The sequence below is a fragment of the Struthio camelus genome, chromosome 7 (assembly GCF_040807025.1).
Source record: "Struthio camelus isolate bStrCam1 chromosome 7, bStrCam1.hap1, whole genome shotgun sequence".
NCBI lineage: Eukaryota > Metazoa > Chordata > Aves > Struthioniformes > Struthionidae > Struthio > Struthio camelus.
The window spans coordinates 35,187,093-35,441,778 of NC_090948.1; the positions used below are offsets into that span (position 1 = coordinate 35,187,093).

Genomic DNA, 254,686 nt, shown 5'->3' on the forward strand with positions numbered 1-254,686 from the left:
GGACTACGGACCATGCACAACGGAAAGAGACCTTGCAAATGTCCCAACTACATGAAAAGCGTAGGACTTGTGCCACAAATCACAAAGCACTGACAATATCAGAAACTTCTGCAAACTTCAGAAAGTTATTTGCCCAGAGTCACTTGAAATTACTTCTTTTATCAGGGTCACTTAACTGAGTTAATGTTTATACCCCAATGCTTTGCCTAGGCATCTGCGTGCTTATGCCTAGGGCCTGCGTTTCAGCACCTCGCGTGCTTGGGGCTGTTCAGATGTGCATTGTTTTCACATGCCAGCATCTGTATTTCTGTGCATCCACTTAAGATTTGAGTATCATTTTTCTCAGTGTTTTCAGAGTTTCCACTGCCAATATTTTCTAAATTTTAGCATGCCTGCTACATCAGAACTCCCAGAGGAAAAAGGTCATGCAATAGCTTCAAGCAGTGCTCTTGCAGAAGAAGAAAAGCCCTGTAATGGATAAGCATCATTTGCCGCAGTCTCTTGACTAGGATTTGGGCAGGCTGCCCAAGGGTGTAAGAACTGCTTACAGATGTCAGCCCAAGCACTGCCTCCGCACCTTTTGAGACACGTGATGTGAAGGCTACAGTACATCTGCCCCATGGATAGCACAAAAGACCTATTTTTAAATAAGGAACAACAATGAAGCTCTGACATGTCTTTTTGCCTGAAACTGAATATTCCAGTCACATTTATTCTTAGAACAATGTGGAAGTATAATTATTCCCCTGTGGTACAGGAAGAAAAAAATAATAAGTGGGGAGAGATTAAATCTCTTGCGCAAAGCTAAAGAGATAGCAAAGCCAGGAAATGCACTCAGATTTCCTGAGTCAGGCGTTGCTGCTTTAACCACAGTCATCCTTTATTTGAGTCATCCCCAACTTCTGAGCGCTAATGTAAACATCAACTGCATTAGCATAGATTTGATTTTTCCCTACTTTGTTGAATAGAATGGCTTCACTGTTACCACTGAAATTTCCTGCAACTTTCCTTCTTCTCCACCTCCTTCTAAAACCAAAAGAAATCCTATTACAGACTCACTGGGAGATTCTTACATTTCCCACTGCCTTTCTGCAGTCACTGCAGTTCAGCAGTCTTCAACTGCTGAGTTTTCATAGTACATCTCTTAGCTAGGTACCCACATGCATAGTGAAACAGATCAACGAACAAAGTGTTCCTGCTCGTATTTTTCAGCTAGATCAGAGAACTGCATGAACACTTGTACCAATACGACAGAGGCACGTAAGCTATGTGTACTGGCCTAGAAGTGGTGGTATAACCCTCCTTTTTAACTCCAGCTCATATTTGTACTATCTAAAATGATCATGATACCAAACTCTAAAAGAAAACAATACCCCCCCTCCAAAAAAAAAGCTCTAGAGAGATCTTAGGGCAGATCCGAGAGCCTCCTCCATCTGTTTATACATTTAACAAATTGCTACAATGCTTCTATAGCCTCATGATTAAGCAGATCCAGTCTTTGAGCAAAATCCACATCCTTTTTTGAATAGCTTCAAAAAGCAGAGCCCACATACCCAAATTCCAGCTTCTGGCTTCTTAACCAGAAACATGGTCTTAACTATGCTACTGAATGATGCTACAGATTAAGATCTAGCTGAGGTTCAGCGTAGTGTCTTCTCTTCCCAGTTTAATATCTGATATATCCCCAGCTTGAGGACTTTATATTCAATTGGTTTTATACTAAATTGATTTAAATGGACTTTATATTGCATTGAGAGATGGACTAGAAGCTTGTTTCATCCGCTTCCCTCACTGACCTAGAACTAGTGGCGCCTCCAAAAATGGAAGACACGGCAACGGATACCAACAAACGCCCCGAGCAGAGTACAAGAGTGTGATGAGCAGACGGTGATATTTACACAAATACTCTTCCAACCTCCCATAGTTGGCAGACCAGGGACTTTAACAGCCAAAGACGTATCTTTCGCACAGATTTGTTCAGGTATGAGCAACTTCAGTGCAGGGAGCAACATGGAGGCCTAGTTTTCCTAGTAATAGTTGAGCAGGTATTTTCAGAGTATCCTGCTGTAACCTTGCTAGCTTCCTCAGTTTTACCCGACTTGCTGATAGATAAAGACAATGAGATAGCAGTAAACAACCAGCTGTTCGATATGACCTTTACTGATTATTATAAAGAAGAATACTTCCAGCCAGTAGCTATATCACAGGCTGGCTTGAAGGGAAACTCCTGTTCCTTTAAATTTGGTCTGGTTTCCATTTCATATATTTCTGCAGACTAGAAGTGCATGTTTCCCTCACTCCAGTGGAAAATGAAAGAAGGGTTGTTCAAATTTGTCCTCGTAGCCTTGTTCCCTTCTCTTTACAAAACCCGAATTTGATGTTTCCCAACCCTTGCATTACAATGAAGCTGAGATAGTCTGTTTCAGTGAAAGCTATCCTCTCAGCCAGGACAATCTCCTTCCTCTTACCACTTCAGAAAAATCATTTTTGCCAAGCACCTCACACAAAACAGACTTTTTAGATAGCTGATACGCTGTGACCACACTTCTTACTATGCTCTTCATAATCATGTCCTTTTTACCTTGTTCACCCACTTCCTTTTACTGCAGCCACCTTCTACTTATACTCTGATTCTATAAAATCTGATGCTTGGACCGTATTTTATCTGTTTGCATTGTTTCCAATTCAAAAGGGCTAGGCAGCTAGGTGCCACAGTTTTCTTCCACATATAAGTAATCACTTAGTAATGGCTGGCATTTTATTTTTACAAAAAATGAAACACTGCAATATGGACTCTTGCTATCCAGGAAAAGTTCAAAAAAAGGAAAACAGATTAGAATTATGGAGCTTATTTTTCTTGTGTTATAGCTGAATTTTTCAGGAAATATGACCGAGCACATAGAGCTAGATGGTTATGGGCTTAAATTCTTCACTTCAAAGCGTCTTAACTCATTCTGTAAAATTTGTTCATTGGCAGGCATCAGTTTCTGAGAACATTCGTTGTCCCCTTTAACATTATGAAGTTAATAGATAAATGCTGACCCTATTTCCTTGAAAAGGTATTGAAAATAATTTTTCACTCATTTATTACTAAGTATTATCTTAGCAATAGGAAATTGAATTTTGTTTGTCCGGCTAATAAAGCCATTTGCATTGTTTTCCTTATAGAGATGAAATACCTTTGCTACCTGGAGGTATTCTTCTAGAAACAAATCTGTTCTCTTAATTTGCGTCTCTACAAGTAGTGCTTTTATTAATGAGTGAATCCTTTATATTTTCCAAGTTGCAAATTGACACCAGAGATCTGCTGTCTGTAGAATTACTTATTGCCTTTTCAATCTCTTATGCTTTTGTAAGCTATACAAATAACTTCACTTTTGTAATACTGTAAAAATATGTACTAAAGCAAGTATTAAAAGCTGATGAGCTTGTTTTCTGAGATTAAGTACAAGAAAAACAGTGGGCTAATGTCACATACAAAAATAATTACAGGTCATAAGTGGTCATATAATTACTGTGGTCATAAGTGTACATATTTATTATTTCCAAGCACAGTATCTGCAGGTAGCTAAACTTTGTACCATTATGCAATAAATAGTTGTATAAGAACAAAATGACTGATAGGAAATTCTGCTTGGTGCAAGCTGTCATCTTGACAGTGGTTTACGATCAGCGTACCTTCCTCTGCGTACATGTGGGAAAACGCAGAGATGAGCTCAAACTTGTTCTGCTGAAATATATAACCCCATCATTTTTAAGACTAAGTCCCGTATTTTTCCTGGTTACTTGAAAAGGAATCCAGTTTATAGAGATGAAGTCCTTGAGCATTTGTGATACTTTTAGACATTAGTGGTATTTACCACTTTCTAAATACATGCGTAGAATATATGTAAAGGAAGAACTGTTTATTACCAGTTGCACAGCCAGTTTGTTTTTTAAATGATTGGCACAGACATCTACTTGGGATATGCTAAGTCAATGTCCCTGTATTTATGTTTTTAGTGAGTGAATGGTGAACTAACCCTTCCTTTGCCTTCTCCTTTCACATAATCTTTTTTCTGTCTTGTAAGTCAAACTCTTCTTTCAGCTTGACTTACAGGTACGGAAGTTATTTCTGTTTGTATAATTAAAAAGGATGCTAAGTTGGGCTAGATAAACAATTTAACTATATTTTATAAATGAAAGGTCGACTGTCATCTCAGAATTCATGAACTAACTTTCTACTAGTAACACTGTCATGGAAATTAGTCTAGCATGTTTGGGTTTTCCTTTTTAATTAATCTGTGAAGATACAATTCAGTTACAGAACCGTAAAAAAAAATAACTTACACTTATGTTTGTAATAACTATCTCCAGAATTAAGAGTATGAGAAAAGTTGATTGGAAGTCAATGAAATCTCATGGAATTCAGTGAAAACATTCAGATATATTTGGCAACATAAGGCTTACCTTTATGTACACATAGTTACAAAGCATCTTGTGCTGAGTGAATGCTAATCCTAAACTGGTTGATATGAACAATGTGTATTTTTGGTAATTTTGTTATTTAATAACATTTTAAATAGCGCAAAGCTTAAAAACGTTTAATAAAGATGAAATGCAACTTCAATTTTTGTTTGTATAGCTATTGTGTCCTCCACTTTACATTATCGTTATAGTTTTAAATCCTATCATTTGCTGAAATAATAATCTACTTACAATCAGCATATTATGCAGTGGATAATACAGCAATAGAGCTATACATATTAAGAAATAAAACGTAAAAAGAAAGAAAGCATATAGCGAAGAATACATACAGTAAGCGCATTACAGTTATCTTTGTTTTCATTTGACTGATCAAAGTACAGCATTCACATTAACATTCACCCACAGGGAGAGACTGCCAGCATCACTCAGCAGTTGGAAGAGAAGAACTAAATATGATCCTTTTGATTCTTGCTCAAATAGCAATTTAGAGATGATGAAAGACACCTGAGTGGTATGGTGACCAAAGATTTCTACATGTTGTTAGCACACGAATAAATGCAATACACTGAGTGCAGTTGTTCATTTCTAGCCCCACTAATGAGTCTCCTAACTTGAACTGAAAAGACAGCTGAGAAGAGAAACACATCGCTTAGATTCTAGTCAAACTGAGCACTTAGCCTCTCTGCTAGCATTGCCAATAGCTTTACCCGTCCTAACAACAGCGTGATTATGTGATGTCCCATCAGAACTCTTAAAAGAGTCCTACATTACCTCGTCATCTGTTTCATTGTAACATTAGTTATTTCGCTTTAGAATGTTTAAGGACCATACAAAATTATCTTTATGAGCTACTAATTTTGGTTCTTTAAATATTATTGTTTCCCTATGACAGATATTCTGTCATATGGTAAGAGACTATATAAGAAACCTGTTACAGAAAGAAAGAACAGCTCAGCCTCTTGCTTGACGCATGCAGAACGTACTCCACCTCCCCTAACCTGGTTCCCCTCTCCGTTCTCTCAAAGATCTCCGCGCTGGCTGGGCACAGGACAGTCCTTGGCCCACCACTCATGGGACCAGCTGTGTGATGTGTAGGATTTGACCTGCGCAGAACCTGGCACAGGGAAGGCTTCCCATTCTCTCAGATCGATGCTTAATTCGTTCTCATTTACCTCATCGAGGAGAGGATCCTTTTAAGAAGAATCACACATTTTCTGAGTCTTGATTCATAGCTGAAGCAAACTGCAGAAAGGAATGAAATAAAGTGATATTGTTTTCATGAACACTACTGTTTCAACTATATCAATTTTTTTATTTCTTATTTAAAGGAAAATACAAGCAGACCGCTCCAACAGCAAATAGCACTTTCAAAATAGTTTAGCACTTTTAAAATACAGTTTTATTCCATATATATATTTGACCCTAATCTTTCTTGTCTGAACATATGAAAACATCAGATAAAAAATGAAAGCTGAAATACCATTTTCAGTGATGAGATTACATTTTCACTATTGAATGACAATGAAAACAAACAGCTCAGAGATGCAGACTAAAAGATGTAATTGTTTTTCCTGTTCTTGTGCACATGGCAGTAACACGTGCATTGAGAAAAGAGCTGACCTTTTCCAAAATTGTACATGTAACCAGTCAAACCAGAATATCTCAGTAATTAACTGAAAGTCTCAGGAACATCAAATGCAGTAACACTACATGTTCAGAATCACAGCTGTTTGGAAAAAATCATGAAATACTACATCAGAAAATATTTTGTGTCTTATTTTATAAGGATTTTTTCTCTTCTATAACTTGCATTGCAGCTTTTCTCTGTTCTCACAAGGAATATACATACTTACTCCCTCCCCTCCTTTTTTCTTACTTTAGCTGTAGTTACTCGAGAAAGTTATGCATGTACATATGCATGTGTATGTACATACAAACACACACACATATGTGTACAATATGTATAATACATATATTTATACATACTATATAGGTATAAAATGTAACATATAAATATATATGTCCTGATACATATATAGTTTTTTGTATGTGTGTGTATACATACGTGCGTGTGTGTGTGTGTGTATCTATGTATCAGCAAAGGTATGCTAGGTGTTGGGAATAGCCTGGAGAATATAACTGGAGAATTACCTGGTTCCTAAAAACTGATCCTGGGCTGTTGGAGATACCTCATATATTGTTCTTTTATTGGTTGCTCCTTATAAGTGGGTCTGGTTAGTCCATCTCAGCATAGGCTGTGGGATAAGATATCAATCTATCTCTAAGGTCCTTCCTTAACAATGAATAGCTATCTTGCTAGAGATTGTTTCCAAAGTCAAACTCAGTTTAGTTGCAATGAATGTTAAATACTTGCTTTTGTGCCAGGCAAAAAAACTGAATTATCACACAGACAAAACATAAGAAATTTTATTCATATAAGCTGGGACCTTCTTCTGACTCATAGACTTCTGAAGCCATTATCCTGAGTCATTCTGACAGATTGCTGAAATACAGCTGCCAAAGATCCAATCGCTGAGCTACCTAGAAAGGTGCTTAGCCAGGTTCTGTTGCACATGATGTTGAAGGTGTTTTTCTCTGAGTTAATAATGACTAACTGTAGATGGCAGCAAGTTTGAAAGAGACTGAAGTATTTTAGAAATGCATGCAATAAATAATACTGGGTATGCTTCAGATGGTTGTCACAAGACTCAAGGACAAGTTCTGAAAAGGATAACCGTGACATTTTAAAGGCCAAAAATATGTCTTCTATCCACACTGTGAAAAATCAATCAGAAGAAGCTGGCAGACCAAAAGGTACATGCAAAATCATAAGCGAGTAAAGTTGCCACTCTTCAGTCTCACTGTAAAGACAGCTATGAAACATATTTTGCATTCTAGATCCTTTGAAATCAAGGAACTCCTGGTGCTCTGCAAACACGAATGTATGCTCAGAGTATGTTTTAATAGAGGTAGGGCTATTTCTAATTCATTTTAAATAATCTGAGGTACTGAAGGTGGCAGGGTCAAACTGGCAAGCTAGTGGCAGAGACAAGGCCGGAATCCACAATTTCTCACTGCCAGATCAGTATATTTATGATTGAGCCATGCAGTACCATACCAAATACAGTATGAAACTGTATCCCATACCAAAATGGTGTAGAAAAAAAACTTAAAATTCAATGCTTTGAATATAAGAAAGCTTTAACAGTATTAACTGCCAGCAAATTAAGAAACGTTTGTGGATTTTCACCTAAACGGTGGTGGTTAAAACAAACGTGACTGAGGTGCATGTAATTCTGAGAGAGACAGAAAAAGAGGGCAAAGCAAAACAAAAACTAAAAGATATCTCTACCGAGCATGCAATTGAAGTGCAGAACTAACTCAGATCACAATAATGGACATACTTTAAGCATTATTAGATAAGCACTTAGAAACTGGTAAAGCTATGAACAATGCATAGAAAGGTGGAGAGGCTTTTATGGAATGTCTGGCTTTCTTCCATCCTTTAATACTACTTTACACTTGGTATTTGATTGCAAGCATTTTTAAAGTCATACTTTATTTTTATGCTACATTTTTATAATCCACTACAATCCTTTTTTCAAGCTCAGTACGCTGGGCAAGCTCAGTATGCTGTAAAGAAAGGAGGACAAGCATTTTAGACTGAACTCAATCAGTAATTTAACGCCAGCTGCTGCGTTTGAATATGGTACGTACATGCCAAAGAGGAGCCTTGTGAAAGGGAAACGCTCTCCTGAATAGTTCACTTATTAAAGTGAGAATGGTACTGCCTGGCGTGTGCTTTTTTCCAGTCCATGCTGTGATATCCATTGCTGAATGTTTACAATATTTAATTCCTACTAGGACTCTAGATTTTGTTGCTGTATAAGTGACATACAATGTTACACACTATTGCACGGATGATCGTTTTTTTCATGTTCCTTACAAAACACGTTAAAAAAAAGTTCTCTTTCCAATTCAGAATTTCTGGAACATAAATAGCCCAGGACACACTGCAATATCTACCGGGAAAATGGGTTTAGAGGCATTTCTATTTTAAAAGAGATACTGTATTAGTCTTGTGAAAATCTTCAAAGATGGCAGCCTTCATCAATGCGAAAATTCAGCAACAGACGTTATCTTACTGGTCCCAAAATACTTCACAAGACAGAAATTCGTTGAGAAAATGTCCCTATGTTAATTTTCTCCAAGTACAGAATTCTTTACAGGTATAATTACCTAAATAATTAACTATCCTTCCTCCCATTTGAAATGATAGTGTGCATTTAAAGTGATGCATTTCAATATCAGCAAAACAGAAGCACGTGCTGCTGATATATCTAACTCATGCGTACTGGGGTAGACTCTAGCAAAGAGGAATGAACCTCAGTTTTCCCTGGAGCTGTGCTTCTCTTACAGGCTACATGTCCGGCTTCTGAAGTGGAAGTCTTTTGATTTTGTGGAAGGGACAGATACAGCTGCAGATTAAGAATATTAAGCAGTATTTGTTTAGATGCAGATGAGCTGGAGTGGTCTGAAGATGGGAGAAAATAGTGGGGAATAAGAGATCAGAAAGAAAGGGAAATAGAAAAATACAAAAGGAGACAGAAGAATGTTTTCCAAGCCTGGAGGAAAAGGCAAAGCTGCTGGTAAGAGAGTATCAGGTCTCAGGAAAGATGAAAGAGGGAAGTAAAAGAAATAGGCCTGCCATCTGCCCAGAAGTGGTGGAGGCCCCTCATCACATTCACTTTGTGCTGCTTCCTGTTTCTAACACAAGGGAACTCTCTAACTAGATGGATACATAAGAAGAAACACAAAACTACAGAAACTAAGAAAAGAAGAAGAAAAAACTGAGGAAACACAATTATTAGCTGTAGAATCTTACACCTGAGGCCAATTATAAATGCTCAGCTAACTATATAATTGGCCTATTCAGTGAATGAATTAAAATGTATGTACCAGATAGAAACATTATGGTCTTTAGATCTGTTTTCTAAATCAGTGTTTTATGGGTACATGTAAATCTCTGTTAGTTTGTTAGTTGCTCAATAAATGGATGCTACTGCAGTCTACTGTGTCATTTCATGAGTTATGGACGTCTATTGACATTTTCTAAGAAGAAATGCTTATCAGGCAATTAAAAAAATTTAGTCTTCAAGGACAGTGGCTTTTTCAAAAAAACTTAAGGATCTGCAGTCATGTGACGCTTATAGTTCTGTCCTACTCCTCCAGGTGCACACCCTAGATTCAATATCTGTTTCAGTAGTTTTTTTATTTTAAATACAATTTAAATGAAATGAATTCTGTACACGTTTTCTGTAGGTTCAGTGATGGATATGCAAATATTTACCATCTTCATAAGCTTCTAGCTTACTCATAAGGAAGTTACAGCACTATTGCTTCGAGTAATGTGGTTCCATAAATAAATTCTAAACATTAGGATTTTGGTTAAAGGCATATCAGAAGACATTTTTGTTTTTTTCTGCAGCCCCAAGAACGTATGTCACTGAGACACATTATCACTGTAACGGTAAGATAGGTGAGACATACATGAATTATGATATGAGTTAGATTTTTCCCCTAAAATCCGCTCCCTACTGCTTTGTGAAAGTGAAATTGCTTTACTAGTATTTAATGACTTTTACTTCCATTACCTACTGTTAGATCAGCTTCAAGAAACACAGACTACAGAGTCAGTAGTACAGCCTTCTGCACTGGATGAGTGAGATGAACTTTTATGAAAGTCATCGACACATGATGTAACCACTATGGTACCGAATAGCATGTGTTTTTTCTTACGGTTGCTCCTGAAACTCAATGCAGAGACAATATACTCAACACCATTTCCAAATTAACTCCTTTCCCTTGGAGAAATACTGTGTGGGAATTCATATCTTTTGTCAAATTTAACTGATAGCAGAATCAAAATATGTTATTCTCGTGTCATGATGGTTTTGTAACGATTGCTCAGTGTTGCTGCGCCATGCCACAGTCCTACAAAAAGAACCAGCTGGCTGCATATGCAAACGCCAGCTAATGTCTGCTGAGCTCCAGCAGGGCCGATCTCATGTCTACACAGAACAATACAGTAATGCCGTTCAAGTGTTACGTGGATGCGCAGCTTTACCTCCGGAGCTGTCTTGGCAGGATCTGGGCCTCCTTGTTTTAACAGTTTCAGTTACCGTATATCTGTTTGTACATTTTGCATTACTTTTAATTTTTCATTTCTCTTTTAATACCCAGGAGAACAATGTTACAACACAGGGGCTCATTTACTTAGCTATGTGTGTTTGTACTAAAATTATCTATTTTTTTTAAGAATAATGCACAATATAATTCACAGAGAAACCTGTATTGTAGTACTACATGTGCTTCGGCATTTATAATAATTGTGTTTTCTTTTACACGTATTCCTCTTTCTAATGTTGACCAACTGTCCTTAAAATCTGTTTCCTGTGCGTCTTTCACATATACGTATCTGTCAGGAGATAAAAGTACCATTATAAAGTACAAGGTCAATACTACGATGAACATAAGTCATTTAGAAGAAATGTCTTCATATCTTCATGGCTTCATCTTCAGTCAGCACCTTTGTTATTAAATATATATCAAGTTAACTTTGTATAGTGTAACTATTTGAAAACACAAGTACAAAATATAAGCTTCTGCATAATACTTCTCTCTCAAGCAGACGTTAAGATTTTTTTCCCAAGCCTAATACCAGAATGTCATACATCCCCCCATCTCTGGAAGACTCTGCCTATAGGATAACTCTTGGTAGGGTAGTTTCTAATATTATTCACCAGTAAGCTTATTTTGCTTTCAAGCAAAGATCAAATAGCTGCAAAGAGACAATTTCATCAAAAAAGGCTTGCATTCTTCATCAAGGTCCTGCAAGCAGATCATTTGCTGCACTGCTCCATTTTCATTCGCAAGTATCTTGTCTTAGGGATCCAATATTGCCCTCAAAATAACTAGGGAATTAATATTCATGGCAAAAATCAACTCCAACAATAAAAGCTAACTTGGGGGAAAAATAAAAAACAAATAGATTGATGGATCCTTTCAGATCTTTCCACAATTAATAATTCAGAGGGAGAATGATTTGGGCCTTTTAAAAATTTAGAATGCTATGATGATAAAGGTACCAGATTAAGAATCCTGAAAACCCAAATCCTCTATTTATACGTGTTTTAGAAATAGCTCTAAGGAACATATTGCACTGCCAACACATCTCTCCTCTAAGCTGAAAGAATCCTCTCTAGACGACAACATAGTTCAAGATCCGTGTCTAATTAGCCTATGGCCTTTTTGCCAAAACTACAAACATTCTACCTTATAGAATAGAGAGCACGGCAGAAATATTGATACTCTCTGAGGACAGCAGTTTTAATGTAGAAACTTGACCACTGGGGACTCAACTAGGACTATCAAACTTATTCTGTTGCACTTTTGATAGCCACCAGATCATAATGTCTATAAGAAATAATACATCTTCACTGAGATGTCATCCAGTTGGTGACTGCCAATTGACTCCTTTACTACTCCTCTGAGGTAAGGATCCTATTATTCATTATCCCTGTCTTTGTAGAGCATGCAACATTTCTTAGAAAAATCACTCTTTCAAAAGCTAATAATATGTTTTGAGCTCTATATTAGACAGTCTTCTGTCATTGCCAAAAGGGAACGAAACTAGCACTAAAAGTTCATCACAAAGAATAAAAACAGGTGAGAGTAGCTCTTACATTTGTTCCGCAACATCGAGTTCTGTAAAATAATATATTCGAGTCAGTACACGTTTCTTTATCGAAATACAGTCAATGACAGAAGACTGTATTTTGATTAGTGTAGTATTTTCTGTATTGATCTTCCTACAAATAAACTGTGGGGAAGAAAGAGAAGGAAAGAATATACTGAGCATCTGTCTACAGAGATGGTTCTTTTCTTGTTGAGGGAAAAAAAATTATTATTATTACAGGTCTGATGCTGTCTTGCCTATACCTAGCTTTAAAAAAATCTAAATACATACTATGTTTTTATGCTTATTTTTATAATTCATTTCCCTCCCTAGATATTACTTATATATCAAAAAATTAAAATTCATTTTATACATATATATATAATTGTATACAGTTTTTCAAGAAATCGCCATCAACAGTGAAATACAAGACACATACCTATGTTTAATAAAACACCTATAATTATCTATTAATAAAGAAAATAAAGCATTAATAAAGTTGATATGTAAGGTACTAGAATCAGGCTGTCATACCTATCATACCCATCTCCAAGTTTTCAGTGAAAGATCTTGTAGGACATTTATCTCTTCATGACCAGTCTTTTGCCTGGTAAAGATCTGCAGATTACACAGCTCTGCATAGGCATTCACAGATATAATAAGAACACATAAAAAATATATTTCAGAAGGTCCAGGGTAGCTTTTATTGTTTTTCATCCAATCTCCCTCTGATTTCATTCAAAATACCTTTGATCTCAACTATCTGCCATGACTTCTTGGCCCTGGAATATTGTCATTCAGAGCTATATTGCTTTTTGGACCTAATACCATCCATACAAGAAGTGTTTTTTCACTGTTAACATGTTACAGCATTTCGAATTATGTGGAACTTATGGAATTTAATTACTAATTATCATTTAATTTTCATTCAAGTTTTAAGCAATATGACTGTGGATCTGGGAGGAATTAGAAACGCGTTCCGCGCTTGTTTAGAAAGCTCTGCTACCACAGGCTCCTTCTTCACTGCTTATGTCTATAGATGAGACAATTATACCTCAAACCAGCATTTATCAGTAGTTGAGGTAAAAGCAAAAACAGGAATTGTGGCTTCTGATTTTCACTTTTGGTAACCATCTTGAGAAAGCTGCTCATGTGGAAAAGTTACCATGTATAAAAGGACTATACGAAATAATATAAATTGCATACTTCGTATTTCCCACCTTAGATGGTATCAGTTACTGCTTTGGCTCACATATCTTTCAACTTGTTATTGGAAGAATGAATTCAGGCACTCAGTCCCACTGGCTTCTCTGAGGCTTGGCAAGCATACACCATTGCTGAGCCATTCCAGTCACTGCTTTTAGCTGCCTCACAGGCCCTCAGCTTAAGAGAATGGCGAGACAGAGCAAGGCATGTCTTGTGGATGCCAACTTTTTTTTTTTTTTTTTTTTTTTTTTTTTAAGTAAAAGATGAGAGATAGGAGAGAAATAAGGCAGAGAAAGGAAAAGAGGTCTTCCCAGATATTGTTTGCTGGCAGAGATGAGATGGTAACGTCAACAACATTCCTTCTCTCTGGCTAATCAATATATATCCCTGGCTCAGCCCCAGGAATGATGCAGATTTGAGGGTGGGGAAGAGAGGGAAGCAGGTGGACTTCTAAAAAGCCCAGGGATAGTAAAGATAACAAACACAGCAGTAAAATTCCTTCCATTCTCCCAGCCTTTCTCTGCAGCCACTTCCCACACTTTTTTAATGACTTCAAAAAAACATAAAGGGCAAAGTCATCCTCCCATTACTCCGTCTGCTAGTTAGCTCTAATTCCCAACACATCAATTATGATCCATTAATTTCTCAGTCCATTCTTCTCTTGTTTACCAGACATGATGTCAACCTAGTCCTTGGGTTGCATCAGGGGATGTTTTTGTGTTCATTAGTTCAGTAAGGTCTCTCTCCACTGTCTCTCTCAACACCCATTGTTATAGGCAAATAGAAGATTTTACAAAATGTCTCACTTCTTAAAAATCCAGCTTACAGTTGGGTTCAGCCTGATAAGATCTCAGCGATTACAAGAGAAAAGTTGGTATGTGAGTGTCTCCTAAGAACTGATCATCTTCTTGCTCTATTTAAATGTTAAAGCTAATGCAATTACAAATTCAAATTATCCTGCCCTCTAGACCCATAATAACATTTAAGCAGGAAAACCATTATGTGCTGCGTTCACTTTGACAACCGTGTCACCCTTGAGTGCTCTCGGTACTGAGAGCTTTCCACAAGGGCACTATTGGTTTTGTTCATCCACTGGGTACAACATGTCAAGTCATTCTTTCTCTCCACATTATGTACTAATTAAAAAATAAACATAACTATGACAAGTTAGATTTAAAAAACTCTGAAGGACAGATGTGCATAGAGCAAATCAGCTGATATTTTGTTCCCTCAGCTATGACTTACTCCTATTCTCTTACATTACACTCTACTGGCTGATGAGTTCATAAAGTAAATGGACAGCTGCAGCAGAGAGCAGACATTTTAATAGCAGAGTGCTGTAGACATGGCAGACTGCCAAAGAACACATTGTTAAAGCAAGCAGCATAAAATGAAAAATTAAGATATTGGCACCAAGACCTACTGGTAAGAACTGAGGGTCAGTAAAGGACAGAGCAATAATCTAAAACATTTTTTCCACTAGATTAAATTTAGGACAGGCAAAGCAGCCTTGCCTTGGAGAAGTGTTCAGCACTGCTGCGAACTGTGGTGAGTCTCAAAACAAACATAAAAGACACTGTTGGCTGCTGCAGCTTCTGTTCTTGGCCAAACAAGCAATTTGGTGCAACCCTTCTTTGCAGCACAGCTGTCGCAGCTGGACACAACACCACTCAGATCAGTTCTGAAATTCAGTCTGCCAGTAATCAATATATAGTTTAACATGTGAGTTTTAGTTGTTGCATTATTTTGTTTATTTGGAAGACATTAACATTTTCTTGAAATTGCCTTTTGTCTGAAACAGATACCGCATAACAGCAGCAAGGCTAGACAATATATTCAGATGCTCCTTCCTTAGTATCCGCTACATTTATCACCGGTTAACATACATTGCATGTGAAAATGATTTTGAGAAATTCTGTACTTACATGGATGAGCACTAATTATTCAAGAAAAGCCAAATGTATGATTGCACATCCTTCTCTATGGGTACATACATTTTACTCCATTTTCATTATATCATCATGTGCTGTTATTCAAAGAGTATCATGATTTTGTTTTTACTGTTGCCTTACACAAGGACTACCGTATAGCCTGTGATGCCTTTGTTCCGCTCATTAATTTAGTGTCACTATGATCCAGTGTCCCTTTATTGACTCTGACTTTTTTATGCAAGTTGTATTTTACTCTACAGATATTTAAATAATTTGTCAGCATTTTTTCTGTGCCTGAGAGTACTCCCTTCCTTTAGGGATTTAGAGCAGAAGCAATTAAGCAGATAGCTACTAACTCAAACGGTGAGACTCTGCACCAATATCTTATAAGACCTGTGAGTTAATATTACAGTATAATCCTAAGCGTCTTTTGTTTGTTTGTGTGGATTCTCTCAAGGAGTATTCCCAGCGGTCCCTGGAGAGCATAGCTCAGAATTAAAAGAAGTCTCCTGGACTTTAGGCTCTTTGCAAGCAACAGGCAACGGTGGCTACAGTTTTTATTATTTGAAATCATTTAGCCAAAACCAAAGCTATAAAATACACCCTGTGCGTGGGCCAGAAAATCTTGTCAGGTCTATGCAGTGAGGTTTTCTCTCTCAAAACAGAGCAGCTGACTTTTCTACAGTAAATGATAAAGAATGTCTTTTTGTAAATATTTTACAGCATTAACATTCCTAACTCTTTCAATGCTTTACAAAGTTTAAAGGGATTGAGCCTGAACATCTTCAGCACAATATTCATTATTCATCCATGCTCACCAAGTATAGTTCAGTCCTTCCTCGTGTTGCATTAGGAAAGATAACAGTATACTGTGCCTGTGATTATTAGCAAAGACAGAGACAACCCTGCCTGAAAGGCATTTAAGAAACTTAAGAAGGAGAGATCTATTCACCCACATGATGGCAAACACGTCACAGGATGTGGCAGGCTTTGTGCTGCATCCAATCACGCTCACATGAGAGAAGCGTATACTTTCCTTAGTTTCTTTTCTTTCCTTTCCTTTTCATGCCGGCTAAATCCCAGATATTTACCTTTTGGGGCAGACTTCAGTTGCTAACTGACTGAACAGATGGCAATATTCTTACATTTTAAAGTTAAGATTCTCATGTAAGGTACTTGTCTGACATTGCCGCTGGTTATTTCTAGACGTCATCAATGAGCTGTTATGAGTAATACTGCTTTCAGACATTTTGGATTAGCAAACTATACAAAAGAGCTTGGGAAGCACTATTGTTTTTTTCCAGGAGCTTAATAAAACAGAAAGATCAAACTGGTGGAAAAAATTTAGCCTTTTTCACATTACACATATTAAGAATAAAGCATGTGACTTTTGTACCATCATCTAATTTCTCTGAGGCAAACGATCTCAACAGGTTGGGAAATGAAAAAAATCACAGATTCATTTCTCTAAGCTTCCTCCAAGAAAGTTTAACTGTGGATAACCCTGTTGCTGACACACTAATCAAAAGATAAAAGACATTGGAAAATGCAAGTCTCTAAGCTACATAACCAGATAGAGATGTTTCATAACTGCATCCATATGGATCGTTTGGGCTCACCCATACACTGACCCTAATTGACTGTGACTGCCCACCCACTCTGTTTTAGAGCCATCAGAGAGCCTGGGTCAATTTCTTGTTAGAAAACTGAACTGCAATTGCATTATGTAAATACAGAGTGAAGAAACAGGCTGAATATAAGGAAAGGTTAAAATCTGGCTCAGACAAATAACTGTCTGACTCTGCTTATGCACTACTTCATTGTCTTGGCCTGTCCTCATCAGGGTTGATACAAGTACAAGTACTAAGCTTGGTTCCATTTTAAGTAGCATTATTAAAGAGACCTGAAAAGTGGGACAACTCATCAGCTTAATATCACTCTAACACAACATGGAAACTAATCTCTAATACTTTATCCTGGATGCTTCTTTTTTGCGTTCTCTGCCAACATCTTTTCCCTCAACCCTGTCTCAGTAGCTCTGTCTCAGCAAGGGAAGATCTAGGTCCCTGAGTAATTGAGGTCACTGGGGCAGCCGGACCCAGTGATATAATCACAGGGTTGCCAAACACAGGCATTTGAATCTACTGTAGCGGAGAAAATCACAGCCACTGACTGACCCACATGGCAGGAGGGAAGAGACCCAGACAGATACAGACTCATAGCTGAGCTAGCCATCAATACAGATGCCCAGAGGCCTGCAGAAGAACAGAATTCCTCTTTAAGATCAAGAGATATTTTAAACATTGTCCATCATTAGGATCTCTAAATAGAAAAATACCAGTAGTTAAGTGAGTACATTTAAAAGGCTACAACAGCAGATTCCCTCCTGAGCTTTGCATGGAACAGGCTAGCCTAATCAGGGGCTGAGGACTGAGGGCTAATGGGAATCATCTCTATCCTAATGCCTCCTACACATATTACTGCTGATAAAGCTGAGCTATTAATAATAATGGTAGGAAATTTTAAGGAGGAAATTTAAACACAAACAAATTAGTGAAGCTATACTCAAATATAATAGCAACAACAACAAGTGCAATAAGAATATTAGTTTGTTATATCTTCTAGAGAGGAGGCTCTCAGAGCAATTAAAAAAACATGCAATATGTACTAGATGTGTTCAAGGTTAAAGTAACACCCAGGTTCTCTCATTCCACTTCCTGCCTTCCAAAATCCTCCCTACTAAATTTTAAAGCTTCAGTGACATCTGCTGTTGAAGACCTATTTTATTAGTTAATTGTAATTTAACAGACATGCCCTCTAAGTCAACACTTCCACAGTGTTTCTGGTATTTTATTCTATTTGTAAAGTTCCCTACCACTGTAGAGACCCTTTAACATGAGCAGAAGACGACCTTTGAGACCGAGCTCTTTGGCTGTTAAATCACTTTTTGTTTTTAAGCAATGTTTTGTTTTAATGTTTTGTACCCAAGAAGCTCTAGTCCAAGCTCCTATACCAGGCTGGCTGCCCAGAAAAGGAAGTATTTAGCATTAAAGTATTGCTTGGAAATAGGAATCTTACGTCCCATTTCATAGATACATCGATACATTAATTCCCCAGTGTTTAGGCCCTACTTACAAGTATTACTGAGAATTACTGAGTATTACTGAATATTAATATTACTAAGCATTACCGTCTATGAATAAAAAGCAAAATGTGATGTAAAAACTAAATAATCAAAATCCCAGTAAGATTATACCTGATTTATTTTCTATTGCCAATGTATATTAGACACATAAATAAGACTGTCTGGTTTGTTTGCAGATACAGAGAAAAGACTCAGGACTGTGAGGTATCTTTGTGCTAATATTTCAAGCCCATAGCAGTCAGTGACTTTTTAATTTTATTTCATTTAAAAAAAAAATCCAACAGATTAGAAGTTAGAGGTGAAGGAATGAGATACAGAAACCAAGGGGAAAGCTGCTCTGTTTTTTTCCCGGTCTTCAAATCATTGTAAAGCCTGTGGAATTGAAACAGCTACCAAATACAAGATTGTATTATTTATTTCTAATTCTTTTTTAAACTGTGGCTGTGATTGAAACATGCCTTGTCCTGAGCATTCTGAGCACAGGATACAGCTGTAGTAAACAGAATCACTTCAATTTATATTTTTCCTCCACTGGAAAGCTCCAGATCCAACTTGGAACTGTCTTTAGATTCTTAATAGTTTCTGTACAGCCGCCTAAACAGAGAAGTGTACAAGACAGTAAAAAATTGACTGAGGAAGACAGACATCCAAAAAGAGGTAAGCATCAGCAATCTATAAGCTTACAGAGCTAAGCTAAGTGGTAAGAAGTCTAAACGCAATTGTAGCTAATCCTTCCAGGAATAAATTGTTGCATAATGCAGAACTGAGTAAGACAAAGAGAATTCTGTCTGTCCAAAATGTGTTTAAAATGTAATTTGAAGCTGAACACACTATGCATTATGACATATCACATTTTTAACTTTTTCGTGATTTTCATAACTATTTTGCAAATATTTATCAACTAATAGCACCTCCTTAATATCGACAACTTCTTCCAAGCATATTTCTCTATTTTGGAATCAAAGCAACACAAGTGCTGTACCAGTGAGAGGTTCCTCTCATACAGAATAAACAAACGTTGTTCAACTAAAATTTTGAATCTTGTCACTTGTTTAGTAGAGTATTTGAAATGTGGACATGGTTGTATTTTTACTTATTTGTATTCCTATGTTAGGTTTCCTGAAATATTAAAAAAACAAAGTTTTTGTCATATTTAACAAGTTTAAATATTATATTTTTACTTATCCATGAAGTCTACTGAGTAATAGCTCAAAATTCTCTTCCACATTTAGCTTTTATGACTAAGACTTCCTTTTTTTTCTTTTCCATTCAAACATAAGTGGGATGTGGACAAGAACATATCTTCTTTCCTATAATTCTGCTCTCTTTTTGTATATTAAATACATTAGCTTTCAGGAGATATATAAGCAGACATTTTATGTGGAATACAGAATTTATATTTTGCATAAGTCCTTTCTCCACAGTTGTGAAACATGATACCCGGAAACCCAAACCTATGCTGAAAGCAAGAAGATTTGAATTTTTATAAAAGAAGGGTTACTCTGTCCAACCCCTGCGCAAGCTAAGCGCCAGAGATGGCCAGAGCTCCCTTTCAAAGCAAAACTCCTGATCTGGCAAAGTTCCTGCACTGGTCAGCTTTCCCTAGGTGCGTCACTTCCTCGCCGGGGCCAGTCACATGCGGAGAGATATGTTTATGCAACAGGATTGCTGCTGCGAGTCAAGCGTCTGCGGTGTGTCTCAGGGGGTTTGTCCTCGGCTCCTTGGAGTGCCGAGATTCTGACAGACTGACGAGAATTAAACCAATTAGTGGGTGGGGGGTTTTTTTCAGGATAGATGGCAATGAGGGTGTTATATTTACTTGAGTACGCTCATGGTTTTACTAGTTGAATTAACTCCGTTTTGAACAATGTAGTTCGGGTTTGATCATTTTCTGCACTTCCTCATAATCCAAACTAGCAGGTAGATTTCTTAAGACCATATTTCAGCTTATATGAAAGTAGGGTTTCTTGATCATGTAACTTAAAGTAAGTTCAAGTCAGGCTTTTGAAGGTATGTTCTTCCTGAAATAACTTCCACTAGAAATTAAGGACTTCATCCCTGAGTGAATTATTTTAAACACAAAGGCTATGATTATCTCTAAAATCCTGAAAGCTAATCATAAATTTTAACAGTAGTAAGTTAAATATTCTGAGTGTGACCTGCAAAAGCAACTACTAGATTGTAATACGCTTTAACACTTTGTTTCATTTTTTCAAGACGTTACAGGATTGAAGTAGTGAATACTTAATGACAATTCATCACAAACCTGATATTACGTCCTCTCACAGTTTAACACAAAAATCCCCAGGCTGCTTTATTCTTTGCTAAAAGATCAGTAGAACCAGAGTGCCAATAGTACGCTATCCCCTGAAAGCTGTGAAGGTGCTCAACATGGAGATTAGTAAAACCATAAATAACCCTGTTTTCTCGGTCCATTGTGCTCCCTTTCTCGTATTTATCCAGCTGTTTTTGACATGCCTTCCCCATTTTTGCATCTGTAGTAGTTAATGTAAAAAGCCTCCACTCACCTTCCAATTGCCTTGAAATTATGCTCTGAAACCTAACCTAATCTTCTTTTAAATAGCTTAAAGATATTTTCCTAGTCCTTTGGCTTGCAAACTGACCGTAAAAATTAGATCAAAGTAGAAACTAATATGCTGTTATCTATTCGGTGTGACACCACCCAAAACAATCAATAGCTTTGAGAAACCAAAACTCATGCATTCATCTGAATGGACTCTTGGTTCTGTTACTTGATAGTGAATATAAAATACAACTTACCTATTTCATTACTATTTTAGCTACAGTTTCTATCCAGCACATTTATGACAGAATTCCGAGCTACATACCCCACATTTCCAGATATCCAAAATGCCAAGTGTCCTACTCAGATAATGCCACTACATTTATCTGAATGTTGGCAATATAAAAATATGCAGCTCATAGGTACAATATAAATATTGCCACTTAAAAGGTATATGCAGGACAATATAAAAACTATTTCATATTAAAAGGAACTATGAAACATCTAAGAAAATAACTATTCATTCAATTATTTAATCTAGATACCAATTAGAATTATTTAACATAGGTATTATAAATCTATTACTAAAACCATAAAAAAAGGTAAAGTGTTTGTGGAATTTCTGCTATGTCTTCATGGAACAAAAAAGAGGCCTCGTAGTGAAATATGTTGCCATTGTGGTGCACGGCCACTCTGAGGGGCATTTCTTATTTGTTGGTAAGTTTTCTTTCGCTGTCAAGTAGTAAGAAAAGGTGTGAACAACAAAAGCAAAAAAGACCATGTTTCTTGCACATTGAGTTCTCTGCTTTACCCAGGGAAGTGCAGCCTTCATTTTAAAACGAACATATTTCTGTTTCCATGGCTGGCTCCATCTCCTTTCCCTCTGTTGAGCGTACTGCGAGAAAGGACCAGCCACCCTGCACAGGTAGTGGAAAACAAACTCTGCTTTTAGGAGATCATCTTGTCTGTGTCTTCCACACATCCCTTAGGCAAAATTACTTCCAAAGAGAATGGAAAAGGGAGAGAAGGATAAACAGTTTCAGCTACTCCTTGCAACAGGCCAATACCACAGCTGGGTTTTTGCTCTCCACGTGGAAGAGTCATGCTGAGGAACAAACGCTTTCTTGGCGCTATGTGACTTAATGCGATTCAGCCATAAAGAGGAGGAGGCCTCAAAATCTAGTGAGCGATAATATTCTCATGGGGAGGCTTTTGATAAAATCAGAATGGGGCTTTTCTATGCCTGTCCTTTTGCAGTAAACCTTCTCCAATGAGACAAATACAATTTTAATTTCATTTGAGGTACATAAGAATCTTAGAAACAGTAAGAACAGCCCTGTTATTTTCTGGTTCTTCATGCTGTGAGTTGCACATGCATGGATGTCCCTAAAGTAAAGCTGACCAGGAGACAGTTCATATTTATAGTCTAACACTTAGCCCAAACATGGGCAGTAGGTAGGCATAGTCCTGGCACCGATTCTGCCAGTGTGCTAAGATTAGCCTGAATTAGAGTTGAACATCACAGTGACCTAAGAATTAAAGTGACTGCATTCAAGAAAAACTCACTCACATTGGCACGGAAAGACCAAATAAAAGTTTCAAACACAACCGTCCTAGAAACACCCTTGAGCACATTTCTTCTGAAGGCTGAAAGGAGCAGATGGCTTTTGAACCCTGATGCTATCAGGGCTGTCTGCATGATAAAGCACTATATCCTCACTTATACTGATTGGGGTCAAATCAGCTCTGGCTTTTAATTCATCCTAACCACTAAGTATTTTTCCTAATTAGAATATATGTCATTATCTCTTCCTACAATAAGGATAACCTATTGAACTCTAATGAATCAATCCCATCTGCCTTGCTGTGCAGAAACTCCATTGATGAAGCCATTTCACAGCTCAGAATCAAAAGCATTCATGATGGCACACAAGCTTAGAATCAGAAGTGCAATACGTGGAGCAGGGCTGCTTTAATGCAATGTAAATTAAGCAGCTATTCTGAGCTGCACTGTGATTTTCCACAAGATTTTATTACGGAAGAGTTTGTAAGGTCACTCCCATGAGAGCCTTCAATAGCCTGCACAGCCAAACCCTAAATACAAAAGCAGGGGCACTGTTCTTCAGCTGAGAATTGGCAGCCTTCTGTGAAGGGCAGAGGACACCAAACAGATGTACTCCATCTAAACACCAAATTTCAAGCTCTGGTAGGAGTTCATGCATTATATATTGAATTTTGCTGAATTTGACACCTGGTTTAAATCAGAGGTATTTGAGCATCACCCCAACAGGTAACAGATGTGATCTTGGCAGCTACTACAAAGCTCTATTCTGAGCCCTCGCAGATGCGCTGATGTCCTGGCACGCCAATGCAGTCGTTCATTCAATACTACCGAAGATGCCTGGCAGGCAGGAGAGAAGCAAAAGGTCCACGTGCCATGTATTAAGCACAGAAACAATTTAGAAACTACTGCTTGTTTAAAGAGGATTTAACAATTCATTCCAGTTCATTCTGCAATAGGCAGGAATGTTTGGCAGAAACAAGATGACAACAGTAGTTAGATTACTAACATTGTATCAAGTTTTAAAACAAATTTCACAAGTCTACAGTTTGTGGGAGAACAGATTTTCAATCTTTTTTTCGTAACTGAAAATTTAATATTTTCTTTATTGTCTTACCTTTTTTCCAGTCGTGCTTTTCTTCTTGGTTTCATGTCCCTTCTTCTTGGTTTCTAACTTCTACCTTTTCATGTCCAGCATGATCCACCTTAGGTATCTCTATCCTTTCCCAAAAGAAAGGCTTGGGAAAGTTTAGTCCAACGTATGAGCACATCTTTTGATCAAGTTTTTAGGTTCTAAATTTTGGCAAGAAAGTCAAATTTAATTTCCAAATTCAGATATTTGCTTCTGAAGCATCAAGAACAAAAGGTTTGTTTCTGGATGTCTCCACTGCCAGTCTGCGTTCTGCCAATGAAATACAGAAGCGGAAAGAAACCCCAGAGATTTTTGTCAGCCTAAAACTGATGCAGAGGAACTGGAAATCTGTCACGACAGATTCCATACCAAGTTCTAATGTAAGAGATGCACCAGGGACAAATGTCTGTAGGGATGGATATTAACTCAGATGAGTGTTGACCAGCTATTCACTGCCACCTGGCAGTGCAAAGCGACAGCCCAATGATTCAGGGAACACCAGAGCGTCATACGGGCTACGTCGTGCCACCTCTGTTGTGCTCAGGTGTGACACCGCTCTCAGTGCATGGGCACAAATCCCTTGCATCCCTCAATATTGGCTGCCTGGGACTCAGGGGAGTCCTGCCTGGTCCGTCTTTGCAGCTTGGAGAGCAAAGCTTAGCTCAGAGGTGCTGACCTACAGGGTGATACAAGGGGGCAAAAAAGTGGAGCTGTAATTGTCTTGATAGATACCTTCAGCAGATTTTTAGGACTACAGAGTAAAAAAAATATATAGCACAGACCTCTGTAATAAAATGATTGCTGAAGATGGATAAGAAAGTCAAGTCATATTAAATTAGATTTTGGTAATTTAGTCACTATGGGAGCAACTTTTCCAGATCAGTGCATACTCCAAAGTTCTCATCATCATGCTCAGATTCTGATATTCATTATGGGATTATCAAAGTGATTTTTAACATTTCCATCAATTAACTAACTACTGCTAACTGCTGGTCTTTTCTTCTCTCCATCATTTCATTTAATACCAAGGAAAAAAACTCCTTTGCTTTTAAATTCTGATTGCAGAAGGAATCAGTGCTGAGAGAGAACCATTCCTGCCTGTGCAGTGCTTTGCCTCAGCTCTGGGGGAGTAGGGTTTTATGGACTGAATTTCTTGCACTGGAAGCAGAGGTGGGGACCTAAAGCCTGAAGTGGAACAGATGAAGTTTAGCTTCTAAAAAGTCAATTTGCTGCACTACCCAATTCACTTGGGGAAGGGGGCTGGTTCTTATTGTTAGAGGGACCTAATTAAAATGGCCTTATAAAGATATCTTTGGTTCCTTTATTTGAGGAAGACTGCATAAGAGGAGCTGATGGTTCTCAGCACCTCTCTGATTAGACTAGTAATTTAACAAAAGAGCCTGTTCATTTAGTATTAGTTATCTAAATTACAGGTTGTTGTTTTTTTTAACAGCTTGGTATAATATTTTACTTTAGAAGCATAATACTTAGATTCTGCATAGAAAATGTCTAATCTGGAATTAGCACATGGAATAGGAGTCAACTGCCAGCTTGGACAGAAAAGTAAGATGACATACTTTGTATCCGCGGTGCTTTATCAGTTTATGAAAAGGATTACAGGGCACGGTTGCCTGCAGGAGCAAGGAACTCGACAGAATGGCCTAAAAGAACAGTTGTAGTCTTCTGGTTTTGTATCACACGCTAGAATGCTTTTGGCCTGAAATATCTTACTCTGTTAGCAAGTTTTGACTGATCAAAGAAAGGATTAGATGAGTGTGCTATTAATGCGGGTATTGCATTATTCTGAATAGAGGTGGTTATAAGACTAACATTATGTGGAGAGATCTTCATTAGGAAACATAAGCACAGATCTATAGCTTCATAGAAAACTAGTCTAGAAAGGATTTTTAGAGGAAATCTAACCTATCCTACTAACCCAAAGAAAAGCCTGCTATATAAAGCATTTCTGACAGGATCTGGTTCTGTAGAATCTGCATCAGGTCCACAGCGGCTATAAAGTGGAGCTGCTGCTTCATCACATTGAGCTTTTTGACAGTGACTGTCCTCTGGCTGCAGCTTTATGACGTTCAGCTCATTGCTGGCTCCTCTACCCCTGCCTCACCAGAATCAAAGCCCACCGCTGTCAGGCCACATGGTGATTCTCCACTGCGGGAGCTTATTTAGCAATAACAAAATTGCAAATATTCCTGCCACACTGAGAACTCTGTGTTTAATAGGTATGTATTTGCAGAACGTGCTCTACAGAGTGAAAGATCAGAGCGGAGGAAATAGCTCTCTTGGTTAATAACGTTACGACTGAGTTCATTGCAATATCATGATGATAAGCATAGAGAAGAATATGCGTGTAGCTTCACATAAAGAGTAACTGATATTGAGGAGTTCCTCTGCAGCTATCTTTTGTAGAAAGACAAAGGGTGCGTGTGACTGTTACTAGGATGCAAAAGGAGTCAACTGGGACAAGAGTAGGCAACCTTACTCCCCGACTTGAACTGACTAAGCCTGGGAGCAAATGCTCATCTAAAGGATGAAACTTCTAAATGAGAAAGTATAATATAGCACCTAATTATGACATCATCCTATGACACAACTTCAGGGTCAGGGTTTGAGTTTCTCTTTGACAATGTTCACTTGCCGCTTGTATTACTGAAACACTAACTTCGCCTGGGAGTTGACTATTATGTTAATTTCTTTTTCCTTTCTTGTCTTGTCTGAGATTTAAAAAATGAGAACATTTAACACTTCCTCTTGGTCTAGAAAGGGAGAGAAATCCTGGGTTATTAACTACATTAAACCACAGTTCTTTTAAGTGTGATTTAAGGAAGAACAACCGTGTTTATAGAACACTCATATGATCATTTTATCATCTGATTTAAAATGAAATTTGATCTGTATTTTCTTAGTCAGATAATGGAAGTTTTCACACTGTCCTTGTATTTATACTTCTCTTACACTCTGACAAAGCCATAATCCATTTTAGGATAGAAATAATTTTCATCTCATGTATTTGACATTATAAATAGGATAACAAATTCAAGCGGAGAATTACTACAGGGAGCCAAAACTATCTAAAGAATAGAAATAAAAATCCAGGTTCCTTATGAATAGCTACAGTAACAGAGATATCATTTTCTATTTCTCTTCATGTATTAAGTAGACTTTTTCCCTAGAACTTCTAGTTTTTTATCCCTTTTTTCTTTTTCCCTAAGCAAAATATGTACAGTAAAATATTGAATAATTTTTAATTAACAAGGATTATAAGTGCTTTGTATCAATGTGAGGTTTTTTTGCTAGACCTTAGGTTGAAAAATACTAATGAGAGAGTTATTTCACCTTAATTCTTGTAGTAAATATTACACTATTCACTCCCTTTGTATTAATGGTAACATACCTATGCTTATGTTACATCTGTTTTATCCTGACACACGTGTGACTATATTGATTTAATCAAATTCCATGCATTCCTTTACTGACTTTGACCTAATAATCACTCAAATCTTGCAAGTCAATGGGATGCCTGACAGCAATGCCATATCAGTTAGTCACTCATGAGAAAGAGCTGCAGTTTGCTTTTGACATAAATATTCTGGCACTAGTAATTGAACAAGCCAATTACAATTACAGTCTTGACGTAGGGATTTACAGGACACACTGTTTTGATCTGCAGAAACAGAATAGAAATAGCTTTCACCGTATTTCCTCATGATGTTAGGACAGCAATAACAGAAGTTGCTCTAATGTTTTATCTAAAACATAGCTGTTGGACTACAATTTTCAAAGAGCTAAAAGGTAGCAGAATAGGAATGTGAATACTTGCTGAAATTCCTTTCAATATTAAAGCTTTAGCTAGCACATGAGATAAGGAAAAGTTTCCTATGAAGGTAAGAGATCCTGTCCCAGTCCCTCCCCTACTCATTTCCAGAGAGTTTTGATTTATAGCATTAAAGAGAAAACACTATTAGTATACTTCGGAGTTGCAAACGTTAGCGTTTACTTCTCGTAGAAGCACAGAAAACATACTGCAAAGGCACTTGTCCCCTTATTTGCTTCAGGAACATTTCTGTTTGGACGGTCCCGTGATGTCAAGTTCTAGTACACCGTTTTGTTTTTACATCTTCAAATTAACATAGCTGCCCATTAAAGTAAAAACAGAAAACAAACTTTTCTTCCTAGGTGACAGTAGTGAATGTTTGTGTAGTGTCCAAACCATTACTTACAATAGTATTTGCTTATGCATGTGGAAACACAGCTTAAATACTCAAGGGCAAGTTCCCCAATTGGTATGAAACCTCTCTTCCATGCAAACACACCTCTGATCGGTAAACCTTTTCTTTGCAGAAACCCTGAGCTCGAAATTGTTCTCCTACTCTGTAAGACAGGGAAAGTATAGCTAAAAGGACGATAAATAGCTAAACATTTGCACTAGGTATGCATCTAGATATATTGGGCCAAGACCTGATCTCACTTACCCTAGCAAGAATTTGGAGTAAAGCTGGTGATTTGCAACCTCCACACTCAAGTGAAGGGAGCGAGGGTTGCCCCTTTTTTTAGGCACGTTCTTTGGGAGTAATCATAGCTAGGGGGGGAATACAGAGGAAATAGGAAGCTGTGACCCAGACTGTGACACTCGCACCCCGTGCACTCCAGAGGGCAAAAACCGCACTCAAAATTCTGTCCCACGAAAGAGGAGAACAGTGATATGGAAAGAATAGTTTAGGAAATTACAATAAACAAAAATACATGTCAGAGTGCTGTTAAGTCATGCTCTTAACTTCAATCCCTGTGACTGAATTTATAGCGCACACAGAAATCCTCAAGGACTTTTTTGACTCCTAGAAATCATATTGCCATTTTACCTGTACCATTTATACAGGCAGAAGTGGACAGAAAGGGGTAAATATATATTTCTGATTGACACAGAAGTGACAACTGGAAATAGCAGTCACATGCTGGTATGAAATTGTGGTCTTAGGTACAGATTTAGGTACCTAATATCATATTGAAGTATGGGAAATATCATATTGAAGCTTCTACAACATCAGTACCAAAAATGTTGTCATATTATCACCAAGTACTTTGATATTACTATAGCTTGTGGAAAAGTGGGTAGATAGGCCTGCTGGAAGCAGGAACATCTCTCCCTCTCTCCTCTCACTGACCTCCAGCTTCCCACCTTACCTGATCCCCCAGGAGCTGTCTCTAGAGGACTGCACACCATCTTGAAGGGTATGACACAGGCTGACTTTCCTCTCTTCTCTCTAGGCTGTGGGACCTCCTACACCAACACAATCTCCTCCACCCATCCCACCCCTGTACCCCAGACTTACCAACTGCCATCAGCACCATGCGCACAGCTACGAAGCTCTGCTCCTGGCCTCCCTGCAGAGAGCAGGGGCCACGTCCAGCCTCTCCTCAACTGGGAGCCTTCACAAGCTGTGTAGTGGGGCAGAGGAAGGGCACAACTGGTCAGTGCAAAGCAGGTTACAAGCCTATTACTGCAGAGGCTGCAAAGAGCATCAGTCTGTAACAATTTGGGCATTGCTTAGCTTTACAAACATTTAGAACAGCACTACTTATTAGAGCGTTCCTAGTACACATCAGCCAACAGCAGTGGGGTTACATGGTGTCAACGGGGGTGTTGTAGCAACCAACCTCACATCGATGCCCTTTCTGAAGGGCTGATTTTTTTATCCTTATGCAACAACAGCATTTACACATGTACTAGCGGAAAGATTCACATCCCACGTGCATCAGCAGAGTCCCACCACGTGGCTCAGCTCGCTGGGGCTGCTTGTGCGTTGCTCCACCGCTGTAACATCCCTCCCTGGCAGAAAACTCCACCTTCATGGCAGAAAACTCCACCTTCAAAGGGTGCTGGGTGAGGGAGCAGGCTTCCCTCACGCGTGGCACAATTTTGGTTTCAGCTTTTCTTTAATTACAGTATTTCGTACTGCAGCATAAGCGAGTATTTTCAGAGCACTTCCAAAATATTCACCATGTGCTAAAAAAGCGGCTATATATCAGTCCCACATGGGTTAACCAAATGGCCAGGGAATCATTTGTCAGCAGCAATACCACAGAATGATGCATCGCAGGATGACACTGCAAAATAAGGCAGTGATACCCTGCGGCATCTGAAGAGAACTTTCCTGGTATCTGAGCACCATCGATAGGTACTGAAAATACATTTTAATGTGCCCATGAGACTAAATTAGGTGTAGAAATGGAAAATTCCCTCACCTGTGTAAGTGAGGGCATCCAGCAAATTCTGCAGCAATAAAGAAAATGTCTTCCACACAAGCAAAATGGAAGCTTAAAATGCAACCTCTTTGCAATTTTTTTCCTTATGTTCAATATAAGAGACACTTATGGGACCTTGCTGGAAAATGAATCAAAGTTGTATTTTTATTTTTGTTTCAGTCTGTGACAGCCTCCCTGGCTGCAGGCTGGAATGCATTCAGTTCCGCTCCCAATCTCATTTATAATTCAGCTTCTTTTTTACTCTTTTGCCTGTTGTAATATAAATAGCTTGAAAATTCAAGAAGCTACCTAACTCTTTGCTGGTAGGTGAGTTAATCTTTCAGGCTTTCAGCTCTTATCTTCAAAATAACCATGACAGTAATGAGAACAACCACAATAGTAATTGTAACAGTCATTTCTTTGAAGCCTTTACCCTGTGACACTTAAAATCTCCTTGGTCTCAGAGTGGAAGCTCTCACAGGGCAGGTTGTGCAAGGGCACAGCCATCCTCCAGAGATCTGACCAGCTGAGCTCAAAGTGCATGGCACAGCAAACAGCAAGGGTCATTTATTTTTCTGTTTTAGTAATTTGTTAACAATTGGACAGTTTCCAAGCCAGCACAGAAACCAACTTCTTGTGCTGGGAGCCTAATCCTAATATCTGCAGCACGTTACACACATTATATTTATGTCACTATTGCAGCATTTCCTTCTGAGGTACCAGCTTCAGAGAGCACAGAGTAAATTCTGAAGTTTCCCCAGCCATGAAAAGTAGGCACGAGGAGGGCAGCCGTTGCCCAATAACCCTTGAGAGCTGGGTGCTTATTGCTCATGCCTCATTCTGCGAAGGTACACGGCCTCTCAAATGCTCCTTCCCCAGGGCTTCGTGTAACTTGAGAAGTGCATTGCATTAGTGTCGCTAAAACCTAGGACACAAAGCAGATTAATGCTGCAGCTAACCTATTTCTTCATAGCACTTTCTACTTTAAGTCCGGCTACATGTAGTGTGCTGAATACTTCTCGGGGTTAATTCTGCACATGCACATACAGGAATTCATGGGAATTACTTGTATATTCCTGTATATTCTTGAAAACCAAAGTCAGCCTACATAAAAGGGGAAAAATATGCCAGGAGAAAGGAAATAAGTTTCAGTAGTCAGCAAGTTGACTAGAGTAAGCTCTGTCTCTGCTTTGGAGCTGCTGCAATGACATTCGTAGCTAAATTGCCATGTCTAAGTGGTGATGCTGTAATTACAGTTTAGAAGCTTTTTCTATTCCAAACAGTCATTTCCTCCCCTTTAAACCATCTTAAACTGTATAATAGCTTGAAGTAGACCATGTAAGTTCTAGCCCAGAAATATTAAATAAAGGGCATAACCATTTTTAATTATGCAAGTAAAAATAATAAGTTTAACATTAAAGGAGAACTCTGCTCCACAGGCTCCTGTTATTATGCATGCCCAATCCAGCTCTGCTTCTTGCCCAACTCAGAGGCCTATTCAGGGCAGTACCTGGAGATGCAGGATTAAGACTGCTCATTGAATCCAGACTCTTTCCCTTGCACATAGGCAATTTTAGTAGAGTCTTAAACAACCATCTGGCTCTCAAATGACAGGTGCCAACATAGGGCGTTTTTACAAACTACCTCACAAATTTACCAATATTGCAGAGCTTTTGAAGTGCTCTACTCCTGCTGTTTTTCTAGTTTGTATCCTGGGGTAGAGATAGAGTGCAGGGAGTTTTTAAGAGATTTCTGGATGAGTCATTTCTTTATACACCAGTCGCAAGCATCTCTGTGCCAAGGATTTTGCCTCAAGTGACAGTGGACAAGTTATACCAATAACCTAGCACAGTCATGGGCTTCACCTGCAGTGGAAGGTTAGGAAGTGTAAACCCTTGGCAGGTGGAGGAACTTAGAGTGCCAAAACATTCTCGTAACCTGCATACCCAGAGAGAGCACGCCAGCACCTGCAACAGCGGGGCAGAGCTGGGGCTGTGTTTCCTGGACAGGCATGCTGCAAGCACACCAGACTCACTACTGACCTGTGGGCAGTTATGTCCTGCCGGAACCGCAGGAGCTGTGGCACAAACTGGGGTCAGGCCAAGGTGTCCTGATATCAGCTTAGCACTTCCCAGGTCTCTGGTTAATCTGACACTGTCCTGATATTATTAAGGCCTGTAACTGACAAGAGCTCTGCCTGCTTGTTAATCCAATAGCTGGTGTACAGGCTTCTTCCTCCCATCCTGGAGGATTTTAACAACAACATATCCTTGTCCTGGAAGCTATGTGGCTGCTATGGGGCCAGCAAAGGGCCAAAAACATCAGCTTTACGTTGCCCTGATGCTGGAAAGCTTGCAAAAGTAGCTGCAGAGCCACTACACGAAGCAGAGACCAACTCATTCCCACAGTATTCCAGAAATTCTACTCACTGAGATGTACACCCTGCTTTACTCCTTTATTACTTGTCTTTTTTCAATTGTCTCTTACAGTTTTTCTATAATTGCAAGCCCTATCCATGCCTATTGAAGTCAGGGGAAAATTCCTTTTGGAGTAATTCATTTAAAGTTTTTTTTTTCCATAGCCAACTTAGATTTGAATCAACATTACAAATGTTTTAATCTATTAATTTCACTATAAGTCCTTCTATGCAGTTCAGTAATTAATTTCAGTTCTCAATAAGGGTTTTCATTAAAGCAGTGCTATTGCTGAAATCTTCTTTTCACAAAAGGACAGCATGTTCCTCTGGAAAGATATTCCAACTGTTCCTTCGATTTTAGATAAAGTTAGTGTGATTGAAATTACTAGTTTTATGCTATTCAGTTTAGATGTTATGATGTTTCTAGTCCCAGATGTAAAATTAAAGTGAATACTAACTTCTCACAAGCTGACACAAATTGTGTCATTTCTAGCTCCTTGAATGCAAATCAATACAGCTGGCTATGATGTCATATGTGTATATATAAGTTGACAAACCTCTACTTCAATTAACTATTTCACATCAAGTAAGTGTGAAGTTGAGGTGACAGGCTACATTTTTTTATTTATACATTGCATCAGCAGCATGATATTTATTCTACTGAGTTTTATATAGGATTGAAATCTTTTGTTCCCTTTTCATTACATGCCTATGAGGCATAACCAGTGCAGTAGCATTTTTATAAGCGTATGAAAGCCTGTAGTAAAACAACATATGAGAACCCAGTTCCTCAGTTTCCACATGGGAGGGGAGCAGGGAAAAGAGGTTGCTGCACAAAAGGTTTGTGCTTTGAAGAGTGTTTTATGAATCTGGTGGTCAACTAGATTCTGCACAGCAAGCATGAACTGGAAGCAACCTGGAGCATCTCAACATCTACTCTTCTTCTTACAGCACTGAGGGGCAAAGTACAGCTGTAGTTCAAGGTGCTGAACTTCCACAACCCCTCTTCTGCCCTCCAGCTCTCACTGCTGGCTCTTACTGGGAAACCTCAGGTTTGGGCTCTTGTATGAGGGGTATCGGGTGGCATTGCGGAAAGAAATACAGTGTGAGACAGGGTGCTGTTTGGTACAGATGGATACAGCATCTGAGCATTGATTCCCTAATCCGGGGGCTGAGCGCAGGGCTTGGATCCTCCCTGCACATGTGGCTGTTCTGACCAGGCTCTAGAAAACTGAGACAAATCTATACGCTTCTCATTTGCCTTTCTGCATTACTTTTCAGAAGCAAGCAAATCTTTCCCTAGAGAAAGAATGAAGCAGGTATTTATTCTGTGAAAACAAACATGAGTTTTCTGTGCATGCTTTGAAAAGGAATAAAGGGCAGCAGTAAACAGAAAAGCTTCAGATTCAATAAGCTTCTTAAAGCAGCTGTGCTGATGCCTCTAGCCAGCAATGTGCTCATTTCAACAGCTGCATGGCATAAATAGAAGCTGCACCCTCTTATCTCTCAGCTAAATACAGGCCTGGGGGCTTTAACCCCCTCTACAAATGCTACACTGTTCCTTTAGGCAAAACAGTTTCCTAATTGAAATGCCCCTAAGCACTTCAACATGAATTTAAATCACCAGGAGACCTGTATAGCTGCCTCTTGCTTACATACTGAGAGTCCCTGAGGTGCATGCTGGGGTCTGAACAAAGGGAATCTGACCTGCTCAGTTATCCTCATACGGACAATGTCCAAAATATTAAAAGTAAACAACAACTTAAATTAAGAGAGCACTTAGCACTTGTCTCCTAAACATCCACAAAAGTATTTCAACACGATGCTGTTTCAGCTGAGGCTCCCCCATATTTACATTTTGACACTGCTTTAAGAGAACGCCCACGTCTCCCATAGGCACCCTGTGAGCCGGACTCCTAGCCCATCACCTGCCCATGCACCACAGCAGCCTGGCACCTTACGGCAGCCCTTAAAAGTTCTGTCCGACTTTGGCAAAAGTAGTAATGCTGATGTCTCTCAGTGCAATGAGGCCAGCATAACAGCATCTCAACAACGTAGCTCACTATAAGGAAAGGCAGCCAACTCCAATGTATTTGGAGTCCTGTCCCATCTGTCCTCACCCCAGTTCATTCTATAACAGCACACAGAAGTCACAGCCTTTCCTAGCATAGAGCCCTGTTAGACCTAGCAAGAACAAGTTCACATTGCTAACAGTCTGCAAAGGTGGTACATTAGAAAGACCACATCCAGAAATCACAAAGCAGGGCAGCAGCCCACTGCCTGACTTGTACTTCCTAAAATTTTTCAGACTGAGATTCCTAGGTAGGGAGCTGAACCACAGGGTGAAAAATACTGCAAGGGAAAGTGGTGCTTTCTGAATAGAAGGCAGCTTTTCCCCTTCTGCTGCCTCATATAAACAGTTAACACCAGATTTAAGACTCGATGGAAAGAGTCTTTGGCTCGATTTTCCAGAAGCAGTTAAAACACTAACATAAAAATCGTTTTATGCAACCTTTAGCATTAGACTAACAAAAATAAAAAGCAGAATGTTACTTTTAACACTTGCTTCTTAGAAGTAAAACATATTTAGGTTGCAAAATAGATATGTTCTAGAATTGTTTGCTCTCCTTTGATGTAGGTGAAATAAAATCTTTTAGACATAATGTGAAATAACCTTAATTTTCTAAGTGTAATTTATACTTTGCCATTCATTTCCTATAGCTCCCATAAATTGATTCTCAGTTTGAGGTAAATCCATACCGTTTCCTGGCTATCAGAATTTTGATTATTTCCTGGTAAGGAGTACAGAAGAGTAAAGAACAGATGTATAATGTAAAAGTGATTATCATGAAGGGGTTGCCATGTCTTCCTAACAAAGTGAGCTGTTTAACACCATGCACTGTAGTAGAAGTTGTTGTTGCATCTATGAACAGGATGTTAAGTAGCACTTACAGAACCAAGCACCCTGTCTATAGCGCATCTCACAGTGCATCCTCAGTACAGGACTAACATAGCTTCATTATATATTAAAAATATGCCGCAATATGAGGAATTCTAGGTGAGAAAAGGGGGCTCTCTTTTCACTATCTGCTGAATTAACGATATTGCAGAGTATTTAATAATGCCTTGCAATCAAAAGTTGAGGCATGAATGATAAGTTTCTTTTAATATAAAAAACACAACAGGCTGTTCATAAGTTTCTCAGTGCTGAAGAAAAACATGATTTATCTATTGCTCTAAAAATTGTTTTTCAATTTGAAAAAAATCACAGCAGAAATCTTGCAAGTATTTCCAGATGCAGCCTCATGATAAGCATCAACAGCTACTTAGTTTATTATGCTAATTATGTTACCCAAATGCCAATGGGGGGCCCATTTTAGCTGCCTTTACAGTATTGAACAATTGCAACTCTCAGGCTACCTGGGTATCTACACTAAACTCTGCCCAGATCCAGACAAACAGGCATTATTAACAACATTACTGATCGTCTGGAAGTGTAACTTATTTGCAGAACTCTGAATTAAGAACAGAGCTGTAAGACCTCCAGACAGGAGGCAGGAGGTAGCCATGACAAAGAAAGCAAGCTTTACCCGTAAGGACAGCTGGTGAAACAGAAGTGTCAGGGATCTGTAACAGGATAGCAAGCTTCTTATCCCTGTGCCACTGATTCAAATCCAGTCCAGATGGGAAATGAAAGTAATTGAGAGTCCTTAGCAGCTGGCCTGCAGCCAGTAGAACAGGCTTGTGTTCCCAGTCCAGTTTTAATGGATTGAATCTCTCCTTCAAGGACTCTAGGTATTACTGCAAGAGTAAGCACCTTCCTCGAGCATCCAAAAAACTCAGACATAGAAGTGAGCTACAGTCCTAAGTGATCCCCTATGTGGGGGTCTTGAAGGCCGAGTGGCTGTGTAAATCCCACAAATCTACCTCACAGATCAAGCTTCAGAGAGACTGCAATTTCTCACTGCTGAAATAGGCTTTTGCCACAGAGGCAAGACAGACTTTCCTAGGAAAAGCTTTTATGGCTCATGTTGTCTGGGGCCGGTGAGCAGCTAAACTATGAGCTGAGGGCAAGACTGTGTTAATTATTTGAAATGATAGTAAGAAGGAAGAGTTGGAGGTGTATCATGGAATGAGATGTGAACAGCAACACCATTGAGATGCTTAGAAGATCCTCTAAATAAAATTCACAGAATCCTAGAATGGTTCAGGTTGGTAGGGGCCTCAGGAGATCATCTAGTCCAATTCACCTACTCATGCAGGGTCACCTAGGGCACATTGCCCAAGACCATGTCCAGACAGCTTTTGAATATCTCAAAGGATGGAGACTCTACAATCTCTCTGGGTAACCTCTTCCAGTGCTGTGTCACTGTAAAAGTAAAAAAAGTTTTTCCTTATGTTCAGACGGACTTTCCTGCATGTGTTCGTGCACACTGCCTCTCACCCCATCTCTGGGCATCACTGAAAAGAATTTGGCCCCACTCCCGCTACACCTTCCCTTCAGATATTTATATAGGTTGGTAAGATTCCCCCCTCAGGCTTCTCTTCTCCAGGCTGAAGAGCTCCAACTCTCAGCCTTTACTCATGAGAGATGTAAGCTCATGAACCTCTGGCTATCTGATTTCTACTCCCCAGAAAACATAAGGAGATACGACCACCACTTGATGATAGTTGTTTGTAACATGCACACTGCATTAAGTACTATGCTTTAGTTAGCACTTACATTGGCAAAAAAATACTTTGCTCCCCAATGTACAGCTTAGTTTGCAAGGGGTTTTATATCTCCTAAAAGCCCTGAAGGTAGTTCACTGCTATAAGTGAAATGACTGATGGCACTTAAAAATGGTATATGCATGGTGAATGTTTATACCAGTTTCCAGACTTATAATCAGGAAGAAGTTACCTCTAGGAAGACTGGCAGGGGCTTGGGGGTCTCTGTCTTCTGCAGTGTGACTCACAGCAGTAAACAGCATGGAAGATTTTCACCTATTATATGATCTGCTGTTAACATGGGGCTAATGGAGTCCCAGATCTCTCCTGCTTTCTCCCCTGACATATTGTAGTTATCATCTTTAAAAGTTTAAAGCTTTCTCTAGGATAACAGGAAGTGTTTTGCAGTGCATGGAATAGATACCTCAAACCTCTCCACACTAAGCAGCTCTGTTTGCTTTTTTCTCCCCATTAGTTCAAGACTTGAAATCACACTTGAGGCAAGACTCACTAATTGCCAACTTCGCCACCATGTCAACTCTGACTCTCACAGGAGAGAAACAGGATTGCTTCATGCTTCAGCTCCAACTCTTCAGACAGCAAATTGGCTGCAAACTCTAGTCTGAGCTGAAAAACAGAACTGGAGTATCAAAACAGCCATCTATTACATGGCTGTCTGGGATAATGGGGCACTAGACTAGATGCCATTACTCCTTTTGCTCTGTGCTCCTCACACATGAAAGCTTCCACTATTGCTAGCTGGGCTTGGCCTACATACCAGACACACAGCATGACTCAGGGCTTTTAAATGAGTCTTTGTATGTTGTTGTACTAGGCTATACATGAGAATAAACAGCACAGCTATAAAAAACATTAATGCAGATCTGTATGCACAGCTTTGTGTTGCTGTTTCCTGAATATACAATATGTACACATGAAATCTCTATTGCAGTTTTGAAGGGGGTCATTTTCACTAACCTTGTTAGTCCTGAACAAACAATAACATTAATCACTTCTGCAAGCTCAGTTTATAGTTTAATCAATCTGCACCTGCTCCCAAGAGTCTGAGTCAGCAAAAATATCACTGTTGAGATATTAAAGGATAGTTACTATTACACTCTCAGGTCATTATACAGAACTGTAGTCATGAACCTCTTATCAATTTTAGGGATAATCAAGTGACTTAAATGCTTCATAAGGCTTTAATAATCTTAGAATTAAGATAATCCAAACTTGGTCAGCACCCTGCGCATTCACAGCAGTAGTGAACACTGAGCACAGACCGAGGACTGTGAGTGAATACACAGGTGTAGAACTACTGAAGTTCTGAATATGCTCTTAACATAATAAGATCTAAAAGTTCTGTAGGAATGTCTGGAGAAACCTCTGAAAGACAAATATAATCAAGGGAGTTCAAGAATTATAGACAATAGAACAAACCCTGGAGGACATATGTCCCATACTATCTTCTATATAATACATCAATACTGTTAATACTTGAACATCACCTACTGACAGAAGGCCTTAATTCTGCAAGTGGGTTTATTCACATAATTCGAGCTAAACAATTGTGTTTTCAGAGTCAAAATATGGCAAAACATTTTTTAAAGCCAGTGCTCTCTATTTTACTTTTCACTTTGTTAACCCCACCTTTCAAACATGGGACAACTGTTCTGCTCCAAGCAGTGGTGCAAAGGCAGTGTAGACAGACTTATTTTTCTCCTTAGTTCACACCCTGGTGTAATATCCCCAGGGAGGTTATGAGAGTTGCAACAGACAAGCAAAGGCACAGTTACAGGTATGGAGGTTTATGTAGTAAACTGCTCTTTCTTCTTTAGATGCTCTCTTTATAAACAGGAGTAGGTTAACTGATAACTAGGAATTGTAAGAGTAACAAACAATCAGAAGAAACCTGTGTAGCCAAATAACATTGTTATTAATGATTAGCTGTCCCTTGACCAGAGCCCTCATGATCTAGTACAAAACAGGAGTACAAAGAAATAAGTATTACTTGCTGTGATCTCAGCACACCTGCAGCATAAGCTAAGTTTGAAAGCTTCTTAATTTGTTGTTGTAGGAAAGGACAGTTTGGAAGAGATTAGATGGAGAGCCACATGGGGATTTTTGTGGCATTCTCTACTAATTTGCTGTAGAAAGCGCAGAGGAATTTGAGAAATCTTTTGTACTAGAATAAGATACAAGATCTGCCACCAAAAGGGCAGTTGAGATGGCTGCTGTGGGCCAGTCGAAAGCAGGGCTTGACATCTCACCATGAAAGGGCCCGAGGCAGCAGGCTGTGAAAGCACTCAAAGGAGAGTTCAATAACATATTTGATGCACCAGAGCAAGAAATGGGACACAAGACAGACTCCTTGCCTTAGAATAGCACAGGGATGCAGGAAGGTTGTTTGCTGGGGACAGAGGAATACACTGCAGTAGGAGATGTGAAAGGTGACAGTCTGAGCAGGTTTGGCATGTGGCTGAACAGGAAGGACTATCTTGTACAGCTTTCATCCAAAGTCAGCTTGTGAAATACAGGCCCTTTCTGGACATGAAGACAGAAGTCTAGATGATACACACAGTGACCTTGAGTGACAGCAGGAGGGTGGGGATGCCTGCAGTACTCAGGAGAAGGCTCAAAACGCTGCTGAGGTGGACACTGACAGGGCACCAGTGACACTGGCCAAGGCTTTCGTATGGAGGGAGGAGATAACAGGATAGGGAGGAGTAGGCTGGAGTGTCTATAAAGACAGTAATTACCTGGAGCTTTGCAGGTAAGATTTCTTGTGGCTAATCTATAGAAGAAAGTGGGATTAAGACCCCTGACACCTTTCTGGCAGCACCCTAGACCATTACAGAAAGGTCTTCCAGCAGATCTAGCCAAAGGCGAGCTTGACAAGAACAGTGGCCCAGAAAGCAAAAGACTGGTTTCTAGAGGAGTGTGGGAAGGGGTGTGGAAGGGAGCCAAGGAGTCTGGCAGTGTGCTTACGAGCTCTGCAGGGTCTGGAGACTTTGGCAGTGCAGGGAGAATATTAGCAGTGAAAAGCTAGGGAGCCTCAGGGCCAGGCTGGGAGGAAGGTGCTTCAGACAGCGAGGACAGACAGTACATTCACATCACACAAAGGGGAAAGCAGGCAGCAACTGGGGAAACAGGTGGAGGGCACAGGGAGGTTTTTCTAAAGTATGAATTCTCATTCACACTACATTAATCAACCAGCAGACATTTCACATTATCAGCAAGGCCGAGCTCCAGCTTCTTTTATAACACCCTTGCTATTCCCTCACTGCTCTCTGAAAAAGACTAACAATTGTAATTTCTACAGTTGGTTGCAGCTTAGAGAGTGAAGCTCAGAGCTGCAGAGGAAAGTCCCAAATGAGCCCAAGTCTTGTCTCCTGTTCTCCATCTCTCCACATGCAAATACATATTCATAATTTAACACTCTTCATATATTCTATTTGATAATATATTGTTTGACAAATAACGTGTAATAGAAGTGAAATCCCAGGTCATGTGAAATGAGGGACAGAAGTCCATCTGGGCTTTGAACCTCAATTCTGCATTCCCCTTTTTTGAGCATTTGATTTCTGATCTTAACATTGCATTTCCTGACAGAAATGCTTGGTGACCAACATACATACTAGCCATAATATGTACAAAACATGAAGATGGAAGGAGGAACGCACTTCTATGAAATACTGACAAAATGTCATTCTAACACTAAATGTAGGAAAATATTTCCTAGATAACATAAGATTGTTTTAGAAACAAAGCTGGAAGATACCACCATTTCTCTAATGTTTTTTTCTAATGATTTATTTTGAAATTTTGAGAACTGTTGTACTTTTCCACATATAGTTCCTCTCAGATGGGAGCACATGGATGGACTGGAGAAGTGAACAGAATTGCAGTAATATATTTTCTTGACAAATATGAATACAGGTCACAGCTTCAGCAAAATATTAAGGTATTAACCTTGTTTTGCAGAGGAAGAAACTGAAATCCATAGAGATATCACAGAACAAGCCAGAAAGAACAGGAGATTTCTCACCTCCCATCTTGCATTCGGCCCCCCCGTCACACTGCTCCAGACGCTGCACAAAGTGTTTGCTACAGTGGCTGCACACAGCAAGGGTGCTCAGAGGAGATGAATGACCCATTATACACAAGTGCAGAAGACCTTCTCAAGGGCAACCCACAGACTCCAATATCAACTCAGGAGCCACAGAAGTTCACTAGTGGTGACACTGCATAACTGTGACAAATTTCTTTTAATCTCAGGCCAACTAGCCAATACTTCTATCTTCAGATTTGCAATAGAGGAGCATGGGGAGGTTTCCTTCCCTGCTACAAGAAGCTGCCAAGGACTGCAGCCTGCTCCAGCAAGCAACCCAGACAAATGTGGTGTATGCGCCATGTAACAGGCCGATGCAGAGCCTCTCTGCAGCCCTGATTCACTAAGAGCAGAGATCAAGCACCATCCTACTTCTGGAGACTTACTCGGAGAGCTCAGCAGTCGAAGTCTGCACATTCTCCCAGCCAGAAGCCTCTGAAGCGTCTTCTTGTTCAAATAGTGACTAAGATAAGGGCATGCAGCAATATAAATTAAACATAACAATAAGCTAGGAAAAGCAGAGCATGCTCTTGACCCAAACATAAGCAAACAGCCTATTTGAAAAGAGGTAGAATAAGGTGGTCTAACTCCCCTCCTAATGTAAGATTGGCAACATCTGGCAGAGAGATTATGTAAGCTATGACATAAGAAAGCAAAGTCCAAAGATGATAAAACTTGGGGGTAAAGTGGGTAAAAAAGTGTTAATCTTAGAAGATAAACATTTTATGTTGATGCTTTCAAGCACTAGCTTTAGATACAAATTCCTTATAAAAATAAGGAAATAATTTACTATAATGAAATTTTATGACTGTTTTTATGGCTTTGTTTTCACTAAAAGCCTAATAATTATTAGCATTAATTCATTTCTACAAGGATGCTATCAAGGATGTGAAACATAACATCTCATATTACTAACCCATCCCTGAATAAAAAAATTGCAGTCATTTACATGATTAACTAGCAAGTTTCAAATTCATCAAGTGTTTTAATCATAAAACAAAGAAAATTTGCATAGAAAGGTAGTTTGGGGATATTAGCATTTCTAATTGTTTTTTCTGTTATAGGGCCTCTCAGCTATCAGAAGTACAGCTTCTGCCTTCAAGTTTGAGCTCAGCCTGACAAACAGGCTGAAAAGAAAAAAGAAAAAAGCTTTTGCAGTATTAACCTTTCTTTTAGTACCCTCTGCTGGCCAAAATGAGTACGGACAGGGAAGTCAAAAAACAACCTCCGGTAACAGGAAGGGTGCTGAAAAGCTCTCAGTGACCTTCAGCACAGACGACCTAATTTGTCACGGGGGAGAAAGCTAACAAGCACACTCAACTGAGGAGAAAAATCAATGCAACCCAATGCAATGCATCTCCAAGCCTAGGCAGATTTTCACAATGAAGGAAGCAACACAAGCTCTTAGACATATCATGGGCTCTATTTGTTTTTCTAGCTTTAGCATTTGTCAAAGGTAGAATTGCTGTTTAGTCACCTGGAAAGAATGGTGAAAACCTTAGATACTTGTCTGCTCCTTCCTCCTCCTACTCAAGAGGAAGGAGGTGAATCACATCAGACCCTATTTTTCTTCTGCTCCCATTTTACAGCGGAAACATCTAAGAAAGAAATTTTTTGGTAGCTATTTAAGTATGTATAACAGCTTCTTGCTATGAACCATACACCACATACAACCAGAGACATAGCAAATCATTGAGCAGGCAGGGAGCAAGCAGCTCTGACCACTCCTGCAGCCTCTCCATCTGACCTGTGAAGCCCTTTGCTGCCCTGTGAGCTAGCAAAGGCAACCTTTAAGCAACAGCCTGCTTCACTCAGCAGCTATTTACAGTCCTGGCTGCTCTCACTGGAGGCACGCTCAGCTATGCCTTCCCAATAAGGCACTGTACCTTGGCTGCACTCAGGTTCAGGACACACATCTGGCTAGCAGATGGGGTGACTTAATTAGTAGGCCACCAGATGACAGGAACAGTCACCTAATTGCATAGCTGACTAAATGATCTGACCCAATAGTTTCCCCCTAATCTAGCAAGGTCTAATGTATGATTAAGGTAAACTTGGAGAAGTTGTTCACAGCTCAAAGTTCACTGCTTTTTTTCAGATCCAAGAAAAGACCCACCTTCAGCTTGTCTCAGTCAGTCTATCCACAGCTTTGCCTCTCTACTCCTTACCCTCGCCAAACCACCAGAATGACTGGGATGACTTGACAGCATCACTGACTGAACTGAAAGCAGCACATTTATCAGGCTCAGCTCCTGATTCAGGCCTTCACTGCAACCTCCTGCTAGCCCCAGGAGCTAATACTGCAAGAGAGTTTCCTGCTCTTGAAGTTACCATGCCAGTCAAACTGGTGAAGGTAAAGGGAGAGCTGTCCTCTTGCATTTTTTAATCCTGTTCCAGAAGGAAAGGTCTGCAGGCTTATGAAATGCAGCAACCTCATTGGACCCTAACATCAAATAGTGAAAGAAAGCTGAGTAAGAGTTTCAAGTACATGTCTGCAGCCCTGCCCCAGGTTAGGATGTGGCATGCAATCACACATGGAAAAACATGGTGCAGTATCAAAAAGCTCAGCCTGCTCAGGTGTTATTGCATCCAATTCATGGTCTACATCCTTTACACAGGGAAACCTAAAATGCTTCACCAGGAGTTAAGCATTGGCACAGAGGAAGAGAAAGAAACTGAGAAAAGGAAAGGGAAGACTTAACTTGGAAGAAGGCATGACAGGCCATGCTTCATGATCATAACCACATCAGGGAGCATGCGACTGCCAAATACATTACAACAGCAATCACTGTCTGACAGGGCAGATCATACCCTCATAATTAGAGTAAAACTCCAAAGACCTGGCTTTGGTTCCATACATACTCTTTTGAATCATGCCATTTACAGGTCACAGGACTGGCATTTTGTGGCCAAGTCATGACTTCAGTGAGTGATTGCTGAAGTCCAAGGGAACCACTGGGTTAACTGGACTCACAGGTAGCACCTCAGGGACAACACAATTGCCCAGAACCACAGCTACCCCAAGCTGCTCTGTCAGGCTGCCCGAGCCAGCCTAGAGGTAGTAACACACCTGAAGCTGGTCTCTGTCAGCAGGGAAAAAGTTCCCACAAGCAGCAAGGTGAGGAGGGTCCTGTCACAGCCTTTGCCAGCTACAAAGATTCATTCCCTTTCATTCTTCACCCCACACTGTGGAAAGCCTCCTGACCACAATTACTTGTTAGCTTCCCAGATATCATGTGGTCATCAGGTGTGATTTGGTGTCTTCCCCACCATCTCCATCCCAGAATTTGGAAGGATTAAGAGCTCTCTGTAGGCACTTGTTAGGCATTTGAGGCACTTTTTCATCTTTGAGTCATGGTACAGAAAGGGAAGGAAAGAAAAGTAGGTATTGGGGATCACCTTGGGAATCACCTAGAAAAAGTTCTATCAGGAATAGGATTATAAACTTGCTAAAGAAATGCCGTCCAAGTCAGGCTTACCACATTACCCTGGTTCATGCTGTTCCCCTGAGTTTTGAGATTGTAATGCGATTTCCTTTTTGGCTGCTGATCTGCATGCTGCATGGTAACCACCATTGTGAACAAAACCCTGCTCAGAAGAGGAGATGCACTAGGTCTCCTTGTGCCTTCTGGGGCAGCTCTGCCCTAGGCAGTAAGCAGGATCAGTGCCAGACATCCAGGCACAGAAAGCCAGGCCAGCATGAGCCAAGCTGAGATTCAGCAGCTAGCCTTTCCCAGCTCAGCAGGGAAAGCTGCACTCATCCTTCTTTTCACCACTTGATCTCTATTTACTAGAAACACAGCCACTTACAAACTTTCCAGGATGACTGGCAGCTCTAAGTTACCTCTGTGCTATACTCAGTGGGTATTCAGGCAAGAAACCAGATTATAATGGAGTAAGAACAGGAGAGGGGCAGAAAGAAAATTCTCCCTAACTATTGCTCATCTTTTGAAACAAATATTTATTTAAGAGGCTCATTGTGAGAGCTTCTGGAATATGTCTGCAGCTTATTCCGTCTCAGCTTCTCACACATCTTCCAAGTTCCTAAGGCCCAACTGTGGGGAACAGTATTACACTACTTACTTGCTCTGGAACATTTTCAGTTCTGTTTTCTATCCCTTATATTCCAGTTGTCTGTCATTTTTTGACCTCTGTCCCACAAGCTTTGCCAAGCAGTCCAGTAACATCCGAGTCTTTTTCCCCTGAGTCATTGTAATCTGTTAGAAGCCCTTCAGTACTCCCAAATTAATCCTTCTGGTCAACGTTATGTAGCATTTATCAATTTTGCATTTAATTTACCATTGGAAAGAAGTGAAGTCTGAAACCTCCTTGGAGTTCTTCACCATCTCACTTAACCTCAAAAACTCCATCCCTTGCATACTGTGCAATTCATTTTAACACAGGGCTTAATCCTGAGGTACATCATAATTAACAGGTTCGTGCAGAAGTTTACCTAAAACCTTTTCATCACTGTCTTTTAACCTGGTTGTAAACCAAGACAGTGCTTCAATTCTTAACATTACTTACTAACTCTTTAAGAGTGGTGTTGGCAACAGATTTAAGATCAAGAGCAAAGCATGTTTTTTAATCCACTGTTTTCCTCGAGTACTTGAAGTTCAGCAGATTAGAAGAATATGATTTCCTTTGAAAAAGCCATTATCCAATCAAGTTTATAGGATTTAACTCCGTTGAACTATCATTTAACCACTGTATATTTTGGCTAAAAGTAAGACTTAGAGCTCTCTGAACCTTTGCATTGCCCTTGCTTCCTCATGTTTTAAAAAATATACAGAATACACCTAGTTTTCTAGGACTACAAAATTGTTTCGATTGTATAACTTACTAGCAAATCATTTGCCTCTTCCTTCCTTTTTTGGGATGTTCCAGTGGAGACTGCATATCTTGGATGACAGAGGTGGCCAATATGGCCAGCAAGAGCTGGAAAAGCTTTGTTACCTATGCCTTTCCCTGGCACACTGTGCTCAAGCATTCTTCCACCAATTCATAAAGGGAAAATCCCTCCCAGTTAGATAGAGCACATCAGTCCTTTAAATCGGGCAAGCAGAAAGTTCTGCTTCCTATTCCAGGTGTGCTTCTGCTTTCACACCTGTTAGATGCAATGCATTTCATTTCTATATGCATTACCTGAGGCCCAGGGGGATTGGAAGGTACCTCCTGAAGGTTGTATCTCTGGGGAACTCCCTCACCCTTCTCTGCGTAAATGAAACCAGACTCAATTTAAGAGCTGACATGTGAGCGCTCAGCAAGCGGCAATACCTCCTGGAGTTTCAAGTTTAACCAGAAATAACCCTCTGCTATATATTTCATAGTTCCCAGAGGCTGGATTTTTACACCAGCCACCCAGTTCACTGCACTGCAGTGGCAAGCCATCCTCCTGCTAGCACAGCATAGCTACTTAGCCTGTGGAGTGGATTCACATCTCATTGAGCTAATTTTACAATAGCCTGAGGTAATGTAAGATACACTGATATGAAGAAGAGGTGGGCAAGTGGCTTGTTGGGGTGGTAACATGCAGGTGCTCTATGAAAGAACTTGCTATAAAACCTGGCTGGTACTAGAACAAGCAAACATCACCAGGAAAGCTCTGACACAGCTTCATTAACATTCACAGCTCAAACTGCTATTGCTTTGCATGAAAACTAAACAGTCCTATTAGCTACGTTCACTTAAAAGCAATTTGAAATTTATTAGCTATCATAACACTAAATAAGCAGTGTATTTCCAATTTACGGTCCTAGAAGCTAAGCCCGTCTGTAGCTATTCATATGCTCATCACCACTCTGGAGCACTCAGACCTGTAAGCATTAATTACCCACCTCTCCTGCTCCTGAAACATGTACTGCTCCTACTGAACAGATGCATTGAGAATGCATTTGCCAAAGGTCATTCAGAGGCACAGAGAAGAGCTAACAAGTTCAGCCATAACTAGGAAAGCTTAACTTATACCAGAGAGGACAAATTGAAGATTTGAGAACTATTCCAATTAAACAAGGCAGTGAAGTCTCATTTAGCAAGAACAGCCTCCTTTTTGGCCCTATTTAGCTAGGTTCATGACCTTGAAGACTAGGGTTTTTTTTCAAACACCAAAAGAGCCAGCATGATATTCTTGGCCAAATCTGTACCAGCAATTTATCTAAGTTATGCAAAATCCAACCCTTTATGCCTACAGAAGTTCCTTACAGAACATTAATCTCTAAGCATATTCCTGCAAATAAAAACCAGTACCAGCAATCTTGCCCTGGCACTTATTTCATAGCACTGAGCACGTGAGAAAGAGAAAGAAGAGCAAACAAGGAGGGAATGGGAAGAGAAATAGGGAAATATATGGAAAAAGGAAACACCAGTTGAAAGAGAAGCATGAACAGGCTAAGAACACCCTGCTTTTTCCCTTCCATCTGTTTCTCCATCACTTAGTTTCCTTCCAAACACCACTTCTATTATTTCCTGCTTCATTCTCACCATTGGCAGGCCTAAGCATTCCTAATCAAATGTTGGGCTCTCAGAATTACTCAATTGATTTAAAGATCACAAGAATCTTGAAAATAAGACCCCTGTGGTGTTCCTGCAGGCTCACTTCGCCATACAGACCGTATGCACACAAGGAGCTTTGTATAACAGTTGATGCATTAAATGCTGTTAGAGAAAAGAAAACTGCATACCAGACTGAGGCTGCATACCAGACTGAGGCCAGCTATCTTCAAATTATTAGGATTCGCACAGGTCACGTTTCTCTTCAACCATACGGGCATTTGTTTTCTTTATTGTTTGGTAAACATAGAAGCTGTAAGTAAAACTCATGAGAAAAAAAGCAAGCCAGAATTTGCAGTGTTTCTGGCTTTCTTTCAAACATGAGCTTACACTTTCATTGATATTTAGCCCAGAGGTGCGTCGAACACTCAGGGCATTCCAGCGTTCCCCCAGTTTTTCCAAAGAGAGCTATTCTGCTCTTTGCAATCTACTTTATATCCTCTGAGCCCTGTGACAGAGGGAAACAAGAAGGTTAACCTGGATGAGTGGATGAACTGTTTGGTAGATGGCTCAGAAACCTGGTATGAGGATTTTACATGTAAGTGGCAAATCCCTAAAGCATTCTGTCAGCATGTGACTCAAATAACCCCTGCTGGGACCCCTGGGTCAACCAAGCACACACTTCTGACAGCTCTCAGTCCTCACTGTAGATTGTTAGGCATATATTTGATAATCTAACTGGAAGGCTATAAAGTTACTCTGCTCATGACCATAAACTACAATAACACAAGTGGCAGTCCAAAGTCCCCCAGAAACCAGCCATTTTAAGTGCCAGCAACACAAAGCAAAAAAGGAAAAAAGTTACTTAGTAGCCACGAAAGAAATATTAACAACATTGCAAAGGACACTTACATACTTAAAATAGTTGTGGGAAACATTACCAGCTACATCTCTAATAGGTTTGACTTTGCAAGCTACCACTGCAAGGCCGTAATCAATCCTGAATCTATTTTGCAAGCCAGCTCAGAGAAAAGTTGAGGTTTGCAAAGAAGTACTGTCTTCCCTATAGGAAGAGCAGAATATTTATTTCCACCAGCTTCGCATTTCCAGCAGATTATCTTTAAAAAGCTTTAAAAATACAGCTGCAATTGTCAGGCTTGAGAGGTATTACAGAATGTGGAACCACACAAAGGGATTAACTCCTAATATCATCCAGCTGAACAGCATGAGCTCATCTAGGCTTAACCTTCTGAATTCATTCCATTTGTAGGACCCAAAAAAAAATCACAGCTAACAAGTGAGCAATTTTTATTTTAAATATTAACAAGAAGGATGATTTCCCTTGCATCTCTAAGAAGAAACCAGTTCCTCCCCCTCCCCCCCCAAGGAGGGCATATTTATCCACTCATTGCTGCTATATTCCCCTTAGTGCCAGGCAAATAATTTATAAGGGATCATTTGACAAAACACATCTTTTTGAGCTTGCAAATTGTCCATGAGCACACTAAGCCCCTCCAATTCATTTTTTTGCACAGAATGAGGAGCCTAGGCTGGCAGTGCTGCTTGCAGGGGAGGTGCATTCACCAGGTGGTACGTGGGGCCCAGCATTACATGGAGCACAGTTCTCAGGTTTTCAGGCAAAGGAGAGAACTGAAGTTCAGCAAATTGGTTACAGTTCATGGCGGGGAAGAGGTCTATCTCCCTCTCCTTGCTCATTCTTGTTCTTCCATTCATAACATATCGGCAGAGTGAAACCACCCAGAGATCCACTCCAGGCAGGCCTACTCAAAAGGGATTGACAGGAACAGCCCTTGAGCTTCAGGTGCCCCAAAGAGGGAGGCAGATGTCCTGGGCAGGAACTAATCCATGAGTGGACAAGTTGCCACTGAAGGAAGGGTGATGGAGATAAAAGGTAATTCCAGTAGCTCAGGACACCAGTTTCCTCAGTGAATCCCTTAGGATTCAAAAAGGTCAGAACCACTGCCTCTTTACCCTGCCTGTAAAGAAGCTTAAAGCAAAACAAAAAAGCCTGGGAGAGCAGGGCTTAGGAAAGCTCTGCGTTTGGTAGAAAAACAAGATATTACTAGTGGAAGACTCAAGGAATTTTTTGCTATTTTCCTGCAACCCTTGACTGTCACCTCTGTCCATTATCATTGTGCACAGTGTCTCAATGATAGTCATCATCCAGCTAGAGTTAAGTGACAATTTCAGAGTGAGGCCCCAAGAAGGACTCCTGAGTGAAGCAGGAAACACTACCACCTTCTGGGCAGTGTCAGGCAGCCCAGCCCCAGAACTGAATTGCCATCTAGCAGGGTGATTGCGGGAGATATTTTAAAGTGCTTTGGTGTCCTTCCCACAGCAGTGGGCACAGTGACGTAGGACTGTCCACACCAGAGCGATCTCTGTCCCATCCCAAAGCCCTGTCACAATACCCAAGGGCAGCCTTGCCACCCCTAAGTGCCCTCCAGAGATTCCTGCCCATACAACCTTAGGGCCTCAGCAAGCAGGCCCCAGGCTCTGCTTCACAATATCAAGAACACACTATTTAACCACTCCGTGTTAGCCCTGGCTGAGTATCACCTGTGTAAGGGAAAATACAAGGGAAGGCTGGCAGAGAGCAGACACCCTTCCTAAAGGTACCTCTGGGCCCAAAGATTTTAGCAAATAAGGAGTATATTGTCAGTTGGGAGAGGGAATTAGTCCTGAGAGTTAAGTGTAAACTTAATGCATGATTTCATTGCTTTTGGTAACAATGAGGCAGCTGGCTGCCAGGCTCCAGGGGAAGAAAATTAGAAGTTTTTCCTGTTATTCCCCTTTATCCTTTGAAATGGCTAGTTCTAGAAAAAATGGTGGCATGGTAGTGACAGGCCTAGTCAAACACTGAGGAAGGTTATCAGAAGGACAAGAGGCACTGGAGGGGACAGAGGCACTAAGATAGACACTGAACACGAGTGGTGTGGATGGGGCTATAACAAACTGAACTGCTCTGTCAGCCTCTGCTCCCCCTCAGCAGAGAGGGGGGCTCACTGCTATGAAAGAACATTGATCACTTCTTTCAACTTTGGTTTCCAGACTTCCCCAGCGTGTTCGCAGTCCTCCCAGCCAGGAGGGAGGAACAGGAAAGGCTGCAATCAGAGCAGCTACAGGACAACCTGATCTTCCCTCCTGCCCCTCTCAGGTTCATCTGGGCTGAAGGGCTGCAGCCGGGCTTCCATTTTTTGCCTAGTTATTTAGAACTACCTGATTTCTCCTCATTCTAACCCAGGTCATAAATTCTTTTGGCACCCTTCATGTATCCTCCCTGTGCTTTGTTTCCAAAGCAAAGCACCCTTGCAAATCAGCATCCTATATCTGTACATGCACATCCAGCCTGAGCCCTCTAGGACTAACACACAGTCCAAGAAATAACAATTCAAGCTAAATAATCATTTGTCTGAATTATTGCATATCAATTAAAAAATGAAAGAATCTGAGGTCCAATAAACTTCACAGCACAGTAAATTAAACATTTCATTTTGGAAACACGCCCCCTCCCCCCCACAGCACCACAAGCAGAGGCACAGGGCAGTGTCCAGGAGGTCAAGCTCTCCACCCAGCAGAAGAGACCCCACATGCCAGCACGAGCAGGCAGCAGGGACACAGTGTGACTGTGCCAGCCCTGTGCTGCCCTTCCTGTGCAATACTCCTCACCACAGGATTTGGGGGGGGGGGGGGGGGCTTCTTTCAAGAAGTTTGCCTTCCATGATAAGTTACACTAGATAAGTCACAGTTTTTACTAATCAAACCAACCTGATTTGGGACAATTCAAATAGGCCACATGGTGTTAGTTCTCATGAGGAATGAGTGTACAAACCCTTTTGATATGAATATCCAGCCCATGGCATTTGAATTGCAGCCAATATTCACATACATGACTGACATGCATTTTTTTAAAAAGTCTTTTCTAGGAAAAATCCAAATGCAAATATACAGGAGAAATTCTGCAGAGGTCTGAACAAGTCTGAAAAGAAAAAAGGAGGAGAAATGAGCTTAGCTGAAGAGTCCATTCCATATTCAGAGGTGCTATTACACTCAAAGCCAGTATCCGGCAGCATTTTCCTGCCTTCCACCAAATAGCACTGAATAGCTGCATACAAACATTCTCCTTGAAGGAAATTTCAAAGGGAACAACTAGAAGCAGCATCTGCCTTCACTTCAGAGCCAGGACTCTTGTGCTTCACTTCCCATTACAAAAGACACACCTAAAGCAGCATACATTCAAACTATGGTAATTTAGAGTAAGAGATCCCCCCACTCCCAAAAGCCAACGAGACTTGTCAGGCACTTATCAGGTAATTCAGATGCACCTGTAGAACCTCCACTTACTGAGTGTGTGTACAGTTGTTGCAAAGTAACTTTCAGCTGAGATAAATATTGATATACTGCTTATTAAATTAACTCCTCTAGTCTGCTTCTGACCAGGGCTGTGGAACTCTTGTTTTCTGCTGGTCTTGACTATTGTTCCCACTGGAAATGGTGCATGAGTGTCTGAAGGCAGACGCTGGCTCCAGGCCTTCTGAGAAAGTGCTCACTAAGGCCTCGTCCCCTCTGCCTGTTATATCCTTTGCTGCCTCTGATGCTGCTGAAGAGAAACACTTTCCTTGATCTGCACAATTTGGCTGTAAAGGCAGATTCAAGTGGGTCTTTCTCCAGCTCTGTCCACGTGCTTGCAGGCAGACACTCTCTCCAAGTCTCAGAACTCATGAAGACCTGCAGCAGTGAATGACTGTACTACAAGTTTGATTTGTGCTTTCTTGCCTTCTCTAAAGGACTGAACTCCTATTTTCCCTCAGCTGTCAAATTGGGATCCAGCAGTCTGCCAGGCAGAAGGCAACCACCAGTGAGGAGCTGTCAATCCACAGAAGCACCATCCATTTCTTTTTGCTGTACAGAGGATTCACAGACCCAGGGCTGCCCAGCAATTGCCAAGACACACAGGATCAGAGCTCCTAGCCATGGATGATAGCTCCCACATGAACAGCTTTCTGAAGTCATCTGCAACACTCCGAGCAGTGCCTGGTAGATACCGAGTGCAAAGGACGCTGCCACTGTAAATCTGATTCTGCTCTGGGAGTTTCACTAGAGACAGTGAAACAGCCCAGCACAACACATGGCTTGTGCATTAGAACTAGGTGGACAAAGAGAAGAGAGTTAAATCACCTGGTGTCTCCTTCTGGCCCCAATGACACTTTCATTTACTGCAGAGTTGCAGCATATTTAGGGAATAGCTAGACACCTTTCCCTCATAAAGGTGAAAGAAAGGGTTCAAAATCATCGACAGCAGAGTTGGCTGTTTTTTCCTGCATTCATAGGAGAGGGCATATATACTGAGGTCATGGTTAGGAAGCGTTAGCTGCTTATTACATACACTATCACAGTACCACTTTCTGGGCGATAGGGGAAGGAGAAAGGAACTTATTCTGCTGAGAAATGTCAGCAAAACTTTCGGGTCCTTTTGAGCCACAGCTAAGGAGCATGCCACAGAGCAGCCTGGAGCGAGCAAGCTGTGTCCCACCTGCATGGGCCCAGCCAGGGAGCCTGCAGCGCCTGCCCACTGCATCGTATCACCTGCTGCAGCACTGCTCTGAGATGCAGCTCAGACTCCACAGAACAACCAAGTCAAACCATCAAGATCAGAGATCCCAGGATAATTCCGGGTTGAGGTATCACACTAGCTGATAAGAAGCTGCCATTAAGGATGAAGATTTTTACCCATAAAGTAAAGTCTTTATTTGTAGCAACAGACATAAAGGGAGAAAGTTGAAATAGCAGACTGGCCTCCCACAGATTGCTTAGCTGTTTTCAGGAGGTACAGGCACCTGCTCAGCACTTCCAAGAGCACACCGGGGGACAGCCAACAAGCTGCATTAGCCTGCTTTAAGCAATCCAGCCTTTGGTGCCCTGGAGCAGTTTGAGAAATGGTCTCGATGTCTGATCTCCTGGACCAAGGAGAGCTCCTGCAAAGTCACCTGCAAGCTTCCTGGCTTCAGCTTACAGTTGAGTACTTGCACACATCAGCCACCATCACACAGCCACTTTCATCTGGGATAAATCCAGACTGCCAAAAGGTGCTACCTCTTCCTGCCTGCTCTGCCAGCCTCAGCTGCCTCTCCCTGCTGTTGCACAAACACTGGGACCAGCACCAACGAGGGGCAGGAAGCCCAAGTAGCACTATCTGAGTAAGTGCAGAAACTCAAACAGGACAGAGCAGCCTCAGCATCCAGATATGGCATAGGAACCTCTGCTTCAGGCAGTCTCCTGTGGAAAGCAGTACCCGTAAGCCCTCTCTTCAAAGGGGCACCTCTTCTACAGTGTAGAAGGCACTTACACTAGCTGATAAATCCCAGAGCAGTCAGGGCTTGAGACAGAAAACATGCTGTTCCAGTGATCACACATATCCTCAGGTTGCAATGATTTTAGGGGATAGGGGGACATAGAGGCTATCTGTATATTTAATACTAGCTCCACATTTGTGCTTAATAGGAAGGTGTTTCATTCTAGAGCTTTTATTTGCAAAAGCTTAGCTCTCAGTACTAAACAAACTGTCCCACCTAGCACTTTCACAAGTGTCAAGGCTAACTGCTCCCTAAGGGATAGGGAACTGGAGCACAATGCCATGGCCAGCAGGGCAGGGGCGAGCACCAGCCTGGGCCCCATCCCACAGTACCTGAGCAAGGCAAGCAGGGCAGGCTGGAGATAGTAGTCAGGTTCCAGAGCCCAGATCAGCAGGCAAGTTTGTGGTAATAAAGCAGGCCCACAGTCAAGCCAGGAAGTCAATCAATGGGTGAGGTCCAGTGACAGTAGCCAGGGTCAGACAAAGACCAGGGATCTCCAGGCACATCCACAGCAAGATAAGTCAGCAATCTCACTGGGAAGTCAGGCCACAGGTCAACATCCAGATCAACAGGACCTACAGCCAAGCAGGGGCACAGCCATGGTGAGCTAGAAACCAGCACTCCTACAACACAGCTCAAGCTAGGATTGAGGGCCCAGGGCTGAGCTTAAATAAAGCTCCTGGGCCCAAGGGCAGGGCTGTGTGTGCAGGGCCCAGGTGAAGCTAGTCAGGGCAGTTAAGGCCTATTAGTGCCCTCAGGGCCCTGACAGCTAGTTTCATGATGATACTCAGTAAAATATAGGCAGGTCAAACCCTCCTGCATCATGCTAGGTCATCTGATTTGTACCAGCCTTTGATAAGGACATTCTGGTGAGGACTAACTAGCAGCTCATTGACAAGGACTTTATTAAAGACTAAATAACTCTTAATTAAAGAGAAATTCACTACTAAGAGGCAAATCAAATCATCGCCCCGTTATCCTCAGAGAGCAGTGTGGGCTGACCCACAGAAGATGCTTTGGGCTCTTTTTGGCCAGCAGCCCTGCATCATCCTTGGTCACGGGTTACCAGAAGGGGTACCAGAACTTGCTCCAGAAACAGCTGATGTTTACTGTGAAAGGAAGGAAACCAACTCTGTTTCTTTTCCATGACCCAAAGAGTAATAAGGACAACTAACGAGACCCATTAGCATTATAATCTGTAGCACAGTAGGTACAAGAGTAATCTGGTGTTCCAGATACAGAAACCAACCAAGCTATGCTGCTGTTAGTGTAGTGTGGAGAACTTAGATTTTTCCTTTGTCCATTTCCTCATCACTACCCTTTGATATTGTTTTAATAAAAAAATAGATTCACTTTTGTCTTTCATCATGATTGCAATTGGTAGTCTGGCTCAACCGTGATTGTGGACTGGCAACTTGAGCTCATCACAAAGGTTTTCCACTGCAGAGACCAAGGCCAAGGACTAGTTTCTTTACAAGAGGTGTCAGTCTTGTTTTCCATTAGGAAGCCAAGTAAACTACCAGGAGACTTTGCCTGTCTTTGTATAATAGAGACTGTACTGGCTTGAGCTCATCAGAGTACCTCAGAATGGTATTGACAGAGAGCTAATATCAAAAGCACACCAAGTTGTTTAACACACTGACCTGTCCTGATCTTGTGGTGCAGTGTGATTGTTCTTTACCCAAAAAATAAAGTGAGTGTTGATGAAAGTTATTGATTGGCAGCCCTGCAGATAGACATCCTGTGTTCACCCACAGAGCAGCCACAGCAAACAGAGACATGACCAACGCAACGCCAATAGATGCAACAAAACAGTGACAACTCTTCTCCCACGCTGTCAGGAAGAAATTGCTGGGAAGAGCAGTTTCATTTCCACATAGAGTATAAGCAACCAAGTATGGTTGCTCAGGTTTTAGTCACTCAGTGCAATGAGACTGCATGGCCTCAGTATTTAAAAAGTGCTTTCAAAACTATTTGAAGTGTTTACACAACATGATCCTTTCATATCTCTCAGGGGTAAGTAGGATTGCCATCCAGTTCACAACCACCTTGTGCATTTTCCATTCCTGTTGTGGTGGCAGCCTCTATATACCCATTCACTGGGCTAGTGAGGCATTTATACATTCCATCCAAAGTACCAAAAAGTGACTATATAGAGAGGTATACAGAGGGAGGAAAGGGGACACAGAGAGAGAGAGAGAGAGCAGAGAGAGATCTTCCACCTGGAGAATGGGACTTGCACCATTTCACAGAGGACAGTCATAACTCTAAATCATATTAGTAGGATCCCAAAGTGACCTAAAGCTCAAAAGTTCCATATTCCATTATCAGAAATCATGAAAGTGAGATGCCCTGTAATTTAACTGCTCACACAGTGGCATTTTGCCTGTCTTGATTACTTGGGATGTTTTGAAAAGTGCTATTGACTCTTCAAAGTGGAACTAAACTGCTGGCATTTTGCAGTGACGATACATATTGATTTTTTAATTATATTGCAATTCACCTTGTAGATCAATATTTGCACATGTGAATTTACGCTTTTATCACCTTGCATTCTTTTAGGAAGATTATTTTGTTGTAGTTCTTCAGAGTTTTGTAAAAAAATATGGAGTGGTGTTAAGAAACTCAGCCATTAAGGCCAGTTATTACTGCTGAGGAGTAGCACACATCTGACTGTCTAAACCTCCATCTCTAACCAAAATTGTCCAGGGTCCTATTACTTTGTCCTCAGCTAAAGGATTGCCTTTCAGCTGCTCACTGGGAGCTCTGTGAAAACAGGCAACATTCGATATTTGCTCAACTGTGTTGCTCACTTCAGAATCAGAGGGAAGAACAAAGTGTTGGGAACCTAAGGTATGAATTTATGACTTAAGGTGCTAAGACTCAGGCATGCCCAAAATAAGGATTTTGCTTGTGATTACGTTGCTTGTCTGAGATCAGAAAAAGGACCTAAGAGCTGAGATCCTGCCTGGAAACACACTGCAAAGAAATTCAGGACTTCAGTGAAAGTCAGGAAAACAGGGAATTCTCTCTTTTTTTTTTTTTTGGCACCATCTGACTTTTGAATGGCAGCAGTGTTGTGTAACAGTGAATTAATAAAGAGAATAAATGATGTGAGACGAAAATCTAAATGGGCCCTCAACCACAAGCTGTGCAGTAGAAATCTGTCGGCGAGTCCGTCTCAGATAACATTAATAAGTGTACTGAGACAAACCATGAGGAGGAGTAGATTAACTGATTATTATTCATGTCAGAGTGCATTCATCTATTTGTAAATGTCAGTCTTAAGGCAATAGTCCTGCCTCCTAGTTAATCTGCCCTTTTCTGAAAATAATACACAGAAATGCCCAGATCAGTGCCCCAGTTGCGACTCCCCATAGAAGTACCCCACTGGCAGCATGTTGGGTCCCAGCTAGACTCTCATCCCACCCTGCTCCACTTAGCACTGCAGAAAGGACAACAGGGTCATGATCTGCAAACAAAAAACAATTGACTTAAGTGTAGGAGGAGGTGTCTCCTCACATATTTGAATTCTCAAGATTAATTTGGGAAGGAGACAGGCAACCTGCGCTCTCATTTATGTCCGCTCTGTGAAACAAGTGGCACCACTAAGTGTGGAAATCAGTGGTTCTTGTTCCTGTCTAAACAGAAGAATTCTTTCTCTTGGCCTTAAGTCTGAGTCACCTTAAGTCTTTTGATTTTTAATAAAAATAAAAAAGAAAAAACCCTGAAGAGGAAAGTATGCTTCCCTTAAAACTCAGGGGGTTAGAGACATAAGAATGAAGAATAAAACTCAGGGGGTTAGAGACATAAGAATGAAGAATTCCTCACTGAACTGCTTGGTGAAGAATCCTGTGTTATATACTACATATGCCTGGATGGAGCTCATAACTCCACCTAAACTGGAAGTATTATTATTTCATGCTATCACATTTATTCTTGTTTGTAATTATGATAATGTATCTATCATCCCTAGCAGGGATGCCTTCCAGCATTATCAATAACACCTGTTCTTCCATTTGCAAGAGCAGTGGATGGGTAGATTATACGTAACAAATGAAATTCCCACTAATAAAAGTTCCCTCTTCCCTCATGCCTCTGACAGAGAGGCACAAGAGTCATGCTGTCAGGTAGGCAAGTTTTCAAACAGACGTTGCTTCAGCTGATAGCTCTAAGATCTCTCCCCTAGCCTTGCAGTTAGGGTGTACAATCGCTCTCTTGAGGGTGTCTGTTACTAGTATACAGGAAGGAGCGTATTTTGCCCCTTGTTTAGTGGGAGATCTGCAAAAGGGGGAATCTCTTCTTCCTGAAATACAAAGCAAGAACAGGAGAGGCAAGAACCCAGCCTCAAAACTTTTGAATGATAGGCTGGAGGAGCAGGTATCAAACTTCTCACCAAGTAGCACTGACACCATCCTAAAGACCAACATGCCCTTCTCTCCTGCTTTAGTTTAAAGTGCTGCTGTGAGGTGTTCAAGAGGTTTCCCACAAAGAAGGGGTTTCCCACCAGCTTTCCCACTCTGTCGCAAAAGGCACTGCTTCCCATAAAGAGTATTTCCATGTTTGGTGCAATACTAGCTTGAGCTGTCTCATATCTGACGTCTCCCCACCGCCCACCCTTGCTCCCATCCCCGCACTGCAGTATGCCCCACTCCTGTTATGGAAATGCCTGTAGAGCTGTACTGGGAGCTAAGAGAAGGGCCCAGCTGCAAACCATTCCACCGAAAGGTCTGACAATGCAGGGCTGGAAATGGCTCTGTCCATTGGCCTGGACGAGGGGAAAGGGCTGTCCCTGACAAAATGCGCATGGAACAAGGTGACCTTACTCCTAAAGCAAAATAGTGCCAGGTGATGCAGTGAATGGGAGAACGCGGCCCCACAAATCTGACTCCTCCCTGCCTTGAATTTTATAGGGTCATTTATACCTTCCAAAAGGTGATGCAAACTAAGTGTAAAAGTGATACATTTCCAGTGCAGAATGGACCTGATCACAGTATGTATTTACTGTTACAATTCTGTAAGCACAAGTTAAATATGAAGACAGTCTCCACAGTAAAATATGGGATTTCATATATGCAGGCTCAAAATATGGAATACACAAATCTACCCGGACTTGAGCCTCTCTCCCAAAAAAGACTTGTTCTTGCTTCAGGTCAGTGTGTGTTACATTTGAGGCTTTTATGTAAGTCAATCAATTCTTCATTATTGTCTATGTGCCTTAAAGTCCCATCATGGGCTGATATAAAGCGCTGTCAGGATTAAAGCTCAGTCTGAGTGTACCACCTTCTGCCAGAAGCAGTATTAAACACGCTATCTCAGGACTCTCAAGGTCAAAGACAGTGGCCTAATGTGTGCTGCAGATAACTGTATACATTACAGTACAGTTGAGAAGCTGATATACCATCTCTCACAGGTGCCAGTAGCCTATTACCAGGAGACAGAAATAGAGGTAATCTCACCACACAGGAGTCATCATTCAGCTTTCCTAGGTATGTTTGATGGCAAAATTTACTGGGACAGCACAGCTTGGCAAACAGCAGCCTAACTCATGCCTTCTTTACATGCGTTTCAGAAACTGGTATTTTCATATAGGGAAAACATATAAGCAGCTTCAGACATGCTAAGAATATTTTAAGTTATGCTTTTATGTTGCTTTGAAATAGAGTTCTGTTGCTATTACTATCATTTCCAGATGGCTATTTAGTTGCTTTTCATTTCAGGCACCTAAAATAGTTTGTATTTTTGCCAAGATTTACAAATGCTTCCCAAACTTTCTTTAATCTTCCTGACATTGGGTATAATAAAAAGGCAAAAGTGTCGTATTTTCCCATTAAACAGACAGGGTAGATTAAAGACATACACCTGCCCAGAGTCATAGACTGAGTTAATAGCAGAGAGAAAATTAGAAATGCAGAGAAAACTGGAAACCTCACTATTGTACTAAATTTTCTTCACAGGAAAATGTCATCTTCACAAACTGCATTGCAAGGAATCACGGCCAGGACTGACTGAGGCCATGTGCGAAGTATTGGGCCCACCCAAAGCATGCTCAACTCAATGGAAAGTCTCCCAGTGATGGCTCTGGATTGGATTATCACCAATGTGAAAGGAAAGTAATTGGGGAGAGAACATGGAGAGAGAATAGGAAATTGGAAGAGTAAGAGACAGGGCTCAAGGAAAATGTAACCAACACAGGTATGACTTATCTCCCTCTGTTTTGACCAGCTAAACAGCCACCCCAGCTTTGATATCCAAAAGAAAGAAAAGCCTGGGGAAGGGCATCTAGGGGAAGGCAGACTTTCTCTTTTTTTTAACAAATAAAACATCATCACTAACAAAACAGAACAGATTTTAATTAGATCTTTTAAATTAGATTTAGGCCTTACAGGAAGACTTCATAAGCATGCCCAATTTGAAGCCTTTGCATCTGCATATTTAAATGCTGTGTAGTACAAATAGGGCACTTCCCTCACTAGTGTTTGGTCTACATCAACCAAAAGAACCTGGTAAGAAATGAGCTCTGGATCCCACAATAGCTCAGCCAAAGTTGATGACTGTACAAAGTATCTCCAGGAGGAGGAAGGGTTTCATCTCCTGCCTTCAAAGAAAGTCCTTAGCATGCCCTGCCAATCACATTAAACGTTCAACATAAACTAGAAGGAAAGAGCAGTTTTTGGTACTCCCTCCTACCAGCTTCCACTCTTTTCCCACCCTGTTAAGCTGGGAGGAGTGTGCGTGTCAGCAGAGTTCAAGCCCTATTGAACTACAGCAGAGCACAGGCCTTAGCTAGCAAGGGTGGTCAAGGAGGTAAGGCTCCAGAGCCACTCTTTGCCATCAAGGACCTCTTTGTAGTATGGTTCAGTGGGGGAGTTCAGAAGGAGCAGGTATCACAGCGTTCCCCTGAGTATTAATAAAATCTGCACCTGTGCTCTCTTTGCACAGCTTTTAGGCACTTCTGGCCAAGAAGAACAAAGTAGCTCCCCCAGGGTCCAGTTCAGCCTCTGTGAAAATGCTCGGCCTGCTTCTCTGGTATGGGCCTGCATGAAGCAATATGATGCTGTGAGCGGCCTGATTGGGATCACCTGGCCATATGGCCCTGGCACCTCTCCACTGCACTGCCGTACGCAGCGTGGATGTACGTCCCTCAGGCTTTACAAATAAGTGAGATAGCTGCAGTCTCAGATCCTGCTCTGGAAGCTGCCAGCACTGAAAAGAGCTGTTGGAGAAGTGGAAAATTTCAGAGAAGTCTCTCATGTCCAAAGTGAATAGGTAGATACTCTCACAGCAGCTTGGAGAGGTGGTCACACATGTTTCATCTTAGTAAGTGGAAAATACATGGTCAGACTGCCAAATTTGTCAACCTCATTTGTGCGTTAAGCAAATATGGAGAAAAGATGAAATTGCGTCGGGTTCCTATCTCAAAGATAAGGTGCTCGGCTCTCGTTAAGCTGTGTTGTTATCGGTATTATTCATTTTTTTATTAGCTTTTTAAATCTATGCAATCATAAACACATTCTTAGCACCTTTCTAAGCCAGAATGGGTTCTCTGAGCCAAGGGTTCAACTTCACAGCCGCCTACCCCTATGCATAACTTCACCAGCACGAGAAGCTTTTTTGAAGTGCGAGGGAATTATTCATGAGTATGTGCTTGCAGATTGGGGCCACCAAGCATTTTTGCTCTTGTTCTGAAGGAAAGAAAAAAGAGTTCACCGCATAGAGGTGTGAAATTTGTATTAAAAAAAAACTTTGAAAAGACTTAGCTGGCTTATTCATAACAGCACAATGGAATTAACTTGATCATCTGCTCTAAAGTTCAGAAAGCTCACGTGTGGGCTTATGAAACCTAGGAACAGAGCCAACTTGGCCTAAACAATGTCTCCTTTGTCTTGACCAGTTAGACTGCTGGCTTTCCTTAGCCAGCTGTTAGATTTCACCTCTTTATAGGAGTGCAATGTGCATTCCCTGGTTTGGCTTTCTGCTATGGCTGGATCAGACTGGCATGTTGGAGTATGAAGGTGAATTTCATTTCCTTGGGGTCCTGGAGTTAAAATATGATGGCAGGGAGAGATTATTCCTTTGAATGCATTTTTCTGAAAATCTGCTTTGTATTTTCTGAGTAGATCCTTTGAGGAAAATCCACTTTCCTTCCCCACCTTTCTCCCCAAACTCACTTTTAGTGTCTTTGTCTCAGCCAAGATGTTTTATCAGATTTTATTTCACTCTGTCAGATATATGTCAGGTGCACACTGCAGTGAAAAAAGCATTTTTAATCAATTAACAGAAATCCCCTGCTGACAGCAGTGCAATCATTCAGCTACTGTGATCAAGATGCTCATTAGAAGTGAGTACGAAGAGATTAATTCCTTTAGGAATTGACTGTTACTTTCCTGACAATGGTGCTGGGAGAAGTTTTGTTTTCAAAGGTATCCTCTCAGAGTAGACATTTATCAACATTTGGTTTCCCAGCAGTTACTTATCCCTCTTTAAAAGCTCTACTTCCATGATTCTTTCCCTATTCCTCTGTGAAAGAGGGATTTATTAGCATAAATCAGAAATATAAAACTGAGGTACCATATGTCAGACAATTCATCCCAGGAGCCAGGTGATGGGGGAAGAGATTTTCATTCTTTGGCCTATGTAGAGCCAGGTTGTGGAAGCTAATAATGTAAATAACAAGTTTGCATATTTTGCTCCAGCCAAGAAAATCTGACAAACCTGCATTGTAAAAATGGAAATAGAAAAAGAGCTCCCCCCATCTGTTAGAGCCCAACCTTTGGAAGCACTGACCTGGAGCTAAAATGGTACGGCTGCTCCCACTCCCTCCTCTGTCTGACCTCCTGGCTTTCTATTCACCAGCTCATTCCCTGTGCTCCTCAGAAGGCAGCTCCTCTCTCTTCCCCTCTGCTCCTGTCTATGTCACAGGGAGCAGATAATGTTCCCATGCTGTCCCTACCATCTGGAACAGCATCTCTATTGCTTTGACCCTAATTGAATTTGAAGAGCAATAGGGAGTCAGTCTCAGGAAGAGACATCTTTTGACCCTGGTTTATGACTCCTCCAAATATGGTGTCTGCTGGGAGACTTAAGCACCTCCCAAAGCTCATCGTTCTGCTCATTTTTATTTCCACAAGTTCAACAGTTGCCTGCCATTTACTCTGTGGTCTGCCATGTCTTGACATGGTGCCTTTCTACAGTCAGCTTGCCCTGTAGCTTGAAGGTGAACATGAAGCAGTCATGCTGGGAAGCAAGTCAGAGCAGCTGTGACTGGCCTTGAGCCCCAGAGAGCCAGCTGGCAGCCACAGCATCTGCAAAGGGAAGAGAGGAAGCATGTGGCCCCTTCCCTCTAGGACAGCCCCTTCTGTGATAGGAATGGCCCACCCTTGGCCAGTTCCAACCCTATGTCCTCACGGCTGTGAAATTTTTTTTTTTTTTAAGCGCTGAAGAGTCAAGCACAGCCCCCAGCTCCCCTCTCACTCTGAATTTTGTGCAATACAACGGCTAGAAAAATGAGTTCCCAGCAGCCTAGGAGGAAAACGCCACCCAAATATGAATGGATCAGTGCAGAAAGTGTTCACAGCAGGAAACAGTAAAACCTAGTGCCCTCACTTCCAATGGCACAGGGCAGGCTGTGCTGATGGATAGCCTGTTTTATGGCTAGTGACCTCTGGCAACAAGCAATTTCTAACCATCATTAAAGGAAAGTACCAAAAATGTAAACCGACATGCAGTTCAGATACACATACAGATGCCAAGGCTCTGGCAATGTCACAACCGTAGGTAACTTATTCTAAAAATCCATCCTAATATTAGATAGATGCCAAATCAAAGATTCAAATCAAGCCTGAACCAAGTCAAGAACAATTCCATGTAGGGAAAGAATAACAAGGCGTCAAATGGAGTCCACGGAAGCTCGCAGACCAAGGAGGAGAGCTCAGAGATTTCTAATGATCACTCTTTCTAAAAACCTGTTCTTCAGACCTTTGAGGAGATTTCAGCCTGAAATGGTTTGGCATTACCAGAATCCCCGAAAGATTCTTGGACATGGGAGCAGGGGGCAGGACAAAACAGCATAAAAGGTGGCTTGAAGCCCGTACAGTGAGCAGCATGCCCTACAGGTGGCCTGGCTATCCCACTTCCTTTATATCTCACTATTGGAGTGAGCTGTGGGGGTAATAGGTTGCTGTAAATTTTGAGGCCTCTCCAAAGCATCTCAGAGGGAAGAGAGACTTGAGATACATGGACATAAAGGGCCTAACACGTGCCGCCAGACACATGTCTCTGTCAGCAGCTGAGGGGCTGCCATGACAGTGGCTGGCACGCCAGGCCATCACTTACGGGACTGGTTTTTGAGACTAGTTCATGCTGAAGCAGTCCTATTTTGAACAGCTTCCTGGAAAGCTGTACACTGATAGGAAGTGCTAACAAGGTGTTAAAATTTTGCTTCACACTGAAATCTAAAGACAAGACTCAGTAAGAAATGGCTACTGGCCAAGTGGTGAAATAAATGAGGCCAATGTCAGGAATAAATCTGAAATGCCAGACAACATCAGAGCTAATTTAATGTCAGAAACAGTATTTTAGGGCAGACTGAGCATGACATGTAAGCAGCTGTGTCAGCAAAGGAAGAATACTGAATCAGTCCCACGTGAGTTTGTGGTTGTGCTTTCTTTGCACACATTTGTCTCTGATTCAGTGCAAACCCAGTTCCTGTAAGCATTGTGTAAAGAGTGGAATTTCTCAAAATTGTCTACAATCCTGTTCGCAGTGCCATCACTGCCTCTTGCAGCCATCGTAAGACTCTCCAGAGGCCCTTCCATGAGTCCAGGGATTTGCCCATGGAGACTAGAGCTCACTAGAATACAGCAAAGGCACAGAAAGGGCAGCATCTCTCCTCCCTGCCCCAGCTATCTCAAGTAATTCTCCAGAATGAATGCGCCATTAGAGCTGCCTTAGTTTTCCATAGTTCTCCCTTGTGCTATAGAAATCTCATGGGATAATTTGGAGGAGTCATGGTAGGGATAAGTGAGCCTGACTCATACTTCCTGGGGGATAGAGATGAGGCCAGGTGGTTCGGGAGTCAGGACAGAATCACCGTTTGTGCACAGACCATGCCAGGACTCTAATGGATAGCCCATGATCTGCAGAACACGGGGGACAAACATCTGCCACAGGAAAGAGGGAGCACAAGGAAAATGAGCTGAGAAGAACGTTGCTAAGTGACCCTCTCTTCCACCAAAGGGCTGAGCAGTGCTCGCGGTCACTGCTGTTAGAAACTGCCTGGAAGCGCAGATGTTAATGGTATGCCAGATCCAGCGCAGAAGCAGTGATTCATTCCATTTCACTATGAAATGATACCAAGCACCATAAAGTGTCAGCTTTCAAGTTCATAATTTATAAATTAAGTGTAAATAGCCCCTATTCTGAGCTCCTCTCCAGCCACTCATTTATCCTTCCCTGGTGAAAAATTAATGAGTCTATAAAATAGCTTGTAAATTTAGAGCAGTCAAGTTTTAAAAAAAAACCAACAGTGTGACTTTTCTAAAGACCCTGAAGCATTAGCTTACTCCAGCCACTGCTGTTAATCATTGGTCTTAGGTGTTCTACTATGCTACAGCAAAGATTTTCCAACTCCTGCTAAGACTTCTGCTGCAGACCAACGTGTGAGACAAGACAAGGCACTCTACGGTTATTACGCTGTCCTAGTATAGCAATTCCTGCTTCCTGCAGCGGGTGCTTGAGGACTTGCATCATCTTACCCAGGATGTCAGGAGAAGGACTAGCAAGAAAATGTGTATAATCAACTTTTCTAGGTGGAAAATTCACCCCAGTCAACACTTTTGGTCTGTGGGAAGTAAAGGAGCTGAACCAGATCTGCTAGTTCTGTTTCCACTGTGAGGATTCCCTAAAGGACCTTTTGGCTATATTGTGACCTTTTAGGCTTGCCTCTGGACAAAAAGCTGTGTTAGTGGTTTTACAAGGCCCTCTGCAACTTTGCAAGGACCTTATTCCTGCCCATTTGTGTGTACATTTACCAGTCTCATGTAAAGATCAGAGAGGAATAGAAAACAATCAGAGGGAAGTAGGAGACAAGTAGGCTGAAGAAGAACGCACTGGGGAAGGTATCGCTTATCGGGGGTGTCAGCATTATAAAGGAGATCGTAACAGAGAAGGAGCGTGGAGAACAGGCAGTAGACAGGTCTGGAGGGTGCTGAAGGCACAGGAGGAGGTGAGAGTCCTATGTTCCTTTGCTAACGCATGCCTGGAAGCACTGCCTGTCAGACCTGGCATGAAGGTCCCTGCCTTGCATGCAGTTTTGACTTGTGTGACGGGAGATTTTGCTGTTCTCATAGCAGAAGGGTCAGTGGTGTGGATGTAAAGGAGGTAGTATGACTGTTTAGAGTGGGGAATATTTGTATGGGGTCAGAAGCTCTGAGATCCCTTAGAAATAGGTAAGAGGCTTATGCCGAGCTTCTAGTTATTGCTCTCATGTAATGATCACTGTTAATAGGACCCAAAGCCCAGAGAACCTGAATATTTATGGCTGTACTCAACTCTAATGCTTTCTTTGGAGCAGATCGGGTAAGGCTCACACAGGTACAAAGAAGGCTTTCCAGCTGAAGACAAGGCCCAGTTTACCTCCGTTTTCTTCTACCATCCTGGGGGCATTTGCTCAACACCCAGATAAACATCCATGAAGCCTATTTAAAAAACAAAGACATTCCATTTATCAAAATGAATTGCTGCTTACTGGTCTGCGCTCGGATAGGTATGCTGGAACAGGAGACAGGATTTCACTGCTGCTGTGGCAAGCTAAATCACAGTAGGGCATGTTCTGTATCGCAACGGAGGGTGCTATGAAGTGATGTAGGATGAGATGGCTGCAGGATGAGCTCCATGATTTTCTGTTCATTTTCATACTTAAACTTAACATTTGGTGGGATTTGCTCAATAAAGAGCTCAACATTTAGCTCAATAAACTGTTTCACTGAAAGTGAACTCTTTATTGTTAAGCTTTATTTGATTGAACAGAATAACAAAGTTAGAATAAACAAAGCATGTGGATTACTTTTCACCTTCTGTCTACACATGTATGTTTTGTTTTCCTTCTTCTATATCTATGACTATCACAAAACTGGAGGTCACTATGACAATCTATGACAAAACTGTCAGATTTTATTAGATGCAATGTTAACTTATTCTTGAAATTCCTCCAATCAAACGTTAAAATTGATACTATTCCTGTGGGCACAAGATGGAGAGATGAACATCATAACTTTATCTCTGCTGCATGTAAAATATTCATAATTGAGCAGAAAGCCTGCTCCCAAATGCTTAAAAATATAAGGCTGGGGCAGTAAATGTGATTGGATTTCTTATAATCTAATCATTTTGCTCCATATGTGGCCCCCAATCTGTTTAGGATTGTTAAAATTCCTGGGTATTGTAGTGCCTCCCCCAGAGAATGCTGGGAAGAATTACGGACAACGCCTGGAACAGATGGGATGCCAATGACTCCACGCCAGCGAAGGCAGAAAAGAGGACAGTGGTTAACTCCTTCTGTGCCAGCCCCCCACCACTGACAATGTTAGCACAGTAAAATTAACGCAGACTGCTTTCATGCCGAAACTGTAAAGTGCAGTCTGCACCTTAAAGCTCCTGACAGCAAAGTGCTGCAGTCGTGGGGATAAACAGTGGTCAATAATCACACTCTTCTGAAGATTTGTTCACCGCTGGTGGGTGGAAATCTCAGTTACCTGCAAATCCCCATGGATATGTGAAGGAAGGTGCTCTCACAGAACCCCAAGAGGACAGTGAAATGTTCTAAATGAAACCAGCACCTACAACATGAAAGGCTTCTTGGTCAGATTGATGGTGTTTTTAAAAAACTTATGGAGTAGGATAGGCCTGTGCTTGATTTAAGAGCAAGAGTCTGGCTGCTTGGCACTCCCTGCTGTTCTCCAACTTGTCATTAAAAGGAGTTAAACCAGCATTTGAGAACCTCTGCCATAGAAAACACTTGGATATTCCTTGTTCACTATGGTAGATTAGTTCTATTTACATTAGTTTAATCTTTTGCTATGTAAAACAAGCAACACTGCAGCTAAAAACAAAATATAGGATTACCCTATTAAAATGGTGCACTGATTACGGACAATGCCATTTTCTTCCTTTGACTTTTCCAGTTGAGATACTCAGCAGTTTTTAGCTAAGCTGAAAACCTCTTGTTATTATGCCATACCTGACCAAAATAACAGTTAGGCTGCTTTGATAGTTTAAAGATAATTTTGTAGGTGTTTTCTAAGCCATTATTAAACAGGACTTAACCTAAAACCCTGAAAGCCTGTGGGTACAGCAAAAGGAAAAGGAAATGAAAATACCAGCTTAGGATTTTCAATATGTTTTCCTCTTTAATTCATGAAGAAGCTATTAGTGGAATATTGAATCCTGCCTGGGGACTCGGACATTTTTTCTGTTGCACTGAATTTACACTTGTGGAGTCTGTCATAAAAATAAGGAATTTTCCCATTAAATTTGATGCAGTAACCCTCTGAAGCCATCTTCCATATCCTGGAAGATCAGAGCTTTGCATAGAAACCTTCCCTACATCATATCTATCATTTCTTATTGGACTCCTCTGAATAACTGTAAAAATACGGAATTGAGAAAAAGGAAAGGGGTAATCCTGTCCATAATCTTTAGATGGTTACTTACTAAAAGACCCTTCAGGGCAATCTTTAGTTTCAATGTCATCAGAAAAAAAGATCATTTTCAAGTACCAGCATCTCCTCCTCAGAAAAGGGGCTGCTAAGTAAAAATATTGCGCATCTGTGGTTAGCAGACATAGCAGTCAGCACTATATGACCCTACAGAGAACTTTTTCCCAAATGGGTACTATGGAGCGAAAACATAGAAAGCCACTAGCTTTTACTCTACAAAACCAATGCATAATGTCAGGATAACCCAATAGCTTCCAAAGCAACCAATTCCTATACACTTCACCTGGACGCACACTGCAGGAAGATTCCAAGTCTGTTTTTGACTTACGTGTAACTCCCTGTCTCTACTGCTTATTAATGCCTCTGAATGGGAACAGGCTAGGGCTTTTCTTATCAGATGATCCCTTGAGCGCTTCTGCATTCCAGGGTTTGACAAAAAGCGGAAGAAACAGGAACGGCCGCCCCACTACTGTACCCTTGGCAGGTTTTAAGCTCCAGACTTTTGCTTGGACTTCTCTGTCACATCTTGAAAAGAAGGTGTGATTCTTTCTGGATCCCAGCTGCGTGTCTAAGAAGATATCTTTGAGCAATAACACTAACTAACAGTATGTTAACTTCTCAAAGACATACTAGGTCTGGTAGCTGTCAAATATTAATTCTGAGAATCCCTCCACTCGGGAGGAGATTTTTACAGGAATTTGCACCCCCTTTCCATAGCCATTAAAACAAGTTAGAAGTTAAGATTCTTTTGCCAAGAGCAATAGAGTGTAACTTGCAGCTACGGAAAATGCAAAATGTATTTGGATGCTATAATTCCCTCTGCAGATGTGATATGGAACACATTCAACAATGTTAGACATCCACAGTTACTTCTGTTCAGGGCTTCTATGAACTTTGTAAATGGTAATTAGTTAAGAAGATAAGTTGTAGGCAGATAGGTACCTGGGAGCCAAGGACTAACAATTTCAGCTTAGCTGTTTGTAGGATGTATGTGTGTGTGAGAGAGAAAGAGAGAGTATTACTTACTTCATAACTGAAAGACTAGATTTCCATTTCCCCATGCATTTTTAATGTGCTTACAGAGTTTCATGAAACAAAACTCCCTGGGCAGGGCTGGGGGTGCAGGAAAGTTGTCTGTGTTTGGGTTATTGCCTGGGTTACAGCCAGGGCCTCATCCAGCTGTGCTGTGGATGGGAAGACTGTGCAGGCAGCCCTGCTACCACTCTCCTGGGGGTTTCAAAATAACTGTACTAATCTGGTGGACTAGAGCTTTCTTAGCCCTTCACGCAGCTACCATTTCCTGATTAAGGTGACCTAACCATCTCAAAGGAAGGTTGCCAGGGTAGTGGCATTGCCTCATCAGAAATAGATGTGGTCAAATTTTTGCATCCCTACTGGTAAGTCTGAAGCAGTGCCACAGTGTTATCAGTCAGAGGCATCCTGCGTGGGGAGGGCCAAGCAGGCCACGCAGCTCCAAGGCACATACCGAGCGCTCCTTCTGCAAGGCATGCTGTAAAACGGCGAGCAAACCCTGCAGGCAGGAAGCGCGGCGGGATAAGCTGTTGGGGACGGTGGGAGGCTCCTCTAACATGCAAAATCCTTTATCAGAATACAGAAACGGGGACTGCAGTTCCAAGAAATAAATGTCTGAAGCTCCTTGGAGAGCATCAAGCTGGAACTCTGGCTAACTACTTGCTGCAGTTTCAACAGAACTCATTTGTTTTCAGTGTGACCAATCTTTTAAAAGAGCTAGTACATAACAGAGTAGAATTCAAGTCTCTGATGTCAAAGGTGGTCACCTCTGACATTTGTGAAAGGTGCTGAAGTCCAGCAGGGCTTGGGACAAAAGCAGGATCTCTTGAACAGCCCTCTTGAAGTCACTTGTTCAGCTCTGACAGGCAGCAAAACTTGCTGGTTGTAGACTACATTTTTCTAGTTGAGAAGATTGTTGTTGAGAGGCCTGATGGAAGGGCCATCAATTTTATGCCAAACTGTTGGTCTGATTTATCCTTGTTGTAACATCACTGAGTTCAGTCAAGCTTACGAGTCATGACTTTAGCTCCTAACTCTCTCCATAGAGAATGCTTGTTTTTCCTTCTATGCCGATTTAGTGAACTTCTAAATCGACGCACATACATCCTGCTCCAGCAAAACATGTAAGCAAATACATATGGGAGGTATGTGAGAAATCACAGTGAGATGAACTGGACTACTTCCATACTTAAATCATACTGTCAGTCTCATCCCACCCGATGTCCCATTCGTATTATTCAGCAGGAGACAGAATGCTCCTTTCCGTGGGAACGCTCCCATTGGCTTCCCTGGAAGCTGAATTGGTAACGACTTGTCTTGATGGCAATGGGGAGGTCTGGGAGGATGAGATAGTGAGTCCATTCCTTTTATAACAAACATGTCCACCACTTCTATATTTACTACCAATTTTACCATAAATGACTCACATGTTTACTCCTGAGCCCTGCCCTACCATCTTGCTACTTAGCAATAGAAGTTACTTTACAATTGTCTCTGCTCACTTCCACCCATGAGTCCCTCCAAATCTCAGCAAAAACACAAAGTAGTCCCTGCACTTACACTATGGCTAAGATCTTTTCTCTCATGTCCTTCTTGCAGTGCATTTTTTGATATACCTCATCTGATGAGCCAACTTACATCTTCCTAGGACTCTGCTACGCAGAATCTGTTGAAGCCTCTTGCTACTTCTCCCTTGCCTCTCTCCTTAGCAAACTTGCTGTCTTGGAAGGCTTACATGATAGCGTCTTCAAATCCAGAACAATAGGAAAGGGTTACAGAAAGAGTCACTCTCTTCAAATACTAAGCAAGAGGATTTATTTAAAAATAAAGGCCTAGTCTCCCTACCGTCTTCTCTCTTTGCTCACTGCAAACTGCCTGCCTAGAAGCTCATGCAACTTTCTGGGGGATGCCTTTCTGAACAGAAACGGCTTCTCCAGCCCATACACTTTTGTAGTTTCTTTCTTGCACAGCCTAAGCAAGCCAAGAACTCTGCAGAGCTGTATTCAGTAGACCCCCGACAGTGTTCAAAGGATTGCTAATTCCAGTCTGCTTAAAAAATTTAGAGTATTCCCTCCCTTATACTTTTCTCCCTTCCCTTTAGAGAGCCAGTCAGCACCTGTTGGGTTGTAAAAAACATACAGAAACATAGTACACCTGAAACAATATGAAATTTCTCCAATGCTATAGGCAAGGAGATTGCACGTTCCATGGAAGGGCCATCAAGCAGCAAAACTGGTTTGCTGGAGGAGACCGCTGTGCCCTTGGCTGGCTAGTGTTATGGACTAACAAGGGTTAACTGTGTTTTCTCTCTCTCCGTGTCTCACCCCCTCCTCCTCTCTATGCATTTCTGTCAAAGACCTGCTCTCTCCAGCGGGACTGGGCTAGTCTAACAGTCTGGCTGACACTCTGTGCAAGGAATAAAGTCTTGCTGTCTGGAGGAAGAACACAGCCCTCCAGAAGGAATTCTAGAACTCAAAGAGCAAGAATTAGAACTTTGAAGACTTCAAAACTATGCAAGTTTAAAATAAACCTTATTAAAAAAAACCAACAAAATATCAAAACTCCTCTTTTTTTTTTTTTTTTTTTTTTTTTGGGGACTGCAAGCATTTCAGTTACTATGTCTGTTCAGGAGCCATATGGAAAAATGAGTTCTGTCCTGCTAAACTGGTTGCACAGTTTTGGTTTTCATCTGTCTACAGAGATCTGAAAAGTCTATATTGTTTTATTTCATGCTCTTCAGCAAAGAAAGAGAGTGGTCTGGGGATCATCTGGCCAGGAACAGAAAAGGTAAGCAGAGCATTTTTATGTAGCATATTTCCAAGAGTCTGAGAGTACACTGTTTGTGTAACGGAGAGAAATCAGCCCTTAGGATGATGTCCTCTTTGGGATAAGCTGATTATAGGTTGGTTGGTCGCTTGGTTTGTTTGTTTTCTTAGACAAGAAAAGCTGAGCTGCCATGGTATCAGTGCGGTTTGCAAGATACTGTCATTTAAGCAGCAGTAAGAAATTTTTTTTTTTTTAAAACCCTCTCCGATGTGCAGAGCGACTCCGATTCCACTGTCAAAGGTAAAGTAAAATACTTTGAGATTATATGTTATAACTGTAAACTCTAGTTAGACTAAAGAATGACAAAGTGGCAGAGAAGTGTCTCAGAGTCATGTTATTATAAATATTATAAGAAAATTAAAAATGGAATTGATATGATAATCATCTTCTCAACTGTTCTTTGAACTTGTTAGCATGGTTGTTTAATCTTGCATTCAGCCAGGTGCTAAAAATGTTACAAAAACACACTGAAAGAGGAAGGGAGAGAATATTCTCACTTTATCAGGATGTTAAATGGGATATTCAGATGATCTGGTAGTGGTAATTTTCATAATAATCTCTCTGGTAATAAGAGATATATGTGTTTGGGAATCAAAATATGCAGAGGAATTCTATATTGTGTTTAAATGTACAGTTTTGAAATAGATTTACAATGGAACTGGCGCTTTTATAAAGTCACTTGGAAAGACTAATTGTAAGAGATAGCAGCTCTGTTTTCTGACTGCCTGAGACCTTCTGCACATTCGCAGGCACTGTGAGGAAAGTACAAATTACAAAGGATGCAGCATTTGTCTTTTATGCTCTCTTCTATCATTGGCTGACAGTCAGATTAACCAGGATCTTTACTCCTCCTTGCTGCTTGTAAGATGCAATAAGCTGTTTTTCTTCCCCAAAAGGGATATTGCTCACAGAGCTCCCTCTGCTTTCCAAATCCTTGAGATACAGCTGGCACCCGTTTTAAGGTCTATGCCCTTTTCCCCCTTTTATGCCCCTTCCATTTCTGCACTTTCCTCCCCTTTTAAAGCGGGATGTGGCAGACAGAGAAAGTTGTGAGGATAATGAACAATCTCATGTAACAGGTACTGTCAAAATTCCTTGTCCTAACAGGATCCTTCTATCTGTGTAGCTCTGTATAATATACACAGCGCAGTTTAAGTAACATCAGCGTTTTCACAGATGATTTTTTGAATCGTTTGAGCTGCATACATTTCTTTCATGAATTCTATGCTGATAATAAAGCCTCTTGGCAAAAGGCAAGCGGATATGTCATTTTGGAAATCTCTATTTAACAGAGATTCTCTGTAATACTACAGCGCTATTACAGTTTCAGTGAGGGGCAAATGCTGACATGGGTTGGAAGTGATGCAGATAAGAAAGCGATGGGTAACACAAGATTTCATAATGATTTATCCAGTTGCCCTACAGTGATACAGTCTTCCTCCAAATGAATACACAAAGAACTTATAATCTCCTAAAGGAAGTATCAGTTCAGGGATTCTTATCCAGGATCTTTCACTTTTCATCTGAGAGCATTTTCCTCCTCTGAGTAATATATTTTGATCCTCTTTTTGACGTATACCTATAGTCATGGTCTATACACAAACAAAAATGAATGAACCCTGACAGAATGGCAGAAGCAGTGTTAGGAATAAAGTGACCTCTTGTGAGTTTGAAAGTGGCAGTTTGCTGAGAGTAACCCAGGCTTGAAAATTAGCGAATGAACACTACAAATAAGGAAAAATATTTTAAAAGTAATTCTCCACTCATTTTGCCAGCAGTAGTTCATTTTTTTCATAACTGTCTCATCCGATTGTACTTTGCTACAATGACTATATGTTTTTTTATAATATACTTCACAGCAGCTTCTGCCATTATATCTTTGCAAAGAAATTTGCTTAGACAAACACATTTCTCTGCGAATTTTAAGCAATTTAGCAAAATGCAGACTGGCTCCGTTTGAATGCCTGGCTTGCCGTGATTACGGTAAATACCACAAAAGGCACACAAAGAGAGTGCTATTGATTATTTTCTCCCTCAAGATGGCAGCTGTCGCTCACTTTTATCATCTCACTTTGTAGTGCTGAAGATGTCCTGGGTCTGGTTTTATCTGCCCCTCCATCTTCTCATGGCCGTCTGTCTGTGTCACTCCATAAGAGCACCTACCACCAGTTCCCAACAGAGCTTCAAGAGTGATCTCTTCAACTTCTATCATTCCCTGATTCTTGCTGATGGTAAGGAAACTACAATTCACCTGCTGAAGGATATACCTAAAAGGTAAGAGCAAATCACTCACTCCTGTTCTCAGCTCTGTTTCTCTGACAACAGTAACCGCGTGCTACCAGTATAAAGTCAAGAACTGCTGTATGCCTGCAGAGCTCTATCAATGTCCACTGAATTTGCTGAGATAAACCATGCCCTAGTTCCATCCAGCTCAAGTGTCTTCCAGTGTTTGTAGCTCTGTCATTACTTCGCCCTGGAATGCCCCTCTCAGACAAAGTTCAGGTTCACATAGGCATTTCAGGTGGTTTTCTGTGTATTCATTAGAGACCAGTAGGAGAGCTGATACAGAACCGGTGAGCTCCAACAGCCAATAGTTGTGTCATATAAACAGTCAGGCTCCGCAGCTGCAGAGACACATGGGCTTTGCTACATTCACTGAAAAATGTAAGGATTTCCCCTAGCAAACTAACTACCCAAATCAGTTGAATATGTGCACCGACTTCTTGTCTTATCAGAAAAACTTTCAGTACACTGCCTCTTGAACTTGCTTTCATTAAATGGTGCTAAAGCTTGCTAAGGCCAAAAGTGTTTTGCATATGGAAATTCCAAAGATTCTTTACTTCCACAAAATATCTGCAAACTTTTCTGCCAAATATAGATATACAGGTGCCCTAGATTTTATAACTGGCACTCCATATTAGGTATGAAAGACTGACTGATCTGCCTGTTTGGGAGGAGATGAACTTCAAGTAGTTTAGTCAGAATCCTCTTTGGACAATAACCAACATACACAGATTTCAATGTACACCCTAGCAGAATGGTCATGGAGCAGAGGGTGAGCCAGATGGTTTAGTCCTAATATGCATTGCACAGAAAGAAACTGGAACATGGCACATGTTATATAATACGACAACGTTCACAAGAGCACAATTAGGAGCTCTCCTAGTTTAAGGGAAATGAGCTTGGGAAATCTATGGGTTTTTTTAAATTTTGTTGTGTTCTTGTGGCATAACAGTAAGAGTTCAATTAGTAAGCAAAAAACCCTTCAGTTTAGACAAATGATCACAATCAAGTAAGAATCTTAAGAATCCCAGAGTTATCCAAATAGGAAAACAGGAGATGACAAGTTTTGGCTTCAATTAAAAGACTTAGCACTTGAAAATGTGGAAATACTCAGTGAAGGTGAAGGCTCAGTGGCCCAGCAGCCACACCCTGAAAGCAAGCCAGACCTTTAGGATTACGTAATCTATCCAGAATAAATAGGCTTGTCTAACCAATGAGCAAAAAACTAGAATTCCCTATGTTTTACAGCAGAGTGAGCTAACCAAGGCCAAACATTTCTGTGGCTGTACACAGTCCATATATACTGAAACAGAAGAAAAAGGCAGAAGTAGAAAAAGAGCAAAGGGGTGAGATAGGAGGCTTTACTGTAAGCAAGCAGGAATCAAAAATTGACTGAGTAGACTGATGTTCCTTTGTACTGCTAACACATAGCAGCCGCTGTCACAGAAGTAAATATGGTGGCATTGGCCTGGCTCAAACTGCCATTGACATGTGATAATCTTCAGGACTGGATAAAACTATTCTGTTCTAGCCACTTCATCTTACATGCATGAAGAGCTAGAAATGCAGGTATATATGAGGGTAGATAAGCTCTAATGGCTTTCACTGAACCCCAGTCAGGACATTCTGCTAAAAATGAACCAAATTCCCAAGAGTAAGCCAATGAGTGGCTATCCAGAAGGCAGTCAGCTTACCACATTCATCATGCAAAATAACAGGGTAAGAACTGAGATATTAAAGCCCTGATATTCACCTGAAGTGTTTTAAAACTCAGTGGGAAGAATATTGCCTATGATAAGTGGACAAAACCTCCATTGAGCATTTGTGAATTAGAAACAAGCGCAGCAGCTATTCTTCCTACAGCTGAAGATTTCAGACCTTCACTGTCCTGCTGTGTTAGTGCACCTGAAAGGGGAGCTGTCATTTCTATCCACAGTGGAGTGAACCACATCAGAATGGCCAGTTACTAGCAGTCTCCAGCACACCTGAATATCCTAAAGCTTTTGCTCTGTTTTTCATCCACATTTACAGGTACTATTTCGTTTTGGAGGAAGGCAGAGCCCCTGCACCTTTCACAGTAACAGTGACCCCCTGTGATGTTCCCATTGAATGGAGCATACTCGTACATAAGGCTTCAGCAAGTTTCCTTGGAAAAGCAGCACGTGGTAAGACCTTCAGTCTGCTTGAGCAGTGAGGGAGAAAACAGAAGTTATTCGTAAAGACTTTGTGTTAAAGGAAATTCTCCACAAATGTTAACATTTCATGCTCCCTTCTCCTGTAAACTTGGCCACAGGCTTAAAAAGACACGCCTGTCTCTAAAGGTGAAATCCCGGCCCTGTGAGAACCCATGGGATTCTGCCATCAACTCAAGTAAACTCAGAATTACATGTCAAAAAGTCAAAATCTCGGGGTAATATTTAGGAACAACATGGGATGTTAGGGGGGTCCCAAACATGGATGAGCTTTATAAGCTGCCTGTACTGGCCCAGTCTTCCCTCTGCAGTCTTGCCTTCTCTTGTGTCAAAGCTGAAGTGACAGCAGTAACGTTATCACATCAGAAAGCATTCTGCTTGTACACCTGGATCTCCATGCATTGTGCAAAACCCAGCTCCTTCCCAAGGAAATCTTGCTATACAGCTACAGCATCAGTAGGGAAGGCTTTCCAGTCACCCCACACTGAGGGAAGAGCTGACTCAGCTGTTTCTCTGTGGCAACAGGCATTGTGCTACCTTTAGCTTAAGAGGAAATTCCATTCTCTTTCATGATTTCTGGGATTAATCTTTCAAAAATCTAAAATCTGGAAGCTGCCATTAACAAGTTCCTACCTGTCAGACAGGTACACTCAACTGAGGAGTTCAAATAATGTTCTTTTGAAACCTTAAGTTTTACCTCTTCATAGGAGACAGTCAGTGGCATGAAACTAAATCAAAGAAAACTCCTTTCACAGAAAGTGTGAGTGTCCTTGAGGTAAGGTGCCCAAAGAGACAGCCATAGGAAGAAGAAAATTGCAAGGATATCAGGTGTGATATGAGTCCAAGCTTTTGCAAGTGGTGTTTTTATAATAACAGTCTATCTGAAAACAGGCGTTAGGACTGCAGCCACACTCAGTGCTCTCTCAAGCAAATGCTGCTCTGAGGACAACATTTATGATTCTACAGCTGCACTGTTCAAATAAAAAGTTGCTCAAATTTTCTTTAAATAAATTGCCAATATCAAAAATAATTTTTAGTTATAATTATTATTTTCAGGAAGGAAGAAAAGAGGATGTTCCCTGACATGTGAACAATAAAACGTAAGTGATGTGCTATATTTGAGGCCTGTTAACAAAAAAGTTACAAGTCTGCTCTTTCCTTGCAGGTGATCATGACACCCAAGAGGTCTCAAAATCTCAGAAGACTCCAAGCATGGTGTCCACGATTTTTAACTATAAAGGAAATTCTGTAGAGACCTATGTAGGTATGTCTTCTTATTCTGCTCTTTACATGCTACAGTTCTTATCCACTGAGCGAGATACACACATTACCGTGTACTTAACAACTGACACAACATCTGGCCACCTCTATCCAGAACTTCCAGTGGATCCACGCATAGATGTTATTGGCATTGGCCATACAACAGTAACTCTAGCTTGGAAACACAGCCCCTCTGTCTTGCAACATAGAGAAAACATCCAATATTGTCTTCTGGTTAATGAAAAACACAACTACAAGAGCTTGTGTGCTGCTGAAACAGCAATCAGATCCTCCGGAATGAAGCTGCCGCCTATGTTAGCTTTGTCTCTCTCTCCATACCTTCTTGAACCCCAGCAGGTAATGATATTGTCCAACAGTGAACTGAGCCTTATCAACAAAGCTAGCAGTGGGGAAGTCAGGCAGATATGCATGGGCACCAAGAACACTTACACAGTGCCCAGTCTCAGTCCCAGCACTCAGTATTATTTTGATGTTTTTGTTGTCAATCTCCTCACAAACGCCAGCGCTGCTTACACTGGGGCGTTTGCAAGAACCCTGGAAGAACCAGAACCTAAGATGACTGAGCTGAAAGATGGGAAGGTGATTCAGGTCGTCCTGGATGGGAAAAAGCAGAAATTCTACAGCCTGCAGTACCAGGCGAGGCACAAGAGAATCCAGTTCACCTTTCAGTCATGTCGTGGCCAAGTACGGGTTCACATAACAAAGAACAGTAAAACAGTGGCATCAGAAAATATTTCAGGACTGAGGTATTTCTCACTGAAGGGAAAGCTGCTGGACACCTATTTGGTGCAGCTGAGGTCCACAGAGCAATCTAATTCTTCTGTGAAAGTTCAGGTGTCCTCCCATTTCCACAAGCCCTTGTTTCCACTTCTTCCAGAGAGCTTAAAAATCAAGTCCTTCAGTAAACTGAGGACCTGCAACTCTGTCACCATTGCCTGGCTAGGAACACAAGAGGAGAGCAAGTACTGTGTGTACAAGAAAAGGATTGAAGAAGATCAAGCCTGGATGGAACTCCAGAGCACAGACAGGTGCACAGGACCTGAATCTCGGCGCAAGTCTGAGAAAGTGCTGTGCAAGTATTTCTATGACATAAACCTCCAGCGAGCCGTCACCACGGAGACCATCAAAGGGCTGGACGCAGGAACACCTTACTTGTTTGATGTTTATCTCATCGGGCCATCTGGTATCCCTGTCAGATACCACAGCAAAGTTGTGAAGACTAGGAAAAAATGTTGAAGCTTCTTCAAGAGATTTTTTTGTAGTGAGTGAATGAAGAATAAAATCAACATCCATGCCAAATCCATGTCATAGCTGTACAGTTTAAAATATGCTGAGGCATAAAAAGAAAACTTTCTAAAGCCTGGAGATTCTGGGGAGGCATCACAGTTGTCTAGATCATTATGCTTACTTTTACATCTTCTCTACAGTATACATTTTTCTCTCAGCTGTTTCATTCAGACATTAAAAACAGCTGTGAAACCAACCCATGTACACAAAAATAAAGTACCCACCACGGGACACATGAGAAATCAATTGGTTACCTAAAATGCACATGAAATCCAATACAGAAGTGATGGAAAATGCCTCTCAAGGAGCACACGTCGTTATTTTAGAGTCCCACGGAGTTTTCCACTTTGTGTAACTCCATCAGCTGATGAGGAACTTAGAGACCCCACAAGTCAAGCTGCCTTGGAGAAACTGGATTCCCCTGCTGCTTAAACAGTTTGTTGGGAAGAAAACAGAAAGCTACGAAACTGGTGTCAGGTTGGTACAGCTCCGCAGCTTGAGTTAAGCAGGCTCAAATACTCCTTCCCTCATTACCTGTATTTTTGCTTTGCTCTCATTTCTACAAACTGTTCTTGGTGAGAGACAGACAAAGTTCGAGTCAGGAACTGGTTCTGGATCCAACTTTGCTTCAGCTGTGGGTACATATGAATACAGTACTCTAGTTCTGCCCACTGAGGAAAGGTTTGAGTAAGGAATCCTGCCATGGAAAAGAGGTTTTCTCTTCTATGGTGTCTAATATCAAGCCCATGTCTATCCCTGTGTGACTCTTGAGTATAATAAACTCACTCTTTACATCTTCAGCCCAGCCCACATCAATGAATGTGTTGCTTTAGGAAAAAATAAATGTGGTTTTCCTATTAAATACCATGGAGAGAGAAATATTTGTAGTAAAAAACCTGACAAACACATGGTTTTTGTTGTCTTGATTTCCTTGATTACCTTTTTAGATGGCACAAGAGAAAAGACATGAAAAATATTTGAAAAAAGAAACCTAGAAGTCTTCATAAAAACTTAAGCTCAATTTCAGTTATCAGCAGAAAAGACTTTGCATGCAGCCTCTTGGCAGGTCTGGAATGTACATACAAAGAGATGTGAAAGATTCGCTGACCCAGAGGTTGCCAGAGAAATCTGACCTGCTGTAATTCTTCTTCTCTGCAATTACATTAAGCAAAGATGTAAATTATTAATTAATTCCATTATTGTACCTCTGAGATGCTAATTCATTTGCAATCCAGGTTCATAAAGGTTTTAGCTTACTTTTAATAATGATTAGCTCCAAGTATGTTTGGAGGCACCTGGCAAGGACTGAAGTCCCGTTATGCTAAGCACTTCATATACACAGAGGATTACACAGTCCTGCTCCAACTTTATAGCACTGTGCTAAAAGGAAGTTTGCCCAGTCCCTCTGCGATGTGTCCTATACATTAGCAGATGTGTTAATCCCAGAAGAAGGGTTCTGGCCCTTTGCATGGGATCAGCTGCAGTATCCTGGCTTTGGCTAGGCTTTACATTCCTGCAGGCGCTATTATGGATTGAGAGCAATGCCATGGTAGGAGCCATGTGCTGCATGACCTCCCCCCATAAGCTCTGCAGGCCTTTTGGCTAATTACAGGGGCTGGCAGCTGCATGGCCTTCTTTCTAAAGCAAGCCTTCTCTTCCTTTTGTTCCTGCCAAAAATAGTCTGAGCTCAAAAAGGATGACCCCGCTTAAAGCAACAGAGGTCATCTCGACTTGGAAAAACTTAATGTTTTCTTCTGTCTTCCTCTTCAATTTCGGGCATTTATATTCTGGATGAACTCACTTGGATGCCCTCAAAAGGACTGTAATAACAACCAGAATAATAATAATAGAGGAGGAACAGGAAGACCTATTTAACTGCAGATACAATACACTGTTAATCCTCCGCCCTTAGCCTGTCAGAACATTAACCCTTGTTTTTGCCCTCTATATACAAATGTCAGAAAATGTCACTTGAAGGAGGAAGGCACATTTCCCCCCTGCCTGATCTCAGTTCTTCTACTGAAGAATACCCTTCATAACAGAACTGGCTGAAGACTTCTCAACTAAACTACAGTTTAGCCAAGGGAGACCTGAGGGGGGAAGGGGTGAAGGGCTAGTATTGGGGGAGAGCAGAAAGAGCGCTACGAAGAGTGAGAAGTGATATATACATCAAAGGCTGTGGTATAGGGCTGTGGTGGTTGAGAGTTGATCAGGGTCTAGAGGGAAGAGGGTGCGGTTCTGGAAGTCAGCAGGGATTTTAGGGGGGCTTTGAAAAGACTCAAGGGATTCTCCTCCTTCGAGCTGCACCAGATCCTCTGTGCTCTTCTACCTCTCCCCGGCCATTGCTGCATTCAGAGGAAAGAGGGAATGGGCTAAGGCAGAGAGCCGGGGGAACTCTGAAGACCACAACTAACTGCTCCTGCAGCCCAGGCTGTGAAACAAGTAAAGCAGTGATTGTTTCTGCTTCTGGGAGGACCGACACGAGTGCCCCACTCACAGGAGATGCTGCTATGCAGCCACCCCCATCCCTCCTTCAGCCAAAGGCCCTGTGCATGTGAGGTCGAGTTTGGCTGTTAAGCAGAACATGCCATTCTGTCAAAACTCATCTCATCTAATATAGGAAGAGTAGGCAATCTGTCCTCAAGGTAGCGGCCCACTTTGCTTAAGTGTACAGCCAGCCGTGGTCTCAGGAACAGCAGGGAGTATTCCTCTTCGCTGATCTCTACACTGTAATTTCTCTCTTGTGCACCAGACAGCAAAATTGTTGTCAATTTATTCATGTCCATACCTTGTTTATCAAGCAGCTCTTGGGTATGCTGTCTTTTAAGTCAGGTGTTACTTTATTCATTGCTCTCCTAATAGTGAAGTATCAGAGGTTTATCCATGACCAAAACAAAGGGTTAGTGTTAAATCACCGGCGTCTTTCCTGCCCCTGTCTACTACTGGGTGCAGAGCTCCTTATCTAAGACACTCAGAAGCTTTTCTTTCCCTTTCCAAAAGGTATGGCATCTTTCCATCTTCTCTCCCTCCCATCTGACGAGTGCCTGGATATTTCAGTCTGATCATAAACCTTTCCCAAGTGATGTTCTTCTCCTTTCTTTTCTTGATGTTTTGTGTTCAGTCTTTCCTGCTAAATTTCTAGGGAGGTTCAGTTCCTTCAGTCCAGCCTGCCCTAAGCTGTCATCAGCTCTTCCCATCTGTTCCCTGTTCCCTCTGAATCTGAGCCATGCAGGAAGCACACAGACACAGACACCTTCAAGGAGAGCATTTCAAGAGAAATGTTTTGTTTTCGAGGATGACATAAACCAAGTCCTCAAGGGCTTTATCAGGTCCAAAGATTTATCCCAGCGTTCAATGGTGGGTCTCAGCTTTTGTGTGTTTCCAGCTATGGTATCTCCAGTCCTGTCATGGCTGAGATTAAAGCCTGAGGTCATGCATTTCTTCCCAGCATTTTTACAGAATTGCCCCATTGCTAAGTCACCAATCCACATGGGAAGCGGGGGTAAGGGAGTACTGAGAAACAGCGAGGGCAGGTAACACTGGAAAGCAAGCCTCATATCCATGTCTCTTCCCCTCAGGGGAGAGCTCAGTCTCACAAATCACCATTTGGATTCTGGAAATAAGGAGCAGGAGTCTTAAACAGTAAAATAATGAAGCATGGGCTGCAAGCCACAGATCAGTACAGCAAGGGATTCTTCAGTATCACTTTCCGTTATTTCATACAGCCCCTGTTGCTAGAACTTTGAAGGATAACTCAGACAGCAATAATTTTATTCTACGTTATACACTTGGAAAGATACTGCTATGGAAAACTGACGTAGAGGTGTCTGTCACTGGGTTCAAGAACTGATGACATTTATGAGTTAAGTATTAATTGACATTTTGAGAATCTGCTTTGTCATTCCTTTTCCTCTTGTATTTAACTCCCCCTCTATTCATCCCCTACAAATTTCCTAACAAAGTAACTACCCTTTAAAGTGGGTCTGGTAGTCTCTAAGAAATTGTTCCCTATCTGCTTACAAATCCACTCAGAGATGCAGTCACAAAATATCTTTCTTTCGGCTAATGCCTTCCTACTCTGAAGGCTTGCTTCTAGCTTAAGCAACATGTTAAAAATAGTCTTGCTATTTTGGCCCCTGGTGCTGGACTGAAATCCAGTTCACTACTTGCTTTCACAGACATAGAGCTGATATGTTTGTGTAGATGTATGTACACTGTTCCCATTCTCAATTTTATTACTATTAATTGTTATTTTTGGTGGGATGGAGTTTATGAACTCCATTGACAGTGCTGTGAAACATCCTGGCCAAACGTATGCTTGAGCAAGGCTTAAAAGCGTAGTTTTAAGAGCCAGATAACATTAGCTCTGATGTCTAGTCCAAATCAGTGACCCAAAAATGCCAAAGGCTTTCAGGTACCGTTTAAAGCAACTGAAGGTCTCTGGCATTTAGACAGAAATGGATGACTTGGCAGCTGAACACTCACTCAGCATCATTACAAACATACAGTTAAAGCAAAATAAATAGATTATTAGATCTTTGGGGATGCAGGTGAACAAAAGCAGCATAACTGTGAATTAGTGTTGCCTATTCGGCATATGCTGGATTAGGAAAACAACACATCAGTGTAAAGAAGAGGACAGATAGTTGAATGCACTCCTGTTGCAAAACATAAGGTATTTCATGGGCAAAGCTGCCAAGGAGTAACAGAAATAATAGCATTGTGAAAAGCAGCTGAATTTACACGAAGAGGCAAACAATAAGCATGTCACACTCTCGCATTACATTCTTTTGTGTGAAGAACCATTAAGTATAACTCAGGGACAAGCCCAGAGGATACTGGACTAAATGCTGCTGGTGTGGGCTGGTGTTGCTCCAGAAGCAGCCCTCTAAGAGCCAACACTGCCAGGAGATGTCTAAGCAGCCCAAGCAGCATTTGAAACACCATGCTGCAGTCAGGCCCGTGAGCACGAGAGGGCAGTGTCCTGCTGAATGACAGGTGGAAGAAGCTTATTTGATAAGGCTTATCAGAAGCAAATATTTCAGCAAATTTAACGAGCCAAGTATCTTGCTGACAACATTATTAAAGCAGAGCGGACAGAAGAAAATCTAAATGGCTTACTAACATCTTTATTTAGTCTTTCAGGTGTTCCAAGAGTATTGGTTTATTTTATGTTTAAAACTAAAGGGCATAAAGAAGCGATAGTCAATAAATAAAAACAAAAACAAAAAGATGATAGACATTTTCTGGAAGGATTTTAACATCACAGTGTTACCAGTGCCTCTGAGAGGTTAAAGACTGCCATCACTGAAGAAAGGGTCAAATCTCCTATAAAAAGAGAGAAATTCAGAGGCACCAAAACCAGTCACCAGATTTGATGAGACGACAAGTGGGAAATTTTAGTTTAGGAATAACCTGCCCAGCAAGTTGTGATCCCAGGCAGTCCCCTGAGGTCTGCATATCTCCTCCTGTACCGCTCTTGTCCCAGGGGAGGCTCTCTGGAATGTTACTTCCCTGTCTCATAAAATGTGATGATCAAAGAGGTTTACTGAGGCCACTCCCCCCTCAGATACAAGCAGATTAAGCTTGAGAAAACACTCTCTGCAGTAACAGCAATGTACTCCTTATGCATGGCAAACTTTGGGATGGGTAGTCAGAAAACCAAAACCAGAACTCATGCTGGGAAGAATGCAAGATAAAGCAAAGAGGGGGGTCCAAGCACAGAAGCAGCGGTTTCTCACAGTGGGAAAGGAGACTGGAAGAAGGGAGCCTCACATTTCTTGCAGGAGAGAAGAGCACAGGAGGCCCTGATTCCTCAAGGATTGAGAAACATGGTTCAGGAGAGCCCCTCCTCTTGGAGGATGAGGAAGGGAGCAGGAATGGATTCCACATCGCTGACAGGGTGGCAGGTGGGGAACAGGAGTCTCAGTCCCCCAGTGGCTCCCCATCATTATGTGACAATGCTCTTAACAGGGACTTACCTCCCAGCAGAGCTGGATCTCACACCAACACTCTGGAAGGTAGGCAGCAGTCATTCAGCACAGATCCCTGTTGTCAGGGCTTTCTTCATTGGGGATACTGGTCAGTGACTACACAGCATCTGTGAGAAGCATGTGATGATTTGCTTACAGGGACTAAGGGTGTTGAGCCATTGACCAAAAGGCCGTCTCAGGAAAACTGTATCCTCTGTCCTATACTGCTCTTGCTCCGAGGAAAGTTCTCTGCAATGCTGTTCCCTTACCTCATAAACTGATGAAAATGTTTGAACAAGGAGAGTCTGCCCCTAAGATGAGAGCAGATTAGAACTCAGAAGGTAAGCACCAGAAAGTGTCGTTGCTTTTTGTGGGTAGTGGTATCAGTGACACGGGAGGGGCTCTGAGAGGAAGTCCTGGAAGCTCAGTTTGAAACAGACTGTTTCAGACTTCTGTTACAATTTGCTCTAAAAGCAGAACCCAGTAGGAAAGGTGACCTTCACAGCCCAGAGTGGGAATAGAAGAACAGCATAAAGAACTTGAAGGTAATAAGGTAAAGTCTGAGTTTACTGCAAGTTTCTGCGGAAAGGAAGGGCCCAATCTGTAAATAAATTTTGCATCTGGCTCCTATTTTTGTAACTTGCCTACCACATGGGAAACCTGGACAGAGATTTCTCTGAGGCGACATCCACTTTCAGCAGGGCTCTGGACAAAAGCAGGCCACGGGATACACCAGTCCTGGCCCTTCCTGCACATCCTGCAGCATTTCCCAGGTACCAGCACTGCTGTGATAATTATGATGCCCATCACTTTTCATTCTCTTTCCAGCAGAAGGAGCATCGTGCTTGTTTCTGCAATCCACTACTGATTCGTTTCTGTCCCGGAGATTCAGTGCCAGCATATAAACCAACCAAGCCTCTGGTGTTCCTGTAGCTCATGATTCACACGAATAGCAGAATTCAGCATGCAGCCTGCTTTCTAGGCTAAGACTCTGACTCTAACAAAATACTCGGCCTTGTGGCTCCTTCAGGGGCCTCTGAAAATAACCATACACACCACACTGTTAAAACACTGTGCTGTAAGATATGGCTTTCTCATCTAACAGATTAGCTATATATAAAAAACAATAGAAAACCAGGAACTTTCAGCAAATAATAGGCAAAGCCTAGCTTTTCAGCTTTTCACTTTATTCTGAAAAGTATAGGTCAGAACCAGCCTGGCAACGAACAAAGCGGTATTACCCAGCACATCTGAGGTGATGCCATTACTGAGAAATATGCCAATTTAAAGATAGAAAGTACCAGTCTCTGTGCTGTCTCCCATACTTTCTGCGGAGGCAGGAGAAGCCTGGCGATTGCTTTGAATAAGTTTAATACATCTCCGTGATGAACTTAGGTTATGATCTGCCTCTTCCATTTTCAGACAGCAGTGTTCATGGGAAGGTGAGGCTGTAGCTAAAGCACTCTCCGTTCTGCTCCACCCTTTTCAGGTACACAGCTAGCACAGGCTCCGCAGCCATTTCTAAGGCCAGGGACAGATTAACTTGAAAGCTAATCTATTAACTTAACAAAGATCCATTTGAGTGGATCTCTTCGGTACATGAGTACAGAAGAATAACTTTTCTGACATGTCCCAATGGAACAGTCATACCACTCAAGACTGGCTGAGCACACCTAGTAGCCTGGCTGGCTTTCTAGGCCTCATCAATGAACTGAGAAGGATTCATAGCTGTTGAGAACGAAGTGCTACCTGATTAGAAAATTAAATTATTTAGAGTCAACATTTCTGCATGCAAAAAACTGACAATGTTGTGACATAATACCAAGTGCATTTGTAAGATGGGTGAGGATCTGTAAGGCTTTCTCCTGAATCTGTTCCCATTTTGATAAAACCTGTGCACAAAATAACTTTATACGGCGTTGCACAGTGCTATCTACAGATATCGAGTCACCCCATAAAAATATGCTGTTTTGGACACACTGCTGAGGAACAGAACTAAAGCTCTCTACCCACTGATACAGATACATGCACGCACCAGGCTTCTTGATAACCCACACTTTCAAGTCGTGTTGCACTTGTGGAAGAAGTTAACCCTGAGCAGGTACCCGAAAAACTTGCGATAAAGACAACTCAGGAAATATATTTCATACACAAAAAAGAAAAGTATAAAGACAACTGAAGAGCGGACAGGTCAGAGTTGAGGTTTCTATAATTTCAGGAAGTAATGAAGCTACCGACAATACACAGCACTCCTAGTTTTCACTTTGTTTCCAACGAGCTTGCAGTATGGGGATAAAATTACTGGTGTGAGACGAGCAGGACTATTTATTGCTCTTCACTGCAGTGCTGCCAAGGTTTCATCTCCTAATGCTTTAGCTACTGAAGCGCTGTAATTCCTTCATTTACCCTTTCCCATCTTCATCATGCAGAAAGTAGTTGCATGCATGAGCTATAAAATCCCATTAGAAAACAAATGGCTTAACGGTACCTTTGGAATATCAATATCATGATTTGGAGGCAGCGTCATGATTTTTAAACACTTGGACTTGACAGCACCCGTGACAATGGATAGTCAGAAGCAGATTTTTGAAGGGCCTTGAAAGTAAGAACAAAGTTTGCTTACAATGAAGATCAGAAAGGCTCTGGATGCTGACTACATGAGGAAAAGTTTTAGTCTGGAGGATTCTCTCTGGCCTTTTTTACCCCGAAGTATCCAAATGAAGAGGAAACCAATATTAAACACTGACTATCTGTGCCCAGGGCCTTTGAGGACAACAGCTGCCCACCCATAGAGAAGGATTCTTTTCTATCCCGATAACTCAGTCAGAGAAGGAAACACACAAAAGTTTTATTATTGGGTTGACCTTAAAAAAAAAAAAATCAAAGATTTGTATGTAGGGAGTCTGTTTCGTAAGTGGGCCAAACTTTCCAGTTTTATAGTGTGCCACAATCCTCTGTAAGTCAGATTTCCAAAAGGAAATAGTGCCAGCTTCTCAGCTCAGACTAAGAACCCACAAATTGGCCAGACCTTCAGAAGTACTTTGCACATACTATCTCCTGTTGGGACAGAATCTTTTAAAATCTGTACTTAAGTCAATGAAACCACACCAGTTACATCTGCAAACAATTTGAATCATAATATTTTCCTCCTTAGTCATGCTTATGCAAAGGGGGGGGGGGGAGGCAGTGAGGGAAGAAATATTCTACTTTTATAGCAGCTGTCTTATCCATTTAATTCTCAGGTATTGAGGCACAACAATTTAGAATATCCAGAAAAAATAAGTAAGGTTATTGCTTCTTTAATAGAACAGAACAGAACAGAACAGAACAGAACAGAACAGAACAGAATAGAATAGAATAACTAATTAGCTGCATAGCAAAACAAGAGTCATTTGTAACCGAAAAATACAACTACTCTATAGCTAAAAAAGCAGACCGTTCCACTTTGTCCATGATGAAAATTCTCTATAAAATTATGGTGTGACAGCAGAACTCCTTTTCACACAAACAGTTTTTATTTGCAGGGGTAGTTAGGCATCCATGGTTCTTGAAGAAAGAAAGGACTCAGAGATGCAAAGAATCTGTCAATCTATAGTTCAAAACGGGACGTTAGAGTAGAAATTAGCAACTTGTGTTGGGCACAGTTAGTTCTGACTAGTGTAACTGACAATTACATTACTTTAATAGTCTTCTGAGTCTCAGAAATTGGCAGCAAACCTAATATTTCAGCTATTTGGATAAAACTGTTCCTTGCCTCTAGGGCACTGCTGTTTATTTGCCTCAACTCTATTAATGCAATCTTAACCAGGTATTCAGAAAATGTGTGATAGTAGAATTGATCAATCAAAACATAGCGAACATTCTTTTCCAGCGGATTGAGAAATAATTCATTTATTTAAATAGTTATTTTGCAACATCCTTCGGCTAGACTGTCCCTCGCACTGGCTTCTTACGAGGATAAAGAATTACATCTATTATTGTCCCATTACTGTTTTTTTCTCTACAGACTTCAGCAAAATATTCACAGTCTTATTTCATTTTGATTAGGAAGCTATATTCTTTCTTTCTATAGTAAAACACAATTATTGTCCCTAAAGAAAAGTGTGTTAAATGTGATGGCAAGATGCAATGACAGCAAACAGTAAAACTGTAAAACATGGTCATGTCCCGCTGCTAAAGCTGATATAAATGCAAGTAAATTAAGTCAGAAATGGAATGACCAGATCTTAAATGCACGAGAGAAGGGAAGCTAGAAACAACTACCTATAGCTTTCGTGTAGCAACGAGCAAATCTCTTCCTCTGAAGAGCCACTCTGGGCAGGGAAAGAAGCTCACTTCCAGGCGAAGATCCCTCTGTGGGAAACCGATCTCTTTTCCAAGTGCCTCCCTAGACTGCAGCCTCTTCCTCCTGACACCTTCCCCCATGTGCTGCAGGAGCATGAGGTCTCTTCGCACGTTCTCCAGCACACTGTCTGCCCAGTGGAGTGCCTTCACTGGGTAGCTGCAGGCAGTGACTGTGCAGACAGTGCAACTCAAATACACAGCTGTTACGAAGATGCTGCAAAATGAGTGGCAGTCCTACCACACATCCACACTATACTTCCCATAGCATCCGCCTGCTTCCTGGAGATAGGACAGGACGAGCAAATTGCAGAGCTTTGGCAAGAATATAGACAAAATCTGGATACAAACCTAAGATCTGGCTCGTAATCCTCTATTCCCAAGAGTTTTAGGGCGAGCTGCATGTTGAGTTTTCCATTTGGCCTTTTACAAAATTAGTGGTTTTTTTCAGAACGCAGCTTGGATTTAAGGTCTGGTTGTTTTGGTTCAGGCTCGTATCCAAACCTTTTAAAAAACAGTTCAGTTAAAACAGTTAAAGGAAGTAGTGAATGGTTTACTATACTTTTTCCTGAAAACAGTGAAATGTTTTGACTCAAAGGGATTTGGGTTGGGAGCCATCTTTTTATGGTACGTACTTGCAGGCTACACCACAGATCCTGATGGGCCTCTAGGCAATACTGTTACAATAATAAATGTGGTGGGTAACCATTGTTTATCCTCAGTTTAAAGTAATTGAATAATTTTACCATTAGGTGGCACCAGAGAATATTTTAACATGTAATACAAAGGATCATTACAATTGAAATCTTGAATAGTCTTAAAGCAGATGCAGCCACTAAATTAAAAAAAAAAAAATCATATGAGCACTCTAATTACTTGACTATAAGTGACAGCTCATCTGAACACAAGTTATGGCTAAATCCATGGTTTCTACATCAACAAGATTTTTTCCATTCTTAATCAAACATGAAAAGTATTTAACATAAAACTGCTACATAGTTGGGTTTTAATGAGATGAACTGCTTTGTAGTGTTTTATCTTACTGGAAAGAGAAACATATATCTCTGGCCAGACAAGTCCAAATGTAGGCTACTAAAAACAAACAACCAAAAAAAAAAAAAAACAAAACAAAAGAGAGAAAGAGAGAGAGAGATCTGGTACAATTCCAGCTACATCTATGAATAATTTACCAGCTAATGACTTCTTTTCTGTTTATGAAATAATATTCTTAAGAACAGTAAGGCAGGACATAAGCAGTAGCCATATGTTTCTTCTCAAATTCCAGCTAGACAAATGACCTGAAAATTGCTGTTGCAAGAACTTCTAAAACATATGGCTAAGTACAGGGAATTTGTTAACTTCTTGTGTCAGATCCAAAAGTTTCCAATTATCAACAAAAGATGGCATACCAACCCAATTACTCCTGATATATTCCAGTCAGGACAGATTTCAAATAACCATAGCTGTGTGGGTGTATGCGGCTTGAAATAACAGGAATCAGTGAAAATTCAGTGTAAATAAAAAAATGCAGACCATTTACATATCACATCCAGACAAATGCGTCCCAGTGTGCTGAATGTGCTTTCAACAGGAAGCAGGAATTTTTTAGGCATTCTACCAATGCTGATTTCAAGCCATCATAAACTATTAGAGGCACGTTTACTTTCCAGCATTACAGAGGACTCCTACAACAGCTTATTTATTTCATTTGTCAACAGAGTGGAAAAAAAAAAGTTTCTTACATAAGATGATAAAAATGTACTAAATCATTTTCAATTATGCTTTTTAAATGATTAATTGCAGATGGCTTTTGAAGGCAACATCCTTGTAGTGCTGGATAAACATGAGGCTACAATTAACTGTCAGAACACTGGTACATTATGCACATTACTGATACATCTGACTAAACAACTGGGTCTGATCCCACATTCTTACTCACGGGAGCAGTTAGACACAGAATCTGTAGACAAATCTCTGTGTTTTCTTATCATGCCTTACCCAAAGAACCTCTAAGTATTCTACTTAACAGTAAGAGATGGAAAAATAACAAAATAATGATATGTTCATAACAATTAATCAAAACTCATAGAACTGCTAAGAAAAAAAAAAGAGCAAGACATTTATAAACCAATCTATATTTCATATTCATACTGTAAAATTATAGTTATGTCAACTTAAGAGCTATATAAACTCTGGCAAGGAACATTCCCATTGCACTATGTCAGCGTACTGATCTAGCTCAATGAGAGATTCTTCAGTGAGTATTTCTGCTGGTGAATTTTTGTTTTAATCACACATTCATCTTGCAAGGAATATAAAGGTCTACAGGTCTCTTCATGCTGCATTTATATTTGAATTCAATGTGTTGAATGAAAGCCACTGTTCAGGTCCTTTATACTCAGCTTCCAACCTTTGCAAGTGTTCTAAGGTTTAAGCCAGAGGTGGTAGCAAAACATACTAAATAAAAATTATCCACAGGCAAGCCAGTTACTGAGATGCTTGCCCTTTCATCAGTCATAGCCCTGCAGTCACTTCTCAGACATAGTTCCCCTTAGGTCAAATTGTACAATCTCTGCCAGGGCGCAATTCACTTCCTACACTAAGAACCTCTGATTTGCCCTATTGGCAGTTTGGCCTGACTAAAGGCTACTAAATATCTCCAACTGGGCCATTTGCTGAGGAAAAAGCCTGGGAGAAAATATACTGCTGGTGAAGTGAGCGAAGAAACAAAACAAACAAAATCTATGAAATTTCAGAACTTCATCCTCAAGATTTTCAGCCAGTCAAGTTGAGTACAAGGGAAACTGTTCCATTCCCATTGAAAGCAAAGGAAAATTTTATTTCAGAGAAACAATCACAAAATCCTTAACACAGACTAAATGTTAAAATAATTGCATATAGAAAAACCTCAAAAGAGCTTCTAAAGAGTCTAGAAATGCAATCTTTTCTTAATGGCTCAGTTTTCACTTTCAAGAAGCTGGATATCACTAATTTCACTAATCTATTGGTTATTGTATTGACTTTCAGAGTAAGCAAGACCTGAGCTGCTAATGTAAAAAAAGGCAGATTTTTTTAATCACAAAAATCTGCCTGGTCTGATTAACTTGTCACAAAGAAAAAAAAAAAAAAGCCACATTTTTGTACCTGCGTACGTTATTTTTAAACAGAGTCAGACAATTTAAAAACTAAAGGCAATTCTGATCTTTGCTAGCTCTGTGATACCTGAAAGTAGATAAATGATGCATTTCTTCCAAACAGAGATAAAAACTAAACTGTTATTCCTTATCAGAGCAAATAATATCTGGCAATGTTCATAGGAATTTCCAATATTAACCCACCTGTAAACTAAGGAAAACATTTTCTCATAGCTCAGGAATCACAGTGCCATGGCAGCTCATTTGTAAGACACAGGAATGTTGATTGTGAAACTTAATCCGGTATGAGCACATGGAGGTTTTTCAATGATTAGCTATTGTTTTATCAGCTCTGTGATGCAAAAAGAAGAGTTTTTACCAGAATTAAAAGCAACTAAGTGATAATGCTTTCTCATCACTAAAATAAATACTAGTAACCAGTAGTTTTTCCTTTGGGTCCTTGTATACCTTTGCTTCAACTAAACCGTGGCAGAAGTATTCTAAAGACTCTGCCCCATGAATCAAACTACCAACTTCTAAATAAATCAGCAATAATCCACCCACCCCACTACACAACATGCTCCAGGTGCCAAACTTGGGCTCTCTCAGACCTGCATAAAGCAAGAGACAAATACATATTTATACCTCCTCCTTTTCTTGCTTAGTTTTGTTGTGGATTGTGCTTTCTCCCCGGAGCGTTTTGTTTCACATGTTCTAGATTAAACCATTCAACTCGATTCCAGCAACAGACTTAAGGAGATGCATGGATTCAAGCACATTAGTAAGCTTATTGGTTTTGGTGGACCTAATTGCATGCTTAAAGCTAGGCTTACGCCCTAGTACCTTACTAAATGATGGTCTGTCTTTGTGGTCTTACACTTATATATTGTCTAGGATCATTTAGCTATTATCTTCATGTCAAGAAATTTTATGCGTGATCAATTTTAGCTCCTCTTCTTATATTTTAGAATGGTTTTGTCCATGATTTTACACTATTAACTAAACACTGGTGTTCTGGCACTACAGCGTGTTCTGGCACTACCGGGGGATCTGGGTCCTGCTTTCTGGCTCTCCTGAGTGACAGAGTATTTACACATGAATCTCTTTTGCCTGCTCATTACACTCTCAAAGGGGATTCCAGCAGTCTGTTCCTCCACATCTGTGCTTAGAATCAGTGCAGTAACTGTACACATACTGGTGCATTATTTGTCCATTGTACCGTATTTCTGGACTTCTTTGCTCTTACCTCAGGCCTCGCACTCCCTTTGCCTCTTTAGCACTATTCACTGCTTCTTACTCAAAATGAGTTCAGAAAGGATATAGATTAGTTAAGTAAGCTTAATTTAGCATCCAGCATCTGTGTAGAAACCCTCGTACCTCATGTCTCAGAAATGAGAGCCCTTCACCTCTCTGCTTTCTTAAATCATTCTCCCAAACCTTGCTGCTCTTCACTTTAATTCTGCCAGCTCTAAGCATCTGTTTCTTTTGCATGATGGCGGTACAGAAGAGCACTGTGCTTTGTTAGCTGGAATCAGTGCTGCACCCTGTAAGATTAATTTGATTCAGTGGTTTTAGCCACTGGTTTCGTACTAGATATCAAAAGATTTGTGTATTTTAAATATCTTGGCAGAGTCAGATAAGACACACACAGTCCATTTTAGTATAAAATGCATAACTAATTTTCTTAGAGCAGAATGTGCAAAACTCCCACAACTATTTAAGTTAATAATTAAAAGACCTTTCCTGGGGTTAACTAAGTCAAGTTAGTGATTCATCTTATTTAAAAGTGTACATACTAGGATAAAAAGATATGAGACACTGTTTAATTATTTTGTATTTCATCCATACTTAGCCTTTACATAATTATATACTATAATCTCACACAGAAGTGCTATACAAATAAAGAAAAATAAAATATTGATAAGTACTTTGGTAGTTTTAACAAAAAGTGCAGAGAGCCACACACTTTGAACCTATCCAAGCTTCTCAATGCCCCTCGGATTGCTCTGGAAGACATAGCTGCAAATCTGAAATTATTCTGGTGACTGCAACATTTCTTCAAACACTATGGCATCCATTCAGAGGGGAAACAACACACCTGTACATGTAAAGATACATTTGCAAAGTTACTCCTAACTTTCTACCTCTTGTATGGTCCACAGTGAATTGTGACTGATAGCCCCAGCCAGTAACTGCACCAAAAATACTTGAAAAGCAAATTTAATTTAGTTAAAGCTCAATATTGTTTGCAACTTTGCAGAAACACTTAACTGTAGGAGAGGAGAGTGAGTGGGAAAAAAAAAAAAAAACACTTCCAGTGGCACTAAAGGAAATCAGGTGTTTGATTCCGAGGGAGGTGATCCTGGCCCTCTCCTCAGCCCTGGGGAGGCCACATCTGGAGTACTGTGTCCAATTCTGGGCTCCCCAGTACAAGAGAGACATGGTGCTACCGGAGAGAGTCCAGCGGAGGACTACAAAGAGGATGAGGGGACTGGAGCATCTCTCCTATGAAGAAAGACTGCGAGAGCTGGGCCTGTTCAGCCTGGAGAAGAGAAGACTGAGAGGCGATCTGATCAATGTGTATAAGTATCTGAAGGGGGAGTGTCAAGAGGATGAGGCCAGACTTTTCTCCGTGGTGCCCAGCGACAGGACAAGAGGCAAAGGGCAGAAACTGAACCACAGGAAGTTCCACCTAAACGTGAGAAAAAACTTCTTGACTGCGAGGGTGACAGAGCATTGGAACAGGTTGCCCAGAGAGGTGGTGGGGTCTCCTTCCCTGGAGACATTCAAAACCCTTCTGGATGTGATCCTGGGCAATATGCTCTAGAGGACCCTGCTTGAGCAGGGAGGTTGGACTAGATGATCTCCAAAGGTCCCTTCCAACCTAAACGATTCTGTGATTCTGTGATTCCTAGTGTAAATGAACAGAAATTGAGTGTTCAGTTCAATTTGTCTTTGAGAAATTCCACTCCCCCTCTTTTTTTTTTTTTTTAAATACACTCACCTACACATAAACTAAATCCGGACTGACAATAAGACTGTCGTCATCATCACCTCCAGTTTAGCATTTTGGAAAGTAAATCTTCTATCTCTTTTGCAGCCAGAAAATTACTCAGCAGAAAAACAGAATGTCAATGTGGTCAACCTTACAAAGGGCAACTATTTACTTGATACCAGCTGATGGAACATGTAACTCCAGGGGAGAGACTACTAGCTGCCTTCTGTAGACAGCAAATCGTGCTTTCATCCTGAACCTTACTCTCCCCATGTCCCCCATCCATTAGGGTCAGGAGGCATTATGCAGTGCAAGAGAAAAGAAGCAGCTTCAGTTATCACAGTAGAGGCAGTGTATTTCCCAAAAGTTGGGACAGCCAGTGACTATCTCTCTCTGTAGGTGAACCATTAGTGACCATCTTCAAAAAAACAAACAAACAAAGAAAACCCTCATGGGAAAAGTGAAGTTCCAAAGAAGGAGAAATTCACAAGCACAGCAGCATATCTTAAAACAGAGAAAGAAATAAGAAACTGGAAAGATAATCAAAGTCATTGGAACAAATTATTAAGAAGCCATTTTTAAATACCTGGAACATAAAGAATAGCTGACATGGATTAATCAAGAACTTAACATGTCATGTCATCTTTTAAGGAGAAGTAGAAGATGTAGTATAACTTGGAATAGTAGTAAGATAAGCCTTCCGCAAAGTTGTGCACAACATCCTTTGAAAAGAAATCAGAACCTGTGGTCTGGAGTAAGTTTATAGAAGATGACCGCATAACAACTTGAAAAACAATTTCAGGAAAAAAAACAAAACAACCTACCATAATTTTTTCACTGTAAAAGGGAGAGAACAGAATCATAGATTCATTTGGGTTGAAAGGGAACTCTAAAGGTCATCCAGTCCAATCCCAAGGTGAAAGCAAGGCCAACTAGACCAGGCTGCTCAGGGCCTTGCCCAGTCAAGTTTTGATATCTCCAGGCATTGAGATTCCACAACCGCCCTGTGCAACCTGTTCTAGTATCTGACCACGCTTACAGTGGTCATCGCAAGGCAGGTATTAGTATTCCTACTTTGAGTTTTCATCTACATGTATACTATGGGTGTACAAATGCATGAGTATCACAACCAGAAAGTTCTTCACCTTGCAGTACATGTAGCAAAGATCAAGTTAGCTACAAGGAGGATTTAACAGTCGTGACAATTAAGCATGACAACATAGCCTCTCCTCATGTCTGTGGCTGGCTCAGCCTTCTCTCTCATGGAAAGATGGCGTTGATCCCAAAGTTATGCATCTAGGATATACGGATGCCGCACCCTGGGGCAGCCTAGCTGTAGCCAGGCTCGCAACAACCTGGGTTCCAAAAATCACTGTACTTGATGCACTTCAGCTTCTGGAAACATGCCCCCCCTTGGGGCTAGGGGCTAAGTTCCCCCACTCACACACCACTCCTGCGTCTCAGCACATCTGATCAGGCTTCAAGGTAAAAGAATAACTAGACGACTTTCTGAGATCTGCCTCAGATCGAGGCTCAATTTTTAATGACTCAGATATTTAGTTCTGTTAAGTAGGAGCATGTGTGCGTGTACGCTACACAATCATTAGGAAATACCCAGTTCTCCATAACTATGCTATCTGCCCGCTTCCCATTTCTTAGTATATTAACTAACTACTAACAGTTCCTAGTAAAACTAGTTTTCCAAAGAGTTTTTTTTTTAATTAAGGAAGAATACAATACCATGTCCATCAGAACAGAGTACAGGAAAACAGTACCAAATATTTGAACATCAGGACTGCTACACAGTTCTGTGTTTTCCTCCATCTCTGAGGAAACTTTGATTCATTAATTTAAATCTCTCCAAGTTTGCAACTCCCTTTCACCATCTCACCGTAGCCCAACCACAAAGCTATTTATGTCTCTTCCTTCCTCGTGCAATATTTGTAATAAAGCTAAAGGGCTGAAGGATACACAAAGCAATGTTTTATTATACATTTAAATTTGAAGTTATAAAATAAGCTTAAAGTATCCCAAATCATAACTAACAATTCAATAAAGTCACAGGAGCATTCAAGCAGTTGTCCAAACACATCCAGGCAAGTCTCTTACAGAAACCTTCTTCCACCCTTTCAGCAGTTTGGGAAGCATACCCATTTCCTCCAAAACAGCCTATCAAACCAACATCTTCCAACATGGCTAGAGGAGCACCAAACTCAAGACTATTTCCAACAAGAGGGAGAAAGTTCCACAGCTTCTGTTGGCTGACCCCTCTATGTGTAATAAGAAATGGCTCCAATCAGGCAGCCCTGCTATCTACACCCACAGTAAAATTCTATATTTAGCTAAGGGTAACATCAACTGTTCAGGAAAAATACTGATAAATTCATATTTTTTATGTGGAATAAATGGTAACAATTATGGTTCAAACTGTATTTTTCAGATGAATTCCATGCTCACATATGATGTTTGAAATTATAGTGTAAGCCTGAGTTTGACTTTACTACTCATAGCCTATTTGTTTAGTAAGATAGTAAGCGTTCCCACATAATCCTTCTCTTGCTAATAAGTACGTGTCTATATGTACAAGTTTTTTTTTTTAATCTGTACTACAACATTATCACAGAAGTCCTCAAAATACACGCTTCACACAGAATTCTTTTTCAGAAGTGACATTTTTAAGAATTAGCATAATAGGATACTTATTAGGCAAACTAGAGATCATGCTCCATGGTACTGCCAAAGAATATTTGTTGCACTGTAAGCTCCAAATCTTTATCTGCTACACATGCAAATTCATTTACTTCAACAGGTCTATGTAAATATGCCCAAAAGCAAAATATGTTCCTTCATGTTGACTGAAGTTTTTGGTCATTTACAGTCACTAACCTGATAAAACACTATTACAGACTTGTGTTAGGAATGTAATTCAGTCATTTCAGTGCTTCCTGTCTCTGCCTCTATGGACTAGTAAACTTCACTTCAACAGTATGGTTACATTAACCTAGCTTTCCGTGCCATTACTATTATGTTTTTCTTTCTTGAGTAGGATGAGTCATTTCCTTAAATCTTTGCTGGTTTGGCTGCAGCCTTTGGGATAGTAAGAACTGCCAATGCTCCTCTTCTCTTCTCTTCTCTTCTCTTCCACTTCTGGTTTTAATTCCACTGTGTGCTAGAACCACTTTTCTATCCCTCTGGTTTTATCTAAGGTATTTTTTGCTGAAATAAGTAGATTTTCACCTGATGTAAATCATTCAAACCCAGCTGTCAGCACAGCTTCAAAGCCATACCAATTGACACTTGTTGAGGGACTGAGCCCTACGTTTGATTATCATTCTGATAAAGCCCTTGTAGATGATTAGCTGTTTCCCATGTGTTTAAAAAAACATGGTTGTACTACTAAACTGTGGGAATAAGTGGAAAGAATCTTCACAAATAACTATGTAAAGCCTTCCGATACATTTTGACAGCTTCTTCTACATATTCCTAAGGCATGGGGGGAAAAAAAAAAATCTCCCAAAGAAACAAGAATATCAATACATGAAGTCTTTGGCTTCCTGAATTTGAATAATTCATTTTCTATTCATCTCTTTCCCTACTGGATCATACACAAAACTCACTAAGGAAATTCTTAATAAATACATCCAGATGGAGAATACAGATTTCCTATATGCAAGAAGATAAGTTGTGAGGAGACTCACAGGCAAAGGTAGTTTGAATCCTCTTTGAACCACTGGGGTTCATGGCTGTTACTGCTGCTGAAGTAGCTCCTGTTGATGGTAAACATTAAAATATTCTAGAAAAGCATACAACACTAAATGGCATCTCACAATAAAAGCATCTCTGTTTCATAGAAGTGTTACAGAGACAAGGAAGAGAAAAAGGATCAGTGCAAAAAAAGCAAGTAACGTCAAAGAAGAATATATTCTACCTCAGTGTAAGGCTGACACGCTGACAAAACTAGGGCACTCTGGTCTCTACTAATCTTCCCGTTAGCGCCAACTGGAACGGTGTGTGTTTCTACATCACATAACCCAGCTGTAGTCACAAGTCTGGCAAAACACTCCATTTAGATCAGGGCTATATCTGCTTCAAACAGGAGGTCACTGGAAAACTAAGGTTACTCTCTTCCCCGCCATGGCCTGTGTTTTATACAGGCGCATACCAACAATAGGTGTTTTACCAACAATTTCATCACAAGATAACTGCTTGCCCTGGTAAGCTCAATATGCCAAAATGGAAGAAACCTTCACCTCTCCCCTTCCTGAGTCCAAAATGAAAATGATCACATCATACAACATATATAGTATGAAGTCCGAGCCAGAAGAAAACAGGACCATTCTCATGCATCCATACAAGGCTCTTTGTCTGGCTTGGATACAGCTTTTCTCGCATGTATATTTAACATTGAGAGGTATTATGCTGAAACTATGGTAATAGCTAAGCAAGTAGGCAAACAGTATTGAGGGACTTTGTCTCCTAGAAAATTCTGCCTCTTCTGGCAGAGTTCTGCTATTGCTATAGCAAAACTACTTAATCCTCTGCAATGCAGTCCAAAAATCATCAGGAAAGAGAAAGATTATTTTAATGTATTAGTTCCTCAGTGCTAACGATGATGCGGCAGTCTCTCTGCCTCTTAATGACTACTTGTCTGTCATCTCATAAGGACAATAAGTCTTCTGCTCTTGTAGTTGTATGTTGAAATTCACGGACCTTTCGTCTCATTTCTTTTACCAGAGGTCATATGTTTATTCTGTCTTTGAAAGCATAGTAAGTTCTTCAGAAATCACGCAAGACAAAGATATTTTTAATTTAAAAGCAGAAAAGCTACTTAACAGTATTAGAAGGAAAACAAATTGAATAAAAGCTAAAGAAAAGGTCCTTTCACATCTAGCTTTTCCTGCATGTCTATGATCCAATGAAATATCGAGCATGCCTAATTGCAGGCTTAATTTACCTTAAGTCTAAATGTGACTTTAGGTAAAACAAGTTAAATAAAAGCCTTCAATCACCAAAGAAAAAGGCAAGTAAAAAAGCTCATATTTGGGGGGCCCTTTTTTTTGGAGCATTACCAACCTGGACACAGTCCCGCACAATCTGGGCAGAGCAAGGTGCTGACAGCAGGTCCCATCTACGCTCCCAGACAAGGGGAGGTGAAGAACCAGGCCCAGGGTCCATCCAGGGAGTCCAGGAGCCGCAAACAACAGGACAGAAAAACAACTATCTATGACACAGAGTCAAGGTCCAGCCAAGAAACAAGGCTGGAGACAGAGCTACTGAAAACATAGCTTAGGCCAGGAACACAGGCTCAGGGCTGTTAGTTTGATTCCCTTGAACTCTAAATAGAGTTAAATTAAGGCTTAATTTAACACACACAATAGACTTTTCTTAGCATACAGTTTGCCTTCCATTTTGCAATAAAAACATAGAATCATAGAGTAATTCAGTTTGGGAAGGCTCTCTGGAGGCCATCTCCTCCAGCCTCTACTCAAAACAGGATCAACTTAGATCAAGCTGCCCAGCGCCTTGTTCGGTAATGCACTGAATATCTCCATGCCCTTTTTCTACCTTTTGGCAAAACTCTAAGAGGAAAAAATGGGATATGAATAAAAAATCTCAAAATACATGAACTGTGCGTACCAAGTGAAACATTTTTCCTTTCGCAACTACTTATTCTTTTAGTTAGGTGATCAGTTTAGTAATGTGCCTTCCCCACCCCAAATCTGAACTGGGGCGTAAGATCACTGTAAAGTCATATAGTCAGATACACATGCTACGTCACAAGGTAGAAAGGGAAGGCAGAACTATAGACTCTGACATCCCTCTGGTAAACCCATGTTCACAGTATCCCTGTCACAAAAGCATGAAAAATAGCCATACATAAACATACAGGTTCACCAGATTTTATACTTTTGGAAATTCAGATCACCTGTGAAAAACAGAAGAATTAGCTATGTGTCAGCGTCCAAATAACAAAATACATTCCAGAAGGCTGTAATACAACGGTGTCCATCCAAAGACTGACTTTGAAAAAGGTCAAGATAACAAAATACACACTTTGATAAAGACTGTCCTGCCTGTCACTTGAAACTGATTTGGGTGAAATAGTAAGAGCATGAAACAGCTAAAAATCACCTGTGAAGATTACAGTGGTGCTAGGGAGTTTCCGAACAGCAGTCATTTTTCTTAATCCAGGAGGACTTTTTTCAAGTTTCAAGTTTTTTTCAAGTTTTCAATCTCTCTTCCTTTTAAGTAAGAAAAGAATATGGTGATCAAATCCAGGATTTAGTTTTTAAATTCTAATTTACTGAAAATAATAAAAAACAATTGTCCTAATTTACAGATAAACAATGAAGTTTCTTTGACAGCAAAGCAGAATATTATCTGATGTGCCAATGAGATTCCCAGTGGGATACTGGTGATGGCAGCCTTTTTGGTTCTTTATAGTGACATCTCCAACTACGCTCTAATTCTTGCTATTATTTATTAATTACTCCCCTTAGAGATAAGCCCATAGCAATCTATTTTTCTCTAGTTGATAATATTTAATCTCTCTTTATAGCTGATTTCTAATTGGATTTAGAATGAGACTTTATTATTTTGCTTTTGGAAACGAGAAGAGATAGGTTCTCTCTTGAGAGAGCAGGTGTAATTTTCAAGACTGAAAACTCCTACATTTCTGAGACTCGTATATTTGTTTCTCATTTTGCTAATATTTCAGCCAAGATACAGTTCACAAAGCCCTTTTGTTGGTTCTCTTTTTTGAAAAGTCAATTAGATTAAGATATTTAACACAGCATGGCTATAATAAATAACAGTATATAGACTGCATAAGGTTATATAGCACACGGAACGTTACCAAATGTTGTTTTACGCATTCTGTGTGATCAGTCAGACTTTAAATTTGGCCCTGTATTAGGTCCTCTGGTTTTCTGTGAGGTTCACCAAGGCTGTACTCACTCCACTGCTCACTCTCGCAACCACTAATGGCTTTCTTTGAAAATTCTTAGGAGGTGGGTGAAGTGCCAGAAAACTGGAAAAAGTCAAACATAGTGACTATCTTTAAAAACAGGAGAAAAGGCACCAAGAAATTAAAGTCTAGACAATTCAACTTCATTGCCCAGAAATATTCTGGAAATATTCTGGAAATATCAGATAAACTGGAACCTGAAAAATACCTGAAAAGTAGTAAGAGGATTTAAACACTGCCAGTATAGATCTGACAAGAATAAATCCTGTAAGACTAATGACAGTATCCTCTGCAGATAGTGGAGAAGCAGCAGAGTTTATGTATTAGGAGTCAAGCAGAGTTTAAATCCTGTTTCCTGTAAGATTCCCATTTGATCTAAATAAAACTGACAATGGGTGAATAAAAATGGGTAATTAAACACCTCCGTACAGGACTGTTATCATTGTTTCACTGTCAAAATGGAAAGATGCATCAAACGGGACTGTAATTGCTGCTCTAGGCCCAGATCTGTTCAATGTTTCATTGATGATCCAAGTGAGAAAACTGAGAGGTATAAAGAGTAGAACTGGAAGAAGAGGTACTACAAGCATCCTGGAGCATAATATTAGTGCAAAATGATGTAAAAAATTAGGTAAACAGTCTGGGAAAAAAAAAAAAAAACAGGATGAAATTCAATAGGGACAAGCCCAGGAGATCATGCTGAGCAAGAGTAATCCACACCACAAATACAGGACAAGGGACAATTAGTTATACAGTAGTTTTTCAGAAATGCAGAAAAGGCTGAAAGAGTTAGAAGTGGCTAGCTAAAAGATAAGAACACGTAAGGAATAATTAGTACTTGATAAAAGTCTTCACAAGCATAGAAGGCTGATACAGAGAAGAAATAATCCACTCATCATGTCCATGGTGGAGAGGACAATAAATAAAGGCCTTAATTTGCAGCAAGAATAATTCAAACTACTTATTAAGGGGCAAAAACACTTCTTAATGGTAAGTGAAGCACAGAAATTTCCTGGAGAGGTCATGGAGACCTCATCATTAGAAAACATTAAGGACTGGATAAACAAATATCTGTCAGGAATGAATTCGGCATAGTTAGGAGATGGACTAGATGACCTTTCAAGATCCCTTTCAATACTTTTTTTATGCTTCCACGATTAAGTATAGCTAGAAAGATGTTTCAGAATCTCTCTAATCTTATAGCTAGATAATTTATCTTGGGAATTTGAAGGGTGGAAAAGTTTTTGTAACATCTGTGGAAGAACCTTTGTTTATTTGCTGGTGTGCCTTAAGTACGCAGCACTTCAGTATACAGCAGGCCACGTTATACTATTCTGAGACGTTGAAATTAATGGGGCCTACTTGGGGAATATGGCCCAATATAATGAAAGTCAAAATATTATGGCTTGTTATTTCTGCAAAATAAATGAATGCAATAGGTAAAGCATTTCAAAAAGTCATCAACATTAATCTTCTCCAGTAACAAGCCTCTCTTAAATACCTAAAACCAACTTTAATTTCTCCCTAGGAAAGCACTAACAGATACCACAGATCACTTTTAAAGATTCTGTAGGCCTCCTTTGTTTTCTCCCACCCTCACCTCCTGAGTTGCTCTTTTTGCACATGGCTCCCATCTCAGAAAAAGACAGATAATTTAGCACTTTGTTTCACAATGACTTTGTGAAATAAATAAATTCAAGATTGTGAGAAGCTCAGACCCCCCTGTATTAATGATACATTACATCGGGTCACTCTTCCATTTATAGACAACCTCTATACGTCTTGCACCTGTGGAGTGCAGAGATAACCACCCTTCACCTTTGTGCACTGGCAGCAGCAGCAAGACAGACCCTTAGCCATCTGATGGTGTTACCCGCTTGGTGACTGCCACTTCTCTTCCTCGGGTGCAAGGGTAGACCCACATTCTTCATAAGAGGGATACATCACAGCTCTAAATTTGGGGGCTCTATGCAGTCCCAAGGAGACATGATTCTTTAGAGCAGGTCAGCTAATTTATGAATCTCCTTTAAACTCACAGGATCTATTCCACCCCAACAGATATTCTACAGTAGGCCTAACATATAGGCTGAGTGTGAGAAAAAAACTTTTACTTTTCTATTTGGTTACGCTTTTCTGAGATTTGTAGATAACTGTGGGTGTGTGAGGTGAGGAGAACGGACCAGGAAGAATAAAAGAGGGAGAAAATGTAGCAAAATAGAAATGGTATACCAAAATGAGAAAGATCCTGTTATTCTTTTTTTTTTGATCAAGCTACCAGCCACAGGAAAAGGGCCAACATAAGCTACATGTGCTAAAATCAGCTTCAGCTGATATTCTCTCTAGCCATTTGATCTTTTATCTGCCAAATTCCTCCTATTTTCCCCAATTGTATCCACATTTAATATTATTCTAGCCATTAAAAATGTGGTTTTCTACTTAGTTCAAGTTTTTTGTGGAACAGACATTTTATTCTTCCACTGCAATATACTGGAGAAATAAAATGTCGTTTATAAAACACACATGATACTCAACTGAATATACACTACCAATAAAAACGCCATATCGCTAAAATTGGTTTTTTTTTTCTTTTTTACCATATACATGCATTTAAATTGCAGCGCAAAGAGCTTTTATTTTTAGTCTAAAACCACATCATGAAAGGGTTGCTTTCAATGAATAAAAACTAAACCATGTACATTATTTTGAATGAGATGTTTGATTTACTATATTGTTTACATGGCTGCTGAAAAAATACTGCCGAGTAATAAACTTTCTGAGTTTGACAATAGCTAATTTATGAGAAAGTCGGTTCTCTGCATCTATTCTGCAGGAACTGACAAAATGCAAGGCAAGGGACCTCCTACACTGAGAATCTCTGACTCCTAATCTCAGTAGTTTATGAGTGGAAAATACCCAAATAATTGTTTTCTTCACAGGCGCTAAGGACCTGTAACTGCTGTGGACTTTAATTGGCTCTGTCAACACTCCTAACTTCTGAATACTGTATTACGTAACTCACTGAGCCTGGCATCTAGAAGACAGTCGACTCCAGCTGGTGGTGACCTGGGATGAAACAGCAGACTTCTTTGAATTTCGGGCTGTTTTGATATAGACAACGTCCACTCTCCATCTGTAATAAAAATACTTTTTTGATAATTGTACACTTTTGGACTAGGAAGGAAACATTGGCCTGCTTTCAGTCTTCCCTCAGACTACCCTGCACACATAAAACATCCTTAAGCTACAAGCGAACTATTAAGAAGAGAAATGGAGATTGCGCTGAAGACCTTGAAGACCTATATTCATATCCTGCTCTATTGTTTTTGGCTTTAACTGTTTTATATCCCCTGCTCAGAAGAAGTACCAGAAGATCTTGCCTGATAGCCACTGGCTGGAATCCATAGTTTCAGAGGCTGTGAGACCATGGAGAGAATTAAATGCTACAATTAAATACTAGACATTTCCAACAAGAGCGCCTCCCTACATGCACGTAACATTCAGTAGAAATGAAATCGTAGGTGTTCTAGAATTCTTGCTGTCCTGGTGCTAAGCAGGAAATACCTAACAACTCAGTAAGCCAGAAGCTAAACCTCTGTAAAAATGACTGCATATTGCAACTGGATGCAGTGCAGTTACCATCAATCTGGAATACCAGGGCAGTTCCTGAAGAGGTGTTTTAACATGGCCCTTCAAGCTGACTTTAACTATGAGGTGAGTAGCCATCATCTAAGTCAGTTGTAATTGTTTATTGCCTTCCAGCATGCATACAGCAACCTCGTTTGGCCATCATAAATACAGGATGACTGTGGCATGTTCCAATACTGGAGGAGAAAGATCAGAGACATCTGCAGTACTGCAGGCAAAACATGATGGTCACGGGATCTGATTCCTTGTGGGACTCTAGACATGGAACTGGCTGAGAGTCTTCTAGCAGACTGCTTTTTCACTGGAAAACAGTAATTCATTGAAACAGAAAGTTTTTGTTGGAATGCACCAGTTACAACAAAACATGTGTCAGAAAGGATTTCTCAGATTCAGGAGAAAGGATCTGGCTGAGACTGGGGAGACCGAGACTCATTGCTGTGCAGGCGACGTATGGGGAGTGGCAGCTGGAGAGTCGAGTTCCTTGTCCGTCCATCTGATTTGGGCAGGCAGCAACTCGCCTCCAATGCCAGAAGGTTTGACTACCCTGAAAACGCTTCCAGTTTGGTCAGTGAAATTAAACCACTATAACTAGACTAGCGTAACTTCTCACGTGGACACTTATTCCAGACTAATATATGCTTTTTGGCTTCAACCGCTTGCAAAGTGACACTAACTATGCCGTGGTTAAAATGAACACTTTTTATAAATTAAGTTTTCCTAGTAGACAAGCCCTAGGAATACTGTGTGTAGATTAGGGCAATTCTGCCTTGTAGGTCAGGAATTCCTAACCCTTATTTCTTTCTTTATACTGCATATTGCCATCAAAGCTACTTTACCTTTCTGAACCTCAGTACGGAGAAATGACGAATTTAAAATCACGGCCCTTAGCATCATACGGTGCTTTTGTCCATTTAGACTAAATAAACGGTACTTCCAATACATGCTGACAAGCAAAACACTTCTAACCGCCTGTATTACTCCTGAGATTATCCAAAGCGAACAGCTTTGAAACAGGTTTGGACGCGCTCCTGCACGGCCCACGGGGCCGGACGCAGCCCCGGGACGCGAGGCGAGAAGAGGCGAGGAGCGCGGGGCGCAGGCAGCTCCCCTGCCTGGCGGCCTGGCTGCTCGCCTGCCCTTCCCTCAGAGTGGACGCGGGACCTCGGCGGAGTCGGTTCCCCATCGGTTCGGGCCCTGGGTTCTTTCCCGTTTTTGACGTTGGGTTTCCCGTTGGGAGAGGGTGCGAGCAGTCCCAGAACACAGCTGTGTCTGTGTAGTCTCCGTATCTTTGTGGGTGGGGAGGCTTCGTTTTTCGGCGGGCTGGGGCTCAGAGGTAACTCTACACTCCGCGGGTGCGCCGCACGCCGTTTCTTTAGGATGTCCGTTACCCAACGTCGCCCGCTTTCCGCGCCCCGCGCTGTGGCGTACTCGGAAATACGCGGCTGCCCGCCGCCCCGCCACGCCACGCCACGCCACGCCACGGCGGCAGCACCCGCTGAGGCGATCGCGGGGGGGGGGGGGGGGGCTGGACGCCCCCTTCCGCGCGGGGCCCCCGCTCACCTCACCGGGGAGCCCTCCCGGCCGCCCAGGCGGCGCGCTGCCCTCCGCGCCGCGCCGCGCCGGCGCCTCACGAGCCGCGGCCGTTGCAGGGCGGCCGTTGGGGTGGGGGGCGGCCGCCCCTCCCCCCGCCCCTAACGGCCGCGGCGCGCGCCCCCCCCGCCCCGGGCGGCGGCGGCGGCGGCGGCGGCGGCGGCGGGGATATCCCCGGCCCCTCCCCGCCGGCCGGCGGCGGCCCAATGGAGGCGGGGATGCTGTGCGGGCTGCGGGCGGGCTGGGGGCGCCGCCGAGCCGCGGACGCCGACGACGCCGCCGCCGGCCCGGGGCCGCGCGCACTCGGCGGCCAGCCGGAGGCAGAGGCGGCGGCGGGCGCGGGCGGCGGCGCCGCGGCCGGGACTCTGGCAGGCGGCGGCTGGGATGAGGCGGGGGGGAGGCTGTGGGGGCAGATAGCGTCCCGCGGGGAGGCGGCCGAGTGGGGCGCGGAGCAGCGGCGGGGGCCGCCCGGCAGCGCCATGGCGGCGCAGTGCGACCCGCTGAGCGGGTACCTGCCGCAGCCGCCGCCGCCGCCGCTCTCCGACCCGGGCTCCAACAGCGAGCGCAGCACCGACTCGCCCGTGCCCGGCTCCGAGGAGGACTCGGCCGGCCCGCCGCGGGCCCTGCACAGCCCCGAGTGGGGCGAGGAGCGATTCCGGGTGGACAGGAAGAAACTGGAGGCCATGCTCCAAGGTGAGGGCGGGCGGGCGGAGGAGCCGGGGCGCCGCCGAGGGTGGGCAGGGGGCCGCGTCCCCGGCCCGCCCCCGCCGCCTGTCAGCCCCCGCCGGCGCCGCGGCCTCCCCGCCTGGGCTCGGGCGGCGCGGGGCCGGGGGCCGGGCCGCCCCCGCGGGGCCCCGGCGGGCAGGGCGCCAGCCCCGGCCGGGGGGACCCTGGGGCTGCCCCGCCTCGCTGCCGTCCCCGGGGTTTTGGGCGAGCTGATGGGGGCCGCTGAAGCGCCCGCGTTGGGGTGTCCCGAAACCTCTCGGGGCGGCAGCGGGGAGCGCCCGGAGGGGGCGGCGGTCGCTACCGGGGGCGGCCGGCCCCAGCGGCGCCAGCCTCTGCCGCCCCTTCGGCTTCTCTTCTCCCTCTTCCCCCCTCCCCGTCCTCGAGGCTACGTGTTTTGTCCCAGTGTGTGCCCAGTTATCTCACTCTCCACGGGAGCTACGTGGACGGCGTTTTGGACCGAAGAGTGGTCCAGGACCGGCAGCTGCCGCCGGTGTTTGTAAGAAGCGGGTGAACAGGTTGAGGCCGGTTGAGGCCGCTTCTCGGCGGGGCGGTTGAGGCGAGGCCTGGGCTGCCCCGGGCGCGCTTGGAGGGTGCCCTCGTCGGGCTCGAGGCGGCTCCTAGACTGAACGCCTTCACCCGTGTGTTCGTGTTGAATCCCCAGAGCGGAGCGGTGTCTGGCTGTCGCTCGTGCGGCGTTGTCGCGTGGCAGTCGGTTTATTCACTTGCTTAAAAAGTTCACCTGTCCTTTACCGCCGCGCCTGCCCCTTCCCCAGGTGGCAGGTGGAAGAAGTGGGTGAGTTGGGTTGTCCGCCGCAGCTCTGCGGTTTGACTTGATGACTACCACAGTTGGAATTTTTTTTTTAAATGGGATTCTTTCTCCTGGGGGGTGGGTTAATCTTTAATCGGTGAATACTTCAGTCCTAGCGGAAAAATGTCATTATGTAATGCAGTAAAGAATAAGGAATTCTGAACTATTATGAGAAGAAACAACTAATTATACAGATGCGCTTGTCCAGATGTCTCAAGGCTAAAAGCGTAGATGGATATTGAAAAGATAAAGTATCTGTGTGTATGAAATGGCAGTGAAAAAGGTCAAAAGCTGCAAAGAGAGCTGTAAGAAGACTGAAATTTTCCCTCTACCAGTGAAATAAATTTCCATTATCTCATGCCACAGGCTGTCCTACTGCTTGAGGTAGGAAGCACAGGAGGGTGGTAAACAAAGCTCCTAATAGGAATCCAAATACCATGTAGCTGGTGTCATCCAGAAGTAGTCTCCATCAAAACGTGTGACTTCCCGTTTGCTTGTCTGTTTTCAGGAGAGTGGTTTTTTTCTTTGTATATGTGTGTAAGAATATACTAAAAGGGTAATGTTTGATATGGAGTACGCTAAGCAAGCGCAAAGAGTGCTGTGGGGTTTCTTGGTGAGATTGTTTTATGTCTGTTCCAGAACACACATGCTTTGGATGGTGTCTAGAGGAGGTTTTTGTATTTGTTATCCCTTGTGTGAAGAGCAGCACACGCTGAACTCAATAATAAGTGATTTTATGTGGAAAACTTAAACTTTCTGATTGTTACTAATCAAAAAACAGACTTATTAGGAAATATAAGAGGCAAACATTGTAGTCCTTTCTGTCAGATAACTCTTAACTCTCTGTTAAATAAATACTAGTGCTTTCATTCAGTTTCCTCTTGGTACTTGACAAATTTTTATTATACCTCTTGACTTCCCTTCGGGATAGGTTTTACTTCAATCCTTTTTTTTTTTTTTTTTTTTTTTAACAGAGGAATGCATCAAGCACAGAGTAAGTTGCTCAAGGTGTCAGATGCGGCACCTCAAAGTCAGACCTCTAACTAGTACCCCAAAATTCATGTTGCTGATTACAAGCCAAGGTTCTTTTTTTAACCTCTTTCCCCTGCCCCCCTGCCTTTGCCCTTGATGGCCAATTTTTGGAATTATTAGGTTTAGCTAGCCCCTGGTAGGAAAGGAACAGTGGGAAAGAAGCGTTATACATCTTCGGAAAGTCACTCTTACTTACTCTAAACAATGTTCCCTGTTGGTGGTTGCACCACGTCCTCCCCTGGAAGGTCTGGGAACATGTAGAAATACCACTGGGAAAGGGAAGTGCCTCTTCATTCTAAATGGTGATGATCAGGTCTCTAATTTCCAGGAGTAAGGCAACCTTTTCCTTTCCTTTTCTTTTCTTTTACTTTTTTTTTTCTTCAGTCTGAGCTGATGTAAATACAGCTTATTGATCACATTAGATGCTTAAAGGCTCTTCTGTTGCGGTTTATACCATCTCCTGGCGAATGCGTTTATGCTTGTGAAACTTACTTTTTAAATGATGTAAACACTCCCAGCCTCTTTGTTTCAAGTGTTCAGAGTAGCTTTCTTACTTAAGGGAAAGTCACACCATCTTTAATTCAGTTGTCTTTAAAGCTGGGCTTTAAACGACATCTGCTGAAGAAACCTTTTCAGGAAATGTTCTCATTCTTGCTTAGAGAACCCTTATTTTTCTGTTAGTCAATGTCTGTTGTTTGCTTTATTGATGACGAAATGTAAGAAGGAGTCGGCAGAAGCAGCTGAAGAAGCTTACTGTTAGGTTTTGTGCTTCTGTTAAATATCATACTTTGTGATTGCTTTGTTGAATCCTATATGCATTTCTGCCTTAATTATTTTTCATCTTTTCTGCAGTTGATGTTTTATGGATAGTTTCCTGAGGGACAATGCTGATTTCCATGAGACTCACCTGGGCACAGCAGGCTATTTGCATAAGTTTCTGTGTGGCGTGGGGACTTGAGTACCCTGAATTAAGAAACAAAATTCACAAATGGAGTAAGTGGTGTAGCAAGAAATTAAGGAGCTCTCTTCTCAAAAACAATTGATGTGGCTAGTTTATTTCCAATAGCTCCTGAAGCAGAAGCCAAATCTGTATTGAGGTGTCAGAGCATATTGATAGGTTTGAGAGGGAGATGCTGGTTCATTCTTTTTTATATCACGTTGAAATAATCATTTTTGATGTTTTTATTCTTGGCACTTTGAAGTTTGATTCTGACTAGCCTCAAGATAAGTCTATTAAATGAAAGATAGAGGGAGCTTGTCAAAGAGCTTTCCTTTCTTTGTTTAGAATTTCAGAAAATGCAGATGTTCTGGTGAAAACTTTAAACCAAAAAGCCAATTTTTGTGTAGTGTCGCACTGTTCTGTTTTATCATGTTATTGCTTGTTCATAGATGACCACAGTAATGTTCAATAAACAAATGTCAGTGTTCATGGTGAGGTATGCAATTTCTTGTGCTAGATGTCTTCATCAGAGTTTACTGGTGAACAGATCTCCTTAGAATACAGAAGTTATTTTTTCAGGGAGGAAATACAAGTAAAATGGATCAGCTCTTCTTTTTAGTAGTGACATATTATAAAGACAATATTTCATTGTACCCGTATTGTAGCTGCTGTGCACTGAGTTCTAGCGAACACTCGTTGACTTAATACTGTGGAGTGATTTACTTGGTGATTATTTGAGTGTCTGTTACTATAGCAGCTGAGTATTATTACAAAAATGAAAACATTAAACTTAAAAAAAGTTATCCAAAAAGTATAATCTAAAAACTAATGCAGCAGCCATCGATAAACTTATTTAAGTTTGCCATGCAACTAATAAAAGCCCTTTTTTCTTTTGCATGGTGTGCCTTAATCTCTTCAGTTTGATACAAAGTGTTATGCTAGTATTTTTTTTCCTTCCTTTCTTTCTTTTTTTAAGCCACGTTATCTTCATGTTTGGGGACTATTTGGACTGTATTTTAGCTTTGGGATTTGGTGACTTGTTATTATGCCTTTTTTGGGGAGGGGTTAATTTACCAGTTTTCTTGGTTGTTGATGAACAACCACATGAAGAAAAGCGATAAACAATGAGCTTAGGAAAATTAGAGTTATCAGCACCACAAACACACTCTTTGAGATTGTACTCGGAAGAAAGTTGTGTTGATACAGAATGGTAATCTTGGGAAAACAGCAGTGTCCTATGCTGATTTAGTTCTGCCTGTGGTGTGTTCCTTCCTGTGTTAACTGAAGTAGATCAAAATTTACAGGAGTCATGTAAATCTTAATGCAGATAATATGAGTGAATATAGACTTAATTTCTAAAAATAATAAAGGACCACTTATTGTTCAGGCAGCAAGGATCAAGAGTATTACAATTCAAAATTAATACAAACTGTCAGTACAAGTAGCTAATTTCAGTACATTTGTATAGCTTTCCCTCCATCTGATCTTAGACTTCAGTGAGTACTCCCTATTTTGCTCCTTTTTTTGGCGCTCTTTGCCTGTAGCGGGGAGTATGTCTCCAAGAAAAAAAATGCTCAAGGATGTTTTTTGTTAGTTTGGGGTTTTTTGTCAAATCAAGGTCCAGTTGTCTTGGAGAGAAGTCACGTAAGTACTTAAAGACCTCTTTTTCTTCTTTTCTGCAATAATTTCATCTTAGTGAAAACTACATGTTTACAGTAAAGCTGTTTACTGAAAGTAAATTGTTGAAGGTTCCTTTGTGCATAGGTCCCCCTTGAGCCCATCGCTCAATGCGAAGACGGTACTTATGTGACACCTAGCCTTGATGCTTGGATAATAACCGATTGCAGATCTGTCAGGTGAAACATTCTGCCCTTAAGTAGGGAAAATACACGTTTAAGGCATAACTATGTGTGGAAAGTGTTCCTTTAATCCTCGTCTTGGACTTCTGTACTGATTTACCTCAATTACTGAGAATGATAAATTAAATTGATAAGGGAACGCTTCTAAGTGTGACAAGCAAATGTATAGCAGTAAAAAAAAAAAGAACATTTGAAGAAACTGAGCATATCGAAGAGGATGGAGATGCTCTGGGAAAGCTGGGCCTGTGCTGTCACTTTCTCATAAACAGTAGTTTTATTTGAGGCTAGTCACTGAATACTTGGATTAATATATTTGGAGGAAGCTAGCTGCTTAATAGGAAATCTTAACTTGCACTGAAACATCCTGACTCTCGGTTCTATGTGGAGATGGCAAGATATGTGTTAATCATCAAAATGTGAAATTTATTTGAACCGCTAAGCGGGCATTACTATTTTCCTTACAAATTTTTTGCTGTGATGGCTGCACAGATCTGTGCAATAAAAGTAAAAGCTATACCATGATTATTTGATTGAATAGTGTACCTTGCTTGTAACTGAAGTTACCAATTCTTAGAGTGCCATTGATTTATCCTCCTGTTTAAAATTCTCCGTATCCCTGTTGGAGCTATAAGAAGCGTGAACAACATATTTTCTTTGACTAGCTTCTTACTAAAATAACTCCTCAAACTGATATTTTAATATGCTTTAAACAATTTCTGAAAGGAAGAAAATGTTTCTTCTACTAAATTGTGAGATTTCTGTTCTTTTTTACTGGCAAAGTGTCAGCGTAACCTGGACAAGGACATAGTTGTGGCGTAACTGGAACCTTTCTAATAGCATTTACATTTGGTGTTTAACTTGCATGTAGCAGAAAAAAGTTCTGGTTCTTTGTCAAGCTTTCAAATCCCCAAAGTGCTGAATAGTCTATTTCTACAAAAATAAATATATGAAATGAATTTGTGCGACTTGTAGTTTAAAAATGTTCTTGCATTCCATTGTTAACAATTGTAATAATACCACTTTCTCAAGTTTCAGTATTTTTTAAGTAGTACAACGGACTATCATGGTTTGGCATGAACTGTTAAGTTAAGTATTGCTGGCTTGCACATTCCTGTTGGTTATATTGTAATCTTTACCTCCATTGGAAAATATGTCCTATTTTGAGTACTTATTTCAGGCTCTTGGCTTTATGCCTGTCTAACAATGAAACATGCTAGTTTTCTTCAATTTCTTTGTGTTGAAGAACTAATACAAGTGTTTGTGTTTTTGTTTTTGGAGCGGTAATATCCTTTACTGAGAATGCTCTGTAGTTATTTTCCCATACTTTGAGCATAATACCTAGTACTGAATACACTCGAGTTGGACATCAGAGAGCTTATAATGATGTGTACTTGCTCTAGTTCAAGGGCAGTGTACTTGATTTAAGGATTCCTTCTTTGAGAGTTCACTAGTCAATCAGTGGTGGATTTTGGAATGATTTTGAGTTAAGCAACTGAAACATTTCTTGAGGCTAACAAAACGTTTCCAAAAGTCAGTATCTGCTCTCTTGTTTATGTTCAAACTTTCAATTTATTGAGTTAAGATCAGTATTTACTATATTACATGGGGTAATGCAACTCTTCATGTTTCAGTGACTTTTATAGCTGCTGATTATGTAAAGCATAAGATTTCTGCAGTGATCTCCTGTTTACTGGAATAGAAATATATACTTTTCAAAAAAAATTGTTTCTTAAAGGTTCATTGATGTTGTGAGAGAATGTTTTCCTGAAAGGCCGAAGTAGCAGAAAGGTAAATAAGGTAATGAGTGTCCTTGTATTATTAAAGGAGCCTCTGCCTTATCACAGATTTGAAAAAAACGAAGGAAAGTATGCAAGCAGTTACTGTCTTTATTAATATGAAATAACACCCCTTTGCCAGTTCACTGTGTATATGGATCTATTGAAATAACTGTAATCCTCATAGAAAAGCCAGAGAGATCGTAACCTGCAGGCTGTTGTCTCCTTAGCTAGCAGGAGTCTGTGAAGAATCAGGGTATTCAACAAGTTCTGTCATATTTCCATGTAATATGGTAGCTTCTGGATACCGGAGAAAAAAAACTCTAGATATGTATGCAAGAAAAGATGAGTGTTACTGTTCAGGGGGGTCCAGACATGTACAGAATAGTGTCTGGAATGGGTAAATCGCTTGCCTACCAGTATAGCTATGTTCCATTTTTATGCTGAACATCTGATTCCATGAGCAGTGGTTGGTGGGGATGTAGCCATATTGGTGTTTCCTGGCCATTATCCTGGCTGTGTAGTTCTAGTATAGCAGAAACCAGGGCATGCGAATGAAGAAGGTACACAAACAAGGAAGTGTCTACAGGACAGCATTATGAGGGAAGCTCTTGCACCTTTTCTGGGTGAACAGATGCCTCTCTAAAGTGTTTGTGTACTAAAAAAGCAGGAGGAATAAGGTCTGTGTGCAGTTACTTGTTTGGTACTTCCTAATGAGGTGTTGCAACCTCTCCCCTGCTGTGTGGCTAGACGTGCTGCGCATGCATGTGTTATGTGAACGTGCCGTGTAGACCTGTTTCGTTGAAGGACTAGACCTACGCTGCTGTGGTGGCAGGTGATGGCTGCTGCAGGAGCCACTGGCATTCCCTTGTGGGCACAGTCGAGTCGTTCCCTGTCCTGCATGAGGAGCACGTAGGTGATGTCTGGCTGCCCATTGCAGTCTTGTGTGGGGCCCTGTGGCCTGTGGTGTAAGAGGAGGGGGCTCCTAGGAGGGAGGGAAGCCAGCGGCCCGGTTGGCTGCATTGGGCCACCCGCGGGCTGTGGGAATGCGGCTGTGCTCCCTTTGAGCAGCTCATAGAGCCGATGTACGACAGGGGTTTAATTGAGTTGAGGTAGCTGTGGGTTTTGTGATTGCCTGAAGGTAGATTGAGGCACCAGAGTTCATTTGCACAATGGGATTAACTAGAGGTTCACTGGCCAAGCTGTGGGAGTGGATTGCATGTTGGAGTGGTCTCACTGTTTAAAGTGCTGCAGTTTATGGATTTCGTGCTATGCTTCATGTTGTTTCCTCCCACTGAGCCTTAAGTTTTTACTGATGTTACGTTAGCAATTTAGGAAAATAGGACTTCTTAGTGCAGCTAAGATTAGAGCAAAGTTGCGTTATGTCTATCACTTGGAATCCATTGTATAAACTGCAGAAAAACTTGGTGCTCAGTGTACCCTTTTTGAAAGTCTCTTCTGAAATGCATCATGTGTGAGCGAGAAATAGTGCGAACTTCTTAGTTCCTTAGATCTCACTTCTTCAGGAGTGGACGAGTGTGGTGTTTTGTAGGTTCTGTTATTGTTGTTTTTGTTTTGTTTTTATGCATTGCTGGTGATGAGGAAGTAATACTATACTTTGTACTTAAAAGCATGGGATTTCCAGTCCTTCTGACAGGCTCCAGAAAGGCCAGCTGCCAGCAGTTGCTCCTTTGAGTTTGACGCCTTGAGATCAACAGTTTTAGAACCGCTGCAGAATAAAGCTGCTACTTTACCTGTTAATTTTTCTTGGGTTTTCCAGGTTTTTATTCCCTAGAGCTTTACAAATCTGAATTGTTGACCATTTTATTAGAAGCTAAGTGATATTGGAGCACATTGCAGTCATCTGAGGAGGTCACTCGCCGGGGTGCACAGCAGAATCTGTGATCAGCTGAAGATTATTTTGAGGACTTAATTACCATGTGAGAAATGATACCTGCGTATATAGTTAAATATTTTAGCTGTTATTCCACTTCTAGAGAGGTGCAGATGCAGCCTAATAGAAATATTACTGGCCTGGGAGCTATATCCTCTATTGGTCTGCCTTGAGACTGTGATGAAATTGCTTTCCCTTCCACAGTCTATTTTGACCATTGAGCCTGCTCTCAGAGGTAGAAAGTCAGTCAGGGCAGTGCCAGCTACAAAGTGGCCTTGAACACCATGTCCCAGCGTAAGTCGAATAATTGCCTATTGTGTAGGTGTTGCTGCAAACCTTGTGAAAAATACTTATTATGTAGAAAACTTTATAAATCTATATGGAAAAAAATTATCTCAGCTATTAATTTAAGAAAATGGTGACTCCCCATTCCTCTTATTTGGCTTTTTGCCTGTCGGGAACATGTGTAGATGCAAGCGAAGCATGAGCCTTCCATTTTCCATTTGCTAAACTTCTTTACAGGCCAGGCCTTGGAGGCTTCATAGAGTCTCATTTCAATTTTCCACTGAAAGGATGTGGTATGAATAAGGTCTGTAAGAATTGTTTCGAGGAAAAACTTACAATAATCATTGTGCTTATAACATTATTGTGAGGCTTCCAATGTACAGATACTGAAGAATTTCTTTTTAGTGCTGTTGGTTTTAGGGGGGGTGTTGTTTTTCTCCACTGCTGCAAATAGGCTTTTCTACTCCATCCCCCTCCTCAACATGTTATTTAAAAAGCTATGGGATAACCATTATAGTGGGTCTTTCAGTCATATTCTCAAACCCTTTACTTGCAAGGATAGGTTAATTCTACTTATAACAGTTAGGATGCCAGGGCATGTTTCTGTTCTAGATGCTGGAATATAATGCAGCTTTTGGAGGTGACTATATTAAAAATAAATGCAATTAAAAATACCAAATGAGGACAAATTAGAAGTTCTCATTTCAGATCATTCAAGTGAAATAAGTATGTAATTTTGGTAAAGAAATTAAAAAAACCAGTTGTCTAATGTTACTGGTTTTTGACTCCTTTGGTAGGAAGGATCTGTAAAAACTAGGTCAGTTGCCCTTGTTAGCAAGGAGATGATTGGCAAACAAAACCAATATGCCACTTTTGTTGCTTGAGACAGGCCTTACCTGGTTAAACGTCGTTCTTGGAAAGACGTTATGCTATATTTCCTTATGAGGAAAACTTAAGACTTTTTTTTTATAACGCGGTTCAGCTAAATGGTTCATAACATAGCAGCTCTGGAAGTCAGCAGTACATCTGGCCTGAAAGAAACCATGTTAGTTGATAATGGGACTTCAAAGGGTAAATAACACTAGTCATTCCTTGTAGTTCAAAAAAATTTTGTTTCTGTCCCTTAAATGAATTATGTGTGTACATGTGAAAATTTTTTAATATAATATATGCACATGCACACAAAACCCCCTTTTCTGCCATGCATTCTGTGCTCTTAGTATCTTTCTACATGAAGTTTTAAGACTTTTAAGTGTATCAGTATTCTGAAGTTTCATGGCGAGGTTATCGGATATTCAAAAGTTTTAAATGTTCTAACAGGTGATGATACTTTTTTCCATTGTAAGCAAGAGTCTGGTTTTTGGAATCTGTATGGCCGTTCTGGATTAGTAGTTTAAACTAACCTTTAAATTTGCCTTTTCCCCATTGCCAATAACTTTGTGTGAATGGAAGGCTTTGATTATATCTATTTTTATTGGCTCTGTTCTGTTTAGAGTGTGCCTGCAATAAATTTATGGCCGTTAAATATATGAGACTGGTAACTTAAGACTAAGCATCTTGAGAAATGTTAAAAATGAAATCCTTAATTCCAAAATAAATATTAGGTCAATTAAGCAGTGCATTGAAGCATTTTTATGTTACGCAAAGCTTTAGCAGATTGAGATGTATTTTGAAGATATTCCCCCTGACCTTTATGGTAAGATAATTGAATTGCTTGAGGGAATATAAACTGGGATTCTGTGAACTGTTTGCAGCATAATTAAACCGCCAACTTTGTTATAAGGTAGTTCTTGAACAGAATATTACACTGTACTACAAAAACTGTGATGAGTGAGAAGTTAATCACTTAATGAAAATCTTTATTGAAAACTGAATCTGTGTATTTTCACATGTAAGTTACTTCATCCTCTGTTCTAGTACCCTGAGCTACTAACAACTGTGATTATTTTATTTATTTTTGCCATGCAGGTGATTCCCCGCTCAATTAATAAGGTTATAACAGATCTGTGAGGTTTTAATAGTGTTTTTTTTTTTTTTTCCAGTAAACTCAGTAGCGATCAGGAAAGAATCCATCCTTGTAGGAGAAAGGAAATGTTAAAATATTGAGAATTGTTATTAATGGAGAAGATATGTGTTTGTAACATATATTTAGAGAACAGAAATATATATGTATTTGAGTATAAATCAAATGCATAATACATATGCATGTCACCTTTACCGTGGCATGAAAATATTTCATCATAATCTACTTCAAAGAGCGTGAGACTTGGGGTGGGGGTGTGTGTGTTTGTTTTTTCCCCTGAATGTATAATGCATCCATGGATGAGAAGTACTATCAAATGGTGAAATATGAAATTACATTGAATGCCTTTTGTTTATATGCAGTTAGAGCTGTTAAAATAGCTCTGCGTTTAGAGTCTGGCTATGGAATGCATTTCTTAAATACTGTCTCATATTTTTATTAAAAAATGTAAGTGCCATTTTTCTTTAGTAAATTCACTTCTGCAGTGTGTGTAAAATAGGGGATAAGAAAATCTGTTTTTAATCAATTCTATGTGCAGAGACAGTGAATAAATTTAATCACATATTTAGTACTGTGTAAGCAATTCTTTTTTGAAATACGAACATATCCTGCAGAATTTTTTTCTCCTTCTATTTGGAAGACGTTATTGTCATTAGAGTCCAGAATATATGGGTTCTCAGTAAGTGTGAAACTTTTTAATGCACTAAACAATTGAACATATAAGGATGTTTTCTGCGTTGCTTAGCAGCAGTCAGGTATTTATTTTAAATGGCCTTTGGTGACATCTTTAGATTATTCAGAGGTTTGGCAGGACGAAAAAAGTCATTCTAGCGTTTGAAACATGAGGAATCGTTTAAGCCATGAAAAAAGTATAGTCTGTTTATTGTAAAGTTCTGTTTCTATTCATACACTTACAAAATTTTATATTCTGTTGTTTTGTAAATGTTTGGGAGCACTGAGAGAAGAATATCCTGTTGGATTTTAAGTATAGTTTTAAGCGATTTGCCACCCGAAAGACACAAACTTTGATACCGGATCAGTTATCTTCCCTGAGTTAAGTAATTTTGAGCAGCGTTTCCCTAGCTGGAAGTAAGTTTTCTGTATTTATATATGGTACTGAATGTCATTAGTGGCGTTTTGAATTGAGACTGTTTCAACTTGGCCCTCTCAAACTGACTAACACAAAATGTAAGTGGAGGAGTACTTTTTTAATGGAATATCCAATATATATGTATAAGGTCTTTTTCTTAGTTGGGTATGTCTCTGTTATTGCTGTAGAGCTAGACTGGGCTCTGCCTTCTGGCTTAAATAGCCAGTAGAGAGTTTCTGAGGCTGATGATTGATACATGTTGAAGAGTTAAATGCTGTCAGCTTCCTGGATGTGGCACTCTCTTAACTTAGGATGCTTTTGGCCCTTCCACTTCCCTGTCTACCGTCTTTCTAGGTGTTACAAATCAGAGCAGTGTTTATCCTCCGAAGAGAAGAGTGGTGTGAGAGAGCGTATGGCAGCGCTGGGTAAGGCATGGGAGAAGCAAGTAGCCGAACTGAAGAAAGGTTTGCGTAGCTGCCCGTGCACGTTGGCCAGACCAGAGCTTCACAAGAAGAGCATAAAGGCCAAGTTTTTGCAGATGGATAGGAAAGCTTGTAAAGTGAGAAATCTTGGGGCCAGAGGAGAGAACAGATACATGACTAAGATGATTAGGAAAGTCCAGTAGCTTTGGAAATATAAAGGAACAATCTCCCAGTGGTGAGGCAGCCAGACATGTTATTTCTGAGAGGAGCTATTATCAGTACTTCTGTTCAAGTTCTTTTCCTTCTTCTGTTTGTATTGCCCTATGAGAGGAAAAGAGAAGAAAACTGCTCGCCAGCTCCGCTATACCTCCTTCCAGCAGAGTAATGAATCAAGATTCAATTGGAGCACACTTCAGTCACTTTTATAGCTGGTATGCAGACTTGGTGCTGTTGCCATCGCATGGGAGCTACAGCAGGCTAAGGGAGGCACAGAGGCCTGGGAAGCTGTCCTGGGCAACTGGATATCCTACTTTCTTCTCTCCTCTCCTAATCTCCTCTTCAAGAGGAAATAAGTGCTTTGGTAAACGCTTGTAAATGCATACATATATGTGTGTGTGCACGTGTGTGTGTGTGTGTATATATATATGTATGTATATATAAAAATCTAGGCTTTGGTAAATACCTACCTACCTATCTGTCTAGACTTGCTTTCTTTCTATGTTATGTATTGAGTAGAGAGATGTAGTTCACGCAGTCAAAAGAGTTACTCCAGCTGATCAGATCTGCTTCCCTGGGAACGATGGGCAGGCAGTTGGGACTATCCTGTTTTCTCTGCGTAGCAGCAGAACAAATTCAGCTGCCTTAGTGCATACGGACTTCCTTAATAAAATTGGAGACTTAACCGGAGCACTGTGATGTAGAGCTGTTGGTCAGCCATTACTGATTTGTATCACTCTACTTTAAAGAGGAAAGCAACAAACAAAATCAATGTAGTGATCCTCTAGATGGTCCTAGAGAATAGGATCATAGTTAACTAGTTTTGAGTATAGCTGAGTATTTATTTTGTATGTTGGTATTGTGTGGTTTTTCCAATCATCTCTGTAATATACAGATTATTTAAAAAGAATATGCATAGTTTTAAAGTAGATCAATTTTATGTGGTAATATCATGCTGGTAAAGGTAAACTTCTAGACAGCTTTTTATATCCTGAGACACCTTAAAATCTTTAGTCTTTAACATTATCTTGTAATTTATTTATCTTTTCTTACTTCCTTTTAATAACCAAAGGAATAGGAATGAATTCTTAATGTCTGAATGACCTTATGTCATACAAAGGAGTATAACATCAGCTAAAGTTTAAAACATTGTAGTCATTTCTAATTATAAAATAGAAAAGACTTTCATTGTGGTCCTTTATAATACTCAACTGATCTAGTTAGGACAGAAGAAGATACCAAGAGATTTATTTAGGAGGAAGATATAATTTTGGACATAATCTGTAATTCAGATTTTGGTTTTTAATTGGCTTTAAAGAATCTAGTGCTTTCTGCTGTAAATGGCAGCTTACTGTCCTAGATGGACCACGTGTCTCATGTACCATGTCTTCATGGTCTCCTCTTAAAGGCAGACTATTCTGTGACTGTGGAAGGAACTGTCTGATTGCTGTGAAGTTGTGCTTGGCAGCTGACTAATATAGGCAGTGTAGATGGTTAGGGACTGGTGCCTGAGTTAGCTTCCTGATGCTATTTCTTTAGTAATATAGGTATAATTTTCTTTCCTGGGGAAAAAAAACAATCTATTCTGTGATCAAATAGATCCATGCAGGCCTGGTTAGAGCTGATAGAAACTTTCTAGTGTGATACCATAGCCAACGTTGTTGACAGGTTCTGCATTTCCATGAATGTATAGATTTAAGTTTCTTTTTCAGCTGAAAAAATAGACTTGAATATAAAGTCACTTTGAGTCTTTGCTAACTGAGAAACAAGAAAACTTCCTACAAATCAGTTGCAACTGCAGGAAGACCCCCCAGTTAAATAAAGTTACTAGTAGGAGGTTTTGATGCTTGACGCTTATCAAGGCCTGTGTTTTTGCTATTGTTTTGGAGTAGATGTCAGATGCTGGTGTTCTCTGAATTGGGAGCTGTCATACTTACCCCCCCCCCCCCCAGCAATATTCATTGTCAACCCCAAGCAGCTGTACACTTCTTGTTCTAAGTGCACACTTGCATTTTGAGGAGGATTTTTATGCACTGAAAATACTTGTGTTCTCTCATGTCCATTGTGTCCGTACCATGAAAGCAGAGGTATTGTCAACTCTGAGAGCTGAGCACCTGCTCCTCTGTTAGAGGTCGCTCTACTTTGACTTGTCCTTACTCTTTCTCAAAGCCTTTGTGATTTAAGACTGCTTAAAGCATGCTGCTTTCAGTTTTCAAGAGGTAGTTCTTATGCAAAAAATACCTCATGTCTGGAAGTGGAAATTTTCAGTATGATGCACTTACCATAAGTTACACTTGCGTAACTTTCTTGTATTAACCTTCCCTCTTCTAGTGCGGTCTTCTGCATCCCTGAGATACTGACTGTTCTCCTTTAAAACTTATGGAACATTAACTTTCTGAAATGTTTGACAGAGAAACTAGAGCAGCAACTCCTGACTCTTTGCTCAGTTTTCCCTTTCTGCTTAGTTTTAAAGCTAATCCACTTTAACTGCATAAAGAATGCTTTCCCCCCCCCCCCATTAGCTGTTTGCATTACAAGAAGCTGTAGTTCATGTTGTGGAACATCTTGAAGTCTATATTATTGTAACGGAAGAGGAATGTTAGGAATCTTTTGTGGATAGTTTATATTTTGCGGCAGTGCTTTGTGTATTCGCACTTGGGATGGCTACAAGCAAAGATTGTAATCACTTGTTTAATTTTTAGTTCCTTAGTGTTTTCTGATCGAAAGCCTCCTTGTTCTGTCCTTCCCTTCCTGTCTTGGAGGGGGGGGGAAATCTGTAGTGCTGGCAATTTTAGCTAAGATAGGTATTCTTAAATTTCACTTTTTCAGCTGGTGGCACATCCATGTTTTCTGCTTTTTGCTCTTGGATGATTTAGCAGCACTATTCAGCGTTATTCTAGGCTTTACCTAATTCGTACAAATCTGAAGATACTGATGTGGCTTTCTCTGGCTCGTGCTATCTGTCCCGAGCCACTGTGTGTGGATAAGAAGGGTGAAATAGAGGGAACGGATTCAGTATATTAAGGAGAAAAAGTTCTTAAGTTGTAAGAAGAAGACGTCTTTGAGGTTAAAGTCAGTGTGCAGAAGTTTGCAGTGTGAATGTGACTCAGCTTGTGACAGATTTCTTTGTGAGGACTTGATAAAAGCCAGAGGAAGTAATGGAGGACTTCAAAATTTCAGGTTCTTCTGTGGTTGTGAACTTGCCTGTATGGATTGTAGTTTGATGTTAAAAGCTGATGTAGCTTAAAATAATTATCAGAAAGAAAGGCAGAGTGAGTTATACTGTGTCTGCCTTTTAGCTAAGCTATATACTTTTTAATGGGGGGGTTTTATGTTCTTGCTTTTCATTATTTATAATTTTTTTCTCTTAATACAGACTTTGGCAGACAAGAGCATAAAACAAACCCGTTCAGTGATCTGATTAAGGACTGGGGAAAGGCTTTGTTGCTGTGTTTTTTGGTTAACTACTAAGCAGTGCTTAAGGGAGACAGTAACCAAATCCAAGCAAATAAGCAATGTGACTAATTTCTACTCTGTTTTTGTTGGTTTTTCAACTGAAATATAAAACTGAGTTCCTTCTTGCTCACAAGTGACAAAGATTCCATTGTATTTCTACACTCGAGCAAAACCAAGTCCTCTAGATTTGACTTATCCTTGCTTAAGGTGGACGTTAGAAAGCTATCCTTCTTGGTTGAAGATAGTATTGATAGCTATTGCAAGCATATAGTTATTAATCATTGATGGGTGAGTTGTTTCCTTCAGACAAGCCTGAACCAATACATGCTTATGTCTGGGAATGCTGATTTTGAGCTACTTTAGACCACTCTTAAGTAAACTATTTTTCTGCAAATAGGTTTGCAATTGAAAGGCCCTTGCCTGTTTAAAACCAAGAAGTGTTCCTGAATTAGAAATGGGATATTCATATAATAGTCTTGTTTTCCCACATTTAAACTGCTGTTGCGATTATTTTTAATAGCTTATGTGTATTTCACGTTGTGTAAGTCAAATACAATTAGGAACTTCTCAGGCATAAGTGTCGCTCTATAAATAAAGGAGCACTTTCTTCTCTCATATTACGCGTTTTTATCGTTGCGACTTAGAATTATTTTCAAGAACAATCTCTTGTTTATTTGCCAAGCTGCTCTTGTAAGGACTTTTGGATAATAAGGCTCCTTTTGCTAGGCTTACTTGCTATGTAAGTTCATGTTTTAGGCTAGTTATTTCTTGGTCTATTTTGAAATAACTTTATCAATACTTATGTACCTGTTTAATGAAAGCATGATTTCTGTAATTTCTGTTTCAAATGTTTCCTGTTACCATAGCAACCTAATTCTTATAAGTTCTTCAAAAGCAATTTATTGATGTTTTGTTTTGTCCTGCAACTAGCCTTGGCTGTGGTTTCATTCACTATTAGATCCTTAAAGTGGCATTATTTTACCGGAGTATAAAATACACCGTAAAGGATGTGGCAGTGAATCTGTTCAGACTTGACATTTAAATATGGCTGTGTACGTTGAGTTATTTTGGTTAATTAATTAAGATTTCTGCAATGAATGCAAATTGGCCGGTAATGAATAGGGCAACTGACAGGTTTTAAAAGTATTCTTGTTTGTATTTTGGTTCCCCCCCCCCCCTCCTGTTATTGTTTCACTGACATTCTTTCCAAATTACCATAATTTCCATGTCACTTAGAGAAAGCCAAGTGTTCTGGCAAAAGCTTTATGCAGGCATGAAACAGATGAACAGTGTTTATAAAACTGAGGTATTTTGCAAGAAGCACAACACGTTCATATGTGACCTGAAGTATTACACTGTGTGTAGTACGTAGCACATAGTTTAATTATGTTTATAGGTGCTAAATTCATTCTGTGCTTTGTGATAGACTAATGATTTTTCTTTGTCACACTCTCATTTAAAATCTCCAATTCTGATGAGCTATAAGCCTTATCATGGTTTTTACTAAGTGTCTTGCAGGCTGTCCTTGAGTATTTTTTGGAGGAGTAAGATGGTATGCAACATGAATAAGGGGTGCTTAGCATGGTGCTTGAGACTAGTAAGTTTTTTACTTTAGTACTGAACATACCTATACATACTGTGATGCTTATCGTCACTTCATTGTTAACTGTAGCACAGCTGTGTGCTTTGCACTGATCAACTGTCACTTATAAATGTGCAATGTGATATATTAAAACTTTCTCATATGCCTTAGTTCTTGATTAATTTTCTTATTTCTCATGAATGCAGGTTACTTTATAAACACTGAAAAAGGAATTGTTACTTAATGTGAAACAGAAGAAAAAACATACTCACCCGAAAAACTTCTTAAAAATATCTAGGCTGATTAATGTGGAGCAGAAATGATACAAATTATTCCTAACAGCATTACATTAATTCAGCTGAACTAACATCTTGCTACTTAATATTGTTTTTTGTTTGCAGAAATACAGTATTTCTTGAGTTAAAGCTCCCACACAGGAACTGGAGGCAGAAGTAGGCCAAATATTAGTTCCTTACTTTTTATCGTTTGTTTTTCTAGATTTTGGCAGAAATCACACATTCTTTGTTTGAGTTTTTCATTTCCCCACGCTTGACATTTTATATCCTTTAAGTTTGCAAGTCTCATTCCAGTTTATTTTGCATGAACTTAAAGGTTTTTCATATTGTATCAGCTTTTCGAAGCAGGATTTTTTTTCCTGAACCTTAGAAATGGAAATGAGGAGCTTTGATTTCAGAAATACTCAAGGTTACTAGATAAACAAGTCACATAAGTCAGAATTATGTCACATAAGTCAGAATAAGTCTACCCTCAAAACAATTTTTTTCTTGTTTAGTCATGATCATTAGTGAATTTAGCTTAACTATATTGCTTTAAGTTTGTATTTCCTGCTCTGTATCACAAATTTGTGTAAATGGAGTTCTGTCGTATTTATCTGGTTGATGAATTTTGTGTAAATAGCAGTTTTAAAAATAGCTTTCTGTCCATAAAAAAACAAATTAGCTAGAGGAGGGACTAGATACTAGTCTTCTAGATTCCACACTGTGGTCTAATCAAATAAAAATAAAAGGAAAGTAGGGGCCTTATGATTTCAGTAATGTATTTTGGGCCTGCTTGTGTAGGCAACATCACTTCAGAACAATTCTCCATTTCCTGGCTATCCTGAATGTTTCTTAAACAACTTGCTTTGTTTAACAGACTTTGAATAAAAGATCTGCCAATTCACAAAGGCTGGTTTTCACATCTTGTTGCGCATATTCATAAAGGATGTTGATTTAGAATTGGTCTAAGGGCCATAGTTGTCTTGCTATATTCACTTTGACTGCTTACATCTGTGCAGGTGGTGTTAGAGGTTTGTCTCCTGAAAACTAAACAGCACAAACTAGATGTTTTCTCCTCTTGCAAATGTAACAATTCCAAAGGTATTGCCAGAGCTTTACAGTATCTTGGGGGTGTTCCTGCTACTGTATGCCAGGACCTAACATATGGGGGAAAAATGGGGAAGATCTTGTTTAATAGATCTGACTTCTGAAGATATACCGTCAGGGAAGCTTTGTATTTCAATATATCTGCTATGTATGCCATACGTCATTCAGAAACCAAAAAAAAGGTATAAAACAACAAACGCGGAAGTTGACTTCAGCGTGTTTTGCATATTTGAAAGTGTGTCCCAAAAATTGTAAGTGTGGGGCTTCGTGGCTGAGCTACAAAGTTTGTGATAATCGTTATTCCTATAGCTTGTTGATATCTTGTGTTTGTTCAGGTACTGCCATATTTGCATCCTTGAGTCTAGTTTTTTGTCGTCTTGAGCTCAACCTAAATTTGGGAGGAATCACCACGGACATGACTAACAGCCTAGGACAGTGCTCTAAGGTGAATGGAGCGCTTAATACATCTTAATATATATTATCTTTTCTCTTGTTGTTGACTAACTTACGGTATTTTTCCAGTGACCCTTAATCATATATGGATTAAGTCCGACTTTGTAATACTAGCACTATCCTGCATCCATGTGAGGTGCATCCCATTCCAAGGCAATCTAAGGAAGCTTGTGGGTTTCATAGCACCTAGGAGAGTCAAACTTTGAACTGTGTAAAGAGTTCTCAAGAAAATTGTAATGGCATTAGTGGCTCTGCTGCTTTGCTTGTATGATCTGAAGTTCTGCCTCTTTTACTTCCACCCTTCAAGTCAGTTTGACAGGAACATTTACATTTTCAGAAATCTTATGTAGTAAACTGACCACAGCATGCAATTGGCAAGATTTATCCTTGTGTTCTGTGTAGAGAGTAATGTATTTCAATTTTTCAGTAGGCACTGATGAAAAGTGGACTCAAAACAGTTGATGGGAGAATGTAGTTGTCATTCATCTGACGTTCACAAGGACTGGCTAGTATTACGGAAATGTATCTTCTGGAGGAAGACCTACTCAGAAAAACATGTCAATGATAACGAGGTATCTACCAGTGTTAGCGCAGAACTGCTGCGAAGCTGCATCTTTTTGTCCATAAGGTGTTCTCCTGCTGTCACTTCAGAGCAAAAATTTTTTTTCTGGATATAGATGTATACTATGTCTCAGTCCAGTACTTTTTATATGCATAGCATTGCTTCGATGAACAAGCACATGGGGTTTCCAAAATGGAATAACATAACTTATGAGATAAAATTAATATAGTTCTTATTGGTCTCCTCTGTCTATCTAAAATTTGGAATGCTTTTGCTTGTCTTGACCTAGCTGTCCTCTTTTCTGTTAAACAGTCCACAACACTAAACTGAGACTATATTAATTTTGCTTAAGAGCTAATACTGTCGAAGTCTTCTAATCTAAAATGATTAGAGCAAGCATGGGTACTAGGCTCCCTGCTAGATTTGACCACTGCAGTATAAAACAGTGTAGGCTTCTTGTAAGTTGTATCTGGAAATCCTAATTACACAACTCAGCATTCTTCTTTCACTCTGTGCGCCTGTGTGCGAATGCACATTCGTGCATACACATTTAATCACTTAATTATTTGGCAGCTGTATAGAGCAGGTTTTTTTTAATTTGGGAACTAGTCATAAGAAATTCATGTGGATTTTGAAAATGGGGACATATAAACAGCTGTGAAAATAAAACTTCTTCACCTTTACCAGAAAGGTCTAGATTTTTTTTTTTTGTGCTTTGATCTTCTTACCTAAACAATTACTTCATTTCCTTTTTTTTTTTTTTTTTTAAGTAGAAAGATTTTAGCGTTGTGAGTAAACTGCAGTTTGGAGAAGTAAATTAATACTGCCATGTTCTTGTGATAATCTGTAATTTGTATTTGTCTCTCTTTAATGCCTGGAAAAATGGGTGACAAATTAATGCCCGTTTTGTGGTGATACATAGCTCTAAATTTAATATATAGATAAGTTTCTCTTTTCCTGTGCTCTCTCCCTTCAAAGTATTATTTTGGATTCTTCAGACAACTGTTCTACAACCTCTGGTGTGCATAATATTGTTAGTTCTGTACACTGCAAAATATAAAGCAAATCTGTCCTTCATGTTGAAAACTAGAATTGGATTTGTTATTAAGTGAAGCAGAGGAATTGATTTTATTCGAATGTGGCTAGTTATCTGGATTATGGTGGTATCTAACAATAACCCAGACCAAAATATTTCTGTTTTGTAGCTATGAACAGTACAAATGGAGATATGTAATATGTTGTCATAGCTTGGCTTATATGTACATAAGTGTGATATTTAGCTTCTGTGTGGAAGTTCAGGTTTTATACTTTCTTCATTTTTGATTTAATCAACTATGGCCATGCATTATCCCAGTACTTGTGCGTGTGCTCATTTCAGTGTGGTGACATATTTAAATCTACGCAAGATCACTGTCTTAATATCTTAATGCTTTTCTTCTTGAATTGTTTTTAACATTTGACCTAAGCCATTTGGTAATAGTCTATACCCCAATTATGCTTTATATAAAGTATGTAAGTGTATTTACATTTTTATGCATGTATACTTAGACTTACGTTTTTTTCAGGGAGGAGGAGTAAAAGATATCAAAGGATCTGATTTACTTTACCAGATACTCAAAGTAACAGTTGGTATAAAGCAGTCACTGTTCTAGTTGTACTTTCAATACTGTTATACATTATAAATCGAGTCTAGGAGAGTTGCAGCTTTATACTGAGCTGGCAATCATGTTGTTCTAAATTTCTCAACAACCCGCTTCTAGAGGTGTTCAACAGTCATGTGCCTTACTTCCTAGAATCAGAAAATACCATGCCATTCACTCCCAGTTTTAGTAAATGAGATGTTAATACTTCAAATGTTATGAAGGCATTTTATGTTTGTTTATGAAACAATTTTATGGATTTATAAAATGTTTTCTGATAATAAGTAGAACTGATTTTCCTAATACTTATTATGTATAGTGCAGTAAGTATTGGACACGTAAACTGAATACAAAATATGTTGTAAGGTGTCCTTGTTTGTGAAGCAAATTAAAGTAGATGTGTGAATGGTATCTAGGAAAGAATTTTATATTTGAGCTGATCTGTTTGTTTTCAAACTATTTAATGCAAAATAGAAAAGGACAAGCATCCAGAATGCTCAGGTTTATTTAAAAAAAAAAAAAAAAAGTGACATCAAGCTTCCTAAATGTTTGCATTTGTGAGTGTGGGTGGGTGTTTTGTTGTTTTGTTTTGTTTTTTTTTAATATGAGATTTTGGACACTGTAGACATGCAGAAACAGGAATTGAGAGCTCTCTAAGAGATGCATCTCTGGAACTTTTTTTGGTCATGGTATGGGAGGCTGAAATAGAAAGAAAGTGGTATTTTGGATGGTGTAGGCAGAAAAAGGGAACTATTTTTTATTCTCTGAAAAGTCTAGTTACCTCCAGGAAGCTGCTGAGTACATGTTTGGTTGGTTTTTAGAAAGGGAAGAGACCTCTCAATTCCAAGTGTTTTTGTCCTTGTCTGTATGTATTTGCAAAATCTCTTTTGGTGTAATTGTTCCAGATATGCACAGTGTCTCATTACTGTTTGAGAAGACTTTTTTTTTTCCTTATAGCTCAGTATGTAACCTGCATTGAAATAGACTTAAACTGGTTTCCTGTATAAAGCTTTGTCTTTGACTTAATCTTGGCTTCTATCCTGTAACTCCACATCTGTGAATGACTCATAATAAGCAAGGCCATCAGAAAAATATTGTGTACGTTTTTATCCAAATCTGTAGAGGTTTAGTTTCTAATTTTTTTACAGCCTTTCTACATTCTTCTCTCCTATGTAATGAATCATGTAGTATCTGTACACGTACCTGACAAGAAAAGTGGTTTTGCATTGAGAGAAAGTTGAACACTAAACAAATGGAAAGAATATCCCTAGTCATCAATCTGTTGAGAGCAGAGTATTTGGCAGTTATCCTCAGTCAGCCCCTGGGGCACTCTTGAAATTATTTCTTTCCCCTGTAAACAGCAAGTTCAGTTAAATGGATACTCCAGCTTGGGGGCAGAATCAGATCCGTCAGTCTCTGGCAGCAGGAGAGATTTTGCCTCCCAAGGTGTAGTCCCCAAGGGCTTCTTGCGTCTCACTGCATCCAGGGACTCAAAGATTGCCCTTCTGCAGAGCATTTAGGGAAAATGCCAAGCTTTACATCTCTTGCTTCTGACAGTGTTTTGACTCAACTGTATGTCTCCTTTCTAGCTGTGTGACAATATGGGGGCTGCTCAATCAGCTAGTACTTTCCCTTCTGAGAGGCTCGCAGTGGCTGTGTTCAGGGGAGAGGAGAAACTCTAGAGCCTAAAAGATGGGTCCTCGTCTTCCAGCTTTCTCTCTTCCTCTCACTGAGTATCTTCTTAGGTAGAAAACTGCTGGCTGAATTCAGCATGAGAAGGTGCTTGTTAGCTCACAAAGAGCAAGAAGGCAGTCAAAGCTGAATCGGGGATATCAACTGTGGTAGGCAAAGTGAAAGCATGGCTGGCATGGATCAGCCCAATGGTATTGTTTTGATCTCCTCCCTTGCGTCGGCGAGTAAGTGCGTAGTAATGGAAAAATGGGTTGCCTGGGTAAATAGCTTTTCATTTCGGTGACAAGAAGTATTGTATAACAGCAGTATGTCCTATGGGACATTGGTAAGGTTTTCCTACAGCCCTGTTCCAGCTGTCTCCTCAAAAACTACCTCTTTGGATCATGGGTCAAGGGAGTTCGTATTATTTAGACTGTGTTTCATGTGTGAGAGCATTTTTGCCTTCTCCTGACTTCATGTCTGGCCTTTGACTGTTTTGCTCAGTTTTATGCCTACACAGTATTTGGAATTAGTTAATATAACTTGTAAACTCTTTCTGGCCGGTCTATAATTTTGACTGCAGGGTCCCAAATTTCCTGAAAGATTGATTTGAAGGGAGGCTCACTGAAGGAAGAGAGGCAATTAACCAGCTCTTCAAATAAAATGACAAAAGCCGAACCACCTCATCTTTCCCTTTCACATCTCGGTACAAGTGGTATTTCTTGGGACATAAATACTTAACGGTAATGGGCCAACTGTTTTTCTTCTTTCAGAAGAATACACAGCATCTTTTATGACCCCCAGTGCTCTAGCTGGGATACTGTATTTTGAAATCTCCCTTTCCTTTGAGTTCTTATCTCTTTGCATATGACCTGGCAGCTTGTTCTAAAATAAGTCTAGATTTTTTTGAAGACGTATGTTCGGTTTTTATTGTCTAAGACATTTCATGCAAGCCCTATGCCATTCCCAGAAGGATGTCCACTGGTTTAATCTCAGACAGTAACCGAAATCACACTAAATAAAAGATTCTCGCATAGCTCTTCAGTATGATTTAGCTGTAATGCAGCTTTTACTCTCTCTGATCCAGTACGTTAATTTATGCTAACCACCACTCCGATAGAGGAATCAACCTGCATAATGACAAATATCATAGTTCAAGCATCAATACTTCAGAAGTTTTTTGAAGAAAAGTGCAGGGCATACAGTGGCTTTCAAACAGGCTCTTTAACCCTTTGATTTTCAGCTTAGGTTTGAACAACTGACTGTTCCAAGGGGGAAGAGGCTTTGGTTTCAACCCAGGTTTTGACAGTGAGACTAGAAAAGCATGAACAGGCTCTGGAAATGTTAGCAGTAAACTGGAAAAGTTGGTGAAAGCTTGGATGGAAGTAGGTGACATTTTCAACTTCTCCTCTAGAAACCTCAGCTGGCGTGTCTGCTGTAGGCAACGTCAGAACTATCAAATGCCTCTGTGGGACGATGCAGGAGGCCTTCACAGAATCGTTTAGGTTGGAAGGGACCTCTGGAGATCATCTCGTCCAACCTCCCTGTTCAAGCAGGGTCGCCTAGAGCATATTGCCCAGGATCACATCCAGACGGCTTTTGAATATCTCCAGCGAAGGAGACTCCACCACCTCTCTGGGCAACCTGTTCCAATGCTCTGTCACCCTCACAGTGAAGAAGTTTTTTCTCAGGTTCAGATGGAACTGCCTGTGGTTCAGTTTCTGCCCTTTGCCTCTTGTCCTGTCGCTGGGCACCACGGAGAAGAGGCTGGCCTCATCCTCTTGACACTCCCCCTTCAGATACTTGTACACGTTGATGAGATCCCCTCTCAGTCTTCTCTTCTCCAGGCTGAACAGGCCCAGCTCTTGCAGTCTTTCTTCATAGGAGAGATGCTCCAGCCCTCTAATCATCTTGGTAGCCCTCCGCTGGACTCTCTCCAGGAGTGCCATGTCTCTCTTGGACTGGGGAGCCCAGAACTGGACACAGTACTCCAGGGGAGGCCTCCCCAGGGCTGAATAGAGGGGCAGGATCACCTCCCTCGACCTGCTGGCAACACTCTGCCTAATGCACCCTAGGATCCCATTGGCCGCCTTGGCCACAAGGGCACACTGCTGGCTCATGTTTAACTTGCTGTCCACCAGCACTCCCAGGTCCTTCTCGGCAGAGCTGCTTTCCAACAGGTCAGTCCCCAGCCTGTACTGGTGCATGGGATTATTCCTGCCTAGGTGCAGGACCTTGCACTTGCCTTTGTTGAACTTCAGGAGGTTCCTCTCCGCCCACCTCTCCAGCCTGTCCAGGTCCCTCAGAATGGCAGCACAGTCTTCTGGTGTGTTAGCCTCTCCCCCCAGTTTAGTATCATCAGCAAACTTGCTGAGGGTGCACTTCAGGAACGTTTTACCCAGTATGTTAAAGCACTGAGTAGAATTGACTTGCGCACTGCTGGGATAGACTAGCAGTAGTTCTTGTGCTATGTTTCTCTTTGTTTCTTCCTGATCTGCGATTGCAGTTCTAATGTAGCGATTGTAATCAAGCTGTTAAGGGAAAATTTTGTTATTCCCATGTGTAAGGGAAGAGAAGCAAGGTAATTGAGATGACAGGTGTTTTGTGTGTGTTTGTTTTTTTTCTGCAAGAGTATCAATTTGAAGCAATTAATGTAGTAATTCTAATCAGGTAATACAGTGCTGACAGCTAGTCAGTTTTCCCAGCCTCATTCTTAAGAGTAGCCGGCAGGAAGTGAAAAATTCCCTTGACTGTTGTCATTGAAATCCTAAATCTTTGGCCAACTGGTCTATTACACTCCACATCACATAAAGAAGTGTTCTGTGGCTAGTCCCGTGCGTGCCTCTTTGAGGGAGAGATTCCTAGCTAGGAAAGTGAGGTTCCCAAAGCAACCCCAACTTCACAACCTTTTTTTCCATCTGTGACTGGCTATGAAAATAAACAAACAAACTTTTCTCTATGCGGAGATTGGCAGACAGCATTTTCCCTAGAGATAAATGTGTGTTACAAAATCGGAAAAATCTATTGGGATATATCTAAAATTTACAATTGTTACATATTAAGTTATTGGTTCTTGATGTACTCTTAGAGTTGAGCAGTTCTAAAAATATTGACATAAGGAGAAAAAATGTGACGAGGTGGTAGCCTGTAATGTAACTGGTTTCAATTATTTTTTTCTGATGTTATTAGCTACCAAATCCATGGAGTCTTTAAAGAAACTATAGGCAAATCACTAGGAATATTTGTTCAAAATTTATAGCCTGTTGGTCTTCAGAGCATATATGAATTTGTTGTCATCTCTTTCAATTTTTGTGCTGTGTTAGCTTTCAGTATTGCCTAAGGCTGGTTGTTTCTTTCCCTGCCATGGGACCCACAACAGTGGAAACGAAAGCACTTCTCCCTGCAGATGCCTTTTTTGACACTTTCAGGTCTGCATCAAAAGATGCACCTTACTCTGCTTTTTCATCTAACTTCTCACCCATAAGCAGTGTGTGCATTCTTCCACTTGTCTCCTTGGTATGTCAGGTCAAATGCTATTTGCCAGCAAGTATTCTCTTATTTCAGCATTAGCTCTCTACAGTAGTATGGAACAGCCTTAAACAAAAGCCATATTTAAGTCGGCTTTTCAGCTAAGATTATTCTATTGCTAGATCTTGCCACTCTTTACCACACCATACTGAAAAGCTATCTATTCCTTTTCAGTTAATGCTTATACAAGATAATCTTGCATCTGTAATTACAAACAGCTCTACTCATGATACTTTACTCTCTTCCTTCTCAAACTTTTTAAAGAAAAAGCCACAGTTGAAATTATTTTTCTCACCTGATAATTGAATAATTCTTTTTTTTCCTTGGGTATTTTATCTTTTTCCTTGCCTTCTTTAAGGTGCTATACCTGGTAATAATACTAAATATGTTCTTCAAATATCAACCATGTCCATTTCCGATTCCAGAATGGGCTGTTTCTTTTTTGTTTCTGCTTTCTTGGCAATGTATGCAGTAGTAGTGGAATCAATCATGTGTGTCTTTTAAGGTTTCCCTTTTTTCATGTGCATTGTTTTCTTTATTCATTGCAAATCATGATGAATGAAATTTTCTGATTTTTTGTCATAGGATGCTTTTAATTATTTTCCAACAGTCTTATTATAGTATGCAGGAGAAAAGGTTCTTCAAAAATAAACTGAAAACTGAATAAGCGTATAGAGTCTTTGCGACCCTGAGAGTAAGCGTGGACTCAAGAGAGTGAAGAACATAGATTTCTTACATGTCTGTTTAACTGTGTGTTCAGATGATGTAGGCTTTTATTCAAAAAACCTCATCCATCTAGCAGGTAGTTTGAAAGGAGGCCAGAGACGCAGGATTTCTAGGGTGCTCATAGACCCTGCATTTCAACAGCAGGGTGAGGATGTTCTGTTTTTTTCCAGAATTAGTTACGGCTATCGGAAGTTACAGCACATCTGGCCATTTTATGCATAATTTAGTAGTTTATGTATCAAGTTCCTTCTAACAGCAGGATATACAGTGGAACCCACCCAAAAATGTCTAATTATTGAACAGTCTCGTTATTTAACCCTCTATTTGCTGTCATTTACTGAACACACTAAAACTCTTCTTTGGCTGCTCTATCAGAGCAAGAAAGCTCCAATATAAACTTTGTAAGTTTTATCATGAGCGTCTTCATTTTTTTTTCTTCTAAAAAAAACTTGTCCTTAGCTTGTTAACGAAAGGTGGTATTCCTGTTCAGTGCTCGAGTCTGTCACAGAGTATGTAAACCATTAGGAAATTTATGTAATATTGCAGACATGTAGTTCCTGACCCAACAAACTTGTCAGTGTAGTATATGGACAAATATACTTTTGCTAGTTTGTTTTGTTGTTCTGTTTTTGCTTCCCTTACCCCCTCTATCCTTCTCTTCCCCCCGCCCCAACTTTGTGACTTTATTCTGATCTATCTCTGCTGAGCATCTTTAAAAATCAGAGGGAGCTTTATGAATCTAAGATTTCTGAAGAGCCTGATACTTTCATTCATTGACTCTGGAAAACTTGGTCACGCTTATGAGGCTACTTGATACCATAAAATACTGAGATTGATGGCGTATATCTTGAGCTACTTGATTAAATCTAGTTTAATACAACTAATGATTTTTTTTTTCCTTTATCACTTAGAGCAGACTACTGTGTGGGAAGATCTTTACTTTCTTCTTCTTTCCACAATAGCAAAGTTCTGTCTTCCCGTGATAGCAATGTTATTTGTGTTAGTAGAGGAGTGTCTATAACTTGAGCAAAACTGAAAACTAGTTGCAGAAAATATAAGGCACTTTCCCGTGAGAAGAATATGTAATTGGCACACTACCAAAAAGCCAACTGAAAAATAGCATTCAGGTTGTTTATTATGCAAATCTCTTGTTTATTTAGCCCTTGTTACCTTTTTCTTTTTTATCTGGTCCCTTTCATTTCAGCATAGTGTTGTCCCCCGTCCCCAATATAAGTTAATATTCTCTAAGCTGCAAACTAGGAGTGAGTCTACCTTTGTAATTGCAAGAAAAATGTAAGGTTTGGTTTTGTTTGAATTTCAGCAAAAGCAACTTAAGGCCTCTTTGTTTAAAAAAAAAAAAAAAAAAAAAGTGTACTGTATCTCTTTTCCTAAAGGTTTATTTTAAGTAATTTAGCTCAACTCTGTGGCCTATGGAGGTGGAATTCTTTACCTTGGCTTGATATAAGCAAGCTTTTAAAGTATGTATGGGTTATGGTCTGACTTCTCTGCATGTAAAAACACAGCCTTTGTCAGTTAGTTTCTGGCCTGTTTAATGAAAAACATCTTTTAACATGATAAACAGCTTGGTAACTTCTGAAAAAATCTCTGTTTTTATTTTTCTTTTGCATAACTGTCTGTTTCAGGAAAAAAATCATGGTGTAGTTAGCACCTTTTTGTGGCAGTTTCAGAAAAGATCAAATCTAAGATGAGGACAATCTCAACATAAGTGTAATGAAGTCATTTTCATTCAGCGGATAGAAAAGGTGAAAGAGTTCATTATTTATCTTGAAGTATGTTATTCTACAATTTCTTGAAATCCCATAAAGTTGACTTGAAATTCAAATAATATCTAGTTACATTATCTTCTCTGTGGAAGAGTTCTTTCTGATGCAAGGAATGATTTTTTTTTTATTTCCATGAAGCTGAAATCTTAATTAAGAGCCAAACATATTATTTTCTATAAATGTAGTCTTTTAATGTAGATGAAGGAAGAATTTGTTGATGCTAGTCAGCTTAAAGCAAGTTCATAAATGTATATTACATTGTGTTTTCAATAACAATTTCAAGAACCTAGAAAATGAGGTGCAAAGCTGATCTGAGATCAACAGATAATTACAAGAATTCATTTAAAAGGTACCTAGTGTACCTTGGGTTTAGTTTCTGTAAAATATGGCCTATATTGTTGTCATAATTAAAATAACGTATTAAGTAACAGTTCAAGTTCACTTTTTTGTGTGAACTTGCAACAAATTACAGTTGGGCTTTTTATGATTTGGTGATTAAGTAGACAAGACGTGTATACTTCATGGGTACCATAATGGTTAACACCTGTTTCAACTGTTTTATATTTGTATTGGAGAGAACCTTGGCAATCCAATATATCTTGAAAAGCAAAAACCTGATATTAAATATTTCATAGTATGGAAGAAATTACAATAAACAGAGTAGTGCTTAAAATAAAAAATGCTTACTATGCACATTTAGGTAGACTTTTTCCATATTTCTGAAACCAATGTTAGGATTTTGTGTAAAAAATAATCCTGCTTTTTGTGAAGGTCAACTGAGTGATTACCAGTGGTATCGTAGAGTAAATCCTGTTTCTAAGATGATGGTGTTTCCTGAGTAGCAGAGGTTGGCAGAGGTACACAGGTTTGTCAGTCAGTGCATTGTATTAATTACTATTTGGTTTGATCTGGCTTCCGTCAAATCTGCTTTGGGGACAGGGGCCTTTAACAGGTGGGTGAAGTGGTCATCTATGGCTAGTAACCAGGCCTGAATTTCCAGAGCTCATCTGGAAATACTGTCAAAGCATTGATGCTTTCCTGTTTCTCATCAGAAATGCTGTTTGCCTCTATCAGTTGTCATTATACACATAGAAATGACTTCAAGAAGTGTTTCCATTGACTAGTAGCATTTCTGCTGTGATACACTGTTAGAAAGTTAAATTACTGTTGTTTTCCTACTTGGGTCATATCCATGGTGCCAGGTCTCCATGATGGAGGAGTGCGTGGGTCTGATGAAGACTCAGAGGGATTGCCCTGTCTGGTGGCCCCTTCTCTAGGCCCTGGGTGCACAAACACCTGTAGCTGGTCTCATAAAAGCTGCTTTTTCTGCTGAGAGTTTGAAGCTGACTCTGGTCCCTGACCTGGCTATGCAAAAAGCTGTGCCATCCAAGGAAGGCCAAGGTGGAAATGAGCAGCAAAGGCTTTTTCTTTTCATGGCTGAAAGTGTCCTTGTAAAGTAAGGCGGCTGTCTTCCGCTAGTAACTTGTTCGGTTCGTCTTTTTAAAGCATTCTTTTTGTAGCTGGGGATAATGGTGGTTTTAGCAACCTGCGTTGGTGGGAAGCAAACTCTAAAAGTAGGGGGTTGGTTTGTTTTTCTTCTCCCAGTCGTTATTTGTAGTGGAATTTAGCAAGCCATTAAACAACTGAACTGGACTTGTGTATATACTATTTCCTAGATCAGGACTGTTGTTAACTTAAAAAGTGTTAGATGTTCACTTAACTTTTTATATTGTTCCTAGCATAGTGTTTTGATAGTATGACTTTGGCTTACTAAGTCAGAAAAAGCAAAACTGTGTGTATTACAGTATGAAACTTTATTTCAAGATTCATAATCAAATGGATTACAGAGTGTGTTCTAGGCTGTTGTGGAAGGCATCTAGGTCTACTCTGAGAGAATTGAAGAATAGTTTTCTCTGTTCCCTTACCACCCCACCCCACACCCGCAAAGGCTTATTGTCTTAGTTGTTTGAAAACTTTACTTGAAACTTCCAGATCTTGCTCTTTGAAGAAAAGGTGGTTTCATATTATCATTTTAATAGTAGGATTACTAAAATAATCTGCCAGGGTATGTCCCTCAGATGTAAGTTCTTAAAGCTTTTCAATACAACATTTCAGAAATGAGGTTTATTTTGAGAGGCAGGGTTAATACTCTCAAGGCTTGTTCAGAAAGAAGTTGAGCTTAGGCTCCTGGGACCTAACAAACAGGGATGGTGTGTTTTCCTAAGCTGTAGACGCAAATTAACACTTGCTTTTATCTCAGTTTATTTGATTGAAGTAAACCTCAATGATTTATTGAATTGCAGCCCTTTGTAATGAGCGCTGAAAAAGGTTTCCATTTTGTATGTGTATGCGTGTGTACAGTGTTTCATGGGGCCAGGACATAAATCAGGTCACCAGAATGATTCAGATTAAAAATAAAACTACAATAAAAATCCTGGAATTTGCTCTGTCAGCATTCTGTTTAAATACCCTGCAGAGCACGTCTGCTACTGTCTCATCTCTCTCTCATTTGTTTTCGGTTTAGAAATCGTATATTTGTAGTCGGAACAGAATCTGTCCATTCTTAAAACTACAGCTTCAGCTTTCAATCTATTATATTCCTTTCTGTAGTTTATCTTCTGTACTTTCTGATTAAAAGCATGTTGGTCATATGTTTCACTTTAAATACGGTACGTTACCCCTCGTTTCCCTAATGCACTTCATAGCTATTCCTAAGCTAATGGAAAAATTGTAAGAATGTGTATCAATGAAGAGGCTGCTATGGGGGAAAAATAGTGTTCAGTTGTCTTTTTTTGCTAGTATCTGTATCTTGTAAATCTGAAAAACTTCATAAATCTTTTACAGTTATTTTCTCTGCTTCTGGACGTGCTTGTTCTGATGAAACCTGGTTCACTGTTCTGTTATAGGCACTTGCAGGTTTTGAGGGTGAGGACAGTGTTTTACTCTTAAACTTGATGGCTAGTGGAGTCTGGAATTGCTCCTACAGCAAGACAGTTGCTTGGTAGGCTTCATTCAGCGCCTTCGTTTTAGCTACATTCAAGTTAAATAACATGAACTTCTGAATTGTATTAAGTAAAGCTCTGATGTGTACAGTTTCTCCATGGTATTTAAGTGTTGCTGTTGGTCTTTTATGAGAAGCTTATACTTCACACATCTTTAATTACATCTTTATTGTAGTGGCATTGCTCCCTCTGGGGTAGAAAGAATAGTCTTGCTTTTTCTTTTTTTGTTTTATCTTTTATTATTTTTACTTTAATTTCCTCCTAGAACCTGTGGCCAGAACGCAGAGGACTTTGGAGGGCACGTTTATGGCTTGTGTCTTCAGTTACAGTCATTCGCTTAGACTGATTGTATTAGTTGAGTAATGTTAATGTATGGCTTTGGAGTTGTTTGTGTGATCTGAAGAGTAAGGGAGGACTAAGTAGCTGGAAAGGAGGAGTTTTGAAGTTGTGATAATGGGGCAAACTAAAGGTCTATTTTCTACTTGAGAAATACAAACAGAAAAATCACAATGACAAGGAGTTTCTTGCTTCAGCAGCCTGACACAGTTCAGGAAACTTCTTCTGCCCTTGGAGCTCCATATGGAGGCTGCCCTTTCTGGGAAAAGGAAATTATCCTCTTCGTGATTAGCTTTGGTTCTGGAATTGGTTACTAGGTCTCCAGTTGCAACACACGTAAGCTACGACATAAGCAAACAGTTGTATGTTTCAAGTGTGATCATTTAGATTAACTAAATATACAGTCAGAGATTTAAATACACAGAGGAGAGAATCCAGGCCCTAGCAGAGGTCCTGCTCTTGACATCAGTGATTTATGTGGTCTCTTTTCGGAAGCTTGCAAGCCCTGTTCCAAAATGAGTTAGTGTTTGTTCCCCTTGTTGATTTTTCCTGTACTCTGACTGAAAAGTGCTCTCAAGGTTGTACGCTTTTTTTCCAGCCTACATATATTTTGATTAGTTAATACTTGCTCTTCCTAATGTCAGCCATGCCTTTTATGTTAAATTCAGATGTCCCCACTGAGTGATCAGGACAGCCCCAGCACACGGGGGTACTCCTGGGCGCTGGCACACGCACATCTGATGATGCCCCTTCTCCTCGATAGTCTTTCGGATGCAGTGTTTCGATTCACAAACCTCATGATTTTCACCTTTTGGCCTTTGATTTGCTAGGTTGAGGGGTCAGGATGTTTTAGTCCTTTCCCGCATGGCCAGCTCTTACTTATCCAGAGCTGTCTAGCCGTGCTGGAAGCCACGTCCAGTGCCACTCTTTACTTGAATTTATTATTTATGGAGTGCAATTCTTCATTGTTCAGCAATGTGACCGTACATCTGGTTTGTCTGATGGCACTGCAGCTAGCAGCAATACCCAGGGTTGCTTTTGGTTCTTCAGATGAATCGAATGTAGTAGCTTTTCACTGGCTGACTGAAAGTGCCTACTGCAGAAACTCACTAAATAATAAGCAAATGAAAAAGAAATATTTAACAGTACTAATATGTACTTAGATTTTGTGGTGCTTTCTCAATCGCAGTGAACTAAATAGTGAGTATTGCAGCAAGGTTTTATATTTAACCTTGGTATAAAAAATAGTAGGATTGAGGAAAAAGCTTTAGCATGATTCTGGCTAAACATAATGGTGTAAGTTATTTTTTTTTCCCCCTCTAATTTTTTATCTTGATATAGCAAATCCTGCACCCTTTTAGCGCTCTTCTAAGCATCCTATTGGTACAATTACATGGCAAAGTAATGATTTCTTCGCATCGTAGCCCTACTAGGCAAACATAGGCATCTACTTGGACTGAAACTTTAGAAAATGACTGCAAAAGACTTCTAAATATTAGCCAATTTTTCAGAGCTCAAGATGTTTACTACATGAGAAAACATGATACCTGGAGTTATAATTTCAGTTATATAGCCTCATTGATTATTTCTATATATAAACTTGTAAATTTTCTTTTATGTACTCCGTAACCAGATGTTGCCTTTTTTTTTAACAGCTGCTGCTGAGGGCAAAGGGAAAAGTGGGGAAGACTTTTTTCAGAAGGTAAGAGAGATGGTTTAATTCTATAACAGCAATCGATTAGAGGAAAAATTGCCTGTTGTTCATTCATGAGATCAGCTAGTGAAATTTAACATGAGACAGTTTCCACTATATTGATTGATACTTTTATTTATCATTTAACATATCTACTAATCATCAACTGTGCACAGAATGTGATGCCAAGTATTCTTTGGTGTAGTGTACTCTCATTCACACACAATTTAATAATTATTCTTTGTTCAAACATCTGAAAACATGTATTATAAAAATCATCTTGATCAATGGAAGAGTTTACCTGAAAGATGTTGTGAGGTGGTTTTAACGTTTTTTACATGTCTGTGGATAAACACTGCATCCTGCTATAAGTTTAATACGGTGCATCTTTGGGGGGATTTCTTGTTTGTTTTTGTCAAAATATTGGCATGAAATGTACTCTGATATCACTGAAAGCATAAACATTTGGATAAGAAATGCGAAGTCCTTTTAAAAAGGAAATACATGATCCACACTGATTCAATAAAGTTTGTGGTTAGACAGCTACAGAGTCACGGAAAGGCTGGAAAAAAGTCCTGCAGGAACTAAACTGCAAAGCAAAGCATGGTCAGGAGTAATGACTATGAAATTACTTCTGCAAAGCAACATATTTTTCCAGGAATAGTGTATAAAATGTTATTTAGGAGTTATGTTAATGAAGATCTGCCAACATTATGCAAATTAAAATGATGAACTGTTCTGTCATCCTGTATGATGGAGAAGGCTGTCAGTCTTCACACTGTCTATTGAAATGCCTTGAAGGTTTTTTGGTCTGTTATCTGTTAAACAAGCAGTTTTGACATATCGTCCATGTTTTGTTTTGTTTGTATTCTATAATAGAAGTGGTACTTCTAAAATTTATTTTTAGATGCAGAAAAATACTGTATCTGGTAGGAACAGGCTTGTCAGATGCTTTGATCAAGGCTAATGAGGAGGAGTGAATACTGCCGAAAGGTCTGTTTTAGAAAGGACTTTGTTATAGGGTGGATAATCTTAGTGGATAATCTTCAAGTTATGACTGTTCTTGACTGAGGATGAAAAGTTACTTTTCAGAATGTGCTGCTTGTTTCACTTTCCGATATTAAGTGTGTGTAGAGCAGAATGTGTCAATATTTCTTCCTTTGAAAGATTATCAAAACGCATGAGATTTGCTACTGCAAAGTTAAGGTGTAGTAGTAATACATGCTTGAGCACAGTTTACAACACAGTGTTTTCTCACAGCTGAATAAAAAGTCTTGAAACTAACCACAAAATGCTCCTATCTGCGTGGCTGAGTGGATATGTGTAGTTGGATATTTGATATGTGTAGTTGGTTGGTTATTATATTTACTGTAAATATAATGTGCCTTACAGCCATTATGTAGTAATTGGTATTATAGTGAAAAACTCTTTAATAGGAAGGGTGAGTTTAATGGAAAATGAAGTGTGCTAAAACATTTAAGTATGTTTTGTAAGAGTTCTCTACTTTACCATACTGATAATAGGTGTGTGTCATCTGCCTATAATGACGTTATGTCGTATAGCTGCATAATTACTACCTAGGCATGATTTGGATGATGTGGTAGGTTAAAGCTGCTTCACTTTGGCTAGCATGTTTTCTATTGTCGAATCAACTCGGTAGCTTATTTTTAGATGGCTACAGTTTCTGTGCACAGACGCACAATACTGCAGCTGATAAAAACAGATGGAAGCTATCTTCTTTGCAAGTGTTCTCTTTTGTTCAAAAAAAAATCTTTGGGCAGTTGCTCATAGCTTACTCACCGTCTCTGTCTGTGCAATTTCCTTTAATCAGGGTTAACCTTTCCTTTCTCGTGTTAGCTGAAAAGGGCAGAGTTTCTGGAGGTATAATGAGGAATCTTTTCATGTGTTTCAGGTTGTGTAGTGAGGAGGAAGATATGCAGCTTTATGAACACGTTGCAAACCAAGGTGGCAGGATACTTCCAGAAAGTTAGTATGAATTTGAAGCTACAGTAAATGGGTTTTAAAATTAGCCTTTAGAATGAGCTTTTCTCAGGGCTGTGTTGGCACTGGCTTGAGTGTGGAGTGGTGAGGGGAAGCACATCATTTTGGAGTGACATGAAGAGCTGAGGGTGTAACTTGCATAAAAGTTTTGCAACACAGCATGTGTGACACTTTCTGCCAAGCTCTGCCCTCAAAATATGTGCTGAAGTTACTGTGGGGTGGAAATGGGGTGTGGAACGGAAGATGTTTTCATATAAATACTGAAATGATAGGAATAATGAAGCAGAGGTTCAAGAAGGCAGTTCTGTATGTTGGGAGAGCCAGCTGAAGAGGAGGAGAGAAGAGGCCAGTTGTGGAGGGAGTGAGACAGGGCTGACTTCTTGCCGATGGCCTTGTAAGCGGCTGCTGGGTGCTGGGACGAGGGGAGGCAGCACTTAGGTCATTAGCTCCCTCTCAGGCGGCATGGGACTTGCTCGTGAACAGGGCTTCAAGTCAGGGACTGCTGAGGTTGTGACACTACACATGGTGTGCTTTAGGGAATCAATTATACTTTTAAAGAATGAATTCTCTTAAGTTAGTGGTTTCTGGTGGTAAGAAGCCTTTTCCTGGCCTGCACACATGTGATTACTGTTTTCTGTTGTCATCATCAAGCAGATTACCAGTTGATGTCAACTGCTCCTATCAGCTTCAAACTCTTGAGAGTTAGTAACGGTTTTAAAAAATGCGTTATTTCACGGAGCATTTTAGCAGAAACAAGTGTATGTTCTGCTATTGCTGGTGGTATTACAGAGTAAGCCACTGTTCTTCGGTCAGTTCTTGGCTACAGTGGGCAAACTAAGCTACCATTTCCTCACTGTCCTGGGGGGAAAGAATCAAGTGGTGAAGTGTGCCACTTCTTCCCCTGAATTATATATAAGAAAATGGAAAATAGACATTGCCTGTTTTTCTATAATGTCACTTTAAAAAAAGTCTGAGAACTTGAACATACTTTCTTCTAATATTTTGTTAGTACTGCTTCCACCTCTTCCTCTCTCCCCCGCCCAAAAAAAAAAACCCTCTAACATAGTCTAATATGGATTTTTCATGACCATTGGAACGTGGTAATGCTTTAACAAGAAATAGGTATATAATGCGATAGCGTTCTCTCCAGAGATCACTGATCTGCATTCAGTGGCAGGTAATCTTAAATCAGCATGGATTGCTTTGCTGTTGTGTTAGATACTGCTTATGCAAAAGATCCTTATGGACCTTGCTGTATATGTTATTGTCTTAATTTATTCCATCAAAGTAATATATAATACAAAATTCTTGCTTGTTCTTGATCCAAAGCCCATTTTCAGCTGATGGTGGAATCTTTCCACTGAGTCCTGTAACATCTGGCTCACGCCTCATAGGCAAGCAAGGCCCTTCCCAGACAAAGCCCAGGCATTGTTCCAAGTTGCACAGAATTTATGTCGCATTATAGATATGCATGGCACTTTCATATAAATGTAAGAAGGTGGTGGGTCTCTGTCCTGAAGAGTTTATAATCCAAAACAGATGACGATTAGTTGTGTGGACAGAGGGGAATTGAATGCATCATTTCCGTTTGTTTTTAGCTCTCGCTCGTGCTCTCTCTTTTTTTTTTTTTTTTTTTTTTTTAACGCAGAGATCTTAGTGCTAATGATAACCTTCCCTTTTGAAACTCCTTACCTTAACCGTGGGAATGTCAATAGTTGGGTGGGGAATAGGTGGGACTGCATGTGCAAAAGGTAGTGTTCTTTCCAAGTGCTTGCCTCTAGGTCAGATGTAAGCTGTTTGTTTCACCATACGTCAGCATGTATGTGTGATAGCCACATGTGTTTTGGAGTATTTCTGAATGAGCTCCTCACTTCTTGGCTTTCAAGAGTTTCAGTTTGGAGAATTTGGCTTTGTGGAATGCCACAACATAGTACCAGACAACTGTATTCTTATGGTTATGGGATTTATGGTGTTTAAATGTTTAAAATTTTTTAAACAAAGAGAAATGGTATTTGTAGTAACTAGTGGTTTTTTTACACAGTTGCACATATTTAGGTTTTTCAAGCTATCACTGGATTTAGGTAAAGTATGTGCTTAAATGCTTATGCTTCTGTCTTCACTGTGTGCTCTGTTATTCCGTAAAGGAAATATAATCATGCCTGGAAGTATTGGGTGTGTGAGGATGCAAATGAAAAATTTTAAATGTATGCACCTAAATCTCATCTGTTAATTGTAATAGTCTTAGGCATGTATAGGAGGATCAGGCTGCTTTTTTCTCTCTCTCTCTCTTTTTTTTTTTTCTTCATGATGTTGCATGTAACATAAACTTTTATCAGTAGCTTCTTATTTCATTGTATTAGTAGTGCTTTAAAAGCTATTGATGCCTTTTTGGAAGCAGTCGTTGGTGAAACCATCTGTTAAAGCTGACTGGTTTTCCAACATAGAGGTTGGAAGAACAGTAGCAGTAAGATATGGAGGAAAAAAACTGTATTTGCAGTTGTTTGAATATGTAAACAATAGATATATATCTCACTATATCTTTTGCCTTTCTGTAAAGTTCTTCCTCCATACATAGTAGTTCCTAATGAATGTGTATTACCTTCTATTTGTTTATGAGGGTCAGCAGCAAAGGTGAGAACGAAGCCCTGTTTTCTAAGACAGTAAAAGAGCTTGTTGTGCAGCATCTTGTATTTTCACTCACATGTAACATTTTTCAAAATACTTGTTTGGCTGACCTTGTAACTTGGGAAAAAACATGTGAGTTATATCGATATAGCATTTTTATACACATGAACACCTTTGTATGCATTGTATATGTTGATACAAATCCAGACTTAACCAAATAAGGTATGCTATTCTGTCCACAGTAGATCAGGCTGAAAGTTGGTCTTTCTTCCTTTCTAATCTCTAAACATGAAACATGTAGGTAATCTGAATGGCTCAGTGCACTTTAGGCATCAATATTAATCATTGACCTGAGATTAAGATGTCTCAGACTGATTATAATCCATGCTCAGTAGTAACTTTGGAAGGGCTTTCCATGTGTCTTCATCCATGACTCGTCTGAAACGGCATGGCTGTAATTGTAGTTTCCCTAAGGCTATGTTCTCCTTTCTGGTGGCAGCAGCTCAGCTATTGACTTTTAGTGCTATTTGTTTTGCTGGATGGACATGGTAGGTTCATGCTTATTGATACTTTGTCATGGGTTTTGTATCAAATTCAGCCCCAGGAGCAGTTTGTGAACTGCAGAAACTAGTTCCACACCTTCTATTTTCCTAGGTAGAAATCAGTATCTGCATTGGCATGAAAATAAACTCTTGATGTAGTTATGTTCACAGTATGTGACAAGGGCCTGTACATTTCCAGAATTTGTTTGAAACACCCAACTGTGCTAGTCTGTGATGGGAAAAGTCAGCATGAGCTTTTAATTTACGTTTGACTTCCTCTTCCTGGAAAGAGAAGGCAAGTGCTTAGAGATGCTGATACGGGTTAGAGAGGAAAGAACTTTGGTGGTAGTCAACGTTGTCAAGAAATCATGAGATCGAGACTCTTGTCTCGCTTCTAGCAAAATTGCACCCAATGGAAGGAGACTATTTAGATTGGATTGATGCCTCTAAAAAGGTAAATTGAGAATGCTTACTTAACGTTTTACTTAATTCAGTCACAGCTAAGTGGTGAGAAGACTCCACTCTTGCAGAGAACTGCGCTTATCTCTTGTATAGCAATCACTATGAGAATGCATTAATTACAAGGATCTCTTTAAATCATCTTTAAAATATTATGTATGGTTTCTGATATAATGGAGACCATCTTGAGAGTTTATCTATGGCATGAGAGCAGTCAAAGCTCTCGGATAGACTTGTTCCTTGGAGTGCCCACCACATGTGGAAGACCTAGAAGGGGGAGTCTCAGCTGTGGCTGCTGGGAATAATTCCTTTGGCCAGAAACAATGGGGATTTCACTCCCTTTGAGTGAGTGATTCTCTACTTCACTGCTTAGAGCTCAGACTGAATTCGAAATGAAACGTATCGTTTTACTTGATGCTCAGGTCTCATTTTATGCTACCTCACTGCTATACTTAATATTATCTGCAAGATCTTCTTGCATCCTACAGTAGCAGTAAGAGAAGGAATAATTTGCCACAGCAGTCTGTCATGGTGGTTAATCCTTTTGATTCTGAAAGCAAAATGCTCTATTAAAATAGGAGAGAGATCAGTCCTCTGAGCTTATACTCTTCCCTCTCCCTCTGAAATAAAATGGAGAAAGAGGAACTGAGTACGGGAATGTTACAAATAACGTACACTAGGGAGCATGCATTGGATTCCTCATTCAGGAGACTGCCTGTTTTGCTTATTCTGCTTAGAGTGAAGAGTTGGCTAGGTATCAGTTTCTAACAATGTGTTGGTAGGGGCTTCAGTGTCAAGTAGCTTCTTTCTCAGATGAACTTTCTCTTTTTATTACTTGCCTAGAATTCATTAGTACAGAGGTACATTTATAAATCACCATTTTTGCATGCTCTTAGAGAATCCTTTTACGTTTGAATCATACCTTCAGTCATTTATTTACAATAAAAACATTACCTGCAAGCACTGATTTATTAATACTTCCATTCAGGGCTAGCAAAACATTAAAGTCAAGCAAAGGAAGGGCTTTAATGTTTCTTTAAAGGAAGAGACATTTGATCGATAGTCTTCTCCCTCTTAATTTCATTTGCTATATTTATAAACTAGGTACAAAGTTGGGACTTTCATTGTTGCAAAAGATTCACTTAGTGTAGCTTTTAGATGCAGCAACAATAGTGCAATACTTACATGCTTGAAGAGGACCTCTGTTTTAAGAATATTCTTCCCCGGTGTATACCAGGTGAAGTGAAAGTTGATTTAAAACAAAGCCAAGCAAAACAAAAAAATGTGTTCGTACATTTACTCTTGCACTCTTTACCTTTAAATATCCTGCTGGAGAGGGAATGACATAAATTCCAAAGCCATACCCATGTAGGTAACTTTCCCCAGTTCTGTTTTTCCTGATGTAGAGCTAGAGCTTTTATTTAAATTCTAGAAGTTTGAGTTCTAAAATTGATTTTGTTTACACTGCTGCCTTTATTGCCCTTGCTTATGATATATTAATTGGCTCTTTGAAGTATTGTCAGTTGACAGCCACTAACCAAAGCTAGCTGAATACGTTACCTGTAGCATTAATCTTGTCATCTGATTTTAATTTCAGTACATCTTTGTCCTGCACATGCTTGCTTTAATTCTTGGTAATGTAACTGTTCTAGAAATAAGTATGGATACGTAGTTAGAGAAGATGTTAAGCTTCTTGATCAATATTTTGGAATAGGATATAGTCTTTTACAGCAACATGCTTGCCTCTTTATGGAAGTCTCAAAGTCCGTACATTTAGACCACAAAATTATTGGTCATGAAATGAAAAGAAAGCATGTTTTTTTGGTATTTTGCTTAGTTGGACATGAAACTATGTAGAAATATGTATTTTTGGAAACAGAAGTGGTGGTGGTTGGGAGGTTTTTTTTATGTCACATTTCTGTACCTCAATCTAGATTAGTTAGAAACTTTTGAAACTTTTTGGTTTTTGGTGAAGTTACCTTGGCATTTATTGAAGCTTAATCTAAAATTAAAAATCGATCAATTTAACAAAAATATACTCCTTGACCTATGTAAAGATCAGATTCCTGCAGTACTGAAACACTGAATGGCTTCCAATCAAAGCACGAAAGAAATCGGTTTTTACCAATACTGAACCTTATCCATATAGGACATCCTATAAAATCTTTCAGTATTACCTTTTTCATAGACAGGTCAGGTTATAGGATAAGGCCTAGCCAAGCTGTTATGTACAGATACTTTGTAAAAATGTTTTTAGGTTTCTGACAGTCAGAAAATAAAAGAGAAAATAAGATCTCTTCCTGTTCTGCCCCCCCCCCCCCCAAGAGATATAGGCATTCACCTGAGGGATACCACGTTTTTTGTATTGTTCCTTCCTATACAGAGACTTACATAATTGGACCTCAGTCTCTTTCCTCACCTGTATATGGTTTTACTGCATATTTTGTTTATCTTTAAACATAATTAGTCTAGGTGATCTAAAATAAGAAGGAACTTAGAAATGGTTCATAAGTTTTAGAGTTTCAGTTCTCACTGTGTCACCAGGACATACTCTTTCTACACAGGAGCACAAACTCTATAGTACTACTGGTGTTCAGAAACGTTCCTTCGCCTTTACCTGCAGAAAGGCAGCATTGATACTGTGGAGTCAGATAATTTTACTGCTTTCTTCTAGAGACAGTTTTAATGTAAACAGTGACTTCTTAGTTTTGAAGTTCATGTGTAGACCAAACTAGCAATTTTTTTTATAGCCAAGAGTCTGTTGCGCTAAAAAACAAAAAACCAAACAACAAAAACACCAACCAAACAAAAAGTCTCTGGGTGCTTTTGTTCTGATTAGTTGCAGACTATCTGTCTCCCTTTGGGGGCTCTACCGATGTGGTATATGGAAAGCTAAAATACTATTTTCTTGTCTTTGTTTCAGTTTTTATTTAGAATGAGTTTGTGCAATTTGTGTTTTGCTAATGTGCATAGAATTATTACAGTAAAATTATTAGCCGTGCTTTGTAATGAATTCAGTTCACTGTAAAAACCTTCCTTGCAAAATTTGTGCAAACGTGTCTTTAAAAGAATTTTCTCGTGAAATATTAGGAAAAATAGAGCCTTACTTTAAATGGGAGAGGTGGAGTTGTTGGCATAGGAATTTCTTACTATACCCAAAATGTGGGCCAGACTTGCAGAAGAACTATATGTTTGCACTGAGGTTTGGGTTAAGTTTTGTCATCTCCTTTCTTGAGCTTCTTATATCTCCATATTTCCTTTCCAAACGTGGTAGTCCTTGATGCCCTGCCACTGATGTGTTCTGGGTCTGGCATCTCAAACGTGCTCTGGCATAACCAATGTTAGAGGCTGAGGTCACACTGTTTTTTCCTGGGTAACTTTACACAATTCTTTTTGTATCTTGTTCTCCATTCCCATGCCTGTTTTTTTTTTTTTCCCCCCACCCACCCATTAAAGAAAATACTCCTTCTGGTAACAGCTACGCCCATTGCTCTCTGTTCTTGCTGCCAAAACTCTTTTGCAGGAATTAGTCATTTTGCTTCAGATACTGCTACTTTACCATCTCCGCATTAGAAGAATAAGCATCACTCATTTAGTCTTTTGCTTGTCTGCTGTGACTCTTTAGCTCAGGTGCTGTCCTGCTTATGCAAAAAGCATTCTTCTGATTTTATGCAAACTGTTCTGCATGTTTAGAATAAACTATAGCAGTAAACCTGTTTATACTGGTATTAATGCGTCTGTACCAAGGGACCTGCGCTGCTCTAAACTAATAGAACTTCTCTGAAAGCAGAAGCTTTTTACAACAGTGATTTTTATAACAGTAAAGCTATCATGCTATCAAAATTGTTTTTAGAAAAGTGTATCTGTAAAGTTTTGAAAGGCTGTTACATATTACTGATTTTTGTTTTACTATTGCTACTTCTGGACTTCATTTTTGGCACTGCTGTTTTGCACAGCAGTTCTCACCTTTGTGTCTTACTCTCCTGTAAAATTGATATAACTTTTTTTTTGAGGTTCAGGGGAAAAATGGTTCCCAGAAAACGGAGAAAGTAAAAATGGATATGGCTGTAGTAACAGTCAAACAGAACAGTCAGCCCACCCTCCTTTCAGCAGTCATTTATGAAACGTTTATCTTGAGTGTGTGTTCTCCATAAACGCAGCAAGCTATGGTAATCCATAAAGAACAGTAATTACCGTGTTTTAACCTGGTGGAGAGTCAAGTTCAAAATGGGATTACCAAACAAACCTACTTGCTTCTATTATCATGACCTTTACGTATGTAGTATTGTTGACAGTCCCTTCTGTCTTCCCCAGTCCGTTTCCTACTCTCACGCTTGGAGTTTTCGCCTCTTCAGGAATTTTAACTATGCATGTTTACACTGGGAGGCACTTGTTTCTTAGTAGTACATGTTGAGGTTTGCTTCTGGCTCTGTGAGCTTTGTAGTTGGATTTTTTTTCTTTCCTGTGGAGAAAAGGATATTTAGTGATGCTATGTTAAAATGGAGACTAGGAACCATCTTGAAGTTGCAGATGCATTTGTCTCTGAGGTTCAAGATGGTAACGTTGTCAGCAGTAACTCCCTAGAGGTGTCCTTACACTTGTCAGTCTGAGATGTGCGCGCGTAATACAGATGAGCAGAGTCTATCTTGTGTTTTCAGTTCCTCTTCAATATGTTCTTGAGTTAGAACCTGATCCTTGCAAACATTTTTTTTGGCTAGTGCAGAAGCTCGACCATCTATATTTTATCTTCTTATTTCAGTATTTTTTGTTTTTTCTGACTCAGAGTAGTTTTTCCCCTTCCCCCCCCACCCCCGACTTGTTAGGTTAGCATTACCTCAGACTTCTTTCCATCTTAAACTTTATACTGCTTGCAAATGTCATCTTATTTGGACATGCCTTTTGTCTTGCTGGAAGATGATTTGGTATTAGGAAACAGTCTTTTTGTAAGACATGTAAACGCAGAGCTTAGTATTAGAGTTGACTCTAAAGGTATTCTGAAGGTAGTTTGAGCCCTGTTTGATTGTACACTTTGTGGTGATTTTCTTCTTCTGTCCACATGAAGAGGCAATTTCGGATAAATCAAAACTAAGCTAGAAGAATATCATCATTTTTCTTACACCATCCATTTTTTTGCTTTGTTAATTAAACTGCTGAAGGTAAAGGAAGAGCTGTTCCTGCTCCCCCAGAAGACGTCAGACCCCCTTTGGAAGGGTGAAGACGTTGAGAAGAATCCCTGCACAGTTCCCTCCCTTGCTCGCAAACCACCTCTGTGTGCCGTGCTGCCTAGGAGACAGCAATGATTTTATTGGATCATGGATATGATCACCTGTAGTTACTGAATTTAATTTTCTTTTGTATAATTTACGCAACCCACCTGCTCCAGCCCGTTTTACAATCTTTGGCAGGAAGTAACTTCACCTCTAGCCTTGAGAGGTTTGGAGGTAGTTTCCCCTTTTTGGAGAAGGGTTTTTTTTTTGTTTTGTTTTGTTTGGAAACTTACTTCTTGATGCCAAACTAAAGTAGAGGTTGGCTACCTGCATTATCTCAGTTTACTGTAACTGAAGTCTTAGGTCCTTGCTTACAACATAGCCAGAATTTTATTGGAATACTGGTACTTGCCACCCCTGCCCACTAAGATACTTGGGACAGGATTTCAAACTGAGCTTTTATCAGCATGTCCTCTGACGGGATATGAAGTCTCCTAAGAAATGGAGCACAGTCTCTGAAACATTCCACTTAGCAAAGAAGCAGCTACATGCTTTCTGACCATTTGAGAATGGTCAGAGAATAAGGTACTGCTGCAGTACTTCGTATGTTGAAGTGTAAGGCTCTAGTGGCATTGTAGATGACCTAGCTGGTCTCCAGCTGCTGCTCTAGAAGGAGCAAGCCTCCTATGGGTCCAGTGACACGTGTGTGCCTCTTGGAGAGGCTGCAGTGCTTAAAATGGAAATACCTATTTCCATTTAAGCCCTTGAATTCTTCCAAGTCTATCTTTGTCCAAAAGTATTTTTTTCTGTGTTTCGTGTTATTTTGATCCTATAGTCCCAGAATGACTTTCTCACTGGCTTGCAAGATTGTGCGTAAATTTTTAGGGGCCAAATAGAATTGTACTGTGGGTTGCCATTTGTACCCCTTTGGGCTAAAGCAGCGATGGTTTAACCACTGCTCTCAAATGAGGAGGTTTTGTTGATGATGTTGGCCTAAATGTAGGTGTTTCTCTGTTTTTAACACGCACAGGGGAAAACCCAAGAAAAGCTTTTGAAGATAAGAACTCAAATGTTGAAAACAGTACCCTGATTTTAAAAAAAAACAAAACCCACCAGTGTACATAGGATTTCATTGGTTTTTAGGTCTTTTCATCTACAGAACCTAGTTTTATGACAATAGATGTTAGAATTCCTAAACATATACTTGTCCTAAAAGTAGAATTAAAGTTGGTATTCGTAGGGTTTTGAACACACACAGTTATTCATTATTTAAGTACTATATATGTTAAAAAGGTACATGTTTTCCATTGTGTTAAACGAGGTTAAGCTGAGGAAGCTAATTTGTCACCACCAAAAAGGAGAAGGTTTTTATTTGATGAATGGACAAACTAGCTTTTTTAACAGTTACGTTTGCAGTTGTGGAAGTTACTTTTGTCATTTCAGTTTGAATGAGCTGGTTGTGGAGCTAAAGCTGGAGAGAAAAAAAAATTGCAGAAACACACTGGCAGTTGCAAAAACATTCAGGTCCCCCTTATGCCTTTTGCCTCTCCTCCTGTCATCCTGAATAAGAACCAAGGCTGGGGTGCACTGAGTCCCAAGGCTGTCAGGTCAGGAACAGGCAGCTCCTTCGCTAGCTGCAAATAATACTGCTTTGGTTTCATGTGTTTGTTCTAAATGAGAAAAGGCCTGCTTGGTTGTTCTTCATGGAATATGTTTAAAATACTTCCTCTGAGTTTTAAAATGCTTGTGGCTTTCTGAGGAGTTGTTTGGTTGGTTTTCTTTTTGCATTCAATGAATTCCAGTTTCCATCCAAAACATCTAAACAAAAATTACAACTTAGGGGAAAATGATTTCTTACTGTCTTAATGTAAAAACTCCCGAGAGTATTTAAACTGTAATTTTTTCCAGTATGTCCAGAGTAGCTGGAATACAAGGAGACCAAAAGCTTTTCCTCCAGCTGCCTTAGATCTTGGGTTTTTTTCCTGAAAGCCTGATGACTTGCAACTGGAGCCAGTTTTTTCAGGGTTAGGACACAGTCCCATTTCTCTTCATGGTACCTTCCAGTATTTTCTGTCATCTTCTGTATGTTCTCCACTGAGGTTAGCTTATATATTTTTAGCTACATAAATACCACAATTTCAGGTGGGGGATGGAAGAGAGAAGGGAAGATTTAAATTCATAATTTCCTAAGGTTTTCCCCTATTTTGAGAGGAAGGAGCTTGAGATTATTTACTGTGTGCTGCTGGTTGAAAGGGAAAGCGATTGACTCTCAAAGTAGGCAACATGCAAAATACAACTTTTTGCAGTTCTGATCCCCTTTTTGAAACTTCATGAGTTATTTAGCTATTGTAGTATATGGGAGACTTAATTATGAAATGCAGTTCAAATTCTTTTAAGGTTTCCGATGAGAACCCTAATTTCTCACAAGTTATTTTCCCCTGCAGACCTTCTCAGGCAGTTCATTCTCCAGGATTGCTGTACATGCAAGAGAAATTCAGTGATGGGGAGAAAATGTTCAGTGCTGCAGTAAAAACTGATTTTTGTGTTTGTATAATATATGGTTTCTGAAATCATAAAGAAAACTATGATCGCAATTAATTTGCGATTTATCTTGAAGTTTACAGTTTAGAGTTCAAAGGCAGTACCTTCTGTGAGCATTTTTGTACTTCAATCAATGCACTTAAGTTTTTTTTATTATTATTCCTTTCTGCTTAGCTGCCTAAGATGGGTGACAGATGTGTCTTTATAGTGACAAAAGTGAGTCTTCCTTTTGGTCCAATGTTGTAAATTTTTAGCCTTGTATTTTCAAAAAAGCTGAAGAACATTAGGCGGCAAATTTTCATTGACTTGCAGTATTAATTTTCTTCTTTTGGAGACCTCATATGCATCTTTTTTGTACGCTCTCCAGAAGGTGTCATCTCTTTATGGGCTTTAATTTCACTTTGGTTTAACGTGAGAAATGGTGGGGGGGGGGGGGATTTGATTTCTTTTAAGACAGAAGTTTTCAAACTTTGAGAGGGTGAGGGATTGATGGGATGTAACGATTTACCTTGAATGACATTGTCCTCACCTGTCTACTCTTTTGCGGTTCTTTTTATGTTGGATCTCTTTTTCCTCAGTTCTGCATCGTTCTTTGTTTTAACATCCCCCTTCTACCTACTTCCTCCCCATTTTCTGTGTATTTCATTGTCTTTTGCACAATTAAGAATAATCTTGGTGCAAAGCCTTGTATCGAACACAAGTGAATTATCTGAATTAGCATTTTTCACATCTGGATTGGAAAACTGTGGAAAAATGTTTGTGTTGCTGGTAGAATTTCAGCCTTCCAGAGATCTTATTCCAGCTGTAGTTTATTATCCTATAGTTACTGAAACCAGGCAAAAATGTAGTATAATGAAGTCTGGCTGACACCTTCAGGTTTTTTCCACATGGTGTGCTAATCTAGAAGTTGTGCTATACTAGGGATTTGGATGTAAAAGGTAAAAGCGTAGGCATTCTTAGACACGTGTGCATAAGTCTTGAATTGTGCTACTCTGGATAACTGATTGCTGTTGTAGCTGTTTTCTTAATGCATTCTTTTTGGTCTTAGAAGTGGCTTTGTTAATTGTTTTGGCACTTGTCTCTCTCTCTCTCTCTCTTTCTCTCTCTCTCTCTGCATGTGTATATTCTTTTATTACTCTTTGTGCTTGCTGCAGACAACAAGAAATGTTAAAATGTACTGCCTCACTTATTCTCCCCTCCTTTCCCCTGCCACAGTCAGTCTGGTGAGTGACATTTTGATCATGTCCATATTTTGGTGTATTTTAATTCTCACTTGTAACAGCAGCCAAACAGCATAATTAAGTGCCTTTGCCAAAGTGGTACAAGTGCTCTTTATTTAGGAAGGACTCAATCCCACCAAGAGAGATGATGATGCCACCTGAAAGAAGCTCTTTCTCTTCCTCCTATCCTACCTCTTTCCTCCTTCCACTGATCAAGTAGTCTTCTGATAGTTTTTTTTCTAATTTCCAGCCTAAATTTATTGTTAATATCTGTGTGTTAAATAGTCTTTTGCTCTTCTTTTGGTGTAAGTATGTTAGGTAGACTATCTGAAATAGTATGACCCAGCAGATCAAGGGAAGTGATTACTCCCTTCTCTTCAGCTTTTTGTGATGCTGTATATGGAGTACTTTGTCCAGATGTGGTCTCCTCGGCATACAGAAGTCCCTGAAGAACTTGAGCGAGCCCAGTTGGAGGGTCACCAAGTTGGTCAGAGGGCTGGAGCGCTTGATGTGCAGGGAGAGGGTGAGAGTCAGACTCCTCTTGGAAGTTGGCAGCAAAAGACGAAGAGGCAATGGCCAAGGTCTGAGCAAGGAAAAATCCAAGTAGACATGGAAAAAGTTTGAGTGAGGGTAGCCGGACACTGAAGTGTTGCCCGGTGAGTGAAATCTCTGTCCTTGGAGATGGTGAGAACTTGACGGGACAAAGCCCTGAGCAAAGTTGGCCTAACCTCAGAGTTGGTCTTACGTTGTGCAGGAGATTGGTCCCTTCCATCCCAAATTGTTCTGGGACTCTAAGCCCACTTGTATTTGACACTTAACCAAGCTAAATCAACTAGTCTCTCTTAACCTCTCTTATAATACTGGAATTGTCAGAGGAGTCAACAGCTTTGGCCTAGACGCTGTACAAGATCTCATCCATGTGTGGGCAGAACCAGACAGAATGTTCCAGGTGAAATTTCATCAGGGCCTCTATAATTAACATCTTTAAAAATGCCTTGTCTGGTACAGCCCAGGACTATATCTGCTTGTTTTGATATATGCATTTCCTTCATGTCCTACAACAATCTCGTAATGGTCTATTATGATCAGGTCTTTCTCATTTCTTTGGGTTGATGAGATCTCAGTATATAACAAGTTCTTCAGTCTCAGTAGATGTGCTTCGCGTTTTGTAGAATCAAATTTTGATCTGCTTCTGTGAAGTCTTTGGTGTCATTCAATTTCTTCTCCCCTATTACTAAATGTTTTAGTGATGAACTACAATTCTATGTTGTTACTAAACTTCAATGGCATACATGCCTACGGCTAGTGGACTACTTCACTAAGATGAAGAATGCAACAGAATAACTCTACGTTGAGCCAAATGAATACATGGTTTTAGGAAGCTATATGTGTGTGTATATATATATGTGTGTATGTGTGTATACGTATCTCTATATCTACGTAGATATATCTGTGCAGGGGTTTTCTCCCTGTTGGCCATCTTGAGAGTCACAAATAGATTGTGCGCTGTCTTGCGTCACATAAGTGGAAATCTGACAGTATTTGAGCTGCTGAATCGAAAAGTAAAATTTTGGAGGTCTGGATAGCGTCTAAGGATGAAAAGTCCTCTTCAGGTGAGGTAGAGGCAAGAACGAAAACAAAAGAAAAAAAACCAAAAAGATCCCTAAAACCAGAACAACAACAGTCATCCCTTGAAGGCAACCTGATGTATCTTCATTTATGATGACTCAAAGCGACCTGACTTAAATTTGGTAGGGTTTATTTAGAAGCTATTTTCATGTAACTAAAATATTTTCACTGAATTTTCACTGAACTCCATTTCCTCTGAGATGGACCGAGAGCATGTTGTAGCTAGTGGCAGTCATTTGAACTTCATGGAAACTGGTGAGCAGCATTTTTGGTTTGCTTTTTGGATTTCTCTTGAATCATCAGAAATCAGTTCCACCTGTCATAGGGAAAAAAAGAAATTCTTCTAAACCCAACTCCCCAAAAGTTAATGACTTGTGCTATTTACAAGTGAGAATAGTCAACAGATTTAAAAAAAGTAAGCATCTTTTCTAGAAATGAACTCTTGACTTAAAAGAACAGTAAAAACTTAATTTTGCGTGAATACTTTATTTTAACAGATTATGGAAGAAACAAATACACAGATTGCTTGGCCATCAAAGTTGAAGATTGGAGCAAAATCGAAAAAAGGTATTTTATTTATTTATTTATTAAGGATTAGTTCTTAAGGTAGCTAAAACAACTGAACAAGCAGTTCTGTCTTTAGATTCAGGTTATCAGTAATGGACATTTGAAATATTTTCATTTCTGTTTTCTAGTTCCCATAAGAACTTCTTGTTGAAGCAGTTACCTTAGCTATGTCTATATATGTATCTATATATAGCTATATACACACCTAATACACAAATCCCTTAAGTCGCTTAAACCGCTACAGATATTTTACTATCAATATTATTGTACTTCTCATCTTCAGTATAGGTGATTTCTTTCTAGATCCAGATGGTATAGTTTCTTTATTTTATAGTGGTCAAAGCTGGTTAGCTGTTTCGGTAACAATATAAATCAGTCTTTTATAAAGTACAGAGATGTCATACAGTTGTTCAGGCCCCTGTAGAACAATATACACTTGTTGTGTGCTTGATAGAGACCAGCTTCTTTTTGTTTTCTTAACCTTAGAGCTGTTCCTTGCTAACGACTGTTATTGTGTGTGTTAAATTGTGGCTTTTTTGGATGTACAGCCTACCATGTACCAGTATGTGCCAAGTATATAATCTGGAACATCTATAAAGCTTGAAATAAGCTTTCTAATTCTGTTCTTAAAGAACCATTGTTATAATTGAATGAAAGCAATGCTTAATTCCTCTACTGCAGAAGAAATTAAATTAAAATGTTATGCAACACTGCATGTATTTTTGTTCAGGTTGATAGATACAGATATAGATCTTAAAACCAAGAAACAACAAAGTCCAAATAATTTATCTGTATGTTTTATTTCGTATGTGTTGGTGGAGATGAAGACTAACCTTTTTGTAAGTAAAGAAGCTCTCATGAAGAAGAAAAACCTCTTTATAGAGGTGCCGGATTAGTAACATTTCTGCTCTTTAAAGTGAGATTCAGTCTCTCAGGTACTTTCCCACATGGTATTGAAGTACAAATTGGTTTGTTTTTTTTTTTAAACCTGCACAGTAAAATTTATTTTTCACTTGGAAGTGGAGAATGGGGCAAGAATTAAGACTATGGAAAAAATGCAAGGTTTGCCTATGTATACATTTATTTGTGGCACTGATGTTTATAGTAAGGTGTGAGTTGCAAGGGCTCTGTGCAAACCTGTGCGCTGCTGCTGTTCTTTTTGCATCCGAAGATGCTATGAATCGATAGACAGCTAAAACTCCTTGGGAAACTGAGGCAGGAGAGAGCAAGTTTATTTTTGTTAAGGGAGAGGGCAGAAGAAGAAATAAAGCAGCGTCTGCACTTGTTTGTTTTTCCTCTCAAGTTTAAATTAACCTAGTCCTGAGGATTTAAAAATAAATAAATAAATAAATAGCTTGTTGGCATTCTGAACTGGTACTTAGTGATGCAGCTTAGTTTACCCTCTTTTATTAATGATCTCGAAGAGAAAAGATTGTTTTATTTGTGGAGAAGCTCCACTAGTATATGAAGTGAATTTGAATACTGAGAGAAACAAAACAGCTACAACTTAGGAGCTGATAACAGTTTGGGGGAGGGGGAGGACATAAAATAATACAGCTGGGCATACTGAGCTTGTCTGTGATAGGAATGATTATCTTGAAGTCTTAAAGCCAAAAGAAACTCTAGAGAGTGAAGGGCTGCAAACCAGGCACTTTTACAATATGTTATACTGTTAGAAAATGTTCCAAATCTCTGTGAAGAGAGTGAAGACTTTTACTCCGGCTAGTTTTGCTCTGGAAAGGTGTATATGCACCGAAGATAGTAACTTACAATACGTGTAGAGGGAACCGCTTAACCTAGAGGTTCCTATTTCTGATGAAACAAAATGCAGTTTATACAATACCCTGTTATTCTGTTTCCATTGGGCATCAATTGTCTGCAGTTCTGTAACCTTCCATTTGCAGTTCCAGCAGCTGTTTGTTTGGGGAAAATATTTGAAGTGCTTAACATAATCTAGTTTTACTTAATGACACTTTGTGATTGAGAGGAGACTCTGCAACAAATAATTGGCCAACTTTCTGTGGACTTGAACTTTGAGAAGATCTCCTCCTCCCCAGCCGCCTGGAGCAGGAAGCCTCTGATTAGGAATACCTCACTGAGGGAGGAACAGTTGCTGATTCACAGTCTCGTACCCCAGCCATGTATATATTCTACCATAACCAAGTATACCAAATTTTTCATGTAATCTTCCAGTAAAGTTTGCCTGCAGTTTCAGTAGCTTCATATTCTGTAGTTGTATTTTGGGAAGAAAACTGTGGGTGACCAAAGGCCGTATTATACAAGAAAAAAATCATTGGGAAGACATCTTTAGCAGCACTCTTTCTGCCATGTTATGTGGTCTGTCATGAAACATTTAGGGATTAATGTCATGTTCTTCTCACTGTGGTTGTGTCAGTTTCTAATTTGAGATTGTTAATACTGTTTCAAGTATGAGAGAGTACATACTGCCTGTCTTAATTATAACACACAAATATTGAAGTTTGCATTAACAAGATTCAGTGAAGGACTGAAGCATAAGATCTGTACTAAACCCAGAATCTTTCTGATATCATGAAAAGATTTTGCTCTCTTAAAGCTGAAGCATTAAGAGTAGGTGACCTGCAAGTTCCTAAATTGTTTTTCTGTTCAGTGTTATTTTGATTAACCTTTTTAAATTAATGATTGCAATATTTATGAGGTTTCATAGTGGTGATTTTAACTCGATTTTTTCTGGAACTTTGAATTACAAAATATCGTCTGGATTCAACATATGTAGAATTTCAACAGTTTGCTAATTAAAATTTCTACTTTAAGGTGAAATAGCTAAAATAACTCTTTACAAAGGCTAGAATTCACAAATCAATTATCAATCCTCAGCAGTTCCATAAAGACCAAAGCAGGAATTTCCTGACTTTAATGGACACCAGATGCTGCAGTTTTGCTCTAGTGATGAGGGGTGATCAGAGTAAAGTATTTTGAAATACATGTTTAGAAAATGCACAAACAGAAATAAATATTCCAACGTTTTCAAGAAGGCCATTTGTTCACGGTGACAAAGAGATCCAATAACCTTAAGGCTTCAGAGAGGGAAGTGAAACATTTTAAGATTTTTGTAGTGCCTGTTTCCTCTCTGCCAATGACAGAAAAAAAATGAGAGCTCTCATATTCTGAGCTGAGCGGCTCTGTTTTGCATGAGTGACGTAAAGAGGTAGAGTTTAGGGCATACCAAAAGTTGATATTCAGGAGGTTTCTGATCTTCCTTAGTTCAATGAATTAAAGACCATACTGAGAGGCAGAAGCTTTTCTGTCTGCTCCCCTCTTGCGCTCAATGCTACTTTTTCACGCTGTTGCAGCTAGTGTTCCCTAGGAATGCTATTAGTTGTCTTTAGAAGACTTATTCCTTAGTATGAAAGCTGAAAGTAGATCACTAAATCTTAAGTGGCTGGATGCTATAATTCTGCAACCACTTTTAAAGCAGGCCTAAATTTGCATTGCCCTCTACCTTCCCCAAACGCCCTTCTGCCCTGCCTTGGTCCTGGTCCCCTTCTCGCTACTCTCCAGCCCTTTCCGTTGTGTTGCCCCTGGTGCTGATACTGTCACTGAGGAACCAGGTTAGCTTAAAACTAACCATAGAGAGCTTGGTTTGTTGGATGGCTTTTTTGTTTGCTAGCTCTTTCAACCCAAACTGTGTCCTCAGTCTGGCTCACTATGTGGTTGTATGAACTTGTAATAGCATAATGGGTAAGAGCACTGGGGGCAGACGAAGACGGCCGTGCTCCGCAGCAGTGCTCCTTATGGTGATTTGAGGCGCTCTTGGAACTTCAAGAAATGTGTATATGTGAGGTTAAATTTCATCCATATATCTCACCTTTCTTCTTAATTGTGTGTGTATATGTGTGTGTATATGTGTGTGTATATGTGTGTGTATATGTGTGTGTATATGTGTGTGTATATGTGTGTGTATATGTGTGTGTATATGTGTGTGTATATGTGTGTGTATATATGTAGACATGTATCTGCATTTCAGCAGCCGTAAAGAAATTGGGCAGGGGTGTGAAGCGTGTGTGTATGCACACGTATGTTAAGAATGCCTCCAATCTTGCGATAACATTTGGCTAACATCTGGCATAAGAATCATTTCAGCAGCTGGTTGACTTAGTGGCACTAGGCAGGAATCCGTTCAGATGGATTTGGAACTTGGAAAGTTTTGGAAGGTTAGAAAAGATGATAAGGGGAAACGCAAAGGAAACTGCTCACAGAGGAGGGACACCTCCGAGTCTCTTGCGCTGTTCAGAAGTTTTTGACAGGGCTGAACTGTCTATTTTTGTCAGAAACTTCTGTCAACCTCTTTTCCTGCTCTCCCCATATTTTCATTCCTCTTTTTCTTTTTTTTCCTCCAGATTTCATCCTCTAGGTGTTCTCATCTGTTTCCTCTGCTGAAGTTACCTGCTTTCAGTTCTTTTCTTCCCTTCTTGGGCTGCTGCTGTTTCATTTCACTGGTTACCATTTCATTTGTTATTCTAGGATTTGAGGCTTCTGCCCCACACCTCTTTGTATTGCTGATGCAAAAATATCCAGTCTGTTGTTTGCATATTATTATTCCTCACCTGATGTGTCTTTCTGCTTCTTCCGTCATCTGCACCAGAACTCGAGCTTCAGTAATTTTTTTTATTTTGTTGCTGGTCAAAGTGGTCTCTATTATCAAAACAAGTATTAATATATGCCAGTTTTCACTGGTATGTCCTAAGGCAGGTCAAGTACTTAGCATGTCAAATCCATATCTAAGAGTGACAAGAGAAAGGAAATGTAGCTGTAGTAAAGACAGTAGGAAGAAGGCAGCAATAACCAGAAGTGGGTGCTGCTGGCATTCCTTGCCCTGTGATTTTTGTTTCATGCTTTTTCTTTTAAATATTGTCTTTTGCCATTTGCAAACTCTGTCTTGCAGTCAGAGTCCGATACGTTCCCCTTTGCATCTTAAGCTGCTGAGAGAAGATGAGAAAGACTTGCATCAAATTTATTATGGTTGCTAAGTTCATTTCTGTATAGTGAGAGGTATAGTAAAAACTTCAACCAAGTAAAGTAAAACGAAGTAAAATGTTGCTACTGTTTATCAAGCATTATTTTGATGTAGGGGGAGAGCTTTGGATGTTCCAAGAAGCACTGTGTTAAAATTTTAATAACTTTATTTTTTCATTAGAGCAGTAATGTGACTTTATGGTGAACCTAAGGCCAAACTTGCATGCAAGTTACTGCCTTAGGTTTCAAGGGTAAGCCAAAGTATAATCTCAGTTTGTTGCTTCAGATCTTGAATTCAGCTTTTAATTGTTTCCCAGTATTGTAATAAAGGCTGAGTTTTACAATTTGAGAGGAGGAGGGAAGGGAAAGTATGTGTAGTCAGTCTCTGCAGCCCTGTGAATGCATGCAGATGTAGTGACGTGGATATCTGCTGTTTTGGTGTGGGTTTTCTAATATAACTGCAGTCTCCTTTTATGCTTTTCATACATGTAAGATTGGCTTACATAAGAGCAGTTCAGCATATTCCTTGCCAGCTTTTAATGTTACACATGGAGACACTTCATAACTTAGATGTGTTCCATGGAGAGATTACATCATTTCTTAAGACAAATGCAACCCTGTCCGTTATGCAATATAGCTTTCAATATTGGAACTGGGCTGAATCCCAGATTCGCACAAAGTAGAGGTTACCCTTCCCAAATAGAAAATGCAGTGAAACACATGGCATAGAACTGTGGATAGCACTTCAAAACTGTTTATTCCAGTATGTCATGGATGCAAGTTAAGACATCGTGTATGGTCGTATTTAAAGCAAATATGTTATGATGAAGTGTCAGCAATAATGGAAGAGCTATTAATTTTGCAGCACAGCCCTATAGTAGTTCTGTGAGCTTCTTTGTGGCTCTTCCTGAGAGGTGACCTGGTAAAAATGCCATTTCCTTTTTCAGGAAGGTCTGTTTACTGACTCACCTTTTGGACATGCATACCCCTGTCCGTTGTTTTCCCATGGTTCTCCACTCCCCCCTGCAGATAAGCCATGTATGTACAATATATACACAATTGTAAACTATACTAAATTTAAACCAATGCTTTCTGACTTCATAGCTCTTTGTATAGCGACATGTACGAGATCTGCTCACTTGTACCACAAATAACCGAATTATTGATGATGGACTGTTTATAGACCAGAGCGCTAGCAATGACTGTAATGAATAAAGTCTTCAGTATTTTCCTGTTCTCTGGTGTTAGATATATTTGTTATCCCCTACTGAAGTATACTCGCAACCATGTTGTGGCTTTTTAATTCTGTTTTCCTTAAATGACTTCATTATTCTGGTCTGAAGAGACACTAGGTGATGGTTCTTGAGGTTATTGTTTTGTATTGGTTTTGTTTTTTGGGGTGTTTTTTTTTTTTTTTTGGAGAAAGCATACATACTATGTCTCTTTCAAAATTTGTTCCTATTTTGATCAAAACATTATTTGGGACTAACTATATTGTGAAAAACTGTACTATTGTTGGCAACACGGCTTCTGTTGTTTGCCCCCATTGAGTTCATAGAAGATATCTTTACCTACTCCTTTTTTTTAAGACTTTGTTGTTGTTCTTTAGTATTAAAAAAAGTCTCCAAGAAACTAGAAAAACCCCCACAATACAAAACCCACTACAGGGTCATGAAAACACATTGATTTCAAGGGCAGGATGCCTTATATATAGTAAGTTAGTAACTGTGCATGCCTCTTAAGAATTTTAACATACAGTAGGCTACCAAATGACCGTTTCTAGAAGTGTTCCTGGAAGTGAATGGCAAGGAGGAATTGCTTGACTTTCTTTTATTCATCCAACTATAGAAAAGAGACATTTCACAAAATGACCAGATAGAAGTGTCTGACCTATGTTGGTACTCTGTTCAGAGTAAAACATGTCATCCTAACCTTGTTGAGTATGAACCTCTTAGCAGTGGGTGCAGAGTAGTGGAGGACTATGGTATAGATGTTTATATTTGAACTATCGCCTTCATAGAGAAGATCAATGTAGTCTGGAAAGTTAATATGTGCGTATACATATATATTTATGTAGGTGTGTGTTTGTATTCAAATGTAGGAAAATAAGCAGCTGTAAGCACTTTCTCTGAATGTGGACACTGAGGAAAAGAATATTTTTGGATTTCTTTTTATATATATATTTTTATATATGAAAATACATATAGACAGTGTATGACCTCAATCTGTGAGCAGATAGATGTTTGGAATCGATTGTTGTTTATTATATGTGCTCTACTTGGCAAATGGAGACTTAAACCTCTGTGAGGGAAAATGGGGATTTACAGCTGTATATAAATTAGACCTACAGCATCGGGCATATTTTTGAATAGAAATTGTAGGTTACTTATTTCCAAGATGCTTCTGTTTGAGTTATGTGACAATATTTTCTTAAAAAGGCTAAATTTCTAATCACACTTGATGTGATCTTAATTCTTTGACGATGAAAATGAATCCTGCTCCAGGGTACAAGAAAGAAAGCTCATCTGTGTGGTAAGCTCTATACCTGGATTACAGAAAGAATTATAGTTGCGTTTATGTATTTTGCTGAAAGAATGCAGTTGTCCGGATGGGTGGTTAACTAGGCAGATTGCATGAGTGATGTGTTTGTTTCTTAACTTTTTTTTAATGGTAGCAATATGTTAGAGGATGAAGAAGGAATGTAGGAGTAGTTATTTGACTAACGATAAGAGCCCATTTACTGCGTTAAGCGTTATCTTTCAATTAAACCTAAGCATGTACCTTTTTGAAAACTACTATTTATGCACATTCTATGGAAAAATAGGTATAGGGTATAAATACCTTTTTGCTCAGTGTTTGAAGTTAAGACTTTTCGGGTAAATGTAAGAGGGCTTTGATAGGCTGGATCTTTGTTAATACTCTTTGTACATGTGAATTTTATAGTAAGATTGTTGCAGGGATCAAGATTCTCTCTAGTGAAATGTAACTATTTGTACATCCCATTTGAAAAAATGAGAAGTTTCTCTAACAATATAAAACATGACCTGGGTCTCACTGGGAGTTGCACTTTGCCTTAGTTTGCTTTTGTGTCAAGCATAGTTTATGGACCCAGATCACACGTCTCTGCTAGCTGCATATGAGTTGCACTTATCCTCTACCTTTCTCCTCTGTTAAGAATAATATCATATGAGATGGCCTGGCATGGAAAAATTAAGGGGGGGTTGATTTCAGGTGACTTGTTAAATCCGTCTTGCACCACATAGGGGACAGAGGAATGCGCTAGAGGGACATAGGACCGTAAGCTGTGGCTTGCTGGATTTCAGCCTTTGTGTTCATTCCTGCAGGAATTGGGTATCTATTGGCGGTGCTAGCAGGAGAGTAGACTAAGTTTCAACTTCTGGGGGTAAGACAGAGTTGTGATATCTTCAGCCATAAGTGAGAATGGTCTTATTTGAACCTTTTAAAGAAAGCATAAAGATCCATGGCTAGCGTCTACGTAACTATATTCCGACTGGTTGGTGTAGCAAGAACATGTACAGTATGGATGATCACCAAGTTTCCTCTTAGATATATGATACAGTATAAAAGGTTGTGACCTGCTATTTTACCAAATAAAAAGGAGTAAATATCTTGTAAAACGCATGTTGTTTTCGACTTGCCTCCCAATCCAACTGTGTCAAACACCACAGGCAGACTTCAGAGCTGACCATCCTCTCTACTTTGATATACGTAAAGTATCTGTGTAGCATGTGGAGTATATGCGTGTGTTTAGACACATGCAAAGTCTACTGAAGCAAAGACTGAAAAACTGTTCCTGTTCTCTTTTCACTTTTTGATTTTTTTTCTAGTGTGGTCAGTCGTCTTCTTTCTATTCGTTTTATTTTCCTGACACTGTCTGTGCCTCTGACAAGTAATTCAAGTGAATGTCAGTAATGCCAGTTTAAAAATAAAAATAAAAATAAAAAAATCAACTATTCTAAAACCATCTATAACTATGCTTTGCTATTTGCTTTATGACATTTGTTTAAAATCCTGGAATAGTATTTCCAGCCTCAAAAACTCATATTAGCTTCATTCTTCAACTGATGAAGAATATTGAAGACCCCAACAGGATCCCTTTGAACACGCTCTTCCAATCAATCAAAGAAAACTGGGGTATGTGAAGCAAGTCTCCTGGTGTTTGGGCTTCCTGGACTAGAGAAAAGTCATTCCAGGCACTGCAGTGAAACAGGCACTGCCTGGCAAACTCTCTTCAGTGTCCTCACAAGTTTTAGGAAGGCTAACTTCGGCCCATCTAGCCTATGTACTTGGTGAGATTTAAAGTAGCGTCACAACACGGAAGAGTCTGAGTTGATGAGTTAACTTATTGGTAAAGAGCTACCTAAGGGCTATAATTCTTTCTAGGTTCCGATTAACATAAAATGAGGAGTTAGATAAATGTTGGACTGGGAGTACTCGCAGCCCTGTGGTACAAGTGCTCTGTCCCCACCACCACCTCCCCAAGACAGATTTTGACTTAAGGAGGACTGGGCAATGATGAGTTTAGTTTGATCTGGTTTGTGGTTTGTGGGTTTTTTATTTTTATTTTTTTTTTGGGGGGGGGGGGGGGGGGAAGGGGGGGATATCCAGACATTCAACCCTATTTTTCTGACCCTGAGAGCTAACTGTATTTTGGTTAATGTCAGCACAGGGTTTTTGTATTCAGATGACATGACTTTATAGAATATCAAGTATTAGTTTACTTGCAGGATTTTTTAGTCAGTGCTAGACCACTTGAAATCTTGGCATTTTTCAGACTGTGCAGCTTCTTTTTCTACAGTGGGTTAAACAGGTGTGTAAGGGGGCTGCACCTTGCACCCTTTCTCTTAGTGTCTAGCTTGATCTGTGTTAATAGTAAGGGTTTTCTACTAGAGAATATCCCCATGTAAATTCTGTGGTAATATTATGAAAGTCCTCCTATGATTTCATTCATGTTTAAAACAATGTTTTATGTGGAACCGTATGTACCTTCTGAAACTGCATAAAAATGATAACGTGAATGACGGTGAACAAAGCTTAACGTGTTGGAGTTGTTTGTATGCTTGCCAGCAAGTAGCTGTGTAGCTAGTTCATCAATATTTTTGAAAAATACTCTTCTTAGTATAAGTTACTATAGAAGTAGTTCATAATTTCTTGTATTTCTGTAAATGCAGAGTAATATATTCTTTCTGCGAATTTTATTGTGCATGTTGGTCTGTTAAATGCCAAGCTGACCCCACCTGAGGAAGGCATGCCAAATCACGGGACTACTGCGTACATCAGACTTGTTAATGAAGTAAATGTTGTTAACAGTAATTTTTCATGGTTTTGATCATCTTTTTTGCGCTTGACCAACTTTCATCTCATTCTCTTCTGTTTCTAGTTAAAATAGTTGTAGCTTCTGCTGTTGTCACCAGCAGCCAACCTCTTCCCCCTCTTCCCCACTTCTACTCTCAGAAACTGAGAGCGTGGAAGAGGATTCAAAAGGAGACACGGAACTAAGTTTTCTACCTTTAAATTTGATGACTAAGAGCATTACGTTTCAATGACGGGGGGGGGGGGGGGGGGAAGGCACTTGATACTTGCAGTGGTATTGAGCTTTTTGACAAACTTTAGCTTCTAATCCACTGAGATGATTTTGAAAATTGTGCCAAGTGTCTTGCAGGGTTATAGCCTAGCCCTTTGTTGATAGGAACTTTAAAAAAAATGCAGTGTTGTTCACTTCTAGGCAACCATGACCTCTTGTATCATCTTTAAGTGCAGAAGTAAAGTGATGCAGACTTTGTTCGAAAAGAGAGCAGCTCAGCTTCTGTGATATTCTTAAGCTTAAATGCTTACATAATTAAAAAAAAATCATATCATTTCACAAGTAAGTTCTAATTTTATGTTGTTTCTGCATTGATTTCATTGTAGATGAATGAAATAAGGCTCAAATTACCAAATTTTGAAGCTACTTCTCATAAAGGATCTATGAAGACCTTAGCACATATCATATCCCAACTTGACCTCTGCTAGCAGATCTGTTTCCCTGAGTTTTGTCTGACTTTAGCACAGCTTCTTTTTTGAAATTAAATAAGAATCAGTTATAACAGTTTCCCCACCCCCCCCCAAGGTGACACTCCAAATATGCGGAGCTGAGATCTAAAGTGAACAGAACATTAAATCTTGAATTAAGAAAACATGCCCATTCAAGCAGAACCAAGTAACAGGGGCTTCAAACCAGCTGGAAAGTAATCTTCTGCATTACGATGAGGCAGAAAATGTTTTCATCTAAGTATTTTGTACAGGCAATCTGTTTTAGGAGACTCTTACACATTTGTCATGATTTAAAATCATTGCTGCTGATCTGAGAATCGTTTTAGGTGCTCCTAGTGCTGGAGGTTAGCTTCCCTTGTGTGTGCCTGGGGATCACCTTTACCAGGCAAGGTGAACCCTTCCCTATCAATGCGAGAAGGGGTCTGCTGCGTGAATTTGATCTGCGTCAGGCTGTACAAACCTGTGCTGCTTTGCTGGTATAGGCACCCACTGTCTAGGAAGGGGAGTTCTCCGGCTAGTTACGTGCAGGTCAGCTAACAGTTGTTAAAGATAAGCCTTTAAAGTTATTCCATGTGTTTTTCCCATCTGTAAGTGGAAGCAGGATCCTTGTTACATCAGTTTGAGACAACTTCATGTAATAGTAGTAGGCACAACGTTTTTTGATTTCCGTAGACCTAGAATGACCTTCTTCCATATGTTGTCAATACTGATAACATTATACTCGATTGTGCATTTTTCCAAGTACCCTTAAAGGGAAGACTAGTAACTGCTTTTACTAGATATTAAATAGGACAGGGAGACAGACTGTTTTCACAGCTGCTAGACAGCACAGTTGTGGTCTTATCTCTCTTGCTTTCCTGCATACTTAATGTGTGTCTCTGTGTCTCCATAGCTACCTGCTAGGCAGCTGAATCCTGCAGCCTGGCATGCCCCGGTGTCAAAACCCACTCATGGAAAGGGAATGCAGGACCACTGGTTTATTGAGGCCTGTGTTCTTTGTCAGCTTTGTTGTTGTTGTTTAGTTTTGGCTAAAAAGGTATAAAGTGTAGGTCTGACTTTATAGCAGTTCAGTAAGGGTTTTCCTAAAAATCTTGGTGTTTAAATGCCTTTTCCTCATTGGTCCCCATGACAACAGAGCTATTGGTTTGGGTATTCTGTGTCAGCTTTGCTGTGGGTTTTGCATGAAGCAAAATTCCTTTGCAGCCTTTATTTATTTATTTTGACCTCACTAAAAACAAGAAAAAGCCTCATCGTGATTTGTAATTCTCCCACATTTGATAACTTTGTATGTGAGTACCTTTTTTAAAGCATGCTCGTATCTTGGAAGCACATGAATTTCGTAATATTTTTGTGCATATTGTAGACAGTCAAAAGATAAAGGGTGCTCTATAATATTTCTTGAAAACATTAACTGAAGCCTTCATGAATGGAAAAAATGGTGGTTTCTTGTATCTGCGACTGCTTCACAGAGCCAAAAACCGATCAGATGTGGTACAGAATTTGGGAAGTTCTAGGTTCTTTTTGTTCTTTGGAATGACAGTTAGCTTGCTTTTGTGCGTGGCCTTTCTACGGCAGAACTAGTGTGCTGTTTTGAATTTCCGCATAGGTAAAAATGAATGTGATCAACAGGGCATCTTTTGTAGCTCTGCTTGGAAAGCATGTGAATGTTGGGTGAAACGAAACTGAACAAAACTGAACAGTTAGGCAATTTGAAATGTGGAATATCGTCATTTGGGAAATTATAGGATAGAAAGGTACTTGCTCAGGTTTTGTGACATGCTGTAATTATGCTAAATAGTAACTCATACCCTCTGAATTACTTAAAATGAGTTTCTCTAACTTGATCTTACTCTGATCTGAATCAGATGGGCACTTCTGAAACAATAAAAAAATAAAATTGCAAAAATGCTTTAAAAACCCATGTCTTCAGTGAAAGTATCAAAATGCAGAAAACGATGGTCAAATAATTCCTATGAATCACTATAGATCTTAGCCTGTTAGGCTTCAAAAGGCAGTGATCTGAGATGCTGGAGTCATCAATTATATGTAACGCTGTTTACTATTAGCTCTTTAACAATTACTGCTCATTAATGCCTTTTTCCTTTCAATAAGGGATTATTCATACTCTAGGATTTTTCATAAGAGACAATTAATTAAGTCCTGGGTTGTCAAATGTCAGTTATAGGCTGTAGGATGGTTTTGTTTTTGTTTTTCAACATATACTTTAGCCTAGATTTGGCTGGAAAAGCATCAAGAAGGGGGCAGTATCCCGTTTTCTGTCTGTTTTTTTTAAATAGAAGTCACTTCCATGCCTTAAAATCATAAGGATTCAGACAGTTTTGAGGAAAATTGAGAAACTGTTGATGGAAGTCTAATGTGGTGTTTTATGCAAATGCTTGACACTAATACGAAAAATGTAATGCAAGCCTATTTACAGTTGCTAATTTAAGCAAATCAGTTATGCCTTCAGCTGTGGTCAGTGAACACTGGTGATGTGTTCGGTTAGTAAAAACGATGTAAATAGTCATACTTTGTTTTGGAACAAAAATTGCTTGAACAAAGGAGGCCAGGATCCCAAAACAGCTTTCTAGATCGTGGGGGAAAAAAAGGGTACACGTGGCAGAAATCCGGTTAAGGATCTTGTCAGACTCTTTAAGTTTTCCTTATTCACAGCAATATTAGTTGCAAGTCAGAGCACTGCACTTCTGCACTGTGACGGAATGCAACTTAATGAACAGTGTTCTGGGCATGATGAAATGTTTCTTCCTGTCTTCTCCAGTTCCTTAACGCTATTTCTGTTTCTGCCATCCAAAGAGTGACCTTCCCCATAGAAAGCTGGTACCTCACCTGAGGTTTCTGACTCTCCAACCTACTGTAGGAAATACAGGTAGAGGTGGTTACTCCATTCCCCTCTTCAAACCGCTGTGTCGCTCCAGTGAATTGTCTAGAATTACAACCTAGGTGGGTATCTTTGAGCCTCTGCAGACTTTGTTTTATGAATGAAATTCTGCAAGTTTTTTCCCCTCAAATTAGTTTGGTTTCAAATGTTCTTTATACTGTGGATTCTAAATGCAGAATAAGTCTGTGTGAAGGACCAAGTGCAAACCTGCAACGCCATCCTTGATAGAAGGTCTCTTTAATGACTTCCTGTGCTAATTTGAATCATGTGATTTTTTTCTTGAGTAAGCAATATTAGTGAACATCTGAAAAATAACTAATATAGAATGATTTTTAGAATCTTAACGTTGTCGTCTATACAAACTGAACTTTGTGTAAACTGTTCTAGTTGTATTATTCCTTGATTATTTGGCAAGAATAATCTTTCTTCTAAAGCAAGTCAAATCTAAAGAGAACGAAATCCAGAGAATAAATAATCTTTTTGTGATGCTTCCCCCCCCACCCCCCCTTCAGATTTTTTGGCAGCGAAGTTATGATTTGTTATTTTATGGTAAGTGGTAGTCATGACCTCTGGTAGCCTCTAGTTTTGCTTGTGTGGCTGCAATTCAAGCTGCTGAGTTGGTACAGTTTTTCTAGCGGGATTTAAAGAGTCTGGCAATGTGAATCAACCAGGGCTAGTCATTGAGGACTGCTGGCAAAATATACTCCCTATATTAAGTGATGTGAAAAGGAAAGGCAAAAGATCTCTAATGGGAGGAAAGCTGTGGGAGAGGTAAAAGTTGGGGAAAAGGTGGAACGGAGAGACAGACACTGAAAGGAGATGGGAGACTAAGGACTGGGGAAAGAGCAGAAAAGACGATGTAAAGCAGCAAATGAATTGCAGGAACATGAGAGCGAAGAGGGAGCGTTAAAGCAATGCTGTTGTTGAAGGAGCAGAAGAATAAGAAGTGAATGATGAAAGTGGTGTATAGGGAACAGGAAAAAAGTGGAAAGTAGAAAGAGGAAGATGCGGGGGAAAGGAGCTGGTGAAAATGGATATTCTAAGAAATGGAGCAGAGGTTTACAAGACAGTGTTCATAGGTGCCTGGCATTGAATGCTACTGTGTATTCTGGGTTTGGAAATGAGATCAGACCCAGTTCTGAAGTTTCTACTACATCAGTATCCTGGGGAAAAGCTGGTAAACATCCCTATAGATACAGACTTGCAATACTGTCTTCAACCGCTGATTAAATATCTAACGTTAACATGTCACTTCTCTTATCTAATATCTTTATGTAGTTTCCATAAAGATGCAATTTAGCTGACTACAATTTCCATTTGTTAAGTCTTTAACAGATGTCTTGTCTTGCATCAAAACATATGTATGATTTAAAATACTGGGAACACAAAGCATTAATTTCTAGTCTGTGGGAACTGAGGACATTGCCACTTTCTGGTAAAAATCACAGAACAGAATTAAAATGCGTGCAAGTAAAACAAGACAGCAATAAAAAATTAGATTTGAGTGCAACCGTCATCAAGTTTATTAGATTTGTGTCCAGTGCAACGTCAAATACTATAAAATGTTTGGTTTCGCAACAGTTGCGGAGAATAATAGCCAGTAAAGTAAGCCGAGAGAATATTGGGCTTTAAGAAAATGCAGGCTGTTTTGTGGAATTTGCTTAAAATACTGCAATGCCAGATGGTTCCCATCAAGATTTTTAATCAAGATTTTTGTAGAACTGCACTGAACTCTACCTGTGGGGATGTACAAAATACATTTATATACATATATATGCATATAAATAAGGACTTTTTCCTCTCTTCTATTCTAATGGCATGCAGTGAAAAGTGAAGAATGCTGCTGACATTACTTTTCTGCTTGTGGGTTCTGTCACTTGGAGAATTATAAACATGAACCGTCCTGCTCATAAATATATTTTTGGTCACTTTAAAGAAATCCAGACTTTAAAAAATGAACTTTAGTTTTCTGAGAAGGCACTGTTTGGGTTTGGTATCTGCTGTTGTTTTCTGCTCTGCTTCTAGGAAATTTGCCTAAAACCGAGGAGGTCAGGTGACTTCCCAGCCTTAAAAAGATTGCAATGTAGCATTTTTCTTCTGCTACGTGTTCTGACGTCCTGCTCCATACTTGTCAGTGTTTTCATTAGTCATTAATTGGTGGAATAGAATAGAGTCATAAAACTTGCAGATACCGTTAGGTTGGCGGTGAACAAAATGTAAATTCAAAGCATAGAAGAGAAGAGGCAGAATCAGTTGGCTCATACTCCTCAGGCAAGAAAGATCAGGTGCTTGGTAAGGAAGGAGAGGTTTTAAAGGTAATTATTAGATTACCACAGATTAACTAGATACCGTAGTGTGATGCTGCATCCCAAAATAAAGCAGACGGGGTATGTTTTCAGGTTCGTCATTTGTAAATAGGAAGAAATAGTTATTTTGTGTTAATTAGTACTGCTGAGGTTTCACCTGGAATATCATGCCCAGTGGTCAATGCAACTCTTCAGACTCTGGGCAAATTGGAGAAAATTTGAGGGGAGAGCAGCAGAAATGAGATGCTTTGAAAACAAGAAGTGGGGAAGGGCTTTAAAAAAAAGATTAATTGTATGTGCATTAAATATATAGGTTATGGGGGAATAGGATCAAGGTGATTGATTGTTCTCAGTGTCTCCTTAGGTCAGAAGAGATTTTTCTTGGATTTTGGAACAAAGATCGCTAATTATTATAATTTGCATAGGCTTTGACATCCATGCCTCCTGGTTTGTCAGGGCACATTAAATAGCTGTCAACAGTGCTGTAGGTATACCAGATCTTGCCCCAAAGGTGGCTTAAATGACATGCTGTAATAGTTTACTTCTGAGACTTTTTTCTGAAATTGATCCTATTTTAAGTGCTTACTGAGGGATGCTGCAAAAAGCAGTCCTTTTAAAATATATGTAAGAGTGAAAGCACACTAGTGCACTAGGAAAGGAACCAGACTTTTGAATTCTGAAATTCCTTCCAAAATGAAGGATTTAAAAGAAAATATTTTTGATAAATGCTGTAGAGAAGGCTACTCATAACATGAAGTATTGATTAAAATGCAGGAAAAACATTGAAGTTGATAGCTTATGACAAAATTAATCTCTTTTCACTTTCTAATTAAAGACTATGCTTTTGATCAGCTGACTCAGATTTAAAATACACACACACACACACACACACACACACACACACACACGCACACAGAGCAATGTAAATAGGACATCAGTCTGAATAAGGAAATTGTTAAGAAGCAAGAAGCCTTTTGGCAATCAACCTTTTTTCTTTCCAAATAAACGAGAATAAACGAGGGTGCTAGGCAGTTCTGGCATAACTTTTGCCTCTTCCTCTTTTGCCATTTTAGTAAGATTTGAAACAGTTATTGCTGACTTCAGCTGCAGCTGGAAATTAATATCTGGTAATAAGATAACTTAAAATCAAGTACCTAAAGTTTGATTGCTAAATCTGTATCTGCAGGTGTTGTCCTTTGGTGTTTTGTTCTCATCTGTTGGCAGGGGAAAGAGAATATGGAGAGTGACCACAGAGTTGGGATGGGAATAGGTGTTGGAGGGATCGTTCCTCACAGGTTGAGACCCTTCAGAATATTTTGGCGATTCTCTTTTCGTCTTGTTACTCTTGCTTTCACAGCACCAACCATGTATGGTTATATTATTTCAGTGTTACAACTAACACTTTGCTATTAACATATACTTATAAACAAGTGGTGGATGTTCTGCTGCCCTAGCTGGTTTTGCACCCAGGTTTAGTGCCTTTTCAGACCAAGACCATCAAGTCCAGCAACTCAGCAGTGCCTCTCCTGGCTTTTCATTGCCTTACTAGGGGAAGAAAAGAGGGTCAGGTAGAGAGCAGAAGTTGGCTGAGTGGCTATAGAAGAGCCAGTGTGATAACTCTTAATGTCCCCACTTCAACTCGCTAAAGAAGAGGAGAAGGAGGCTGTGGGACAACAAGCTCCCATACTCGCGCTGAGCTGAAAGGCTAAAGCTGTGAGAGGTTGGAGAATTTATTTTTTTTTAAACTTACTGTGCCTATCAAGGAAGGTGGGAATATAAAGGGTTGAGGGAATAAATTAGGACTCAGGAGACATAAGGTATATATTTTTTTTATGTCACTGAGGAGTTTTGTTCTGAAAACACCATGTATCTCCACATCCTGCTATTACAGTGGGCTTTTTCCCCTTCCTCTCTTACTCTCTTCAGTTGCCACTGACTTAACCATGCTAAGAATGCAGCTTTTTTGCATGAGAAGGCCGAAAGCTAACTAGGCAATGAGATATGTAGGAGCATAAGTGCTACCTGAAATACTGACATAATTCAAAATTCAGCACTGGCACGGTAGCGTAGGGGCAGTGCTAGGTCTTACCTTTGAATTACTCTCTAATTTCCATGTTCTGCAAGTCTTGAGTTGGTAGGTCATGTTTACAAGGACTCCCATGCTTTTAGTAGTAAACAAAACAACTATTTACATGAACTCTTTGTTTAATTCTGTTTGAGTTTTGTTAGCATAAAATCTGTTTTCAAATATGGCATAAACTCAACTGTTGTTTGAATAATTGGTGTTTACTTTTTTTTTTTGAGTACACTGGTGAGATAGAATTTGAACTTTTTGTGGGTTTTCTACACTTAATGGAAAATTTGTCCTCTCCCACAAATATTTAGATGGCTATACTGCCGGGACAGCTTTCAGCTGTTTTACGTTGTTTGTCCACAGCTGTTGCTCCGTTCATTTTCCTAGCTTAAATTGGTAGGACATGACAGCCTTGTAGGAGATACTGGAAAAGAGATTTAATTTTTTCTGCTGTAGACAAGCATTTAAAGGCAAATTAATATGGGAAGATTTTTACTTTAAACTGTAAATACAGAACTCAAAACAAAGGAGCCTACTTGTCCTTGAATTTCTTAGCTTCTCAGATAAAACATAGCCACTCCCACCGCTGCCACCCTTTTTTTGGAGTGGATACATTCTCTACCTGAAGTCCCAAATCTCCTATAGATCATCGTTTTCTACTCATAATTTGTAAAGATTGATAATATCTGCTTATTTTGTATGGAATACAGACAGCCCCTCCCACGTCAGTCCAATCTGTCTTTTGTGAGTGGTTGCTCTCATCAGATTGAGATTAAAAAAGGTGGAAAAGTGTTTTTGCTGTTTTCTGTCTTTATGATGTCTGGCTTGAGAATAAATAGAGGGAAAGAATCTTTGTGGCTTTAATGGTTCTCCAACTATTCACCTTAGGTATTCACTGTGCACTTCACTTGCTGCAAAGTTTTCTGATTGACCTACCAACTAGCTGTTGCACAATATTTTAACTATTGATTATCCTAACACAACTCTGTAAATGGTAAATATTTTCCTTAATGTGTTGCTAAGGCTATCAATACATAATTGACCTTAAGATTTAAAGCAGGTCCCTTGCTGACAGTGTGTTTATTATTGGGAATGCCAGATTAATTACAGCATGTATTGCAGTCTCTGTATTATGAGCTACATCTGTTTCTTGTTAACTTTCTCTGTAAATGAGAAACTGTCAGCGCACACAGTTTCTTATATTCTGAGGAAAAATCCCTAAACCCTGTAATTGTGCGTTTTAAAAATTAAACAACAGTTGTGTTTAGATCACAAATTTGCTCATTTCTTTTGTTTCTGGAGGAGCTGACCCAAGCATAGATGACTCCTCCCTGTTTTGCAATAAAAGATGAACAGAAGAGACTGTCCCAGGCCATTAGAAAATTGGCCTCAGGAATTCATGTTGCTTCTCCTCTATGCGAGCACTTAGACACGCACAAATCGACATAATCCCGTGTGCCAGCAGCTGGCAACAAATGGTTCATTTACTGGAGTTATTTATATGGGCTTCTGGATTGCTACCACTTCAGAAACCAGCCAGATCAATTAATTTTCTTTCCCTTTGCGTGCGGCGTAGGTGACAAGTGAGAAAAACTTTGAAGAAAGTTGTATATGCCTGATCCTTCTGTCGTATTTCTAGAGTGCTGATTCTTCTGTGCATAAATTGTACCTACAGCAAAGAATCCTGGTTCTACTCAAAGAGATAAAAACATTAATTTGTATAGGCTTAGTAGGGAAAGATATAAGGCATTTATGGTCACATATGTGAATGATTTAAGGAGACAAATTCTAAGATAGTAGCAAATGAGCCAGCAGGTGGGTAAAGCAAAACACAAAGCCCAAGAACTTTATTTAAATTTACAGAAAATGTGGTTTGAACTGTGATCATTCCTATAAGAGTGGGACTAGTGTGTGTGTCTTGCTCTCATTTAAGAGAGAGAGAGAGAGAGAGAGAGAGAGAAAGAGAACAGCTATTTGTTTATACTCAGGCAGGTACGGGAGAGCCAAAATACAAGCATAGATGTGTTATGAAGGAAAGGAGCAAGGAGCTCGACACCCAGTGAGAGCGCTCGGCAGTAACTGTGAAAAACTAAAACTTCAGGATAGAATGTAGTAATACTAACCCATATCATCATAATGAAATGACTTGGGAATACAGATTTGTCAGTCTTTCTAGATTAAAACTAGGATTAGCTGATAAATTATTTTTCTTAGAACTTAGGATCTTCTAGCCAATGACCTGTTATTTTTATTACAGGTGACAGAAAGTAAATGTTATAAATAACATGTACTCAAAACGAGTAACAAAGTCTGTCTGAGACCTTTCCCATGTCAGCTCCAAAGGACCAGCTTGTCCTCTGCTCTGCAGGGGCTGCTTGCTGACAGGGACCTCCTTGCTGTCTTCCTCTGCTCCTTTTTGGGATGTTGCATCTTTTCCCTGTGTCCTTTGTAAGTACAAACCAGCTGTCAAGTAGAGATCTGAAGTGCTTAATATCATGCTTTTATAGTGTCTATTTCGGTTAGGGTGGGAAGCTTAGAGGTAACCTTTGAAAGGCCAGTACACTCAAAGTGCATCCCTACATGGTCGCTGAAGAGCAGGGACATGCAGTAACTTTCCTTTCATAAGGAGTGAAGGTGAGGGAAGGATGATAGACGTGGCTCAGTAATGTTAGTGATTCTAGGAGAAACTGTGAAAGAAACAAATCCTCTGCAGTGTTTCTTACATTACTGTCTCTTCTGCAACCAAAAGAAATATTTTGTAATGTAGTGATTAAGTAATTCAGGGGTTCTCTGGGGTTCTTCCTCATTAAGAAGGCAAAATACAACTTTTTTATGCTAGAAGACCAGTTGTATATTTAGTTCTTAGCTCTAGAATATGTTTCTTAGTCTGTGTGTGTTGTGTAGATGACCCGGCTATGCCTGGCTGTAACTTGAAATAGGAATAGCTCTTGCGTACTTTTTGTAGCTGTTGTTACTTGATTAGCTCTCAGGAAGACTGTTCAAATGTTTCTTTATTGGACTTTATATTGCTCTCTTAAAACAACAAAAAACCAAACAAACAGAGAACAGTCCCTTCACTGTGTTCACCATGAACACAGTTGCAATAAGGAACTTTAAATCGTTGATTATCTATTAAAGAGAAACTTTTCTGGGAAAAATTCTTTTTGCTCCGTAGAAGCATGATACTAGAGCACAGAAGGTGACAAGAGTATTTGCAATTGTACCCCAAAATAATATGTTTAACTGTCTTCGGCTTTAATCATAAAGTGTCTGATGCCATGTCAAGAACCAGCTGTTTCCATCTCTTTCTGAGGCATTTTATTTTGTTTAGATTCTCAGAACAGCAGTTCTGGTTGACCTATTCCCTCAGGTGTATTCAGTGCAGTGTTCTTTGCTGAAAGACAGGCTGCATCTTCCTGTTCAGTCACAGGGTAAATACTAATCATTTATTCCAGTGATTGTATTTAAAAAAAAAAAAAAAAAAAACTGGAATGCAGTCAGTGAGAGCAATAAGACATAAAAAGGCACAGCAGTAATCAGGAAACATAAAGATGCAAAGTAAATGTAGCTGGATTCGGTTGTGGGAGAATTTGGGAAGAAGATTGGCCCTGAGGCATGCGTTTAGGCTCATGAGTCAGATGTTATGCAGTTTTCCCCTTTTATTTAGCAAAACACAGCCACAATGACTTTTTTTGCAAACGTGCATGTAAAAAGCTAAAATTATCTCCAGGCTTGTGTGCTGAAATTGTAATCTTGAATTTGAGTTTGCGTGCAGTGAAGGTACAGTAGTGCTATTTTTCATAGGAATTTTGCTTCGAAGAAATTCTCTACTAAACTAATGTTTTTTTCTCCCTTTATTTCCCTTTATTTTCTTTCTCAAGCACTGTGGTTCTGCGTTTGTGCTTTGAGAGGTACAGAACTCTAGCTAATGAATTCGTTGCTGAAAAATCAAGACACATCAGACTTTGTGTCCTGCTGAGAGTTTGCCTTGCTTTGGGTGGCTTGTTAGGCTAAAGGCTGAAGAAAAGCTATCCAAGAGGTAGCAGTATTGCTGCACGGTATATGCTTTTTAGTGGGTGCATTTATAAAATGCTGCAATGGTGGTATTTAGAAAAAAGAAAAATAAGGAATTTAAGCTAATTGTAGTAAGAAAATTGCTTGGGACTCTAAAATTGCATAATTGAAATGGAACTCTCTGGGTGATAACAATTAACTCGTTCTCGTTTCTTTTCAGATTTTCTCCACTTTGGCCTTCCCCTCCTCCCTTCAAATCTGACCACCTTTCTGCTTAAGTTGCCATGCATTCTGTACCTACTTCTTGTCTTTCTTCTATGCTTGTGCTTTAAGAGAAGTCTTTTTCAACTTCATTTCCTCTGTCACTGGATCTGAAATCCAGTCATCGATAGCTAATTTCTCCAAAAATAATGAGTTGTACAGGTAATCCATTTTTCTTAAGCTTGCCTAATGTCTGGCAGACTTTCAGATAATTCTAGGTGTTCTGAACTTTTATCTGACTTCCAGTGTTCTGCCATGATATTTCAAGGCTACTGAGAGATCTGAGTGTGGGGTTCCCTAATGTATTTTTGTAGATAGTTATGGCTTGTTCTAAAAGCGCACTTCATTTATTTCATTTATGAGAGTACATGAAACAGCTATTTTAACTTAAATTTTTAACAGGCTACTTCAAGTTTCTTTTAAACTATCCTATATAACATATACTGTGAAACCTTTGAGAAACAAGTTTCTTTTCAGGAATCTGCAGCCAGATGGACCTATCTATGTATATGTGTATTTATATGTGTATATGTATACGTATACATACGTTTTATAAAGGTTGACTAGGAGTAAGGAGGAGGTAATAGGTTTGACCATCATACAATTAGTATTGAAAAGTAATCCTCCAAAACTTAATGCTCCTCAGGTGACCATACGAAGAAATACAAATGTAAAAAGAGTAAAAGGTTTGTGTGCATACTGCTGTCTCCAAAACTGTGGCAGAAACAGTATGAGAAATATTTACTCTTCCTCAGCTTCCTTCTCATACTCTGAGTAGAAGAGCGGTTCTTCTAAAGGTGGTTTGGAGAGAGATGCCAATAAGAAGGCAAGCTGAATGGCAAAAAAATTCTGAGAAGAAAACAGATTTTTTCACATACACACGTGCACACATGTAGGCACTAGTCGTGGTTCTTCAGAAGGGCATTTCATAATCAGCTGTTCATTCACAAGAAATAGATCTGCTGAAGTGCCGACAGCCTCGGGATATGTGCTCCAAAGATGCTGCTAACTGCTTGCAGCACCGCGAAACTCAACGTGAGCTATGGACAGGCTTTTGTTGAATGCCCAAGTTACCTAGTTTAAATCTAGTTCTGATATGACGGTGCTGCACTCCAATTAAAACTACATAATTTCAGAAATCATGCCTGTCTAAGGACTTGCGTAGTCTCCATCACGATCGGCTGGGTACCTCACGCATCTGATGAATTTTTCACCAGATCACTGTGGAATCTATTTTTACATCCTGATCTGATGGAAAAAAATCCCCAAACACAAAAAACAAAGTCTGTGATGCTAACTGACTTGTGTGTGGATACCAAGAGGTCTGAGGTAGGAAGTGTGACCCATTGCATTCTGCGTTAATATGTGAGTAGGGTTTATTCTGTGGCCCAGAGACGCGAGGTAATGTCTCCAGTACTGACCTGCATTGGAGAGAACGGATGTATGTGAGTCTACAACAGAAAGTGCCCAAATGCCAAATATCCTTTCTCACTCCACTGAGAGAGTTTGTGTATGCTCAGAGTCACAAGTATTTGCTGTGCACTTCTAGCCTTAATGTATTCTCCTCCATAGGAATAGATTGAGCTTATTTCAAATCTGTCTTAGGTATTGACATCAATCTAGTTTGGTGAATGAGTATCCATTCTAACAATTGTATATGCAGTATTGCCTAATTTATTTAAAAGAATTAGATAAACTTTTAATTTTTTTTATTGCAGTAGCTAAATACTCTTATTAGACCTTTCTTGACTGTTTCATAGATCTGAATTTCCTCTTGTTGTGGTGTGCTAATGTACTCTTTCCGTTGAGAAGATAACTTAGATGCGTTCATCTCATTTTTCTGTTCGATCCTACTTTCCATATAACTTGGTGAGTTTTTGCTAGTACTTTTTGGGCAGATATTTTCATAACTTATCCTTATTATTAACAGTCTTCTGTCTCTTTTGGCTTTGTTTTTAATTTGAATGGCTGAAGTTCAGTAATGCATGTGGGCTATTCTCATTTTAATCAGGTTCTTATCAAGAATGACTGTCGTCTGCCCTTGCATTGCCCAGTTGTCCAGCTGTTTTTAGGATAAGGGCATTTTCTGCAACTGAAGCCAGGTCTGTTCATCCTGTAAACAAGTTAGATGCATAGCTGTGGTCTGAAAAACTTGCTCATTAAATGTGATGACTAATTTGCAGTAGAGGCTTATGCAGTAAAATACTTAATTATTTGAAATACTTCTTGTCTGGCAAAAGCCACCGCATAGATGCATTTGCACTGGCACAAACGTGTTTTCGCTTGAAGGGATTTTATTTTGTTTACTGAAATGTTGCACACAATAGCAACACAAAAGCTGGGGGCTTGCTGGTATAGCTGTGGATCAAAGACAGAGAAGGTGGAAACTCTGCCCAAGTGTGGAGTGAGGAATTTGAGGATAGGAGCAATAAAAGGCCACTTCAAGGTAGGACTCTGGCAAAATGAAGAAAATTGGGGGAAACTTCCTGCACTCTTTTGTGTAAAGAGTTCAGCTTTCCATTTTATGTAAATAGTCCCCCATTCTTCAGAAAGAAAAAATTCTTAAATTCTTGAGTTTCTTTTCCATTCTCAGGAAAGAAGATACTACCCATGAAAATTGCTTACAAAATAGAACAGAGCACAATGAAAGTGTTCACATTTTGGGGAACACTGATCATGCTTCTTATAAGGCCACATCTTTTCTGGGCTCTGATGCTGAACTTGTTTTTAAAGTATATGAACCATATACGCTTATATCATGCCAACCTCTTCTGAAGCATTTGGTCTGTGTCAGAAATAGTGTGTAAATACTCGGTGTCTGATCACTCATACATGGCATGGCAGCTGTTCTTTGCTGTTATTCTAACTGTATTTAAAGTATACTTTCTGTTGAGGGAACTGATGGGTGTGGAATCGTAACTCCATTGTGTTTAAAGATTTTAATAATAAAGAACCCCTCAAAAACTCAAGATTTTCTTGACTCCCCCCCTCCCCCTGACACCCAGTTTGTTTTCAGTGCAAATAAATACCAAAGCCAATGTTCCTCAGGAAAGAGTAGTGGCATAGCATCTCAGTGATGTGATCCACTAGTCACCCGGACAAATACAGCAGGTCCCAGTCTCTCGAGGAGGCATTTCTGTCAGTCTGCTGCCCTTCTGCTGCCACACGCGGTTAGAGAACAACCCTGTATTTGTGGTGCCAAGAAGTAAGAAATTGTTTGGAACAAAGTTTTTTAGCTATTTGACCCCTTATGGGTGGCAACAGCTTCAAAAATATCTAGAAAGCATAAGTCACTTGGATGTTTTAATTACTGCCTTGTATAGATGCAGAAAAACCTTATGTGTCCGTCTCCTTCCTGCTCAGTGGTTGAGATCCTCAGGACGGTTCTCTGAGACACTGTCCAGTTTCAGACTTTTCCATAAAGTAGTCCTGGTTACCTTCAACTTCATTTTTCTGGTGAAATTCTGATGCTGTTAGTGACAGATTTTTCCCTATTTGGCAGACAATCGTTTCAGGTCAAACGTAGCCTGATCTGGTCTGAATGGGGGCAGAAAGGACTGTACGTGGGCTGCACTAGGCAGCTCTGAGGGAGAAGGTGGCATTTTGGCTATCTCCTGGTAAATCTGCCTACAATACAGTGTTTAAAAAACGGAACAAAAACATCTTTTCCTTCAAATACGCATAACTTATCCAGAAAAAACTAGGAAACTTCTCTATCTCATTTTTCTTAATGGTAGTGGATGATTAGGGGTGGACTCAAAAATAGGTGGTATAACGATGGTGGTTTGATTAGCAATATGTGTGCCTTCACTAGGAGAAAATATATTAAATACTGAGGGTTTTTTAATCTCTGTTTTTAAAAATAAAAAAAAAAAAAGAACAGGAACCGCAGAGGATAAGTAAAAAACACTTTGGGAATCAGGCACAAATCTGGGAGACAAACTAATGAACCACGAGAGCAGACTGCCAGTGGGAATTTTCCTCTTTTCCAGACTTTTCAGTGGAACTACAATGCGCACAAAGTTAATTGGCTCTGTAGAAAAGTATATGGAAGAAGTTTAATGGTCTGTAATATATAGAAAATCAGACTAGATAATCTAATTGCCTCCCTGAACTTTTAAGCAGTTCATGAAAGTCATCTGTTTCATATACGTTGATTCAATATTACTGCAGTATCTTGGTTTTCTTCAAAATTATATATAATTTCAGTGCACCTCTAACTCCTGCAAAAACAATTCAGAGCATTCAAAAATCTATCAGTTGTAGTTGCAAGCAATATTTTTCACACAGAACTGGGATTTGAATGTCTTTCCTGATTGCATTTCCTGAAAAAAAGAATGAACAAGTCTCAAAGGAAGAATTCTGTTAACTTAAAAGCTAGTTGCTGCTTCGTGTTCGTTACCATCCACAGTATTAATGAAGAGAAGACAAGTAAGGAGAGGGAACGTGCGACCGGTTTTGAAAGATTTCGTAGCATCGACTTTAGAGTTGTCACCGGAGTCAGGGTGTGGATTCTTTGTTTTTTGTTTTCTTTTTTGAGTAAAGAAGATACTTTTTTTCCTCTAAAAAGTATAAGGAAAGGTTAAATTACAGGATTTTTTGGTGAAGCTGTCAGCACCAATAAAATAGAAGCGCCTAAATGAGATGAGAAATGGAAGAAATAGGTATTCCAAAATCTACTTTCACCCGTGATGAACAAACAGTATCACTGCACAACAACAATCTTACTTGGTACTAAGAGCTATGGGCTATCAGAAGTGATTTCAGATGTATTTCATACTTTTGACTAAATGTGCATTAAAATGTAATGTTCACTAACATGTAAAAAATGATAAAACCTAGCAGGGTGGAGGGGACAAAGTGGTGTTCCTTTGTTTTTTGTTTTTTTCCTAGTCGCCTCCAAAGAGCGTTTGAGGCGTACATAGTGTGCTTGACTGTTTCTGGGAATTTCTGCCTGCGACATCCACTTCAAATATCATTCACAGCTTAAACACATTAGAACCACATGGCTTAGTGTCAGCTTAACACAGAAAAGAAGAATTGCCCTTAAGAATTTCTTACTTCGTTGTGAAAAGACTGGAGCAGCGAATTTCCAGAGCTGCTGTAGATTCTATGTGCGTTCCACGTTTTTGCGACTAAAGTTTTTTCCATTTTAAAAAAAAAAAAAAGAAATAGAGCTGTTTCTCAGAACTCGAAATGCATTTTTCTTGACTTTTTCATTGAACTTGGCAGTGAATCCTGTGCTCCTCTAGCATTTCTCTCTCCCCAGCTGAACGCATTCAAAACTTCGTAGTGGTAAAGACAACTTCTCTTTATTGTTGGAACGAAAGAGTATCCAGACATGGCCTTAAACAGTTTCAGTTTTCATTTGAATACAACAGGCTTACAATTTAAAATTACGTTGTTTGAAGTTTCTTTGATAGTGAAGTAATTAAAATCATTGAGATGATAGGAAAGGCAGATGTACTTTCTTACAGCTACGTTTTTTCCTGCCATTGAAAAAAATATAGCTTTTTACATATTCTAAAATATGTATATATCTGTTTAGCATAGTAAATTAAAATTAGTGTTTGTAAGCCAGGAGAGAATTTTTTTTTTTTTCCCTGAAGAACAGCAGTTCATCCTATCATAGGAAAAATGCTGCTATACTGCAGACAGCTACTTGGTTCCAGAATTAGGGAAGGAGGAACAGGGCAGGCATCCGCTGCAGAATTGCATCTGTGTTTCTAATAACTGCCCGCCCTCCCTCCCCTCAAATTCTAGGTGTGTGTTTGTTTGAGCTTATTTCTAGTATTTTGAAAGTATGTTGCATCATGGTATTTTATGTTTGTGGACACCAGGTGGTGCTGCTAAGCTATCTAATGTGTGCGGTGTGTGTTTGTGGTGTGTTGTTGGTGGGGTTTTTTTTCCTTAAGTTGCAAGGTCAGGTCACATTTTGTGGACGTAATTTCTCACCAAGTGTGTATTTCCAGAGTCAAATCTCTACCTGATAGCTACCTGATAGCACATTGCCTTTTATTATTTAAGGGCCGTGGTTGTTAAAGTTATAATGCAAACCGAATTGCATTGTAGAACCAATATTCTAGATATGACTGGGCAAAAACTTCAATCGCATGGTGTTCCTGTTGGCTCAGTAGTTTGGAGAACTGGTTCAAGATTTGCTATTAAAGTGTTGAGTATATGCATTGCTGTTTAATAGTCATTTAAATGTGTTTTGATTAATTTAATTAGAAAATTTCTTCCAATGGAGGAACCTTTATTTTTATTGCCAGGTTAAGACTGCAGAAGATATTTTTAGAAATTAAATGATGACGTTCTGATGAGTTTTTAAAGGCTGCCTGTGTTAAAAGCACGAGTTTGAAAGCTGTCAAAAGGCTCTCTCTTGCCCTCTCTTAATATTTGGCTGAGAAGACGTGGCGGCTTAGCTGCGTAACTGCATTGCAGACCATGTTTTTAATACTGTGATAAGTATTTGGCATTTGGTTTCTATTTATTTTCAGTTGGTTATCATATGTAATAAAGTCACCTGGTAATCCTAACTGGGACTGAATGGATTGAATGAAACTTTCTGTTATTTAGCTGAAGTTCTACTGGCTGGTTGATGCAATTCGTCCATAACCCATAGATAACGGATACAAATAGTATTGAAACGGCTTTGGAAAATTCTGATAGATATTTTTCTATATATTTACTTATTGCAAGTCTGTTTCTTCCATAGATCCCCATATTAAAGTCTCTGGAAAAAAGGAAAATGTTAAAGAAGCTAAAGAGAGAATCATGTCTGTCTTGGACACAAAAGTAAGGAAAAAAATTCATTTAAAAATTGATAGCATAACCTCATTTTATTGGTATACTGGTATTTTAAAAGTGGGTTCATTTAAATATAAGGCTTTTAGATGTTCTGAAGCAAAGGCTCCAAAATATTTCTTCTAGATGTTGATATATGGTATATATGCAACAAGGAATTACTTTATCAACACACTTTTTCCAGATCTGACCTATATATAAGTAATGTTTCCAACCATATGGCTGAAAGCATAAATAGTTTGGTTTGGGGTTTGTTGTTTTTTGTTTTTTACTCTAAAATCTGAAATACAACTTCACTGCAGGTGAAAACCGCATTTCTCTACGTTTTTGGTGTTTGGGAAATAAAACACATAGAATAAAGACTGTGTATCTGTAGTTTTGAAGTTTAATATGCTGTCCTTCCCATTTCATGGCCGCTGCTTGTGGTTTCTCTGAGCATACGCTGATTTAATCTGCTGATGTTCTCAAGCATTCACTTCTGAAAGAAATACTAATATTGTTATTCTGAGAGTCCAAAGGTAGTGATGGTAGATGTACCAGTTCATATGCTATAACTTAACACAGATCTCTACAGATGTGTGTATGCTGAAGTCACAAATCCAGTTAGATCGTTACTCATTACTGGGGTTGTTCTTTAAGTGCAAACAAGTTCTTAGAAGAGAAACACAAAGCTGATAGAACATCAGAGAATTGTTTTATTTTCCTTGTATCGTGCACGCTTCAGCCCCGCTCACTCTGAGTTTTATGGTAAAAACAAATAAAGATAAAATATTTGTAGAAAGTAAGTTTAACAAGTAACCTGGGGGACGCAAAATGATTTTTTCCTTACTGAAAATTGTCGTCTTTTTTGGTTGCAGTAGTTTCCAGGTGTCCTAGCATCAGATTATCCCTGAGGCAGATGGAGTTGGGGGGGGGGAGGAGGGTATAAAAAATGATTTCCACAAGCGTTGTACGTCTGAGCCATGAACTCCATTTGGTGATGCTGACGTGCCACGAGGCAAGGAAGAGCAGCAGGGTTGAACAGCCACTCACATTACTTGGGCGCAGTGCAAAGGCAAACAGTTGGGGCCTACTTAGTAAACGGGCAAAAAGGGCCCGAAGACGTAGAGGCCACACTGCGTCTTTGGAGAGCTCAGGGCATGCATGACTGTCCTATGAGCTAGGAGGGATAGGGGCGCATCCGAGCGAGGCGCGAGTCGGGTGGTCAGGTTGGACTACACCGCGGGAGAGAAACGAAAGTGAAAAGTGCTGAATTCTGAGAATCTTTCAGTCTGGAGCCTTCTAGAGGCAGGCAAACGCTCAGGCTCAAAATATACGTTGGTTGTATTGTAGAAAATAGAAACAAACTAAATAAATCCTTCAGTCCTCGAACTTCTTTGTTACGTTCCTAAACAGAAATGCTCTTTCCCAAAAGGAGTATTTTCTGATTCTTTCTGCTTACTGTTGACATCGACTATTTCTGACATAATTGACTGGACACTGTAAAAGCTATATAATTTCAGTAATTTAAATGAAATTATTTATGTCCTAAGTTCAATTTCAGGAGGTTTTATATACTTCAGTTTCTAACTGTTACTGTGTTCTTAAACTGTAAAAGATGAGGACCAGAGTTTGTAAAAAATTTGACCAGGCCTCTCATATATGGCAAGTGTTTTGGGGCAGGGTGTGTGACTTCTGCTTAGTTATGTGCTAATCTTTTGATTGTCTAAACAGATTGCGAAAGGGAACTCTCCAGTGATAAAAGTACAATTTTTTTTTTAAAGTATTAACAGCCTTATTATTACCTATTAACATTATAACTATTAAGAATTGCTTTAAACTGTGTTGGTGTGTCTTAAAAATTGATGTACCAGGAAGAAGTTACGCCTTTGTTAAAAGGCGGGGTGTTCTTTTAAGTCCTTCGACTTTCTTGTTTGCCAAAGTTTTCATCATGTGATCCTTTCAGATTAGACAAGGGGGTCCATGAGTCTGCAGTTGGAACAACCTGAATTTAAAAACAACTGGAGTGGGTTGAAAAAGGTCATTGAAATCACGATTGGTGATAGAGTCTAGGGCAAGCTTTAAAAGCTTTCAATGATTGTGAAGATGTACCTTTAGGGTATATATTTCCATGGTTATTTCCTCATTGGTAAGAAAACATTAATGGTTTAACAACTGATTCTGATCCACATTAAAAATATCTTACTTGAGCCAAAGATAAGCCACTGCTAGCATAATTTGGAAACGCCTTTTTAAATGTTGTTCATGAAGTTATATTAGTATGAAATACTGAGGTACTGTTCTGAAGGAATCTAATCAGAGGTGCTTGATTTCCAGAGCAATCGGGTAACCTTGAAGATGGATGTTTCACATACAGAACATTCTCATGTGATAGGTAAAGGTGGCAATAATATTAAAAAAGTGATGGAAGAAACAGGATGCCATATCCATTTTCCAGACTCTAATAGGAATAATCAAGCAGAAAAAAGCAACCAAGTAAGTATTATTTAGTATTTTAACTAATTTATGCTGTTAATGCCTGGGAATATAAAACATTTCTTTTCCAAGTTTCTTTTGTTGATTTGCGGTTTGGGCAAAGCATGAGTCCAAGTTCATTGAACTAGATTTTTGGGGGTATTTCCATTCTGTAGAAAGCACAGTAGTTCGGAAGTGAACAAAATATCTGTAAACAAATGGAAGCAATTTTTGATGGCTCATGAACTTTTTTTTTTTAGGTAAAATTATTTTGAGTAAACAGAAGTCAACAGCTTAGTGTGAACATCATGGTAGACAAGTAGTACAAACAGCAAAGCCTTTGTAACTTTTTTCTGTTCAACATCTGCCTTACTTAACGTAATGATTAATAATTTTGTGGTGCTTTTGCCTTGTGGTGTAACTTCTTTGAAAATCAGTGGCGAGCTAACAAGAATGAATGTCCTGTTATTACAGTTGAACTTTATTAGAATAAGTCATTGAACCTGAATTATCAGTCTCCTGTAATGCCAGTGTTAGTGAAATGCTTAACTTCATATCTTTCATTATTGTACTTAGAAATCCCTCTTGTGTTTCCTAGGGGCTGCTCAGCAAGGCACGGTAATTCCAAAACATTCAAGAAAATGTGTGCGTTGAGTACTAGCGTTGAGTACTAGCGTTGAGTACTAGCGTTGAGTACTAGCGTTGAGTACATGTATATAGTAGTAATTTAATTATTTGATCCAAACAGCTACATTGATAGCTTGATATGTTAAGTATTTCTAGTTGCTTAAGCTTGTGTACCCTAAGGTACTACAATATTTTAAGATACGTTATTTGCTGGATTTTTTCAGTTACTGTTTAGAAAATGCTTAAGATGACACCAATAGTAAAATAAGTCTTTATTTTTAAAGAAAACAGGGGTACTTGAGTAACTTTTCAAACGTTTTATTTGAAAATGTGATGCTATGTTTTGTGTATTCTGACTCTTTCAGGTGTCTATTGCAGGACAGCCAGCTGGAGTGGAGTCTGCAAGAGTTAGAATACGGGTAATAGACTATTTCAGTATAGCATTCCTTTGAAAACACCTGAAAGGAAAAAATTAACTTAGTTTTGAGAACCCTAGGGTTATCAGGCTCTGTTTTGGGATCAGAAATACTTGAATAAATGTGAGTATCCATACGAGTAGAATGCCAAGGGTGTTATAGAAACAGTGATTCACATTCTGGCCAGATCTTTAACTAGCCCTAGATGGGTCTTGAACACAGAGTCTACAAGATGTAAAGTATGTCATACAGTATTTAAAATCGCATCTTAATTTACCCTCTACAAATTGTCTGTGGAAGCTCCAGCATCCTAGGTGGATCTTGGCTTTGCAAAGGCAATGTTTCATGTATAAGTTGTGTAAATAATTTGGTGGAATTCAGTTTCATTCTGTATTCATTTGCACTCTTCTATCTTCACCTTTAGTTTTGATTTGTATATGTATTTTGGCACTGATAGTAATAAGTTAATAAATCTTAAACTCTTTCACAACCGTTAGAGTAAAGTACATCATTCACACAACCTTAGTCTAACAGTTATGAAAGAAGCTGATGCTATGTAGGTTTTTAGCATACTTCAGAGCTCCAGTTAATCCACAACAGAAGGACTTCTTTATGAACGTTTACAAATATCGGTCTCTATTTTTAGATCTGCATGGAAAAATAACCGGGCTTTATTGTTGCTACATAATTGCAAAAGATCTTGGTATGATGGAACAACAACAAAACCAACCAACCAAAACCTTTGTTGTGTTCTAGAGAAAACTCAATGTCTTCATCCAACTGAAGATATTATGCTTTTTTTGGTACATGAGTCCAGGGTAGAATGTGTATAATCTCAGTTTACTCTTCACTGACTAATGCATTATGATTCCGTAATAAAATTGTGGTAAGTTTAGTGAGTATGATTTAGGTCTTCAATATTTGCTCTTCAATCTTGTTCTAGGAGCTGCTTCCATTGGTACTCATGTTTGAATTGCCTATTGCTGGAATTCTCCAACCAATCCCAGATCCTAATTCTCCCACAATTCAGCATATATCTCAGACTTACAATATATCTGTTTCCTTTAAACAACGCTCTCGAATGTATGGTGCTACAGTCATTGTCAGAGGGTCACAAAATAACACTAGTGCTGTGAAGGTAATGAATCTTCTTAAGCAGGCTTCTATAAATATATATAAATATATAATAAATATAGTCATAATTTAGATACCTAAGCACTATATTACTGTTATATCCTGCTTCAGCAGGGTATGTTATTATAGTATAATTGCTTTTAAAGTCTGAGAGTACTAATTTAAAAAAAAAAACAAAACTGTAGGTGATGTATATAAATTGTTAGGAAATTGTTTTAAACTTAGTATTTAATGCTGTTTGTTTTAAGCTTTTGGTCTATTTTTTAATCTAATGTATGCCTGCTGGATTTCCAGCAATTCTGGAGTATATTTGGGGCGGTGGGGGGCCACTTCTCCCTGCCCCTGAAATTGAAGTTCTACACAGCTCAGTCTTCTCAAAACTTTCAAATATATAAACTTGAAACTTGTCTTAACAGTCAATAAAACTAGTCTTGCAAAACCAAAAGTGGAAAAACTAATTTGACTTTCAAGTAAAGGAACTGGTATAAGTCTATTTATCTTTATTAAAATAGAGATAAATATTTGTTAACATAAAGATCATGTTTGTTAACAACTGGCAGCGCAACAGAGGAAAAGATATGGTCTTAAATGGGTGCATCTCAAGCCAGTAAGAATATCTCAGGCCAGAACTGAAGGACAAATTTTGCAAGTATACCTTCCCAAATAAATCCTTATTGATTTTCTTACCACCCTGAGTGCAGAAGTTCCATCAGGACCCAAACCATTAGATGTCATCTAACTACCTTTTTTAATGGCAATTACATGCTGCGTTTATTTATTAAGTGGGAATAGCAGGTGAAGTTTAGTCTACCTCTTGCCCTGTTGCAAATAAAGCAGGTTTTTAAACGATGCAGAATTGTCTTGAGTGTGAAGTGCATGATGACTAAAGCCAACAATCTGATGAAGGGTTGTTGTATGTGCCTTCCAGTGCTGTTTCACTGTTTTTTCTCTAACGCTGTTTCCTGCCTTTGCTCCTGCAGGAGGGGACAGCCATGCTTTTAGAGCACCTAGCTGGGAGTTTGGCCTCCGCAATCCCTGTGAGCACGCAGCTAGACATTGCAGCACAGCATCATCTCTTTATGATGGGTCGAAATGGCAGTAACATCAAACATATCATGCAGAGGACTGGTGCTCAGATCCACTTCCCTGACCCTAGTAATCCACAGAAGAAATCCACTGTCTACCTCCAGGGCACAATTGAGTCTGTCTGTCTTGCCAGACAATATCTCATGGTAAATATTTTCAGTGAGGTCTGCTTGAAAAGTGGCACATAACAGAAAACATGCTTGTTCTGTACGTATTTATTGGTCAAATGTAAGTTAGCTTTGGAGGGGAAGGATTGCTTCTTAATTATATTACAAAACGTTGATTCAGTCGACTGCTCTAATTTTGACAATGTTTTGCGAGTGTTCACCAGCTGTAGTTACGTTAAGTGTGTGACCTGTATTATCATGATCTAGAAAAATGTCTAGCCAATATGGATGTAGTATCAGCAATTTAAATTAATGATGATAACGTGCTCCTGATTAGAAGGCAGGTATTTGGGAGAAACACCCTATTTTCTTTTTTATTTGGTCAACTGCCCTTTTCCTTATTTGCCAGGTGAGTTGCTTTTGGGAGGAAGTGGCAGGAATTCCTTAGCTCTTAGGTAGGTGAGATTTCAAGGAAACTGGGGAACCCCACGAAACACTTCCTTATTCTTCAGCATCTTGCATTTTCTTTTGCTATAGCCTCAGTACTATAGCCCTCTTATAAAAAGAGCTCTGGCAAAGGATGCTTTTATCACTTGTACAGCTTTTGGTTATATGGGCTTTTAAACCTAACAGGAGCCTTTAGGCATTGTGGTAGTACTCGTGCTTGTAGCTGGACGCGATTTTTATTCAAAGCTGTTATCACTGTAAAACATGATATCATAAAGTTCCAAAAGTTCAGATCTCTGCTATGCTACGTTATGTCTTGCTGCATAGTAGGAAAAAAGGCGATGCCTTTCTGTTCATACAGCTGTATTCATGATTATTGTATTCTAGAATGTTATTGTTTGTAAACACTTGAGAAATATCCTTGTTCTGTGCATTTCCTTGATGAGCTTTACATAGTGTTCTTATGTAGGTTAATGAAGCAGAAGGAAGTGCAAACAAGATATTATGCAAGGATCAAAATACCATTTACTGTAGAAACTCGGAATTATGCGAATGCTGTTTTTGAGATACTAAAGCTTGATTTAGTAACTATGAACACGAGTGCAACACTGTCCGAGTTGTATCCGAGTTGTATATAACCCTCTAAGAAATATGTTGACCTAAGTCCGTGAGTAAGTTGAGATACAGTCTGTTTCAACTCACGGGATTACATATCCTGAAACTGTTGTTGATGTTTCTAATGTTGTAGATAAGAAGTTGTAAAAGCACATTTCGTGCAAGAGGTGTATATATATTTTAAAACACTAAAATTTGAAAAGCAGAGGTAAGAAACAACTAACCTGGTAAAATTTATCTCCAGTTTCTAACTTAGTAAAAACACTACTTCTCAGCTTCAGGTAAAAACAGTTAAGTATGCCAGCCATGCTGATAGCTACGTTCAGAATGATAGCTGCAATCATTCTCAGGGTCTTTTGAAGCAAATTTCAGTTGATCTTTTTCTTCTTTGGCTTTTTTCAGTGGAATCAGATTTTGTATTTTTAAGAAATTCCCTGCACAGTGTGACTGTGCAATAGCATTCTAGCCGTGGTCACGTTTATTACTGGCTCCTTCCAACTCTTTTGATTCAGTCCAAATAGCAGCTGTTATTGTTTCACAGCTAGACATTAAAACTGTCCTGTGGAATAAGGGATGTGACTAGCGGGGGGGGGGGGAGAAAAGGACAACTTGATCTTTGCAAAGCTCCTAGAAATAACTCTCTAGAAGCATCTAAACATCACTACTAAGAAAAGAAACATTATAACCTCATTCTGAACTTCTAAATTCTTATTTGCATGTTATTCTGTAATTGTTGTAAGATACTTCTGTTTGAGGCAGAGTTGACAGTATCAACTGAAAACATAATGCAATGCATAAATTGCATGTGTTCTAATACCACACACACAATGTATTGGTGTTATCTTTAAAAGTTATTTACCATATGTTGCAATAAAAACAGTACTATAAACTAGTAACGAAGTTCTCTGAGAAGGTCATGAGTTCTGTGATGTATAAATTGAAAACATCCCTCATCTCTGACAAGTGTTGCACATCTTGGATGGTTTCTAATCATAAGTGTTGCTTGCAGGAATGTACTCAATGCGGGGGGAAAGCCAGTATTCAGATAGTGGTGAGGGCAAATTGTAAAGGGAAGAAAAAACATTAAGTGATTTTTAAAATACTTTTCTGAGCGAATGTGTTTGGGAGCTTTTTTAACATGTAGTAAAAAAAAATTTCTCCTATGTCTTCCTGTCATCCCAGTCCTTTTGGTTTTAGCCATATCTTGATAATCACTGAAAGTGGGCACTTAATTTTTGTCAATTTTGCATGTAATAATGTGGGCTGTACTATCTTCAATTACAGAAAAGATTTAAAACTTAGATTTGTCCTTTACTCTCTATCAAAGGACATTATTTGGGTAGGTACCTCCCAGTTAACACTGGTTTCAGACTTTGAATATATTTGTTTCCACTCCTTCCTCCCCCCCCCCCACACCCTTAACACCATCATGCAGGTACTCTAAACATGCAATAACAAAACTGTAGGGCAAAAAAATCAACCATTTAATATGCTTACAAAACCAGACTTCCATATTTCAAAGTTTCTGTTTTTCCTTGTTTTGTTTTGCTAATCTGTAGTTGTGTTGCTGTTCAGGAGGCTTTCAGTGAGACCTTTTGATACTATTTAAAAAAGAAAAAAACTGTCTTCTTCAGCCAAGTCCACTTAGTGTAGTTAAGCTGTGTTCTTCAGTCTTTCCAAAGCCATAAGATAGATTGCTTTACGTTTTTCCTTAAGTCAGAATTCATTTCATTAATTACTTTACGTTTAGGAAGTACTCTGTAGCTGGAGATGGCACTATTGAGAAGTGTCCTTTGAATATAAAATGATGTGTAACTAGAAACCTAATAGTCCCCTGATACCATGTGAGCCCTTTTTTTTTTTTTTTTTTTTTTTCCTTAAAAGGTCAGTATTCCAAAGATTTTGGAGATAACATGTGTTTCACCTGAAAATGCTACAGAGGACAGGCAAAAAGAAAGGTGAAAGTTAAATCTTAGATAATAGTGACTTACAGATTTTTTTTTTCAGATTTTTTTTTCAATTTGTTTGTTTTCCCCAAAATTCAATGTGGACCACTTGAGTATATGTGAGTCTTACTATCTGCTCTTGACGGTATTTTGTTCTGACTTGATAGATAATAGTTACTTCTGAAACGGAATCCTCTGAGCACCTGGAATCTTGCGTAGATAGATAACGCAAGACGAGTATGCCGTGATTGGAATGTCAAAATATCCAACAAATCATTTCACCCTTCTGCCAAGCTGTCGGTTCAGAATTCCAGGACAGAAAAGATACACTTGTGTTCTTATGTTCACAGTAATTGCTTTACTTTAACCTCTCTTATTTTTTTTCTGAACTTTCTATACCATGATTTACAAGTGTATAATCTATATACTTCAATTTATTGCCAACATTCATGTGGGAGAGGGATGGGTTAGGAGTTGTATGAATTTTTGCATCTGTCTCTTCAGGGTTGCCTTCCTCTTGTGCTGATGTTTGATATGAAGGAAGAAATTGAAGTAGAACCACAGTTTATAACACAGCTAATGGAGCAGTTAGACGTCTTCATAAGCATTAAGCCGAAGCCAAAGCAGCCAAGCAAGGTTGGTGAAAAGCTAATGTATACGTCTTAGGTTTCAGTACTGCTCCTCAGAACTGATGAGTTGACATGTCCGTTCCTCTTCCCTCCTGTAATGAATCAGTTTAACCTGTAAAGAATTATATATATGTGTGTTTATATATGTCTGTGTGTGTATATATATGTAAAATGTATATTTAAAAATATATATAGTTTTTTCTGATTGAAATATATCAATTTAAATTTTACAGCAGTTCTTAATGGCAGTTTGGCTTTTTCATTCTATATTTGACAAAATAGAGATTAGCTTTTGAATGGAAGATCCTGGTAATGGAAAAAATTATGAGAAGATGAACAAATTGTATCTTATCTAAACTACCCTTGATTTTGATTTTTAAAGAATTTTGGTTTAAGTCACATCTTTTGCGTAATTTCAATATTTTTAGCAATCAAAAAAAACCCCAATAAATACAGCTATTAGAACAGTCCATCTGCTACAAAGAATGTCAGAATAAAAACATGAGAACTAGAATTTAAAAGTACTTATAAGGACAGGTATTTATTTAAAAACGTAAATTTGAACATGTCCAATAAGAGACTTTCACAGTTATAGCACTATGTATGATAAGGCAAATAACAGACATAAATTTCAAAATACCAAGGGGCCGTTCCATTGTGTCAGCAGTGTAGCTTCTCTATGTAGAGATATATAAAATCAATACAAGGGGTAAAAAAAACTTACTTTTACAATATAAATTCCCAGGTACTTATGACTTTGTTCTCAGACAGCTATGATTGTAATAGCATTCCAAATGAACAATTTTTTTTCCTGCTTTGTGTTACAGACCTCTGATAGGATGAGATAAGTCTTCAGCAGTTGGACAACTTCTCTAGATCTTGAGGCACTTAAGATTTGGTAGTAAGAGTAGTAGCAAAGTGCTATTTTTTGCCGTTATCCTAGTAAAATAATATCTTTCCCTTAAAGGAAAGGGAGTGTCATCATTCTCTTTGTTATAAGGTTAGGGATTTTGTGTTCACTTTATCAAGGAAGCTGAATTTGAATGGTGTGGTTTTTTTTTTTTTTTCCCCTTTTCTTCTCTCTCCGCAGTCTGTGATTGTAAAAAGCGTTGAACGAAATGCCTTAAACATGTACGAGGCACGGAAATGTCTCCTGGGACTTGAAAGTAGTGGAGTCACCATAGCATCAAATCCTTCTACTGTCTCATGCCCTGTTGGTCTGTCTTGTCCTGGTTTGGATATCTTGTCCTCAGCAGGACTAGGACTCACTGGACTTGGTATATATGTTTTTTTTTTCCTGATATGTGAAACTTAATTCACTAGTACTAGGGAACAAGAATCAGCTATGTTTTTGAATAAGGAATTGTGTTAAAGTATTAGAAAATTTGAAAAGCATCTGACCTTTCAAGGGCTGCTTGTTGTAACGCTTCATCCAAGGCTTTAGTAATCAGTGGCAGAGATTGTCTGTGTGTAGAAGATCATCTGGAAGCTTGAAACCCACATGATCCAAAGCTCAGCAGAAGGTGAGGGGAAAGGGAGGGAAATGCAGGCGAAACAGGACATTGCTCTAAAACTTCCAGAGGAATCTTTTTCAAGTGAAATCTTTCCTTGGCAATACTGTAGTGTCTCAGGTTGTCCTGAATTTGCGTGTGTACTTTAGCCTGTCAACGGTAACTTGAAAGTTAGCATAGCTGATACCACGTTTCAGCTGTAGCTATATTTCACTGTAATAGTGGGTGGTGCCTATGCTACTAGTGTTAGACCTTAGTTATCACTATAAAATGTAGAACAGGAATGTTTAAGCTCTCTATCTTGCATAATTCTATAGAAGAAATATGCATCGTGCAGACTGGAATTACCATTTTATTTTCAAGCTCTGCAAATACTTGATTATCAGAAATGTATAGAAAACTGAGCAATCCTCAAAGAAGTTAGTAACAGATCTTGACTCTTGCTTCTAAAATTTGGGGCTGTTGTGTAGCCACCATGCTCCCTTGCGACCTGCTATCCAGGAGCGCTTTGTAGGTTCCACATTTGGGTGTTGCGTGGGGGCAGTAGTTTGTGCTGCTTGTCTGCATTTTTTATGCTCTGCTTGTTATCATCCTTGTCATGCATGCACTTCAGGGTGTGTGGTGTGTGTGTGTGTGTGTGTGTCCCCCATCCTTTTTAGAGTAGAGTGGTGTGCTGGCTCATGAATGCTCATAGATGAGGAGCTGGTTTGAGGAAATGCTTTGCGAATAAGCAATGCTTCTGGAGGATGACTTGTAATCAGTGCTGAAGGTAAAAAGGAACTAGTGAGGAAGTTTTTGTTCATCCGTATGGACCTCTGAAGAAGAGGGAATTGTGTGAAATGAAAGCAAGTTTATGAAGTGTAGATGCTTTCTTATTCTTTAAGTGATGCTTCTTTGAAACCAATTGACAGAAGCACTGGGGGATGCAAAGGGCAGTGGGATTGAGAAGCAGCCCGGGAGACTCTTTTGATGTTGCAGTAGTTGAGAGTCTAGTAGATGGATAATAAGCATGCTACAGTTTTATAATTTGTAGTTTAAGAATCCTTGTTTTTGATGTGCTCTCTGCACCAAGCTTACAGCATGTTTAATGTTAAAATTTGTTTAAGAAAAAAATTAGTGAAGTTCAAGGTTTTTTAATTCATACTTAACATTTTGTAAAAGTACATTTCTATAAATCTTTGCTAAATATCCATATGTATTTTTTTGTAGGCCTTTTAGGTCCAACAGCCCTGTCAGTCAACACCTCAACTGCTCCAAACTCTCTTTTGAATGCCCTTAATAACTCTGCGAGTCCCTTACAGAGTCCAAGTTCAGGCACGCCTAGCCCTACATTATGGGCAACATCTCTTGCTAACACAAATGCCACAGGTTTGTAGAAGCTAAATACAAATTAAATGAGTTGTGCAACAGAAAGTCATTAGAGACAGCTGAAAAATCCAGAATCATTCATTCTTTAGTCACTTACTTTTTAGGTTTATCTTTATGCAGATGAAAAAAAGTCAAAAATCTAAAGTTTTTAATTATGATATAATGTCACATGCAAGGTTTTGATCTAGTTTATATGGGAAACTATGTTAACCTAATAATCATTGATAGAGCATTATACATTTGATGTGGAACTGTAATGGAAATTTGCTTACTTATGTGTCAAAGCTGCATAGAGATTTATTTAAAGTACTAAGCATAACAGTTTGGGGGGGAGGGGGGGAAAAATCAGAATGTGGCCAAATTTTTTGTTGTAGGTTTTTCTGCTATTCCACACCTAATGATACCATCTACTGCCCAAGCCACTTTAACTAGTATTCTGTTATCTGGAGTGCCCAGTTACGGTCAGAATACTCCCTCACCACCACCAGGCTTGACTCCTGTTGAAGTCCATGTCAATGGCATGCCACCAGAGAACAAAAAAGGATCACCTTCTTTAAATGGTCATGTAAAGGTAAGTGACATGATCTCTGGATAACCACATCTGGTTGCAATGAACCTTCTAAGAAAATCTACAAGGAAAAGCTAATTGCATTAGTAGTGACTCTTAAAGCTACTAAGTTTAGAAACAGCATAGGAGGATTTTCAAAATGCAACATAAAGATTAAAAAATGGAACGTACAACCATATTGTTCTACTAGATCAGAAATGAATCTCTTCCTATCCTGTACAGACAGGAGAGAGAGAATTTTTCAGTGTTTCCTTAAATATAACCAACAGTGACTCTTCTTTTAAACAATTATTTCAGACCTCAAATATCAAGTATGCTGCACTGTCTGCCACATCACTAGGAGAAAATGTGTTGAGCACAAACCACAGTGATCCATCAAGGCAGACAAATGCTCATGGTGCCTCAGAACAAGTAACTGCCAAGTCAAATAGTGCAGAAGGTAAGATACTGACATTTTATTCTTTTGCTTGGTAGTGTTTGTGCAGTCTACATGCAGTCTGTGAAACCACGAAGTAAATTTTTTGCCTGTGCGTTGGTTGTGCAGCTATGCTGGAGGAGCGTATCACTATCTCATACATCTGCTGTCAAAGAAAGTAAATTAAAGTTGTACTATTTGAGCTATACTGGTGTGACTAAAACACCTTAAGTCAATATAAATGTACTTGTATCTCTCTATTTGTTTTCTTATAGAATGGGGAAATCTAGGACAACTTAGTGTGTTTTATAGCTTAACCTCGTTGCTAAAAAGAATCTCTGCTGGTTTCATCTGTGTTGTATTTTTGCCTTTTATGAAAGGAAAGAATTAATGCCTTTGAGAGAGTTATTCTGACCAACTTGTGCGTAGATCAAATCTAGATGACACTGATGAATTTTATTTGCATGTTTTATACCAGCATTTCAATTAGTTCCTTTAGCTTCTGCAAAGCAGCATACTGAACTGTTTCTGTCATTCTTGGTGGGAGGGAAAGCCAATTCCTTTCTCAAACCTGGGCAAATAGGTGTAAAAGCCATGTTTCCCATGCAAATACTGACCTCAGCAAGGAAAGGCTCTTTTCTTAAGGCTTGTGGGCATCTTGAATACTGACTTAAGTAAAAGGTACGTTGCTCAATTAAAGTGATAAATATTTGCAAAAATGTGTTCCAAAGGTATTTGAGCGTTTTAATGGGGGACTTCTTATTCCAGCCCGAGACTATGAGTACCCAATAAGTTATTAAAGCTGGATACCAAATCAAATTCTCTTGAAATGGTCACTTTTGATTGTCAATCTTGAAATTTCATATTAGCTAATATTACCTCGCTTTTACTGTAGAAATAAGCATGTACTTATAAAATGCAGTAGACGTGCTGCGTGAGTATTGATGCATTTTTGTGCGCGTGTGTGTGTAAAATTACATTTCTGACTTTTTAATTTTGAACAAACTAATCTCCCTGAAGGCTAGGCTAATTCTAAAGGGAAGACAGCAGGTTTTGTTTTGCAGTAGTAATTCACGTCGGAAGTGTGCTAGAATGTAAAAGTTTTGTGTCCCCCTCTCTCCCCACCCCCATTCTCTTTATTGGTCTTGTAGGTTGCAATGATGCTTTTGTAGAAGTGGGCATGCCAAGAAGTCCATCACATTCAGCAAATACCAGTGACCTGAAGCAGATGATGAGTTCTTCCAAACAAGCCTGTTCTAAGAGGCAAACAGTGGAATTGTTGCAAGGCACCAAAAACTCTCACTTGCAGTACGTTAAATGGGCAAATATAAGTTAATAGAACTTTCAACAGAAAATAATACTTAACGTGTTTTTGTAGGTAGAATGGGTGGTCCAGTCATGGGATATTCATAGAACTGAATTAAATTGAACTTGATATTTTAAACCATGTCAAGTTAACTATACCTTCCAGTTTGCCTTTCGTTAACTGTACAGTCTAAGAGTTTCTCTTTTGTTTATACCCTTATTGAAAGCAGAAATGCTTTTCCTTTCCCACAAGAGTGGGGTTTTTTTTCTTCCCCAGAGGAATTTCATTACCTGTTTTTGTAGTATACATTTTTGCACTTTTCCTATTTTAATGATTGCTTTAAGAACAATTCCTAACTGGCAGCCTTTTTGCTTTCATATATACATACATATATGTGTGTCTGTGTGTGTGTACATGTATAATATGCACTTGAGGCTATGCTATTCTAAAAACATGCAAGGTTCCCCTACCCCAAGGGAAAGGCCCTTTTGAGTCATAATATGTCTTGGCAATACAGATTTTGTTCTTAGCACAGTATTTTGTTCAGTGTTGTCCAATCTACTTTAAGTGGTTTTTTAACTTTAGTTTTTTAGTAGGTTTTTTCCTTTTAAGTAGTGTTTTCATTATTCCTTTTGCAGACAGTTTATCATAACTGTTTTATGACATGTATTTATCTTACCTAATTTATTTTCATTGTTAAAGCTGTAATACATATTTCATTAATTCTGTTTCCTTAGTTTAGAAATCTAAGGATTCCTGCTAACCAAACTCAATTGTTTGTCTTTTTCTTTTTTTTATTGTAGATTTAGTGCTCAAAGTTTCTTTAGGGATTTTCTTCTTTTTTTTGGGGGGGGGGTAGTCTCTTGGATCTAAAATATGATTACTTCTCTTTGCTTTGAGGTAAGATTTCACGTGTGTTCTCTAGAGTGGAGATAAAAGTTATCTGATTTTTTTTTTTTTTAGAAAGAAAAGATTTCAATAAGAGGTGCTTACATGGGACTGGAAGTACTAACACTTTATAAACAAGCAGGACAGATGCAAACTTTTTCAGTCCTCTTTACGTTTCTCTCTTTATCCTGCTACTGTCAATCTGTTAGAGCTGCTGAGCAGTTGGCCTAAGTAGGGCTAAATAAGTAATACTATTTAGTGACTGCATGTGATAATTCCTGATGCTGGAAAACTCAAATCTGATTTTAATTGAGACTAAACCTCATACTTGGTAACATAGGAAGCAGCAGTATAGGCTCTCTTTCACTGACAGAGAAACAGGTCTGTATGGCAAAGGAAAGTTGAGATGCTGAAAATATTGCTAAAAACCCTGGGATGTATTTGTACTGGCTTTTCTTGAATTTGGCTGCCAAACCTCTAGGGGTAAAGCTCCGTTTTCAGAACGCCATTGTACACTCACTCTTTGCAAAAAGAAAGACTGGAGTTAATGCTGACTTTGCTTCCGCAGTACCACTGAGAGGTTGCTCTCGGATGCAGAGCTGAGCGCCTCTGAAAGTCCCGTGGCTGACAAGAAGGCTCCTGGGAGTGAACGGGCGGCAGAGCGAGCAGCAGCTGCCCAGCAGAACTGCGAAAGAGCGCGTCTCGCTTCGCAGCCGTCGTATGTAAACATGCAGGTCGGTCTTCCTCAGTATACCCAAATTCAGCGCAAAATTTGATAATTGCAAAATGAAATTACCAAGTAATGCAAAGGTCATTGTTGGCTAGCAGACTTACGTTTACGTTAAATTTGCAGTAAAAGAATTTCTCAGCCAAGTAGTTCTTTAGCTTTGAGGATGGTTTTTCATGGTCTGTGGTCTACCATCCCCCCCACCCCTAAAACTGAAATGATGTTGAGGTGCCTGTTCCTTGTAAGGTTAGATAAATTTGAATCTCTGATCACAAGAAGATTCACTAAAAGTCTTGGAAGACAGAAGCTCTTATGTTTCTGGTGGATAAAAGAAGTTTGAGTACAAAATAAATGTCATGGATGTATTATTATATACAAGCACCTTATGTGTGTAAAATGTGATATTATCTTTGCTTGGAGAAGAAAGACTAATATGTCCAAAAATATGCTTAGACTCTTCATAGCAATCAATGTCAACGCAGTTTTTCTCTAGCTTCAGGTTCATCAGTAAGGGGATTTACTGGAATAGCTATAATTTTCTGGCCTTAAAAACACGTTTTTGTATGAATGCTCTTTCTTATAGTATTCCTACTTGTTTACCTACTAGCTGCTACGATATTACTGTGGTAATATACTACTATACTTTACATTAACTATGACTATATTACTGTGGATCTCCCCAAAGAGAGACACTCTTAACTATTTGTCAAGCAGTAGTAACAGAGTACTTTTTGGTGTAGTTTTTCCATCACTGTTGGCAGAACTAGACTGCATGAAGTAGTTAAGCAAGATTGTTTAATGTTAGTGTTTTGCAGACCTTCTCCTTACTCTCTAGTTAAAATCTTAAGTAGTGAATGTAACACTTCTGGCTAAATACTGCGGCTTTTGTAGTTCTGTATGTTTAGTCTTTGCTAATCTGTGACTGAAAGAAGTGTAATTAACCTAATCAACAACACTTAAACTTCAAATCTTCGGTTGTCGTAGGTAGTGTGAATGGATGTTTTATTGAATTCTGTCAAAACTTACCAGTTTTTCTTTTACAAAATAAATGTGCAGAGAATTAAACTTGAAAAAAGGTCGTTCAAAATAAACAGCAGTTCTAGGCTTTGACAGTTAAGATGGATATTGTTGTTTTAATTTGTACAGTTATTGAATGTTTTAAATGCTAAGGAGGTGATTTGGGAAGATAAACTATGCTTTTTAAAAAAAAATTCTGCCTAAGCAGAATCTAAATGCTGCTACAACCTCACTCAAATGGAAGTTAGATAGTTATTTAAAATCTTTGCTATCTAGATTTGATTGAATGTTTTAAGTAACTGAGGCTTTCACTGGACTACTGTCACATTATTGTGCAGTACTTCACATTTCTCCTAGATGTATTCATTGGCTGCATTCGAAAGCTTTGTTTTTGAGAAGAGCTAATTACTGGGGTGACATTTAGTTTCAACAGCAAGTAAGCCACCTTCTGCCTGTTTAATTTTTAGGCATTTGACTACGAACAGAAGAAGCTACTAGCAACCAAAGGTATGTGGATAAACGGACTTATGAGAAGTTTGTTAGTATACACCACAGAAAATTTTCTGATGTTTCAGTTTTATAATTTGTTTTTTGATCAAACATAAAGCTGGTATTAAATGAAACATTTGTGTATTGATTTTCACATGTTCCGAACTATTTTTAATACCAGTGTTCTATAAAATACTCAATAGTTTAAACAAGTTGCAGATGGGACTTTCTCTGTGGGGGGGGGGGGGGGAAGGAGGGGGAATAGGTCCATATGCAAATTAACCATGTAGTTTCAGAGATCTCCCACTTGTAATATTTGAAGTTATTTTGATACAGTTCAAGTTTTAAGATGTTTGTCATATTGGCGAAGTTGCTCCTTATTTCAGGGATAGGGTCAGTTATGATGTTAGTAAGGGACTGCACCATAGGTTTGGCACTGTTAAACACTACCGCCTCAATAGAATAACAAAACCCTCTTTTTGAAAGATAGGTTTGATTCTTTTCACTACCTTGCAGCCCTAGATGGGTTAACTAACTTCCAACAAAACAAATTGCCTTAAGGAAGGACAGGATTCAAGCTGTGTAGCTACTGGAGGTGCTCAGAATTTACTATCTGGTTATGTTAATGAAGTCTGTTCTCATATGTGCCTTAAGGATTTCTTGTCTCCCTACCTTTAGGTAGACTGACACTTACTGTATTCTTTCAGCTATGTTAAAGAAGCCAGTTGTAACAGAAGTGAGAACTCCTACAAATACATGGAGTGGATTGGGGTTCTCTAAATCTATGCCTGCAGAAACTATCAAGGAACTAAGAAGAGCTAATCATGTATCATACAAGCCATCTATGACAACTACATATGAGGTATATGAAAACTGTACTGTAATGGAAATATATTTCTAGTAAATAATATAATTGTTTACTTTGAGAAGTGTCTATACCTTTTGTGAAAAGCCATCTTGCGGATAAGGTTCTGAGCTTTGTTTTTGAGGTACTAAACGTTTTTATTCTGAAAAATGTGCCTTATAATTATTAAGGCATATGGAATACATTCAGCCCAACACACAGAATTATATCAGCTTTTGTTGTTATATCATGCTCGAACTTTATAAAAATTTGCTCCTGATTATATGTATGTTTAAACAAGCTTAAGCCAACTTATAGGATAAAAGGATTCAACATCTGTAGTTAAGCAGTGGAAATCTGACCTAATTAAAAACATGCGTGTGTGTGTGTAGCAAGTAAGCTATATAACGAAGATTACCGCAGGGTGGTACAATGATAGAACAAGGAGTGTCGTCATGAGAATTTTGTGGGAACGCATGTTCCTTTCTTCTTAAAGGCTTTCTGAAGTTGCTTTTTAATGCATTTGCATGCTTTAATCCTTCCCAGCTTCCATACGGACACCTTTTTCTTGATTTTTGTCCTACTTACCAAATGTCAATGATATGGTTCTTCAGCACTTGAACTTCAGACAGCTTTTTCTCTTGGATGTGCCAATCTTCTAATGCAAAAGATAATGCAAATGTAGTAGGCTCAGATACATACAATAAGTTTGCAGTAATAACTTGGTGGGGAGGGAAGACCTACAGCCAAAATCTGATCTGTTGGTTGGTTTGTTTTTATCACAAATATTTTTCTATACAAATTAAGCGGAGTGAGGTTTTCTCCAAATCATGATGCACTGACCTTTTCTAAAGGTCTGTAAGCAGACACATTATCCTAAGTAGGAAGATCTTGTTTTAGTCCTCTAGAGTCAGTGCATGTACAGACCACAGCCTTAACTCGTTCCGCTGCAATGATACTCCTTCAGTGATCCTGTTTTTGCTGTTTGGTATGAGCTATTGTGGAAACACCTGAGGAAGATAAAAATCTTGGATTCCTTCTGTCCTGCTTCTTCTGTTTGGTAGTCTTCAACTCTACCATTCGTATCGGAGCAATACCGGCACACTTCCTCCTTACATGGGCACTTTTTATGTGCCTCATAAGGCATGTGCTGAAGGGAGAGTTCTTTTAAAAGACATTATACTACAATACCAATATTATATTTGGAAACTAATTTGTAAAATAAGCTCACTAAGTAAGAAAGCTGTATCCTCACTGTAATATTTTGGTGCATTCAGTTTTCCAGGAACATTGGATGACTGGTTTTTTTCTTCACAACTTTTAACCATCACCTTGATCAAACAGTGTAGAGATCCTGTCTCTTCTTGTCCCCTACCGGTTGTGGTTTTTTTTTTTTTTTTTTTTTTTTTAACAGACTTGGAGTCAATCCATTCCTTTCTTCATTTGTTGAATCCCACTGACCATAGGTCACACCTTCTTGATTTCTCCAGTGACAAGGACTTTTTCTTTTTTCTCCAATGTTGTCAGCAGTCTTTTCTACTGCACTGAAATACTATCTCCTGACTTGTGTTTTTTCAAATAGAATTTGATGCGAGCGAATAGAATTAAATTATTCATTTGGTTCAGTCACATTTAGTTCATGTATGTGTTTGGTATCAATAAGGTCAATCTTTTTTGGTGTGCATACTCACGCAACTCCGTAGTCAACTGCAACTTTTTTGGGAATACTGTTGCTTTAATTCAGAACATTTTAAGTCATAGTGGGGTTGAGATTTGATAATAAGGACTTTAGAGGAGTGGATAACAAACTGAAATTTTTCAGTAAGTTCACAAATCACTATTGCAGAATTGTTTTTATTTGTTGTACTTTGATTCAGTTTTCTTCAGATGGATTCTGTAGTATTCCTTCATCTTGAAGAGATGTAGAAAATAAACCGCTCATATCTAGAACGTGTGTGGGGATTAGATACCATGGAACGTTTTTGAAACAAAATTAGATATATTGAGCAATTTATTTGGAGCATGGTCTTAAATAACTTTTGCTTAAAATCCACAAACTGCTTATGTTTTAAGCACACCTGCTGCTTTTGTACACTGTTTGCAGTTATTTGACTATTGCTCAACTGCCAAAGGAATGTTTACAAGCATTTAAAGCTGTATGTTTTAACTGAGCTGCTTCAAAGAAAACATCTGAATGAAACTTTCATTTCTGCCCACGTTTTCTTTTTGCGTCTTGAAGGGTTCATCGATGTCTCTCTCGCGGTCCAACAGTCGGGAGCACCTGGGAAGTGGCAGTGAATCTGATAACTGGAGAGATCATAATGGACTTGGACCCGCAGCTCATAATGAATTTGTGTCCTCGATTGGCAGTCCCAAACGGAAACAAAATAAATCAGGTTAATAATTCCCTGAGATCTGTTTTCTTAATCATGTTGATATCCATGAACGTTTATTCTAATATCAATATTTCCTGACATTGCTAGGGATTTAAACTAGCTGTGCATGTAAAAAAAAAAAAAAAAAAAAAAAAGGTGGGGTTTTTTAATTGAAAAGTGAAGGCATGTGTAAAATTGTGTAAAACAGTATAAAATTAATGGTCCAGAAAGAAAACCTTTATGGAGAACTTTAAAACTGAAGACATTCTAGCTTAAAGTTCTTTCCTTTCTTGGAAGGATTTTTTCAATTTTTACTGAAAACAGACCTAACAAAAGCTTATTTCTAGACTATCGTGATTCCGTTATCAGTGCGACAGCAGCCAGGTTTTTATTGTGTTATCCAGTAGCTGATGGAGAAGTCATAATCTGCTGGTGTTGATTTTTTTTAAAGCATGATTTTCTTTATGGTGATTTAAAATAAGGCCATGCATATGTTTGTCAGGGACTAGCACCTGATTTGAATTACTTATTTCTGTGGATGCAAGTTGTAAATATTGTAATTTTTTTTAAACAAAGCTTAAAAATCACAAACTTTAATTTTTACATCAGTTGAAGTATATGAAACTTATTTTCATTTTTCAGTAACTTAGTGTTTGCCTTTCTGAAAAAGGGGAAAAGTGGAGAAGAGAAAATACTTGTCCGTACTAAATGTGTGACTGCATTGTGGGGAAAGAAGTACTGCGGCTGTTTTTGTTTTTTTTTGTTGCCTTTTTCTTGTAAAGGTGAATAAAACCTAAAACCCAGATTAACTCCCAAGTACACGTATAGTAAAAGTTTTGGACATCCTAAGAAAGGATATAGCTTCACTTAGAGGAAATATTCATGGTTGGTATATTTGTAATTTTTTGTATTTTTAAAAAGCACACTAGTTCAGCTATGAATGGCTGTACATGGTATTCTGAAGTACTCGTAGTATAAGAGGGATGAAAAATTTGTCTTTGAAATCAAGCGAATGAGTGTATCTGCAAGTTAATTGCACAAAAACAGAAGCTGCAGGTGAATCAAAAGAATTAAGGGGGTTAAGGAAGTTATTTGCATATGCATTAGATGAAAATAAGAAGCCTGAATGCATGGATGGGCGGACACCCTAGTCCATTGCAGCTGTAAATTCTTTGCCAGAGAGGGGACAAAATTCTGTAGTTGGTGTGTCCTTGCCAATAGGTAGTTGAAAGGCCTGTACTAATTTTCTATGCCTAGCACTCTAATGGGTAATAGAAAATACATATGAGGAAAAGTGGATATTAAACTAATAAATGGAATTTGAGAATTATGTTGCAAATTGTACCGAACTTGAGAATGCACAGGTAAAATCGCTTGAGGCTCTAGGTGTTTACTCTGTTCACACTTCCATAAGGAATACAAAAAGAAGCGTGGAGAACAAAAACCTTAATATCTGTAGTCTGATGAGGTTTCAGGGAATACAGCAGAAATGAGACAGAAAACAAGGGGACAAAATTAGAGACTGGACACAAAGGCATATACTCCAAACTGTCTGCTACCTAAGAAACAGCCATGAGTTGACTGGAAAAATGTGTATATTTACCTTAATGAGTATGTGCAGGAGTTACTAAAATGTAGGTTTTTATTAACAGAATGACTTGGTGGTGGTGGTGTTCTTTTCTGTTTTTAAGAAGGTGCTTCCTGACTGCCTCAATAATAAGTACCTCTTCATGTTTCATTTGAGTTTCCATAGGCTACTTTGGCGTAATCCGTACTGTGTGTAGGACTATTGATTTGTTTGGATCTTCAGTGTTATTTTACTCTGACAAAGAAGAAATTCAGACAGCACTTTTAAAGTCTCAAATAACTTATTTATGGCTACTTTATTTGTCAAACCTAATGTTCACGTTTTTAGCATCCACCATGTTTTATAATTTACTGTATTTTAAAATTTTTCTCCAAAATGGAGCTAAGGTTGATATAAGTTCTCTAAACTCTGCAAATATGATCTCAAATGCTTGTAAGTGCTTCGTGCCCAGAAATTAAACGTAGCGTAGCCACTTGTGAAAAGCTGTGTTCTTATCATCCTGTTGGCGGTCCATAATGGAGGCTATAGCATAAGTCTCCAGGGCAATATTGATTTTATCCACCCGGGAAACTGTTCTTTATCTTCTGCAAGCCCCTTATGCATTCACCATCTACTTTCCAATGTTTATAATTAGAGGAGGAGAGCTGTTTACTCACAACAGCCCCACTTGCACAAATTCCTGATGTGCTCACTGAAAAAATAGTCATTAATTATGTGATTGGATACTATCAGTGTGTGCATATAGAGGAAAGGGCTTGCACAGTTAATCGGTTTTGGTTTTCTTATGCTTAAGACTCTCACCCTGTGAACTCTTTTTAAGATGTAACTTTTGGGGAATGTAATGAAAAGTTTAAAAGTTTAAAAGGGAGAGTACTCTCGATTTAGTCTTTTACCCTAAAACTATTGTGTTTCTCTTTTGTCTTTACTGAAGTAATTGCTAAATCATGTGCCTACTTTGTAGACCTTCTGCCAGTAGTTGCTACAGCATGCTTTTCTTCCCACCTAAAGCAAAAGGAGCTGGCTGTGTTTTGTGTGCAGTGGTGTTAGTTCCTGAGTATTGACTGGAGAAAAGAGGGGAGGGCTCGAGAGGAGCGAGCAGCCATGGGGCCTTGCAGCTCTTTCCCCTCTGAGATCAGGGTCTGTGTTCTTGCCTGATGTGACTTAATTGCTTAAAAGATGTATCCAAACGTCTTTCTATAAAAAACCAAACACTGGAACTTGATAAGCAAAGCATTCGCTTTGTTGTTCATTCTGTCAGACCACTGAAAGGAGGTTTTTGCTAAATAATGAAGTTTTAAATATTTTGGTAATTTAATGTTTTAATTGAATATAATGTTGATGTGATTGAAAATTCAAGAACGCTTCTCCCCTTTCAGCTGAACACTATCTCAGTAGCAGTAATTACATGGACTGCATTTCCTCGCTGACAGGAAGCAATGGCTGTAATCTGAACAGTTTGTTTAAGGGATCTGATCTGCCTGAGCTGTTCAGCAAACTTGGTTTGGGCAAATACACAGATGTATTCCAACAGCAAGAGGTCAGTGTTCTTTTAAAAGACATTGTTGTTTGTAGCGTGTTTACTCCTGGTGGTTGTTCTTCTGCTTGAACAAAACCACTAAGAAGTCTCTCTTAGTGGTAGGATTTTCATGAGCTATTCTGTCAAAACTGTATTATGTGTCTTGTGAATTCCTGGATAGCCAGCCTGGGCACGTATACTCTTTTCTCTCTTTTGTCCTGCACCTCAGTTTAATTTTTTAAGTATAAATGAATTCTTTCATTCAAGGAAGTTGAAACTTCAGGATTTGTAAGATACTAGGAGTTACCCTTTTAGGTAACTTCATCAGAGGGTTTGGAAAACCAATCTCCATCCAGGAATAATGTTTTGTCTCAGTCCAGCACTCAGGTGTGCATGTGTTCATCCCTCACCTCCTCGCCTCTGTGCCTGCCTGTTTGCCAATTGACTGGACTTCTTTTGGCCCATTCCCAACGAGGAGATTCAGTCATCTGTGACCCAATGTCAGTCATCTGTGGGAGCTCCCCTGTGCCACTTCCTCACCAACTAAGCTAGTATCTCTGTTTAGTCCAAGCAGTAGTAGTTCATGTCCATAAAATACTATATGATATAAGTAAGGTCAGCTAGGTTATCTGCAGGTAGTTTGTTCTGGTGACTGATTAACTGCATCAGAAAAGCACAGTGAGCCCAGCTGCAAGACTTACTAGCTCAGATGTAGAGCCACTGACCTTGTCCTGAAAGCACTGTAGATGCAACACAGGCGGTTCTCTGTCACACCTCTGGAACTGGATGTACTGGGGACCAAACACAGGGATATGTGCCTATGTGGGATGCATCAGAGCTACTGACTTGGGTGGTACAAGGGAAGGACCACAGTTTGACTGAGCACACTCCTGACGTTCTGGACCCATGTGTCTGCTTTGCATCTTTGTCAGCAGTGAGGTCGGTACCAGTTGCTGGTCTGAGCTTCTCACCTGCATGTCTCTCCCTAAGAGGACACGCAAAGCAGGTTTCTGTAGAGGTAGCCTTGTTATTACAGGAATCGTGTGTGTGTGCGCGTAACGAACAAGCTCCTGGAGGTCCTTGCATTTCTGTTGCACGAGTTGCTCTGATGGCATGCCCACGTTCAGCTTCAGATTTGGTTCCACGAGAGAACTGCTTTGAGCCCACCGGGAGTGCAGTCGGGGGTGCTGCAGGCATCCAAGGGTACGCGGGAAGCAGATCAGTGCTACATCACTAATGTGCGTGTACCTACAGAATCATACGGAGTCCCCCAAAGCGTGCTGCTGCCATCTCAGCCCTGGGACCGCTGGATCTGGTGCATTTCCAGCCAGTGTCTCTTGGCTTTGATCATCCTGCTTAGTGCTGTGGGGGGAATTTGTTATTTCTGTGTGGTATGGCATAGTAATGTTTAGGAAGTGGCTGCACCTGAGCTAACGAGCTGCTGTGGAGAGCAAAGTGCTGACAGCTGCGGCAGAGACCCTGGAGCGGGTTAGCCTGGACCCAGCCATGATGTGGCAAGTCAATACTCAGTTCTGGTGCACAAATCCAGCTGTGCCTCCACCAATTCTGTGTACAGTCCCTTGGGTTTATCTGCCTCGTACTCCCGTGTGTAATCCACAATACCCATATCACCCAGGTACTGATCCTTTCCCGTTATCTTAGCCACCCGCTATGCCTAAGAAAGGAGAGATGGCTGTGCTGCTTTTGAATGCTAAAGACAGCTTTTGTTTGAAAGTGTTTAATCTTCTCTGTATGTACGTCTGCTTTATTGAAATAGATGATATAGCACACGTATATTCAAATCTAACGTTTCAGCACCTTTACTCCTTTATTCTTCGGCTGAAACACACCAATACATTTGTTTGAAGATGTCTGCCCTACCAGTGTGATGGTAACGCAGTCTGTGCTACTCGAAGCTTGAGGAAATAGACTGTATCCTGGAGCTTTACGCACGCTTCTGAATGCTCTTGGGGGGCCTACACAGATAGCAATCCTGCAAGTCCTAGGTTAACATGTGATTGTTTTCCTCAGCTGCTGGTGCTTTTTATCTAAAGTGATTCAGGTATTGAGATGCGGTCCTCATAGCTAATTTATGTTGGTCCTTCTTCAATGTGCTGCTGGCCCATAGTATTTTTAATTAACTTCTCTTTTTGTATTGACCTCCTTCATTTCTGTATTATCAGTCTCCCCAGTGCTCTGACTCTTTATTTATTTTTTGTACCTTGTGAGGAGCTGATTAAGTGTGAGGAGCTGATTAAGTGTGAGGAGCTGATTAAGTGTGAGGAGCTGATTAAGTGTGATGAGCCAAGCGATTTGGCCAGAGCAGCAACTAAATAATTTTCCACTATGTTTCCTTGAACCGTATTAGGAGCAACAAACCACCAAAAAAATATGGCTGCACGCACTTTGGCATGTTGTGAAATGGTAAATGCTTTAATTAAATGTATCACCAGGAGCTGTGAGCAAACATTCTCTGCTAAATTACTAGTTTGAAGCATGTACTCTATCTACAGACATATCTACCTCTCTGGTTCTCAATTACGTTGTAGTGATCCTGGTAAATACTCACAAACTCGAGAGTCGCAGTTAAATCCGTTCAGTTGATCTTCTGTTCTTTTTAAAAACAGTTTATTTTTTTGATTTCTCTTTATCTGGAATACAGAGTAGCAAACTGAGAAGCTGTGTGCGCTTAGTATTCATTGGAACGCAGTGACTGCTGTTTACGTGCAGAGAATCGGTTGGTAGAGTAACTGTAAAAAGCAGTAGAGGGGGAAAAAAAAAAAAGCTGAGGCTATCCTGAACCACACTTATGGCTTAACAGTTTTGGGGAGAGATTTGTATATTGCATAAATTTCCCATTTCTTTTTACTCTAGATTGATCTGCAGACATTCCTTACTCTTACTGATCAAGATTTGAAAGAGCTAGGTATTACCACTTTTGGTGCCAGAAGAAAAATGCTGCTTGCAATCTCAGGTAAATAAATAAATTCAGATAGATAGGTTATCATTTGTTGATATTTTTTTTTAAACAAACAATGTTAGTTTTCTCACTCAATTGCATGTTTACAGTTGAGAAAGGAATTTGGAGTAAGAATTTGGTTCACAGATCAGATGGGCTTGCCCTTCATTGGAAAGCACTTTTAAAACTTGGAGCTTTATAGAGGTTTCACACTACGTAACGCCGTATCCCATTGTAAAGTTGAAGCTTGCTAGAAAGAGTTTGCAGATCATAGAAGCTCTGGGATTTCAGACTCGGCAGAAGTCTAAAAGCGACGTAACATGCGGCAAGAGGCTGGCGTTTTCAGGCTTTTGGTTCCTGTCCACTCTACTGGGCTGTTGTGTTGGCTGGGAAAACTGCCTGGGTTCTTTTTTCCAAGACCAGTTGTTTCTGTGAAATATGTCTCGGTTTGAACGAGACACCTAACTCTTAACTGGCATTTTTTCCCAACTGCCTTTAAGGAAAGGATTGTTTTGTATCCCACTTGCAGAAGGATAAAGGCCAAACAGGGTTTCTCACAATGTGCTGTAGTATATAGAGCTAAATAGAGCTTTTTTCTAATTATGATAAATAGCAAAAGATATCCTGTTTACATAGGAGTGCTCCGTTGTTGTCATCTTAACAATGAATCTATATCAGAGGAACAGTTTCCTTAGATGTTTCGTGGAACATAAGGTTTTATTTTGTTTTGGTTTTTTCCTTCCTCCAAAGTGCATTCCTTTTACTGATGCCACTTTTGAATGCTGCTATGAATTTTCAGTGACGGCATAAAGAGGGTGAATATGCAGTATACTTAGTTAATAGCATTCATGAAAATCTGTATAATCTTTATCAGCGACTCATGTCTATCAGGGAGTTTTTTCGTAAGAGTGGAAAAGTGGGGAAAGGAAAATCTTTTTTTGGATGAGCGTTTGTTCATACAAACTTAGGATACAGATTTGAGTAAGGAGCGAGTACCTTTTTTTTTTTAATAAAAATCCATATTAAAACATTGATTCAGTGTTATATTTAAAGTAATGTGCACTGGGAAATGGTCTAGATGCATATAGGTTGTGCTGCAACCATACATTTTATGGGGCTGTCCCATATGTTTATGTGGAAGGAAATGACAGCCGCCTTAAAGTGTTCCAGCAATTTGATTTAACTTGGCACTGCAAAATATCTCCCCCATATCATATCAGTATAAATTGAGAATTGCAGCAAATAGAAGCTTACTTCCCAAGCAGCCTCTGTAAAGTCTTAACCTAGCACTATCCTGATGAACTGCTATATTGAATGAGTACCTCAGTTACATTTTCAGTTGATATTGTTCTGCATCTGAATAATGTTTTTTGATTTTAAATAATAGTTTTATTTTTGCTTTAGCTAAAACTATTAAAGTTAATTTCTGGTAAGAGTGGTTGGGGGTTTTGTTTTTTTCTTTGGCCTTTGTAGAACTGAATAAAAACCGAAGAAAGCTCTTTGACCCATCAAACATACGTGCCTCGTTCCTGGAAGGTGGAGCTAGTGGAAGACTGCCACGTCAGTATCATTCGGACATTGCTAGCGTCAGCGGTCGCTGGTAGCAGTAAGTTGTGGCTCAAAGTCCGCTATAAAGATGGACATGGCAATCCTGTGGACAGCCTTCACTGCACACCACCCTCTGCACTTTGGGAGTTTGGGTATCAAGGACCAAAGCATTTTGTCTGCACAATACTGTGCCAAAAAGGAGAAAACACGTTTTGTCTGTTGTCTTTCGAAACACCAAATGTGGGTTATGTTTTACTCATGTAGATTGGACAGAATTTGCAATAATAATAATATAGGGTTCTTTGTTAGTATTTTATTACCTATAACTATAATGTATGCACTGAATTTTTACTTTGTTGAATGAAGGAAGAATGAAAAGCTGGGATGCCAGAGAGCATAGATTTTGCTTTTATCAAGATGGATTTTTCTGGTACTGCTTAAGATAATTATTGAGGTCTTTCTGCACTTTACATGTTCTGATTTCTTGTCCTGTGGAAATTTACTTCTCTTTCATTTCCATATCAATCGTTATATTGGCACTAATCAAAAATTTTTTTTCAGATGTTCCTGCCTTAGGTCACATCTCACTATAATGGTACTAGGAATTGATTCTTATGCCTTCTTATGCAGATTTCTTCTGTCTTTCTGTCTCCCTGGTAGTTATCTGAAAAGATTGTTCCAAATTCAAACCACCTTAGTAGTGGGCCAGTCCTATTATGCTCTTATGAAGCAGTCCAGAGCTGCTTGCAATGAAAATAATTCACTGTAACAGATGCAATGAAAGACCAAAATGGACCTTGCAATATTAACCCTTTGCAGTCATCGTATTTAACTTCTGCCTGTAATGCTAAAACTGTTTTTAATGGTTAAAGCAAAGGGCTATTTTTAGTATCCTGCCACTAAAGGACACTTATTTATATCAGACTTTTATTTTTAGATTCTATACACCTACAATACGTAACAGATTAAACTGATCTACTGCAGATTCATGGTAGAGAATGAAAGGCATTCATCAAACTAGAGCTGTGGGCTGTCAGTTTGATAAAACAGAAAACTAATCTAATTTGACAAGACAGCACTGTTGCCATTTAATAAATGACATATATTACTTACATGACTATGCATGCAGCAATTAAGCAACCTACATGAAATAGGTGTAATAGCATCTGTTTTGTTCAACTTAGATTTGTAATTGTCAGCTGCAAAACTCTTGAGATGAACTATTTCTGAAACAAGTTATGTTCAACAGAAACAGTCCATATTATAAGTGGATAGAGCTAACTATTACATTCTTATACTGTGAAAGTCCAAAAAATTTGACAATACTGTTCCTCTGTCTTTACAGATGTCTTGTTATGGGTTTATGAAGGGTTCTCATATAATGAAGGAATTCATAAAGTGCCTCTTTCTGCAATGCAATATGAAGTTTCCGGACATTAATTTGTTAAAAAGCATTCCCATAGGAATTATTGTGAATTACCTCTACTGTAATGTATTATTTATGTCAGTGTACAAGCCTTTTGAGATGGACATAAACCACTGTCAAGTGCTCTTAACAGAAGGTGTTAGAATAACATTTACAGTAGTTGGTTTTTATGCAAAAATGGGTGAGAAATAGTTTTGACACTTTCCATGGATAATTCTTTCTTAAGGTGAGGAAAAAAAAAAAAAAAGATGTATAGAAGTTTGCACACACAAAGGGAATTTAAAGAAGCTATTACCTGAGGGCATAGATGATCAAGCAATAATAAAATGACTTGTGGTTAGCAAGAAGTGACTGCTCAGTACTCATGTCAGCCATATCTACTTAATGGTGTATAGCTGGGTGACTTCCACTGTCGGTAAAGTAGCAGTTAACTTGCTCTGGTTTTAAAATTGTACTGCAAATTAGAATGGATAAAACTGCATCTTGTAGACACGCAGTGGTTCACATCAAAGTGACTGTGCTTAAATGCCCAAAGTCCATATCCACATACCTGTGACGTTTGTGGTACGTGTGTCACACAGGCAAGAGCAACTTCACGCAAACCCTTGTGGAAGCCACAGCTCCTAATACTGAAAGTATTTCCACTCGTGCTTACTTCTAAGCACATAAATAGCTCTATTGACATGGACTACTTATGTGCTTACAGATAAGTTGTCATTTCAATGTTTGCATTTCTTGAGACCAGTGTTTGAAAATGGAATTGTATTCAGGTGTGTTAATTTTATAAAATATTTTTAATGGAATAAATATTTAGCAACACTTTGTACAGGATTTTCTGCAACCCGTTCTTGCTTCTTTTGCCTAAATTTAAAAGCATCAGAAAAACCTTTACACTCTTAGATTTTTTTTAGTCTTTCATAAGTACATAGTATGTATCTAGACAGTACTATATTTGGAACTGAATTTATTACAGTATTAAGTTGATGTGGTCTTTTGCTGAGCAGTGCTTATCATCTACACCGGAGTGAAGAATTTCCCATTAACAACATTATTTTCAATAGGGCTTCACAAAAAAAAGAACACACTGGAAAAAAAATTTCTCACTAATTTTGATTCCACAAAGGGAATATGACAGTACAGTGTACCGTATTCTTAGTGTTATATTATGCACAAATATTTGACTTGCTACATTAAAATGTTAGTTTTAAATCTGTGCCTTAATAGTGACCAGTTATCTGTAAATATAGAGCAGATACAGATTGTATTTTCGTGGGTTGTGTCCTTTTAGTGATTTTTTTAAATAAAAGATGAAATTAAAACGGTAAAAATGGGAATTTTCAAAACTAATCAATGTTACATAAAATAAATTTATATAACTTCCTTGTATTCTGATTGGTTAATGAAGTGTTTTTATTTAGACCCCATTCCAGGGATGCTTGCTTGTTAATAAAATATCAAAACCAGTATTTCACATAATTGCAACATGTTTCTTTCATATGCTAGTTCGTGTGTTTTACTATTGTGTTTATATTGCATGCAGTGTTTTTGTCTGACTTTCAAACGAGAGTACTTTCTTGAGCGATGTATCTCGAGAAAGCAGTATGCAAGGAATTAAGGTATGTCAGGTTCAATTCAAAGCAGGTTTAATGGTTTGGCATACGAGAGTTTGATTCTTACTTTGGTCTTCCCATTTTAAGGACTATGTCAGCTTTAGTCTGGTTAGCAGGACAGTTGCAAGTATTCTTTCATAATGGTCGTTGTGCTGTTGCTTTCAGTGCAAAAGAGAGAGAACTCAATTCCTAAAAAACAGTAGGGATTCTTTATTTGGGATGCTGGCCATGCAATTGGTAAAATCTGGTGAGAGGCATAGCCTTTCGAACTGACCTAGTAAGTACCTAATGTTGTAGCAGTCTAGTCTGTTTGCTTGGCATGTAGTGATGCAAGTTTAATAATATTTACACCATTAAGTGCATCTAGGCACTTCATTATTCCAGCCTCATATATTTTCCTTGTTAATTATTGTGTCCACGTAGCTCTACGCTTACTCAAATTACAGCATTCCTGGCCCACTGACCTTTAAAATTCTGTTATTTTGTGAATGTCTACTGGGAAAAACAGAAATTGTAGGAACAGGGTTGGGGAAGCTGACAAATCACCAGTCTTTTCTGTTGAGGACAACTGGAGGGTGTGGTGCGAAGCACCAACTCACGAGTCACTGGCATGAACTAAATGGAAATTGCATAGGCAAGGGGAGTTGCAAATTGCACAGCACTTCTGATGCCTGAGCAGTACAGAGATAGGAAACAGAGCAGCTTCCTCTGCAGACCACTTATTTGGAAATACTGCCTTTAACGGACCACCTATATAACATCAGCCACGTGGGTGGTGGAGATGGTGTAGTCATGCTAAAAGGAAAGAGCAGGAGTGGTGACGGAGCGCCAGAGCAGTAGGGCAGCTTTCCTGTCGGTGCAGCAACATTCCCTGGGGGCTGACTTGGCCAGACATAAACAGGATTGCTCTCTACATAGAGGTTTCACCGCCTGAAAGCTTGTCTTACTCTGCTCCCAGCCAGAGTAGCGTATGTGCCAGTTTGCAGTCCACAGAGGAAGATGATGTGCAAAAACAGGTTTTGCCAATGCTCAAGAGGAAAGACTAGTTCTCCAAGCTGTGTGAAGGTTAAGAGTGGAACAGCTGTCCTTACTGCTTGTCCTCCCCACCAATCAAGTGCGTTGTATGAGCATACAATAACAGGGGATTATACCACAGAAGATGCGTTATCTAGATTTCATAAAGATGAGCTTTTTGCCTGTCTTTCCTCCACAAAACCATTTGTTCAGTAACAACCTTGAAAGTCCTACTGTTGTCTTTATTGCAACTGAGACTTGCATTTCATTGTGCACTTCCCCTTGGCAGGCTTTAGCCCTTAAATGCTGATCAGCTCTGAGATGCTTAGGGTATCGAGTGATCTCTGCCCTGTCTTGGGCTCCATGTGGCTTATTTAGAAAATCTAAGGCCTGGAAAATATTAAAAACCTATTTAAGCTTTTCTCTATAATGCTCTGAACAATCAGCATGTATGTTGTCACTTAAATAAGTTAATAAGTTAATGTTTCTTTATCTACCATTGAAGTGGTAGATGATAGCATTTAATGTCATGAAAATTTTCATGCAGTCTGTTAATCTTGCAAGTCTAGAATACTGGTTTGTGGGGTGGCTTTTTTTTTTTTTTTAAACTACAAGGTAATTCATATCATTTTCATTACTTCAGTTTTGTAAGAGGATTATAGCTAATGTTCTCATTCTTTATTTTAATGCTTGGTTAATCAGTCTCTCAGTGCAAATGTGTGTGTGTGAGAGAGAGAGAGAGAATAATGTTATAGGCATACTGTGAACCAGTCAAGCAGTTACCTCAACAAACAGCAATAGCCAGCTGGTGGCTGTGAGGCGAACATTAGGAAAAATGTCAAATACGGAAGCAACAGAACATCACTGTGTATAAGCTTCAAAACCCGATAGAGGGAGGAAGAACCTCAGAGTACCTGGAGAAGGAAACTAGCGTAAACCACTCATTCAGTATCCGTGCCAGTAAAGGATGTTTTTCAGGTGGATGCACCCTGAGAATCCTTAATACGGGACCTTCCAAGTTACAGGTGCTATCTCCTACCCTGTCCACCAAACCACTGGACTTAATTCATGCACCGGTCATGCTGCCCTTGCTCTCTCTTTTGCTCTCACGAAGGGACAGCGTTTACACTCTGCTGGATTCCCAGTCTAGACTGCAGACCCATGTCCGGCTTCCCATGCTAATCATGCCAAAGGATGTGTTTTCTGCTGCCCTAAATATTTCTTGGAAGTTTGGAAGGAGACTTGACCGTTGGGAAAGATAAGGGCAATTGCTGATCAAGTTGTAGACTAGCGCCTATGTGTATTTTATCTCTTGTTTTCCCTTGGGCACAGCTCAGCGCTGCTCCAAATTACAACAACAAAGAAGCATGACTATGAGACCTCTGACTCAGAAAGAAATCTTCTATTAAAAAGTAATGGTGGATGGTTGTAAAAATGAGGCATAGCAATAACTGTCTTTGAGGAACACTGCCTAAGAGTTGCTCTTTATCTCTGTATGGTCCTTATCTTCAGTGCATTGCAGCACTAATGGATTTTACAGCTTTTGGAAGAACAAGAAATACCTTATTAAATCTGTAAGGACAGTTAACGTACTTATCAGAGTTTTGATGGGAAGATTTGCACAGGCTTTGCAGGAACTGAGCCCTGTTTTTTTTCATTTCCTAATTCAGTGGTCCTTTTTCCTATACCTTTGTTTTGTACACCACGTGACAAGAACCCACTAATAGTCTCCAATGATAAACTTGTGCTTTTGGTATAAACTTCCTTTATTTTTCTTTTGGCTTGGGAGCCCTTGGGACACTATTAATTTCTGGATTTAGTCTTCAGATACAAAAGAGGCTTTTTGCAGAAGCCTCGGATTAGAATATGCTTTGTCATTGCATTCAGGAAAATTTTAGTTTTTCTCCTGCACTAGGGATATTCAGAAGTTTATTTTTATAATTTTCCTGGTTTTAATATTGTATACACTTTCCTAGAGTCAACAAAGCATATTTTATAAATCAAAATAACAAAATAGAACAGTCGTAATTGCTGACTTCAGATATTGACACAGCTATTAAGGGGAGCCAATGGTTCTAAATTAGATGAGATTTTTTTCCTCACTTTAATAATTTTACTTTGTTACCATTTGAGTATGCTCTTAAAGTATTTACTATTAATGAAGTTTAGTAACAGCCATAAACAAGTAACAAGCAAAACCAACCAACATGTTGCTTTTCAGCAAAAAGCAGGCTTTCAACCTTGAAGAAAAAATGACATATCTGCAAACTTTTATAGTATTTTAAAATACTCCCCCAAATACTCTCTGAAATTATTGGAATTATGCTTAAGTATATTTACTGTGTGTTATTTGGTTATTCTTGATACGTTTTAGAATATCGTGGACTATAATTATGAAAATTGGTCTATGAATTTCTTTTGACATAGAATTTAATCAGTGTAGAGCTGAGTTATGTTGTGAAATGATTTTTGGTTGTGAAGATGCAGAACCTTATACCCTAGACAAAGCATCATTTAGTGTCAAGTTTCTTCATTCTTCTAAGGTCAAAGATTTGGGCAATATTTGCTCTGCTGAGAGATGCAGAACAACTCCAGATGTTTGACCAAAACATGAAGAAAGATGAATACATCGTGATGGAAATTGCCTCGCTTCTGCCAAAACTGTGTTGCAACTTCATGGAGGCTAACAGATGGAAAAAGCAAAACATGACATTAAAAACAAAAAATTATATAATGAATTAAAAATTTGTCATTTCTAACAATGAGTGGTGAATGGCTTAAGAAGTGATGTTACCGCTAATAACCCTAGAAACATGAATTGATACGGATATTATTACCATTTTTTTCTGTAATAGAAGCACCCAGTTTGTGAAGGACAGAAGATTTGAAAAGGTCTGGAAAATGCGTATGGTGTTATGTTATAGCTCTTACAATGAAAACCAGCCAAGGAAAATATACTTGCGTTGTATATGGGCGATAGAGAAAAGTCACGCAAAAGGTAGAAGGTTCAGTGTTAACCACCATGGAAGATAGTGCTGCTACTTTTCAGTATCAGTGTAAATCTCATCATATGTAACGCTTTCATGCGTTAAAGGGAAAAGAAGATGGAAACGAGAAGTGAATCCATTTTCAAAGGAAAGGAGATTCAAATGCAGCAAAATAGTCACAAACTTTTCATGTAGCAGAAGTCTTTTTCCACCATACAGTACCACAGTTTTTGGTTTCTCAAGACTTAGCCTCTCTTTTTCATACCACAGTTTTTGGTTTCTCAAGACTTAGCCTCTCTTTTTCATGCCTAAGCTCACTTCAGTGTGCAGTTGCCTGTTGCATACCACCAAAGTTATCCTTACTTTGAAACAACTTGAATGAAGCATGATGGGCCGAGCAATTACACTTCAGTACTAAAAATGCTGATTCTTTTGGTACTGAAAGTAATTGTTACGTAGCCCAACATCTAGAAAACATTACAAACCATGCTAAAATGATAAGTGAGATCAAATTACTGACAGATTTGAATCTTAGTTGGAAAACCAGACAGGGGACAACGCGCTAACTAGTCCCTGTGGGCCAATAGATATTTTTGTGCAACTCTATCAAAATTATCTTTGTCCTAGCAGTGTTTCTTCTTCCACCAAGGCAGTGACAATTGCCAGCCACCTCAAGGCTCAAGGCATGGGTCATGGAAAAAGGCTCCTCCTAGGTATGCCTCTAGCACAGGTTTATCTTTCATCTCTAGTGAAAGTGGTTGCAGATGCTCTACTGTTGAGTCAGTGCTTGCTTTCCATCATACTTAGTGTTGGATTCTAAATGCTAGGAAGGGCTAATTTAAAAAAAAAAAAAAATTAAGTACGGTTTCATGAGCTTTTTGCTTGCACCAGCACAACATTAACTTCTTTGCCTAGGAGTGATTAATATGGACAGTATCCAGAACTGCTAGTGTGGATGAGAGCTTTAAGGAATTTTATTTTATTTGATTTTATTTTATTTTTTGGAAGGGATTTAAAAGTCATGACTGTGGACTGGAAAAAACACTTTTGGCACTGCTAGCTTTCTTGGCTGCTGCTGTTGTCTGCTCACCTCTCCTAGATCTTGGCTCTCCCATGCTTGGTTCTGGTTCCCACTTTCTTTTAGTGAGCAGTCAAGTTCCAGACAAATAGTACTGGGAGGATTTGAAGCTTTTTAAATTTTCGAGCGTACTTATATCTCCATTGCTCTATATGTGTATTTCAGCACTCTACAACCCCTGGCAGTGAAGGTACACATGCTAATGGTGATCGTTAGCCAATATGAGAAATGAAATTTGTAAGCACAACATAAACAGTAAGTTGTGATTGCAAGGCCAGTTTAAATGAGGGTGTAATTTCTTCAGCTGGGCAGTTTTAAATGAAGAATCAGCTAAGGAAACATTTATTTACTTGTTTGGTTCAGAATTTTTGTATACATTCATAAAAAGGAGCATCTATCCCTCTGTACTGAGTTCTTACTAAGTTTAAAAACATGATTATGAGATGAGACTCCTCAGGATACCTCCTTCAACCAATAATAAATATGTAATTGTTCACAGACAGGAGCATTTCTTAATGCGTCCACCTCCTTCCTCTTTAACATTAATTATTAGAGTACAACAGCACATTTCTTCTTTGCTTCCCATCTGTCTGGAATATTTCTACTGAGGGCAGATGTTGAGGCCAATGCATCCACAATCTGCACTTGCGTATTAATATGTGTTTATCTTTCCTGGAGCTGCTGCAAAAACAAGATAATGAAACCCTGAAAACAAGATCACTTATGATCTAATTCATTGTTTATCTGCTCACTCTGTAAACCTGTCAGGAGATGAGAGAACCTCTGAATTGAACGGATCTGTTGGTCTGCTGAAAACGTGAAAAATCAAACACTTTAAAATCTTCACTCTGCCTAAGCATTTTGTGATGAATTTGTAAGCTTCAAGACATTTCACATCTGGTTCTGTTTGTCAAGTCACTTTCACTTCTTTTTTTTTAATTATGCTATCTGGGATAAAGAGTAGTGTTAAATACTATATCAAGATCCTTTTTCTTTTTGAGGGTGGACAGGAAGTTGAGTAGTGGAGGGGCTCAGTATACTTTGGGCTTAAGTGAAATTTTATGCAGATTTCAGAATGTTACAGCAGGCAGTCACTGAGACGCTGTCCCTTCCACCTCCCTTCCCAAAAATAGATAAGGATTCAATGTTTCCTCTCAAAACTTTTTTTTTTTTTTTTTAAATCTAACTGAGATTTTTCCAAGCTCACAAAATTTGGCAGGAGACAAATGAATTTGTTTAATGGTTCCTGAAGGGAAATAATTTTCCAGGAAACATTCTGGTGTTTTTCATGTGCTGTTCAACATGGGAGGTGTGTGGAAATCTCAAAAAGATGTTGAAAGCTTTCTTGCTTGACCTCTGACTCTTCACCAGGTCAGTTTTTCTTTTTGCTTGAATGTAGTGATAGTTGTTCTGTGTTTAAGCACAGAAAAGAAAAGTCCAAGATAGAGTAACGCTTCCTTGCTCCACACATGCTGCGATCTTGCATGCAACGTTTCTTGAAACCAGGTTTTCCAAATTTCTAGACCTGATCGTACACCGTAAGAAATGTTCGGTTGCTAAGTGCTCACCTCCATGGAGATGAGAAACTAGTGCTCCACGATGGATAGGCGCTGAATTTGTGTGCCCCCAGAAGCCGGCTTATGCCATGTTTCATACTCAAGCTTGGAGAGAGAGGAGAAAAAAAAAAAGAAAGAAAGAAAAAGCTATCTTTCTCTTGCTAAACTGCTCCTAAAAGTGGAGTTATTTCAATTCCTGTTGATAGAAGTGGGCTGCTCCCTCTTGGGTATCTATTTAGTCAAACAGAAGTAATGGCCATCTCCCAGCAGCCCCTCAAGCCTGCATAAAAGCGTGTTTCACTTGATGGGGACCCACAGCCAAAACTAATAGTGGCAAACACTTCCTGAAGGGTGTATTTTCCTTTTGAAGCAGTCACAACTTCCATGACATAACATTTTAATAAAGATCTCTTCCCACACCATTTATTTTTATTTACACTATATAACATTGCTGTATTATACAGAAAATGAGAAGTTGGATGGTCAAAGATGAGCGTAACAAACACCTGCACTGAAGCCGGTGCGGAAGAGCGGCCGCAACAGGCCTTGAACGGAGGAACAGAAAACATGGCCGTCCTTCGCTTTGCCATCTTTTGCGAGAGGGACTGCTAACGATTAACGGTAAGGGGAAGGACCCGGCTCTTTGTTGCACTGAGTGTATTTTCAGGTGTTTTCACTGAAGCGAAAACGGGCAAGAGAGCGAGCGAGCACCTCCTTGGCAGCCCCGGGGCCGCTTTTAAGAAACAGCGCCAGCTCCGTGCTCTGAAGGGAGAGGCAGCGGTTTCATGAAACGCTTTTATCGTGCCATCAGGCCGAGGAAGCCACCTTTGAGGAACGCAGCTTCCATGTCTCTACCGAGAAAGCGTCTGAAAGTTTTCAACTCGAAAAACCCTTAAACTACAACACTTCTCAAGAAAACAAACAAACAAAAAAACCCTTTCCTTTCCGTTTCCAGCGGTTGGCCGGCCTCGAGCAGGTGTGCGAAGGGGCAGTTTCCCTTCTAAGCGAACATCTGGTCCCGTCCGGGCTGGGACTGCGCCGCGACGGAGCGCGCAGTCCTGCTCTTGCCCTGGGGCCGTCCTCGAGGAGCGCGGAGGGACCGTCGCCCCGCAGGCCTCCCTCCCGCAGCTCTGCCCCTGCCGAGTGCCGCACACCCCCTTCCCTAAACCTCTTCCTGAAGGGCCGAGTTTCTTTTTTTCGCTCTGTCCTACGAAAACCTCCTAATTGTTGAGTGTCCTCCCCCAAACGGGGGCACGCGGCCGGCGGGGGAGCCGGTCGTTACCACAGCGGCCGGGGCCGCGCCGTCACAGCGCACTTGAGGAGGAGGGGAGGCCGGGCAAGATGCCGCGAAATCCCTGCTGGCCCTGCAAAACTACCCGCTTTGACTGAAATTTGGAAGAGCTGCTCTCAGCTTTTTGTTGAGCGGGGGAGGATTTGGGGGGGGGAGTTTTCCTTTGTACCCTGCCAGGTGCTGCCAGAGCTGTGGCAACGAGGTGCAGGTGGGATGGTGATGGTGGAGGAGTCGCCCACACCTGAGCAGGGAGCGCTGCCCTGGTCATTTGGCCGTGGGGCCTCCCCTGGGTAGGACACTGCTGCTGCTGCTGCTGCTGTGGAGGGGTGTGAAGCCCTAGAGCCGCCCAGACGTTGCTCCGGGGAGCTGCCCAAAGGTGAGTGCACCGCGGGGGCCGCCACGGGCAGCAGCCCCCTTCGGGCTCGGCCGCGGCCGCTGGTGGGGCTGCCTCAAAGCGCGCCTTTACGGCCTCGCTGAAAAGCTGCCCGCCTCGGAGGACTGGCTGCCTTGAAACTCGTGAAGGAGGAGAAATGTGCCTCTTGTTTGTCAAATTTTCTTCCGTTCCCCTAATTCTGCGGTTAACGACGTGGAGGTACTTCAGCCGTCACCTCGTCGGGGGGTTTTGTTTTTTTTTTTTAAACTGAACAGAAGAAAATAAGTTAAATGTTTTTGCGGCATAGATGTTTCTACGATAAATAACCCTGTATTTTATGTGGCTTGTGGAATCGCCATGAATTCTGCTTCAAGTTTTCTGTTTGCTCACGCGCCTTGAGTAATTTCCGGAAGGAAGGTGGAAGCCCCGAGGGGAGGTCGGGAAGGCGGCGCTCACGCTCCGTGTCTGCGCGTGCCTTGGGGTAGCCTAAACAACCTTAGCTTCGGGGGCTCTTTTTTGAGAAGTTATGGCGATTTGGCAGCGATGGTGCTCTTGTGAGGGTATTTATTCCTGCTTTTTTCCTGTGGTTGATATTAGATTGAAATGCGGTGCTGGAAACTGAAGATCTGGTGCATCTTGTGTTGCTTATACTAAAGCTTAATGTAGATCAAGTGTTTGGCAAAATCTTATTCTAAGCCCTAAGGCAAACGTGTGTGTTTTCTTTCCTTTTTTTTTTTTTTTTTTAAGTATGGAAAGATATTTTTGCTCTCATCTGTGAATGCAGGATTTTAATACCGGTTCCTACAGCTTGCTCATTTTTTGTTTTGTTCTTGAATTGGAAGATTAGCAAATAGCTCCTCTTTAGAGGTCTTGAAACAGTAGAGATGATGTCCCTGGTAGTAAATGAGAAATATCTCCTCTGCTCCCCAAGCAATGGGAGGAGGTGAGGTTACACTTGTGTTAACTGCATTATACTGTGCAAGTACTGGCCTTGTGGAGGGGGATAAAAGCGGGGGATGCGGGCGGGAAGGGAAGGTGACTTTGTAAAGCCCTGCTTGCTCGGATTAGATAGTCCCTTAGCTATGCCGTCATCTATCTAGTGTAACGTCCTGTTGCCAAAAGCAGTGAATATTCCTTAGCATTTCCTCATGGGCTGCGGTAAGTCATTCAAAGCTTCCAGAAAACAGGATCAGCTGTCATATCGATTATTTTTAAGTCATTTTTATGATGAAAACATGGAAACAAAAATTTAGTTTCTTCCCTCCCCCCCCACTCAATCTGCTGAGCCCGCTGATGGCTACGGGGTGCTCAGTGTTGGTGGCCACCGGCGAGGCCTGGGCAGGGCCCACTTGTGGCGGGTGGTGGCCCCACGGCCGGTGGGCAGCGGGCCCTGCCCCCTGGGAGTGGGGAGGGAGAGGCGATAACCTCGTTTCTTTGGTCTACCCTCACCCTGTCTGTGTGAAATGCTCGGGTATGTGTGGTGAGGGGGAGGCAGTGTTGCCCTCGCAGGCAACAACAGTAAAACACTTTCCTCAGTAGCTCAGGCCAGGCTCGTCCCTTGCAAACACAGGTTGCAACACTCACCCCGAGTGATACTGTGATGGTACAATGCTGGGAAAATGCTGTCTTTTTAATGGTTTTTTTTTTAATAGAAAAGTTGATTTTGTTATTCAACTCTACAAGTTTCCTTTCAAGTCCTCCAAGAAGTCTCCAGAGTTTTCCTCTTCCCAGCCACCGCTGATGTTGATCTGCACTTGACCCCTGCGGGATGAACTCATCAGGAGAAAGTTCTTGTTTTCCTGTAGCTGTTTTCCTACACAGCCTTGTTGCTTTACTAATTTCACCAGAGCAGGAACGTGTTTCAAGTTCGATGACTTCTCTTACGTTAGGAAATCCTCCCACAGCACTGACCTTTCTAGACATTGTTTGTTGACTTACTGGAACAAGACCGTTCCAGTTGCTTCACGCTGGCCTGCAGAAACGGGCGGACGTTTGTGCCCTGGGAGATGGGGACGGCTCAGTCCCCTTCCTGCTTACAGAGTCGTACAACAACACGAGAGAAACGCTGTTGTCTGGCAGCAATTCTCGTTTGCGTTGAAATGCACAACTAGGCAGCTTTGGGGAGACACTGATTTTAGTAAACGGAGGTGTTTGCTGGCAGGAGACCTTCAAGTGCCTTGCACCCAAGTGTTTTGGGAAGTAGATGATGTCTGTATCTGTCAGCCTGCTCAGAAGAATTGGGGCAGGACCATCTGAGTAAAAACCAAACAACCACCAACTTCCCTGTTTTCTAATCCCCATACACCAAAAAACAAAAAAAAATGGACTGTGGGGAGAGGCAGAGAGCATTTGGCGTTTCCCTGTGGAATGTAATAATCCCAAACATGGTTCGAAAGCGCTTCGTGATCACACACTGGCACCGGTTCACTGTGACTGTGGCCAGTTTCCCTCCCACGCATGTTCGGTCTCGAAAGTAATGTGATTCTGGATGCAGGACAGTTAATCAACTACAGGAAAACTAACATTTTGGAGGTCGTTCTTGTGTTGCGAGGTGTTTGCCGTTTAACGAAATGTAGCACGCTGTCACGTATAGCATACTTACGCGACCCTGCTGGCCGCCTTTTCTTTGGCTTTTGTTTTTGGCTGCAGTTTAGCATTTCTCGGTGTTGAATTTCTCTCCTCTGCTGCTGTTCCTGCGTGGAGGATGGGAGTGAGGGACGAGCCGTGCTGGGGAAGAGAGCTAAGTGCGGACCTCTGCTGCGCCGCGTTTTCTCCAGGGTTGCGTGCCCCGAGGAGAGCTCAGTCATCCCCAGGTTGCTGTGTGCAGCTGGGAGAGAGATGAGCAACTTGGAAACTGCGTTTTGAACAAGCTTGTGAGACTTCTGTGGGGAGAGGCTGGTGAAGGGGTGCAGAGGGTCATCTGTTAAGGGATGCACAGGTGTGAGTCTCTTGGTGGTGTTTTTTTTTTTTTGTACAAAGGGGAGACTGCTGCAGAGGTTTTTTGCTAAGGATGGCCGGCAGCCTTGTGCGTTCTCTCAGTGGTGGGCAGCCGCGGTGCTGATCACCTCTCCCTTTTTCTGAGGGCACTGCTGCTGGTGGGCTGAGACCCCTCCTGGAGCAGACCCTGCTCCACTCAAGGTGAGCATCGCTGAGCAGGAGTGGGGAGGCCCTGGGCTTGCTAAAAACCACCTGCTAGCAGCTGCGTTGGTATGGGAAAACCATGGCAGGGCCGTTCGCTGGAGGGTAGAGCTGTAGGACAGGCATAAGCGAACCACAGAGAAGAGGAAGGCAGGTCCACGCGTCAGTCCGGGACCCCAGGCTGCGCAGAGCTAACAGTGGTGTCAGGGCTCTGGCATGCGTGAGCCGATGTCTCCCTAGAAAGAACCCCCAAAGACGTTCTTTTGCTATGATACCGGGGAACAAAAAATTCCACTATGAAGCGTGTGAAATATTTTGCTATAGTTGCCTCAAATTTGGGTAACAGAAGTCATGTCTCCTTTCAGTGAGAGCAGTTTGAACTACGCGGTGTGATGGTAGTATGTGTACGTGGCCAGATGCGCAATCCCCAAAGCACTGCCTCAGGCTGTACAAGCTTTGGATTTGGAAAGCCTCTGTTTGCCTTAATTTTACTTTGTCTCTATCATTTAAGTAAATAAACATGTGAAATGGATAATCAAAGAGCAGAACAACACATATCTCCTAATATAAAATCCCAAAGAGGTTGCAAACAATACACCCTAGTTGTTTTATGCAGAATTTTTCACGTTGGCTTTGCGCAAATAGAAATCTCCATTACTTTACCTTTTTCTAAGTCATTTGGATAATATATTTTCCAGCTCCGTGACATTTGAAGAACTTAACAGTAATTTTGTTTACTCATTTGCAATTTCTGACAGAATTTGGCAGCTCTGCTAAACTTAATTCTCTTGGGCACTGATCTCTGTCTTTGTAGAATACCCACAAAGTCAGCGCTGGAAACATTATGGGCTGAAGCTGTTCTTGTGAAAGCTTTTTCCTGGTATGTGGAGTGCCTTTAGGAACTTGGAGGAAAAATATTCATGCAGCATATCATTTTGTGCAACAACTTCTTTCTTTTGTTGACCTTCATCTTCAGAACAGTCCTCTTTCTGCACGCTGAATTAATAGCTGGGGAAGCTCCTGCCAGCCCACATGGCTGATTAACGTCAAGCAGTTTCGCTAGGGGAGCGTGGCACGGCCAAGGCGGATGACATGACGGCGTGGGGAAGGGGAGAAGGCGGGTGCCTATGGGGAACGCGCTCTGGAGCGGCGCTCACGGACCAGGGAAGGAAACCACAGCTCAGAAAAAGCTGAGGCATGTGGTTGTAAGAGGTATGCAATTTTAGGCTTGTCCAGAAACAACTGAGGTAAATTTTGAGAGGGATAATTTAGCAGAAGGAAATCGTTCTCCTCCCACCCACGAAATGCAGGCAGGGGCCAGGAGGGGTGCCGAGACGGCAGCAGAGGAGGGGGAATGTTTTGTACTGACATGGCAACAGCCCTTTGTCTGGAGAGCAGCACGGACGTCCTGTCCCTGTTTCAAAATAAACAGATGACTTCGGATACAGGAGAAAATAAAGCGGCTCCTCCAGAAGTAGACGTTGACCATTATCAGTGGTAGAGCTGCGCTCTCCCTTAGCGCTTTCCTCTCCGTGTGGCATCCCAGTCTTTCTGCAAGAGCTGCAAGGAGAAACTCAATTTTCTGGTGTTGGCTTTCCACCCGCACAGGAGAGGAGCCCAGCAGTCTCTTAGCCACCCATCCATCCTGATCCTATCAGCCGTCAGAGCTCGAGCTAGGAGACGGCTCGCTTTTCCAGATAGGAGTGGTGTGATACCACTGAGGAGGGAGAGTGCTTGAGTTCTCACTCCTACGTGCTAGAAGAAAATCATTGCAAAGTCACTAAGGGTATTTCCATGGTTAAGGAACAAATGGAAAATATCACCACGGGAAGAATTTTAATTGTTGTTAGGGTGTTAACCTTTCCTCACCAATGAAACTGGTCCTAGCATTCCTCAGCTGTTGTTAGGAGAGCCAAAATACAGTCCCAATTTAATTTAAAGTAACCCTTTACATTATTAGGTACTCTTATGTCTTGATATTTGTCTTGGGTGCCTCTTTAAAGTCCTGTCGGTAAAGTAGAAATTATTGCACCCAGCTGAGAGATGCAGGATCTCAAAAGTCTTCCAACCATCTCCGCAAAGTAGGCCCTGGCTTTGGAGCAAAGCTCCACAGGTCCGATTCTGTGCAGTACTTGTCCATTACAGCTTCCTTGGCTGGTGGGTGCTGAGGAGATTTTGTCGGTGTTTGACCTTTCTCAAAGCAAGGCTTGTTAGTGAGCCAGGCCGCTGCTCTGCCTGTTGCAAAACATTAATTTTTGTGGTGTGGCTTCCCCATGAGTGAGCTCTTCTCCTTGCCCATGTTGTCCAGCTGACCAGGACTGATGCAGGGATTTTAACTTTTTGGGAGTTGAGAAAGTCTTGGAGTCCTATGAGCTCTGTGAAACATTTTCAGCTCTGGGAGCATCCAAGGGACGTAAATGGCAATTGCGACTCGGGGACAGTGCAGTAGTGAGGGCCACCAACTCATGACCCGCTGTCTTTCTAGATGACAACACATAGCAGAGGTACAGCAATTGTTTGGCAGTGGCTTTTGCACTGGCAAAAAATAAAAAGTTCCGATTCTATGACAATACTATGGTTGAAGGTCAGGTCAAAAAGACGAGACTTTCCCAGCTCCTTTCCTCTCCTCCTAGCTTCCTGTGTCCCCTCCCAGTGTGCCACTGTAGCTGGCATTTACTGTAACAAAACCTGTCGCTGGCACCTTGGTGCTCACCTTTCCAGAGCCCTCAAAGAGCAAGTACGTTCAGAAGCTCCCTGTACGTAGAGGAGCAGGCCTGCCTGGGGTCTTGCTTCTTGAAACCCTTCCTGGCAAATGTTTCCTTGGGGCATGCCAGCTCTCGGGGCTGCGCAGCTCTCGGCTCGCCTGGGACCTGCGCAAATCCTCCAGCGTTCCTGAAACCACATTGTGCCATAAATCCCCTTTCAGCAGTTGCAGTATGAAGAGAGATAAAAACCAGGACCAGTTCAAGTGTTTATTCAAGTCTTTGCAGCAAAAGTCAAGTGTACATTTCCTTTTTTTTCTTACAGAACCACTATGACAATTCAGGCTATAAAATAAAAGGCAAAGTAGTTCACCAAGTCCCAGGGAACACCCCTACCAAAGCAACTGGGTTAGTTTTAATATATGCTGTATGCTGGTTTCCACCACGTTTTCCCCACCTTCATAGTGGCCCTCTTGCAAGGCCGCATTGCCTGGAAATAAACGAGACAAACTCTGTGATTACTGGCTGTAATGATTGATTCCCCTCTCCCCCTTCCCCCCTGCCCATGTAAAGCAGAAAAGGAGAGGGGGGGGGAAAAAAAAAAAAAATCTGTTCTCAGTTCCTCTGCTTAGGTGTGAAACTTGCCAGATGGTTTTCAAACCTTGTAGGTGCTTAATTCCCAGGAAAAAGTCGGGTCTGTCTCTACAGTAATGAACTAGCTTTTTCCGAAGATGCTAGCGCTATGAAAAAAAAAAAACAAACAAAAACAAGGGCTTTGCTCATCCCCAGTGGTCATTTCCATTGTACTGTCGTCATCCTTGTTGCAACAGAATGAGATCTAATGCAATAAATTGATATATTTAATAAACTGGTTAAAAAAAAAAAGTCATTCTTGACTTATTAATGACCACCAAGAAAATCCAAGAGTGTGCTGAAGGTGGCTTCTTGTTGTTTCTCTGCCTTCGGCTCAGCCTGTGCTTCCCCTTGTCCAGTGTCAGTTCGGCGAGAGCCCGCGTGGAGAAAGACAGCTTGATTAAACCCTTAATGGGAAATTACAGCCACCCTGTAGCTTCTGTTTGTTAGAGCCATGGTTGTCGGGTGTCATTTTTGTCCCAGGCACTCGTGCTTTTCATTGTCACAGAGGGGCCTTGCTGGCAGGGAGCAGCCGTCGCGCTGGCCGGCACGGCCGCAGCATCTCGGCACGTTGCTGGTGGAGCCGGCCGCCGCTGAGCAGGAGGTGGCGGGAGCAGCAGGGTGCCTCTCCCTCGGAGGCTGTAATTTCCATCTGTTTCCTGAAAGGCTGCTTCCGACAGCACCCAGCTGCTGCCTCATCCCGCCACTGCCCCAGCTCCCTGAGTTTCCTTTCCTTGTTGCCTGCAGGTGTCTTTAGGCCGTAGCTTCAGCATGTTCATGGTTGTTCTTCAGGGATGCTGTCCCGTGCTGCCAGCTGCTGCCCTTGCTAGTCTCCACATCCTTTGCTGTCTCTTGGCGCCCTGCTCTTTGCAGACCCAAAAAAGTGCAGGCTGTCAACTCGCCCTCCTTCCAAGCCTGGGGGCCCCCCATGGGCTGGGGTGTACATGGTGCCCCATCCCCAAAGCTTTAGGGAGCCGAGTTTGGAGAGGAAACCCTGTGGCTTTGAAGGTCTCTCTCTTCCAAGCTCACTGCTGTGTTGACACATGCTAAATTGCTTATACTAATTCATATTTGTTTAAATCTTGAGCTAGCAGCTACTGCCGTGCAAGTCTTCTCAGTCTAGAGGTATTTATTGCTTTAAATGCAACTCAGCTATGAAAATTCAACTGCGGACCCTGTAACGCTACTGAAGGGTGTCCAGGCAGGTGTGGGTGAACTGGCAAACTAACACTTGTTGTTCTGTGCTTCTCCTCCCCATACCCCCCGCTACCCCCAAAAGAGCAATGCTTAAGCGGAATCAGGGAAGTCTTCAGAAACTGAGGTTACTGACTTGTCCAAAACGACCATGTCACAGCTTTGCAGAGTATGGTACTTTTTTCCACAATAGGGTCTGAACTACCTATTTGATGTGTGTATATATATATTTTAATCTTCTTGAAGTTCTTAGTAGTGTAGAACAGGAAGCATTATGTCATTAGTACGTTTTAAATGTGATTAGTATTTCATGGAAGGATCATGTAGCTAAAAAGTTGGCATTTACTTGCAGCTAACCTTACTTGCTTGGAAAGCAACGGTGCTTCGTTGTAATTTGAGGACCTTGCGAACAGCGTGGTATCGCCGTGGTAGTATCGCTGCGTGTGAACCGATGTGAGCCGCAGCGCGGCCCTGAGCACCAGCTTCGCCTCTGGGTGTGTTGCTGAGGGCAGCAGCTGCCTGGTCTGTTGGAGCCTGAGAGCTGAGACACGACTTCTTGCTTGAGATTTTTGTAAATTGTGTATTGCGGTAATGCTCTAATATCAGCACTTCTGAAAACATTTACTATTAGTAATGAAAATATTCCAGTTGTGGTGGGAAGCCTTGCTGTATGTCCAGAAATTATGTCAAGGATAGAACAAATTCCCGTGTTATCAGCCAGGATTGTTTTATTTTATCGTCATTCCTAAAATAACTGAGAGTGCAAAATGCTATGTTTTATCAGCGCTTTAGGATTTTCCTTTCTTTGAAATATTCTGCATAATTAAATTTGCACACTTTTCCCCCCCAAAGCAAAACCTAGTAAATAAAAACTACAAGTAAATAATGTACATACTTTTCACACACAAACACACAGGTTTTTGGTTTGTTTGATTTTTATCCAGTTTTTTTCCATGTGTTGGGAAGCTTTCAGGGACCTGATACCACATTCCGGCAAGCCTTAAGGAAGAAACAATATTCCTTGGCTGAGGAATAAGCAATTTACGGATGTCTTAATGGTAGATAAACATGATGGTGGTGTTTCTCTGTTTCTGATGGAAGCTCATTAGAGGTGTGTAAACAATGCTTTGAACTTTTTAAAACCACCCCGGTTTACTTACGCTACTGAAAACCTTGGAGAAAGAGGAGAGTGTGGTTGGCCCTGCAGTCGCAGCTAATCTCGCTGCGTGAGGGCTTCCTCGGAGGAGGCGCTCAGCCAGACCAGAGGGAGTCCAGGGGCTGGGCCAGAGTGGCCGAGCGCCCTGGGTCCCCATCAATGGGGACGGGCGACCAGATGAGGGGTGCAAAAGGGGGACAGGGTGCTGCTCGCACCCATTTCTCTGCCCAATGCGCTGGAAATTCCTGGAGCATGGACGACGCTCTGCGAATCGGCTGTCAAGGGCTGTTGGCATGTAGGTTGGGAGCCTCTCGTTATACCCGTTAATGCGTCAAATAAATATGATGTTAGGGGTTTTCTGTGGCTGCAGAGCTACTGCAGATATGCCACTTTTTGAGGGGAGCCTTTGCTGTAGGCCAGGTGCGTGTGGACACTGCTCTGTGGGGCTGGGACCTCTCGGGATCTCTCCCACCCGTGGTGGCGGCCCAGCAGATTACTCACAGCTGGTTAGAGGTGGCAGGTTTAATTTTGAACTGTCCCATGTGAGAACTGCCTGAATGACATCAGGAACGCGAAGCCTGCTGCTGACAGCAGAATTGTGCTACTTCCTTCGCTTAGGAAAAATCCTTATTTGTGTTAAACTCATGGTGAGCCTTTAAAGCCCAAGTGGAACGCGATCCAGCACGAACATTTCACATAACAAAAGCAAATATTTTTTAAGGTAGGGGAAAAGAATGTAGTGTTCGTTTTCCCTGTATCAAGATTTCTGCATTTCCTAATTTTCTTCATGCTGGAAAACAGTCTCCAAATGCTGAAGATCATTTCCCCCCTGATATTTCTGCTATGAGCCAAACGAGGAAGGTATGCAGTTTTGATAGGAAACTCGTTCTCATGAATTTGCAAATCTGTTTCCAGCTCAGGCACTGACTTGACTCTAGTTCAGCAATAAAGCAGACTCCAGATGTTTGAGCATGGTACTAATAGCTAAGTTCACCCATTTGCTCCCGAATTATATCCTTTTTGGATGCAGTTAGTGTTCTTTGACAGGCAGCAGCATCTTGGCACCTGTTTGGTGCGAGCTTGATGACAGCCGCACAAGCTCAAACTCATAAATCTGTTTTTCAGAGATATACATGTATGTCTCGGAGAAAGAGTTAGACCTTGGATGCACGAATCGGAAAAATAAAGCAACATTAGCTGCCTAATTTCTGAGTTACTTTGCTAAAGCATTACACTATGCACTTGGATATAATTTGCTCTCTGTTGTCACAGCGAGATTCGTCGCTGTCACTGCTTTAAAAGACTGATAGGGTATCGGTTAGATGCCCTGTTTCCTAGACGCATTAGTGTAGGCACAGATATATAGATATATATATAGATATATATGCACACACCACTACCTTGCTTCATTAGCTCTAGCAGTTAGGTCTCTCTCCAGTTTTCTTCAGCTCCCTGGGGATTTAGCACTGTCTCTAGTCTCAGATGTAAGGTTCTCCCAACTTAGGTTCTCGAGTCCTTTATACTGGTTCAGAAAGGGCCTAACCTCGGCCTTTAGAAGCTCTAGTAGATGCTACGAGGACTGCGGTTTACAATTACTCTTTTTCTGAAGCTTTGTGGCCTGCTTTGTATCCATTTAATTGCTTTTCAGCCTAAGCCAACTTCATTAATGGTTTCCCTCAGGATATCAAACAGCAGTATATCAAATTCCTTACTGAAATCCGTAAATGTTAAATTGTCTCAATTCATTTCTTTAGTCTTTAGCTTTTTTCAGTTTCTTTTAAAAACGCAATTAAGCTTGTCTGGCAATATTTTCCTATAACGAACATATGTTGTTTCCTTGTCAAGTTGTGAGTCACCTTGACCTCATTTTGAATTAGCATTTCATGCTTTGTAGTGAAGAAGTTGCTCTCTTGCCACATCGCCTGTTGAAAATTCACTTTTGATGCAAGACTTTGGAAAGTTTAATCCCAAATTACCAAATAACCACAGGTCTTTCTCCCTCTTTGCAAACAGCCTCTCTGTCAAGAAGCTCTGCTGGCTATTGACATTGACCGTTTTTGATATGGAGGGGACTTCCTGAGGATTGTTTTCCATCTGTATTGCTATGGCACCACATTCATAGCTCTTGATCCCTCTTGGCACACGTCAATACCTCTCGATCTCAAGAGGCATGGTGGCCTGTCGCTTTCCATATCTCCTTGTAGGGACAGATAGCACTAGGTGTCATTAGCTATCAGTAAGTGTTGCTATTGATGTCGCTATTGTCGCTGCCGATCACCATCGATAGCTCTCGCTCTTGACAGGCATCTATGGCTTTGGTTCTTGGGCCAATTTTGCCCTTAGTGTAGGGTTCAATATAGATAATGGGGGGGGTTGCAATAAGTGGGGAGGTGCAATAAGTTGGGGGGGGGGGCATAATCACAGAATGGTTGAGGTTGGCAGGGACCTCTGGAGATCATGTAGTGCAACCCCCGCCCTGCTCAAACAGGATCAGCTAGAGCACGTTGCCCAGGTGCGTGTCTGGATGACTTTTGAGGGTCTCCAAGGATGGAGCCTCTACAACCTCTCTGGGCAACCTGTGCCAGTGTTGTAAGTAGCAAGTGGACATAATAAGAGGCAGGGGGAGCATAATGGGTTGGGGGCATGTAATAAGTGGCAAGGGGCTTATTAAGTTATGGGGGGGTGTAATAAGTGGCTGTGGGGTGTAATAATTTGGGGGAGGGTGCAGAATAAGTGGCAAAACATAGAATTTATTCGATATTGATATCGAAGCCTATCAATAGGTCTGGAACTCAACAGGCTCCTTGCTGCTCGATACTGAGAGCCTTCCACGTCGATACCGTTCGATGCCTACCAAGGGCAAAATGGGCCCGAGAGCCAAAGCTGTCTTGATCTTTTGAGCTGTCTTCCAATCTGTGGAAATTGTACTGCTGCCGCGCAGGGGACGTTTGAGGCAAGAGTGCCCGGGAGGGGAGAGGGAAGGGATGAGCCTGCAGGTTGCATCCCATGGTTGGGAGAGGGCGCCGAGGACGCTGCTGCTGAGGCTGGCGCTCCCACGCGTAGGGTAGGGCAGACTGCCAGGCAGGAGAGGACACCATTTCTCAGCGCAGGGGCAGCAAGCTGCGTTGGTGGTGCCCGTAAGGACTGTGAGATGGATTTGCCTGCTGGTTATAAAAGTAGCGGGCTTCACAGGTCAGCTAGGCAGCTTCCTAGAGGGGGCTGCAGAGGAGTCGCTGTTCGGGCTGTACTGTTAATAACATGAGATCTAAGAGAGCGAATCTGAGACAAAATTTTGTTGGAGTGAAAGCAGAGTTCTCCGTGGTAGCCTTTTCAAGGGTGCGCCCTGCACCATGCGCTGGGCCAAGGCTAACAAGTGAAGGAGGATAGTTGAAAAGGTGGCCCTGGCATGCAGAGCTTAGGTTTCTTAGGAACTGGGACAACTTTTGGAGCGTAAGAGAGCATGATGCAAGGCAGACGGCCTTCGCCTGAGCCAGACGTGGTTGGTTATGGTTATGCTGGTGGCACTATGCATTCACTATACATACAGGGTTTTTTCAAACTGAAAAAGCCCCTGGAAAAGCCACTGTGCACAGGAGACAGCACAGATCTGGGTGATGTATCACGAGGAGGTGAAATAATGCCAATCCTGTAATATAGGAAAAAAGGATAGAATTTAATGAAATCTGTGAGGGAATAACAAAGCAGGTTACAAGTAAACAGCCCCGATAATCACAGCACATAAAAACAGGCAGACTAGAACCAAACGTAAATACGTTTTATACACAAATGCTGCAGATCTAAAAAACTAAGGTGTATGAAATTGAATGCGTGATTTATATGCGCATATAGATATGCAAGATGTATCAGAAACTTGGCAGAAGAAGTGGAATGCTAATAAGAAGAAACAAATGATAGAGACATGACCGCTCTCGCCGTGAGAAGTCATTACTCACGAATCTATCGGTTTTTTAAGGTGTTGGCAAGAACAAAACAATCCAGTTACAAAACCTTTCTACACATCCAAATATGCTGAGTCCTACAACGCATCTGCCTACAGATGCTAAACTGCTCTAGGGTAAGAGGGAATGTTGTTTCGTAGATTAATAAGTGTAAATAGATGACGGGGAATGAAGGGAGGAGTAAGTGGCCGGTTTCCATGTGGGAGGAAGCTGTTCAGTGGGAACCTAGAGCAATCCAGGCTCTTCAGTGAACTCATGAGCATCTGGAAAAACAGCTATCTTGTGAGTGACAAAGTCTGCCCAAGGTTTCAAATTATTTGGGACAGTTCAAACTGATGTTATTCAGGATTGCTCAGGGTGGTTAGACTGAGATTTTTACGATTCTGAGTGCCTACATTTAAAAAAAAAAAAAAGGTATTTTGTATTAATGGAAACTCTGTTTTTTAAGTCAAATAGCAGTAGAAAACAGCTCCAATGGTACAAACCCACGGCTGGGCTCTAAATGAGCTACTACCTTTTGGGAAAGAGGTAGTAAGGTCATTTTGGATAGTTGTCTGAAAACGTCAGCTCAGTGCTGCTAATTAACATCTCCAACAAAGTTTTCCTCCCTGATGACCGACAGGCAGGGTTTTCCTTATACAATGCTTCCTGTTTTAAGTAAAGGATCCTCCTCGCTTTATTGTGTTAAGTAAGTGAAGTTTCATTATCATTTCCTTCCCGCTTCCAAGGTAATCCTCTAGCATTTGGGCATGAGTGTGCCTCCCAGTTTCAAAACATGCTATCGTGTTTCAGCACCGACCTAGTTTCCAGTGTAAAGCTTTTGCTCCAAGTTTTTGGGATAGCTTTCTGTTGATATTTGCTTTGAGTCAGTTCGTGCAGAGCTTTCTTAATGCTAGAAACTTTCACTCCTAGATCAAGGATTTCCTTAATCCAAAGGAGATGAAGCACTGGCTAGGCTTCTAGGCAGCTGAGGTGATACGGAGTTTGCACACTTGGTGGGGTTTGGTAGACTTCCTTGAAGAAGTTTCTCTTTCTGCTTTATGGGCCAGTTATCTATAGTAGATACTTCCATCATGATCTATTTGCTCAGTTTTCTCTTGACGTTAGTAAGCTTGGATGAAGTTTGAGAATTATACCGGAAACGGTTATTAAATAAGAACAGTAAAACCCATTTCATAAAACTTTAATTTCTGAAGGATTAGGTCTGTATGAGCCTTTGTTCGGAGGCTGGCTGCATGGTGTTTAAAATCAACCTCTCTTAAACAATCAAAAAAGAACCTTCTGATTGAAAAGCCTCTTGAAACCTCCCATGTGATTTTTCACAATTTGTTTCCTTTTTTTTCAATACATTTTAGCCTTTGCAGTATTCTGACGTGGGCATGAATGTTTAAATCGTGTTTGGACTGCTGACTGGTGCAGAGGCTAGGACGGAAGAGTCTGTTATATTCAGTGACTTGAGGACTGTATAGGAAAATAATAGAAAAGTGATATATCTTCATCTTCCTTTTCTGGATCATTACACGTTCAGAGGGAAATTCATCCCCTTGTGTTCAAGCCGGGTTTTGCTAACCCAGACTGCTGAGTAAGTGAAACTTATCTCCTTGAGGAGCTGCTTTTAGGATTCGTGCCCAGGAGCAGCTGGCCAGACCAGGTGCCTGAGAAGTGGTGGGGCCCAGCACGCCGTAGGAAGAAGGGAGGCAGTAGATCATTTGCTTTATGAAATTAAAGCAGTAAAATGAAGTGTAGCCGCAGTTGTTCATGATTGGATAAGGCCTCCTAGGTGAAGGGTCTATCTTTATAACAAGCTATTTTCATATAGAAACATTATACAACATGGAAACTTTTCCTTCTTACTGCTGGCATTTATTCAGCAGGCATTTTTTTCCTGCAGGTTTGCTCGCTCCATTGACCGCACAGGTGCATTTGCTACTCTGTGCTGAACTGACCCAGGTTTAAAAACACTCAGAGGTTTTTTCACTGGAGCTGCTTTTCATTAATGCTTTGCTGCTAATTTATTCAGGAAGAGGGAAGGAAATTAGTCATTTATTGTGTCATTTGAAGAAGTTACTTAGGATTAATAACATTATTCTTTTTTCATGGAAATTGTAATAGCTGACCTTTAAACGAGTGGGTTTATTGTTCTGACAAGATATTGACCTGATTATTTTCAATCAAAATCTTTTTTTCTAAGTTTTATCTCATTCTTAAGGAATATAAGTTATTTTATTGCTTAAGGTTACTTATGTCGTATCACTGAGATCATAAACAAGGATTTAAATGGAGGAAAAATTAGTTACTTTTTCTCCCTTCTTCTCTTCTTCCCCCTGTTGTCTCCAAGTCTGGTACAACTGTGAATGCAAGTTCTAAGTGAGATGGGATACTACTTAGAAGTGAGTCTTTCCTGGTTGCATTGGAGCTCAGCTGAAGCTTCACGTTTAGAACATGAAGACAGAATTATCTCTATATGTTAATTACTAATTACTTACCCTAATCCAAAGAATGGTGGCAACAGGGCAAGTCTCAAATATTTGCTTTTGCATATTTTAAGATGAAGCTCCTTCCCTGAATGTATAAATCCTTCTGAGAAGCACATCGGTCAGACTGAATTCCAGACGGGTTTAGCTTTAGATGGGTAAGCTCAGAACCCTACAGCAATTGCTTTTCCATTAATTAGGAAAAAAAGTTATTGTCCTATTTTATCATCCTCTCAAAACGTCTTAGGAGTATCCTCCACTGAGTGAGAGCTAATCAGAGTTGAAATCCACTTTCTCATCTGCCATCCCTTAGATGGCAAGATTAATATAATGCCTTGCTTTCAAGTAGGAAACAAGTCAGAGCATCTTAAATGGGATCAAGTAGGAGCATTTAGACTTTTGCACCATCCGGTGCAGCTTCCTCCATTGGGAATATGCCAGTATAATGCTCTCTGCTGCCTTCTGCTGTTCCAAAAAACAGCAAGGAAAGAAGACGTCTTTCCCTGTGTGTTCATGGCACAAACACCAAAGGCTCTTGGAGATGCTGGATCTGTGCTCCCTGGCTTCCTCCCGGGAGCTGTGAGAAGACACAGCCAGGCCCAGGGGTGGGAAGTGCATCCCCACATCAGCCTCTGGCACTCAGCTTCCTCCATGTTGAGCTGCACACTGCCTTCTTCTGAACTGTGGTCCTTCTGTGATGACCAGAGCGGAGTGAGAAAGAGTAGCAGTCTCTGCAAGGAGCTGATGATCGACACTAGAGCTGTTCCTTGGCAAAGGTGGTGGGATGTGAACAGCGGTGGCTCCCACAGGAGCACGTAGCACCAAAGGAGGGATCCTGCTACGTCCTTCCAAAGCTTAAAACAAGGCAGAACAAATCTCTTAAAAGAAATACAAGATGAGCATGTGGATAACAATTCCCACCCTTGTTGTGTGGTGATAGACTTGTCTCCCTTGGTGGCTACCCTTCCCCATTCATGGTTTCAGGCTCTTGCGCGACGTTTTTCAATCCCACTGCATTTGGGCAGGGGAACTACATAAAGACCAAGAGCGTTTCCCTCTCTCACCTGCTTAGTGCCAGCCAAACTTTGTTGATTTGGTAGAAGCAATTTCTTTTTTCTATAGGTGTAAGTAAAAAAGGGCTTAGCTGCCAAAAGGCTCATTTGGATCTCTTGAAGATAAAGTTGTGATGAACCCTTCTGTGCTTTCTACGGCACAGGATCCACAGGAATAACAGCATCCAAAAGGAAAGTGGGAAGAGCCTGGGAGAGGGGGAGAAAGCAATACAGGAAAATATTTTATTTCTTGATTGCCAGTCTTGTCAGTCTGTGTATAACCTTGATTCCCCTGGTGTCCCCATGGTCTGTGATCTTTAACTCCATGTGCACACGTGTTCTGCAAAGCAGGCACCGTGTCTATCTTTGTGTCTGGAAAGTACCTAATGCGTTTATGGCATTAGGCTATCAAGTAAGTAATAGTTTATCTGCTGGGAAACCTGCACGGCCCCTCCCATTTCAAACTCCAACTGAACCGATCTTTTGTTTGCTTTACCTACTCAGAGAGGAGACCAGCCTTCCCACTTTTCTGGCACCACCCTTGCAAGTTGGCCGAGTAGTGTGTATTTTTTACACACGCACACACACACGTACACGTGTGTGTGTATATTTATGTATTAGTTTTGGGTAAGCTAATGCAATTGTGAGAACTTTTCAGTTATTTTTTATTGCCATTGGCAGAGTTTGAAACCATTTGAAATGCAGCCACGTTGGCCTGTGCTCTGTAAGAAACAGGGGGAAGGAGTCAGTGTCTGCCAAATGGAGAAGGATAAAACTGGTGTAATGATATGTTGCAATCACGCTGCAAAACCTACCACAGTAAATTACTGCTGAAACAATCTCCTCCCTGTTGCGAAAGGCTCCAGCCCAGGCTTTCTTGTGTCTCTCTTCTTGACGTTTCAGTACTTGAGAGAAACTTATCTTTGCACCCCGTAAGGAGCGTTGTTGGAGCACTACACTGCTCAGAAGACAAACTGAAAAGAAATGATGGGAATCGAGAGGGGCAGGTGCCGGATTTCGGGATGGGGGATGCTGGTGGTAGGACTGGCGTGCTATCAGTCTGCAGCAGTTTTGGCAAGGTTTATTCAGCACAGCTGTTTTTGCAGTATAGGTTCACCCCCACCCAGCCCCGGTTTGCTTATGGGTGTTAGTATCAGGGTTTGTAAGTCTCTCCAAGCTTTGATCGTGATGCCTGTGACATTGCCTGTGGGAAATGAGCATCAGTTCCCACTTTGCTCCGTTAAGGACATGCGTCCTCTCCACAAACATCACCACTATGTTTGACATGAGGTCGTATTGTTTTTGACCTTCTGCATGAAGAAGTGAAAAACGGAGAGGGTCAGGAAAAATGAATTGCTGTCACGGTTTCCCGGAGCCCTTCCTAAAGGGAGGGGAGAAGGCGACAACCGCGGTATGGGAAAGCTTTCAGGGCAGCTCTCCGAGTTGTTTATGTTCTGTGGGGAGAGTGGTTTGGGTCTTCGGAATTCAATGGCATGTTTTAGAAAGAGTTATTCTTGTATTTGGGGGAAAGCAGACAGACTGCTCCTTGCAGGGCAGAGCAATGCTATCCCAACGGTGTCAAGGTATGAGGCTAGGCTCTGTGGACAGCACTTCCCAGAAAAACATCACACAACTCTTCATCTGATGGTTAGCATTAAAGCAGGGAAATCTTGGAGGAAACTCGGTGCTGCCTCGTGTCTAAAACCTGGAAACCAGCCGGTGTCACTGGGTCAGGCATCCAGGCTGCACGTCCGGCCACCCAGGTGGCATCGCTGTGATTTGTCCATCTCCTTTGGTTAAGACGGAAGACACGGTATCAAGGATGCTGAACGTTACAGAGATGATGTGTGGCAGTCCCTACAGCTGGGTGTAACAGAAAATCCCTTTTCTCTAGGTGCTTTCCAGACCAGGTGGGCGAGGGCTGGAGGCTCTCTGCTTAGCAGGGGCTCGTTCAGCTGGGCCAGAGCTTTCCGTGGCTGAGGCCTGCTGTGCTGTTTCCCTTGGATGTGAATGGACTCCTTCTATTTTGTTTCTCTTATATAATGTTTATACAATTAGATTTGTGCTTTTTTTTGTTTTTTAAAAACATCATTAGCTTCCTGTGCTTGAAGCTCACCACATCCTTGCACTCCCCGAGTCCCCAACCACTGCTGCCTCCAGTAATAATAATAAAACCTGAAAAGGCCTGTTTTGTCCCTTTTTCTTTTTCTTTTTTTTTCTAAGCAGCTACAACAAAATGGATGTAGCTTTAGCTGTGCTTTTCCCCTCAGATATCTGGCAGTGCTCCCTTCCTCGCTCTCCAAGTCCTCCCCGGGAGGAGCGAGCACAGCTGATCGCAGGGATAAGGCTCAGCTCAGGGGAGTGCGTGTCGGCCAGGGTGATTTTTTTTTTTTCTTTCTTCCCTTTTATCCTTGTCTCTCCCTACCTCTGGTGTCTCGGGCGCGTTTCACTGTCTCCGAGTTCAAAGCCAACTGAAGGCGCAGGCCAGGAGCAGCTCCTCTCCCCTGGCCCAGCAGCCCAGGACACCCCAAGGGCATTTTCCAATGTTGAAGCTGTTAGCAAAATATTTTGCATAGCTTAAGTTGAGGTATCAAACTATTTCCCAGTTTTGTCCAGTTTGAACCAATGGCTGTTAGGAAGAAACACTGGTCTGTTATATTAATGTGAACAGCCCAGAAAAGCCCCAAATAAAAGCTCTGGATAGATAGGATTCTGCTTGCCAACTTCTTTCTTCTTTCCTCTTGTGAGGTCAACTGGACTTTCTCTCTTAAAATCAAATTGGATACTTACGGAAGTAGCTCAGTCTCTATAAAGCGGCGAGCTCTCTGTGAACAGACCAAGCGCTATGTTCGAACCGCGTGGAACAGGTGAGCTGCAGCGCCTTGAACAGGAGCGGACGTTTTTGTGTGACGAAAGTGGGTGCATCTCATCTTTCGCACCCTGGGTGCTCTCTGTGGAACATCCCGAAAACGAATGGGAAGTAAGAAACCGTTTCTCTGCTGCTGATGTAAAATCACGAGGAGGAGGAAGTTCCTGAATTACAATGGGTCAAGCAAAAATACTTCCCTGCCTACTCTTCCCAGAGGAGAACTGGAAAAGTTGGAAATCCCACCTACTAACGGGATCACGGGGCTGCTCGGTTAAGTCCTCCTTCAATGGAGCGGTGGTGTTAATACTCGCGTTACTAAATTCTCTTGGCCGTAAGCATCTTAACCATGAGCATCACAGCGTATCCGTTTCCAAACACGTCTGAGTCGTTACCCGAAGTGGAAAGGACAAGGAGGGGGCTGTGCTTGGGGGCTCTCACTAGAGAGAGGTGGCGTGTCCCTGCACACGGCGTTGAATTTTGGGCTTGTGAGGACCCGGGATCGGGGCAAGGAAAAGGGCTGAAGGCAAAGAGGAGCCCGGGCTCAGGCCGCGCGGCGAAGGCAGGATTTCCACCTCTTCTCTAGCATCAGGCGGTTCCCGGCCTCTATCGCGGCAGTGAAGGCCGTGGCGAGGGGCAGCTGGACGTCGCCCAGCCCAACGGGGTTGGTTTATTATTTCTGCGATCGTGTTGCTTCAGCAACGTTGGCTCTCAGACTGGTGTTCAGCGAACAAGGATTTTAGCAGGAAGCTTTAGCTTGAGGAAAGCCGTCTCTTGGTGGTCACAGCTAATGGCCTCCCAGAGCTTTCAGTGTAACTCTGATGTTTTCAGAGGAGGGATTTCTTTATTGTTTCAGAAAACCCTGGACTTGATTGCAGATCAGCCTCAGGAATGTATGCATGCTTTTCTTCCGAGGAAGCGACTTTGCTTGTTTGCTTTGTTTTGGTTTGGTTTTTTTTGACGTCTTTGAGCAGGCCTGACAGCTGCCCCAGGGTTTTTCTCCAGTCTGCTGCCGGTTCCCCGCCGCAGACGCGCCAGCGCGGGGGCTTCGGCAGGAGACGCCATCCTCGTCAGCCACAGGAGCCCAAATCCCATTTTTACCCTGCTGGACCGCTAGATGGGGAAATTGTATTTGTGTTTTCAGGTTGCGAAACGGAGCCTGGCCGAAGGGCTGGAGGCTTCGCTAGTAACCAAGCATATTGAGGGCGTTATCGGCGAGAGGTGCTCGGCCACGGCTCGGCTCGCTCCGCCAAGCGTGACTCCGGCGGCCGATGCGCTCGCGGGGAGGTTGGCTGCAAAACTGTCCTTTAGGAGCACCTTGGCTCCGAAAGGTTTCTCCAGGGTGGGGGCGGCTGCCGGCCGCAGGCACGCGCCCCGCGGCTCAGCACGGCGCAGGCTGTAAATGTTTAACCTACCTGCCCAGCGGGACCTCTCGCGGCCAGCAAAGCGCCGGGTTTAAAGGCTGGACCGGCCGGGCAGCATGTGCGCATGCTCAGGGCCTTCGCGCGCTTTCGGTGTTTCGCTGCTGCTAAGCCACGCGCTTTCTCGTGAAGGACGTGTTTATGTCCGCGCTGAGCTGACAGCCGTGTGGGAAATCTGGGGCCGGCCGGCCTGCAGATAGCAGACCGGCAGCAACGGGGCAGGGCGATTCGCAGGGCTGCTTGAGGGGCTCTGGTGGGCAGGCGGGTATGTCAGAGTTGGGGATTGAAGATCTTGGCTCAAACCATGGTGAGTATCAATTTTCAGCCGCTAGAGTAATTTAAAGCAAGCGCTTTGGGTGATAGCGAGCCCCTGTTAGCGCAGGAGAGCAGTAGGCATGGTTACAGCTGGCTTTGGAAAGGCCAGAGCTGTAAGCCCACGAGCCGATGGGCGACTTGATAATGCCACCTGAAGAGGCAGGTCCACAGGAAAAAGAGGAAGGGGGGGGAAAAAAGCCGCAGGGATGATTTTCCTTGCGGCAGCGTGTGACTGCGGTTGTGGTCCAATGCAGTGTTTTCTGACTTGATGTAACAGGAATTTAGTAACAACCCTCTGTATGCAGTGCTGCGTAGAGACCAGATGGGCCTTCCATTAAGGGGTGTAAAGTTTTCCAGACTTTCTGTGGGTAATATAGCTTTGGAAAGCAGCTTTGCTTCTGCTAAGGTACTGCTGTACCGTTTAGGGAGGGCCATTTAAAGCAGCGCAACGGTGGTCGCGGTGATAAAAACGCACGTCTACGCTGGGCTGGAAGGGAAGCGGACCGTAGCGCTAGGAGCAACCTTCACGCTGGTAGGAGGAGCCCGCACAGGTGACTGCTGCGCCCGTTTCCTGGCCGCAGTCTGCGCAGAGCCCGAGCCTTGGGCTGGCTGCGCCGCGGAGGCGCGTCTGTCCATCCGTCTGTCCTCCCTCCGTCGCGGCCACCGAGCGCTCGGGCAAGACCTCTGTCGCCCAAACGCGATGTCAGCTCAGGAGAGGGCTGCGGGAGCGTGTTTAAGCGCACCTGCATCGTTTTGGCGCTCGGCCCTACTCCAGACAGCCCAGCCAAAAGGATGGATGAGCGTTTATGTCCTTTCACGTCTCCCCACCGAGCGACCGGAGTGCCAAACGTTTCTGCAGCAGTTGGATGGTTTATTGCTGCGTATGTTTTATAAGAGAAATAAGGTCTTGAGGATGGAGTCTGGCAGTCAAAGGCGTTAAGGAAAGAAGGTGCCTGCAGGCAACAGTTACAGCCATCCCCGTTTGATCTCTGCTTACTATTAAGGAAGACATCTTGTGTTTAACCAGGCTTGCCACTAGGACTCTGCACTTTATTAATTGACTAAACCATATCAGATCCTTTATTTTCATGCCTTTGGCTGGGAGAAGTCTCTGTAAAATAGCCTCCATCCCCGAGCATGTTATGGCGTGTGGAGGGTTTCCCTGCTGGATTTACAGAAATGCTTCCATCAAGGGAAGCTTAGGCCAAACCTCCTCGGGAACTGAGAACCGTCCCGGTACGGAGACAGCAATCCGGTGTGCTGTCGCCAAGGGGCCAGGGTGCCCGAGTAATGGGAAATCTTGTTCTGTGACATGCAATAGATATTCTTCTATTTCGTGAAGTCATCTTCCTTTGCATTTTTATCCATATATCTTAAAATGATTGACAGAGGACGTAGGTAGGATTATCTCTATCTTAAACATGGAGAAACTGAGAGAGGAAAATCTGCAAACAGGAATAGAGCCTCTCCCTCCCCATCCCAGGCTGTGAGTTGGCTTTAAATGGGATAAAATACATATACCCAGAATACCGCAATGCCTAGAGGAAGGGGACAAGCCTTCTCCAGGGCGTCTGCCCTGAATTCATGGTTGGAAAGCCTACAAAAACGTACCAAGTCTTCATCTCCTGGCATAGCATTGCAGACCATACCGCTCAGTCCCTCACAACGAGCAGCCCGCTGTTGGCTGAAACAAAGATGAACGCCAATAACGCCCCAGCTCTGGTCTCTTACGGTAGCTTCTGGCTTTCCTTGTGCAGCACCAGCATACTGGAGACATGGCTGCTGCGCGAGGGGAGCATGCCGGCGGCGGCGCTGGGCTCGCCAGCCGAGGAAGGGGCTCTGATGTGTCCTACATCATCAAGAGCCCTCGCATGCAGAATTGGATGATGCCTGTCAGCTCCTCACCATGTCTAGCGGAACTGATGTTCAAGGGTGCTGTATCAAAATTAGGTTTACAAAATCCACATGAGAGGCATAAAGAAACCTGGGAAACAAAACATAATCATCCAGTCCAGCCTTCCCTGTTATTTTATGCTTGTGGTCAATGCCATTAATTCTGATGTGTTTATGGCCGCCCTTGAGCCAGTGCAGAAGCGACCCCAGCGGTTTGCTGCTGCCACCTCTCGCCCTGCTTTTGCAGCCATGGGTAAAGCAAAGAGCTGCAGCCCATGCACGTTGCGTAAAGGATGGTGCATTGGCAGGACAGCTCCGCGCGCGCTGTGCTGAACCGCTTATCCCTCTCTTTTAGGTTTTATAGGCTAATTTCTGGAGGGAGGCGTAAATAGGGGGCTGACAGTTTCCTCAGTCCCTCCAGGGCTTCCTGGAGCTCTCCGCTTGAGGTCTCGTTTTCAATGGAGGACCATCTGCTGCAAACTCTCACTTTTGCTAGCAAACACTTACTTGATGCTGTTCTAGGTAACAGCCAAAGTAGATGAAACAAATTAGGAAAACAGGTGGTATATTTTTCTTATTTGTTTAGTTCATTATGTTTCACAGCATGTTGAATACGGTCACTGTACCATCCGTTTGACTATTCTCCTGTACAGTCTGTCAGATTTTGGTTTTGTGGGGTTTTTACACACGCGTGGTGAGAGATAATGGAGGAAACCATGAAGATTGTAAAACCTCAAATTAAATAGCTGGAATCCAGAAGCATGGTGCCTCAAGCTTTCTGAAAGCTGAAAGTGGCTTGATTTGTAGTTAAGGGCAATGTTCCTTCAAAGCCCAAGTTATCTTCAGTCTACAAGCGTAAATGTATCATTTCTTGCCATCTCCCTTTGGTTAGGGTTCCCAGTACAGTTGGGAATGGTCCTACTATTGCTTCTGAGAGCCCCTAACTACAATTAATTAATTAAAGGGCAGACGTATCTCATTTGATTTCTGGAATGACTTACTGAACTTGCATCTTTGTGTTCAACCTCCTTGACATCTAGACTGTACAATTTGCATATTCAATTAAAAATGATTTGCTTCTCTGACCTTTGATATGCAATGTGAACTTCAATTGGCCGTCTACTCTTTCATACCCAATGTTATTAGCAAGAGCCTGTTAATTACTAAAATATGGTTGAATTCCTGAGAATTAACATTTACAAAGCTAAGCCCCAAATATTTTGATGCTGCATATGACCATTCCTAAGCTTTGAGACGCCATTCATCATAAAACCTTAGCGTGAATAGGGCAAACGACGTACGTCATCATCCCTCCAACCTTTGCTGTTGTCTGGTTAGCTGCTAACGAAAGGCCAAAATTTAGGAGTCTATGAGAATCTGCTGGGTCCATCGCTACGTGATGTTATGGGTCTGATACCAAGCAGGCCTACAGACTGGTTCTCCCCAAAAATAAGGGCGCAAAGTCCAAATGCAAATAGTCAGGCTGGAATGGTTTCCTCTCATGATTGATTTTGGACACTTGGGCCTTGTGTCCATTCTCCTCTTTTCCTAGCCACTGCTGGGGGAAACCAAGTTTCATCATATGAAGTGAAACCAGCCAAAGGGACAGCAGCGGTGTCGGCACCCAGAGGCTCTGCTTCCCTGGAGCACGAAGCCTGGAGGGAGCAGGGAGACCGCTGCGTCCCCTCGGTGCCCAGCAGCCGGTAGGGAACGGGCTGTTTGTTCCCCGCAGCGATCTGGGGACTGGCGGTCGCGGTCAGAAGGGGCTGCCTTGCTGCCAAACCGTGGGATCAGCTGCTGAGCCCGCCGCGCCGGTGGGCCTCAGCACCCCTCTTCCTCCCCTCCCTGTAAAAGCAGAAAGCACAGCAGCTGCCAAGCTGATCAGGGTCGGAGAGCTCTGTACTGAGAGAGGTAATAGCTGCAGTAAATTTTAGTTTCCTTTCAGCAGCAAGTAGGATTTTTTCTTTTCCTTCCATTTGGGAGAAGTACAGTTCAGCTACGCAAGAGCAGCTCAGCGTCGTGCAGTTAATGGTACCCGCTCTCGGATGAAGGCACCCTTTTTGCTACCTGTCCCTAATTGAGTGGGCTGTCTCCATGTGAAGCTGGTACAGCAAACCTCTAAATGAGGATCTAGAAATCCCAACTGGGGTTTTATGTAAGCCTTTTGCTTTCTCCAGACCAAGAGCTTAGATAAATAATAAATGCATCTCTGCTGGTGTGCCTTTGCAGACCTACCGCCAGACAAATGCCTGCTTGTTCTGATACAAAATGTCCCAAGTGTCATAAGCCAAAACTAAAATGTGTTGTTTTCTCTCTTGCTCTTTTTTCTTCTTCTTTTTTTTTTTTTTTTAATCTTCCTTCTGGCTTGGCTTTCAGTAACGCGCACAGCTGCGAGCTGAACAGGGACGCTGTATAATCTAGCTGACATGTAAGTGGTATTGCGTGGCACAGCCTGGCGAAGCAGCCAGACTTTCTCATCTTCCAAAATCGGCCCCCTCCTCCTGGCTCTCCGCCTGCCAAGCGCAAGGAAGGGGTTGATGTGGGGAAGTGGCGTT

At 40.4% G+C, this 254,686-nt stretch overlaps 2 protein-coding genes and 1 long non-coding RNA gene across 6 annotated transcripts; 2 read left to right on the forward strand and 1 right to left on the reverse strand.

The window, feature by feature from the left end:
• Positions 1 to 3,285: 3,285 nt before the first annotated feature.
• On the reverse strand, positions 3,286 to 108,191 carry LOC138067835 (uncharacterized). Of its 2 annotated transcripts, none has more exons than XR_011142249.1 (3): positions 106,109 to 108,191; positions 29,050 to 29,155; positions 3,286 to 5,709 (listed from the first exon to the last, which is right to left on the reverse strand). It is a non-coding gene; the product is annotated as an uncharacterized lncRNA (long non-coding RNA). The 2 variants fall into 2 exon arrangements; XR_011142250.1 differs by lacking the exons at positions 3,286 to 5,709; positions 29,050 to 29,155 and adding exons at positions 89,028 to 90,497; positions 93,332 to 93,479.
• Positions 72,184 to 80,585, forward strand: LOC104145524 (protein NDNF). Its single transcript, XM_068951228.1, has 4 exons — positions 72,184 to 72,598; positions 74,716 to 74,911; positions 76,952 to 77,085; positions 78,278 to 80,585. Exons 1-4 carry the CDS (start codon positions 72,541 to 72,543, stop codon positions 79,627 to 79,629), a joined length of 1,740 nt encoding a protein of 579 aa, XP_068807329.1. The 5' UTR covers positions 72,184 to 72,540; the 3' UTR covers positions 79,630 to 80,585.
• Positions 108,192 to 108,735: 544 nt separating the features above from the next.
• BICC1 (BicC family RNA binding protein 1) lies at positions 108,736 to 220,895 on the forward strand. 3 transcript variants are annotated; one of them, XM_068950726.1, is made up of 21 exons: positions 108,736 to 109,017; positions 143,175 to 143,221; positions 159,934 to 160,003; positions 189,325 to 189,404; positions 191,730 to 191,888; positions 192,860 to 192,913; positions 193,854 to 194,048; positions 195,025 to 195,276; positions 198,750 to 198,881; positions 199,965 to 200,151; positions 201,595 to 201,753; positions 202,128 to 202,324; positions 202,619 to 202,760; positions 203,888 to 204,044; positions 205,499 to 205,664; positions 207,142 to 207,181; positions 207,871 to 208,025; positions 210,247 to 210,403; positions 213,347 to 213,507; positions 216,361 to 216,460; positions 217,919 to 220,895. In XM_068950726.1, exons 1-21 carry the CDS (start codon positions 108,804 to 108,806, stop codon positions 218,047 to 218,049), a joined length of 2,955 nt encoding a protein of 984 aa, XP_068806827.1. In that variant the 5' UTR covers positions 108,736 to 108,803; the 3' UTR covers positions 218,050 to 220,895. The 3 variants fall into 3 exon arrangements, with proteins under 3 accessions (XP_068806827.1, XP_068806828.1, XP_009675303.1); XM_068950727.1 differs by having other exon boundaries at positions 108,790 to 109,017; positions 202,203 to 202,324; XM_009677008.2 differs by lacking the exons at positions 108,736 to 109,017; positions 143,175 to 143,221; positions 159,934 to 160,003 and adding an exon at positions 182,687 to 182,768.
• The last annotated feature ends 33,791 nt before the right edge of the window (positions 220,896 to 254,686 follow it).

Coding starts and splice junctions, on each gene's coding strand:
- LOC104145524 (XM_068951228.1), top strand. CDS start 72,541: ATGCTCTTCAGCAAAGAAAGAGAGTGGTCTGGGGATCATCTGGCCAGG. Junction 74,912..76,951: donor CTGAAGGATATACCTAAAAG/GTAAGAGCAAAT, acceptor CCACATTTACAG/GTACTATTTCGTTTTGGAGG. Junction 77,086..78,277: donor CCTTGGAAAAGCAGCACGTG/GTAAGACCTTCA, acceptor CTTTCCTTGCAG/GTGATCATGACACCCAAGAG.
- BICC1 (XM_068950726.1), top strand. CDS start 108,804: ATGGCGGCGCAGTGCGACCCGCTGAGCGGGTACCTGCCGCAGCCGCCG. Junction 143,222..159,933: donor GGGAAGACTTTTTTCAGAAG/GTAAGAGAGATG, acceptor TTATTTTAACAG/ATTATGGAAGAAACAAATAC. Junction 195,277..198,749: donor TTGCCAGACAATATCTCATG/GTAAATATTTTC, acceptor CTGTCTCTTCAG/GGTTGCCTTCCTCTTGTGCT.